Source organism: Cololabis saira, chromosome 8, assembly GCF_033807715.1.
Source record: "Cololabis saira isolate AMF1-May2022 chromosome 8, fColSai1.1, whole genome shotgun sequence".
Taxonomy (NCBI): domain Eukaryota; kingdom Metazoa; phylum Chordata; class Actinopteri; order Beloniformes; family Belonidae; genus Cololabis; species Cololabis saira.
In genome coordinates this window covers 20,367,030-20,655,387 of record NC_084594.1, presented here as the reverse complement: position 1 = coordinate 20,655,387, position 288,358 = coordinate 20,367,030, and the positions used below count along the sequence as shown (strand labels likewise).

Below are 288,358 nucleotides of genomic sequence, written 5' to 3'. Positions count from 1 at the left end.
CTGTGTGATGCTTTTTCTGTATTAAACACACTTATACAAGCTTTTGAATGCATAGGGTGAGGCACTGTGAGGCTGAGTGTCTTGGCCAAGGTTGATGCCAAAAACATAAATATGCGAAACACCTAATGAAAGATGAACATAAGCACTGATTAGTCCCTTGTTGAAAATTCACTCTATTTCAGTAATTTTTTTGATTGAAGATTTATTCACTTGTAAAATGGTTATCAGACAGCCACATGGCATCTGTAGGACCTGCATTTGCTAACAATGCTTATCTTAGTATTGAAAACTTGTTTTCATCATCTACATTCGGACAAATATTCTTGTTTTATTGTATGTCAGGCTTATTTGCACCTCTGACAGTCTCCCAATAGAAGTAAGAACAATAAGTAAATAAAAAATGTAAGTCAGTCCTGTAGACCACTGATTCTCAACTGGTGGGTTGGGACTCCAGACTGGGTTGCACACCCGTTTTCAGTGGGTCGGAAGCCTTTGCTTCACGTAAAGCTTCGTATTTCTGGAAGTATTTATCAGTTGTTCCACTTTTTAATTAATGTGTGTGCATTAAATGACTGTTACATCTGCACAATCTGAGGTTTAAACTGCACCATAACCCTAACTGCACCAGTTCATCTTGTCATTAATGGGTGATTGTGGGTCCCCAGGCCAGACCAGTTGAGACTTGCTGTTGTAAACTAAGTGCAGAGTTGGGTATGTAGAGACAATAAAAACCCTCTTCAAAAAAATACTTGATTTCTTTATAATTTGTCAAATTTCAACTTTGAACTTCAACTAAAGCTGAACATCTAAATACAAATACTTAAAATCTATTAAAAGCATTTCAGATGTCCACTTGGTGAGCTGGAGTGAAAGTATTAAAGAAGAAAAATCAGACGTGACAACCATTTTATTTATTATTTATTAACAGACTAACACCAACCTTGGCAAAGAACTAATACTCTCCTTGACTTCTCTGTTTTTTATAACAGTCCGCGTGACACAACATGCTGATGCAGGATGGTAAGATGTCCGTTTTTTTCCATCTTTGGGAATACTGCCATTCCACATCAGCAGACATACAGTACATCAACATCCCAGCGTTTTGGGTAAGTGAAATCAGAATGTCTTATGACCGCAGCTGTCTTCTCGAGGTTTTCAACTGAGGTCAAAGAAAAGTGTTCAGGAAATATGAGGTATCTTTTTTTTTTTTTCAAACTATCAACTGCACAATTAATTTGGGGGAGTTACTGCTCAGCAGCAGTTTCCATCATTACATCTGTCACTGGTACATATTTCATCCCGTAGAGGGTCGCGAGGGGCTGGAGCCAGTCCCAGTTAACACAAAGTCTCCAGTCCATCACAGACAGACAGACAGACAGACAGACAAAAAAAGCACGTAATTGTCATGGAGGAAGGCTGCAAGCCTGAATCCAGCACTTTCCTGCAGGGATGCAGCACTGCTTGGATCCCCAAGAGTGACGCTTTCAAAGCAAATAAAACATCTCTCTGATGAGCAATCCAGCTCTGCTGTAGAAGAGAATGTACTGTAAATGCAAATTTAATGCAGGCTCTAAATAATCTTGAAAAGCAGAAGAAATACGAATTCTTCAGTCCTAAAATGTCTTTTTTTTCTCTTTTCATTTCTCCCCTTTTTGGAATGAGATTACTCATGATGTTTTTCAAAAAGACTTTTTGATGAGCCGAAGAAAGCAGTGCAACTGTGGCTGTGTCACATTACCATGCATCATTTAGACTCCAATAATTTAACTGACATTCAACTTTAGTGGAAAATATTACATGTTAATGAAAACTAAAGAGAAAGGGATTAAGTGTTAATCAAAGTAAAAGTGATGCATGGTATCAACAATGTTTCAGGTTGAAGCAGTACCTTGAGTTCATGATGAAGCATGGCAGACAGATGGAGAACAATCATGACACATAATAAATGTGGACAGCTCTAAAGTCTTAACATAGCGGTTTGTCCCTTGTGCCCTCCTGCAGATACATAATTTAACAACACGAACACTGTATGCTGTCTCCAAGGAATCAGTTCATTTACAAGCCGCTGTAGTAATTACATGTTCAAAAACAGAGCTGATGTTTTCTGTCCTCAGACTGTATTATTCTATTTACCATCTCCTTGACAACTGAAGTCGTTGTGATCTTTTTTTTTTTTTATATATATATTTTTATCCCGATTTTTTTCCCCATTTTATCACCCAGTGCTCCTACCTAAGTCAGTCCTGGGCATTGCTCCCTCTACCAACCCCGCGAGGCCCTACACTGAGCTCAGGTCTCCTTCTTATCCTGAGGAGTGAGCAGGCCGCTTCTTTTCACCAGACAGGGTGGGGCTTCTCTGGCTGGACGTAGTGAAGGATCACGTTATTCCGGCCAGTACCCCCCCACCCCCACCCCCCCATCTGGCGGCCCGGCTGGCCAGAGGGGGCATGTGTATGATCATGTCATGATCATCCAGGGGCATGTCAGGGGAAAAAAACCAACGATTTATGGGAATGGTAGAGGATGAGTTAATTAAATCAGTCGGGTCAAAATGTTTGAAGTCCAAAATGCCACCGAGATTAGTTTAGAACACAAATCTCTACCAAATTGATATCCATTTTCTGTCTCTACTCATCATTTTTCCACCTGAAAAATCACTCACAAGCATTCACCTTTTTATTCACTTTTCAAATTATGTTTATTGCTCTTGAAATAAGCAAATATAAACTATCTCGGATTTTTACTGGTGTATAAACTGTCACATATTTGCATTGGCTTCTGAGAAACTGATCTTTTTTGCACCATACTGTGCATAAAAACAGCATAAGAAATGCGATTGTTCGTAGCACGCTGCCAGATAAGAGGAATACGGAGGAAATGGTACCCTCTGGAAGGACCGCTGTGTGTCTTACTACAGCAAAGCAGCTTTAGTCTGTGGTGGCAATGAGCCGGCGCATCAGTAGGCGTAGCAGGTTTTTATCCACACAATAATGTCAACACAGGGATTTCACTGCAGGAGTCTTTAGGAACAAAACATTTAGAGGAACTGGATGTAGGTATCAGGGAAGGGAGCAAGAGCAATAACATAAAATGGCTTTCCACTTCTTTAAAAAGGATGAGGGAGATAAATCATAGTCTTAAAATGCAAAGCTTATCCATCGTTAATTGCTGACATTTTTGTACAAGTAAAGAGATGAGTCACTGCTGTGGCAGAGTTTCAAGATGATTGTTGCACGGAGGCATCCAATCATTCAACTTTCACCTGTCTCTCCATAATCAGCTAAAAAGCCCCTACACTGTAAAATCCAGAATAAAAGCAACAACAAGTGTTCTTATAATGTATTTGATGAGTCATATCCTTCTGGACGTGTTACATCCACAGTGGAAAATCACATACAGGAAGTATGGCTGTCGCAACTGATAGTTAAGAATAAATTACCATGAGCTGCAGTACCTGCAGTGCTGGAAAATGTGGTGGCTGGCACTTGAAGAAAGCAATTGAGGAACAAAGACGCCTCACACTGTGTTTCTGTGAAGTGATCTTTGAGAAAAAGGAGTCTGGATTTCTGACTAACTGCACCCCCACCCCCACCCACTTTCAGGTTCCACATATCATCTGTATAATGTGATTTTATGTTGTCGTGCTCAAACTGCCAGTCATAGCCTGCTTAGTGTAAAATTTTTAAATGAATTACCTGCATTACACTTTCCATGCAACCTCTAAGCGTATTATCCTGTTCAGACTTTTTTCTTAATTCCAAATGCTGAGTTTTTATTACTGTTTCGTAACTTAACTAACATATGGTATACTCCAATGTCCTAGCGGGGTAATCTATCTTGGACACAGGTGTTGTGGTGCATTTAAACCTAATTAAATGTTAAAGTGAAATACAACACAGATACAAATGGCACATAGTGCAGATTCTCTACATTGCACACAACCCATATCGCTCAGAGGACACCTGCTGCTCATATCGGATGAGCAGGGAGAAGAACAGCATGATGCTTTTTACATCTGCATCTGACATCTGGCCAACATTTGAAATGAACCATTTGGCCACCACTGAAGCAGGTCATTGTGAATTATTCTTAAAGTCTAAGAAACAAGCTAATACATGCTGCACATTTCAATAACACTGCAATCATAAAAAAAATAAAACAGTTGATGTTTTTTTTTGCAAGCTAATGAGAGCACCATTTTAATTTAAATGCTATTTGTTAGTGTTAGGTATGGTCACAAATGTGAAAAATGTTATCAAGAGAGGAGAAGGAAGTTGGAAGTGTGGGACTTACGACAATCCCATGACCCTGGGCTGGTTGGGGGCCTTTGGCCCTGGAGAACATACTTTGTTGTGCTTGGGTGTTTTCAATATCCTGCTGAGGTTTCTCAGTATTTATTATTACTTTCTAAATCTGTACAACCTTTGTATAGCACCAAACAAAACATGAAGAACATGTTCTGACAACCAGAGAGGAGGCAAAAGAGTGTGAAATAATGGCAGGAAGGAAAAAGAAGAAATAGATACTTGTGTGAAATCCCCACGGCAGATAAAGACAAGGCAAGGACAATGTTTGTTGAAAAATTATTGATGTCAAGACAAACTCTCAGATATAGAGATCTTGAGGAGAAATAAAATTGCCAGTTTCCAGATTATTTTCAAAGATGTCACTGCAAGCACCAAGCTGGAACTGGGAGTGGTACAGTTTCGAGCAGATGTCTGCAAGTGAGGTTTGCTTTGATTTGTAAAGATGCTGCACTTTCTACTTGGAGTAACATGAACATGATAGATAAAGCCACTTGCAAAAAAAAAGAAAAACTGTCAGAAAACATGAACACTAACAGGCCTTCCTTTTAAAATAAAAACAGTGTCTTTCTAATAAATTGCAGTTCACTAAAAGCATTTCAAAGTGCCATTTGTATTGAGAGACCGGCTCTGAGGCAGTGATAGTGGCTAATTCTTTCCTATTTAACTGAGCTTGTCTATATTTGGGATTCAATTTGATGAAAGGCTACTTTATTTCTTTTCCTCTTTTTTTTCGATCATTTTTGAAGATGCCGACTTTAATTTTCTTTTCTTGTTTGTTTGTTTATTGGAGTTTGTTTACATATAAGTCGAATATGAGAGGAATTTGTGCACTAAAAGAAATTGGATTTAATTTGATTTATTTAATGACACTACATTTTTTTTCGTAATGTAATCAGAGACAATTACACAAAGATATTTTTGTAATCACATTTCATGACTTAGATTACCGGTACATGTAATTGATCTCTTTCTGGCCCTGTACTCCACATGTTGTAAGAGTTCTCGATATGAAGAGGGTCAACACCTAACACAGATTACAAACCACAGATAACTTTTTCATCCTGATCACATCTCCTTTGTGGTCCATGACAATAAAATCAAGTTTAACATAACATACACATGTAGACTAACAGGCCTGAGATGACCGGGTTAGTCATCCAACCTGCCCTTGGAGATAAATGTCTCAAAAAATTAATATTTAAATTTAAAAAATCACACACCATTAATAATAAATTAAGATGGTTGTTGTGCATTTGAGACGCAGTTCCTTCTCCAGTTACCATCCCCTTTAGAATCTTATCTCCTTCTTGGTGAGATAAGCCAAAAGGAGATAAGACTCTACTGAGGAGGATAACCGTGGAGCATTTAATACAAGAAAAACTGCACTGCTGCCTCACTACCTTCAGTTATATACAACACGTTTAGTCTTATCGCCGCTTATTTTAATACTTGAAGGAATAATGCATTATAACATGATTTGAAAGATATCTTTGCATACACAAACAAGTTCCACAATGACAGTGTGTGACAAAGCTTAGTTCCTTTAGTGTTGTGCAAATCATACTGCACACATGAATTTACCTTGCTGTAATAGTGCATATTAAGAAATAATATAGGGAAAACTGTGTGCTAATCATCGCAGAATACAATTATGAAGATGTAGAACACCAGCGGCGTCAAATCACAGAACATCATATTCTAGCTGAGGCTTTGGAAATGGCTTTGTTAATTATGTCCCATTTCTAGAAAGAAATTGAAGTGGTGTTTTAAAGATTATTTTGATATGGGCATGCCCTACTGCCCATTCGTCCCCTCTTGCTGCTTTTGTTTGGGGTGGTACTGGCTGTGCCATGTTTGGGGTTGTTAATAATGGCCAATAATGGCTTCGCAGGGGGTGTGGTTAAGAGTTGTTAATAAACCACACCCCCTGCTTCGGGGTTGTGTGGTTTTCAGGCCCCTTGACAGTGTCCGGTATTAATCCTAAACATAAAGTTTCAAATTTTAATGGAATCACAACTTTCATGATTTTCTCCATGGTCTGTTTAGTGTCTTTCCAGTATTTTAAAATAATTAGACAATCCCAGAACACATGGAAATGTGTAGCCTTTTTTTCTCCACAGGATCTCCAACAAGAGGTACCTGCTCCAGGGGAGCTCCTCTGAGCAGGGACTCTGAAGAATCTAATTATGCTTTTCCACCCAAATTTTCTCCAGGACAGGGCAGATGTGCTTTTCCACTGATGTGAGATAATTTTTTCCCAAGTTTCCATTTGCATTATAATGTTGCTTTCCTTCTCCCATTTCTCTTTTATATAGATGGTATTCCCTCCTTCCATCTGTTGTAATACTCTATATATTTTGGATATGTTCCCAGGTCCTGGGTCTGACCTATAAGCGAGCAGAAATATCTTCACAATACCCAGATTTTGTTGTGGTTCCACTTTTTTCATGATCTTTTCAAGGTAATGTCAAAGTTGTATAAATCTATAAAAGTCTTGGCTTATTAATCCATACTGATTATTTAAATCTTGGAATTGTCTTATTGTGCCTCCTTTATAGAGATCATCATGTTTGATTAACCCCTTTTCAGCCCACTGTTTAAATCTTATATCCGTCTTATTTGGCAGAAAATATGAGTCATAGCCGATCCATTTCAAGATCCAAAATGTTCCTTTAGCTTTGTTTTCCTTGATAATTTTATACCATATTTTGATAGAGACATTTATTAGTGGGTTGGTGTCTTTCAAACACCTGACCAAACCCATGTCCCTTATAATCGCTTGTAACGGAATATCACTTGATATCTTACATTCCTTGTCTTTCCATTTTGCTTTGTAGGAGGTGTTACAGATATTAACTAGAGTTTTAATATGTACCGCTTGATAGTAATTTTTAATATTTGGGAGGGAAAGACCTCCCTTGTCTTTTGCTAGTTGGAGAGTCTTGTAGCGAATTCTCGGCCTGTTACCTTGCCAGATAAACCGTGATATTAGTTTGTCTAACTCTTGGAATGTTCCATTTGGGAGTTTGTAGAGTCTGTAGAGTATTCTGGGGATAACATTCATTTTTATTGTTTCCACCCTCTGTCCTAGCCCAAGAAAAGAAAGCAGGTTCCATCTGGTTAAGTCAGATTTAATTTTAGCAATTAAGGGATCATAGTTTTCTGATATAACTGTGTCCCAATTTTTAGGGATATTCACCCGCAAATATCTCATTATTTTAGAATCCCAACTCACATTAAGTTCTTCCCTGATCGGTTGACTAGGGGAATAAGGCCGCGTTCAGACTGCAGGTAAATATCCGATTTTTGCCCATCCAGATTGAAACTGGATGACTCTTTTGAAGTCTGAACAGTCCCAAACCGCATGAGATCCGATTTTTGCAAACCAGATCGAAACCACCTCCAGGAGGTAGTTTCATATCCGATCCATATCGCATTTGGGCAGATGCGTCTCAGTCTGAACAGCTCCAAACACTCAGATCGGATATGACTGTCCCAGACGCTCCAAACCACCCGCCCATTTCCAGTTGTGGAGCTACTCATCCTTTCGCAGAGAGCATGTACAATCTCTGATGTCACGTCAAAAACTATTATTTGTAGTTTAAGTGTTGCAAATTCACATTACAAATCATGTTTTAATAGCAGAAAAAAAGACCGCATTTCCACGTAGGTGCGGGTCGCCGCGTACCCTACGCCGTAGGCTCTGCGTTGGTGTAACGCGGAACCATAAATCAGCCTTCAGTCGCGCTGTGAGCCTGAACCTGCAGCCCGTCAGCCCCTCTCCTCATAGGAGGAGAGGTTACAGAGCGGGGCTGCCAGTTCATTGCTGGTTCGTTTTGTTAACTCTGAGCTTTGTTGGTTGGTTTGTTAGTTTGCTGGTGGTTTTGTTCTGAACACTTTTCTCTGTTTCTCATTTTGCTGGGACGTCGGGTCCCTCCGCCGAGACACAACTTTTGCGGTATGCGTTCATTGTTATGTCTAAAAATGATGCGCAGTGCCGACCCAATCAGAAACGGTACAGATATTTTGGGATTTTTTTATATATAAAAAAAATACATGACTTCACACAATACACGCGCTGGGTGACGCCTCCGCTCCGACGTCGTTGCTATGGCAACCCGTCAGATCAGTCAATGATGTGGCCCAGTCTGAACAGAGCCAGATCCGATTTGGACACTTGCTAAAAACAGTGTGGACAGTCAGCCCTGAAAATCGGATATGAGAAGGAATCAGATATGAATCAGATTTGCCTGCAGTCTGAACGCGGCCTAATTGGAGCTTAGAATTTGAGTTTTGTGTGGATTTAATTTATAACCTGATAATAGGCCATAATTTTTCAGTGTTGTAAGCAATTCTAGAAGGGATTCAGAAGGGTCCCCCAAATATATCATGATGTCATCTGCAAACAGGGCAACTTTATGTTCTTCATTCATTGGACACTCTGATGCCCTTACTCTTCTCATTTTGTCTGATCCACTGACTCAGTGGCTCTATAAAAAGAGCAAATAATAGGGGGGACAAAGGGCAGCCTTGACGACAAGCCCTTTCAAGCTCAAAGTGATTTGATAGTCCTCCATTTATTCATATTCTGGCAATTGGTTTGTAGTATAACGCTTGTAGTATCTAAGTAAAATCCCTGTGGAACTGAAATTTCTCCAGTAATTTGTATAAGAAAAGCCAATCGACAGAATCGAAAGCCTTCTACGCATCTAGTCCTAATAGAACAGCCTTTAATTTATTCTTATTTATATGGTTAATTATATGTAATGTTCTCCTAACATTGTCCTGTGTTTGCCTTTACTTAATGAAACCAGTCTCATCCAACTTTTTAATATCTGGAAGTATTGTTTCTAGGCATTTGGCTAAGATTGAGGTAAACAGTTTATAGTCCTGGTTCAACAGACTGATTGGACGATAATTAGAACATTCAGTCGCATCTTTACCTTCTTTTGGTATTACCGTAATAATTGTTTCTCTCCAAGATGGGAGGATCCCTCTTTTCCTCAGGACCCAGTTAAATGTTTTGATCAACAGAGGAGATAACAAATCTTTAAAGGTCTTGTACCACTCGCCAGTAAACCCATCAGAACCTGGAGTCTTATCGGGTTTTAATCTAGAGATTGCTTGTTGAAGTTCACTTATAGTTACCTCTGCTAATAATGCTTTATTTTGGTAATTGATGGGAGACGGAGTGATGGAAGGAGCTGTTCTATGGGATTGTCCCCTTTTCTGTTCGTCCTGGCATAGAGTTTTTGGTAATATTTTTCATAGATATTAAAAATATCCTGAAATGTATGTTTTATTTGTTTAGTAGATGGGTCTTTAATTTTATGTATTACCCTCTCTACTTGTTGTTTTCTCAATTTGTATGCCAACATTTTTGCTGCTTTATTACCTACTTCATAATACCTTTGTTTTAGAAAGGTTATTTTTTTCTGGATGTCAGTGTCATAAATTTCAGTGATCTGTTTTTTAATTTGCCTAAGTTTCGCACTAATTTCCATTTTAATGTGTTTTTTATGTTTATTTTCCAGATTTTCCAATTCTTTTTCTAGTTTGTTAAATTTTTCTTGTTTTAACCTCTTTTGGGGAGCCAGTTTAGCAATGATCTTTCCTCTCAAAACGGCTTTACTTGCATCCCAGACCATAAGGGGGGAAACCTCCCCGTTGTCATTCTCAGACAGGTATAACTTAATGTCTTCTTGAAGTTCTTACTTTGTTTTACCTTTAAGTACGTTTATATTAAGCTTCCAAGAGAAGGCGTTTTTACAGTGTTTTAAGTTTAAATCCAAGTAAACGGGGCTGTGGTCCGAAAGGTCCAGTAATGTATAAATGTATATCAATGTATAAAAAATACTCAATTTCTGGCGCTTTGTATTCAAAAGGTTTTCAGGATGGGGAGCTCTGCTGTCTTGCTGCCTACCGCATGGCTGCTCAACCCGGAAGTCATTTCTTTCTTCTTTTTTTTTTTAATCACTAACACAGAATTTAAAGCCCTCATTTTGTGAATTAAGTGACCAAAATGAGTTTTATTGGGGGCAGCACGGTGGCTTGGTGGTTAGCACTGTTGCCTCACAGCAAGAAGGTTCCTGGTTCGACTCCCTGTTGAACCTTTCTGTATGGAGTTTGCATGTTCTCCCCGTGCTTGCGTGGGTTCCCTCCGGGTACTCCGGCTTCCTCCCACAGTCCAAAAACATGCATAGTAGGTTGTCTGTATGTAGCCCTGCGATGGACTGGCGACCTGTCCAGGGTGTAATCCCTGCCTGTCGCCTGTAATTAGCTGGGATAGGCTCCAGCAGACCCCCGTGACCCAGCAAAAGATAAAGTGGGTATAGAAAATGGATGGATGGATGGACTTTTATTGATCCACAGCATCCTATGATATAACTTTGCCATCAAACACATAACACCATGAAATGATGTCACAGTTACTTGTAAACAACTGACTAATGAACTGAAAAAAGGAAACATAAACTGAGTTATGAATAAAAAATGAATGTCTGAGCTAACGTAATAAGTGCCAGTTGACTAGTTAGTTTACAGCTTTATTGTAGTTGTAGGCTGTGCACAAACACTGAGCCGCAGAGAGAAAAGTATTGAGTCCAGTCCAACAGAAATCATGATTTTTAACTTTTGATACAGCCTGAAACATAAATGTTTTCTTTTACTAGCCAAAGCCGTTTAAATCCCTGATGGCAATTATGACAAACATGAATCAAATGAATGCAAGAGAGGTAGATATTTTGTTATTTTTATTCCATCCATCAAGTCAATGTATTGCCAATTTATTGAGTCTCATGTCAGAGGAATACTCTAGCCAGAAAAAAAGGCCCACAGTAATTTACATTTTACCGCTCGAGGCAATTAATTTGCTTTCAAACATCTCCATTGGCAGAACACAGAAAAACAAAAAGTGCATTTCTTTCTCTTCCACAGTTCAGCAGGTTTGTTAGTGAATGTAAATGAATATTACACACAATCTGTCTAAAAGCAGAAAGGCTTTCATGTTGAATGAAAGAGATATAAGGAGTGCTTATTTGAGAGTTTAAAAATATCAAATATTTTCTATTTAAAATCACTGGCTGGATGTAAATGGATTCCACCTTTAATCTTCTTTATTAGCAGATGTCACACCTCTTGTTGAAGAAGTCTCTCAGCATGATATCCAATATTGCCACAAGCAGTGAAAGAGAGAAGCTTGGAAATGTCCCCATTGAGCTGGAAAATTGGGACATTTTTATTTTTCTAAGGTAAAAAAGTAACATTTGCAAAACATTGATATACAAGTAAGCCCTGCGATAGACTGGCAACCTGTCCAGGGTGGCCCCTGCCTCTCGCCTGTAATGAGCTGGGATAGGCTCCAGCAGACCCCCGTGACCCTGCAAAGGAAAAAGCGGGTATAGAAAATGGATGGATGGATAATATACAAGTAACTCTTTAACTGCCTACATCACCGAAATGGATCTCTGGATGCCAGAAGTTACAGAATATGGGCAGTCTCTTAGAATACAGGAAGAATGATGAGATGAATAACTGGATTCATTGGATCTCCTGGAGACAGTGGCAATTCACGAACACACCACAATATTATCTTAGGTTAAAAGGTTATAATAACTGAGATAACTCTCCTACTCCCACAAGCTTTATTCTCCCTCTCAGGACAAAAAATTAAAAAAACTGTCAAAATATTTGAAAGTTTGACAGTAGCTTTATAACTATTTGCTGCTAACAAAATATTTTGCATTTCTTCGACAGGCCAAGATCTGTCACACATCTTTCCAAGCTGACACGCTCGGAGTGTCTCGGAGTGGAAAACTGTACTCATATTCTCAAGATTTCAAGCTTTTTTTTTTTGTTCCCAGTTTTCATCACTCTTTCTTTGGCTGAACGAGTGATGACATTTATCTGTGCTGTTTCATTCTTGACTTTTAGGAATATACACAAAAACACTTCTGAAACATGTCTCAGTGTTTTTGGCAGGAAAAAGATTTCTTTTGAGTCTTTACACAACCACTTGTTTAGGGAGCAGTTCACAACCGTGGAATTTAAGGTGACCTTCGAAAAAGGAAACAAAAACAAGATTTTAACTATTTTGTATTAAAATTTGAATCATTGAAATGAAATTTGGGAGAAAATGGGGATTATTACCTACCTTTTTTAAAAATGTGTTAGTTTGATGGATCCCTGCGAGTTCAGAGTCTTACTCATCGCTTCCTACTTTAGCCATGTCATACATGATGATGAGCCTCGTTTATTGTCCAATGTGCCAGTCAGGATGGAGGCAAGTGCAAGACATCATTTAAGTCCCTTCTAAGGAATCCAACTCAAATATGTGGAGAATTTTACTTTCATTATGAACTACTTAATCACGATTAGGCCATCTTCTGAGGTATTAATACAACAGCTCGTGTTGTAATTGTCGGTTTGTAGAAAAACACGTTCTCTCAAATCTCCTAGACACCTAAACAATAAATGGGGAAAAATGTCTCCATCTAAACTCTGTTTCATGTCAACTACGTTATAGTGTGTTTGAATCAGCTTGCAATTTTATGTTAACAGAGGCCTTTAACAAAAGTGGCCATCTGCTCACAGAGGAATAGCATGTACTATCCTCTCAAACCTGCAACAACAGATGCATCTTAAAAATAAGCACGAGGGGCTGAAGCCTGTCCCAGCTGTCCTTTGGTGAGAAGTGAGTCACACCCTGACCACGTCAATCAGACAGAATTTGACCAATTTTATGATTAAAAAAAAACAACAAAAAAGCCATAACCTGCTCTCTAATCCAACAACATATTTTGTTCTTTTACAGTCATTGTTTGATATTGATCACTAAGGAAGGAGAGAAACATTTCCTAAAGGTACGTTTGGCAAAACAGAAAGATCGAGCTGGAAAGGATGTGGAGCAGGTTAGGGTTATTAAGGATGGAGATGGAAACGTACGTATAAACGAGGAGAGTGTGACAGCAAGATGGAAAGATCACTTTGGAGAACAGCTGAATAAAGAAAAGAGTAAAAGGTGTAGAACCTGTAGACCAAATAGTGCATAATAGCATTAAAGCAAGAGCAGCTTTGGAAGGGAAAGAGGACTGGAACGACAGCTGTCTGATTACATAGGCTACAAGTAAAGGTATGGGAGTGTTTTCAAGACACAGGAGTGAATATTTAACACAAATGTTTAAGAACGTCTTAGAGGGTGAACACATACCTAAAGAAAGGCAGAAAAATGTACTAATGCCAATTTTCAAGTACAAGGGTGACATTTAGAGCTACACCAACTATAGCAGTATTAAGCTAATGAGCCACACAAGATCAGGAGAGAGTCGCAGATGTTCAGTTGAGAAAAGTGATTACCATTTGTGAGTAGAAGTATGGTTTCATGCCAAGAAGAGAGCACCACAGACGCAGTGTTTGCCTTGAAAATGTTGATGGAGAAGTAGAGAAAAAGGTCAAAAAGAGTTTCAGTGTCTTTGAAGATATATAGAAAGCTACAACCGAATGCAGAGGTAGCAACCGTGGTGATGCATGATGAAACCTGGCGAAAAGTAGCAGAAAAGTACATCAGGTTCAAAAACTGTTTTGATCTCAATCAGTTGATTTCACACCCATAACAGCTCTAAGTGGGCTGAATTGTTTGCTACGACATCAGGAGAATTTATATAGAGTAATAATTAAATTTCTGGGCAGCACAGTGGCTTGGTGGTTAGCACTGCTGCCTCACAGCAAGAAGGTTCCCGGTTCGACTCCGGGGCCCGGCGGGGATCTTTCTGTGTGGAGTTTGCATGTTCTCCCCGTGCTTGCATGGCTTCCCTCCGGGTACTCCGGCTTCCTCCCACCGTCCAAAAACATGCATAGTAGGTTAATTGGTGATTCTAAATTGCCCGTAGGTGTGAGTGTGAGAACCAACACACGTGCACATACTCTCATCAGATTTACTTATTGTCAGTGTGAACAAAGTGGTGTTTTTTTTAATCCTTCAAAATATTCTTTATTTCTACTCACTAAACTTATTGGTTTTCTTTTTACATATTTATACTTTTTTAGTATTTATACAGTTTTTACACTATAATTATGTTTTGTATATCAGAGAGTGCCAAAGTAATTTCACTGTTCAAATATTTAAATTAAAAGCCACACTCAGTGTGTATAAGTCCTTTAAAGGAGCATGAAGCAGGATTTATGAAAAAAAATGCGTATACGTTTTAAGTTTTCTAGTAATAATGTCAGATGAAGCGTTCCAAACCAAAAAGAATGAGCCCTCTAGTGTATCTCTCCGTTGCCTTGAACAGGCTGTGTGCTGAGAAAATGCGCTGCAATTCTGGGCCCGAATTTCCCGCGCTGTCCTGCGGATGTGACGTCAAATGACGCTGCATGCGCGTTCTCGGCGGCGCGTTCTCGGCGGCGCTCGGCTTGGCTACAGGAAGAAGACGAGCGCGGTGGATCCAAACTTCTGTTTGGGTAGACATGGATTCTTCCACAGCCGGCAAACGACCCAGCGCCACTCAAAGCCCACTAAAAATTGCTACCAAGAAGAAAACAAAGCCTTTATCAGAGACAAGTCGCGAGTCGAAAAGAAATTACGAGCAAAAACGGGCAGGCACAGGAGTAAACATTGGATACGCATCAAACAGATGCTGACATGGCTCATTTCCTACTGACCAGGTAAGATAACATTGTAAGTCATATTTAGAGCTTGATTTGAAAATCACATGAGATTACCAAGGAGTCGGAGTGGCCTAACGTGGTAAGTAGCGTTAGCCGCAAAGAAGTAACTTAGTCCACAGCTGTGTAGCAGACAGTGAATGGTTGCTGACGCCATACTTGTTTGTTGTTGTGTAGTAACATTAGCCCTTACACATATCAACCCCAAGCCTCTCACACTACATCAACCGTAATGGCAAAAAGCTCAGTGTTTTCCATACATTCATTTATTCATCGCTCCGTTCATTCAGCATTCATTCTCCGGTCTTTCTCTGTATTTTGTAGTCCGAATCTCGCCACAGTGTCCGTGCAAGACTGTAGTCACACTGAAGCTTGTGTGGCCGAGTCCTTTTTAGGTGTATGGTGGGGTGATATCATCATCATCATTATAGTTGTTGTTGTTACAGGCAAAAGTATTTAGCCATGTTTTGTTCTGACCGAAAATAAAAGACACAAAGGTAGCTAAGGTACAGCCAGCTTGTTTACATATGCGGTCTGACTAAGACTGTAAAATGTTGTTTTTTTTTCAGCTATAAGAAGAAGGACCCCCCTGAAGCAGCTACTCTGGGAAGTATGGAGATGAAAGCCTCAACACGATTATTTATATCTGATATCCCAAGGTTATTGAAAATAACAATCAACAGATTAGATTATGGGGCATTTTTTTATGTTCTAACGCTACTGTTCTGTTCTCTCCATAAAGGCCTCAGCTACACGAAGCAAGAAAGGGAGAAGACAAGACAGTATTATCTTCCACACATTTTTTATTATTAACATGTAAAAAAATAAATAAATAAAACTAATGCACAACGTGCATTTCCTATAAATATTGAAAAATATATATTGCACATAACTTTTTGCTTTTGGGATGAAAGTGGAGTCTTGAGGTAAAAAAACAAGGTTATTTTGAGGTATTGTGGGTAGATAAATAAAATAAAACAGTTTCAACTTTCAGTCTGCCACCCTAAATGGGGCTTCTTTGTAGGCAGTGTAGTGCCCAAATGGGTACTACACTGCACTACACAGTGCGCTGCCTGCCCCGCCGCCCAGGTGGCCTGGAAGGAGCTCTGGACCGCGACCTGCTGCCTTCAGCCCTTGAGCGTGTCCTTCCCCGACCTTCAGATTGACCTCTTCCTTGGCCCCTTCCTCTCCCGCCTCTCACCCCTGGTCTCACACTTTCCCTTCCCATGACTCATCAGACTCCGGGGCAGGCTGAGGTACATATTCCTCCTCTGAAGTGTCCTCCATCTGTGCCACTGACTCCTTCCAGAGTCAAATCAAAATCCTGAAACAGAAACAATGACAATAAGAACGTATTATCCACAAAGGAATGTTATGACTTTATTTGATGTAATTTTTATTCAGATTCAACATTGACATTTATCTCTTTCTTGTATTTACGTTGTTATGGGGCAGTGCTATTGATAGCATATTGTCATATGATGGAAATGGTTTCACAAATTATCTCAGTAACTTGACACAATGAATGACACATCACACATTGAATGGTGTTACATGATAGTTCAGCCTGCAAACTCTGGAGTAGTGAAAAAGGTGACAACATACAAAACTAAAACCCTCTTCATTCACTTCTACTACCTAGCCTGTTGACATAAAAAAATAAAATGAATGTAGCCAAAAGGTGACTAGTTTGCAGGTTACTGCACACTTACCTCATTATATTACTTATCAGCTTTTTAGCAAGCATTGTACTAACTATGTTGGCAATTAGCAAAGTCTGAATTTGGCTGCAGACACAAAGCTAAATGCTCGTAAAATACAACCACGAGGAGGAAAGTTAGCTTCACTCAACAGTTACAAAACAATATGGCTTAGTGGCTCGTGAAATGTTTTACTCACCATTTGGCCAGTGGAAGGTAAACTTACATTACAACTGTCATGTTGCTAAATCAATACACTAATGTTGTCAAGGAAATTAACTAAAGTTAGACTAAAATGAACATTGTTAGTTACTTACTTCGTCGCTTGAGATGATGCTTGAAGAGGTCTTGCACACGTCACGTAAACAACTCAGTCACATCATCTGCAGTGCTGTGAGGAGTCCGTGCTCGCTCCCGTCCCGGCTTCGCTGTTGGCTGCAGTACCCCCGACGGTCGTCGTGGCGCTAATGAGTCTCATTTCTTATTCTTGCCTCATGCTCCTTTAAAGTTTGATAGTTATCTTATATACGTCCCCTGTAGAATTCATAGTAAAATCTGCTAAAATTCATGGTACAAAAGTACAGATTCCAGTTGAAAAACTATTTCCCGAGTGCTATAAAGATGAGCTCCACATCAGAGTTTTAATAACTTTTTACAGTTTTGCCTTAGTTTATATTTTCTGATAAATGCTAAATCTTCTCATAAAATGCTCTGTGCTGCATCAGAAGACAAGGTTTCTGTCACTTGAAGCAACGGGGGAGCCATTTAATCCTGTAAATGGGTGTAATTTAAACTGTCGCTCCAATCGGGTACTTCCCTCTGTGCATTAAATCATAGACTTCTCCCTGCCTTTGTTGTTCCCGACAACAAATGAAGGATTGAACAGAGGGCCCATATTTTACATGACAACAAAAGGCAGAGTGCTTGAAAGCATCTATTGTGTGTGTTTGGTATTTATTTTGTGGTTGAGTGAAAACATTTCAGGAAGCTGAAAAAGGCCAAAGAAAAAGCTGAAAAACTTCAGCTAAGCATTAAAAGAGTATGCATATTTATTTGACTTTAGTGGATAATGATAATCTGATAAGTCAGCACAGTAAAAAAAATAAATAAATAAATAAACTAAAGATTCACAAACAACAAAAGGAGTTATGAAATGTTAATGTTAAAGTGATAAGAACCTCTTCTTCTGATGCAGCAACGAGCATTTAATGAAGTGTTATTATTTGTCACAATATATAAACCAAGGCGAAATTAAAACATTGTAAGTTCTAAAAACCCTCTGACAATGTGCTCATGTTTGCAGCACACAGCAAAGTCCAAATACGTTGTTGCCAAGCTTTTCATTATGAACACGTGCTGGCAGTTGGTTAATTAGACGTGTTGCCTCCTTTCCATTAACTCCCTCTTATCTTCGTCTTCCCATTGTGCCAGTTTCATAGGCGACTGCATTTATTTGGCGACAGTCCTATTTGACAGTAAGGAAGAAAAATAATTAAAACTCAGCTGTTGATTGAAAAATCCTACTTAATCTAAACCACAAATGAAAACATATCTCCTACAGACGTTCAAATCAAATCAAATCAAATCAAACTTTATTTATATGACACTTTTCATACAATAGTAACGCAAAGTGGTTTACATAATAAAATCAGAATTTAAAGGTGACCTATTATGGCATTTAATGTATATTTTAAACAGGCCTTGAATGTCTTAAAAACAATCTAAAGCTTGTTTTTTCTACATAAATCATAAATCCAGCCTGTGGGCCCTGTCACTAGTTTTATCGCTTCTAACCTCTTTTTCTGCGCCTCATTTTTAGGGAAGGGGGGGGTATGATAATGAGGCTCTGTGCTGATTGGCTCCCTGAATGACGTGTAGCAGGGGAGGAGGATAAACCTCGCTCCGCCAGAGCAGCCCAAGCCTGTAAATTATCACAACACTGAATTTTCACAAATGGAAACTTTATTGTTAAAAAAATAAAATATGAGTTGTATATAAATAACATTTATGCACTATTTCAGCCGGATCTACCCGGCGGATGCTGAACGCTGGCCCCGGAGCCACGCCGGGAGCCCGGGAGCAGCGCTGCTGGAGCAGCGCGCATCACCGCGGCTTTAACGGGGGAATCTGACCGGTTCCGACCGGCCGGGACCGCAGGAACCCGCCTGGACTGGTAGCAGGGACTCCCGGGGGACCGACCAGCGCAATTTCAGCCGGATCTGCCCGGCGGATGCTGCGCGACGGCCGCCGCCACCCCAACGGCGGGCGCACAGATCGGCTCCGGAGCGCATCCGCGGCGCATCCGCGGCGCATCGTCCGTTACCGGGGATCAAACCGACAGATTTGCCTGAAAATCTCGGAGGATGAACCTGGTCCAGCCTGGGACGGACCCCCAAGGACCCAGCTCCCAAACCACCCGGGAACCTGGATGACCTGGATTTAACCCGGATCCGCTCCGCCGCGGTGCCGCGTCCGACTGGCTGAAGGAAGCACGGCTCCAGCACATCTCCAGCAGCGGAGAGAGCTGGTTGTGGGCGTGGTTTCAGCAGCGGAGGCTGAACCTATGGAAATCTGTGAAATCTCGTGACGTCACGACGGGAGCAGATTTTAATCGGCTCAAAAGGTATTTTGTCTCCCCTGTGCTGGCAGGCTGAGGGGAGACCACTTTATATATGTTAAAACAAGAAAAAACGTGTTTTTCATAATAGGTCCCCTTTAACATAGAAAAACTCTCAGACTCATGGTTAAAAACAAACATCTGCTCATTTTCAGACACATCCTCACATTAATACCCAAACAGCAGGTGTGTTGTCAGTAGTACCATATGCTCTGTTGAACAGCTACAGATGACTTTATTTTCCAACCTGAAATCAAAAAAGGGTTTAGGAGGCATGAAGGATGCAAATAGGAATACTGAAAACAATTGTAAGGACTTCAAAGTAAAACATAAAACGTGATATTTTTGTCATTTTTGTCATTTCCAGTAAAATACAGTACAGAAAGGAAATCTACCTGACTTGTGTTACGAGATGATTGTTTGTATCTTGTGTACAGCAGGTGTCATGACAAAGTGGGACATAACAGGGATGAAAAGAAAGAAGAGGAAATATGAAGGAATTGTAACAGCACCTCAGTGTGCGAGGCTCTGAAGCCCAACCTTCCAGAGAGTGGAACAATAATTCAGCAAATATCTTTAGTGCTGAAGTATCTTAAGAAGACAAACCTCAAATGTGGACAAGGAAATGCAGACATCTCTTCTGTGGATGAGGAGGGGGAAAAAAAGAGACCAGGACAGACTAAACATAAAGAACTAACGCCAATTAAAGACGCCTGTTTTGTCTCCCCTGGAGGGCAAAAATATGTCAGAGGTGGTTTATCATTAATTCGGTTTTAAGCAGCAAATATATTAGCAGTTCAGTTTATTATTTTGTATAGTTTTTGGACTAATCAAGAGCATTTTAATTGGAACAGATACTTTCTTAAGTATTTCAGCTTCATGCAGTGCCAGAGAAGGGTGTCAGGAATGGGTGACAGTACTGCCTTTGCCACAGATTGATCACTGTGACGTTCCCCTCAGCCCTCTTTGTTCACTTAGAGTTTTGTAACAGTGCAGAACTTTAAGTCCACAAAAGAGCTTGAACACACAGAGCATCATTTACCCTCTTTTCACAGTGAGTGTGTTTTCATTATGTAAAGCACTTTGAATTGCCTTGTGGCAAGAGAGGAGAAAATTCTATGTTCTCCAAAAGATAGCAAACATTCTGCGAGTGCACAGTGGTCCATGTTTCATTTGGCTATGAAAACCTGAAATTTGTCTGCTCTTTGCATTCATGAGCACTCAAACATCGACCATTTGGGTTTCAGATTATGTGCTGCCGAATCTCAACTCAACACCCAATATCAACTCCAGACCTTTTATTTGCTTTATTTGCCTTGAAGTACTTTGAATTCTAAAAAAATGGAGGTACTATACTTAAAATGGCTGTAAGAAAGTAATAGAAAAAAATCTATGTATATAGTTGTATCACGTGGAACACTTTAGAAAAACAATAGGCTGTAAAATCTAAAAAAAAACAACAAAAAAACGACAACTCAAGTTGCAGGATAAAAACAGTCATACTTTTTTCCTTCTTCATACACCTTGGACATAGGAGAAACCACGAATGGTTGTCCTGTTTAAAGCTGTTGTGTGTATGCAGAATGAGACAGAAGCGTAATGTGAACTATGTCTCCAGCCATTACGTGCGTCCCGTTGCTTTAGTTTAAGAAAATGTTCAATCTTGTTGATTTATCAGAGTTCTGACTGGCATTTTCAGTACTATTTGGATAAAAAGGGAATGTACACTGGCGCTAATGAAGCTGTTTATAAAAGCACTGTCTCTTACGGACACATGGAAAGGTCAAGCTTAATCAAGAACATTAAAAAAAAAATGTATTTAAGTAAATAAGGGATTTTAAGGTCAAGCGTTTCTGAAAATCTCAGCTATCCCCAACTCATGACTTATTAACCTGCATAAAGTTGTCCATCATTGAGATGGAGCTCAGAGAGAGCTCTTGATGGCTGCAGAAAACTCGATGCAGAGCATCCAACTAAAGGATTAACGGTCTGCTGTGTGATATCATATTCTGGCCTTGTATGGGGCTGATCCCTCATCACAAAATCCAAAATGGGTCATCCTTTATTTTCTTTTACTTAAAGGACTTTGGGGAGAGGTTAAGGCGGTTTCCAAAGGCTACTGCATAGTCATTTTAAAATATGAGCATATATATTAGTATTGATATCATGGAGATTGCAGATTTATGAGGCTTGTGCTGGATGGATGATAAATGTCCCCTCCATTACCAACGCAAGGACAAACAAGGTGACTGATACAAATGTCTCTGCATTTCTCCTAAAAAGTGGGCCGACGAGATCGACGAAATTGGTGCCTGCTTCACTGCCTCCCCTAATCAAAGCAGCGATCAAAAGCGATCAAGTCCTTTCCTGTGGTTTCATTGTAAACTAACACTGCTAACTGAGCCAAAGATTAAATGTCCTTTGAGTAAGAAGAAATAAAGGATTTACTTGGATCAGAAATGTAGGTTATAATTCTCATTACTCCTGTTGATTTGAAGTTTAGTGATGTCAGTCAGTATCACGGCTTTATCTGAGAAAAGACACAGCAAATTCAGAAGCAGCAAGTGGGAGACTGCAGACTGCAGGCTGCAGGCAAGCTCTGGTTTTAATCAAGGTCAGTTCCCAAAAGAGTAGCTGCCATCTCTCTCGTGCTTGTATGCAGAAATCCTCTCTCCTCTACCTAAATGTACACACTCCCACTGACCCAGTTTCAGAAAGCAGTTTATTGAATTAAACTGTCCTTGGTTTCTTCTGTCTTTCAGTCCAAAGAATCAATGTGAAAGCTGCAGATTTGTTGTAAACTTTCAAATCTCAAAAGGCACGGGAGATCTTAAATTGAGCCAGAAAAACGAGGATAAGTTGGTATTTGATTGAAAGAAAAAAAAAACCTACCTAGTCTACTTTTTTCTCTGAATGAAAACACTGACAAAGCTGCAAGTTGAAACTCAATTTTGTAGATATCCAGAATCAAACAAACTGCATCTAAAGTTTAAAGACAAAAACTAAATGTACTATGTCCTACGGTGTAATGAAACATCATTTTCAACGTCCTTCTCCAACTGGACTTGATTGTCACTCAGGACAGTTCATTACACATCACAAGTCAACAATATAGTGTTAAAACGTGAGAAATTTATTAAAAGAAAAACAAAAGAAACATAAAAATGTATGAAAATCACAAAGAAATGTTTGACATCTGTGCATGTTTGTCCCTAGACGGCCAAAGGTTTCCAGGTTCCTATGTGAGCGAACTCCTTCTCTCCTCATGTCTTACGTCGTCGCTTTCCCAATGAAGCTTCATCACTGCCGCTGGAGCTGCACGGTCGCTTTTGGACCGAGATACTCTCTGTGGTTCTGTGAATAAAGACAATCAAGAGATGACCTCTCATTATTATTTATACATTTTAAGTTGAATAATCTCTAGATGGGGTGGGGGGGTAAAGGTAAATTGATTGATGCTTGAGACACACTGTACAGACAAATATCGGATGGCCTGAACAAGTGCAATTCTCCTGATTTTATTGTGAGACATTCTTCCTCTTTGCTGCACAGTTGTGCACTAATTACACATATTCCCTGCACACCAGGTGAGTGGCCTCTGCACATAATACATAGATATCGGCTGAAGGGCCAAGAGGACGGTCGTCAAGCCATAATTAGAGTGAGGAGAATCATAAAGTTTAAACACTTGTAAGACTGAATTATTTTCTGATCAGGCATCTCCACCCGTGATTACTTTAAGTAGTTTAGCAGCAAGTGCTCCAATGTAATTATGATGCACACGGCAAATAGAAAATGAAAATAGATTCCCATTTGCCTGCAGCTGTCTCCAAATAAACAATAGTTCATAGTCAATTAACACTAAAAGCCTCTTTACTTTGACCAAAGATAACTTAAATGTTGCACACAGCAAACAACAAATGCAAAAAAGAGATGGAAGATGCAAATTATGGTATCATTCACATGCAACAGACATGCAAAGAGAAAGGAACATTATTTTGTTGTGATAAGCACATTAGAATGGACGAACGTTGCTTTGTGAATCAAATGAAAACATTAATGTGAATTCAGTGAAAATGCCAAACGTCATACAGATTTTCTTAAATTTGTAATTTTTGAGCCCAGATTAACACCTTTCCGTGTCAAGAGTACATGTGGACGAGGCACGTGATACTTCTTACTAAGCTGTTTTCAGGTTATTCTCTTTATAATGTTCATACTGCCATGGGCACCTTATAATGAGCATCTGAAATCACTTCGAAATATATATAAGGGGCCCTGATCCAAATCCAGATCTAAACATGTCCACCCAGTCCGAAATAATGTCTATGCGTCTTCATCTCAAATCATATAAATTCAAAAATTTAATTCTGTCATTGGAGTTTATGCCAAAAGTGGATAGATGGAGACAGAGACCAAAAAAACCCAACTAAACTAAAAAAAAAAAACCTTCCATAAACCTTCCACCAATGCATTATGACTGGGGTTGAGTGAAATTTTACGTTTGAGCGAAAACTGGGACATTTGGCCTCAGAGGTCACTGACATTGTCCTCAACCAGCAGTGAAAGCAAGAAAAGGAAGTGAAAATCACCTTAGGAAAAAAAACAAAACTCAAATAGCATGCGTGGATGTGACATGCTGTGTTACCATACCATAATATATACAGTAATTATGTTTAACAGGGGCCTGAAGCAACAAGAAATTAAAATGCATACAAAACAAGAGCTCAGGTCTTAGGAGATTAAAGTTCTCTCTAAACAGCAGTTAACTAAAAATAATGAGCATATCGTATTAGGAAGCATCACATGGACTGTGATACAGTGATGTTATACAGCAATGCATTTGAATGCTGACATTAACTTCCTCTGCGTACTTAACGTATTCCAGTTTACTTTATCTTTACCTGCGACAGGCAGCACAGGCAACCCGGACGTGGAGATGATGCGATATGAGGTCACGATTCAGTGACCTGGTCTGTGGTCCGCAGCTGAACCAGCTCCAGTTCAGGGCAGTTATTTATTGTGTCCCCTAAGGGGAAGAAATGTGTGTGGCTGTCTTATTGAACTGCCAAAGCCCTTTGATTGAGATGACAGGAATCCAATACCAAATATAAATGATTAAAACAAGAATAAAGAAATTTAAGAATACATGGTATTCTTCAACAACGGTCTGTATTAGAAGAGACTATTCGGTAAACTTGTCACAGCTACAATCTGACCACACGGATCCCTGGGTAATCACATTTATTGGTGATATTTGCCAGATTTCCACAGTTTCAAATGGCTAAAAACACATTTCCTGATGTGTTAACTTGTCAAAAAAAACTAAACAAATGATGACCACAAAAACAAACACACCCCAAAAACACACCCTTAAGAACCTAAAAGACAAATTACATAAAGAGAGCCAACCATCATTTCCCCAAACAATTTGTCAACAAGAGTGATTAATCACATTACACTGGGACTCGTTGCAGGCTGGCTGAAGTGGTCTGCCGGGGATTTGCAAAGCTCCGACGAGGCTACAAATCACCGGCAGCCACAAAAAGGGGGGAGCACATGTTCCACGACTGAAGACACACACACACAGTTTGAGAAAATTGTGGAAAAATTAGATATTAACTTACTCAACGTTACCAAAAGTCTCTGGACCAAAAATGTCTGAAATAGAACTGAAAAGGGAGAAAGAGGGAAAGGAGAGAATACATTAGCTGCAGAGTTTAGCTGACAAAGGAACTTAAATATTTCAAAACAGTGAGTGAACTGTGACAGATCCAACTGAGAACAAAAAATGCCCAGATCAAAAAGAAAAGTAAAATGTTACTTCAAAAAGGGAAGGAAATACTGAAATATGACTTTTCAGAGAAAGAAAGCCACGAAAAAGATTTCCCACATTTGACAAAAAGGACGTTTTTTTAGAAACACCATTTGATGACATATACATAATACCAAAATTCCATAATAGACAAGGCAAGTTTTTTTGTATAATATAATTGAACAACAAGATGATTCAGAGACATTAGACAATTATCATACTGTGTTTTAACTACAAAGATAGAGTTAAATTATGATCAAGTTTTTAAACTCAAGCTTAAAAGTACCGGTGCACTGGGCCGCCGCAAGGGGTGTGCGAACCGTGCGACCGCACGGGGCCTCGCGCCACAAGGATTCTCGCGCTATGGGCGTTTTTTTTTTTCTTTTTTTCCCTTATAAATATCAACAGTCACGTTCCATTACAGACCTAAATGTATACTAGTCTGTGCGTATCAAATGTGCAATGATGTGCTTGCTGAGTGATGTCGCTGCACGTGTCTGTTGTTCCATACAACTGTGTCAGACCAAGCGCAGACACAAGGTGCTCTGATCCAGACGGGTGGAGTGTGGAACAAACTGTCACACAATGTCGAGAGAACGAGACAGATTCAGGAAATTTCCATCAGGGAATGAAAAAAGAAAAAAACTAAAGAAAATGGAAGAGTTTAATGCCTCTCTGAAAGGCTCGTTTGATAAATTTGTTACAAAAATCACCGCTCCGACCGGGTCTCAAGCAGGCGCGGGGCCCCGCGTCGAGGCAAGACGAGATTGTGAGGCAGGCTGTAGCGGAGCCAGAGGGGGGGCAAGGGGGCGGTCGCCACAGGGCCCACAAGCTCATAGGGCCCAATGATAGGGCCCCGTTTTGTGTGATACGTTCATATATAATCGTAAATTGTAGGCTATAATAACGATAAAATGTGCATTGTGCGGCCAGTGTAGACTAATTCTTACTTTACAACTGTCATGAACGCATCAGGGCTGTGAGCCAACGCTGATTGGCTGTAAAGCCTGATTTATGGTTCTCCGTTAAATTCGACGCAGAGCATACGCCGTAGGGTACGGCGTAGGGTACGGCGTAGTGTATGCGACGATGAGCACCGTACGTGCGCTTCGCCGCGTACACTTGCGTTACACCGCGTTGGTGTAATGCTATTCTGTATTATAGAGCTCAGAAATGATGTTATAGACCGCTGTGTCCATATCTATCTAAATAGATTGTGTAATTTTAGACCAGTTATGTTTTTTTTTGTATTTAATCTGTATCAAAGATGGAACTGAGTCAGTCCGTGACTATCTGAGTTTCAGCGCCATGTGATTGACAGCTGTCAGGCCTTTGTGTGTGTGTGTGTGTGTGTGTGTGTGTGTGTGTGTGTGTGTGTGTGTGTGTGTGTGTGTGTGTTCTTCTGAACAAGTTTGTGACTTTACTCTGCTTTCTGCAGCATAGGCCTATAGGCTTGGCTCAATAAAAGTAAGAATAAATGTTGTTTGAGGGGTAGGATGAGGTGTTGTTGAACGTTAAAATGACTATCATAAGGGCCCATCGAGAATGCTCCGCCCCCTCTGTACTGAGACCCACACTCCGCCACTGGAGGCAGGGTAAGGTATCCAGTATTTTGCTAATTGGAGAGTTAAAATTGCGCATATAGACACCCGATCTGACCCGAAAAACCCAAACATTTTGCGAGGGCCCCCACCAGCCATTTCGCACAGGGCCTGGCAAATCTCCCAGACGGCTCTGCCGGTGCAGATTTGGAGCTTCATTCAAATGCAGCTGAGAACATGTGAGTCTTTAACCTGGACTTAAATACACTGAGTTTTTCTGCTGATCTGAGGCTTTCTGAGAGTTTGTTCCAGACGTGTGGAGCATAAAAGCTGAACACAGCTTCTCCATGTCTGATTCCAACTCTGGGAACTGATAAAAAAACCAGATCCAGAAGACCTGAGGTGTCTGGAAGGGTCATAATAGGTCAGGAGGTCACTGATGTATTTTGGTCCCTAAACCATTCAGAGCTTTATAGACCAGCATCAGAACTTTAAAGTCTATCCTCTGATGGACAGGCAGCCAGTGTAAAGACCGCAGAGCTGGACTGGCGTGGTGCACTTTTTTTGGTCTTAGTGAGGACTTGAGTTCAGATACAAGGCCCACACTTCTAATTTTCCTTGTTTGCTTGTTTATTTACTTACAAAATGTAAAACATTTTAGAGTTGCTAAATTGTAAGTATTCCTAAAATGCAATTTTAGTCTAAAAAAAAAATGAAATCAATAAACAACTGCATGAAATCCTGTATCCTGTTGAAGATTCAGATGCAAGGACCAGACAAGAAAATGAAACAAACAAAAAACTGACCAGAAATAATAAAATGCACCATTTAATTCAATTATAATATATATACTCAACTTTCCCAAGGTTGCAAATGGTGCAGGAATTGTTTATTCTGGTATTATGATTTAAAGTGCTGAGATTATATGCAAGAAAATGCACGTAAACATTTTTTTGGTGTAAAGTTCATTCACGAATGTTGTGTGTCCAACACAGCACTTGCATCATGTGATAGGTGGATGTGGGAATCATCATCGCTGCCCCACAAGTCGGTCTCTAAAAAGCACATTTCCCTCTTTCCTCCTCCTGCAATCAGTGAGATGTTGAGTGCAGTCGTTCACACGGTTGTTTTGCTAAATCAATTTGGTGCATCTATTGTAGTGCCAGTCTAATTGATCAGATGCATTCACGCTCTGTGGGTGTTAAAAATAAAAACACCGATAAACTGTTAGCAACACCGTCATTGTGCTTTTCTGCAACGCCACATCAACTGACTGAATGGGCTGCTAAAACTCTTTTTGCTACAAACATAGTTTATCCAGTGGGTTCTTCTGTCACCATCCCTCCTGAGGCCTGATGGCTGTGGTTGCCCAGCAACCCTTCAACATGTCTGATCTTATGTGAGCCGCTGTTGTGAGGCTGTTCAACCACACAACATTTTAGTTTCATTTGCATTTGACAGTAATGTTCAGGGAAAATTCATTATTTTCTCAACCTCTCAATTGACTTAGCTTCATTTTTTTCTGAGGCAAACCCTTAAAAAAACAGTCAGTTTTAATACAAAGCCTCGTGCCAAATGTCACACAGGTACCTTTATTAACAGGTCTGCACAATATCAAAATGTATAAAACAAATGAAATAAAATAAACTGCCTGCATATATAGAATAAAAAATGCTTCTTGAATAAAATAAAACAAATATCCCTTTCCTGCATAACAATTAAATTAAAATACACTGTGCAATTAATACAATGTAGACAGTAACAGGCAGACTTTTCCACCGAGGTTGACAGTTGTGCAAATAACAAAACATTTGTGCAAATCTTAAATCGATATAAACGATATTGTCTCGTACCATATCGCGTTTGAAAATATATCGATATATATTAAAATCTCGATATATCGCCCAGCCCTAATATATATATAAAAAAAAAAGGTGATTTGACAATCATTCAATGAAAGGTGTAGAAAATATTTCCAACTGTTACAAATGATTACATGATTTCCTGCACTTGACTGGATCAGACGCTAAAAAAAAAATAATTAAAATTTTGAGAATTAGGATACTAAACCTAAACCAACTTATCAAGGAGTCAACTACATATTACTACATAGAAATACTCAGAGCATTGTTTGTTAATGAAATTAACATACAAAGTAACTCACTACATTACGACACTAAAGCAATTACGTCATCACCGACAGGAATTCTGGCAATATCATAGCCTGGAATATTTATCTGAATGAAATAACTGATCACCAGCTGAAGTTGCATCCATTCAAATGGATGGCGAGGATACCAGAGCGAGGCCCGAACAAAGAGGAGGTTTGCTGTGAATTTCAAGCAAAGAAACCTGACGCTCACACCTCTGAAGCTGCTTCAGCCACATCCCAGGTGAGGATGAGGACAGTTAGTCTGAACTCTCATGTCGGGGCAGCTGACAGGAGCTGTGGCTGCAAGTGCCGGTAGGATGCCATGGCAGCAACCCTCAAACCTGGTGAACACCCCAGAGGCCATCAAGTTAACCAACTCCTTTCTTACATTGTGTGAGTTCAAAGACAGCAGTACCAGCAATCGCATGGACTGTAGCCTTGAACGTTTGAGGCAGAAACTTGGACGTGGGCGGATTCTGTGATACCACGGAGAGCAATTTCTGATTAGCACTGAGAAGATTCTGGTAAATCATAATGCACCTCGGGCACAGAAAGCAGTGCTTTTCCAGCCGGTTATCTAGAATGTCGGGGGCTACTTGGAGGATCATGGACCACCCTGGGGATCCTCTTCAAAAAAGCTGGGTCTTCAGTGAGAGGCTTCTTGAGATCTGCTGCAGCACAGTCTGCTACAGGAGGCCCTTTCTGCCCACAGCGATGAACCACTACAACAAATCTCTGAAAAGACTTAAATAATGACTGCTGCAATAATTAATTTCCTTTCTGGGATTGATAAAAGTATTTTTTAATTAAATTTTTATCATTTCAATCCCACCAACACACATTCCAAAGAAGCAAACTCCATGGACATGGGATTGGCTCAAACATTACCTGAGCTGAAGTTGTCAGGGTAGCTAAAAAGCTTCATAGCGGTTCAGGATCAGGGGTGGAGGAGGTCTGTCCTGAACTCCTTTGAGAGTCTGGACGTTGTGGGGCCTTCTTGGAGGATACAGCTCTTCAGCATCACCTAGCTGTCGGGGGCAGTGAGTCTGCAATGGCAAACTGAGGTGGTGGCTCCCATTTACAACAACAGAAGTGAAGCGTGCGTTCCCATTACAGGAAAATCACACTTCTCATCCTACCTGACAAGGTCCATGCAGGGATACTGGAGAAGAGAGTTTGGCTGACGGTCAAACCACATAGTCTCTATTTTGAAACAGTCCCTGGTCTGACAATAAAATAGCCAAGAAATAACACTTGTCTTCTTAATTTACCAATAGCCATAAATACAACATCAATCACTGCTAATGCCACTGCTAAATTTCATTGACCCATAATAATAATAATAAAAAAAAAGAAAGATCAGATTTAGAGCTTAAAACAGCGATGTCTGAACACGGTCCAATAACTGATTTCATGGTATTGTATAATAGTGCTTACAATGTGGCATAAACTCAACATTTTGTTTTTCTGCAAGTGGCTTTTCATGCCTGGTGTCTGAGATTAGAGGCATCCTTCCGTGTAGACCACCCTCCACATCCACAGCCAAAAACGTAGGTTAGGGATAAAAAGCGCCTGTTCCAAACGTGTTTAGCTTCAACCAGCAGTGTGCCAGGGACAATAATTTTCCTAATTAACTTGCGATGCCTTCAGAAAACACAAACAGGTGTGCTGCAACAACTCATTTTCCCTTCAGTGGATTCAACATCATGTAATGGTTATATGTTAAAGGACTTAAAGGGGACCTATTATGAAAAAAACGTTTTTTCTTGCTTTAACATATATAAAGTGGTCTCCCCTCAGCCTGCCAACTCAGAGAAGGAGGAAAGCAACCAAATTCTGCAGTGTCTGTACAGCCGCCCGGATGAGCCGTTCAGTGTGATGTGGATCTACGAGCCGCTCAGACTCGGCTCCCTTTCGTTACTTAACGAAAATGCGATTTACAGAGGTTGGCCTCCGATGCGTGAAACCACGCCCACAAATAACTCCGCCGGCCAGAGCTTCCGCCATTTTTTCGTAGCGGTGTATCTCGTCATTCAGGCAGCCAATCAGCACATTATCATAGCCCCGCCCACTCAGAATTCTTTATAGATAAGGAGGTTAGAGAATGGGAAGATAAAGACATGGCTCAGAGGCTGAATTTCTAATTTATTTAGCAAAAACAATCAAAAGCTTGTATTTAAGACATTCAAGGCCTGTTTAAAATAGGTATTAGATGCCATAATAGGTCCCCTTTAAGCCACAGCGGAAGCTAGATATGAATGAAAAGAAGTCTGGCTCGTGGCTTTCACAAGGTTCTGGGAAGTTTGACTAAATTTTCTTTTTAAGGAAAGAACATTATAATAAATAAACCTTTGCTCTACAATAGCCAACAAAATACAGGAAATGTGAGGGACCATCAAGTCATCAGTGACATGGAAACGTGTAAATGGAAGAGTTGCCTGATTGCTGAAGTGCTGAAACCACTAACAAGAAGCAATTGGCATCATTTCAGAAAAGTGCCATGAAGGCGCTCGTCTGGCCAGTGTGCTGGAGCTGGTCAACTACATCTTTGCAATCACACTCAGAGCTATAGCTGAGCTCAAACAATCCTCGCATGATTTCACATCAACACCTGGCAAACTGGATCACAAGTTCACTTTAAGTATAAAATGTGTTCCGTCACATTTATCTGACTCATAAGTTCATAACGGAGTATTCATGTTGTTGTCATGACAACCAGGTATTTCAACCGACAATCATATGAGTTTGTGAGAAATGCACACTGATTTACTAAAGTAATCACAGATTGTTGCTATTAGTCTGGATCATTTTCTTAAAGCATTGAATCATATTTCGTTAACGATGAGTTAATGTAGCTATTCTTTTGTAATATAGCAGAAGCATTCAAGATTCATTGCAATCTTAAATTCTATTTTTAAGTTGCACTCAAACTGTATCACAGAAGCCAATTCCAATGGTCTCCCTTTCTGGTCTAGAAAATGGTGTAAAAGCACACAAAAGGCGATCAGTGTTGTTTTTAATTGCGGGGTGGAGGAAGTCATCTGCTCTGGGAGCGTAGACATCATTTACAGAAGGCCATCTTTGATCTTTGTAATTACACTCAAAACTATAATTAAGGTCAGATAGAACAACTGCATGAATTACCATGAACATAATACCATTAGGTAATTAGCCTGTGTTTCTTTGGAGCTCATTAGGCTGCGTCTTACCTGCTAATGGACACATCGCTAAAGGAGGGGCTGGATGGCAACTCAATCACGCTTGCAGATTGATCCTCACCAGCTTCATCGTCTTCTACTTTCACAACAAAGAAGCTTTTTGATTCAGGAACTTGATCTGAAGAGAAACAGACATCGTCATGCCAGACACCCTGTGCAGACAAACGAGTTTAAAAGTGGCCGGCAAAGCAAATGCCCCTTAAAACACAGGCAGACTTGGACATGTAGATTGACCAATTTGTTATCCGTTAGGGAGCAAAAGTCATTGTTGGCTTGAATCAAATCATCTTCAGAGGTGGAGCATAGCCACAACCTAGATGTGTTTCACATCTAACAAATCCAAAAATGAAAATGGGAGAAAATAGACATAGTTATAGTTTTATTATCTTGAATGACCTCCACTGTTTTACTGTAAACAGATATTGGAGAGGGATGCTGCCCAACACAGGGTTCAAGTACAGCCGTTCACATCTTTGAAAAAAGGTTTCCTTCCGCCATGTTTACACTGTTTACAAGGTCTTACAGATTTGTGAGTAATTTTGGCAGAAAACACAACAAATCACACACCTCCAGCTTAGCCTTAGCTTTGGCTGAGGAACAATCCCATCAGAGAGGATGGATAGTGACGGACCCAAAAGTTGACGAAAAGTCAGCTAATTTAAACATTTTTTTAACTTAGTATGAAGCCCATTTGTACCATATGAAATACCATACAGAAGAAAAAGCAAAAAGAGCAAAGCATTTGAAATTCAATAGGTTACCTTAATAGGGTATATGTTCTTGATCTGTAAAGTGCTGATTAATCTACCTGCAGTACAGTATAGACAGTAGTTTACAGCGGCTATTTTTCTGAAAACTTATATAACCACCCCCACATTATTTCAAATGCTTTAGTTATCATGTGTATTAAGAGCATATTCATGATAAAAGTGAGGCAAGAATATAACCCCAAAAAAGAAAAAAAGAAAAGAAAACAGTCAGTGTCGTTAATCACACAAGGTTCTTAAAGAAAGTCATCAGGGAGTGACGCTGATCCCTGTACGTGCCGACAGACACTCGCCTGTGATTAGGTTCCCGCTCTTGGAGATTCCTCACTACTGAAACTCTCAGCCCACAAAACTCTCATATCCTAAATCTTTTAAAGCAGTTAGGAAACTATTCTCTTTGTAAAAGCTTTAAAAATGTTACACATTTTCTCGTTTTTACTTTTTTGTTGTTGTTCTTGTGTATTCCAGTTTATAACATGATAAGAAATGTGTTTTATATGTGTCAGAAATGTCCGTCTTTAGCCCCATGCTTAATTTGACATGACAAAAACAAATCTGTCACAAAGCAGTCATTTTATATATTTTCAAAGATAAAACCTGAACACCAGTGATGGTGGATTTTGTTGGCAGGACCGTTGGGAGTGAGGCCGGCATGACATTTTATTTAAGAAAAGCAATAAGTGCTTGATTACCTGAAGTGTGCGGTTCTTGAACTTCTCTCTCCACAGCGACTTCTTGTTTCACACACGCCTGTTTCTTGGTCTCCAGGCGACCTCGAACCTGCGCAATCAGCCGGGAGAAGTCACTGCTGTGCTGCTTTCCTGTGGGAACAGCAGCATTTAGGGCAGAACACACAAAAACAGAATGATCCAAATGGTCCAATAACATGCAACAGTATTTGATCTATGTGTTACTATTTTAAAGGTATAATCTTAATGAAGAATGTGTTCTCATGAATGGAAGTAAGAGCCACATGGTTGCTGAGAATGAGACAAAGATTGTGTGCTTTTACTGCATCGACTGGAAGAGGTGACAAACGGCTCACAACATTGTCATTCTGGAAAACCAGTATTAATACTTGCAGTATATTCAGTGTGGGCGTCTGTCATTGTCAGACAGCTTTATCTGTGCAACACCAGCCCACTCACATTACTACTGATTTCTCTGGGCAAGGAAACAATGACAAACTTTTTTTCTTTTTTGTTATTTAAAAAGGGACACTGTTGATGCAGGCTACAGAAAAAACCTTTATTGCAAATGCAAACCCATGATGACCAACAGATAAATATACAAATATAGAATACAATCTCTGAGTTGGCAATGCAGAAAAATATAAAAGCAATCGAGAGTGAACATTTTCCACACGTGCTGCAATCGACATCATCATCTAAATATCATCATGCTTCAAAAACAGGTGAGAAATGTAATTATTGTTTCTCCACCGCAACAGGCAGTTGACGTTATTCAGGCATCTGTCAAGGATGACAATTTCCAGCTGAATTATTTCAGCCACATTTTACTAGAAAGACACGCTTGGCCGAACCTAAGACACAGGGAGGGAGGGAGGAAGGGGGGGGGGGGGGGGGGGCTCACCGCACGTTGCAAGAATACCATGGACTCTCCTTGAGGAGGAGATGGAATAATGGATAACTTTCCTCCTAAGACTGCTGTCTCCATGACTTCCACGAGGACAATTATAGATAACATGAGGCAGCAATCCAAGGTCTGCCTGTTCCAGTTATCACAGCTTCATTTAAATTTACACGCACACCTTTTAGTACTCTAACTGGTGATCAAATGGTTCAATTAAGGTGTGATATACTCAACTGTAAATCCCTGATTACATGGAACTGGAAAGGGAATGAAGCAACATGTCATCCTGTTTTATCCACTACAGCTTCTATCAGCGGATTCAATTTGTGATGGGGATCAGTGAGCCGAGGATGAAATTAAATTAACTTAAAAAAACCAGAACCTTCGCCTGACTTCACTTACATTAGCGATGACGAGCTTGTATGAGAAAGTGCCAGCCACTGACTGTAATATGCAGGAAAACATGCCAGGTTAGCAAAAAACATCCTCACAAATCTACATTTTAAAAAGGCGATTATGTTACGTTCATTGCGTATAAGAGTCATGTCATGTCCTTTTAACTGGTTGAGTGTGTGTAAGCCCACGTGCACATGAGAGCCACGGGGATGAGAGTGATGGTGTGTGTGTGTGTGTGGCGCGATGATGTGTGTACAGGTTTACGGGGAGATTTGATCAGGGTAACTAGTTAGATTCAGCTGCATGTACGGCATCAGTACAGTAAATACAAGCGTTGCTGCTCCTCCAGAGAAGATCCAGTGTCTGGGTCTCCCAAAGGTACAGAAAACTGCACCAGTTGGACAAAGGGGTATAGCAAGACATGAGAGGCTGTCAGAGCGTCCTCTCTCATTAGCATAGTATCGTCAGTGTCTCTTTTGTCAGCAGATCTTCTTACCCCCAGATGGTGTGGAGTGACATCACTACATAGAGCAGCTTTAATTACACAATATCCACAGAGGGTTTGCCATCCAAATCATACTAACAGTGAGGTTAAAAAGTATTTCAGTCATTTGAAATCATTTGTTAACTATACCCTCTTGTTAAATCAGTCCAATGTTACCTGCGGGTGGACAGACTATAAAAGCTGCTGCTTTGGATGTCATTATAGTTAAAACCTTTCCCTCTACAGTCAGAGGTGACGCATATGAAACATATTAATAATTTAATACCTCAGGAAAACAGAATGTCCACAATTTTCGATGCAGTTGTTTTTCCCAATAGGAATGTTTCCTAAATAACCACCCACCAAAATCAAAGACCTGTAGCAATCAGGAAGAGCAGCAGGCTCCTGGTGGATTCAGTGTTTGCGCGTGTAACTCCTGCTTTAACATTCCTGTTTGCTCAGCCACTATTCCCTACGCTCCTCGAGTGAGTCATCCACCTCCTTCTCTGATAAATCAAGGGGTTATCACAGCAGAGCAGCTATTTATAGAAGCTACCGTCTGTGACTCACATACCTTTCTCTAGCACTTTTCAAGTTAGCTCCACAGTTATTTCCAACGAGCTGCTCATTTAGCCCCACAAGACTTTGAATAATGTCCTCTATAAAAAGATTACAACAAATCTATTCAAAACATGTGTGCCAAAGAACCCTTTTAGAGTTGTTTCAGAGAAAAAAAAAACACCACAGAGTGACATTTTCATCCCAACATTTACTTCCACATTTATTACTACACATAGTTATTCTCCACATTTTGACATATTTCTATGTCTTGTATTGTGTTGATGTACGCATACAGATGACATGACTGGACAAAACTGGGGTAATGGCTGCTTACACGGTGAACACGTAACCACAACTGCTCTACTACTTTATAAAGGTCGCAGGCAAGAATGAGGGCTCTCCTATGGCATCTCTTATCAAACAAATTCAAAAATATAAATTAAATTATTGGTTCTAGAAGCATACAAAAACAAAGTGGCCCTAAAGTGCTCAACCTAGAACAACTCAAAAGTCATCATCAACATCTGAAGAAATGAATACTCTTACCTTTGTGCACCTTTCAATACTAAAACCATAATGAAAAGCCAAACGTGTCTCAACAAATAAAGCAAATTAAAACAGTTGTCAACAAGAAAGGAGAAACGGTTATGATTCAGTTTCCAGAAGTAAGAAGGGCAGATAAACGTAGAGCAGAAGATGGTAGAATTTGATTAGAGTAAACAAACTTTAACATGCACAGAATAATGGTGCATGCTAAAGCATACATTAACATGCATTAAAGTAGTTAGCATGCTGAAGCAATTCAGTTTAAAAGGCTGTTCAGTCTCAAACAGAGTTCTGTGTTAAATAATCATCTCCTAGGACGATACCGAGCCTTGATGTAGTCACACCGGCAGCTTTATTGGGTACCAGGTGTACCTAATAAAGTGGCCTTGAGTGCATAATACGTTTGATCCATAGTTCTCCTTTAGGGATTAATTAAAATGAACAATAATAATGAACAAGTCATTATACACACACCAAGTAAAAAAAAAAAAGAACAGCAGCTCTATGTAATAATATATATTTTAAAGAGTCTCAGTGTGTAACATTCATTGGGGTGGGTGGTTGGGGGAAAGTAAGTCAGAATTAAATGCAATGTAATGCATTTTTTTTAAAAATGAATTTCCATCTTTGTGCACACGGCAAGAGCACTGCACAGTTCAGTTGTATCCCATTTACTCACTTCAATAACTTAACAGTAAGAGTTGATGCCGACTAGTTTTACTTTTTGTTTATTCTGCTACACTTGAGCACCTCAGCTTACAAGAATTACTTACTATAACTTGAATGCACCTCTTCAATCTCCTTCTCAGACTGATTCTTTGTGAAAAGCATGACCTGCAAGGACATTATTAGACGAGTACATGAACTGTTAAGAACATACAGCAACTCTATTTATTGTTTAATTACCTTAACACTTGTTTGAATGAGATATTACTGTCTGCTTGGTTTAACTCAACAATCTTTCAGCAAAAGTTATTTTTCAGTAATCAGCGGATTTGCAGCCTTTCCATTGTTAACATGTTTCATAAATTCAGGAGGAAAAAAAAAGGCTCATTAAGCTCAAGTACATACAGGTTTGCTTTTCCTTTGGAGCTGATTTCTCTTCTTCTCATTGGATTCCACCTGTTTTGCAATCTCCTCAACTGTTGACAGAAGAAAGAGAAATCTTTATTGCATTGCTAAGAAATTGATAACAGATTTTGCAGACTGTGCCATGTGAAATGTATCAATGAGGCCTTCAAGGCTGCTGTCCTAATTCGATTTATTCCAGGAGAGCAAAGAAAACACAACCACTCAGAACAAATGTGTCCAAGTGTATCTCTCAAAACAAGATGCATATGGTTGCATTAAGACTTATAACTTCGATGTGGATGCCAAAATACCAGATGCTGTATATGGGGTCTCATTTCACTGGAAGTCTGTTCTTTTGGTTTCCAAGTACACATTCACATGCATATTTACTTAATTTTAAAGCTTTCTTTGCAGGGTGTGCACTTTGACTTATATAAAGGCTTAGAAGCTGCATTGCAATGAGGTTTGCGTAAGTTTGTCTTAGTAGTATGCTGTATATAAAGCACTTTAAGTGACTTACATATTTAAAACTACTTCCAAGATGGTTTTTTTATACAGCCTAACAGACGTGAGGTCTGTGGTCATCCAGCAATCAGACTCACTTCACCCTCTGATCAGTCAACTGGATGCATCCTGGATTCTCAAGTCATGTTTTAATTTCCCTTGAAGCTAATGGGAACTTCTGTTTAGGCAGCAAACACAGAGCAACTTGATAAATGTCACCCTGAGGAGCCGTTAGATGGAGAACAACCCCCCCGCTTCGCAAGGACAGCCAGCTTTGTGAATGCTAGTCATGTGGATGGGGTAAGCAAACACTTGATTTTCAACATTTAAAACAAAAAAACAGCAGCACTTTTTTGGGAACTTTCACAATTTAATTTAGTTTCATTTATTTATAACCCATCCACCTGATTTGGGGTTGAGGGAGTCGCACTGCGCGTTGTGTAAGTGGATGAAGTCCTGGTGTCGTCTGACCAGCTGGTCCCGAGAGCCCTGCACTGACAAATGGCACTGTTTCAGCCTCCTCCTCAGCTCCTGCATGGAAAGTAGGTTGTAAACCAACTTTGCCATTGGACGCCTTGTGTTGCCAGGGCTACTGAAAAAGACAAATTGCTTGTTTAGTACAAACCACACATCACCCGATTAATTACACAGTTGTGAGGGGGATTTCTGTGGTCAGATCCAAAATAAATCTGGGCACTAAATGCAATTCTTGAGTATGAGATGCAGACCACAATGAAGCAAATGGGAATAAAAAAAAAAAAAAAAAAAAAAAAATATCAATTGTACCGCAGGATGACAACCTGCTATTAAGTAATGGCTACTCAATGCAAGGCTACTAAAAGCTATTCAGTTTGAATAAGAGGCCTGCTACCGATCAAGTGTTTTTTGTGGCTCTAGAAGCCCCCAGAGAGTGGGGAAGACAGGCAGTAAAGAGCCACAGGCCAGGATTTGAACCTGCGCCGCCTGCACAAGGGCGATAGCCTCTGTATATGGTGCGCCCGCTCATCCAACTGAGCAATCCGGGGCTCCAGATAAAGTGTTTTTATTCCACATGAACGATATCACAGAAATCATCAGGTACAAATAAGTTGCAAGGCATCTCAAAAAGATCAGTCCATCAAATAATGTCACAAACACGTTTGACAAGATACGCAGACAAGGGGATAAGAACAACAACACAGTTGCTGTAGTTCCCTGTTTTTAAGCAAAGGTTAATCAACACAAATTGAATAGTGTTACAGTAGAGATATCAAGAATAAAGAATACATAATACATTTCCCCCTCCTTCACCTCAACTAGAAAATGCTAAAAAATTAAATGTTTCTAATGGGACAGAATGAATAGTCCATGATGGTTGGAAAGTTTGAATTCAATATTTCTAAAACATCAAAGGAATATAATTAACTGCTTCGAATAAGCTAAAATATATTATTACTTCTAATGTCACTATTGCTTTGTTTTTCAAATACAAAGAAAAGAAACACATTATTGTTTGCAGAGCCGTCTGGGAGATTTGCGAGGCCCTGTGCGAAATGGCTTGGGGGGGCCCCCCAAGCCAAATTTTGGGGTTTTTTGGGTTGGATCGGGTGTCTATATTCGCAATTTTAACTCTCCAATTAGCAAAATACTGGATACCTTCCCCTGCCTCATCATCATTTGACTTGCCTCGACGCGGGGCCCCACGGCTGCTTGAGACCCGGTCGGATCGGTGATTTTTCTAACAAATTTATCAAATGAGCCTTTCAGAGAGGCATTAAACTCTTCCATTTTCTTTAGTTTTTTTCTTTTTTCATCCCCTGATGGAAATTTCCTGAATCTGTCTCGTTCTCTCGACATTGTGTGACAGTTTGTTCCAACTCCACCCGTCTGGATCAGAGCAGCTTGTGTCTGCGCTTGGTCTGATCAGTTGTATTGAACAACAGACACGCGCATCATTGCACATATATTTTATTGATATGCACAGACTAGTACACATTTAGGTCTGTAATGGAATGTGACTGTTGATATTTATAAGGGAAAAAACGGAAAAAAAAAATCGTTTTTTTTTTTTTTTTTTTTTTCCCCAAAAACGCCCCATAGCGCGAGGCCCCTTGGGGCGCGAGGCCCCGTGCGGTCGCACGGTTCGCACACCCCTTGCGGCGGCTCTGATTGTTTGTTATGAAGATAATTGTGGATATTGTTTAAATATAATTCTCTATGGTACCTCTTTTTTCACTTTAAGTATTTTCAACGTGTTTGTGCGTATTTTACAATCCCCAAGTATCTTTTTGCTTCTTCTGCACACATACAATCATTAACCAACCTCCACATTTGTTCTTGTGTCCAAGAAATGTATCAGTTGCCTCTAATTGACATACCATCTCAGTAAATAATGAGAGTTAAGAGGCTGCTTTACCTCCTCAAGCTTTCCTTCTTCTCTCCACTGGCAAGACACATGTCCAGATGCTTGTTGATAAACTGCTGGGCCACACTTACAGAACACACAGGGCACTCCACTGGAAGAAGATGCACACGGCCATGTTAACATGTCAATCAAACATTAAATGATAATCAACATCCATTTTTAGTGGCATGAGTAAATTACACTGCCAACGCAAATCACTACACTAACTACACGTAATCAAAGATGATTCGCGGAAGTCTTGTGCACCCCTGGTCTCGCTGATTAATCAAAACTTTAAGGCCATCTATAATTATTTTCTGAGTATCTTTATGATAGACCCTACTTTACAAGCAGAAAATACAGTGACATGGCTCTATTAAGCCTAAATATAATGGAATCTTAATCAATATCATTGCAACCAGTCTCCTTCAAAAGGAGTTTTAACCGTTCATGGCTCTGAGGTCATACCAGATATTGACTTTTCCCAGTAGTCATTATATACTGAAAGGTGTGCGCTTTTATTTTGTGCACATATTATCCAGGGTTCAAATGCAGAGTTATAATGGTTTTGAATTTTTTATTAATTAATTTTTTCAAAGTGTCAGTGATTTTACTTTTTAAATTTGGTTAGATTTATTATTAGTTTTTGTTTCTGAGGTATTGACTTTCTCTAGGATGAGATAATCCCATCAACAGCACCATACAGTACAATAATCCTTTATTCTTTCTTTTGAGTAATTAGAAAAAACATCCAAAGAACAAGGCATGAAACAAAACTGAGGGAATTTTACTTGCAATTCCATTTTGTTTTAGTTAGTTTTGCATTGTGCATATTAGTTTTTATTTAGTTCAGTTTGATAATCATCTTTAGTTTTTATTTTTATTTCAGTTATCGGTATTATTTTTCACTGTTAGTTTACGTTTTAGTATTAGTTTTCATTAACTATAATAACTGGTCAATTGATTCTTTTTATTCCTTCTTTTTTTTACGGCCAATGCTGAATATTTTGATTTGGCAATAATCCTTTTACTAATTAACCATCCAACTGATTGATCTTTCTACCTCTACCATCACCAGCCCCTACACCTGCCCCTAAACCCTAGTGTGTTGTGAGGTGTCATCTATCGTGGTGCTCTTCCAAAGCTTGTTTGGGTCTGTAGGGCTGCTTTACTTTTTTTCTCTTAACCTGTAGTTGGCAGTCTAAAACAGACCTTCTCGTGAACAACAGTTATAATCCTAAATGTCAAATGGGTTTACCTTTAATTGGGAGGTTTACATCGCTTGAAGGTGCTGAGGAATGTGCCATCTCAAATCCAGCGCTCTGAGTAGCTGTGTCTTCTTCTTTCACAGACACAAAACTTTGGGTAGGTTGGTCCTCCGGATCTACGGGTTCTTCTTTAACAACCACAGAAGAATCAGCCTCTCCTGAATGTAGATCATCGACATCTGCCCCGTGGGTTTGTGCCGTCTGCATTTCCTCCAATGGAACATGTTGACCGGCTTCCTCTCGGGGAGGTGATTGAAGCTTCTTTTGGAAAAAGTGACTTAAAATGGAGCCACTGGACTTCTGGCACTTCTCGCTGGCAGCCCTGGATTTGACAGCTGAGGCTACCGTTTTTGGCGATATTGGAGGAGAGTCAAAATTTGCTTTTAACAACTGGTCCCTGTGGAAATGAGAACGACAAAGAGTTGCATATGAGAGACGAGAAGAAATACACAAAAACTGCTCATATTTTATGTGGAGTATCCGCCTGAAAACTGAATTCTTCTGAAAAATATACCTGGGAACATTAGAAAGAAATTAGCAATACGTGCCAATAATTACTGGCGACACTGAAAAACAAAAGGAAGAAGAAGAATTTATTTTCCCACAGTGGGGACAACAGTAAAAACAAGAGAAGAACGGGTAAAACAAGAAAGCCAAAACTACAAAAACTAAAGAGAACCATTTAACATTAAACCTCACCTGCTTAATAATTCTACTCGTTTTCTCGGGGAAGGAGACAGTTCGGCTAGTCCTTGAAAAGTGGAAAGCAAGCAAATTGCAGCTGGGCCATTGCCTGGCAATAAAAGGGAACCAATGATGTGTGCAATGTCCTGCTTTCCATATTTAAACTTAATTGTGCTTCTTGCTCTCATTAAAAGGTAGTTCATGCACATGCATGTGTGCTCAGAGTAAAAAAAAAACAGACATAGAAATACCAACTCTCTCTTCCGGAAAAAATGTCTAATATGCTGCTGGTAGCGTTCCTCTGTAACACGACATACACTCAGGCTTGATTATTTTAGCCTCCACTAAACATTAAAGATGGGTATTGTTTATCGATTAATATCTCAATTAAGATTTTTTTCAATCATGTGAAAGTTATGTCTTTAAGCAATGCGCTGAATTACACTGCTCTGAAGCTATGAGCAGGGAGCACAATGTATTGTGGTTTAAATAATTTGCTTCTTGAATAAGAACACAAGGCGTCCATAGAAATCGGAAGTAAATATAAGGCATCCAAGCGAGCGCCGGCCATCGAACCTCCAGGTTGAGGTCCATGCAGAACTAAGATTCCTTGCAGTTCCTCGACGGCTTATTTCAAATATAATTGATTGACAGTAGGCTTTGCCAATGGCTTGCTGTTATCACTTCCTTGTCCGTAATCGCCATGCTACTGCTACCAAGGAAACCAGCCGCTTGTACACCGGCGTCGGCAATGGTCATTTTTGATTTCGCCGTCTCGCCAACATATCAACACTCTAGATTCTGCTGATAAATGTCTCCCAGTAGCTCTGCAGATATTTTGGCAGGGATCTGCTGAAGGAGCCAATACCCAAAACTAACTGGGGCGTGTTCCCATTGGCTTCCTGAGTCACATGGTTGCGCTCCGTACGAAGAAGAAGAGGCTTCAAATCCACTCGAGAAACCAATTAGTCAAAAGACCTAATGCTCCATCCGTTGTTTTTTAGTCTACGGACTCGAGCCCAAACATGTCCAAATACTGATGCACCGAAATGAAAATGTGTGGCCGAAACCGAAAATAATAATGAACACTTGACCGAATACCGAATAATACTGAACAATGGTTCTTCGGAGTTTTTCATTTATTTTGCCAATTTTTGAAAAAAACAATTGAGAATTATCCATCACAATCTCTAATAGGCTATGTTCTGCTCTTACATCTGGTAATGCTTGCAAGTCCCGTTGTTGGGCATGTGTAGACTATGATAATGAGACGGGTATTTCTGCAGCCTGATGAGAGGCTCCAGGCTGCAAAGGGCCCGGTCATGATATGCCTCGCCCCCCGGCCCGGCTCTGACATGTTCCTCTACTGGCGAGAGGGTTCTCGCTCCTGGGGATGGAGACTTCTGACAGATCTAACTGTTGAGTGGTTGCGCTTGTTGTCTGCATCTGGGTTATTTTCTTGGAGGATCTCGTCATATCAGACAGTGAGGGTTCGCCATCGCATCTGTAGTACGGACCCTTTTCTCCTGCGCTCTGCGTCCCGTGATCGTCTCCATCACCAAGCGGCTTTCCCAAATCAGCCTGGATCATTTCTCGTGTCCTCTGCTTTTTCCCCACATCCAAGTAGTGATCTGACATGCTGACATGTTTGCTGCGTTTAACACCGCACGCCGCTCACTCCACGCTGTCCGCTGTCTGATTGCGTCATCACATGCCATTATTAATTGTTCAGTTTTTTTCCCCACTTATTCCACCGAACACTGAAAGAGTTTTTTTGCTATTTTCGGCTGAACAATTTCGGTTACCGAACATTCGGTGCATCACTACTAAGGCTGCAACGATTCGTCGACGTTGTCGACAAAAATCGATAATCAAAATTGTCGACAATGAATTCCATTGTCGACAATTGTCGCCAGACGTGTTTTTCCAACGGAGTGAGGCATCTCACTTCAATACAATCTCTGCCGAGAGTCGCGCATGCGCAATAGCGTCTCTGCCGAGCGGTAGCGGGTAAACAGAAATGACGGCGTCCCGTCCTGTAGCAGCTGCATGTAGCAAAACTTCTAAAGTTTTGGAGCCTTTTAGCCTCGATACGGTAAATAAAAAGATTACTTGCAAGGTTTGCAAAGCCGACCTTGCTTATCACGGGAGCACGTTGGTAATGCAAGCATTTGAAGAGAAAGCACGTCGGGTCTGGGTGACGAGTTTCAACAAATGATACACCAGTTCAACCCAGAGAACGTCCTGCCATCTAGAACCCATTTCACCCACTTGATACAGAAAAAATATGACACGTTTTATTTTATTTTTTATATAACACATTTGCCTGTTCTTAAAAAATGAAAAATAATGGACAGAGGTTTATTTATTCATGGATTTATGTCTGACTGATCACTGTGCCTGTCCTTGGTTTTAAATAGGACATTTTATTAATTTTTTGTATGAACAGGGGCAAAGTTGAATAAAATATCTACCGGACTGTCTCAGGAAATGTGAATATTGTGATAAAGTTCTTTATTTTCTGTAATGCAATTAAAAAAAAAATAAAAAATGTCATACATTCTGGATTCATTACAAATCAACGGAAATATTGCAAGCCTTTTATTATTTTAATATTGCTGATTATGGCTTACAGCTTAAGATTCCCAGAATATTCAAATTTTTTTAGATCGGATATTTTAGTTTTCTTAAGCTGTAAGCCATGATCAGCAATATTAAAATAATAAAATGCTTGCAATATTTCAGTTGATTTTTAATGAATCCAGAATGTATGACATTTTTGCATTACAGAGAATAAAGGACTTTATCACAATATTCTAATTTTCTGAGACAGTCCTGTATTTTTCATTGAAGTATCCATCTTTATCGTGTTTATTATCATTTGCCACATAATTAAAGCGACATACTAAATTTAAGAAAAAATTACTAATTATCCGATTAGTCGACTAATCGTTTCAATAGTCAGTGACTAGTCGACTATTAAAATAGTCGTTAGTTGCAGCCCTAATCACTACCAAATACTTATGTTCCTAAACAAAACTCACTAAGCTTGAGTTACATAATTCATGCTGCGGGTGGTTTTAAAATGTTGATGTTATGGGGTTTTGCTTTTAACTTCTGGCTCTGCGGGTTCATTTCAGCTGTTGTTCCTAAACAAAAAGATTACAGTCTGGTAAAAGTTCATCAAAAATAATTGGAAAAACATGTTCTTTAAGACTTTCTATAAGCGTACTGTATTTCATATCGTTATCCATAATATATAAACTAAGAAAATAATTATATAACTGATCCTTAATTTTCCTGATGATGGACAGAGCACATTTAAAAAAAATGCCAGTCCTTACTAAAAACAAATAAAAATCATAAAAAAAAATAAAAAAAAAATAAAAAAAAAAATCATAACATGTGAATGGTGGCACCTCTCATACATGTCTAAAATACTAATTGCAAAATGTATAATGCTAATAAGATTTGCTACTAATCACCTGGATAGTTCAAACTTAAATCCACAAGAAACTTACAGCACAGCAGTTATTTCTAAGTGTTTCTGCCTCCTTAAAGAGCAAACATTTTCCATCACTTTAGCATGTCACACTCCAGTTCACAGGTACTTTAAAGGCCATCGCCATAGAGAAGGAACCAGGTGAAAGAGCAACCTACGTAACATACCGTATTTTGCAGACCATTAGGTGCACCACATTATAAGGCGCAATATCAATGAACGGGTCTATTTTCATACATAAGTCGCACCGGATTATAAGACACATGACAAAACGTATATAACGTTAAACCAAACTGTCAGGTAAGTCGAACTTGATTCAACTCTTTCACAATAACTCAGAATATTGTTCAGTTGTAACTAATACAGAAGAATACACCCACATTTTTTTTTTAAATCATTCTTCTTCCACGAATCCACGGATAAAAAGTGGTGGAGGTAAACGCAGTACTGCGTCCTGTTCTCGGATTGGTTCATCGTTGCCAGCGATAGCAGACACCTTAAATTAGTGTGAGGTTGGAACAACGTTATATACGTTATATTTGATTATAACTAGATGATATAGGTTTGAAAATTGGGTTTACGCTAAAAACCTAACGATGGCTTGACATTTAATTAAGGTAACATTGACTAGATGTTGGATGATGGCTACTCTCCAGCATGACTTACGTCAGCATGACTTACGTCAGGGGTATTCATCTAGATTAGGCAGGGGGCCACATCTGCAAAAGGACTGTATGGAGAGGGCCACCAGCGGAAAATTTGGGGGTTTTCAAAATGTATTTTGCCATCAAAGACGAAGATTTATGTATATACGGTATATATAATACATTTGTGTACAGGAATGAGCAGGAGAATATATCTGTCTAGTTTACATATGAATTATGTATTAATTGTCTATTAATTGTCTACATTATATTAAATGCAAGTTCATTTTGAAACCATGCATTGTGCAAACTTAATGAAGTTGATATTGACCTACTTTTAATAAAACACGCCATAATGACAAAGCACCACTTTCCACCAAGATTTCCTTATTTGAATATTATATTAAGCATTGAGCACAAGCATTTCAGTCCATAGTAGCCAGTTTGATGTTATAAATAAGCAACCAAAATATTAACCATAAGCTCCTTTATTTATGACACATCTGTGCATTATATCAGCAAAACAAAACAATCTTATGAAATTATAGGAGGCTCAAGTCTCAAGGCTGCTCGTCAGCCAGCGGCGTGCAGCTGCCCAACAAAATTACACACAGCACAGCACAGTTGGCACTCTCTCAAAAACAATTTAAATAAAAAGAAAAAAGCTCGAGCTCGGAACTGAAGTACAGTAGTGCAAATAATGCACTGACATGCTGACATGTTTGCTGATTAACACCGCACGGCCCTCACTCCACGCAATCAAACAGCGAACAGCTGTTTGATTGCGCCATCACACGCCGTTATTATTTTTTTATTTTTTTTTAAACAAAAACCCCCCCCTTTTTTGAAATATGACCAGGGGCCACATAAAAGCTCCTGGCGGGCCGCAAGTGGTCCGCGGGCGGCCAATTGAATATCCCTGAGTAAAGTAGTTATCCAACGGTGTCTGACGTTACAACCCGTATCCAACCAAGGACCAACTTTAATGCGTCGGCTGAATGATCAGACAAACAAATCAAGCGGAGCGGGTTTGTCGCTACCAAAGTCGCACTAAAACATTTTTACAGACTCACAGACTGGTTACAGACTGGGTCGAGCTCAGTAAGCACAACATGAATTCATACATAAGGCGCCCCGGATTATAGGGCACACTGCCAGTTTTTGAGAAAAATTAAGGATTTTAAGTGCGCCTCATAGTGTGGAAAATATGGTATTTAGAGCGCTAGATCTCTGCACATTTAACTTTGAACCTATGATAACATGACCATTTCATAAATATCTTTTTTTCCTTTCCAAATTCAAAGTAAGCGCAGCTTGGGTAAAACTTATTGAATGTGCATCCAAACATAGATAATAGCATTAATATGATTTTTATCAATAATTCACAATTAGGCAGAAGTTTAATAGATGTAGATACTAGAATAAAGTGCAGCTGCTGTGCATGTCGGTCACCATTTTATTATCAATTGTTGCTAAATAGGCCAGAAATCAAATAGGGGCAAAGTAAAGCAATAATCACAAACGTATGGTAATTGGTGTGTATGCAATTGGGATGGAAACATTTAAATGCCAAAGGCATTTAAATGTATTTTGATAAATGTGCTGAATTTACTTCTGACCAAATAAAATATATATATATATATATATATATATATATATATATATATATATATATATATAAAACCCAAAAAAACCCACCCAAGTCTATTTCTTCCATGAAGCAAGAATTCATGACTGGGTCAATCACAAGGAAATCTTTTCTGACTCCTGATGCCAGACAACAGGAAATTAAAAAGTGGGGGAGAGAGCAGCAGCATAATCCACTCATTCATTACAATGATGATGATCAGAGACTCTACACGTTGTAGGGAGACAAAGGACTGTTGATGATGCTCAGGTGATAAATGGGAGAGACAATTACTGAAGTTATTGACTCACAACAGTACTCAGCAGTTCTATGGACTTCTGCACAAACATTAAGGACACAACTCTGAAGTTGGAGCCGAACTCTTATAATTTCAGACTGATTTTTTTTCCTCCAGGAACAATGTCCACTGAAAAACACAACCCAAGCCTACTTACGAAGATACTGTATATAAGATACATTAAGGGGAAAATATTCTTAATGATTCTGAACTTGTGGTTAAATCCATATAATTAGGTGTCTGAAATGACTACTAGGTTATGTCATATGTAGCTCTTCACAAAATAAAATGTCTCTTTGAGCAACTTAGAAACCTCAGTCATGTGCAGCTATAGGAAATCAAACCACCCTTTTTTTTTGTAAACAAAATCATAGAAAAAGCCATCTTGGAACAACTACACAACTTACTTACACTAAATAGCGGTTTTGATGAGTAAAAGTCAGGCTATCAGCACTGAAACTGCCATAATTGAGGTCTTCAGTGACATACGATTGAACACATAGCTGCAACATGTCAGTCCTGATGTTACTAGATCTCTGCGCTGCATTCAACACGTTCAGCCATAATATCTTACAGGACCGACTTAAAAGCTGGGTAGGACTCTGGCACAGTACTTAAAAGGTTTGAGTCCTATTTAAAAGACAGGGACTACTTTGCCTTTATAGGCAACTATGAATCTGAGCAAACAAAAACAAAAGAAAATGTGGAGTTCCCAAAGCTCCATATTTGGGCCTCTGCTGTTTAACATCTACATGTTCCCACTTGCTCAAATTCAGAAGAACAATAAAATATGTTTACAAGTGTCAAATGAGTGCGTTAAGTACAGGCATATTTAGCGCTTCAACTTGCAAACAATGGTCAGTCCCACCTTGAAGTGGACATTGATTGGCTGTTACTGTGTTTGGGCTTGTTTAGCATGCGTTGGTAGCCTCCTATGGTAGCTGGACAGGCATCGGGGGTGATTAGTACAGAGGACAAGTGAAAATGGAGCATGTGAAAGTTGTCGGCATGAGGATTTCATGGACCCATCTCGGCGGTGTCCAATAGGGTAGAAGGTGGTGGAGGGTGAAAAAAAATGTGCAGGTTGCAGATCAGAGATGATCAACATGGAGGAAAGAATGATCCTGGCTGTGAGCATGTGAGGAGCTGTGGGATGCGAGACTGCAGGCCTATCGTGACATCATTAAAAAGGGACAAAAGTGGAGAGAAATCTCCCAGGATTTGGACATACCTGGTGTGTTTAAAAGTGGTATAAATGTGATATTCTTTTGCTCTTTTAACAATAAAATGTTGGTTTAAAATAAAATATAGAATTTCCATGCCTCATATCAGGATCAATTGAATCATTTATCAATATATGGTTATGAAAAGACCACGCGTCAATACTTTTGTAAACTGAAGCACATAGTTTGTATGTGCTTCGAGGCACGATATACTAAACTATATTTTAGTATATCTAAAGATCTAGATGACTGACATGAGCTAAAAAACAACAACATAGTTCAGAAATGTTTAATAAAATATGTTTTTAACTATGTGGATGACTTGAAGAAAAAATGGAAAAACTTGAGGGACAGATATATAGAGGAGAGGAAGGGAGGCCAGGCGTCCAGTTGCAGTGATGGGCTGCCTGAAGTTGGTTGATTCTGCTGAGGCTCCAACTCTCCCCAACAGGCTGTCAAACTGCATCATCATGGAGCTCCCGAACGAGCCTGGATTCCCCCAAATCCTGTCTTCATGAGGATTTCATGGACCCATACCCTCCTGCTCCTGCTGTTCGTCTCCTCCTCCTCCTCTTCAGAAGAACTAAAGCCAGGGCTTTTCTTTGAAGCAGGGACAGATGCATTTTGCAAACCGAGGTGTAGCCTACTGTACGTCCAAACGAGTGGGAAAAAGGCGCCAGACCGGAAAAACTTTTCGGTCGCCAAGCAACTTGTAACAAATATGTATGCGATGCGCGTGCTGCTCTGCGCCGAGGCTGCGCCCACACCGGCGGTGTGGGCGGCGCAAACCGTGTTCTATGTGAAAGCCCCTATATGTGTTCTTTGTGGAAAGGACTTTGCTCACCACCGAAGCAGCTCAAGTTTAGCCTACCACATAAATGCAAAGCACCTGGTCGCAAGCGCAGCCACAGCTAACATTAGCAGCAATGATGTTACCACACGCTCTTCCCTAAACTAGACTCTAAGTAAACTAGGAGAGCACCGCGCGCATGTGCAACTCTGTGACTGAGAGGCTGGCGAATGTTCCTGCCAAGTGAATGTAAATAGCTAGGACTGCACCTGTTCAGGTTTGTTAAAAAAATAAATGAATGAATGAATTTATAAAGCCACATTTTTTGTTGTTGTTGTTGTTATATATCAATGTTTTGATCTGCCACAATAATGTAATGGAAAACTCAACGATTTTTGGGTGAGACTTAATTAATTGCAAACACATTTTGATCGCTTGACAGCACTAAATATGTTATCATAGTTGTGTACATGACATACAAATCTACACATCCATCTCACCAGGAGACTACAGCTCAGTTCAAATATTAATCAAATGCATTTATCAAATTAATGATTGGATGTGCCAGAACTTCCTTCCGTCAAACAAAGACATAATTACCGTATTTTCCGCACTATAAGGCCACCGCATTAAAAGGGACACTTTCAATGAATGACGTATTTTAAACCTTTTTCCAGATATAAGGCGCACCGCATAATAAGGCGCACTAAATATATGGTAAAATACTATACTATAGTGGCTGGGGTTGAGTTACGTATCTACCTGATGGAGCTGCGCTACAGGAAATGCTACAAAATCCTACAGCAAATGCAAATGCAAAAAAAAAAAACAAGAAGAAAAGTACCGTATGTCAAACTTTATTTACAAAATAAAAACCAGCTTTGTTCCGTCTCGTCAAAGTCGTCATTATGCGAGTCAGTGTCGCTGCTGTTGTCTTGAACGTCTGTGACGATTCCTGACGTTTTTAGCGCCGTTACTTCGGCGACACCAACTGCATTATAAGGCGCACTGCCGAATTTTGAGAAAATTAAGGGCTTTTAGGTGCGCCTTATAGTGCGGAAAATACGGTAAATGCTTTTTTAATCAAAAAGAGGAAAGATGGAAAGTCAGCACTCAGTTTCAAACAGTGATGTAAAAAACCAACAACCAAGCCAGAAATATGGGAGTAGTCATGGACTCAGACCTGAATTTCAATAGTGACATTAGGTTATTTGGAGGTCAGCTTAAAAAACACATCAAGGATTAAAAGACGGGTGTCTCAGCAGGAATTAGAAAAACTTGTCCATTACTTTATCTTTAGTGGACTGGACTGTAACAATGTGCTGACAGATCTCCCTAAAAAGTCCATCCGACAACCGCAGCTACTTCAAAACGCTGCTGCTTGATTTGTCACTAAGACCAAAAAAAGTGGATCAAATAATTCCAGTCCTCGGATCTTTACACTGGCTTCCTAACCTTCAAAGATTTGATTTTGACTATGAATGGTTTGGGGGCAAAATGCTTTCAGATCTTTTGGTTTGTTACAGACCAGCCAGAGCTCTCAGGTCATCATGGTTAGGTTTACTTTCTGTTCCCAGAGTCAGAACTAAACATGGAGAGACAGTGTTCACTTTTTATGCTTCTCACATCCCCCCGAAAACTGCAGTTCTGCTGAAACCCTCAGCGATTTTAAATCAAGGTTAAAAACGTTTCTATTTGCCACTGGTTATCAGAACAATTGTCAATTTCCCACGCTGCAATGGAACTTTAATTTTGTGCATTTATTTTTCCTAATCTATTTTAGTTTTTACAGTTTAAATAGTATGAGATGTTTTTATTGCATTTTAAAAATGTACTTATGTTACATTTACATATTCCTGTATGTTCTATGTAAAGCACTTTGAATGGCCTTGTACATGAAATGTGATACGCCTTTAATGCGCAAGGATTATCATGACAATATGCATCAGATGAATATGGTTCATATCCATAAATCAAATAGAAAAACAATACGTCGGATGACCAACCATATTTACTACTGGAGTTAGTAATAGGTGTGGTGCCAACTGTAAACAGCCCCACATTCATCAGTTTGCCCAAAATATCGAGGGATTGTCTTGTTAATTTTGCCAAAAACGAGACAATCTGCTCTAAAGCTGCATATTTTGAAAAGGAAAAACTCAAAGCATTAAGATAATTCCTCTAGTCAAGCTCTAGACACCGCTCATTGTGATTACACTTTGTTGTAATGATGCATATCAACCCTAAGCTTTGTGACACAAAAGGTATCTGAAGAAAAGTGGGGAGAAAACAAAACAACAAAAAAACGCAGAGAACTATGAATGATCTCAGTTGATGAAAACAAAATCCCTGTTTGATTTTGAGAAAATCTGTTAATCACAGGGGCATTACTGAAAGATAGCTGTATAGTAAATTCTCAAGTGCTGGTTTATTGACATAAACCGATATTTTCCTCTCGGACATATTGATATCCTGTCTGTACTGTCGAGTGACCTCACAAATCACAGTGTAATAATTTTTTTGCCTCAGGTCTACAGGGAACAGCAATACAAATAGGAGAGATACTCAGACAAAGCTTCAATAGTCACGGTTGTCTCACTTCCTGATCTGCCACTGTTATTGTTTCTTTAACTCAAACCCTAAAGAAATAGTTCTGCATTCAAACTCATGCCACAATACTTGACAAGAAAAGAAAAAAAAACATCAAGGATTTAATTTCGAAAGAACCCCAAGTATGATTGCATTAGCAAACGCTTGTCAATTTGTTGCACGTAAATCTAATTTCTTAGTTTTCTTTCTGAGTCTTAGTTTTGGCTCTGTGCATTTGCCGTGGTCACCCATGCCCCCCATGCAGTGGATCGACAAACCCCAGCTGGGCTCAGCCTGCAATTTGAGAGCAACTTGTCTTAAGTAATAAAACATAAAAGTAATAAACTTCAAAATAAAAGCTGACTAAATCAATATGAACTACTATGATCCTTGTTCTACAACTGGGCTGGTGGGCAGCTCGTCAGAATAATATAAAATAATCATCATTTAGTCACCACAATGTGGTAACATCATGTTCAAAAAGCCCAAAATGAAGTGAATGCTCTGGTTTTCAACCGCCAGACTGTTCCCTTGTATTGTGGTTTCTCATGAGCTGTGTATTACCTTGCAGCTTGAAAGTGTACGACCAAGTCGTCCAGGATGCGGTTGTTTCGCAAGTCTTGCTCAGTCATTTGCTAAAAAAGAAAGAGGTTATTATTTGTTAGCTATTCTTCTATATTTTACACCGGGTTCACTTTCTCAGATTATCATTCTGGCTAGAAAATGACATTCACTTCTTTATAGTTGTATAAAACAAGGTAAAGCAGAATGATCACATTTGTGAAGCTGGAACAAAACAACACTAAGTTAAATAAACATATTCTGATGCTGGACGTGTCTTCCCTGTGGGAATAATTAGATAAATGATCATACAGGTAGAGACGACACATTCAAGTCACGCTCATACTTACTGTATTACAAACTGGACAATGCAGCTTATAAGAAAGAAATCTTCTGATGCACAACGAGCAAACTGTAAAATAGAACAAAAACAGAATGTAATTTCCTTAAAATTGTTCTATTATACTTGTAAAAAATTGCTTGTCCTTCCCAGAGCTCCAAAGTTCTCTCTATGCAAGTGTTTCTAGTGTGTAACGGTCATATGCACAAATTGATTCAGGCAAAGACTCAAAGGAAAGGAAAAGACGCATCCCACGTTGTATCAATTTCCTACAATTGATTAGATTATAAGTAACTTAGTGGCTTTTATTTTACAGCAAGCTTTGCTAAATTTCAAATAAAAGTGTTTTCAAAAAGCCGTTCTGCTTATTACTTACAGTTGTGTGAACACTTGGTCATCATTGAAATGTTGAGGAATTCAAAGCAAATAGGACACCGCAGCAGGGCGTCTACGTTCTGTGGAGGAGAAAACCCAGAATGATACAATCAACCCCCAAAAGGTCAAAGCTGGAAGCAATAAAGTTATCAGGCTTGACAACATTTTCTTTTGGTAGTCACATGCCTTGATCGTTTACTGCCACTTGCTTAAAAACAATGGCTCAATAGCAATTGTTTATTAAGGCATATGACTAGTGACTGGAGAGGGGGGTCATCTGCATCTCAAAAAGAACAGTTTTTATTTGAGTTTAAGCTTAAAAAAAGAATGTCCTGACGAAAATGTTATGACTGACTGACTGTCTGGGAGCATGACGTTCAATTCAAACATAGTTTAGAAATAATTAGCGCTGCAGTTTATTGACTCATAATCTGAAAAATGAAAAAGGTTATTTATTGACTGGTTTGTAAAACTCAGATGTTTTTATCAGGTGTGAAGAACGTAAACATAATAGCAACAAAAAAATGCAAGACAGGGGTCATCGAGGACTTGAATTGGACACCCATGAGCTATATGTAAACACTCCTTCTGTTTATGCATCCAAACCTTCTCAATCTACCCCCTCTTACTTTTTTTTCTCTATGCCTTCAAACCTGACTGGCATTAAAGTTTGGTACAAAAAGGATAGGCAATGTATGCACGATTAAGCAACAGCAACATTGCAGATGGCTTGCTGTCATCACTTGAGCTACTTAGCACTTTCTACAAACTTGACCCCTGAATTAAGACCAAACAGTAAGTGAGTAATGATTTTTATTTTAAAGATAGAATGGCTTGTTGCAGTTTTAATTGTACTAACAAATAGTATGTTAGTAAAACACAGTGTCGATAACAAGTCCATGTCACGCCTAGCCAACACCATAGTACAGGATATCACTCATACACTGAATCAACATATCACCCTCACGGCGCAGGTACAGAACCCCTGAGTTTAGGAAAAGCCTGATCCCTGCAGGCATAGCTGCCCTAAACAGCAAGCTCTGCCTATCTGTCTGTCCACTTTTGTGCTGTCATTTAAGATGGCTTTAAGTTGTCATATATTTATTGTTGGTGTTGATGAAATGTACTGAAAGCAAAGACAAATCTCACTACGGCAGAAATAAAAGTAAATCTAAAATCTACAAATGACACTTTCAAGTAGGAAGTCCTGAAGTAAACAAGGTAAAGGGTAAGAATGGAAGTACAGGCCGTTGCTTTACATCCAGGAAGGAAAGTGGTCAAAAGTTTTCCCATTCTCTCTTTTTCTTAAATTACACCCATATGAAGCACTGCTCCACTCAGTTACAAGAGCATCTTAACATAATTATGTACACAGTTTACACAACCAAAGACAAATAGTACAAATGCATGAGCAGATGTGTAACTGGTGCCAATGTAAACAAAATAATAATAAAAAAAAAAACATGTGGCGGATTTCACAATAGTGTATTGTCAGGCAGTACAAGCATTGTATTGTACCTCAGAACAAAGTTTGTGGCGGCTGGTCAGTAAAGGGCACGACAGCGCCGCCCCCATCAAATCAAGAAGAATAAAAGAAAAAGAAAATAAAAACATGCTGTAAGATGCATATAATTATTAAAAGAATGTGTTTTTCAGTCTGGTGGTGACTGTCAATAGTAATTAAATGTTTTAATATTTTTTTGGTTACAAAATGTTTTTATTGTATTTACTCCCGGAAGTAAGGGGCGCCGGTCAAACAAAATCCAGTGTCAGCTCTCGAACATTTAATAAGCAGGCGACCTGAGGATCTCTTAATTGGTTTGAATTAGATTCGTAAAAGGGACAGTCGTGAAACTCACAGTTATCAGCAACGCATCCGCAATCAGTATCGTGACTACTGTATGTTTTTTTTTTATCTAATGTGATTGGACAATTCAGTCTTTTTGAGAAAATCAAACTGAAGTACACAAACCAGATTTTTATGTTTGTTTTAAATAGGTTTAATAACACATGCTTTTGAAATATTTGTTGATTTTGTATATTATCAAATATCTGAAAGAAAGGAACGTTATCTTTTCGAATAATATAAATTCCAGACAGAACAATGGAAATGTTAATGTTTTTCTTCTCTCTAATGTGTAAAATAAACTGAACCCAAACCAGGAAAAAAAATAACAATACAAAATAACAGTGCACTTGTTCAAATGATAAACCCCTACTTTATGTTAAGTTTTCTTTTTCCACTGCAGCATAACTGAACTGCTTCACTAAAACTTATGACCAATAAGCCATTGTTGGATGTTTACATTTTTCAAAATTAAAAGGACCAAAATATTATTTTTCTTCCTTTCTTTTTTCCCCCATTGTACCAAGCTTGTACCTAACCGTGACTTCTGTGTACCGTTACACCCTATGTAAGGTAAATTGCGCTGCCCCCCCAATATTTTGAGCACCAGCCGCCACTGGTACAAACATGTGAATGGTAAGATTCAATGTTTGTTTTACGTTGATCAAAAGAGTGAAGTTTGTCTAGTTGTTCTGCGTGAGGTCCGAGACTGTCCACGGGTGTCCAGCCTCTCACATGATAGTCCATCCATGGGCCAGACCAGATATCAGCACCACTCAAGGTGACAAAACTTGCTTATTTTTTTTAAAATATTTATGTCTGCAGATGATATTTTGGTATGATAACCCTTCCTGAGTGGCAGCTGTATCATAGGTATCAGCTCATGAAGTTACACACCCCCTTCAGAAAATTACATTTTAGATGCTGGTGCATATCCTGGTTTAGACTCATGTACAGGATATCTGTCAATGTTTCACATGTTTTGATGTATTTGATGTAAGCCCAGTGGATATTTAAAGCTTATAGAAGGCTGCATTTAACTGCTGCTATGTCATTCCTGCAGTATTTCTGCAGGTGTTTTGGTCAGGCACAAATTATCTGTCCCCAAATGATAAAATCCACCATCCCCCCTGATTTTTTTTTTACAACTCGAGCACTGCCCGTGACCAAAGGTAACAGAACACAACAAAACTCAACGTCATCTGTTAATAACGGCTAGATTCTTGTGAATTCTAACCTACTGAAACTAAACAGTGTCCTGCTTGTGAGTGGCCACTACAGTTACATAGATCTGATGAGTTTCCCTCCAGCTAAAGAGCCTAGCAGCCACAATGACAGTAAAACACAAATACTGCGATGACTTACTTTGAGACACGCAAGGCTAGATGGAAAATCGGGTTCAATCTGTTGAGCCATTTCTGCTGGACGCAACACATAGATGTGATAAAGTTAGATTAAGTGCTTTTAGTTTCTGTTGTCTTCAGAGTCCCGCTCGAAAAGATGCAAACCGACGTCACTTCCGCTGCAGAACAAGAATGTATGCTGCGTTCAATGAGCTCGGATTTTCGGCATATTAACGAGTGTGAACGATACGTCATGTTCATGTGTAGGGATAACATGATTAAAAAAATGTAAATAATTATTTTGGCAAAATAATATTGTATTATTGTAGCAATCAGTTGTATTTTTTACCTTACCTCCACAAATAATAACGATCTTATGCTTAAACTTTCTTCAAAATTTCCCCTGCCTGATCCTCAACCATTTTTGTTGTTTTTATAATTCTGCTTTCATAACTGTCACATGCATCTAAATATATACATTTACTTTTACTTTTATCTGTGGGATAACTTATACTGTTTCTAATAACTTGACTAGATAGACTTGAACATGACTGATTTAATGTTCTCTATTTGATGGTGCATAGACTGAATCTATTATTATTATTATTATTATTATTATTATTATTATTATTATTATTATTATTATTATTATTATTATTATTATTATTATTATTACTGCTACTACTACTGCTATTCAGTATAGAATTCACAATACCCAGAAACATCTGGCTGAACGATCATAACACAGTACAAGGAGCTCATAAATCAAAGTTAATCACCACTGACTCCAAGCAGGAAACCTATGACTGGAAAATGGCAATTCCAGAGTTACTGATCTGCTTGTGGTGACTGTACCATAAAAGTAAGTAAAATATTTCAGTTTCCACAGAAACAACTGATGAATGACAGGTAAATCAATAGAAAAAAATGTGATCAAACTAATTCTAAGTTTATAGCTGTAGAAGTATCTTACTTATAGTTTTAATAGGTGCCAAATCACAGGTATTATCAGAAAAACCATTAGCCAATTAATATTGTTCTTAAACTGAAAGACGTTTTGTAAGATTTGGGTGACAAAATCTTACCACACACACCCTTATAAGGATGACCTATATCAACATATTTTTGGAGTCAAATCAAAATATAAGGATTTCAACATTGTTTCCCCAAAGCTACAGTAGGTAGTGCATAACCATCAGGCATGTTAACATGTTCATTGTATGACTGTAAAAAAAATGGGGGTAAAAAGTGAAATTGAAATTTTTACTGCTGACCATGAAGTTGGAATAAAACATTTTTTAACCTATTTTTCATGAAATAATTGTAAATGAGAAGACAAATTAAAAAGAGAAATGTTTCCCAACTTAATGGGAAACGGTGTAGTTAACCCTGTTATAAAGCTTTATGGTCATGTCCAAAATTTAGTACCCCCTCTTTTATTCAGTGCCTTTTGTGTGTAAAAAGGTAATAAATGTCATGTTAGGCTTATTGATGTTAGTATTAGTAAAATACAACATCAGACGAACAACAGCAACTTACAACTCTCTTCAATGTGCCATCATTTATTAAAAAAAAAAGAAAGATAAGAAAGAAATATGGGCAATGCCTAGATGATTTAGTTGCTTATGGCCGCTTTTATCAGTAATAACTGGAAAAGCCTGTGATGAACTGGTGACCTGTCCAGGACGTACCCCTGTTATGAGTTTAGATTGGCTCTAAGACCCCTGTGGCCCTGTGCAGGATTAAGTATGGATGGATGGAGCTGGAAAGGCATAACTTTGCAGATTAAGTTATTCACACCTCTATTAAAGTCCCACCAAAGTATTTCACCATAAGGGTTGGATTATTGTCCAGTTTCATTGTCAAATTTCAACAAAACTTTAGCTGTCAGACAGGTAACATCACATTGGCTAAAAGACTTTGGTAAACAAAGTACATTTTTGACACAACGACTCAAAGTTTTCCAGGTCCTGTGTGCTTTTAAATCATTTGAAAAAATTAAGGAGATACTTAGCGTTGCCCAAATTATCTTTTTTGATTTGATTTACGTCAAACAAATAATGGCTTGATGAAAAATGTTATATTTTTGTTTGTCTGAGGTTGCATTTACCCAGTAAGACTCACAGATGACTTTTATCATGTTTTCACAGAAAAACATAAAAGTAAGTGGGTACAAAATTACTATTAATAGTCAAACCTAATTGTGAACTTATTAAGAACTCAATGGTAACTTTAATATTGCAATGTGAGAACTCTGAGAGTAACAGTAAACTATCCAGTCTCATTACCTTTTTTTTATGTTCACAACTTTATACTTGACTTGACTGAAACCAAAATAAAGACAAGGGTGGCCAGTTGATGTTTGTTTTGCCATTCCCCTTTCATCACATAATAATCAAAGAAAGTCCAAAACCCTTCTTCCAGTTCCTGACATTTCATTAAAACTGCGTTTTGAGGTTCTTACTGTACTAACAGACAAAACTAAATAACATTTTGTGAGATGTTTTGCAGCAGTGCTGACCTTTACAGTGAAGCCGCTGTATTGGCAAAATGACATCACTAATAAGATCGATGGCAAAAAGAGCTGATGTAGTTCAATGGCTCGCTGACAACTTGTAGCTTATGCAGTTATTACTGTTCCTAACATCAATGATAATATATCATCAGCAAGTTACTTGTACCTTCTTATCGCTGCATTGAGAGATCCCCAGAAAATGAATGTACAGTATTGCACTTTAAGGGTTGTCTAAATGTGAAGATCACGCTCTATGCGCAATCATTATAACTAAAAATACTTGTATCTTTGGTCATCAGACTTGTCTTGCTTGTATTTGGTTTATCTTTTTTAAGCCATTATTAAAAACTCATCTTTTCTCCTTGGATTTTGTTTCAGGTTGAGTGATTTTCCCAACAGTTTTATTAATTTTATCATTTTAATATTTGGATTTATGGGGTTTTATGACCTGAACTTTTACGGTTATTCTATCAAGTACAATGTATTGTATGTTCCTACTGTATGTTTTATCTTTTGCTCTGTGAAGCACTTTAGTTTAAATTTGCTATAAAAATAAACTTGACTTGACAATATGCATTTGTGTGAAATGCATACAAAGTTGACAGTTACAGTTTATATATGAATGAATAAAAATGTAGAAACGTGTTCATTGCCTCTTTTAGCATAGACCAGAAGCAGATTCAGGGGGAAGCGCTCCTCTCTTCTTTTCTACACTCTACAAAAAAATGTCAGAATAGCCAAAGTGCTCTACTGGCTCTGAAAAAGCAATAACACTGAAATAATTATACAGCCTTCTGACTGAATTATAATCACACATAACACATTAGATATTTCCTGACCACTGGTGCACTTTTGGCATTTACCACAGGAGGTGTGACAGGAAAACGCGATGCCTTTGTGACAGACTCCTGTCCTTTATTACCCTTTCCTAAATTGATTTGTCTTTTTTTTTTTACTCACAAGAATTGTTTTCCTCCTAACCTGTTTTACACCTGTTATAATTTAGGAAGGCCAAAATATGTCAAACATAAATGCAAGTGTAAATGTCAAAGCAGGCTTCTGGCTCTGTTTCATTTCCTTTGGGCTTATTCAGGTTAAGATACCATCAAGCATGTCTGCGTCACCGTTTACTGATTGAAATCTTTTTAACTGAAAATATTTTCTTTGTTGATTTTGCATGTGTGCATACATTTGTCTAGATAAATAAACACAAAAGGTATGAAATTCATATTTTTTAAAAGCCATACAACGTTAAAAACTGTACAACAAAAGTGGCTCTAACACAGGCACATAAATTGATGCATATGGAGACTGATTATTTATCTTAAAAGTCTGTTTTTCATCAGGTGGTTTCATCTTGAGTTTAACAACTCTCTGTCCTTTCTCAGCATTCTGCAGACATTTGATAGAGTTGGACAGCTAGAGCGTTTAATCATTGGATACTCAGCCGAGCAGCAGTATATGTTTACATCAGCAGAGTGACGTGATGCATCCAATGTCTTTCAGACTCCTTTCCTGAATCAATTCAGTCTCAAATTTCTAAATATTTAATTTGAGCACAGTTGTTCTACTGAGCCTCTGTGGTAACAACTATGGTCCATTAAATGCCTTGTGATAGTTTGTTTGACTTAACACGTCATTGATTTTCTGTTTAAGTTCTATTGCTCTTCACATGCAAAAGAAAAAAAAATTCACAGACACATCTGGCCAGGAGCTGCTCCTTCTGAAGCAGGAGAGAGCAATATCAGAAGAGCACTTGTTAGTGTATTTGGATAGTTTTCCTGAAAAAAGGAAAAAATTTGTCTCATTGTTTAATTTTTTCCCTTTTATTTGTAATTTACTGTACTTTATTTGAAGTGGTTGATTTAGTATAACCTCAGTTGAAAGGGAATCAATTAAAGGCTGCCAGCTTTAGTCATTAATGACACACTGCTGCAGGCTAGTTTTTAGAGGAAAATTTTTAAATAAATAAATATATATGTCGAGTATCTTGTTCTTTTTTATTATTTATGATTTTTATTTTTCAAAATGAAGACAAAAAAAGGAGGTTAACAACACCAGACAAGGGGGTGGGGGGAAGGATTGGTACAGATAAACTTTAGAGATGATGTATCTTGTTCTGCTTTTTGATACTCATGTGTAATATTTTTATGTGATTTCAACCACACATTGCTAATGAGTGATACATTAGGGAAACTTGTTGTAGAAGCTTTGATGAGCTCGGTTGTTTCTGCGTGAAACGGTACAAAATAATTGTTTATGCTGCAGCAGATGGTGAGACATCCTCCACTGCGTTTTTACTTAGATATGCAGCTACTGTAGAACAAGTTCCAGCGGACACGCTGTGAATCACTGCAGCATTTTCATTGATTTACTTATAGTGAAAAGAGGGGCTTTATGTAAAACTAAATCCAGGCAGCATTCCGTTGAGAACTTCATTCATGCTAAATAAATGCACGTGCATGTAAAAGCTGTGAAGTGAAACCTTCCGCCCTTACGATGAGGTGAATCTACAGTTTCACATGAGAAGCTGTCAAAGGACTCCGCTGTGTGTTGGCTGATCAGAGTTTTACTGTTCTCCTTTCTCCACTGTTATATCTATATCTAATGAGGCCCTTAGCAATGAGTCATCTAGCCGTGTGTTTCACAAAGCCAGACCTGTTTGGCATTTTAACAATGGCTGGAGCTGTGGGGAATTAGGAAACAGATTCAGTCAGTGATGTGTGTGGTGCTAACCATGGCCTTATCATTTTGTCCTTTAAGATGCTGACAACAGAGCAAAGCTTTTGTGCTTACTTCCAGGTTCCAATTTTATTTTGAAACAATAACAGGGAAGCATTTGCTTCTTCATGATTAGGAAACGTGCCTTTGTGTAATTTGGCACGTGCCAGATAGCAACATCAATAACCTCTTAGGGATTCCAGACCTACAAATGCAGGTTGAGAGACATCAAAGCAGCAGAAGACAGATGAGTGCCTTTTGCTGCTTAAATAGACCCAGGAATGAGGTGGGTTATTCAGAGTAAATCCTGCAGAGCGGTGAGAACAAACATGAATGCTGCTTGAGATGTTTGTCTGAACTGGTCCAAAGCGATCGCCTCATTTCCAGCTACGTTTCTATATGCAGAGATCACGAAAGTCAGTTATTCATCAGGCGGAGGCCGTACCCAGCCAAGGGTCTTGACCTGTGACCCTTCCACTCCCTCTCCAAGATCACCAACTTCTCCTGAGCCCCTGCACCTTCCTGCCCGTAGACATCGGGACCGCTCACCTTCCCCTGAGAGGCTACCTCATCCCCAGCCCTCTGCCAACACGCAGAAACAGGACCACCTCAGTGACAGAGGGCGTCAGAGGGTCCTGTGTTCACTGGTATCTGTAAATATCTCTCCCACTCCAAAGGCCATGGCTTCATCACGCCATCAGATGGAGGCAGCAACATCTTTGTCCACATCTCAGACATCGAGGGAGAGTATGTGCCGGTGGACGGAGCATGGTCTGCTCCATTCCTCCCAAACTTCAGATGATGCAGGCAGTTGAAATGACCATAACTCATCTTAAACCAGGAACCAAACATGACACCTGGGGGTGTAAACGTCCTGAGTGGCTGAGGGTGGCGGGCCAGCGTGGCAGGGGATGCTGCTGGGAGGGAAGGAAAGGGGAGGAAACTGCATGGTGGTCAGCTCGGGACATGTGAGAGATTAATGGGGTGGAACTGGGTGGGGGGAAACCATGTAACGCTATCACTTGTAACTCCAAGGCATCTTGGATTTATTATCTATAATTCCAAGACGCTTGGAGTATAAGAGGAGACATCATAACAGAGTTTCAGATCACATCGTTCACATTATAGGCTCTTATTGACATGTGAGTGGCTTCACCTGCCACAAAAAAGGTTGCTTTGAGTGGTGGACAAATCTACATCTGATTTAAGGTGGAAAATAAAAAGAGTTCGTCACAGAGAGACCACAATATTTTTCTTGGGTGGTGTTTTGGAGCTCTGCGATGAACTTTGGAAGAACATCATTTGCAACTGAATTGAAGCTGCAGTTATTCCAGGAAATATTACGGCGCACGCTTGGGAGAGTTTTACATCATGACAGACACGATAATTTCAAACTAGGTGCTTTTAGAAAGAAATGAGATGTTCAGTAAGGAGGGACGTGCTTCCAGCAACAGATGAATGAAAAGCCTCGCATCTCTGTGCTTACACACATCAGTCTGTAATCTGTATTAATCATGTTGGGTTGCTATAAAAAAGGAAATAGAGAAGTGGTAAAAAAAGAAAGCAAGGAAATACATGCTTCCAATCATGAAGTAGTCCTTTATTCAAAATAGCTACATATCAGCTAAATGAAAATGTGTTTAAGAGAGCATGTTGTGTTTTACTTTTTTTCCCATATCCTTGGTTGTTCTATAGATTCAATATTAAGGTATGAGATTTTAAGGACAGCTGTGTGAGTATGTTGATGTACAGTATGCAGGTTGTTTTTTGTGTTTTTGTTGGAGAAAGAGAGAGAGAAAGACAGAGAAAGAGAGATAGAGACAGAGAGAGAGAAAGCCTTTTTTCTAAACACACTCCATCAAAAATAGAAAATATTATTCTCCTCATTGTATTTTAGCAGAAGTGAAGGGATTAGGAGGTATTTGAAAGGCAGTTATTGCTCTGCTGTGCAAAGCAAAAGGACTTAATCTCCGGCCCAAAACTTTCCAAAAATGCTGTGTTTGTGGTCGAGATAATTCTCTCCTCAACTTGATGACATCACCATCCGACTCGTTCTTTCAGCAAAGACATCTTAAAGAGATGGGATCATGTTGGTGAGAGGAAAATAGAGGGAAAAAAAAGTTATGACTTGCTTGGAAGTGTTAGCAAGGGGAATCATATTTTTTCTGAAGAAAAAAAAAACATGACAGCACAGCGAAGGCTTCTTAAGTTGCAAAGAAAATAAAAACCGAGGACATCGGGAACAAGATCCTTTTTCACAGACGAGACAGAACATCACCACAAACACCAACCATTTACCATAGCAGTGGAGAGGACATTATTTTGTTTCGTTATTTTTTGGACCCACATCTTGAAATCAAAGTATTCTGGAGTCAAATCCGAGGCCACCTGTCCACCGGTTAACGCTTGGTCCAAATTGTTTCATAATACACAATGATCCCAGTCTGTCATAGATTTGTACACCAGCCAGTATAACAGGCTGAGTGGAAGAGAAGATAATTAAGGACGTGCGACTGTCAAAGTCCAGCCCTCACCTTAGTTAAAAGCCTTTACAAACATTCCTTACTAGAGCCGTACAAATGTCCACAAACCTCAATGAACTGAGGCAACGCTGTACGGAAGAATAAACTAAGATTCCTCCATAATGATGCGAGAGGTTGAAAACATCATACAATAAATGATTACTTGATGCTGTTTCTGCCAGAGGGGGGTTGTAGCAGCTCCAGAATAATGGAAAATACTTGGTTTTTCGGTACACTGCAATATATGTTATCCATTGGTCTTTGTCTGAGGCTGTATTTACCTAATTTAAATGCATGGTCTTGATTTGTAAAAAATAATTGAACATGAATGTCCTCTCTTTTTTTACACAAATTAATGACCGTTCTTTTTTTCTTTTGCTTTACATGAATTGATGAGTTACTGAGCATAGGTGCATTGTCAACTGTTTTCACCTCCAGCATTTGCAAAAACACTGTAAACATTTGTTGTTAGGACAAAATATAGGTCATTGTGTGTATTGATCTGGTATGGCATGAGTGGCACATTATGTATTCTTTGGTGGTACTCGGGAGAAGGTGTGCGTAGAAAATAACAACTACTAAGATGGTTAGTCTGTGGCTCTGTGCTCTCAAGCGTAATTTATTATGTATGCAGCGTGTTCACTGCTCAGTCTCACCCGTACACTTCAAAGAAGCAAATGTCACTGAATTTGAAAGTGTTGCAATCGGCTTTCACCTTGAAAGCCTATTGATTGACTTCACTAGTTGAGGAAGCCATTCACACATTCATTTGCATCATAAATATACACTAAAAGATTAGTTTTTTTTTTAAATTTCTGACCCCTGGGTTAACTAAAGATATAAAACAGAGGTACGAAATGGCATCACAAAATAAAAAGAATTATGTACTTATCTCCATGCTGTGTGAAGTATTTGATTTCTGAGGGATCTCTTTGCCTTTCAGATCTGTCTGATAACTGAGAGGCATAAAAATCAAAAAAGCCTCCTCTGAAAGTTTTTTCTTGTGATCGCTATAATTTTTTATTGACGAGCCACTTGTGTCGGTCCTGGTACTGATGTCTTGATTGGGTCTAGTTATCTCTTATCTGCAGTCCCTGTTGTGCTCACATATCCACTGTCTGATCATGCCAAAGTATTCTTCAGCAAGTCTGCGGACGTGCTGAAACGAAACATGTGTTTTATCCAGAGAACTGTTCTGCCCTTAAAAACAGTACTGTACATAAAATGATGGATTATTAACATGAAAAAGGACAATGAGTGATCTACAGTAGCTACAGCTCCAGGTCCCCCAGGGGCTTTGAACACAGAGTGCACCTGCGTCACTGCTAATTATTTTGATGTGGATAAGATGGAGAAAGAGTCACTGAAGGCTCAAATGAGAAGTTATGATAATTTTTATTCTATGACTCTCGGAAAGAGATTATACAATATTGAAGCATTTGCTCTCATTTGTGAATTAATGATAATGGAATATGTGCCAAATTGGCTCCCAGAGAGATCTTATGCAACATATTTTTCAAAGCAGCTGTATCATCTGTCCTTGAGAGGCACAAAAATGTCCTACCTGCTTACTGGTTATTCTATTTAATAATTTATTTCTTATTTTATTTATTTATTTATTTTTCATATTAAAGCAAATGCACACATACCTGTATTTCCATTTCCATTAGACACTGAAGGTTGGCAGTTATATTTCTTTCAGGGATCAGTGCAGCTTAGTTATTAGATAAGAAAATTTAAGAATGTCTTTAAGAGTATTTTTATACAGTATGTACTTCCTGGTGTCATGTAACCATCTCTTACCAATTTTCTTTCTATAACAGGGTTAAATTAACACTGATTTAAAATCACTTGCATTTTAAATACCATGGCATCATGGCTTCTGCTGCAGTTTCTCCATCATGTGGCCACCGAATGAACTACACTCTGGTTTATGAGTTGCCTCAATTAAACATGCATTAAAAAAATAACATATTAGTTTCTTTTATTTTTGTACCCTTAAAGAGTATGCAGCCCTTTATTTTATTGTCATGTTCCTTCTACAATTCTTCTACAAGTCAGTATTGTGTCGTCTATTTTTCAAATCTGTATAAAGTACATGAATTGCATTATAGTTAAAAATTAGTATGTTTTGCATTCGCTGATTTTGTTTGTCTTATTTTCAAAAACAAGGATCTAAGGTAAAGTGTATACGTTTTCGTGGACACCAGAAGTGAAGAAAAAGGGGCTTTTACACATATAGAGGCTTAATTTAAAATGTTTCCATTACAAATCCTTTAATCACAATTAATTTAATTGATCAATTAAAATATACCCCTCGAACTAAATGACTCTTTTTAAATTTAACTTATGATATTGGATTAACTGTTATCATTATCATTTTTACAATTAGTTTTGGTAGGTTGGCATGGTAGAATGCTTTGCTGTCTACAAAGTGAATGATTTGAAAAACCCTGCAGCGGTACGTCTCTCTCTAAGGGTTTAGCTTTTTTCTTTTTTCTAACACCTAAAAAAGATAGCCCCTTAAAAAAATAGTTTTTGGTTCAGGGGTAGGAAAGTACTTTGTGTAATGTGGAGCTGAACTGCAAGGTTTATCCTCAGATGACATCCTTATGCTGCAGTTCCAGTAATTTTGGGCGGACACACACACACACACACACACACACACACACACACACACACACACACACACACACACACACACACACACACACACACACACACACACACACACACACACACACACACACACACACACACACACACACACACACACACACTTCACCTGGCAGCCTGTGGGAATATAACCAATATGAATAATCAATGGAACTGAGTTCTGAGTCTTCTCTCTTCCATAAATGTCACTGTAAATGTTTGACATCATTGCTGCCTTATGGAGTTATGCTGGATTCAGAAGTAATTTAAAGATATGAATTAGATAGGATTAGAGTAAAGTGGCTAGAATTTAATATAGCCACTTTAAACTGAATGGCTGCTATTGGGTGGTTTTGCTTGTGATACTACACAATATTTTTGAAAGATTTCGTGGATCTACATCAGAACTTCACTTAATTAATTTCAACAAGATAAGGATAAATATAGCATTTTTGAATTGAATGGAATTAAAACTGCAAAAGCAGCTTTTTAGATGTTTGGACTCATCTGCAGTACAGTATTGATTCCATATAAATGTGGTCTGAGCTCAGTCCAAGTTCAAATTACACACAAAATACAATCTAGCTGCACTAGCATGCAAAAAGTTGTACATAATTATAACAGATCATAACACATTAAGTATTAACTTACTGTGAAAGCTGGAAAAAGTTAAATGTCACTGTGGGTAAAGAAAAAAGAAAAGCCTTTCTGATTATGTTTGTATGTCAAATGTCTTAGATGAAGACTAGATGACATTCTACTGTATGAATAATCAGTGCAGAAATCTAGACATTTCACACATTGATATTTGAAATTAAACCACTGCTTTGCCTGCATACATTTGCCCGGTATGAAAGATGTGGTTCTTTAAATTAAGGCCTCAGTGATGACAAGTTGACAAGTTTCACTTTGGAGTTAAAACCAGCCTTGATCCACAAAATGATTCAGTCTGAAAAATTACATCACAGAGCAGGAATGATTTTATTTTGATGCAGAAACATACACTCAGTGGGATGATGTACACCACATCACAGGTTTCCTACAGCCAGACGCTCCTCAACAAACAGCATCACTAGACAAACAGTTAAAGAGAAGGTAAACAGTGTGACAGCAAAACACACTCATGTTCCCTGACATGGCCTCTCTCTGCTCTTTCACTGTGACGCCCTCTCTAAATATCGACTTACTATTTTCTCCTAGCGGCATACAAAACAGTGTAACCCATATCAGCATTCATTCCAGGAAAGGAAAGGTCATTTTAACGTCACGTGTAGAGGGAAAACGAGAGTGCACCAAGCGCCTTGTAACCGACACATGACTGAGGTCTGCATCAGTTCCAACAACACCGTAACACATTTTCTGTGAAATGGAAAGAGTTAAAGGCTCGACCACAGCACAGCCAGATCACAGTGAAAGAAAACAAAAAAAAATGACAGAAATATTCAGAGATGATACGAGTTAAATTTACCAGTAGATAACATATACAGCAGTTTTTCTTACTCTTGTTCTTTAAAATCGCCCCAAACCTGTATGAGAAGTTCTTGATTACTCCTCTTTGATCCAAGAAAGACATTAGTTTACACAATATATTTCTCATGATGGTTTGACATCTGAGTAGCAATATATTTTATAACAAAAAAGGCAACATCCGTCGTAACGCACATGAAAATGAATACACAACATGTCACAGTCTATCAAAGAAAGAATAAACAAGAGCCTAAAAAATGATGCCGTGCACAAAAGGCACCCAAATGTTATGTTTCACATATGCAAGTGTGTTTAAATAAAATTAAAAAAAACCTAGATAAATATGAATATTTCAGCTCATAAACGGTGTGCTTTCCACAACTACATTATAGAAGTAAGTGCAAAACTGTTACCGAAAAAAAAAAAAAAAAACTGAAGAAAGAAGAGGATTAATTTAGGCATTATAATTACTGTTCCACAAGTTACTCATAATGCCCACAAAAGTTTCGGCACAAGATGAAGCAATACCTGCAAGTACCAGCAGAGGAAGTGGATGCACTGTCTGACTTTACAAGATGTACTGTCTTTTAATTTGGCTGTACAAGCTATGTGTTAAATAATCTGCTGGCACTGACTGATACATCTGTGTGACATCTACAGAGCAAACTAAACACTGATAACAAGAGAATATCTGCAGTTTACAGCATGTAGCCTACTGTATGTGTAGTTGAGAGTGGAATAATTGCCTGGTTTCCAAGCTAATAACTGAGTTGGTTAAATTCAAGCTAAATCGAGCTGCTAGTACTCATTCCAAAAGTAGTTTAAGTCACTATTTTCAATCCTTTAAATACTAAGGCCAGTTTCTTAGTCAAATATTGAATAAATGTGTGCATGTAACCAAGGCAAGGCACCACATACAGCCATTGAGTCCTACACAATGTGTGTCCCACATTAAAGATCAAAACATGCAGAACAGCGAAGGGCTCTTTGGATTACAAGGTTTCGGGATTAAATCTCTCTGAGATAACAGTTTGAGCAGGTATAAACACTAGAATATTGTTATTTTATTTTCATCCAGCAAAAAATAAAATAATCAAGGATATGCACTTTGAGTGCAACTTTATGAACAAAAATAGGTAACAGACAGGAAAGATAACAGTCTATTACTCATGTCACGTTCCTCTGCATGAGACTCCCTTCAGAGGGAACACTGTTGTCCTTTTACACTTGTTAAATTACCACATGGAAATGGGAGACTTTATCAGAAACATGATGGAGAACATGTATTCAGTCTTTGTTCTACAGTACTATTACCCAATGCACTCGAAGCACACTCTACGCAGCAAATGACCCCAACTGTATTAACATTCAAACAATGTTTACACTTTTACCAGAAATGACAGAATGATGGTTTATGATCTTTCTAGGTGCAGTTTGTCTTTTTTTTTTAGGGGGGGGGGGGGGGTAATCTGTACATCATTAACACAAATTCCTAGCTATATATTGTGTACACTTTTACCACAGGATTCCTATATTAGTTGGAGCATTAGTTTTCTTTAATTCATATACATCACAAAAAAGGAAAAAAAAAAGTGGCTCGTTAAATCACCGTCCAACCACGCTTGATGGCGGAGGATGACTTGTTTTGCAGAACCGTGGCACTGATTAGTAATGTCTAATCAGAAGTCCTCTTCATGCCAAGATGCTTCATCTTTTCCAGAAATGCCACACACATGCCAATTTTCAGATCTAGCACTGTTAAATAAGATGTTTATTTTCCAAATATTTGGACACCTGGAACTTAAAATGTATATTTCATCATTGTGAATAAGGTTTCCAAACTAATATCATATTCTGACAATAACTGACAAGCATGTTCACAGACCGTACCATTACAAATGTCCTTTCAGTGATGCAAATCCTTGATGATTTCCTTATCTTCCTTATCCGGCCCCTGCATGCAGAAATAAATGTCACTGTATTCTTAATTTGCGGAACAGTCACTCTGTTGTAATGAAAACAGAAAGCAATGTGACTTCAAGTAAGTTTGTATGTACAGCCTAAAGGCCTGTGCCTCACACGGTAAACAGAAGTGGTTTTTGAGCCTCAATCCTACGCCAGTCTATGTGAAGAGTTTGAATACATAAACAGGAGCGAGAAACATCACCTGGACAAAATATGGTGACCAAATTTCACACAAGTATTGCTTCACTTGTATTAAATACATCTCGGAAACGAGAACGCAGCCCCGGATTTCTGTTGAACTGAGGTATAAATGAAAAACACATCGTTCAATACACATTTTCTGGTAAGTCAAGCTTCAAGGATATGTGACTTTTACACCGTCGCACCACAAGAGCTTCTTCCGCTGCTTATCGCCATGGTAACATTGAAAGTCCTGAACAGAGGAAAAGCATTTATTTCTGCTTTTCACACATCAGTACTTGTTTCCATCAACGTCTTGCTCACTTAGAAAGCCTTACAGCCTTCTCGCTGAGCAGATTCCACCTTTGCTACATGGTGCCAGACTTATCCGCTCCATCAGCAGAAATGTTCACATTAGAACCTGATGCTGCATTGTTAGTTGGGAACATCTTATCAGTGGGAGTTATCGCGGGGCTGCCGACACCCGAAGAGCTGGAGCTGCTTGAGCGATGCTGCGTGGGAATGGGGCGCACTGGTCTCATGGGAGGCGGGCGTAGCTGAGCCCCTGCCAGTCGGGCAGAGAGAGCAGGTTTGAAGGTGGTCATCATCTCGGAGGTGGAGCTACTGCTGCGGCGCATGGCTGCGTCCGGGTCACGGATCATTATAGTGTGCAGTGGACTGCCGGGCTCTGAGCTAACCGGGTTTTTCATGGGCTCTAGGGTGTCGAGGACGACGTCGGGGGCCTGTTTAACCGTGTTCTGGCGCTCCAGCTCACGCAGCTCATGGAGTGCTGTCGTCATTGTTTTCTCTATGTCCTGTAGAGTTGAGGAGGAGGAGGAAAACAGAAAAAACACATGACTCAGTCAAGCCAGACTGAAACTTTGTCACAAAAATAGATTTTCTTCTTAAAACAAGTTTTGATTAAAAAAAAAGCTTAAAGGGGCTTGTTTTTTTGGTTTAGTTTATAAACTACAACATTTCTTTCCATTTTACAAATCAAGACTATAAAATATACTTTTATATGAATTTGAGCAGAGTAATAACAGACTCCCTGCCCTCTGAGATTAATTAAAAAATGTGACCACATTTCAAAAGTCTTTTTTTAACCATCAAAACATTAAAAAAGTACCATATAATGTTCCCACTGTGGACCAGTTGAAGATAATCTTATCTCATCACACAGATTTTGAGGTGATATGGAGGGGAGAGCACTGAGTGTAATGATGAAGCTGTCGATTTACCAATCAAGTGATGCTCTACATTTAACATACCTTCACCTACTCTCATGAGTTACAATCATCTGTTTAACTTTTATCCTGAGCAACATACAAGTGAGAGCGTGTGTATCGCCCAAAAGATTGAGATTTCCATTAAAAAAATGGCTAGCTTGGGAACACAACACATCATTGTCCCCCAAGAAGAGTTGGAGGAGGTGGTTCAGAAGAGGCAGGGATTTTTAAATAGACAGTGTAGCTGGTTTTGATGAAACCTGGTCTGTCCTCTGCAGAAAAATGCTCCTGGTCTCACTTGCACTAAGCAGTCACTTGGTACCACCCCTCTTTCTTTGTAACACACCTTTGATATTTGACATCAAAAATGTCTAGTTTAATTTCCTCACTCGACAGCACTTATTTCCAAAATTCCCCAGGGCAGGTTTGATTTCAAAAACCAAGGGAGGTAGTCCTCTGATTACTCCTGCACTGTAGACAAATGCTACACCACTCCAGAGTGACAAATCTTCCTTCAGGTATTTTGTAGTCAAACAGGGGTTTCAATTTTCCTCTGTAGTAAATTCACGCACAGTTCCTTGCTCATATTTCAGACCAGGAGGTGACCTAAACTGTTCCCGCTAATAGCCATCTCCTGATGTCATTACGCGGCGCTGTCCTCTCATTGCCTTCTTGTGCGCCGCAGGCATCAATTACACTAATGTTAACAGTGCTAGACAGCTGTTTGGATCAAAGCCTGCATGTCGATTGTCATTACATACACTGAAGGAGTCAGATTGTTTCTAAAGGTTTGAAAAGCACCTCTAGTCTTCTTGCAGCCACTATGAACAAGACCCCCCCCCCGCCCAAAAAAAAAAGTCTAAATAAGGATTTGATACCTTTTCAAAAGTTAGGCGTAATCCATGGTTATTTACGAGCCCATCACTGAAAGAGAGGTTACTTCTTAACAATAAGGTTAGCTTTTATTAGAAATGCTACAAAGCCTTAGGTTGTGTTAAATTATTCAGCGGATAATAGTCTATGTTGACTTTAACTGGGTTAGATGCTAACAGCTATAGTCATTAACCAATGGAGATCACTTGGGACACACGCCTCCATGCTTTTTACTTTGTTATTCAGACCCCTGTGGCCAATAGGTGCATGTCTATCATCCAGCTTGAGTCTCGCCCTGACATTTATTCCAGGTCCCAGCTGCTGCTCCCAGACCGACAGCTACAGCAGGGGGTCTAGCTGTCTGGTACCAAACCTGCCCGCTGGATGCTGGAACTGTCTCACACTTTAACTGGGACTGCCTGCTACCAAACAAAAACAACTTACCCATATAATAGCTAAATATTTTATCTACTCAGTAAGTATTTTATGTTTTCAACAATTTATGTTTCATTGGCATAGAGTTAAAAGACAGATAGTGGGACCTGTTAGCATCCTCTGCCGGTGGCCAAGAGCATCTCTGAATGCACAACACCGGAACCTGCAGCGTGGGAGTGAGAGGGGCAGGGTAACGGCCCGGGCAGGCGGGGGAGAGGTTTGTCCGTCAAGACTCCTCTCCCTGGCCCTGCCCCTTCTCAACCTTTCCCCGACCCTGCACCTAACCTGGGGCTTGCTGATTGGGCCGGAGCTTCGGGAGCTGCGTGCTGGCCTGCGGTTCCCACCCCTGGTCATCCCGGTGCTGCTTCCACCTGCCTGCTGTGCTGTTGACGTCCCCGACCCCCCAGTCTGGCCTTCGGCAGGAGGGTCCCCCCTTATGATCCAGGTCCTGCTCAAGGTTTCTTCCCTCCTAAAGGGGAGTTTTTCTTGCCACTGTTTGGCTTAAGGTTTTTCTCCCACTAGGGGAGTTTTTACCTGCCATTGTTTATGTAATAATTGCTCGGGGGTCATGTTCTGGGTCTCTGGAAAGCGTCTAGAGACAACTTTTGTTGTATTAGACGCTATATAAATAAAATTTAATTGAATTGAATTGAATCTGTTTTAAGATACAAGTAAGTAATGGAGACAGCAGTGAAATGTCATGATTCAGGTTAAGAGTCTTACCTCAGCCAGAGCTTCAGTCTCCAGTGTTTTGTGGTCGCCTAGACTGCTGTGGCGAGTGGCCCCTGGTACCAATCTAAGCGGGTGGCCCTCAGGATAGGCCTTCCTGTCCGCGTAGTTAATACTGCCGGCACTGCCAAAGGTGCCAAGGCGCCTTTTTTCTGGACTGTCCATACGACCCTTGCTAACAGCCATTTTGTGGGGGCTGCTGGGACAGGCTGCAGCCCGCGGCGGGGTGTCTGCCACTCTGGTCGGGCTGTGGGTCTCCGCACCGCTCCGACGCCGCGGGATGGCAGCTCCATCGGATCTTAATCTGACCCTGGGGAGAGTAATCAGATCAAATCAATCAGGAAAGCCAATCAAAGGCACAAACCTTTAAAACACAAAAGATGTTGATTGTGTCCACCTCCCCACGCCTCCTCCAAAGTTGTAGTCTGGTAACTGTTCGCATGGGGACGGGATGTCGTTTTTGGATGAACCCTTTTCCTCCAACAACGGCCCACTGCTAGCTTCACTATCTGCTTTCTGGCTGAGGTTATCGGAGAATGCATCATCCCTAAAAGAATGAAGTAAGAGGCATTAATCTAGACATAAAAGTAAAAACTACATTTGCACATACAGCAAAGAGTTTTAATAACTAACAATAAATGTTTAAAGGGAAGCAGGATAATAAAGGCATCACTTTTTAGAAAATGCACAAGTACTATGGACTGCAGTATTACGTACAGGTCTTGCACTACAATATACTGATGGGGGATGAGGCCGTCCACGCCGTTGTGACGGCCCTCCCACCAGTCTTCTGATGCTCGGTGATACAGAAGCAGAGATGCCCCCTTCTTGAATGACAGCTCCCTGGGACTACGTCCCACATAGTCAAACTTAGCGATGGCCTCAATCTGCTCGACCTCTGAAACACAGAAACACATAAAAAAAAGACTTACAGAATAGATCAACACATTCTTCAGTCAAACTTAACCTGAGAGCTCAGCAGTTCGGTGCTGGAGGTGCACCAGTAATAACTGCTGTGGGAATAATAGACAACCCCTTATATGGACATCTTGGGGGGGGGGTGTAGGTTACGTCTTCCAACTTTACAAAATTAACCAAAATCACACAGATTTGGAAGTTTGAAGTTTTTTTTTGGGGGGGGGGGGTGATAATGTAATTAAAAAATGCAGAGAGATAAGACAGCAAGATAAGACAACTAAAACAATCCAGTGATTACAGTGGTTACTGAAGCCTAATCTAACTTTTCTTTAAAATGTTGCTCGTCAAATGTAGCCCGCCCAGCCTTCGTAATTCTTTTTTTCTTCCATAAAAATAATTATTCCGGTTCCTCTGGTTTTGTGCTAACAGTGCCAACAGTCCCAGAGGAAACATGTTACTGGATAGACAAACAACTAATCATAGAAAAGAAGCATGTGATGTAGTCAGAGCGACAGCCAGATAACTATTAATAAGAAAAGCATCCAAAATGGTGTGCAGAAGGGTAGAAACTCCAGTGAATGACTCTTGTCGGTTTGTGAAAGGGTTCGACTGGCCAGGCTGTGTCTCATTATTAATAACTCAGTTATAACCTTTGTTGCATTTTTTGGGAGGGGGTATTTTCTATTTGATATAGAGCTTTACATGATGACCAAATCATTAAGTCATTATTTCATTAACAATTACAATACCAAAACTTCTTCTAAAAAAACTTTAAATAATAAAAATATCCAAAACATGAAGAACATGAAGTTGAGTTAAATCAATATCTATTTACTTGTATTAATGGTGTTGCTAAATAATGAACCAGAACTGTTTTCAAAAACGTTTATTTCAAAAGGCCAGCAGGGGTCAGCAGCGATCTCTGAGCAGACGAGCTTTGCTTCAGGACAACACCCAGAAAGGGTGGGAAAAGTTTTATTTTGAAAGCCCAACACACTTTAGATGCATCTTAAAGCAGCAGTTTGAAAAAAAATAGCACTTCTCTACTTTGATTCTAATTATTTCCAAATAAAAGGGGGGAAAACTATGATCACCACATCTAGGCATAAGATCTTTGTATCTTATCTGTGTGTCAAGGACAACAAGCTGCATCAGACTAGAAACATACGTCCTCTTCTCAAAGTGAATAAGAAATGAAGAAAAATTGGCAACGAGTTGCCAAGAAAGCAAGCAGTAAATATGAAGTCAAAAGGTAGCTTTCCTCTAGTCCTCTTCATCGACTGCACAAGCGATACAATGCGGTGTACAACCAGCTTTTTGGCTTTTGTGTCTGCCTCAGTTATGTACTCGGAGCTCAGAGGACGAAAGGGGAAAGACTGTACAAAGGAGAAAGTCCCAGGAGAATTGCTGACTAATTCTGAACAAAGAGCGAGCGGGAGAGGGGGAGGCACATGTTCACATACGTACAGAACTGTGGATCAAAGAGGCCGAGCTGCATGCACGTACTGTTTACTCAACTTGGCTTCGGCTTAAAAAAAATCACATAAGCGTCTGCAATCAGAAGCTGCTTCAGCTCAAACCTCGCTCACCTAATATATTAGTTTTAATATATTATATTACTTAATAATAAAGGTCAGTCTGCAGCTGAAGCTTTCTCAGTCACAAACACCATACATCTTCTTTCCAGAATGTGCAGAAAGGTATCACCATGTCAAGGGGACAACATGGTGGCTCAGCTAAAAAGAAAGCTTTTCTATCAACACTGTACAAACCTTCATCACTGGTATGTGGTTCTGTTCCATTATCAGCCTCGTCAATGGTTCCTGGTTCACTGTGGGGGCTGTCGCTGTGTGAGCAGATGCAAAGTGAAATCCCATTATATATCATCATTCATTCATTCATTACTGCAACCCCAACACAATTTCTGGTATTTACATAAATGAATGGCATGATCGATACTTACCAGTACTCTTCCCCACCAGTCATGCACTTCTCATACACTGGTCCATCCAGCTCACGCTGGTTTGGAAAGATGATTTCGTTGTGGATAATGATGGTCTTGATGACCTCATTAACGTGAGCCTGGCACGTCACGGGATCCTGGCCGTCTGGTATGGGCATCAGGGTCGGACCAAAGCAGATGGCCAGATTGTACGGGTCCATCATGTTCTCGTCGCTGTACTGGGATAGACTGACAGCACAGGAGAGCATTACGGGAGATTTACCATTTTTTTTAAGACTTTATGATAGGTAACAAATAAAATATACATGTTAAGATTAACTTTTTGTCCACCATTGAATATTAACAGATTTATAATAAAATTCCGATTGATTACCACAGCATCTCTGTTTTTAAGTTGAGGTGTGTGTGTGTGTGTGTGTGCGTGTGTGTGTGTGTGTGTGTGTGTGTGTGTGTGTGCGTGCGTGCGTGCGTGTGTGTGTGTGTGTGATTTGTGATTTTAAGGGAATGACAGCGGACCAGCTGATGTCTTGTTTGGTTCACACGCAGCTTTGTCAAGCAGGCTACGTGATTAGTGGCACAGAGCAGGTCAGAGTCTTTGTTCTGTGACTGAGCCCAGTAAAGGACCCATGGCAGCATCTGTTATTAAAGGACAAATGTACTGCAGTTACTAATCTGGTTCCCGACATACAAACAACTCCTGAAAAAGATGCAGCAGCACATACCAGGCCGGTTGAATCTTGTGTTTTCACCTGAACATCTATTTGGTGCCTTTACTCAAGGTTCAAGGTAGAACAGACCAGCATTTGCATGCAAGGTGAGGTGCAAGATCCCTTGTCATATCCTTTTCAGACATTGTGCAAAGTGCAAAACCATCTTTGCACACCATTGTACAAAAGCTGTGGCTTGATGTAAATAATTTCACTCACTGATTGAGAAAAGCGAAAAGGTATCTCATGACGATTATGACTGTCCGAGAAAGTGTCACAATGATCTGCTGGATGTGATGAGCCCTCTCTGCTCCTGACTCCAGCTCTGAAACACAAACAACAAATATAACGAGGTTTAACAACGCTGCTTTACACTTTGAGTCCAGACAGAAAAACAATAGTAAGGTTTGAAATGAAAAGAAACTATAAAGGCAAAGAAAAAGGAAGTTAAGTCCCTGATAAGTCCCCTCGTGCTTCTCGCCACATCCCTCAAGTGTTCATCCTATTTCAAACAACAGGAAACTTATTCTGTGGTGAACTTTAACGCGGCAGACTGATGTGGCTCACGCTCTTCCTGCTGGCGAGGTGCCAGCAGGTGCAAACTAGCTTTTATTACTTCCATGTGGCACAACGACTCTCTCCTCCTTGGTAAAGCTAAGTTTCAGAGAAACTGTGTGGAGTTTTTCTTCATTCTATCTGTACCGCTCACAACATCTTTGAGTACTTTCTGTTGACTCACTGATGGTGGAGATGAAGTCCAGGAAACGCTCCTTTGGAAAGATAGGGTTTTCTAGTCCCCTGAAGTACAGCTTCAACACTCCTGCCACTGAGTTAATATCATGCTCGTTGTGGTCATCGATCAAGGGATCTTCACCTAATGAAGAAAATACCATCATTGACCTTAAGAACTGGTGAAATACATTTTTTCCCATTCAAAAGGGTGTTATATGAACCCACCTCTCTCAAATGAATTTTTGATATCATTGACCTCCACCTGCGATCCTGGCACGCGGAACATCCCTTGTTGTTGCAACCCTGAGAGAAAATCCAAACCAGAAGTTACAGATTCAAAACTCCACTCGCTACATCATCTTCAAATCACATTTCCCGCTTTGTGAAAGTTCATTGGAAACACACAGCACCGAGCAGGAAATGTAGTCTAGTCATAAAGAAAGATGCGTGTTTTTTTCCACGTGAGGGCCCCTCAGAGAGCCTGCTGCATATGGTTTCATTCAGAGGGTCCGCATCGGTTTTCTGTAGTTTCATTAGGTCCAGAGCCAGAGCGAATGCCTGCAGGCTACAGCAATGAGCTGAAGACAGATGTGCGGGCACGGAGGGGGGGAGGAGGTGATGAATTGACTAAACAAAGACCAATTGGACTTTTTCAAAACTCTGTGTGTGATCTTTTGTTATGAGCTTGTCAAATCCCTGGCAGATGGCTGAGTGAGCCGGAGCACGGGGCCGGTCTCTCTCAGCACCAGCAGATTGCCTCGTCATATAAAACTAAAGGAGTTTTCAAACAACCTTACAGTTTGATTCATTCTTCTGCCCTTTTGCACATACAGTAAGTGAAAAGTCAAAACAACATAAAGAGAGACTTACCGTATAGATTGATGTATCTGATACAACTTTCAACAATAAGGGGGATCGGTTGACCTGAATCCTAAAGGTAGATGATAAAATCAATATAAACAAACCACAAACAAACTAAAAAACGCTTAAAGAAGACAATCACACAATAAACACCAAGCAGTATAGTTAAAAAAAAAAAAAACATTCGTTCAAATGGTGTTGCACAGCAGAAATAAGTAAACTACTATTAGTGCAATGTTATTGGTTTAATCTCCCCTTTTTCCCGGGGATATTCACAAGCAGCAGTGGTACCTGAATACGGGTACGGGCATTCCTTCTTCCTCTGGGACAGAAAGCAGCAAAGCACAGAGAAGCAGAGGAAGAGGGGGCAGAGAAGCACAGAGTTAGGAAGGCTCAAATGACGAATGACCCTTGTGGAGGTTACAGCAGGCTAAGCACGGGGACCGGTGATAGGAAAGCTACAGAAACGCAGTCGGGAGTGGGTGCATTGAGGGGCAGAGCAGACACGCCGCTGTCTCCTGTCTCAGCCATCTGAATGAATGACTGGATTTAGATAGAAAACCAGAAAACGGCAAATTGTTCTGGAAGGGAGGTAAAAAAAAAGACAGCTGATGACGTTCTGTCTGCCTGCACCAGTATAAAGAAAGGAGGGGGGGATTAGAGGTTAAACAGAGGCACTGTATCATGACAAAAGGCAGCTGGAAGAGGGAGGAACAGAAGGCTAAAGTAAGGGACTGAAAGAGAGCAAAGGCTCTGACTGCCATCCCCTCCTGCTCAGTCAAACACCACCACCAGAGGGGGTACCTGGATGAAGGTCTCCATATTGCCGTTAAACAGCTTATGGTTATACGTGGAGCGTGGCCTAGGTTTCCGCATTTTCTGTGGTTTAGGGGGAAGGGTTGGGGGCCTGGGAGTGATGGACAAGGGGAACAAAAACACCATATTTTTGTGAAACTATAGAATCAAAGGTGGTAGAAAAACAGTTGCTGATACAAGCCTTTAAAAGCATCAAAATTGACAAGCCATGTTTAAAAATGTCATAAAAAAGACAAATACAAATGAAATCATTTTAATCAGTTGCCTCCCTTTAAATGCTAGAGATAATTACTCACTTAAAGATTAAAAACCAAGGATAGTATTAGTGCATGAGCACATTGTACCGGAAAAAAACACTGAATATCCAAGTGCTCACACATGAATCCTGCTGAAAATAACACACTGCCACCATGCACACCTGCAGTGTGTTGGAAATATCCTTCCAGTGACAATATGAACCAAAGAGGTAAAACGGACTCCTATTTATTGCTATGAATTCATAAGCCATGAATGTTCACTCTAATGCAGTTTAGCATTTTAAAAGGAAAAGGTTGCTTAAAAAATGTCTGAAAATGTTTGTTGTAAACCACAGTAACTATGCTGAATACTTCAGAAAATGTTTGACTTTGGAAGGCAACCACCACCAGTAATTGTCTGTAAATTTAAATTATATGATTTTACGACAACACAATCATACTGTAAAATGAATAATGTTTTATTCCAATCATATTTTCTACAGGGTACAATTTCAGTCATAAGCTGTACCTGTTCTGCTTTTTAGATTTAATAGTTTAAAGACCTGCGATCAGTAGAAAAAGCAGATGTTTCATGACAGGGATCAGAAACAGCTGACTTCTCAAATGGGATCTTACCTTGTAGTTCCACATTCGGCCCTTTCCCCTGGGGAAAAAACACAAGAAGGAAAGCTTATAGACTTGTGTCTTTATGGTACACATTATACAGACTCCAGGCAGTGTGCAGTTTCTCTGAAGGGTTTCACAACAGACAACATCCCTATTGAGCGAGAGATGAATAGAGCTGTGCCATCGCCATTCACTGGACAAAGGCAGAGAGCAGTCGTCACAGACGTCTCAGGGGAGTCAGAGGACCCCGAAGGGTCACGGGCCTCCTCTCGAGGCAAAAGAACAGGGGTAGCAGCTGCCGTGTGTTTAGATTGAGGAGGGAGGGGTTCATTACTGATGACACTGAACAATGTCCGTGGTGGTTCACCGAGCCTTTTGTTGAGGGATTCCAACAAGAAATGTACGTAATGACATACACCCATGTGAAAAAGAAACACACCCTCCTTCAAGTTCAGTTGAACTGAACTGAGTCTAGTTCAATAATGTTTTATTGATCCCCAAAGGTAAATTATGTAATCCCTCAATCCGGCATACTAAGAGGGAGAAAAAAATCAAACCCTTTATGTTATTATTTCACCAAAATCAAGCCAAAATGCAGAAGCAGTGGGTGAAAAACCGTCCAGCCTCGCTGCTGCATTAAGGATATAAGTAGTAGTCAGGTGTGTTCTGGTGTGTGTTAACATGACCTCAAGTACAGAAAACATCAACAATGATGCTGAAGAAGGAAAGAGGAAGAGGAAAACAATCAGGACAGTTGTTCATCTTCTGAAAAGTTCTGGTCCAAGTGTTCAAATCTCTTTCACACATTGGTTCTGCATTTGTTGCGTGCTTTTAGTAAAATAAATAATGACAAGGTTTAACATCCTCTGAGTTTTTGTTCATCTGAAGTTGCCGTTACAAGTTTTAGGACCCGGTAACGACAAGATGATTCTTAGCTCTCTCTGCTTTGACTACTCGTGCAAAGCAGTAGAACAAGAACTGACTATATTTTCACTGATTCCTTTCATCTCATTTGCTTTCTTAAATATGAATGTATATTTTCATTAACTAATGCCATAATAGCTTGTGGTGCCCCTCCAGTATTATCTCATTTTCACTGTCATGGCCACACTCAAGATACGTAAACAAATATATTTATTCATTTGAAAGAACTAATGAGCACAACCCATCCATAATTGATCACTTAAATAATGAAAGACTGGTACCTGGAGATGCCATATGCTATTTCCTTACTAACCTTAACCCTTCACCAGGAACCCCAGAACTCAGTATAATGTGACTGTTTATGAGAATAACAGCTTGCAGCTGATTGTTTGCCAACTTGGATGGCATAACAAGGACAATCTGAGGTGATGACTATATCCTTAGTGCTATACGTAAATGCACACACACATACACACACACATATATATATATAAACATGCCCAGGGTTTGTGTGAGTGATTGAAGGCCTCAGCTGGCTTCAGCTTGTACCCTTTTATATTAGGTGAACCCTGACGCAGGAGCAGCTGCAGAGATGGCCGCTCGTTTGGTCCAGCTGACTGGCTGGGCGTAAACTGTTCACGGCTGAGGTAGCAAGGGAATCCCAGGGGAAAAGGTAGAGCCAAGGAAATCCAGACTACACCATGTAGGGACTAACCAGATAATACCTTACCCCGTGGAGAAAAGGGGAATGAACACTTCCAAGTAGATGTGATCTGTGTTAGGTGTGATAGTACTCCTTTTGAAAATTGGCTCTGATTCCCTTTATTTGTTTTATTTTCTTGTATCATGTCCTTGCAAACTACAACCCTGACAAAAAGATGTTTTGCAGAGCTTTGAGAAGATTTTGTGTGTATTTTTTATTGCAGGACACCATACTAGGACAAGAGCCTTTTATATTTACACTTCTGAAAAAAAGGAAGAAAAGACTCCTCACCTTCCCCCAGTGTCTGCTTCAGTAAGTCATGCTTGGCCTGCAGTTTAATGATGAGATTACTGCCATTCAGGTACTCCTTGAATTTCTAGATAGAAAGATGAAGATAAAAGTCAAGAGCATCAGCAATCCATCACGAACATGGGTTTGTGAATTGCCCCATTCAAATAATTCAGTGTTGCAGAATCAGCATAAATGCAAATCTGTTCCAGTTTAATTGTCTGCACCCAGAGCAGGTAGAGAGGATGGCTGGATTTCCAAAAGCAGTGCAAAGCAGCACTCACACCAGGCTGACACCCGTTAACAGCATAAATCAACAGACGGCTCCAAGTGAACTCACACAGAAATAGAACATTTCAGTCTCCTGCTGGTTCGACCTCCTCTTGGCCACGTTGACTTTGCTCATGTACGACTCCGAGGCCACAGACTTGATGGATTCAGTGGAACGGCTGTGTTGAAAGGCATCTGACACGTCAAAATCCTCAACTGTCAGCATGTCCTGGATCGTTTGCATGGTGGCGTCCAACGTCTTCCTCACCTGGGTAGATTTTACAAGAGGAAGAGTGAGGAGAGGATAGCAAATGGTAATAGTTTCTGTTTTGTGATTACCAGTGCATTAGTCCTTCTGTGTATGTGTGTGTGTGTTTAGACTACCACAAGAAATATATTATTATTATATTACATTACATTACATTACATTACATTATATTATATTATATTATATTATATTATATTATATTTTATACAAATTATGTTATATTAGGATATTACTATATTATTATGCTATATTTATATGATATCATGCTACACCACTCTATATGATAATTATTTATTTGTTTACTCTCGAATTGATATTCTCAATTTATGTATCTATTTTCATCATCTTATTTACACTCACACACGGCACACACACACACACACACACACACACACACACACACACACACACACACACACACACACACACACACACACACACACACACACACACACACACACACACACACACACATACTGATGTTGTCTTTTGTCGTTGTTTGCACTGTATGTTAATAAAAAAAAAAAAAAAAAAAAAAATAGATGCAGTTACTTCCACTGTGTGGGAAGTTACATGCACGCTAAAGTGGCAATGAACTGAATATACAGCCTAGCGCTCCTTTAAAAAAAAAAAAAAAAAAAAAAAAACACAAGAAAACACACCGGTCAGAAAATTACTCAGGTGGTCTTTTTGATAACAAAAAAAAAGAAAAAGAAAAAAGGGATTTCCATTACAGTACTGAACACAATACACAGACAAGGAAGAGATCGCCCTTTCATCAGCGTCAAATGTACCCTTGTGCCTGTTCTTAATGAAAAGGCCTTGTTTCATGATAGAATACATAATGTCGTATATAACAGCATAGAAATATGTGTTAATTGTCGATCACAGAACCAGTCCCCACATATTCTGAGCTCCTGCAGGGCAAGGATGATTGGAAAGTAGCTGCAATGAGAACAGATGGTGGTGTGGCCCTCCTGTTTGGTGCTTTGCCCTTCGCTGGTGTGATGTCTCCAGGGAAAATGAGAGTGGTGGTGGTGGTGGTGGTAGTGATGGATGGGATGACAGCTGGACAGACAGATCATAAATCCTAACCTCCTCATTCTCGATCTTTAGTGTCGTTAAGCGAGACTGCAGTTGGTGGTAGCGCATGAGAAGTTCAGTCTGCACCGGCTGCTGAGCGCTGACCTGGCACACCTGAGGGGCGGAGGAGGAGTGGGGGTTCAAGTGGGTCAGAGGGGACACAACAGCTCAGTCTGGGAAGTTTATCAGATTTCTTCATGAAATACTTAAAAAGCTGAAGCCTTTAGATGACCTCACCTCATCTCCCATGTGTGGCAGGTATTCAAAGCGCATTGGAGGACAGAACACCTGGTTATACATATCCATGATCTTGTGCTTGTCACTGCGGGAGTCCAGGTTGTCCACTGCATTCTCAATGATGTCCAGTCCCTCGTGGCGCGATGTCTCCAGGTTGTACTCTGCAGAGAGGTAGGTCCTGAAAGTGCGTGCCAAGCTGGCATGGTATCCCAGGTCACAGCACTGAGGACAAACACATAATACGGATAATTGACCTGAAAATCTCTTTGCACAGGTGCTAGTGAGTGGAACAACAAAATGGACACTTGACTGCATCAGGGCGGGGAGTTATACAGCCATGGCTTGAGTGTGCTTAGTTGTTATGTTATGTAAGCAAATTAAGCCAAATTCAACAGGGAATGACAGAAATTTCAAAAACAAACAAACTAAAAAACTTCAGCACATTTGCAACATGTTTAATTGACTTTATCCCAAATGATGTCCTGCTCCATCTTAATGTTCAAAAACAGAATTAAGGTTCATAGAATTACAGGAGCTAGCACAGTAGGACATCGGGGATAATTACAGAGCCTTATCACACAGAGCTGCATTAAGTAACCTAATTAAGCAAAGGAGAGGAGCGAGGTAGTTTTAGACGGAGCTTGGGGCAACTGACAGAATTGTAAATCACTAAGTAAACGGTCTTTAAAGCTCTTTAGCATTGAGGAAGTACTCTCTCTACTTTGTGAACAAGCCTCATTGCACCACTCAGTCAAATTGCATAAGCTGGCTCGGGTCTAAAGGGAGTAAATTATCGTCTTTTTTAGTGAACAAACAGAGTGAGAACGCGTTCATACATCTGCAGCAGCAGCATCTCGCAGGAACAGACAATTAAGGACAATTAAATTCAAGCACCAGTGATGTTTTTTCACTCTCATATTTCCAACCTACCCAAGTTCAGTTTTAGGTAGACTGCAGTCAATTACTAATATATTATAGTATATTTTGTCATTTCCAATCATTTTGTTGCAATGACTCTCGCTGAATCAAATGGTACAATTTTCAATTTCACTGACAAAATAAATAATAGACATCTTTATTTGTACTTTATAATTCTAATCATGTCGGGATTGATTTGAGTTACACATCAGCACTTACACTGGGTAACAAACTGCCGACCAACTGAGTTAGATAAGCTGCTTTTGGTTAGAACTGTGTCTCCTTCACAGAGAAAGTTTTGACTATGACAGCTGTTGTTGGTCTGTCAGTCTGACCGTCTGCCAGTCTGTCTGTTGGTCTGGAAGGTGCGGGAGTGGTCTTGACCCCCTCACAATTTATGGCATTTGAGATCAGTGTTTCTGGAATTGTAGCCCACTCTTCTTTACATTGTTGCTTCAGTTCATTGTGGTATGCACTTCTCTTGAGGTCCATGCACATTTACTTGAATTGAGCTGAACTCTCATCACAACAGTCTTGTAACATGTTTCGTTTTTTTCCCATGAGCTTTTCTGCTGTAGATTTGCTGCTCTGCTTGGTCTTTGTCCTGCTGCAAGTGTTTTGGACTTTTGGACCTCACATTCAGCTCACAGCTCACTAAAGATGTGCTCAAACTTGTTGATGATCATTTAATCAAGTGCACTATTTCATTCCCTTTTTTTCCTATGGAGGTTAAAATAGAATATTTACTTCTTTCTACAACAAATAATGACACTGTATAATATGTCATGTGCTGTTCATTTGAAGAGTTATTTGCCTTTAAGATAAGGGGAGATTTATTATAATAGTGATCAAATACATAAAACCTAGAACTGAAAGAAGAACAGTTTTTATTCTTCATGATGAGTGGAGTCCGAGAAGTCATTGAAGTGATCCATGTGCAAGATTAACTCAAATTTAACAATTTTGCACTGTAACATGACAGCCTGACACAGGAAACTAAACCTCTTGTGCTTGTTGCGATCTTGCAGTAGACAGACGATTCAAGATCATAGTCCAAAGCTCGGCAGCTATAAATTTGGATTTCAAAGGGTCAATCCAAAAAAGCTGCCCAGAAAACAGTTAGGGTCGGCAAACATTGTGCTTTCAGCGTACCCCCCATCACCTATCATTTTACGAACATATGCAAATAGCCAAGGGCAAGTTTAGCCACGACTCATTCAAACTCACTACATTATGGAAATGCCATCAAAATCACCTCTTATCTTGATGGCTTAGAACATGTGCACATATCACTGTGGCTGTTGCACAAAGATCAGGATAGGAAAGATGTCATTATGGGACACTATTTGACCTCGAGGTTTTCCCATCAACCATCAAAGACGAAGAGATAATTGCACCAGAAATAAAACATAATACCTTCATTGCTGTTTCAATCACTTAATCTGCATGTAAGATAACAATGTAAAAACGTCAGCAAATTAGGACTGAAAGATCAGGAAAAAAAAATCCAAAGTGAGATCTTTTATTTTGGCATCTGTTAAAAAGTAAAAGAAATAAGCCCAATCAGACAGTGTCTCCTTTGTGTAAATGGGTACTATTTAAAAGAGGAACTGTTAGAAAATAAATAGGACAATGAAATGACAACAACAAAACACAAGTAGTTGTGGTTCATGCTGAAACTGTGCTGGGACCAATTAGACCATGGCAAGCTGCCACACTCTCTGTAATTAATGGGAAGCACTGATTACAATGCAAATAATGCAACACAAAGCTCCGCCTCCCCGAGGAGGGAGATACATGTGTGCATATGCAAAGTAAATACCGTAGATACAGAATGGAGTTTTCAAAATTAGTCAACACGAGCATCTTCTCATCTGATGATCTTCATCTGTTTTGTGCAGGGTGGCTGGTGGAGGGTCACTCGAGGCTGGGAGACCACTGCCAACCGCATTAACCATAGTCATGCCTGCATGAACAAAGACTCTACACACCAGCTGGCTTCAACCGACCTAAAACCATTTGTGGTTTGCCAAACAAAAAAATTAGATGTTCTATCTGTGCCACAGTTCAAATAACTTACATTTATACAAGCCTTTTAGTTTCCAGTTTTGTTTGAAAATACAATTTATAGTAATCAAAAGAGTCTCTAGTGAAAAGAAAGTACTTGTATTACAATTTATTCAGAAGGGAAAGGTCACCGGGTAACTAAAAACCGACAGCTTATTCAGTCTGTGTCCTTTAATCCGATCTATGGAAAGAGAGACCACAGTGTGTGAGTGTTTGAGTGTGTGAGTGTGTGAGTGTGTGAGTGTGTGAGTGTGTGTGTGAGTGTGTGAGTGTGTGAGTGTGTGAGTGTGTGTCCTGGGGTATCTTTTTTACTTGATGACAGCTACAGACACGGATCTACAAGGACATGCAGTTTTTGTCTAAGCAAAAGCTCTTAAAAGCAGCATTTAAAAGAAACAAGCACATGAGGATGGGAGAAGAGGAATAAAATAAATAAATGATGTCAGTATTTGTGTGGAAGTACAGAGCATGATTTATGTCAACATCAACCACTCACCTTTATGTCTGGGTTAGTAGTGCAGCAGTTTGTACTTAAACAAACAAAAAACAAAAAATGGTGGCAACTTTATACAGCGGGACGAGCCGAGCAGCTTGAAAACAAACAGCTAACAGGCTGAGGGGGAATGAGACATGGGAGCAGATGGTGGGAAAAGTGACAGTGCCGCAGAGTTACATCAACATCACTAGTCCCAGCTGAGAGGCACAAACAAACACATGCTCCTCGCTCATACTTACATCAATCATATCCGAGACGTCGTGGATGTAATATTTTGCCACCACTGCATTTGTGGCTGCCAGATTCAGCAAATAGTCATTCCGGGCTTTTGTGCATTTCAGCTTATTCTCTGAATACTTGGCTTGCCTCTGAGGAGAAGAAAGGAGAGCAGATAAAAACAAAAAAAAACAAAAACCATCAGTGTAGAAAACTGTAATAGTGAAGTGTGTGCTCCTGCAGCCGAAGCCTCCAGAACATGAAACAGGTAGAGATGGATGTTGGAGTTTAAAGAAACAGTTTCCCTCTACATTACATAGTAGCGTGCTCAGAGACACATCCAAGACACATCCAAGCACATTCATTTGACATACGGTCTGACAAGATTTTATGCATCACTGAAGGATTCAATGAAGATGGAATCAACATTTTTCTAAGAGTAGCTAAAAACAGCAGCTGGTTAACTCATGATAAGGACTAAAAAACAGATTGTCTGACTGTGCAGAGGCAATAAAGCGCAAATTCACTTCTAAAGCTCGCCAGTCAACACGTTTGATCTCATCTGTTTCACCCATACAAAACCTGAAGCGTCACAGCACAAGTATGGCTATTTTCTTCCATTTGCATAGAGTCAGACAGGTTATCACCCACAGTTTTTAAGTCTTTATCATTACACTAAGATGAGCAGTTTTAGTGATAGCTGTACATTTATCTTGTTAACATATAAGTAACATTAACCTTCTTGTCTGCCAGAAATATGATGAAGAGGTACACTTGAAGTATGAGAAACATTGTTGGCTCTCTGCTGGCGTGAACCTCCGACAAATAGATGCAATTTGGCAGCACGGTGGCTTAGTGGTTAGCACTGTTGCCTCACAGCAAGAAGGTCCCCGGTTTGACTCCCAGGCCCAGCAGGACCTTTCTGTGTGGAGTTTGCATGTTCTCCCCGTGCTTGCGTGGGTTTCCTCCCACAGTCCAAAAAACATGCATGCAGGTAAATTGATCATTCTAAATTGCCCGTAGGTGTGAGTGTGAGTGTGTCTGGTTGTTTGTGGGGACTGCGGGTGGTCGTGGAAACTAGCAATTCTGCTAAAACCTGGTGTATTTACACTGCTTAATGTAGTGTTAATTAATATGCATTGTCCCGTCTAAATAAACTTTGAAACTTTGAAATTATGCACGTGACCTGGGAGTAAAGTAAATGATATGGACAGGCTAATACAAAGAGGCAGTCGGTACTGAAAAAAAACTACTTTGTGATCATGTTTAATATGTTAGTACTTAATATAAATGATAAAGTACACTCCGGATCAGTGCAAAAAATAATAATAATTGTATTGTGTTTTTTTTATATTTCATTACACTCTACTAATTATTGAATACCAAATAAAATGTAATTATACCTGGATGTACCTAATTAAGTGGCCGGTGAGTGTATATTGGTATAATAAGACATGAACAAATTTGTTGGAATAATGAAGACAAAACTCATTACAGTGCACAGTGAAATACCTTGAATCAAACAAAAGCAATAATAAATAATAATTTACTGAACACTGATTTTGAATTGAGGTTCAACAGAATCATTAGTTAAAAAGTAAAAAAAAAAAATGTAACCAGAGTGACGTTATTCACTATGACCTACAGGAACTGAACAAACTGATAAAGAAGGCTGGCTCTGCTCTGGAGCCTCTGGAGTTGATTATGCAATAGAGGATACTTCATAAAATGAAGAAGATTATGAACAACCCTGAGCATCCTCTTCAGAACACTGTGATTCAGCATCAATGTGTCTTCAGTCAGGCGCTTTTTCAGGTCTGCTGAAACACGGACCGCTACAGGAGATCCTTCCCGCCCACAGCAATAAACCTCTACAATGACCTCTTTGAAGAGACTTCAGTCAAGACTACTGTAACAAGTAATCTCCCTCCAGGGATTGATAAAGTATTCATGAATTGAATTATAAACAACATTTAAAGGATGAAAAATTCATCACTGCCGTTTGGCATCATGGTGTTCACCACTCTGAACATGATCCAGAGAAAGTTGTCTGAGGAGATTCAGAAAGAAATGAAGAGATAAGCCTGGTAAAGGTTAATACTAGGAAGCCATCTCCAAACAGCTTGATGTTCCTGGTGCAGCTGCAAATTTAGTTCACGAGTTTGGGGTCCATGAGACTGTAGCCGACCTTCCTGGACGCGGCCGGAAGAGGAACTAACGACAGATTGAAGAGACGGATAATACGAATGGAAACCAAAGAGTCCAGGACAACTTCCAAAGAGATTCAAAGTGAATTCCGAGATCAAGGCGCTTCAGTGTCAGATCCCATTACGCTGCACAGTCTGAGCCAAGGTGGACGGCAGAGGAGGTCTCCACTGTTGAAAGCAAATCATAAAAAAGCCAGACTGGAATTTGTTGGAATGCATTTTGATGATCCACGAAGTTTCTGGGAGAGTCTCCTTTACAGGTAACGTGCAGAAAAAGGAACTTATAAAGAAAATAATACTGTGCAATATGGTCAGTCAAGGCATTCTGGAGCGAAATGTGCTGTCTGGTGTCAGAAGCCTCGGTGGCTGAGTTGAGCGTACCATCATCCTCATTAGTTCGCTCTTTAGAATAATTCTGTTGAACCCCAAATCACTTGCAGAGTCTGATTTTTCATTGGTGAATTATCATTCATTATTACTTTTGTCAGTTTTCACGTTCTTGTCAGAACAAACATGTTCATGTGTGTAAAATTTCACAAGGAATCATAACAGAGATGGAGAGAGTACCTTTGAACTTTTTCCCTGCTTTTTAAAAACTTGTTTGCCGGCTGGGTAATTGATGAAAGCGTAGAGTGAAGGTGCAGATAACAAGACAAATATCAAGCACAACTCTTAGTTATGCCTATAAATAATGTGCGGCTCCCACTGCAGGAAGTTTTCACTGAACTTAACAAAGTGAGGCACGAGAGACACTGTTGTACTGCAGTGTTTTCACTTCCTGCACATAAAAGATAATGAAAAATAATGGGGGAAAAAATAACGAGAGCTCCTTCATTGGCCTTTAAAAAAACTTCCAGAGCAAGCTAGATCTAAGAAACACACGGTAGCATTTGAAGTACAGAATGCTCCAGAGACTGACAGCCTGAAAGTGCTGGCAGAGAAACTAGAAATGTACGTGAGCTGGAAAGGATGCTGGGTTATTGCTCAGCAGGCTGCAGACTTACGCAGTGCTTCACGCTGCTGTGCACCTCTCCCTTCCACCTTCCAAGTAAACTTCACCCCGTCAGCATTAAATATTGACGAGAAGCTCCTTCAGGGTTTTTCTTTTTAAGCCTAAACACTAGACTGATGATACAGGATGTATGCAGTACTCGTACATTCGAATGTTAACGTAATCAAACATCACTTTTGTGTACACAAACCTTCTCTTTCATCTTCTCTATTTTCCTGACGGTGCTTCGTCTCGGTTGGCGGTCCTCATGGCGGAGGAGGTTAACGTTGAGATCTCCGGACTTGCTGAACTGCTTCTCCTCCTGCTTTTCAGCATCTTTCAGCTTGCTCTCCGCACTGATGCTCTCAGTGTGGTACATGTGGTACGTTTTCATCACCTGTAAGACGAGAGGCAGACAGAGGTTCAGTGATTTTGTCATCATCGCCATATTGCACGATATCAAGTGTGCACTGAAACTTGAAGGCTCCAAGAAGTTTCCAAACCACTTCAGAAAAGACAAATCTGAAAGTATAATAGTATTACTGCTAGAACGTAATGTTCCCCTCAAACTTTGGCCTCGTTACTCGTTTGTAGAACTCGTTATTCTACAAACATTCACTAGTTTCATTGTTAAATCTTTCATTGTTCCACGTGACAACTAATTCATCTTTATGCAACCATTTAACAACCATTGATGAGTGAAAACAAGAAAGAAAACTGAAAAACTGTTTGTTTGCCCAGAAGATGACCGAATACCACTGAGTTCAATTTCAGAAAACTTGAAGGAGTTGGAGAAGGAGTTAAGAAAGAACTCGTAAAATTTTAGTGCTAATCTGAAAGATTGCAGAGATTTTTAAGAAATCTGCAAAGACTTTGGCAGGGGATGGACTTGGCGCTCACTAGTTATTTCTGTGTTGTTTATCATATTTATGAGTAAAATCACACATATTAAGCAATAATTTGACAAGGCATTCAGCAGATTTGAGTATATTGTGGTGCAACAGCATCTTCAAAATTAAGAAAACCTTTTTTATTCACCAATATTGTAGTGTCAGGAAACAATTGCAACCCAAGACAGAAGAACCCTTAATCTATTGTAACATCACTGACGCTAGATGAAAGGCTCTCCTCTTATTTACTTTCAAGCCTTGTGCTAGAACAGATTTGAACTGCGCCTTCAAACACATCCTGAGTGATATTTCTCAGGACGTTTCACAGTTAAAAGTTTTTATTTTATTTTATTTCAATCAAACAAGTACAACTCACTTGGCACTGAATGTGAATAGCAGGGGTTTTCTAATTTGAAGGTTTTGTGAAAAAACCTGCTGTTGCATCGATTGCAAGTGTAATTTTCAACTGACCTCTAGCCATGTGATAAAAACATTTACCAGCGATGACACTTCGATAGGTTCTATCTATCCTCCATTCTGTTTGAGAGAGTCTCAAAAGGCCATGAAGGAACTCCTTGAATAACAAGAACAACCGCGTGGCTGTTTTCAGAGCAAGAGATCAATGTACAACAGTCTCTACAGGACAACGGGAACTATGTTACCGCTCTGTTCCTCCCCAGGGAGTCAAACTCCTCTTTAAATGCACTAACTTTTATGTAACTTTGAACCATCTGACTAAAGGACCCGTAGCTGAACACACTAAGTAATTTGTAGGGACACTGAGCTTTGACTGTGTCTACAAGAGGTGTGCGCGTCCTCTGACAACAGCCTTGGGCTGCTTAGCTCCTGAACAGTCTCTTTTAGAACACACGGTGAGAGAATGGCTGGAGATCCCCCTATTGAATGTCCGCTGTAGCACAAATCCACTAGACAAAAACTCAATTTTCCAGGGATTTAAGGGCTTGCACGGCATCTGGCTGTATAATATATCAAACGGTGACAAAAAGAACATTTTCAATTTCTAATTTTGTTTAACGACCAAGGAAAATTCAATGCCTGGTTAGAAAGATGAAGGTCTTCCAGCAATGTCATATCTGCAGCTCCAAAACTATTATTTCTGCTGGTGTATGGTTGTGATAGAATGATGGCTTGTCCTAGGGGAAGCCTGCCTCTCATTCAGCAGCAGTAAAAATGCAGGCAATTGGCCAGATTGTAGGTTAAAATATCCCAAAATAACTTTGAAACACTATGTAAATGGCTGATATCTACCGAAAAATAACTACTGTAGCTCAGGGCTGTCCAGTCTCGTAATACCACTTTCTGCCACGTGTGGCAGTAGCGAGCAACAAAGGGGCATCAGTACAACATGATGGCACGAGAAAAAAAGTGGGACTGAGAACAATCGGTTAGAGATTTTGATTTCTTGGTTACAGATTCTGAATTTTGATCTCAATACAAAGTGTTTCAATTATGATTGTCCTTCAAAGGACATCTACGGAAACTATGTTAGATCAAAGAAAAAAAAAGTAAAAAGCCTCACAAAGGTCTTGGGCCACTATGTACCACCAGATAAGCTTCAATACTGCACAAATGTGTGGCACAAAACCAACCTCAAAACAAAGCAGAGGCACCATGTGTGACTTTATTAGGATTTGGTACGGCATAAATGAACTGATGTACACTGTGGTCCTGAAGCATCGGGAAAACAATATGAGACAGACTAGAGAAATGAATAGTTCAGAGGTACGCCCTTCATCTCAGACCGAGCGTCACAGGCAGCGTTGTTATTAACAGAAGAATAACAGAATGTGAGACTGAAGAGTAGACGTGAGACACAAGGTGAAAGATCAGGGAGATGAGATAAACCTAATATTTATTGATCGTGGGAGGGATATTAAGTCTTTGTAGCAGGAAATTAACAGAACCAGAAGCCAGGGGGAAAAAAACTCAACTAAAACTCAGGAAGCGATGGATACTTTGGCCCCCCTCGCTTTTCTTCTGTACCTCATTTCAGTTTAACCAAAATTGATTCAAGTAATTACTTGAATTATACACAAACAACAAACAAACTTTGAATCTGATGGCTGATGGACACCAAAAAAATCAAAGGCAGAGTGGGGAGACAAGTATTAAAGATTTCATGTGAAAATCATGAATTGACATTTATTGACCTTTGCCTGAAGTGATTAATGTTATGGGGAGACACATTTATGTTGATACAACATTAATCTTCCACCTTGGCTCTGCAGCTTCACAAAACTTACACAAACTGTGTCACATTTAGATGGACAGAAGTTGAGGCCAAGGAGCAAGAAAACAAAAACCCTCTGAGCTTATACGCAACCAGGATGAAGACGATGAATAAAACTAATTTGTAGACATACGCTAGGAGGAAAGTGGCTGAATGGCAAACATATCTGAATATGGAACATTTTTGAAGAAAGATCATCAGGAGTGTAGAACATTGCAACTCTGTTCAGTTTTCAAGACATGTATATGTGCACTTGATTAAACCTGCTGCCATAGCTCATTTACTACAGAGTCCAACTCTACAGATGGTTTGTGCAGGGAGGTTCCAACAATGTCCTTTGGTATTTTGACTCTAATACCACTGCAAAGGTGAAGAAGTCATATTAGGAAAGTTTGCCATCTCTGCTGTGTCACCTAGGGAAGTTGAAGATTGCTGAAGTCATCATCATCATCATCAACTTTATTTGTCAGCAATGATACACAGACAAATACTGGCACACAGATAACTGCTACAGGCTGAGTAATTAGATTGTAAACAACTGGATTTCCTGTATGTCAGGAATAAAATCACACTGTACTGCTGCAGGACTGATACTCCCACTCCCACAAGCTCATATGGAGGGAGGCTTAGTGATTAAAACTGGAAAAGCTCCAGGCAACTTCAGCAATCTTCAACTTCGATGACTGTTTTATTCAAATAGTATCTACTGTATGACATGCCTATTATCTGATATCCTTTGGAGAAACAACCATCAAACTATAGCTATAAAGTATGGCAGGAAACTTGTATCCATTATGTCGGTCAGCTTTTCTATTTGATATTGAAACATGTGGGAAGCAGCTGATGGATAACACAAGATCTGCCTGAAAAAAAAGAAAATATGCTTTGAGGAAAAAAAAACTGCTTTTATGTCGGTTTCTTAGATGACATACCTGTAAAATGTGCTCTGTTTGTCTCTGTTACAGAGACAAACAGAGCACATTTTACAAATAAAAACAATGTCCCTATCCACAACAAAGCATGGTGATGGCATCCGACACAACAAAGTAGCAGAGTTTGAAAAAGTGGTCTCAAATGGATCAGCGAGTCCATGGTCGGGGAAACCAGATGCACATGATGTATCTGTTTCTTATTTCTCCTTAAAAGCTGTTCACGCTCTCCCTCAGTTATATAAATGCTTTGTAACAAATGAAAAAGTTGTGCGTGCATTACAAAAGATACTTCGCAGCTCTGAATCGTCAACAAGATCAGATCTGAAGGAGCCTGCAGACGTGGAAGTGATCCGAGTCCAAAACTCTCCCATGAGTTACTTTTCATCATCAATTTTCAATACTCATCTGTCTGCTTTTAGTGATAGTTTAATCACGTTTTGAAAACAAGATTAAAAAATCCCTCTTTTATACTGACATATAATTGTAAAACAGGCTCTGAACATATTTCCTTTTTAACCTTGAGACTAATAAAGGCAGAAGAGACAAAAACAAAAGCATCAATTTTCATGCACCACATATTGCAGCGTAACATCAGGAGAAACATAATGAAGGCAACTCCAGAGAAATCCTGGCATGATGATAGTGTAGCAATGAATCCACATCTCTGCTTGTGACATTTACAATTTTCAACACGCCCAGCATGCTGACAGTAGCAAAGTGGGAGTTTGCTTATTTTTCTAAGATCTGTCAGATGAAACAACATTCAATCGAAGAATTAAAACGCTTCCTCTGTATTCCCTTCAACAGCTTTAAATGAAAGAAGAAAGAGAAGAAATAAAATTTGAAGGATGAGAAACAAAACCCACACTTAGAGGTAGAGTTTTCAACAATCCCTAAACGGAGGGAGAATGACAGATGACCCCAAAAGCAAAAGAAAATCATGAAAATTGTGTCTGAAAAAGTATAAGAATATAAAGTTAAATGATCTCAGTGAGGAAGTGAGGTGTGAGAGATCAATCTGCAGGAGATGCAGTCCATTACTTACAGTGTAGAGTTCATTTGTCACCTTCACCAGCTCCTCGTGCATCTGGATCCCAATGTCCTTGCTCTGAAAAATAGCGAGAAGGAAAAACAGCAGTGAGAAGACAAATTATATTTGTCAGCAGTGACCTGATGCAACAAATTGTGTCAATTATGCTGACACTGAGACTTTGGTAAGTCGTAGAAAAGATATCTTAACAAATAATGGATTGAAGTCTGGCAAAACTGGTAGAGAAAAAATATAACAAGGCTTCTACATTTTCCATTGTAGCAGCTAAACAGGACAGGACTATACTACACGGACAATTATTTAAATAGGCTAAATTAATTTTTCCAAAGTACAGGTGGATAAAATATTTACTAACAGGAAATGCAAATGTGAAGAATCGTAACAACACCTTGAAACAGCCACATTTTTTTTTGTGTTTCTGCTTGCTCATTACTGAAGAAATATGTCTGCAAAGCAATGTTCACAACTGAATTGCTGTTTGGTTCATTTTACATGTTGCCTATCCAGACTTTTAGTTATTTTTGATAGGCTCTTTTTCATTCATCATTATCACATTTCTGTGCACTTACACAAGAGAAATTGTACACAGTCATCTTTTCAACCATCCTTTGTGGTGAATTTTACATTTTACATCAACCAACATGCAAATGAAGGCTAGCTGATAAAAGCCTTTTTTTTCTTTTTTTTTTTTTACATCTAATGTGTAGTTTGGGCACTTACAGGCTAAAACGCCTCCTCCTAAGAGGAAACTGGAGCAGAAAACAGAAAGCAATGAAGGAAGCGGCAAAGGAACTGTGCACCATTCTTCATGACTGGTCACACCCAGCATGTCACCTAATCCACCTGCTGCACCCAGGAACAAGATACATGTCCATCCACGCTAGAACTACCAGACCAGCCCACCGCCTCTACCTCCAGACAATGAGACAATGAGACCTCCAAATTGCTGTTCAGGAACAATTATTTCTCTAAAGTTACTGCTGGTTTTTCATTTCCATAATATCACAAAGATTAGTAGCATCCTCTCCCAGGATGATGCTGAAAAACTAATTAATGCATTTGTTTCTTCTAGGCTACATTACTGTAATGTATTATTAGTAGGATGTTCAAGTAATTGCTGAATGGGCTCCAGCTGATCCACAATGCGGCAGTGCGAGTGCTGACAGGAATCAGCAAGAAAGGCCACGTCTCTCCAGTGTTAGCCTCCCTCCATTGGCTACCCCTAAAAATGTATAATCCAATTCAAAATTGTATTACTTGCATATAAAGCCCAAAAAGGCCTAGCTTTGCGATATTTTCACAATCTGATAGCGCCTTATGTTCCTAATAGAGCTCTCCGTTCTCAGAGTGCAGGTTAACTCGTAGTTCTTGGAGTATCCAAATGTAGATTTGGAGGACGGGCGTTCTGCTATCAGGAACCATTACTATGGAACCAACTTCTAACTTGGGTTATGGAGGCTGACACCACCTCCACCTTTAAAACCAAACTTAAAATGTGTAGTAAAACTATAGTTATTGTAAACTCTAGTGTGTTAGGGCCAGTAGTCATAGCTGCAGCTACAGGACAAGACTCAGCTGGTCTTAAACATAGCTTCGTTGTAGATGCTATAGGCCTACGCTGCAGGGGGACACCAGCATGATCCACTGAGCGGTGCCCCTCACCCGTTTTTCTATACCTTTTTTAATCTCATTACCATAATTGTTCTCCATTGTTTTTGTAGTTTGTTGTGCTGGTCTGCCCCCTTCTTTTCTCATCCGTGCACATTTGCAGGCCAGAGCCTCAGGAGCTGCATGCTGCCCTGCAATACTACCCTCTGATCATCCCAGTGTTTACCTCCAATCTGCCTATATAAATGTCTCTGTTGGATACCTACTGACATCCTGATCTGCAAATCCTCTGACCCCCTCAGTGTCTTCTGTCTACACCTGTTTAAATAGTCGTCTCTGTAGTAGACCAGATATGAGCAATGTATTGCTCACATGTACATAGAACTCTTAGTTCTCCAGCTAACTGATAATTAACATTAATATATCTTATCATTTGTACCGTTGACATTATATTGGTCCCTGTCTCTGTTCGTCATCCTCCCTTTCTGGTCTCTCTTTTCCTGCTGTACCCAGCTGGCCTTCGACAGGAGGGTCCCCCCTTATGAGCCAGGTCCTGCTCAAGGTTTCTTCCCTCCTACAGGGGAGTTTTTCTTACCACTGTTTGGCTTAAGGCTTTTCTCCCACAAGGGGAGTTTTTACCTGCCATTGTTTATGTAATAATTTCTCAGCACTGGCTTTCTGGAAAGCAGGTAGAGACAACTTGTATTGGAATAGATGCCACATAATACAATTTTATTGGATTGAAAATTGAATATCTTTTCTCTTTGGGATTGTGTTAAGACACACCTGAGAGCTATGAACAACACACACTGGCAAAACTGTTCTTACACTTTATAGCGATTAGTTCATTGCTTTTGATAAGCAGCATCTTGTTGATTCACACCCTCTTAATTGTCATGGAAGCTATAATGTTATGTTTAATTTTTTCACACACGGCTTCTATATTAAGGCTCAGTTTTTTATCAATGAATAATGAAACAATGTAACACATACTGTAATATATAAATCAAAGTGAAGTCACTTTAACCTAACTAAGACCTGATAAGGACCAGTTTATTCTTCTATTACAGCATATCTTGATACATAAAAACTGAAAGAGAGTGTATATTCTTGTCACAGCATGAGTTATGCACACACAAACACACACACACACACACACACACACACACACACACACATGTGCCAACTCAAACCCACAGTTCAGAGAGTCACAGATAGATCAAAGTTAGCATTCTTGCCAACGCCCTCTTCAGCTCCAATAACTGTGCTTGAAAAAACCTGCAACTGCTGAGTCAGAAACTAAGCTAATTATCAATGGAAGGGGAACTAATAAAACAGCCTTTCTACACTTCTTCCTCAAACTCAATCATGAAATGGGCTCATTAGGAACAAAAGTTACCTTAGTAACACAGGGGATTTGTTGTATCCTGAGCACAAGAAACAAATCCTGCTGAAACACGCATTGAAGTGAACGTGATAATTAGGATACATCCTTTGATTTTTTTAAATTATTTTACAACTGTCTGCATAAGTGGGTTAGTGCTGAGCCTGGCAATAGAAACCCTGTTTTGTACATATGCAATTTGATCCAGCAGCAGATGTAAGTTTTCATGTGCATATGTGAGATTTAAGGTGAAACCAACCTTGTTGAAAGTCTAATCTAACAAACTTTATTTTTGAACCTGAGACAAATTATGTCAAAAAGGGACTAAAATCCCAGACAGAGACGTACAGCATGACAGACAGCAGATTGTGGTGGATGTCGTGTGTCTTATTGATGATGTATCGGTGTGTATGTAGTGTGGTTTGATGTGTGTAAAAAAGTGTATAATTTTTTGTGGTTATGTTGAATGTAACCCCTGATTTGTGCAAGAGCTGAAATGGTCAGAGCTGAAGATACACAAATAGAAGTTATGTGGACCTTCAACACAAGTTCAACCAAAACTTCAGGCTGAATCAGTTGGTACTTGTGCGTTGGCGCTCTGCAGTCCATCAGGAACCATCTACCCGGCCAGACCTCCATGGATACCGGTAATCGTAGGGACGCCCGCCACAATCCCCTGCATTCCCCCACCACAGCACAACTGCCCTCCAGGTCCCAGGGTCAACTCATCCCGCCACCACCCACCAGGAGCCAAGATCCCAACCATGGCAGGCGAGAGAGGGTTAGGAGAAAGGAGGGAGGAAAAAGCCACCACTTCCACCCCAGATGTCTACACCCCCTCCAGGCTTGTCAGTGCCAAGTAGCCTCAGAACCCTAAACCCTAACCATGTTAGGTGGCGTTGATGTGAATTTAGTCTGTTTTCTACCTTTCTAATTGGAAAACAGTATGTGTGACAGCTACCACACCCTGTAAACACAAACTAAGTGATTAGGATAGGTGAATCATTAAAAGGAGTGCCAGAGTGGGCAGGGGAGTGGGGGGAGGATAGTGACGAACTCCTGGCCAACTCAGCGTGGCCCCTGAGCCACCCCATAGACCCTTATTGGGTTTTAGAATAATTGCCATAACTGCTGTATTCATTTGTGGGGGAATTGTACACGTGGCATGAATTTCAGGTACAAATCTGTAAAAAAAATGGTGATAATATTTGCTAATGTTTTTAAAATTCTGATGGAAATCCTTCTGGTCACTTTCCGTTTGTTGACATTTTTATTTTGATGTGTTGGATACTGGATGTTATTATTTTTTCTCTAATATATGCTTTCCCACTTTCCCACGGTAATTATGGTGAGGTGTTTTGAAGGTCATTCCTCTCCAGAAAGAAAGCCTACTCACCTTTGGTCTTGTAGAAGTGAGGTGTTGAAGAACTATCTTTTATTAGGCTTAAATGGTGTTAGGATTTTTAGTGTGATGGAAATGGGGGTGTGGTCACTAATTACAATTGGGTGGATTGTAGTTTTAGTCATATATTAGGAAATGGAATTTCTAAAGAGAAAGAAAATCAATTTGGGAAGAAGACTGATGGATGGAGGAATAAAAAGTATATTCTCTCGCTGAGTATATTCTCCAACTATTACCAAGTCTGAAGTGGTTCATGTATTCTTTAATGGTTTTCAGTTGATTGCTAATTTCTGGAAGTCTGTGAAATTGAGTAATCTAGTTTTGGATGAATGATGGTGTTAAAATCTCTTGCAATAATTATGTTTGTCAAATCTGTTGATGAGATGAGAAAAGGTTATGAAAAAAAGGAATGAATATAATTATTTGGGCCATAAACTATGACACAAGTGAATACATTGCAATTGATGGAAGCATTGACTATAATTAATCTTCCATCCAAATCTGCTGTTGTGTTAATGTGAACAGAAGGAATATTTTTATTAATCAATACTGAGACTCCTCTCTGCCTGCTACTGTATGCTGATGAAAAGACATGACACAATTAGAATAAATCCTAAGAGGGTTTCCAGCAGCTGGTGAACAGCATCTGTATGCATCAACGGCTCTGAGGTGACACAGACTGCAGCATGCACTGCAGAGGTTTATAGGGAGCAGGGAGGGCGTATCCAGCAAATCCAGCAAGTGCACAACTGTGATGCAACACACAGTAAGAACTGTGAGAGGTCATATCCTAACAGGCTATTTAACAGGCTTATTTCCCAGCATATGCAGTCGTTTGTATATTTGTGACTGGCAAACCTAATGTAAATTCTAATAACTAAATCATTTAAGACAATTATCATTCCTGCAGTTCTGTAAAGAGCCATTAAACTCTGATCAGCCTCTTAACAGATGAAAGACAAATCTGAAAAAGAAAAAAAAATGGTGGGATTTTTCTGTTGATAATTGGTTCAAACACTGCAAATTGTTTTCTTGGGATGCTTAACTTTGCACACACATACATTTGTTGGTACCTTTCCAATAAAGAAAGAAAAGCCTGAAATGGTCACTGAAATAACCTAAAACTGACAAACGTAATAATAAAAATAATTTACTGAAAATAAGCTAATGAAAATCAGATATTGCTTTTGAATTACGGTCCAACAAAATCATTATAAAATAAAAATAACTAATTAAATTAATGCAACTAGCCTTGACTGGTAAATTTGTACCTTTGAAAAAAACGTATATAAAAATATATAATAATCTGATCCTTGTGACATGTTAAGCTGAAATTGTCCTGTAATTAGCATCACAGGTGTCTTGAATCTTCAGTCAGTCAGTTTGACTATTTAAAAGGCTAAAAGTCATCACTCTGCTGTTTGGTATCATGTTAGCCACACTGAACATGGACCAGAGAGAGCAAATGAGAGTGGACTAGACTAGAAGATCATCTCCAAGCAGCTTCATGTTCCTGCGACAGCAGCATACTGATCTTTTGTTGTGAATCAATACTATTAAAAAAAAAACTGCAGTGTGTTAAAAATAAAGTTGTGTGGGATCTCTTGAGGTCAGTTAACCTGCCCGTAACCATATGGGGGAGATGCTGTGAAGAAAGATGAGTGCACTTGTAAGTGAGCTGCAGCATCACCACTGGACTCCCATTGGACATTGATCGGGTTGTATTGCATGTAAGTCAACAGAGAAAAATAAGCAGAAGTTTATCAAGCATGAAGAAGAAGACCAAATGAAAGAGAAGAGTTCAAACAGGCAAGCAGGAGATGTGTGGATGCAGGACAGAGTCTAACAGCAGAAATGTATTTTATATTTAAAGCAGAGATGATCTCAATGCAAGCAGAGACTTTTTAAATGCAACCGCACTTGAAGTTTGGAGGAAGAACAGTTCAACATCTGAAAACTGAAAAAAACTGAAAACTGAAAATCTCCTCAGCAACTGAAAATGATACACCCTTTGGTTACAGTAATAATAGTAATACTACCACATAGTTGGTGGTTTTGCACAAATTCAGAGGGAATTACACCACGGCGAGGTAATCTGATCGATTTCTAGTTAGATAGTTACGTCTTTTTTTTTCACCTTCCATGTGAACAAGGTTTCATTTAATATTTGTTCATTTGTTTTAACCATTTAAACTTCATACAGATGAAACTAAGTGAGAACATTTTAGGACGGTATTACCTTTACATTTTTAACGCATAGAACTGCCTTTAAAAAAATTGAGCTAAGTAAGTGTAATGTAAGTGAAATGTGCGTCATGTATTTGCCAAAGCCATTTTGGAGAGTTTTCCTCTTTACAAGAGCTTTCAAGACTGTGACGAAGTGGTAATTGAATTTTTGTGGGGCTCTTATTTTTTATGAAATAAATCAGTTGGAATGTTTTTATTAAAACACATTTTATTCACATTGTTAGGTTATTTTGTTGGCAACAGCACCACTGCTGTGGTTACTAAAGCTGTACATAATAATTCCCTTTAAATAAAATATATCCGTTTTAGAGACTGCCACCTGTGAAAGGCCTCTTGTTATGCAAACCAGAGGGATTTGTAACCTTGATTTATCTGTAGTTCACCAAATGATGTCCGGCTTATGGTCATGTGTGCAAATGCGAAATACAGAGTACAACTCTGAAACCACAGAGTTTTCCCCAACATTACTAGTTCCAATATAAACCCCAGACATGCATTTGAATCATACCAAACACCAAAGTAAATACGACAACTCATGATGTATATTATTAACATGATTCGTGTCCAGGAAATCCATCAACTAGTTGTGCTACCTTTATTGACTTATTTTTGTCCTCTACAACCTTTTCCCACATTCAGCCAGAGCTCATTCATTTAGGTTGATAATTTCTAATTTTCTCCAGTGCTGCCTGAAAATATTTTACATAAATTATTCCCTGTCTTGCAATAAGTCCACCAGCTTGAGCGATCAGAGTCATCCATTTATACTTTCAGACGTGAAAGCAGCTACCTGCGGGCATCTGGTGTTTCTCGGTTCTCAGCTCTGGCAAAGGCATCCAGAGAAAGTGGAGTGAAGCCCCGTAAGCAGAGTACTGCTCACCTACAGGAAAGCCTGCAAGGTGAAAACGGGGTTCCAATGTTTGGATAAGACCTCAGTTATCCATGCTATGTGCTGACGGGGAGCCAGATGTTGCTCACACTAGCAGGGGTTGTAGAGTTTGGAGCCAAGGGGGTCTCAACTTCATTTTGTTTTCGTACTTTGCACATCATGCAACACCCAGACAGCTTACCAAGACAACGTGAAAGCTTGCTAATGCTAGTCAGGGCACGAAGGTCAAACTAAAGTCAATGAACCAAATGTAAACCTTGTACGCTGCAGGACTGCATGAGGTCCCGTTGCAGGAATGTAAGCAATATAATCCAGGGATAGTCACTGTCTCCAATGTGGAAAATGTGGATATTTATGTCTCAATTGTCAGCAAAAACACTGGCATGCATATTAATCTTACACACAATGAAGGCACTGTTTCTGAGTTATAGATGTTTTTGGGGTTTTTTTATATCAAAGGAACAAACTACTCGCTCATTGTCTTTTTTTTTCATGCCAATGCCACTGAAACTTGTAAAATACTTGTAAAATGTAAGAGACAGATAGATTTGACATATCATATTTAATCTATGGAGATGGTTTAAGTAATATTCACCCTCCCCCCATTAATTCTATCTATGCCTATAAAATGAGAATCGATAGATCAGAGTCTGGACACCCAAAAAGTGTTTTATCATTAAGAAAGCTTTGGAAACTTCATTGTGACAGCTGACTGACTGAAAGGCAATAAATGACAATATCCACCCTAATCAGTCCACTTTTAATCTGAATAACATTTCAGGTGGAATTTAAGAACTCACCCATCTGTTTAATTGCTGCACTGAATCACAGGGTAAATAAAGAACCAACAATTGTTTAAAGAAAGTAGAGAGGTGGAGGAATGAAAGATCTTTTCTAGTATGTTTTGAAGCAGAAATAAACATGACAGCACAACCTTACAGGAGAGTGGCAAGACTTGATTTAAGGCTGAAATGTGACTGAAATGAGTGTTGCTCATTACCTTCTACGCAGGCTCTGAGAGACATGTCAAAAACATTTTGAAAACAGGAAAAAGCTTTGGACTGGTCAGTTTCTCATACAACTGCATCCTTGAATTTTCACAACTTTTTTGCATTCTAAAAATGTAGACCCCAGGTTACAACAGAGAAGACATTCAAGTAGTTTCTCAGCCAATGGAAGCTTATGGACGCTTGCTTGATGCTTGTTTTTTTGTGCACCAGCGAAAAAGAAAGCAGCAGTCGCTAACAAAGATGGAGGGATGATAACTTCACCGACCTTCTTGAACAAGCGGATGACATCCTCGCTGATCTGGGCCAGGCGCACAATAACATTGTTGATGTAGAGGTCGCTGAGGGTAGCATGGTCTCGGCTCTCACGTCTTGTTTGACTGAGAACTAGATACCAGCAGTTTACAGAGGACAGCAAGTGCTGGTCTTTCCTGGAATGACAAGAGAAATGCACGACTGTTAGAACATCACTTAGAATGAATACAAATCTGACAACGGCTAACATTTTAATTCAACACCCTTTTTGAGCATATTGTGTCTTCACTTGCTGCTGTGACAAGTCAATTTCCCCACCCTGGGATAAATAAAGTCTTATCTTACATATCTCCAGGTTTTTCAAGCTTTCAGTCAAAAAACACTTTTTGGTAATTCTGCCACATCTCCACCCCAACTTTCTAGATCCTATTCTAAAACAGCTGTTTTTGTTGCAGCTTCCTAGAGCTCAACCTGTCCCTCCCAGGACAACGGCTCTGCTATTCCTGCGTGGAAATCTCAGCAAAGACAAGAAAGATAAATAAAAGGCAAGCCACATGGCTCAAGACAGCAGCCGTGCAGTTGTGACATCTCAACTTCATGAAAGACTCATTGTAAGACATTTCTGCAAATAGGCTCTATGCACTTCTTTGCTGTTTTACTGCTAATGATAATGCAACTAGTAAGGCTTTATAATAAAAAGATCTTACCTTCTAAAATATAGAAACACATTTTTTTCAGATCTCTGAAGTGCAATCCTTATTTTAACATGACTAAACATCCTTACAGGTGAAAACAAAGACACATGAAATGTACAAATATGCAAAAAAAAAACATTTTTTGGATTGTTGCTGAGTATTAATCAATCACCGATCTGGAAGGAGTATAAAGAGGTCAAGGGGGAAATGAGAGCGGGGTGGCAAGATTAGATTCCACTGTCGAGCAAAAAGGGGGGATATGCAGAGCAAACATCAAAGACCACCCCTTCACAGCCTCCATGATGTTAATCAGATCTAATGAAAGTGATATGTAACCACTCCAGAGGGCTTTCACCGTTACCTTACACTAACTCTGATGTCCGGCTGACAGGAAACTAGCACCTGGTCCTCAAAGAACCCGTGTGAAGAGGAAAATAGCAAAGTATTTGTAATTAACTTTATCTGTTCACTTAATTCCTGACTGTCTTTTTCAATGCCTATATGAGCAGCGTGTTCTGAAGTACAATTTGGCACAAAGTGTTTAATTCATTTTTTTTAAATGCAACAAAAACACAGTATGAATTCAAGATATTTCAGGTTTTTTTCATTTTCTTAGTTGATATAAAAAAACAGCCGCATGTCAGACCTGCTACAAACAAGCTTGGACAGTGGCTCAGATAGCAGCACTAAATAATTGTGTTATGTCAGGCAGACAATGTCAACAGGTGACTGTATTCATGATTTGGTACAGACGTAGCATCCAAATCAGTAAGGCTAAAGTTTGTGAATAAATGGGTCACAAATCCTTGAAACGTTGAAAGATAACGTTCCTCAAAGAAAGATTAAGATAGATTTGCAAATTTCTCACTCTAAGATGCATCATGTTTTTGAACCATTGCAGAGATGCAGAGGTATTTCAGTGCATAGAAGGTAAGGATGTAAACCATAATAATCCCTGAGATGATCTGGTGTGAATGCAGGAATGAAAAAGATGTTGGTACGCTGCCTTCAGGATCTCCGCGGCTTGTCCCCTGAGAGAACGTCTGGAGAACTTTGGACTGAAAAGCCACAGCCCCTCAGAGGAGAAACTGGGCAAAACAGCAACTGAAATGCTTCATCATTTCACATCCTCGTTCCCAAAATGCCTTTTAAACTGCTGCAAAAGGGAATGCCGACATTACAAAGCAATAAAAACTGTTTTATAGGCCTAAAATGTAGAAATAGATGCAAACTAATGTATCAAAAGGAAGCTGATGAGACAAACTGTGAACTATCCTGGGCTCATTTTGTGTGCGAAGAAATAATGTAAGAATGATTGCTTTTTTATTTTCTTTTTACAAGTATTTTCCAGCTTGTTTGATTTAAGGGTGTAGACCCACTTCCACCCTGCCTCTCTAATGACCTGTTCTCACTGTCACTTACTTTGCAGCAGTTTTGCTTGATTAACCTGCCTGTAAGGGATACAACTCATCAGGGTATAATTAGTGCTTTTGGTCGAGAGATTTAGGGAACTCGCTCCTCTAGTCTCAACTAATCCCTAAAAGTGGTCAAAGATGCTTCATTTCAGCCCAAACTCAATCCAACATCCCTTTTTAAAAATGCTTCACAGCTCCTCAGCTTTCCAATCAAGAATTATACTTTTTTCTCACAAATACAAGGCCTGGGACCTTTTCCAATGATTTAAAGAGCTTGTGGTTCTGTGGTCCCAACAAAAACACTCAAGCCACTTTTCCTGCAGATTAATGGGCGTTTAACTTGACAGACTAATGCTGCAATCAATTTACCACGATGTCTTTTACAATGTTGAACTTTGTTTCATTTGCCTTAACTGTATTTGATCTGCAAACTCAGAAACCACGAACTGTTCATTTTCATGACGACAACTAAATTATCTCTGCTATAAGATCTTCTTTTCTACCTCAGTTTGTATGTGTGTGTATATCTATCCATACATACATACATACACACACACACACACACACACACACACACACACATACACATACACATATATATATATATATATATATATATATATATATATATATATATATATATATATATATACACTGTATGTATATATATATATATATATATAATTATCTATAATAATATTTAGCAGGTGTAAAGTTAAATGTGTGATGCTGCAATGAATACAAACTTTTCTTTTAAATAAAAAAGTATTTGAATCATTTTGACCTAATAGTTATTTGGGAGTTTCCCATATTTTCCTCAATGCTAAAAAGTACATCAAACACTACAGATTTGTGTTCAGAGACACCAGTTATTCTTACAAGGAGAACTAAACCCCGGCCTGAGAAAGTCTAATAATGGAAGGACACAGTTTCCAAATATTCAGGACTACCTCCTTGGAGACAAGAAAGGGAATAGGACAAAGGACACAGGAGCTCTTGTTCCCTTGTTGCTGCCCTCATTTCACAAGAATTAGGAGCAGAAGGTTGTTAATTAGGCCCGAACACTGTACCAGCAGCATCTGTGAGAGCTGAATCTGTTAGCACGGTACCCATGCAGCTCTTGGGCTTGTTTTATGACACTGAGATACTACCTTTCCTGTGTATAGAGGACAATCCATCTCAAAAGACAAGACATACTACAAAATCCAGCCCTATATCTTTACTTTGTTCCCACATCAGCCTTAGTATCGAATGAGAACTTACGAGTGAATCAGTGTTATGCTCAGTTATGTGACAGTTCACATTTTGTATTTTTGTTTTACAATGTCTTCTTCTCCTTACTTACCCCTGTGGGGCTTTTACATACATTCAGTTTGATCAGTGAAGACTTGGAAAAGCATGACATAGATAAGATAGAGTTGGTGGATGCAAATGGTAAAAACAAAAAAGTAGATGGTTTCTGAACATTGTGATAATCCCTCAATTCAAGGATAAACAGATATCAAGCTGTCCCCATGATGAACATGCCTTGAACAACTCAGCTTTGTGCAAAACAGCGTTGGTTCTTTCATCATGGCTGCACTCGGTGTCACCATTTAATCACCCAGAGCCTCAGATGTGTCTGAGCCAGGATTTCCAAAAGGAAGTCTGTATTTATCAAACCACAACGTGGCTCTGTGAAGGCCTTTAATCCCCTCCACGCTGCCTGCCTCCTGCTTATCAATGAAGCAGCTACGGAAAAGGAGAAAGAGACAAACAATTTTCAAAAGGCAAGGGGCACGTGGGCACTTACCGATAGCTTTGCCATTTAGATTTGCCTTGTCCCCTACACAAGAAGGCCTTCAATATGCTGCACTACTGATTTGAACATCATTGAGTATTTTCCCCTTTTTTTTTGATTAACAGCATTTGATATTACACAGCTGCAGAAACAGAGTATGGTGCAGCATCAGTGAGTGAGAGCAGAGGTCTGAAAGGAAATGAAAAACAAATTGCAAACCTTATGAACTACCCATCACGTACAGTATGAGCCAATTTTTGCCATCTGGGCTTGTCAGCCTGACAAGAGCAATGCACCGAATGTTCAGACCTTTAGCTTTCAGCCCTCAGACCACCAGAGACGACTCATATCAACAAAGCAAGTTGCACTAAATGAGACTAAAGCTGTGCAAGTAGTCCGGTGGTATTCTACAACGACACCCATGACTCCACCAAATCATTTCATCACTGAAGCGTGCAACAGTTTTCGAAGGCATTCCAAGCAGAGTATGCTGTGGACACAGGCCTAAACACAGAGCGTGATGCTGGAATATGCAGCAACATCCAGTAATATGTTTCAGGCTGTGTCCTGCTGACCATGACACACTAAGGGACACCATTTCACTGGTGACGTCAGAGCTAAATTTGTTTAGTCGTAGGGAGATGTGACACAAGAAAGAGGCCAAACATACAGTATTTCTCCCCATTTTCCCGTAAAACCAGTCAATTGGATGCACACGGATACTGTATATCAACACACTGATTTAAACAAGACTTCCTGCTTTGTCTTTCCGACAGCCTACCCTCCTTTAGATTTCACTTGACATGCCTTTTAAATGGTGATGTTAGTAAAACCCATGGAATATCAGTTATGTACAGTATTTAAATGAAGTCATGTTATCACGAGGAGGGCACCGGTACTGCAACTGCGGCACAGAGCAACCCAGCTACCGTCCAGTGTTTCTTTTTTTCTGTTGCAAATGAGGTAAAGTGGAAGAGCTAAATGATCCATGGGTCGGTTTCTGCGGTGTGGCTGTAACTGCAGTAGCTGTAAATCACAGAGGCATTCAGCTTGCCAATGAATCAGCAGTGGAGAGGTTCTGCCAGCTCAATGTAGGCTGGAATCCAAGACACATCCTGGTCCATCCTGATCAGGAGGACTAGCTCAATTTATCTTTCCCTCAGGAAAAGATAAATTGATAAGAAAAAAATACACATAAAAAAAGACCAACCCAAAAAACAGTAATAAAATGTACATTTAGAAAGTGAAAACTATGGTGAAATCAAAAAGGAATGAATTCAGTACTCTATTGTGGAGCTTTTTCAGAATTAAATGTAGAACCTGCTTTTCTCTTGTCTGTGCTTTAATGGGTTATATGAGGTTGTGGCTTTATAACTGCTGCATGTTTTTATTGGACAAACATGTATGTTTTTCCTAGCTAGAACCAATTGGTGCTTTGGTGGCTGCCCCATTAACCTAACTACACTTATGTGGTTAAAAGAAAGAAAGAAAGAAAGAAAGAAAGAAAGAAAGAAAGAAAGAAAGAAAGAAAGAAAGAAAGAAAGAAAGAAAGAAAGAAAGAAAGAAAGAAAGAAAGAAAGAAAGAAAGAAAGAAAGAAAGAAAGAAAGAAAGAAAAGGAGCAGCTGGTTAACAGGATTTGTGGTTGTCTGCTTGCAGGTCAAGGGCTCATGGCACAAGCTGCAATAATGTTATGAAACTTTTTGTTAAGTTATCAAAACATCGTAAAGTCAATCCACAAATGCAGTGGTTAGTTTAAAAACAACTTACCTGAGAAAAAATGAATGATGTAAAAGTGTGCAGTGTGAACAACCCCCCTTTAAAAGTGTAGTCCTGCTGTTATTTTGATGTGACTGTTTATGTGAATGTCTGCATGCATTGCCTTTGTCAAGACACTATTTTGATTCCCTTTTTGACAGGTGTGGTGTTTGCAGTGGAAACTGGTATTCTCAAGATTGTTAATGAATTGTTCTGACAAGCGTTTCTCGCTGAGTGGTTAAGAGCAACTTTGCTGACCAAAAGGTTAAGCCACAGTGGTGCAGCAGCGGCGACGTGGTTCTATCAAGGCTCCAGTCTTCAGACGCAGCTGGACTCAATTATCCTGTTAAATCTTTGTGCACTTCACCCCTAACTGTGCTCTCGTGCAGTGTGTACAGTGCATGTGCATGGCCCGGACAGTCACTTTGACCATGCAGTGTAACAAGAATGTCTTGGTGTGGAAAGTCTTGCACTTTCAAAGTTTTCTGTAGTTATTTAATCTTACTATCATATTTAAATCATAAGCAATTACGTTATGGGGGGTTATATAATGCAATAATGTTTGTTTCTTCTTCCAACTGTGATCCAGAGAATATCAAATTAAACTGTGCTTTAATTGTGTCGTTTCATATCCTAAACATTTTTACGTTGTTTTATTTGCATGAAATAAAATATGTAGAAAATAAATGTAAAAAGTGTTTTTTAAACCTGAGTAGTTGTGTATTTTCCTTTTAATTTACACTTCCACATGCTACGTTATTTATATTGTGAATTTCTGACAGTGGTAACTGCGTTCCACCATATTAATGCATTTTAGAATAAAGCAAGTCTTTTCAAATGACACATTTAAACCCCAGAATTGGATTTTAAATAATTGAGTGACGAAGGAATATAGTCCTGCAGTACCTATTTAATAAAATGAAACCTGCAGATTGACTGCATTAAAGTTGGGGCAGGTTTACGTGATTTAGATTCTAAATTGAAAAAAGGGCCAGATGATTCAAAATACTGTTATTTATGTGAGCTCTGACGAGAAGCTGCTCATGCATACGAAACAAAAGAAAGAAAATGTGGCAATGCTCCCATCTTCCGTCAAGCACACGGACATGGAATATGTCGGCAGAAAACACAAGTGTTTCCTGCTTCTTGGCTGGAAAACTCACTTGAACTGTTGGTGTTCTCTGGAGCTGCGGATCTTGGAGGAAAATCTCTCAGCCAGTTTCTCCAAGCTGCGAGAGTATTCAAGCTCAATCTCGGCTTTGCGACGGAAGAATTCCTGCAGGTCCTGCAGCAGCTGGATGCGGGACTCCGACTGCTGCTCCAAGCATTTGAACTGCTCCACCAGCTGGTTACGGATCTCTGTCAATTAAAATACAGAACAAGAAAGGCATGAGACAACCGCTTACACACCAAGTGAAGACATTTTCTTTCAAAAGCTGACCCTACTTCCTACAGTCTTAATTGAGTGTCTGTGAATTTGTTTTGTTTGGTCAAAATACTGCAGAGATGCAGAACAACCTCTCTTTTTTCAACAGTTCTGTTCAAGGCTGCTAGTTTTGGACAGTGTACAGTGGACTCAGTAACTGTACTCAGCGCCACCCTTATCCGATGGGGAAGCCGGGGATTACTTCTCTGATCTGGATCTGCAAAGTTAACATTTTCATGCGGTTGTCACGTGGATTACTATGCCCCGCATCACATAAAAATTTATTTTTTATAATATGACCCCTCTAAAACAATTCTTGGAGTTTGTATGTGATTAAATCTCATTTCGTCAAAGATGTCTAGAGTCACTGCATCAATGAGAATAGGGAGAGGAAATGCAAAAAAAGTCAAATAAAGTAGCAAGCTGCAAAGTGACTGTACTTAGATAAATAAAATTTGAACATCACAACAACACTATTTTAACTATCAGTGACCGTGACAAACCTCCCCACAGAACCTCAGATCAGCAGCAATATAAGGACAAAGAAACGGGTTAAAAGTTAAAAGTGAACATAAATGCTGAGGCTCCGTGTAAGAGGACCTGTGTCTGTGACCTCTCATAAATGTCCCCACTTAGATTTACAGTGAAATCAAACTGGTTTAATGAGAAGGTAATGGACACCCCCACTTGGATAAGGCAGCTGAGTAACATTTCTCCTTAGGAGGAACCTGACACCTCGACGGTAAATCCTTCATGCCTGTGGGCGCCACAGGCAAAACTTGATTCCTCTTTGTAGTGCTGTCATCAGCAGTAACGATGTCTCAATTCACCAACTTCAAGAGAGAAACGCCTGATTCACAAGCAAAAACGGAACAACACAGAAGGAGCTAAAGCAGGACGAGCGGTGAAGAGGAAGGAAACCTCTGCAGCCAAGATGCATCGTCTATCACACAGCTAAATGTTTTTTGATTGACCTAGATCTGACATATTCTTAATTCCTGCTCATGAACCTAAAGAAAAAGTAAAAAAGTTTAAAAGAAAATGTTATAAAGTTTTTTGCAAAGGCATCAGTTGGTCCCAATATCCACTTGTGCATTGATTCCCCTTGTTATCTGTTCTTCAGAATAGTATTCATGATGATATATAAACAATAATGGTTCTTATCATGCTTCGGGTGATGTTTAATTCCCTTTAGGTAACAGAGTTCAACAGAATTAAATAATTTAAGATACACATTTCAACACACGGTAGAAATAGAGAAAGGTGGTAAACTGTTTAAATATACTGAACAACCAGTGTTGTGACCAGCAGCTGAGTGGCAAACCAAACTGTGACGCAAAACGTGACAAAATTCACGAGGACAGTAACGCAAGAAAAGCAAGGAAACAAAAATCTAATCCAAATCTCATGGACCATGCAATGAAATTACTTGGAACCTGTACCTCCTGCACAGGACATGACTTCCTTGTAATGTTGTGGTCATTTCTGTCTTCGAAACTCCTACATGGAAACAATAATGCGGAAAACATGAACTTTCTAATGAAAGTCGCAGCATGTTGCAACATCCTTCTGTTACAACATGAGTCACTGTAAGTTATAAACCGCAAAAACAAGGGCAGGATGAAGTTTGGCAGTGGCACGCTACAGGCAGATGAGCTGCTAACTGAATGGTAAAACCACACAGACTGCAGAGGGTGTAATTTGGTCAGCCAAGCCCTCGTCGTGAATAAATGCTGGCCCTGATTACTGGGGAAATAGAAACGTAGCGCAGGGGAGCCTCTGTGATGTCGTGCCGCCTGGCCTCAGCCCTAAAAGGCATGCTTCACTCTGTGGTTAACCATTGTCCCAACCCTCTTCTGTATCCAGAGGCCTCCCTTTCCCTCTCCCAGCTCCCAGAGCTTACACTCCCATTGAAAAAGGAGCTCTGAACCAGACAACACTTTTTACTACATCAGTCCTGTCAGGAAAGTCTTGCACTGCCAGACATGCAGGGTTGTTTTTATTTTTTATTTTTGTTGTTGTTGTTTTTTTACTCTTTTTAATAGAAAGTCAACCCAAACCAAAAGAGATTCCTGAGGGAAATGTGACACCAATGTTCATGAGTGACAGGGCGGGCTTCTGAAAACATTCTTTGCAAAAAAAAAAGAAGGGAACTCTGAATAATCAGCTGCAGAGATACGTTTGACACATGCAATTGTAAAAATAGGTCACGCACACCAGAAGTGTGCCCTTCCCTCTGAGACACCACGAGCAATTGGAGCATTATTCTCCAAGTATTCCCAGCTCTTTGACAAGCTCCATTCGCTGCGGTTTGTTCAAAGAAAGGGACCCGTCTGTGGTTCTTTTCGATCTCTGAGGAAGAAAATGTTGTGAATATAGGCCTGCAGAAAAACTGGTGATGACTGTTCATCTTTTTTAGCATTGACAAAATAAGTTATGTAGCATTAGATTTGCATAAAGAGGATTTTCTGATAGCCATTACTGTCAACGCAATAATTTACTTCCAAGAGAAAAAAGAAAAGGGCTGTAATTTAAATTGCTGATAAAGTGCTCATAAAACACAGCTCTTGAAAGATTCATCATATCAAATGCTTGTATAGCTGTTGAATAGATTCTTGTTAACTCAGGTAGCCTATCTTCTTTTTTATCTGTATAATGTAGGGTAAATGTGCTTTAAACTTCAAACCCGTACTTTTATATGTGTGTTAATAGAATGACACGTGCAATGTGTTCTCGGCATGAATAAGCATCAATGGTTTGGATCACCCGGAATTGTAAAGGGATCATTCAATTCATTAAAAAAACAAGCTCATGTGTAGTTTTTCAAGCAATAGGAACAGAAGATTAGCATTTCAAACAGAGTGTATGACTACTCTGTTAGGGCAGTTATAGGCAAGTACCCCAAACCCCCAGATTCAAATGGGATTATCTGGGCAATCGACCAAAAACATAACTCATCTACTTCAAAGTGAGCAAGTTAAACCTTTAATGTTTATACTTTGTTGATGCTTGACTGTGAGATCTCTTTGTAGTGATGAAGCAGTCTCTTTTTTTTATTTTCTCCCTTTGAATACAGGCAGAGGGGTATTGTGACAAAAAAGGCTGAGGGGGGGGGGGGGGGGTCCTGTGGGGCTTGTGCATCTGAAGTGTGATCAGAGGCTGGTGGGATCACACAAATAAGGGCGGCCGTTTTTATTCTTCTTTTGAGGGATGGATAAATTCACCCTGTTAAGCTTCCTAACGTCCTAATTGGGAGGACAGAAAACATGGCAGCCAGATGAAAATCAATTTTTGATTGTGGTATGTAACTAAGCCTAATTTGAAGCTTTTCACGAAAGCCTGGTAGTATAGGAAATTTCTATTTTTTGTTTCCTGTTACCAAATAATGGCTCTGATCTCTTTGATCTGAACATTTCCTTTTAAACTTTCCTTCCAATAACAATTTAGAAAAGTACAATTAAATCCCAATAACATTTCTAATCTGTGGTTTTCTCTTTACATCAAAGAGAATTTAAAGTTAAAATTTGTCATTTTCGTTGTTATTAAAAGTTGCCAAAATTGAAGTTTTATTTGTGTTTATTTGATTTCTTGCTAACTATTTTCTTATGTAATAATGATTAATCTATCGGTCCTTATGAATTGTACTTCTACACAGCCTGTATATTTTCAGCTTTTAATTAAGATTTTATGTGTCTACTTTATGCATATTATTGAATATCATATATGGTTGAAGTGAAATACTGAACGTCAAAAGAAGGAAGTTACACCAGCATGTAAACATAATGGACAACATTGGTCACCATCTATTGAATATACTGATGAAGAACAGATTATCTTCTGTTGGAAACATCTTCAAATCTACTGCAATGAAGGACTGAAGGCCAATCCTGCCCACCACAATAACCTTTTACAATAACAAATCTCAAATCTATTCAGTTTTAAAGTGCTATGTATATTCTGTTAACATACAGTACATGAGGGAGGGGGACTTTTAGAGTCATATGAAAAACAAAGTGCAAACTCTTTAAATTTTAAGGGGGAAAAAAATCTACCATTGAAATCAGGAAATCACAATTTGTCATGAAAAACAAGGCAGCAGACTTTAGGTTTGCATATTGCATCAAAACAAACCACTAACCACGGGACTCATGGAACAACGTCCTTTGGACAAACAAGTGGGGGACATTCAACCGTAATGCGCAGCACCATTTGGAGAAAAACAAAAAATAGAATTGTAGCACAAACATGTCATACCAAGTATCAAATAGTACAGAGGTGGAGGTGGGATTATTTAGGATGTTTTTGCACCCGCTGCCCGCAGGACCTTGATTTGCAGTAATTAAACTGACCTCAAGCTCTACACCATTATATTCTCAATTCAAATGTGAGACCATCTGACCAGCAACAACTTTGCTAAAACTGGGTCATGCAAAAGGAAAATAATTGGAAGCCCACCAGCAAACCATGGGTTTCTGTTTTTTATTGTTCCAAGATGCCTTTTTCTAGCAGCATCTGTATGCAGATAGATCATCTAAACACCAAACACAGATCATCTGAGCTCATGCATTTATCCCCACTTGGAGTCAGCCTCGTTGGGCTGGTGCATTGTCTACACATTTCACAGGTGCTTCGAATGAAATGTTCTACAAGTGTATATTTCAACATAGTTTCCCCACAGTTTGACCAAAATGCATGTGTGTTTTAGCTGTATATCTGTACCCAAACACCCTACAATCATTTGTTAATGTTCTGTATGGACAGCTTTATTGTGACATACTGTATTTATGACAAGCACTCCACATTCCTCAACTTAACCTTCCATCATCATCTTCATTGCTCCTTTATATGGGACACCTGCTCTAGTAGGTGGTCAGGTATGTGCTATTATTGGACATGCACTGAAATCACAGTGGACACTTAAGTCCTTGTAGGACAGGAAAAGGAAAGTCTCTGGAAAACAATGGTCGGATGTTGGAGAGCTCTGAACTTTGACCCTCACAGACAAAATCTTGTACTGAAGGCTGTGTGTGTGTTTTTTTTTAAAAACTTTGTTGAATAAAATTGAACCAATGTCTCTGTAACTGTCTGAAAAATGTTGATGGAGCATGAAAAAGGAGAATCAAATGACATCTATTCTGAATGCCTGACGTTACAACCTTTGTTAGCACAATAGCTGCATTATATGAAGTGGACACACTTCTGCATTTTTTTCCACACTTTTTTAAAGGTCGCATAGGCATTTTTGTTCCCACAAAGCATGCGCTGCACAGTCCTCTGGTTGAGAGCATCTGTATCGGAGACTTCCCCTGGCTGATCCTCCTGACTTCCTGTCGGCTTCCCAAAAAGAGAATGGCAGCAAAATGATTTACAGATGCAGTGCTTCAATACTCTTCAAGTTTTATTGGACCTGCCTTGGACCTGTGCTCAGGAGTTAAGGCTCCAGGTTACCAAAGGTCATGGGCTCAAGGCCATCTCACCATCGAAGTGCCATTGTTTGGCACTTGATCACTTAAACCAGCTGGGGCACCATAGCCTGGCTGACCTCGGCTTCCTAGCAAGATGTCATATGTGAAAGAAATATGTCCCTTGTGGGATCAGTTAAGTGAATCCAGATCGCAAACCAGTTGTATGTGGATCAAATTCTGATTTAAGGCAGTGACTGATGCCATGAAAAAGCTGTGTTCCAGTGGACTTCATCTTTCAATGCTTGAGTGTGAGAATAGTTTGTTGTGGTTTAGCATAAGTCTCATGACCTGGACTGAGAATAGCCACTTTACAACATTACCTTACAGACCAGCAAGACACAGCAAGCTTGTATAGATTGTAAGCTAAAGCATCCAACAGAGGTCCACCTCTGGAGATCTGACCCATGACCATAACAGATTTGGATTTATTTTTAAAGCAGCACATTACTTTTGCAATATTTAGCTCATTTGGTCCCCCTATAGGTATGGAGGTTAATTTGCTTTATTCTCATTTTCTCCTCGGGCATTTCCGTCTTAAGTCTTTTTCTTAAGTCACCTCTGCCATGATGTCCACTGCAGCTCTATAATCACTGTTGATGTGTGACATTGAGTTGTGATGTGATACCAAAGTTACTTTGACTAGAGATCCTAAGAGCTTGACAACCCTTCAAAAATGTATGCAAAAATGTCTTCAACAAGATGTCTTAGTGCTGCTTTAATTTAACATTAAGCCTAGGAGAACCTAACTTATAAATAAAGTAATTTGCAATCGTTAGATATGAACAGTCGTGCAAGGTGGGCATTAAGCACCAGGTTCCAAATATGTTAAACTTCATGTGTAATACAGATGTGGCAAGAAGCAGCTGTCTGCTACTAAAACCAAAACTTACCTGAAATGAGTTATATTTGTCCATCATCATCAAGAACATACATGAGTCCTTAAGTGAGTTAAAAATTGAATTAGTCATGCTGTTTGAGAGAGCGGCATGATAGAAAGCTTTACTGGTTTCTACCAGCTTTCTCTGAAAATGACAATAGGTTACATAATTGGCTGTTCGCATCCGGGTTTTCGGAGGATGAAACGACTGCCAAGGGATAGATCTGACCGATAACCAAAGGACTGTACTTATCTACACTCATTTTTCTAATGTTGCTGCACCGTTTCTTTTGACAACACAACTAAATTGATAACTAAAATAACATTGAATTGATAACAGCAATGAGCTAACTAGTATTTCCCAGTTTTATTTGGATTGGGTGCTAACTTTACAGACATAACAAATCTTTACAGTTGGGCTCGATTATGGTTATTATATCTTGAGATCTCCTCTGATTTCCATTCTTTGTTCCTTCATTTTCCCAGATAAGCAGCTGCTCTGAGCCCACAGGTTTACTGAGCTGGTAATACTGAGTGAACAAGAAAGCCAACACTTTCATGTGTACACAAACCAACACTTGCTCCTGCTTGCAAGATTAACAGGGCACTTGTGATGGTTGGCTGGCTGCCATATGTTTTCTGAAAAAACAATGTGACGCAGATGACCCACAAGAGAATTGAAATGATCTAGGAGGGCTCCCCCACTGTTCAACTCAAACTAAATACAGCCTCTGTTCTTGGGGAAGGACAATTCCCAAACTATTCAGAAAAAGATCAAACTAATTAACATTAAAATGAATATTTCAAGTTTCTGCAGGTCAGGAGGCATCGGATTCAAATTAAGTACACCTTTCTAAAAGAAGCCTTGGGAAAAATGAAACGTGTATTTTTCCAAAGATGATTTGATGCACTGGTGCAGCAGTTAACTGCAAGTCTGCTGTTTGGGAGAGTCGTGTGACGTCTTTTCATAATGAAGACGAGAAAGAATGAGAATGCAGTGAATGAGGGGATTTGTCTGCAGAGCATCCTGAAGCCAGCAGGAGAGCCCAGGCTGCTCAGGGCAGCAAGCTGACTCAGGAAGATCAAATGACATGAGTTAATTACCTACCAGATGATAAGAATAAAATGTAATTTTCCGTACGGTAAATTTGATGTTGCATGTGTAAATGAGTGTCAGAACAACTCAACAAGACAATGAAACAGGATATTATATGGAAAAAATGACATCCCAGATTCAATTGGGATAAATATTCCATCTTAACCAGCCTCAGAAGGCAGCAGACACACTCAGAGTCGAGGTCTTGAGCGTTCATTTCACCATGAGCTAAGACGCAAACACACACAAACCAGACAAAGCAATTTCTGAGCCAAATTTCTCTAACCTAATCCCCAACTGCGGCTCTGCAGCATCTCTGCTCTCCACTGCAGAGCCAAATTAGTGTGAAAAGAAGACACACAGACCTTGATTCTCTCTCACTGTCCCTCAACCGAGTGTCATAAGTCCCAGTCGAGGAACTAATCCCTAACTCTTCTGTTCCGTTTTAATCCTCTAATGATTAACACCATTTTGGATTCATTTGGTGGGCATGCTCTGGATGTTGCTGCAGGTTCCTCTCTGTCTCCATCTCACTGGCCTCTCGTTGACCAGGAAGAGAGGAACCAATGGATAAGCGTACGGCAAGATGCCAGCTGTCAGTTTTCATGTCGGTTCTCCTAATTATCAACTGGTTTATTGGATTTTCCACCGGATGTTCTGGCTACTAAACTAAAAATCAATTCAATCTGGGGAAAAAAGTCAACAGATCATCTTGTCTTGTGCATTATTTTCACTATCTTGTGGCTTAATGCAATTCAACTCTACTTTCAGTTAAACCGATTGCTATTTATGTCGCTGCGTACTGTCTAAAAATGGGCAAAGGCTCGTCTACCCCTCCCAAACTGTGATGAACATAGAACTATGCACAAGGAAAACACATGATGATGATAAAATCAATATGTTCCACAATAAAAGGCATATAAACTTTTCCAGACCTCCTGATCACTCCCTCACCGATGCATCTAACACATAGGGAAGCCCAAACACAAGCTTCACAGACACACCCAGCTGTCTATCACTTGCTGCATACGGGAATCCAGCTTTATAGGACCAGCCTAGTGTCTCCATGGCAACATGGGCATGAACCAGTCCCAGGGGAGAAGCTTATTGGAGGAAGGAGGGAGTGATCTGATGGATGAGAATAGGTGGCAGATTGACTGAGGAAACATGTGCCGGTGCACACGCTGGAGTCATTTTGAAAATGAAGCTTATGAGTTATGGTTCATCACAGTGCGGCAGCATCTGATCAATATCACTATTTCATAAAATAATCACAGACACTGAATGGTTTAAGAGATCTCTTCTTTTTCCCAACAGTGATTGTGTTTAATTGGAGGGTGTGGACGTCTGAAACAACTGCTACAATATCAGTCCACCACAGTTTTTCAATAATCAAACTGAGAGTACGGACAGCGAAGACAACCCTGTATTATTTAGTGAGACTTTCATAAGGCTTTTTGATGATTCTCAACCAAATAAGTATTTTTGTTTGGGTGGAAATTCAATTATTTGTGTGTTTAGAATGTGGGCAGTTTTAGACATGCTCTTGTGAAACTGCAAAAATCAAACCTGCAGTGACCAACTATTACATTTTTATTTGTTGCTTTTCCATTAAGGTTTGAGGCTGTTGGTCTGTAGACAAAACAGACACATTTAAAAGGAATTTAGTGAAGAAATAAATACCAGGTACCGGTAAAATAAGAAACTGTTAGAAATCCCATAATATATATGTTTTTAACAGCCATGCAGTAAAAGCCACAGTTTTTCGACAGTGAGGCCGTGCCACTTATTGTTTCATTTCTATGATCAGTGTTGGACAAGAGTGATCTGAGAGCTACAGCACAAACAACTCTTCTGCAGGACACATGTTTCACTTATATGTGATAATGGTAATCTCACTGTTCCCAAGCCTACCGATAAAAAATGTAGCTGACAACTTCCTCATATAATGGCCGTGTCAAACCCTTCATATACATCACACATTGCACAACTGCCCTATTTTCTCTGTTTCTAAGGTCTCTCAGAAGGAAGTATTTCTTGAAATAAGATCTTTTTTCCTTCCTGCCTTGTTTCAGATATTGTTATCAGACTTTAGGAATGACATTTGCTCATCTCTTTTCATTTGTTTTTTTTTCTGATCCATCTGTCAGCTCATAGTTGCTGAATGCACTCCTCTTTTTCAGTGTTGCAATTTATGAATATATTTCTGCATGAAATTTCTCTGTGAATTTCTCTGTTATTAACAGTTCTATGAGTTTCTTTTCTATTTAACCTTTTAATGTTATAAAGGGATTCAAACACTGTGGGTCTTGACCCTCATGTTGTTATAACTGATCTGAACATGTATAGATCACGTCAGTTTTTTTAAGTTTCTGAATTTCCTTAATTTCCACTGGCAATATGGAAAACGATTTGAAACAGATTCTGTTTAGGGTGAATGGTGTTTTTACTAGAAGAGTAGCTGGGTTTTCTTGGTGACAAAATAAAAGGAGAATTGGAAGGAAGGGTGCATGTTTGGTATTTCAGATCAGTCACTGTTATATAATTAGACTGCAGACAGCAAAGAGCAGTGTACTGCCGGATCGGTCATACAGTCATGGTGTTGAAAGCTACACTTCTACAGAGAAAGCTGATTTAAATTCTTTTCAGCGCAAATTTGTAAAATGAGAAGTCAACACAAGCACTGGCTGGCACTAAACAACAGTGGAAATGAAAGTGTTTTTATGCTTAAATGGCACTTTGTTTGTTTCATTAATGACTAAACATAGGACGTAGAACGATTCAGACTGTAATGAATGATAATCCATGCCTGGTAGATCCACAGCTTCATGAAAGACTCATTATATCTTAAGTACTTGAGAAAAAGAACAAAGTCTTTGTTAATTAAAAGGCAGCTGCATTCATTGCAATGAATAGAAAGAGACAAAAAAGCTGAAAAAACTCTGGACCAAAAGTGACACAGAGCAGGACCACCAGTATGATATTCATTTATTGTTTTCTAACAGGCAAAAATAAAAAATTAACATTATTTTACCCTTTCTAAACTTGCTAACACAAATAAAAAGCAGCCAACAAGGGAGCAGTCAAATGTTTGGACACTCCTCGTCCCTACTGTGTACTGTCCATCCATCCATTCATCCATTTCCATCCACTGGTTGCGGGGGCAGCAGGCTGAGCACTCATGCCCAGACTTCCCTCACCCCAGACACTTCCTCCAGCACTGCCGGGGACTCTGAGGCGTTCCCAGGCCAGCCCAGAGACATGGTCACTCCAGTGTGTCCTGGGTTGTACCTGGGGTCTCCCCCCGGTGGGAACTACCTCAGCTGACTCCTCTCGATGTGAAAAAGGCTCTACTCCAAGCTCCTCCCGAGTTATTGAGCTTCTCACCCTATATCTAAAGGCCGGGACACACCAACCTGATAATCAATTCAATTCAATTCAATTTTATTTATATAGCGTCTAATACAACAGATGTTGTCTCTAGACGCTTTCCAGAGATCCAGAACATGAACATAAACATAAACATAAACCCCTGAGCAATTATTATATAAACAATGACAGGTAAAAACTCCCCTAGTGGGAGAAAAGCCTTAAGCCAAACACTCTAATCTAACCAAACACGTAATCGGCCGTTGGACGCTGTCGGGGAGTCGGGTTGGTGTGTCCCGCGCAGTCATCCGTCGGCATCTGTGTTCATTTTGGCCAATTCGACATGTAGAATCGGCCATTAGCCATCAGCCTCTATGACCAATCTGATTGGTTGAGCTCTAAAATGGCGTCCGTATTAATGGTGCCATCGGTGTAAACCGGAGTCAGGTTCTCTCGTCTGATTTATGTCTGACCTGGCAATAAAGCTTTTTCTGATTCTGATTCTGATTCTGATTCTGATTCTCTAGCCCTTGACTAGCAAATCAGAGTTAACTGGAAATGATGGCAGCACATCTCCACCTGACCGGAGAGGGCACGCCACACTCTTCCGGTCAAGAACGATGGCCATGGACTGTGTACAGAAGCATGTAAGTTCATAATCATTTCCTCTTTTATTCTAACACGTTCATGAAAAATAATCGTTACAACATGTGTAATGTTGTCCATGCTATAATAACATACTGCAAAACAGATCAACGTGGCACTGACCCTGTCCATGCAACCATAAGATGCAAAAGTAACAGTGTAAAAATCCAAAATACTTGCAACATCCATCTAAAATGTTTGCACAGATGAACACCAGAGAATATTCACAACATTTGTTCCAAGTCTGATGCATGTCTGCAAGTTTGTTTGCTGATTCACACATGCACTGAGCAGCAGGAGGACCTCTGCGTGAGGTACGTCCTCACAGCTTAAGAGCTCCCGGAGGTTCATCTGGGTGGAGCACTCAGGATGCAGAACATGATGCATTGTTTTTCTGGGTACATTTGGGACGGTGTTTGAGGTTCCCCGTGTATCAGTAATGCTTTTGTATTCTTGTCTAAACTGTATGTAAATATAGTCACGATATCCACGATATCCCGTCCATACTTTCAGTAAAAACGACCTAAAGTAACACTGGACTCCACTCCCAGTCTTGCAGAGTAAGAAAGCAAACAAAAATAAACCTTTAAACCGTGTTGTAAGTGTTTGTGCCATTTTAAATTGCTATATTAAAGTTGAACTGTTCTTTAAAGTACAGTATAGTATATATTATAGTTTGTATCACAGAAATCTTTGTGAAAAATAAAAAGCGTTTGGCTTATTTGATGAGTTGCTGATACAAACCAACCGTGGATGAAGAACATTTATTAGACTACACAACAAACAGCTGGGCTGTGAAATTCATCACAGTTTACTCATTTACTCATTACTCGTTTACTCATCACTTTTTTTGATAATCGAGCAGCTCCAATAAAAAGGCAGCCTCTTTTAAGATTATTCCCTTAGCAGCAAATGCATTATTTTCCTTTGCCAACATCTATTTGGCAGCTTTATGTTGTTTAGCAGTGTTAAAGCCTAGAACACTAACAAAAGACTATGAGAGAATATACATTTCAATTTATATTTCATCAATTTGTTAAATCTATTGTCTTTTCTATTTGAAAATTAGGCTTTTTAATCTAATCTAATCTAATCTAATCTAATCTAATCTAATCTAATCTTAATTTGGACCTGCATGAAAGAACAGCCACATCCCTGAAAGGCACGCAGAAGACGAGCACTGTTTATGAAGAAGGACGAAGCAGAAGAATTAGTGATTCTGGACGGTGCTTGCGTAATTTATATCTGAATGACGATTTATTGTTTTCTACGCCAGTGCCTGGGTTGCATCTGTGCATTGATTGCACTTCTGAAATGCTGCACGGGTCAGAGCTGAAAAATGAGCCAAAAAGCTGGACGAAGGTGGGGGAAACTAAATTACAGGTTCATAATAACATTAATGAAGAGTGATTGAGCATATACTATATAATACGAGGCTGAGGAATGCAAGGTAATCATATTTTTTGAATATCATTGCCAAAAACAACAATAATACACACACTTTGTTCACTACTGTTGACAGGCTAACAAATCCCCCTGACTCAGTAGAACTTCTGTCTAACTGTGCCAGCAATGAGTTTGCAACTTTTTTTACTGACAAAATTCAGAAAAGGTTTCCAGTCACATCACAGCACTGATACAGCTCTAGTAAAGCTCCGTAATGACATCCACCCCAATACAGATAGTGGCAACATTTCAGTCTTGGTCTGCACACACAAAGTCAACCATAAAAGAAAAGACTATTTTGTGTTTTTATGTAACTACAAATCTGAGTTAAGAAAAAAAAAGAAATAATAGTCTTTGAAGCCAATGAAGAAAGATTAAAAGTGAGCACTTCAAGCAGTTAAGCTAAAAACCAATAGCCAAATTAGAAATCTGGGAGCGGTTCTGGACTCAGACCTGAACTGTAACAGCCGCATTAAGACAGTAGTGAAGTCAGGCTATTATCACCTAAAGAACATGTCGAGGATTAAAGGACTGATGTCTCAGCAGGACTTAGAAAATATTATCCAAGCTTTAAATCTTCAGTAAACTGGACTGCTGTAATGCTGTTCTCGTGGGTCTCCCAAAAAAATCCATCTAATAACTGCAGTTAGTTCAGAACGCTGCTGCCCAAGTCCTGACTAAAACCAAGAGACTGGACTTTGTCACAGAATAGATGTTAAAATCCTGCTTCTGGTTTTTAAATCTCTGAATGGTCTAGGGCCAAAATACATCTCTGATCTCCTGGTCCATTATGAACCAACTAGAACCCTCAGGTCGTTAGGATCACACCTTTATACCCAGACTTAGAACCAAAGGCAGCGTTCAGCTTTTATGCTCCTCACCTGTGGAAAAAACTCCCAGAATGCATCATGGATGCTGAAACTCTCAATTGCTTTGAATCAAGGTTGAAAACCTTTTTGTTTACTGTTGCATTTCAGTAATCCATCATAATGCACTACAGACATTATTTATTTATTGCATTTCATTTATTACATTTTTCTTAATTCATGTCTAACCTTCTGCTTTTAAACTATTTTTCTTTTAATGCATTTAAAAAAAAATGTATGTAAGGAACTTTGGATTTTTCTCATGAATGGATTGCCTTGCCTTGCCTTGCCTTGCCTTGCCTTGCCTTGCCTTGCCTTGCCTTGCCTTGCCTTGCCTTGCCTTGCCTTGCCTTGCCTTGCCTTGCCTTGCCTTGCCCTGCCTTGCCTTGCCTTGCCTTCTGTGGAAGATAGTTGTCAGAAATCTGAAATCACGCTGCACTACCATTACCTCAAAATAAAACCCTCAGTAACATAAACACAACATGGTTCACCCATCCGGTTGAAATCATTGATCACACCAACTTTTATCAAGAAAAATGTTATTTTACAGAGCACATTTGTCCTCTAAAGTCAGTGAGGCAATTCACCACTGCACACCATCCACTGAATATAATCATTCCTGATTGCATAGGATGAATTCAGGGACCAAAGCCAACAGAACCTAAAGTCACTAAGGTCAAACTAAAATCAAGGCTACATGAATAAAGACCATTTTCTTGATTACAGCACTCTTACCGGTTTGCATTCAGGTTTGCAGTCAAAGGTGTCTTTTTTTATCACCCACAAGTCTCTTAAAAGCTGCTGCCCACTCCTTTGAACTTTTAGCTTTTAAAGCACACGTGTATATAATAATGGGAAGTATAGGCTTATTCCCAAAGCTTCCATTGTAAATGTCAAGCAGCTGCTGATGGTTGAGCCTGTTTCACAAGCTGCCTGTAAAACTGGCAAACAGGAGGAGGCCGAGCCGCAGTCCAGCAACCACATGGTGGTTAACTACAAAACCGAGTCCAAGCTCCTCAGTAGTCTCTCTCTGTTCTGTGCAACGAGCCCGCCTCTATTGACATGCTAATGCAGGATTGTCCAGCTGAGCAGCCTGAATAAAGTGAACACCATCCCTCAGAGATCTCATGACCAGCAGCCAGCCTCAGGGGTTGTCAGGAATTCATCGATAACAAGAGTTTAAAAAAAGAGCGAGAGAAATAGTTTGTAACCCTGTAACAGATGGATTATTTTCCATGTCATCTGCTGACTCATTTGCAGTCACTGCGTTCAAACAACACACATTACTAAAACCTTGACTATCATGGTGACAGAGCTTGTGCTTTCTTGCACTGCTGAAACTAGTAGTTTTTTGTTACTCATCTGTTAACCGTTACACAAAATGAAGCAACTTCTGTCCTCTTATTATAACACGCTGATGGTGTGGCCCCTTCTGCCACGTAGACACATTAACCATACACTAATAACTCAGAATGAGACAGGTGCAATTTCCAATCTGAATACCATTACCATCGACTCACTGTCAGCTCCAGCTCATAACACCTCCATTGTTGTGGCTCTAAAGAGTAGAGCCCTCTGTGTCTTACACAAAACACGAGCTGTGAATGAGAAACAAGCAGCATTCTCCATAAATTATCATGCTTCCTCCGCATGCAGTTGATCAGTGGTGTCTAATGCAAAGAGCCAGCAGGCAGGGCACAAAAGCAATTTAACCCGTTTGCAGCTGAATTTGAACTGAAAAAAGGGATGCCCAACCCACTAAAAATGATCAGAAGCAAGACAGAAGGCAGAAAAAGAAGAAAAATTGATCTTTCTCTATGACTTGCCAGAACCTAAAGACAAAAGAAAGATGGGAGGCAGAGAAAGTAAATAAAATCAGCTGCACACATGAATAAAGAATACCTTCGCAGATCAATCCTCCAACCCCTCACATTCCCAGCATCTGGAGGACCGGTGTGATACATGAGTCACTAAACAGCCCAAGGTGTAACATTACATGTAAAACCACCAAAATAGAAAGTGGTAGCATTGGGCCGGGGTCTTGAAACTGAACGCCAGCACCGCTTTTAGCAAATGTTGATGAATGTCCACATAAACACATTTACTGTGTACAATGGAGCTCTTTATTTTTACACAACTACATGCAATGTTCTGCCGATGAAAACAGTCTTTTTAATCACTAAAACCATAAACGTGTTTTTTTTTTTGTTGTTGTTGATTTTTATTCCCATGGCCTCAGAATGGCTTTGGGTGTGTCTCTCCCATTTTTTTCCCTTATTCGGTGCACAGGGGTGTATAAAAGTGCTAATTTGGCCCTGTCTCGATCCGTGCCGACCAGCTGATGACACCAACCTTCCCTGTCCCCTCAGATTCTGCAAAACCTCAAGCAGAGGATGGGCTAATTATACAAAATGTTATTTCCAGTTTTCACCTTTAGCAGAAACTTAACAGTAAAAGACAATATGAGCTTTTGTTTTGACATTATCGGGAGGTAACACAAAGCCTAATCATCAGAAAGCCTTTTTTCTCTGCCCAGGTCTGCTCACATCCAAGGGTCAACAGTGAGTCCCTCACAGGCTAGAGACTCCAGCAATTGATCATGAAAGCAGTGCAGATGGAAAAAGCTTTATAAACTGTAAAACTCGTTTCGGGGTCAAAGAAACTGTAAAAAAAAATAACAATAATAATAATACATCAAACCAGTGTCCTCCAGTATAGTGTGGAAGGTTTCCAAATTAACCAAATCTATTTATGTTGCGGTTTAACAGCTTTAAATAAGACATGAAATTATAGGAATATAACATAAACGCAACAAAATGTGCAAATACACCAAGCAGCTTCTGCTCCTGGTTCCCAGCCCTTTCTCTCCATCTATCCTATTCTCACTTTTCTTCTTAGCTTGAGAGCTTCCAGTTTAATCTTTTTTCAAAATGTAAGCAAATTAGGTGTAACGCTCCACTCATCAGTATTCAGGATTGGCTCCTGCAACATTTTATACTTGACATATATGCTGTCTGCCCTTGCCTTTCTGAGAACATAGGTGATGTGATGCAGATCCAAAGCAGAAATCCTCAACCATAGAACTGATGGCTGGGTTTGTACATGGTCTGTCTTGAAACATAAGAATTGTGGGGAGGTTCTAAAATTATAGAGTAAAATCCTCTCTGCTAAATGCCAGATGCCAAGCAATGCTGAGATGAAAACATAATGATCATAAATGCAAAACTTATATCTAAATAAGTATTACATTCTGAGTACAATCAAGTATATGGGCTTCATCTGAATCCACCTTGACATTTATAATTAAATGAGGCTCTAAATCAAGAAGATGTATGTTTATTTAAAACGCCTGAGATACATTAGATCTGTTTCTTATTTTTTTCCTCCATCATGTGCAACCACATCAGTACAAATACGGACCTATAATATAATATACTAATGCAGCCTGAGCAGCATCCTGCAATAATCTCCACGCAGGAATCATTCCACCCAGCAACAAAGGTATAGGCTGCAGAAACACAGTCACACAAGTAACATCCCAAAAACCCACAGGCTGCCAGTGAAAGGGAGAAGGGGGGAGGACATGAAAATAAACATTTGTCTTCGCAATCTGAAACTGCTGACACGGATTACCTGTCACCTGTCCGGAGGAGGCTGGCATGTTTGGTGAAGCGTGTCGCACAAAGGTGAGAGCGCTTATCCTGTTAGAAAATTAGGAAGGAGTGATAAACTGGCGCTTGGCCAGGCACAAACAATGCAAACAAACAGCGCACCTTTCACTTGGGTCTCATATTCCGCTATGATCTCTTTATCCTTCTTGTATTTGGTGGATGACATGGCTCGGTCTGCAGGGTGAGACCCCCTTTAGTCGAGGACTGGCTTTTAGGTGTCGATCCTCCGTTTTTCTTTTCTCTTTCTTCTGCTCGTATCCTCTAGTAACCTCTTAAATGCTTTTGTGTCCCTGCAGCCAGGAGGCAGTCCGAATCAGTGCAGAGAGGAAACCTGAGCATCGGTCCAATAACGCTGCATTCTCCTCGGCCGCTGCTCTCTCTCTTGCAAGGATCCCTTCTCTCTCTGCAACCAAAATGCTCCAGTTGAGGGGGGGAAATGGAAGGGGAGGAAGAAGAAAAAGATAACAAACGAGGTCGGAACTACAACAGCAAAGTGATTTTAGAGAAACAAAAGAGCAGGAGGTCTCCAGCAGCCGGGTCCTTCTGGACGTGCGTGCGGGCAGCGAGGCGGCCGCGCAGGTTTCCGAGCGACGCGCTGCGCTGCGGGGAGACTCGCGTTTAAAGCCTGAATTATGGTCCTGCGTTAAATCGACGCAAAACCTACGGCGTAGGCTTGCGTTGGTGTAACGCGGAACCATAAATCAGCGTTAAGAGATCACGTGAGCTACTCGTGTTGTCGGCCACCCCTTCCTCCAGTCCTCCCCCACACCCCCCACTCCTGCACGCACACGCACCCACGCACACTCGGTTTTCATCACATCTCACTGACTTACTATTAATTTCATGGAGGCTTAACTTGATCATACGCACCAGACGCCTTTTTCTCCCCATCAACCTTCCTGGGTTAGGGTCGTGTATCTCCAGAACACACCGCACATGCAATGTTTGTTGACATTATGATCACCCAGCCAAATATTGTGAGCTAATACACTGATATAAACACAAGGGATATCATGGCTCTTTCCCAATATAATTATATCTATTATTATTACTACTATTACTAGGCTGGCTCAAAAAAAAGAAAAAGAAAAAAAAAAAATATATATATATATATATATATATATATATATATATATATATATATATATATATATATATATATATATATATATGTATGTGTGTTTACGGTTGTGAGAGGTGAGTGCGTGCCACATTTTTGCAGAGGCAGCATCAGTCTTGATCAGATTTATCTTCAGTTTATGCAAACAAGAAATATGGACAAGCTGCCCTTGTGACCCCAGTGGTTGTCATTAAGAGTTAATGAGGAAACGTCAGACAAAACATAGCCCTCTTAAAGTTTATCTGTGTCTTTATGCCCCTGCAGCACAATAATACACTCAGACAGTGAGAATTCCCAATTCCCAAGTTTGTTCTTGTTTTCCCACCGTCTCATTGTCAGTGGCGCCACCAGGGGGTGGCCAGGGTTGGCAACGGCCCCCCCTACAAATTTGCTGGCCACCCCACTTGCCTCAATATATATATATATATATATATATATATATATATATATATATATATATATATATATATATATATATATATATATATATATATATATATATATATATATATATATATATATATATATATATATATATATATATATGCATGAACACAAGCTGTAACCATTTTTCAAAGTCAGTTTGTTCTTCACACCTTTTGGTTCACATGTGTGCATCATCTCGCCTGGTCTGTGGTCTTTGTTGACAACACCTCCTCTTGCTGACAGAACTGATGCTGACGGATAAAGATGAGTGTGACAGCAGCGAAGTCTTCATCTACAATGTCTTTTGCCTCTACTGTATAAGGACAAGAGTAAATTCAATTGATCTTGGTTGAGCAAAAATGTGTGAGTTACATGTAATACATGTGTAATAGACCATTTTTACTTTGACATTAGATATTAAATGACAGTAAAGCAGAGATTATGCTGACACATATGCCTTTGTAATGGCAAGAATAATAGATTTATTAAAGAATATCAGAATCCGTGTCTTGCACGAAGGCAGCTTTTGCAAGCAATATGTCAGTGGACTGAATGAGTTTGATGGCAGATACTGTCATGTGGATACTTCATTGTTTGGGGGTGACTCTGCTTGTTATCTGTCACCTTTGCTATTCTTAGCTCAAAATGGACCAAGCTGTTGACTCACAATGTGGTGGAACAAAGCATCATACATGTACACAATATGAGGTTGCTGTATTTAATCTGCTTGCTTGGACTTTGTTGCTTTATAATAGTAAATGAAAAATAGCCACACACCCAGTATCTCATTATTATCAGAGTTCAAAGATGACTCAAAATGCTTCTTGAAATGACCTGCTATTCCACTCTCATGAACAATTAGCCCACTCTGATAAATTAATGGGACAATTACAGGTCTCCATTAATATGCCCAAGTACACTCTTCTGCCCTTCATTAACTGGAATTATTTAAGAAATGCAGGTTGAATTTTTACTGCTCTTGTGGTGTCAAAGATATTTTCAGGCTGTTGAATGCATAAATCCTTTCACAGGAATAAAAGCCCCAGAGGAATTTTAAATGGTCTCTGGCAGTGCCTGTGTTTGCTCTCAGCGAGTATGGATGTCAGACAGAGGAAGGGCGAACGTCTTCGTCTGCGGGTGTGTATTTGTTTTACTGCACTACGTAACAACATGTGTGTATCTCTGCAGTTTAAGGAGTGAACCTGTGTTGTTTGTCAGCCTTCGTGTCGCGCCTGAGGAGTGAAACCATGAGCGAGAGGACACATCACTTCTGACACCAACTGCCACTGAGCGTGTTAACCAAAGAGAAGTCAGGACATACATTTAATTCCTCTTTGTTCTCCACAGTTCAGAATTAGATTTTGTAGACAAAGTGTGCCTAAAAAAGAAAATGTTTCATATTAACATGCCTTTTTCACTGTCTCTTATTTTTGACTCTTTAAAGGCATCAATTGAAATTTAAAACATGTCAGAACTTCACTCAGGAAAATTACAATGAATGATTGGTAATAAGTGTTGTCATAGTTGCAGTCCTTTTAGACGCCCTTCACCTGGTTTTAAAATCCATAATGTTTTTGCTTATTTACAGCAAATAATGAAATATAAAATCCAAGCAGTGATATGCACTCCTGTTTGGAGCAACAAATTCAGGCATGACAGGCGAAACAGCGGTTCCATATACACTGGTCCAGCCACATTTAAACAATCATTTACACAAGATAACAAAGAGGGAATTCATTACTGAGACATGAAGTGAAGATGCTCAACTGGGGTGTCAAAATAATTATCGTAAGTCATCATCTTCATAATTGCACCTGTTTTAATTTAGATATCCGCCCAGTGGGGTTCTTGAAATAGGCGCCATGTGATGTAACGGTTGATGCTGTGTTAGCCCAGCATGAGAGATTTTTGAGAAGCCTGGTTTGGATCTCAATTATGAGAGAAAAATATTGAGTTTCACTGTTTTGAACGGCTCTGGTTGTTTCTTGGTCAACCAGTACATTTTCACGCCTTATATATATTCACTACAGGCATTAGATTAGATTAGATTTCCTTTATTAGTCCCACAATGGGGGAAATTTCCGTCATGACAGCAGCAAGAGAGAATGAATGACGGAAATGTCCCCATTGTGGGACTAATAAAGGAAATCTTATCTCAGTGTGGGTGCTGCGACATTGCCGCCGTGTATAACCTTTTACTATATGTGTTGTTAAATCAGGTTCACCAAGTGCAACACAGTTCAACAGGTACTGACTCAAAAGCAATGTTTGGTGCATTTATGAGTCAGTTACATCGATAATTCTTGCTGTAAACCAAAAGCTTTCAGTCTTCCAGTCCCTCAAACAAATTGTCCTTCTTACCTATCGGATACTTGAGTAATGAGTAAAGAATGGGACCAGTTCAGTGTAAATCCATACTTGCAAAAATACTGATTCATATGTGTAACAATTATTGGGAGGGTGTTTCCTTCTGCCCTGCAGTTGACATCTGCACTGTTATAAATGTTCACAGCACCTTGATCACGTATTGATCAAATCTGACATACATTTTTGCACCAAGGTTGTTTTCTGTGGTTGATTTCAGGGTGTACTTTTGTCCTTTTCCATCTGTTAAAGATCACAGAGGCTCAAGTGACTGCCTTTTGAGTAGGTGGTTATAACTCACCGCAGTACAAGAAACTCAACAACAACACCAACAATCTCTACTGATGTTTATTATTTTCATTTTTATTTTTGATGGAGACTGACATCTGCTGGCTTTTAATCATCTATGCATAGAAAAATATATCAAAATCTTATATAGTGTATTATCATAATGAACACAGAGGTTTTTATTTATTTAGCATTGTTAAGTAGTTTTTATGCAGTTTGTGTGACTGCAGTCTTTGCAGAAAGTGGCCATCTGTTGTGCAGTGTCATTGGTTACCCGTCATGATCAAACACCCACTCATCTCTCAGGCTTCACACTTACGAATCACTTGATCTGCAAAAGAAAGTTAGACACCAATAAAACATTTTAAACTCACACAGCATACATGATGAGACGAGGGATAGAGAAGCAATGACGTGGCTTTATTTCCGTGTTTGAAAGTAATTCAAACAGGTACCAATCAGTGGTTATAGTTTGTAATCACTAATCACAGAGTGCAAAGACAAATTGTGACATTATACAGAACTGCTCTGCATTTTCTTCCAAAAGTACTTTCAAAAAGATACAGAATTATCTTTAACTTTCTACAGCCCATAGGATCCATTAATCACAGCAGAAAATGTGGAAGAGAAAAGGCAGCTTCTCTTATCGTCACTTTCTGCATAAGCCTCATTAATCATACATGGATTTTGGAGAAAGTAGATCCTGTGTGACTGCGTAAATCTAGATACCCACTGAATGTATTTTATGAAAATACAAAAAGCCATTTCAATTGCTTAATTCAATATGATAGATTTTAAAAGGATCCAAATACATATATTTGCTAACTTTAATCGTTACATTAAAGCACAAATGTAAAAAATGTGCCTTCATGTCAGCTGAATGTCACATCAGGTAAATATGAATAAAACCCTGAAATCAAAAGCACACAGAGGTGTTTCAGCGCTTCTTTTTTCAGATTTATTTCTATATAACACCTTGCATGTCAAGTTTCAGCAACCCTTTTATCGTAGGCCTATCTACTTATAGATGTTTATATTATGTGAACATTTTTGTTCATCGAGCTCAGTTCACATGCTTGTGCAATGGCGCCCTCTAGCGAGCATTTAGCGCAGACAAATCCATTATATTAGCAATAATCAATCAGGGATTCTGGCGTTCAGAATAAGGCACATTTACAATGATTTGGATTTAGACATGATGTTTAGTAAACGGAAACACGATAAAATGTGTCATGAAACTGTGGAAAAATGAATGAAATCTATCATTTAAAAAAGACACTTTCTCATCCATAACCTTCTAGCGCAAGAACTCCAACACCACATCAGAATGAGGAGACAGGAAGTAGACAGAAAGAAAAACTAATCTGGATATTCTCATGGTCTGTTTTTATAGTAGTATTTAAAGACAAAAAAGATAGTAAAGTAATATTTTAAAATGAGCCAAAACAAGATGGCATCCAAGACTTGAGGCACCTACACATTCTTTACATATAGGCTACAGCTGTAAAGTCTTCCCATTTCATTGCATAAAGTCTTTAATCCTATGAGCAAAAAAAAATCACAAATCTAAGTGGATGAAGAGAAACTCCTATGTGTGCTTTTTGGAGGTTTTTCTTAGTTGGGTATTCTAGTGTGAATGAATGAATAAATTATAATTTTTTTCAAATGGCACACCATAAATTACATTTTCATGTAAACATGTATGTATGAATGAATAAATGAATGAACGATTTTTTATTTCGAACATGTATATAAAAAAAAAGCAGTAATAAACAGTAACATCTTCATATTCACATATGTTCGAAAAATGAGTAGGAAGAAGTATACACTTTTTCCTAGTTCCTACCCCTTTATAACTCTATGAATTTACATTATTGTTATTATTATATCTACACAATATCCATATAAATATAGTCTATACAGTATAAATACTGCGTAAACATGCCTATTACTACATAATTATCCATATAACTATATAGAAAATATAAATATTATATACATATTATATCAATATATAGAAAATACAAATATTATATAAATCTATATAAATATACACTATATAAACTACATAAATATCCCTATAAATATATATATATATATATATATATATATATATATATATATATATATATATATATATATATATATATATATATATATATATATATATGCTACATACCTAATAAATATATAACATATATTACATAACTATCCCTCTCAACATATAATATATACTACATAAATATCCATATACATTTCTAAACATATAGTAAGCAAGTATAATATACCTTTTTCCCTATTTTATTTGTTTCTCACACTCCTCGTTAACCCATTTCCTCTTCCATATACAGTACCTGTTTATAAATATTTTTTTGTATCTCTTTTTAAACAGATTTATGTTAATACTTGGTTTCATTTCCTGCTCCAAACTGTTCCACAGAGTCACTCGTAAGTCACTAGTAAGAGAGAAGTCGAGGGAACACAAGAAGATTCTCCATAGCACGAAAAGAGCTAAACTACATTGCAAGGGACCTCCGCTCAGCCTGGCAGGGCCTCAAAACCATGGCCTCTGTGAATACTGCTTCCACCTCCCCCGGAACCATCCATGTGGAGTGCAGCACCCCCTCCTCCCTCCCTGACGATCTCAACGCCTTCTACTCCAGGTTTGAGTTGGACAACTCCACCCAGCTAGAGGAGTCCAGATCCTCACTCAAACCTGGCAGCTCTGCACTCACCTTCAGGACTGAGGACGTGGTGAGTGCCCTCAGGAGGACCAGAGAGAGGAGCTGACACGGTCCTGACAACATCAGCGGCCGACTCCTGAGACACTGTGCAGGGCAACTAGGGAGTGTGTTCCGGACTCTTTTTCAATACTCCCTCGACAGTCACACCGTTCCACAGCTGTGGAAACACTCCACAGTCATCCCTATCCCCCCAAAAAATAAACCAAAGACTCTGAATGATCTCCGTCCCGTGGCCCTCACCTCCCTGGTGGTGAAGGCTATGTAGAAGATCATCAAATAGCACATCATCAGAGCAACTGACACCCTAATGGACCCACTCCAGTTTGCATATCGCGCAGGCAGAAGCGTGGATGATGCAAAAATCTTCATCATGGAGTCCATCCACAAACACCTGGAGCTCCCTGACTCATCCGCCAGACTTCTGTTCGCTGACTTCTCATCAGCATTCAACACCCTGCAGCCCCACATCCTGGCCACTAAACTTTCCTCCCACTTTCACCTGGATGACCAGTTAATCCTGTGGATCCTGGACTTTCTCACCAACAGGACTCAGAGGGTTCGTGTCAACAACTCTCTCTCTGACCTCTGCTCCACCTCCACTGGCTCCCCCCAGGGCTGTGTGCTCTCCCCCCTGCTCTTCATCCTCTACACCGATGACTGCAGAGCCACACAGCCCAACCGCCATCTGGTCAAGTACGCTGACGACACAGTTCTCCTGTCGCTGCTGTCAGGCCCCTCACAACACCACAGACCTGCTCTGGAGGAGTTCGTGGAGTGGTGTGACAGCTCCAAATTGGAACTAAACCCCAGCAAGACCAAAGAGATGGTGGTGACCTTCTCCAGCAGACAGAGGGATCTGGCTGCTGCAGTCACCACCAACATCCACGGGAAGCCAGTGGAGACAGTCGTGGAATACAAATACCTGGGCACCATCTTTGACAACCTCCTGAAATTCTCCGCCAACACAGAGGAGATTCTCAGGAAGTGTCACCAACGACTGTACCTCCTCAGGAAACTCAACTCCTTTGGAGTCAGCACACACATCATGATGACTTTCTACTACGCCTTCCTGGAAAGCATCATGACCTTCTCCATGACCTGCTGGTTCCACTTCCTCAGCATCCAGAACAGGAACAGACTGCAGAGCACAGCATCACTGTGCTCGAAAATCATCAGCCTGCCGGTCAGAACTCTGTCTGTGGTTTTCAACCAGCAGGCCCTCAGCCAGGCAGCCAAAATCATGAAGGACCCCTCCCACATACTTCATCCTGCATTCCAGTGGCTCCCTCCAGGAGGCGCCTGCGCTACGTCGCATGCAGGACTGAGAGGAGGGCTACTTTTGTCCCCAAAGCTACCCTGCTTTTTAATTCCGGCTGCTAAACACATCCCCACATCCACAGAGCCCCCCCCCCCGGACTACTCTATTATATTTTATTATATTTTTACTTATACCACTACATTGACTCTGCTGTACATTTTTTGGACATTCGTATAATTATATATTTTTTTGTACATAAGGAGACATGCCCTGTTCATTTTTATTCTACTTTATTTCTTGTTCTATTTGAGATTTTCAACGTCTTGCTGCTTAGTTGCCCCGCAATTGCCCCTCGGGGATGAATAAAGTTTTCTGAATCTGAATCTGAATGCTGCTCAAAGACATTGCACATTATTGCAGAGCACGTGTAGGGCTCTTATTCTGAAGAGTCCGAACCGGAAGTGCTGCCCGTGGCCGGAAGCAGCGTGCGTCACCTCGTGTGTGTGTGTGTGTGTGGCTCCGACTGCAGGGATCCAAATCTGAAGTTTTCTGTTCAAACAGACCGTCATCATCTTTACACTTCAAACGGTGGGGGCAGTTAAAATGTATGAGTGAAGATGACGTTGTATAAAACAATTATCAGCATCTAGCGTCTCATTTTCTTTGTACATTCAACCAACTTTTTAGTTCCTTAAAGCTAACGCTAGCCGGCTACGTTAACGACGGCGTGGTTTTGTCACGAGTGTGCAGCTGTTCATTCTCTAAGGTGTGGTAGTTCATGATAACATGAATGTTATATCTGCTCATTGGCCCCCTCATTATTCAGATTGTGCAAGCAGGAAATAAACTCTGATAGTTTTATATGTGCTCAATGTTTTCTTCAGGTGGGCTACTGATTTCCACCTGGTCGGTGACAGCCCACGGGTTCTTCTCACATCATGTCTTCTCATGGAGATGGGTCTGAAGAGCAGACTGATAACGCGATGGAAGCACCCACATCCTCTGAGGATGACGCCACCCCTGGAGCCTCCATCGCCATCACCATCGGGGCGACTGTGCCCACTGGCTTTGAGCCCACTGCGGCGGAGGAGGTGAAGGAGAAGATCGGTGCTGATGCCCGGATCAGCAAAGACCGGGGCCGGATATATTTTCCAATAACGACTGACAAACTTTTTCAGGTAAAAAAAAAACAGGGTTTTCTTGCTCCTCTGATATTTTTCTCAATTTGCTCCAGATAGTTATTGCACCAGTGTATTTTGAAACACAGAAATATTTAGAATTTAGAATTTATCAAAGGATAACATGTAACATCTCATTTTCAAGGGGGTCCCATAAAACATACATTACAATATATCACATTACAGTACAGACATACATGACATAAAACAAACACAGACATCTTGCTCAGCCCCTCCCACACACAACCCCTACCCACATAAGTTTAGTTACAAACTAAGTAGGCTAATTAAATAACCGAAACAATGAGATAAATATAATACAACAGAGAGAAAAGAACATATAAATAAAATAAATAATAGAAAAGGACACAAAAAAATACATAAATAAATTAAAAACATAGGCAATTTGTTTTAAGATGAGAATATAATGCCAATTTAAAACAATGAAAAGAGGCAATAGAACGCAAAAAGAGGGGAAGATTATTCCAATCTGATGGAGCTTTAAAATAAAATGATCTTTTCCCAACCTCTTTTAAAATTCTAGGAACAAATAAAAAAGGAAAATTCATATGTCTGAGTGAGTATGGAGAGTATGCATCTTAAATACAGTATGTGATTACCTTTTTGTTTTTCTTGCAGGTTCATTTATTACGATCCGTAGACAATCTGTTTGTTGTGGTGGAAGAATTTGATCATTACCAGTTCAAAGAATCAAAGGTAAGCCAGGCCAAGTTGTAAATCCTTTTGTAGCATATGTTTTTGGTAGGGTTGTCCCGATCAGGTTTTTTAGTTTGAGTTTGAGTATCTGCCGATCCCGATTTTTCCCGATCCGATCACTTTTTTTTTGGCTCCCGATACATTTCCGATACTTTTTCCCGATCAGATACATTTTGGCAATGAATTAAAAAAAGAAAAAAAGAGGACTAAAACTCAAATTATCCCAAGTTTCTTTTATTGTCCATTGGAGAACAACATGGACATATATTTCAACAAAGCTTATCAGCACTGGTGCCACAAAATGTAAAAACATGAAATTGTAAACTAAAACAAAAAGTGCAGAATAGTGCAAAAAAAAAAAAAAAAAAGGCATCCAGTCAAACTCACAAACACAAGAAAATTAAAATACTTTTTGGCTTAACCTTTGTGCAACATTCTGAATGGCATGATATGAATAGCAGCAGCTTAATGCAACATGAACAAATAAAAATTTCATAATTTAAATATGTAAACCATGTTAGTTTCATGCAACGATATATAAAACAATTTAATATATATTAAAAACATTAATAACTTGGTATGTCCCGATACTTTTTTGGCCAATTCGGATGTTTTGAAAATGCCGTGATCGGGACAACACTAGTTTTTGGATATTCATTGTGGTTTGGTTAACAGTAACTGTGTTTTGTGCAGGAAGAGACATTGAAGGAGTTGCAGGAGCTTGCCTCCAAACTTCCTTGGACTAATGCATTAGAGGTTTGGAAGTTAAATAAAACCCTAAAAAAGAAGAAAGGCTACCGGAAAGGAGGAAATTCCAGCAAAGGAAAACCCAACGGTGAGGCCAGCGTTATGGCTGAAAATGATCAGCAAGAGATACCTCAGGAGCCGCCTGCAGCAGAAAGCACCCCTGATGTGGAGACCAGTCAGCAGGACCTAGAGGAAGCTGCACCTGCGGCCAAAATCATCAAGTTTCGTGTGACATGCAACAGGGCTGGTGACAAACACAGCTTTTCTTCTAATGAGGCAGCCAGAGACTTTGGCGGGGCCGTGCAAGAATTGTTCCAGTGGAAAGCAGACATGACAAAGTTCGATGTGGAGGTAGGTATTCTTGTTCATACTGGACTTGCGCATATTCAATTCCAAGGCAGCTGCCAAAAAACACCCTGCTTGTCAAGATAAACATGCAAGGCATGAGATCATATTTAGTTTAGGGAGTAACAAGTACAATTATAACAATGGTTTTATGTAACCTTTTTTTACACGGTCTGGAAAGTTTGAAACAAGATTTTCACACGATGATATGCCTTTTTTTCTTCTTTTTTTGGTGTAATTTGCTCTAAAATATTCTATGAATTTTATATATATATATATATATATATATATATATACACACACATACATACATAAACACACACACACTTTTTTTGTCATTTTAAAGTAACCTATTGATCAGCCTGTGTTTGCAATTTAGTAAGGGAAATAATTAAATAAAACAAAAAACAGGGAAAAAAGCTGCCTTTTTGTTTTTTTTAGTTCAGTGTGATGCTCAAGGAGACTCTCAGTATCAGGCCTTTCAGAATAATGTAAAAGTCTGTAATTCGATTAAACACTGCTGCTTCCGTTGCAGGTGTTGCTGAACATTCACAACGAGGAGATGGTAGTTGGTATCGCTCTCACTGAGGAGAGTCTTCACAGGAGAAACATCAGTCACTTCGGACCCACAACTCTGCGTTCTACCTTGTGTTATGGAATGCTCAGGTAGGTTTTATGCGGCATTTGTGTAATTTTCCACTGCAAAGGTTGATAAATATTGTCATCTGTCCATGTCAGCTTACTTATTTATGGATCTGGATGATATTTGTAGATGGCATCATCTCCAGTACTTACAGTATGTCCACCGTCAATCAATTTCTATTCTCAAGGTCCTGTTACAGTTTGACTTATGATTTGACCTGGTAATTATTTGAAAATGATTATTTCAGCTTCAATACCAATTTTAGTTGGAGACGAGGTGAGTCAAAACAACTGTTCTTAAATTTGGATCGACTCAGTAGTGCGAGTTCAGGTATAAATACATAAATTTGAAGTCTTTTCCAGCTCTATAGCTACTGCTTTTGGTTTAAGATAGCCAAAATGTTTTTGCTATATTTTTTATTTCTAGATACTTAAATATTTGCTCCAAGGATCTGAAAAGTCTAAAAGTTTGAAGCAGTTTATACTGACAGTTGTTCCTGTCACGCATGGCCATTTTCGGATTCAATCTGCGGTTATACAGGTATATCCTGATTACGCAATGGAAAAAAGTCTTTGTAGTGATGATGCAGCTGCACGTCACGCTTCAGTGTTTATCTTAGCTGCTGTAACAAAAGAGTGACGTGACAGCAGGGCTGTGCGGTCTAAATATAAAATCCGATCAGATTTTTTTTGTTTTGAATCGATTTTGTTGTCATAAAAAGACAAACTACAATTTCTTTGTCTGTTGGCAATACAAATGTGTTTCCTTAACAAGTTTCATCAAGTGCAATTTTAATTGCTAATGTTAATTTTTTCTAAAACATGTAGTAATACAGAAGAGGCAGCATCATTGGGGTTGAATGTTCTCATATAGATGTACTCAGTTTTTTTTTTTACTGTACGCAGCTGCATTACCCTTAGATCCACACAAATCCTAAATATCACAAAGGAAAAACTGCAATTGAAATACCTAGAATTTGAAGAAAACTGTCAAATATGGCAAAAACCTATTGACACTTTAATGAAGTGTTTTTTCAGCTGTGTTGATATTCAAGTATATCATGAAAGTGTAACGGAAACACCTTTTTTGCATCTGCATGTCTCCGGCATCACTGGATGTGACTTATGGCACTTTTCCACTAGTACCTACTCGACTCGGGTCCACTTGGTTTGGCGCTTTCCCACTCGTGCCGAGTAGATACTTTTCCTGTGTATTCTGCCGAGTTTCTAAGCGGGGTGAGTCGGGCTGTATCTGACATCATCACACTACAGGCCACCGATTGGTCGGGGGGTTGGAGTCAGACGTCTGAGTCAGGATGTGACATCAGTGAAAGAGCGACTCTGACGGCGACTTCTTGTTCATTTTATTCGACCAGCAATGGCAGCGCAAAAGTCTGTTTGCAGATGTTTATAAACCTGGTGGCTGAGGAGAGAATTTAAAAGGGATCTAGACGGGCGATAAGGAACGACAAGATCTACCAGGAGCTCTGTCACTTCATAGCTGCTCGCGGCTACCAACAGACTTTTCAGCAGCGCTCAGACAAACAAAAAAAATTTAAAAAGCATCACTGCTTGAAGGTTCTCTCACTCTGACTTTTTAACTTGATATCGAACACAGACCCAGCAGCACATATATCATCTCGTCCAGGTTCTACATCTTTGGTGTTGTTGTCTTCCTCGTTTAGATCACGCAATCAAATGCGTCACAGCAGCTTTGCTCCAACTCTCCTACTTCTGCTCCAGGTCCTGAATTGTTATGAAAAAGAAACTGCCGATTTGAGTCGAGCCGATCTGAGATGAGTAGAGCCGAGTAGGTACTAGTGGAAACATGCCATTAGCTTCCAACTGTTTTTGGCCACATTTATACTTAATCATTCTGCATTACTGTATTACATAAGGGCTTTGCCTCTGAATAATAATTTGAATGGTCGTCCAATGGCTTTGTCTTCTGTTGACTTTTTTTCAAAAACAGCAACCGCAGTAGTCGCAGTAATATGTCCACAACTAAAGAGAGTTTTTGTCCATCTTCTTTGAAATTGAGGTTCATTTCTTTGAAGATAAGTCTCACAGGACGAGACACAGAAAGTTACAGAGAGAGAACCTGTTTATTGTATAAGATACTGGGGGAAAAATGATGCAGCTCATGTTGTCTGGTTTTTTAGTCGTAGTTTAATGGGTGCCACTGCCCACTGGGCCGTGGACCGCTGTTTAAGCTGCTGGAACAACCTAGTTGTGCCGTTGCCTTTAGTCACCACAGCTGGCAACAAGAGTGAATACAGATGTTGGTTGTTGGGTGGGAGTTGTTATTACAAGATGATGTAAGCAACTTGAAGAGGAAAAAAATGACATCAGCAAAAAATCTGAACTGCTCGTGGAGACCTGCATGGAGGAAGAAAAAAGCCTTAGTAATGATGAATCATCAGTGTTTATCTTAGCTGATCTAACAAATGCTGCTTGAGCAGCTATTGTAAAAAAAAAAAAAGGAAAGATTAATTAAATAACCGGTGTGATGCTGTTATTCTTTTGACAGGCTGTGTAAACCTCAAGCATCTGATATAATACTCGATCCAATGTGTGGGACTGGAGCTATACCTCTGGAGGTAAAACCCAACTTGTGCCATTTTATTTTGTTGTGGTCGTTGTTTGCTGTGATTTGATGCAGCTTTGTTTGGATTCTTTCCTTTTTATTGAATCAGCAGCAGAGAAGACAATACTAATAATAAAACTCAGGCTTTTAAAAATTCAATGATTTTTTTTTTTTTTTTTTTTTTTTTTTTTTTCCTCCCCCTCTCTTATTCTCCAGGGGGCCATAGAGTTTAACAATGCATTCTACGTTGCTGGTGATAACAACGACATGGCGGTTAACCGTACGCTCAATAACGTATGTCACATTCAGAAAAGAAGAGCAGACAAGAGTTGGTAAGTAAAGACATTCTCATTAGCTTAGCGCTCCACCCCGCCCTTATAAATATCTCTCATCTCACCTTTGTGACATCTCTGTCCCTTTTACTGTATTCTTTAGTATGTATGTTCAATTGTGAGAGAAATCCACGACTTTAAAAAAAAAAAAAACTTGAGACAGTGCTGTTGTACGAGTTTGAATCATTTGTGATTTAAGTGATAATACAAAAGGCTGCATTCACCAGAATGTGTTTGTGTATTGATGGAAATGTCTTTGATTTCCCACAGCACACCTGGATTGCCGATTGACACGGTGCAGTGGGATCTGTGCAATTTACCCCTCAGGACCAGCTCTGTTGACATCATCATCACTGATATGCCTTTTGGGAAGAGGTATCATCATAAAAGTGGCCTTCTAAACCATTTAAGTTTAAAAGTGTATAAAATAAAACTTGAATCATAAGTGAAGGGGCAAGCCAGCTGTGATGTAGTCCTGACTGAACTCACACATTGACATGTTAGCAGTGTTGAAACTTACATTTTTGGTTAAAAAAATGGTTGTTGAACTGCTTTTTTTTTCTGTGCCTAATGGTGATTTTGTTGTTTAACCTAAAATGTGGAGTGAAAGAGTCACGGCTAAATCATTGGGTTACATTATAAGAAAAATGCCTTTCCACGACGGGGGAAATGATAAAGTTCCTAGATTCTAGAGATAACTTGTTGGAAGTTGGTACGCTCACGCTGTGCTGTGAAGAAGTATTTACCCCCTTACAGATCATTTTGTTTATGTTAATCACACTTGCATGTTCCAGATCATTCAACAAATGTTAATAACATATAACAACTGGTTGTTAGGTTAGGTCGTCGCCAACAGACGACGACGACTGCAGTCACGTTTACGATAACTGACGGCGAGTCTTTCAAATTACTGTGGAGGAACTTTGGTTGGTTTGGTTATCTTTTTATATATATATATATATATATATATATATATATATATATATATATATATATCTCCCTTCCCCCTCCATTTTTTCCACTCCTACCTAACTGACAGTCCAGGGCATTGCTCCCTCTACCACCCCCGGGAGGCCCTACACTGAGCTCTGGTCTCCTCCTTACTTGAGGAGTGAGCAGGCCACTTCTTTTCACCAGACAGATCTTTATCCTCCTTCAGAACAGTCGTCAAAGTTTTATTTCAGATATATCTTGATTGTACAAGTCTGGCAGAAATCAGTGGAAGGGGCACATTGCTTTTTCCTCTTCAGACCAGGTTGGTTTAGGTCAGGGGTGTCTGACTCCAGTCCTCGAGGGCCGGTGTCCCTGCAGGTTTTAGATGTTTCCCTGCTTCATTGCACCATGGTACAAGTGACTGTGTCATCTGATTTGATTTGATTTGTTTATTTGCACAACATAAAAAAAAACGGTACAAAAGTTTAAATAAACATAAAAAAACATGAAAATATGTGCAGGTGAGAAAGGAAGCTCTAAATGGGCTTATTCAAAGTTCTCACCAGGAAAAATACATTGTATTGAAATAATAGCAAGAACAAAAAAACAACAGAACTATCCCGACTTTGATGACAAGCTGGTGACGATGATTAATTAGAATCAGGTGTGTTAAAGCAGTGAAACATCTAAAACATGCAGGACACCGGCCCTTCTGGGATTCAGTTTGACACCTGTGGTTTAGGTAGTTTTTCATTTAAAAACTGCGTCTTGTATTTACTCTTTTTATCTCTTGTCTGATTATTAACTGAGTTAGATGGTCTGAAACATAAGAAACGTAAGTGTGACTAAAAGAAGGAACAGAAGAAAACGGTTGGAAAGAAAATAGTTTTTCACAGCGCTATAAATGAAATTCCACTGAAACGACCAGTTGCCAGATCGGAATGCCATAAAACTACGATAACCCCAGTACACGTCAATACCTGCTTATGGGTGTTTTGTGTCTGTTTGCTCAAAGAATGGGCTCCAGGAAGAAGAACTGGGATCTATACCCCTCCTGTCTCAGAGAAATGGCTCGTGTGAGCAGACCAGGCTCGGGAAAAGCTGTCATCTTGACCCAGGACAAGAAATGCTTTTCCAAGGTAACTGTATGGCTCATGAAACCCCCCCCCTTTTTTTTTTTTTCTTTTTTTTTAAATAAAATGTTGAAATATTTTCTTAAGAAAAATTGAACACATTGAATCACGTTTACATGCCGGTACTCGGATGTTAAATGGGAATCCTGCATGATCCTCGTTTTTAATCAGAAAGTCTTGGCATCAGCTTGTCTTGATCAGACAGTTGTAGTGGGACAGTGGACAGTAGGAGGTGCCTCCTCCATCTGTGCACATTTGGACTGGTCTTTATCTCTACCTTTTCCACGCCCTGGGGAGTTTTAGATAGATGTGTATACTTTATTGATCCCCTGGGGGAAATTCCAGTGTCACATCAGCATAGACTGGAATACCTTAATCAGCTGGGTGAGAAATCTCCACAACCTGAAAGACTTTCTCACATGTTCTTCACTCCTCAAGTTTGCTGGAACATGTGGGTCTTAGACGAGAATTTTAAGACAAAGCAAGTTTGCTTTTTTTGGACTGCTGAAGGCGTTAAGCAGGGCAGAGTTTCCCGCATCGAGGTGTAACACAAGCCACAGCTTTTACGGGCAAAAGGGGAAACTTGTCTGAGAAATGTAGGATTTTTATCACAAGACAACATCCTGGTTCACTTCACGCCTAAAAACACCCCCGGACAGAAACGGTTTCACTAATAAGAAAAACAGCCAAACACACCCCCCACAAGCGCACAATTCAACACCGGAGAACCAGCAACTTCAGGCCAGAGCTGAGCAGTTTAACTGTATCTAAAGGGGAAATTACTCTTCTGGAGAACGGTCATGTCCATGCTCATGTGGTCTAGACTGTGGGAAGATGGTTTTAGGAAGAAGTAGAAGAAGCGCTCAGTGCCTGACCTTCTTACCTATGTATTTATGTGCGAGTTCCAGGTTCTTCTATCTAAATAGTCTGTTATTTAATCTCAACCATTTTATGTCGATGCAGCGCTTCTTTAAGATAAAGCAACCGCTTTTAAATGAATTTGTCTTGAACTCCTGAACTTGTCACTTTTTTAGTTGAGTAATTTAAGGTTTTTCGCTCAGTCCATTGTGACTGTCATGGAAAGACTTTAATCAGGTGAATTTGCCTGTCCATGAATTTCATTACGTAAAAAAACAAATGTGGCATTTGTTAGTCTGCTCTTAGAATATTTATGTTGTTTCCAGGCTATTTCCAGGATGGGAGGACTGTGGAAGAAGTTGCACACTGTTTGGGTCAACGTCGGGGGTTTACATGCTGGCGTCTACCTCCTCAAGCGCACCGCAGCCGTGTTTGGCCAAACTCCGGAGGATGTTTATGAATCACGTGGGTTGGTTGATAAACAACGACATGAGAAGGATGACAAGGAGCTCTTGTAATTTACTTCCGTCAGTCTGTATGTTGAAGCCACGCTGGTTCTAGTTTATTTATATTTTTTTAAGTTTCATTTTACGGTCAACCACACCAAACATTTTTAGTATGTGATTCAGTAAAAAAAACAGACATGTTCAAGTTTGACTTGCCTGGTTCAATCGTCATATCGCATGTCATCACACCCATCATTCCCCGTATCTGCTGTAGAGAAGGTGCATATGGCCTGTTTGATTAATAAAGGTCTCAGTCTCAACATCATCTCGTGGGAATCTCTTGATTGATTTTGTTTTTTTCAATGGATATAACCGCTTTTTGTTTAGAAGTGCTGACCTGAGTGCAGTAAAATAGTCATGGGGAGGTTATATCGAGCCAAAAAGGGAGCAGTGACACGTTGAACGTCGCAGTGAAGCGTCTACGTGAGCAGTTGCAGACATCACTTCACTTCCTCTCAGTAATTTAATACTTTCATCCAAAGGCCACAGGGCATTACTGGGTAAGGAAAGACATTTCTTTACTAAGTCTTGTCAAAACAAGTTTATGAAAAGATCACAAGAAAACAAATCATCACAATGGTTACATGTTCAAATCTCAATAGTTGATAATAAAAGCATTAAAGCAACTAAGAGAGATTTATTTTTCATTTTACTTTTTTCTGCAATTGTCCCCAAGAGAGAGTGTCTTAAGGACTGTGGACATCATAATGGGCAGGTACTTTTCTTTCTGTCAGCTACGCTTCAATAATAAAATTGAAAAAAATACAAGGAAGTTTTAGCAACACAATTTGGAATATTTTCTTTGAATAAATGGGAAGCAAAAAAAATTACAGTATGTAGTAAAATGAGTTGTAGAGGGTTTACTCAATGGATGATGTCATCAGTGAGTAAAACTGTACGTCCCATAATGGGCGTTTCACAATAACAAAGAGCGGACATATGACACAGTTGCAGGCCTGTGACACAACTGTCGAGGGATAAAGCCGCAGTGAAGACTGAGGGAACCCCACAGGCTCTGCAGCTTGAACACACGAGATGATCTGGATCTTTCTTCTGCTTGCGATACTTTATTTTATCTTCACACCCAGATGGAGGTAAGCTATTTTATATGTTGTCTTTTTGAAACTACAGATAAATCTTAACTAAAACATAATATGGAAAGAAGATGCATATTTTCTGTCCCTGTAGAACAAGTGCATTGTGTACTTCTTAAATAGCCTGTAACAATGTGACGTGTTGAGTGTAAAGGGAATCCCTGGATTTATTTTTAATGTTCCCACACCTGTTTAGGAATGCAGTTGTACAAGAGGTATATTTAGAAGTAGCTTTTTAGACATGCAGGTATGATTTTATTTTTGACATCCTACATTTGCGTCATCTATTGTTCAGCGGTAACTATGTAATCAGATGTAGGATGAAGATAAAGAGGTATGCATGTATTTAAATATAATGAAAGCCAACAGTTTGTTTTTTGCTTTCTCCTGTAGAACCAAGAGTGAGCCGCCTCTTGACAAAGGACTCATCCCATGGTTGGGCCATGCACTTGAATTTGGAAAAGATGCTTCCAAGTTCATCCAAAGAATGAAACGAAAACACGGCAACATTTTCACTGTGAGTCCAACAAACCAACAAATGATGAGGACATTAGTTAGATTGTTATAAACTCTTTAAGATATATTTCTTTCTTTTATTATATCCTAAAAAGTGAATGTCTTAATATTAATAATAATCTTACTCTTAAAGCTTTAATCAAGCAGTAATTCATCATAGAGAAACATTAGGTAAAGTTTTTTGTCTAAAACTTTATAATTTATAAAGTGTTAAAAGTAGAGGGATTTAAGTAATAGAAAAGAATGAGTCAATAAAGGCTGATAAAGGGAAGTGAATTTTAAATTACTTGGTGGGAATATTTCCATTTTTATTTATTTTTTTGTTGTTTTTATTCCTTTTATTAAAACTATTTTGGAAGAATCTTAACACTGCCAACTCTTATACAACAGTAAAACACAAATTAGCTCAATAAGTTTTCAGTTGAACTGACACAAGAGTGTGACTGGCTGCATTTTCCAAGGCATGGACTCTGAATTTTGTGTTACTCCACATTATTTGCTTTAAGTATCGATAGGTAAAATATAAGATTCATGTGTTATTATTTTGCTCAGTTTCTTGTACATATGAAATAAAAAGGCAAATGAAATATAAAAATGTAACTGTTCCTGCTTCATATGTCTTTTCCATTTCCACCTCTCCACTGCTGATAGGTGCGCGTTGCTGGCCGCTACGTGACGGTGCTGCTGGATCCACACTCCTTCGACTCGGTGATCAGCGACTCCGAATCACTGGACTTCACACGTTACGCACAAGTTCTCATGGAGAGGATCTTCGACCTGCAGCTCCCCCTTCAGCAGCCAGCTAAAGCGAAATCGATGATGAAAAGGTATTGTTTCACTATGATTCCCAGTTTATTTTCATTTTCATTTGAGGTTCCCCTGAAAGTGAAAACGTTTCTGGCCCAATCAAGTCACATGAGTAGTATCCCTGGATAATCCATATTGCTGTTGCAGTTTCTTCTTTTTTTTATTATTATTATTTTATTACGTGGAGTTTGTTTTGTCATTTCCCACTTGTTATCTACAGTTTCCATCAACCTATTCCAGCAAAGTTATTAGTAATTGTCTGCGTTTTTTTTTTTTTTTTTTGTTTGGGTATTTTTATATTTTTATAGCAGTAACCAGACACACATGACTTGCACAATTCCTCTCAGAGGTACACCAATTAACCTTTTATTTCCTGTTTCTTTTTTTTTTTAATCTCGTCTGCAGACACTTCCTTGGAATGAATTTGGACACGCTCAACAGCACGATGAGCAGGCACCTGGAGGAGTTGGTGAAAGATGAGATACCTCAGAACCAGAGAGACTGGAAAGAAGAGGGACTTTTCAACCTCTCCTATGGATTACTCTTTAAGTATGACAACCCCTCCCCCCGCCCCCCCAAACTAAAAGTGATCTTGTCAGAAAAGGCCTTCAGCTAAACAGTTTACGCTCCTGTTCCTTCCTGTTATCCCCAGTTTGTAAACTCACAAAGAAAAATGTGACTACTCGAAACGTCTCAGGCCACATTTTCATTTGAATGCTTTTGGCTTAGTACGTAGTTTAAAAAAAAAAAAGGATTTTGTTACAAATGTGATTAGTAAACAAAGGAGAAAGTGGATCATGTGGCAAAGCGCCTTGAGGTTTATTGCGCTGCAGTGACGTCATACATGAAGAGATGTTGAACGAATAGTGGGTGTGCAAGTGGAAAGTTTTAAATTGTTTGTTGTAGGCTTTCAGACAAAATGCTGCGTGGGCTGGTTATCTGTCATCACAAGAAAAATCATTCTTATTCACAATTGAAAGTGAACTGCACATTCTCACGGCCCACCTTTCTCCACAGGGCGGGATACCTGACTCTCTTTGGAGGGGAACAGAACAACAACAGCAGTAGCGCAGATCCATCAAGCATCTACGAAGAATACAAGACGTTTGACGGTCTCTTAACCAACATGGCAAGGGGCACGCTAAAATCAGGTAGAGACAAAGAGCAGACCTCCTGAAAACAACTTTTTTTTTTTTTTATTTCTGACAGCGATTGTCAGCAATTTCCAACTTCATGAAATGAATGAGAAAAGACACTGATTCATGAGTCAGGGGAAGCTGTTGAAGACGTTTCACTTGTCTGTGATGTTTACGTCTGTCACCAGTCGATGTGGTTTGACATCATTGATGAGTGTTTCCCTAGATTTGTTTTGTGGTTGTCATGGTGAGGGGCCCTTATTCAAGCACTTACATAGCGTCTGGGGGTTTGTTTTATTTAGGATTTGACAGATTTCCCTCCTCAGTGTGACGTACTTGTATTTCTACAGTGTATTACCACATTTCATCTGATAGAGCTTTTCACGTGCCGTTTCTTTATCTTTATCTTTCCCATCACACTGTAAAGAAACAGCCTGTACAGTGTTGGAATTACATACCTCCTCCAGTGGTGCATCTCATAACACAAACGTCAATTCTCCGCCCCACTTGTGTACAATAGCATCTATTTAAGTATACATTTTTATGGTGAAATGTTTTTTTTTTTTTTCTGTTTCTCACGCACTCTGATGTTTATCTGTGTGTGACAGAGGAGAAGAAGACAGCACAGAGTGTTCAAAAGAGACTGTGGGAGCTTTTGGCTCCTGCAGGTCTCACTAAGGACTCTGGGTCGAGCCCGTGGCTCCACGCCTACCGGCGACTCCTGCAGGAGGACGGGGTTGATGAGGACATGCAGAGAAAGGCTTTGCTGATGCAACTCTGGGCCACACAAGTGAGTCAGACCACAAGGGAGTGTCATTCTTTTAGCGAGGACGTCTGTTGATGATTATGTCCAAAGATTAGACATGATGCGCTCTTGGTCAGATGAACTTGATGTCATCACTAGGAGACTGTTTCCATCCTGCGTGTCTCCAAGGAAACTTAAGTCCAGCAGTGAGAGCTGCGGTACTCTTGCCTGCCACAGGGGAGTGCTGTTTATTCAGGATTAAAACGGAATATGACACAATAACTTCAGTTTCAATGTACAGGCATTGAGCCAGGGGGCAATAAATATGCCCGAATTTTCAGATGGCCATAACACTTCAGTCAGAGGAAATAACATATCTTTAATTGCCCTACTGAGCATTCAACAGTGAGTAAAGTCAAAGAGGAAAAACAAAATTATAATCAAGAGACTAAATGTCTGCCAGTTTCTTTTTGTGTTGTCTTTTCATAGTAGCAGTAGTTTGTGTTTCTACTGCAGGCAAACGACACTCCCCTTTACTATAAGATAAAATAACTTCAGTGCCCTGCCGTTGGATGCATGCTGATGGCAGGAGACATCAGGCTTCCAGTAGCTTTCCTTTTTGAGTAAACTGTTCTGCACTGGACTTGGCTACCAGTGAAACAATCCAGAGTATGGCTCTTCTCGTCACAGACACAGAATCCTTTTTTTTTTTATTTAATTTTTTTTTTATTAACCAGACTATAAATGTATTAGTCTTTTTTTATTCAATTGCACTTAAATTTTAAGGAAATATGTGCTTCATTTGAACTCTAACATAAGGTAAATATGAGTACCGTGGAGATCGTATGATGGTTTTATTTACTAACGTCAAATAGCCACATGTACTGTCACTTTGCAGCACCAGAGTGAGAAACCTCATCACCATCCTTATGAGAGTCTTTTTGTGTTTCCAGGGTAATGTTGGACCTGCTGCATTTTGGCTTTTGAGCTACTTGTTGACAAATCCAGAAGCTCTGATGGCAATAAAAAAGGAGTTTGGCCAGATTTCACAGATGGGGACCTCAGGGGCTTTTCTCATGGACAGATCTGTGAAAACTCCTGTGTTTGGTAAGGACGTTATCCAATTTGTTGTTAAAAGAAGAGTTGTTATTGGTTGTAGTTTGAATGGATTGTTACAATAAGGACAAAAATGAATTAAAAGTAAGAAAAATATGGCAGACTTACTTGTGAACTAACAGTGTTGCTCGTTTGCATGTTCAGTAACCATTTCTGTTTTGTATTCTCAGATAGTGCCCTGCAGGAGACGCTGAGACTCACTGCTGCCTCCTTCATCACAAGAGAGGTCATACAAGAAAAGACCCTTCACATGGCTGATGGACAAACATACCTGCTGAGAAAGGGCGACAGAGTATGTCTGTTCCCTTTGATCAGCCCTCAAATGGATCCTGAGATTTACCACGAGCCACAGGTTTGTTTGAAATCACTAAAACACTTTACTGCTTCCAAACTCTTAAAACATCATCTTCTACCAACACAAATGCCAGTAAATGTTTTAGAGACTTTGAGGCAGACTTGAGTGCAATTAGAATAAGTAGTTGTTTGTGGATGGTGGAATCGGTGTCTACACAAGTAAGACCCTCTATTAACCAGTGGGAGGTCAAATCCAGAGCTGTGGTCTCATTAAGGAATAAACACAGCAACGGAAGTGAAAAGTAGCTAATAGGCGTAAGAAAAACATTTAAAAAAACATCTGCCCACAGTGCGAAGGCCCTATTGTATCTGTAGGAATTGTTATTCTCCTTCTCGTTCTCATTTTTCTCGTTTTTCTTCCGATGAAATGAGGGCCTTTTTGCCCCCCTAAATGTGCCCCAAAAGTCTCCAAATTTTGCACGCAAGCCAGGCCTGGCGATAAATTTGATATTTCATGGTTTGCATTAATGGGCGTGGCCTAATGGCTCAACAGCGCCCCATAGAATACTTCGTGCCTCAAGCCCCACAATACGGTTTGACGTACATGCACGAAAATCGGTACACACCTGTATCATGTCGCAACTTAAAGAAAAGTATCTTGGAGCCATGGCCGTAACCTAACAGGAAGTCGGCCATTTTGAATTAATCGTGTAATTTTGGCACAATTTATGCCATTCCTTCGGCAGTTAATACGGCCCGAACCGTAACGTGGACCCAGGTGTGTTATACATCATGTATCTCCTGCATCTCATCGTGCATCTCCTGTGATGATGCGCATTACTTTTCTCAGTCAAAAGCGTTACCGTGGCGACGCTAGACACCAAAAAGCGCGCCTGATTGGTCCATATTTGATAGTTCCTACTTTCTGTCATAACTTTTGAATGGTTTGACGTAAAGAGTCCTGGGTGGTGTCATCTGGCTCGGTTTTGAGTACTTGACCATAATTGGTGCAAATTAGCCCCGCCCCTTTATCTGATTGGTCGATATCTGATAGTTCGTACTTTCTGCCATAACTTTTCAATGGTTTGACATAAAGAGTCGTGGGTGGTGTCATCGGACTCGGTTTTGAGTCCTTGACCTTTATTGGTCCGTTCATCGCTGTTTGCAGCTTTAATTTTCTGATTGTTCTTTTATTCAAAAACCACATTTCCTCCACAGAAATACAAGTATGACCGCTTCCTGAATGAGGATGGATCAGCGAAGACAGAGTTTTATAAAGGAGGGAAGCAGTTGAAATATTACACTATGCCATGGGGTGCAGGGACTAACGGCTGTGTGGGAAAGCTGTTTGCCATCACTACCATCAAACAGTGAGTAACCCAGATATCAGCTCTCTGTTTGGAATGCACATCGAAAATGTATAACTTAAAGTTTCCACGTCAATGTCCTAATATTGTGTTTCATTTTTAGGTTTGTTTATATGTTGCTGACTAACTACAATTTGGAGTTGTGTGACCCAAACACTCAGATGCCAAACATAAATACCAGCCGTTATGGATTCGGGATGCTACAACCTGAGGGAGACTTGCTTATCCGATATAAGCCACAAACTTCACACTAGGAAAAGCAGCAAGAAGACCTGCTTTTATGCACATTTCATCCTAACAACATTGTTCATAGTGTCAATATACTATTTGTACTTTTGTATTCTGTATTTATGGCATACTGTATTCTTTATTTATCAGTTATTTATCAATAAATGTGAATAATTCATTGTCTCTGATGCCAGAGTTCTTTGTTTTATTTTTTATTTTTTTTATCACAAGTCCTGTTTATCACATGCTCCTCTCATGCCCAACATAATGGTTTAGCAGATGAAACTGGAATTATAAGACTCTAAAATTGAAGAAGTGTTCAGAATTGTTTTTTTTTTGCGAAGCAGCTGTAAAATGTTGAAAACTCTTTTTGTCAAACATGTGGATGAGTGTGAGGCAGGGACTGTACGTACTATAAACAGAGCTGGTCTCACATTTGTTAAGATGACATATTTCTGCTGTTTGCAGACTGAATAGGAGTGGAAAGTTTTAGGTCCATATGCCATTCAGACCATAACTGTTCTCCTACATACCAGTGTGCAACTATCATAAACCTTTAATTATGAGGTTCAACAAGTAAAGTGTTTTGTTTTTTTTCTTTTTTGCCAAAGGAGACAGCATTGAAGCCAAGACCAGCCATGCTGGGCTTGCAGAGTATCAAGTATAATACTGAACTCTCTTAAAAATGTTATATTGTATATTAATGAATAAGAAGCACTGAAAGATGAGTAGGGGGCATGTTATCTGTGTTTAGTTGAATCTGCAACGATTCTGGAGTAAATGTGTACACTGAAAAAAATAAATCTAAGTGCATTTTTTCCTTAACAAGCAGTATTTATGTAATCCCAAGCAATCTTTTCATTTACACACAAACAACAAGCAATGATCTTGTTGTATTTACCTTTCCTTTAACAACTTTAATCTATTGGGCAGATTGCCTGACGTTTAGATGAAACATGCTTTATTTGTGTAGAACACCACAGTAAAAAATATCTTGCTTGATCTAGATCTAGATTTTTATGTAGATCAAGAAAGACTAGTCTTTGTATAAACTACTTAATTTTTAGTATGTACAAAATTCATTTGCAAGTAAAGTCAACTTAATTTTGATAAATAAAGTAAACCTAACACAATTAAGTTGACTGTACTTACAAAATGTATTATTTACATACAAAAAATTAAGTAGTTTATACAAAGACTAGTCTTTCTTGATCTACATAATAATCTCATGCAAAAAGTTGACTTATTTTTTTTTTTTTAAGTAGATCAAGCACAATATTTGTATCAGTGTAGTTCCACTTTGGCATGATAAATTGCAGCCCTGCGCACAATGGAGAGGTACAGTTAGACTCGCTGGCTGTGTGAGGGTTAACTCCACACAGGCTGCTGGAGGAGAGGATCAGTCCCGGCAGCATCCCGTTCACTGTTACAGGCGCCGTCCGGAGCACACTCGCCTTGCAGAGGCAGAGGCGAAACACCGAGAGCATCCTCTGTTAAACCCAATACTCTACTTGTTGATTCGCTCCCGGAGTGGTGCACAGGGCAGATTTGTTCATTATTATACCTGTATACCTAACATTTTCAACATGTCGGTGCGTAACCCATGATGTCTCCATCAGTTCCCTAACGAGCGTCGGAGACCTTGACAGGCTTAATAAGTTGTAACGCACTTACTTATGAAATGTTGCCGTCGGTCACTGAAGTGAATGGGGAAATAAGGAAGACACGTATGTATCATATTTATTTCTTTACCATGCTTAAACATATTTTAGCTTCGAGTTGCAGTACTACCGTGAGCATTATGACTTTGTAGCGCAGTTGGTTTCTATCCGAAATGTTCTGTCTGTAGGCTATTTCGCGCAGCTGGCTGCCATACAGTTGGAATGCACGTTTATTACAATATTTCCCCAAAAGGAAAGGTTTGAATATGGAATTTGATGCAAACATTTTAGGTTATGTGCCAATAACAGTTCATATTTGAAAAAAAATGTCCGGAAAATGGCACTGCACTTACAATTAAGTTGAAAAACTATCATACTAGTCTCGGGAGACAGCACAGTATGTTATGGCTTGTTAATCATTGTTGAAATTCGCGTCCCCCACTTAAAGGCTGATTTATGGTTCCGCGTTACACCAACGCAGAGCCTACGCCGTACCCTACGGCGTACAATCATTTAGGAATATACTTATGCAATATTATAGAGGTTGTTATACAGGTTAACAAGCATGTTTGGCTCTTTACAGTCATTTATGTATATTTTAACATTGGCTCGCATCTTCTCAGCAGCTCTGTCATGCAGTTTGGATTTATTTTATTTTCACACTACATTGCTTACACTCATGGACAACTTTGTTTTCCTCACATTAGAATTATACATGCTGCAGAGTATGTTCAGTTTGGGGTTGAGAAATCTCTGGGTGACAGATGAGAAAGAGAGGCAGGTGATTTGTTTTCTATATGAAATAAAGCACAGTAACAATGTGATGTTGAGACTAAGTCAGCATAATTGGAAAGTTACAGCCGTGAAATGGTTGCCTTCTGACCACATATTGCACCTTGTTTATTTTTCGAGGCAGATACATTTTTTTATTGCACATTAGTAAGGCTTGACTCGTAGGGTTCGCGTCGCCGCATACCCTACGCCGTACCCTACGGCGTAGGCTCTGCGTCGATTTAACGCGGGACCATAAATCAGGCTTTATACCACTCTAGAGCAGTTCAGCTATGCATTTCCATCATAGTCCATAACGCTGGGACTTGGAAGGGGGATTGATTCACCTTTCAGCACCGCGGACAGCGACAGTCCGGAGTGACAGCTGGGCTGTTTCAGCACCGGACAGCGCTCACACACATTCACACACACAGTCCAGTTATCATTGGCCCGGTCTTCACCCCCACCGGACCGTGTCAGCAGGAAAAGCGGCTATGCCTCTTAAAGCTGATTAAAATATCTATTTGCTTCTCTGATAAGTGGATAAACCACCTGACATTGTTACTGTAGGACACCAGCAATGCCCGCTCAGCAGCCCCTTAATAATGTTTCTTTTCTTTATTTTTTAGCCACAAGAAACGCAGGGGGGCCCTGATGCTGTCATCTTCAAGACAATGTCTTCTTAATCTACCACACCTGCGTCTTCCAATCTTTTTTCAAGTAATCAACTGACTTGAGCGAAGATGATCAAGACAGGGGCACGGATAGGCACCACGGTGCCACCGGACACCATCGACATCATTCGTATCAAAACCCATACCCGGAAAGTGAGACTCAATGTCGGGGGGCTTCTGCACGAAGTTATGTGGAGGACGTTGGACAGGCTGCCCCGCACCAGGCTGGGCAAACTGAGGGACTGTAACACCCACGACTCTATCATGGAGATATGCGACGACTACAGCTTGGATGAGAACGAGTACTTTTTCGACAGACACCCGGGCGCCTTCACCTCGATTCTGAACTTCTACCGCACTGGAAAGTTGCACATGATGGAGGAAATGTGCGCCCTCTCGTTCAGCCAAGAGCTGGACTTCTGGGGGATCGATGAGATCTACCTGGAGTCCTGCTGCCAGGCCAGGTATCACCAGAAGAAGGAGCAAATGAACGAAGAGCTTAAACGAGAGGCCGAAAACATGAGGGAGAGGGATGGAGAGGAGTTTAGTCCCACATGCTGCTCGGAGAAAAGAAAGAAACTCTGGGACCTCTTGGAGAAGCCAAGCTCATCGTTTGCTGCTAAGGTAATCACGCTTTCACTAATGCCACCCTGCCAGCAGGGGCGTCAATTGGGTATGGCAAGGTATGGCAGCAGCCACACCTTTGCTTCAAAGGTTAAATTGAAATGTTTGTTTTTTTAAATACATTTATGGAATTACTCTGTGTCTCTTTGTATTGATTATTCTATTACTTAATACATATAGAATAACTACAAATGCAAATCAGAACAACATGATCGATTTCACTAGTTATTATACTGCAAAAACTCAAAATCTTAACAAGAATATTTATCTTATTTCTAGTTAAAATGTCTAATTTTTAGTAAAAAAAAAATCATTACATTTAAGACAAGACTCAAAAACAACCATTTTCACCTGTTTCAAGTAGATTTTCACTTAAAATAAGTAGAAAAATCTGCCAATGGAACAAGATTGTTTTGCTTGTAATGAGAAGATAAATCTTGTCCCACTGGCAGATTTTCCTACTTATTTCAAGTGAAAATTTACTTGAAACAGGTGAAAATGGTCAAATAACAAGTTATTTTTCTGGTAATGACTCTTGATTAAGTGTAATGAGATTTTTTGACTAAAAATGAGACTAGAAATAAGACAAATATTCCTGGTAAGATTTTTAGTTTTTGCAGTGAGCGAGACTGCATTTGAAAAAGTTCCAGTTTTCTTGACCACACAGATAAGCTACATAGCAGACTTGTGTGATGAGTATTTGCTGGACGTGTTGATTGATACTCTAGTTAAGTTCTGTGACTCGTAACCTTGCCATACCTTAGCTTCGACTGAATTGACGCCACTGCCTGCCAGGGGTGATCAACAAAACGTAGTAAGCAAACCTTAGAGGGCAATAAGGGGAACAGAAGTCCTTTACTTACATTTTTTGGGGGTGATGGGTGGTGTGAAGCAGCACCACCAGAGCATGATGATTGATCTAGACATTCTTTGAAATTGAATAAGTATTTTCCCACCTCCAGAATACAGGGAATGAGAAAAATATTTTGTTATACTCAGAGGTGAACATTAAAGACATCTGCTTGGTATTTTCGATCTGTATTGATTAGCAAGAGTTTGGCAAATCATTTTGCCATCCTTTTCACACAAATAATAGAAAATAGGCTAGGTGTTATTTCCAGAGGGGGGATGAGGAACGAGTGCTATTTTTCTGTTGAGCTGATTAAAGCCTTTTGTTCTTTCTGCTTCACTTTGTTCAAAAACATGACAACCTTTATTGTTTCCCTTTATTATCTTCAGTCTGAATGTAGTCAGCTGGTGGTGACAGCATGCCGTATCTCCAGGTGTTTAGTGAATGTTTGTTCCTCAGTGGCATCAAAGACCCTCATCACTTACTGTTGAGTTGACAGCATAGCAGGGAACATTCCTGTGCAAAATACATATTTTTAGACCTTCACATGACACCCACCCTCCTCTCCTCAGCCAGCCCTCTTGGCTTCATTTACCACATCTGCCTACAGTATTCAATCCAGTCCAGTATTCAATCATCCAGCTCATTAATGGACTCATAGCTCACAGGATCTAGAGAACTATATTTTCTGGATCAATGAGTGCTGTCATGTTAACAACTCTTTTATATGAATTAAGCGGTTATGGATTTGATTGCGTCAAATTCACATAAAGTGTTGAATATGTGTATTACCAGCTCAGCTATTTTGGGACTGTGGATATTAAGAAATTATGCACTCTGTAGTCACTCTTTTGTTTTAAAGATAGAGATAGTGACATGGACAAGTGGTGCACATTATCTAAAGCCTTTCTTTCAGATTTCATATAATAAATGTGCAACTGTTTCTGGAAGATCATAATGCAAAAGCCTAAAATTTAATCAAAAAAATATTTTGTTATTTATTATTACAGTTGAACAAAATAGCTTTATGTTGTTTTTACGTTTCAGAAAATGGTATCTCACTCAAAGATACATCAAGAAGACATTCTGTATTGAATTGCATGTTAATATATTCTAGAAACAAGATGTGATGGTCAAATCTTTACTCAAAGAAATTTCAAACACCTCTTTGAACAGGAGTTGGTGCATAATTTATGGAGCTCCTCTATTTAAAGAAGCTGCTTCCTCTCTGACCTTGAGTTACTGAAGCTTTTAATTATTTTTCTTAAGTATTCAGTCAAATTGCTTTGACCATCAAACCTGATACCTTGAGCTTGGTATTCAGGCTTTTCAGAAATATCGGCCATGAAATAAGTTTTCTCCGTTAAAGCATACACCGTATGAATGGAAACTAATTCTGCATGTTTTGGAAGTTGATTACTACATTAATTTTATATCACTTTTGATAATACTGCAATACATATTTCCCATCTGGAGTATATGGCACCTCTTAAAGGTAAACAAATGCATCATCTTCCAACTAGTAACAGATCTGAATGGATGAATAAAATCCCCACTGTCCCTACTTCCAACCCAGAAAAACCTGACTGCATAAGCAAATATTTACATTTGAAGGTGAATATTTGCCCAACTCTGGTTCTGCTCGCTGAGCTCAAATAACTTGGACCTATAAAGGAGGTTCAGGAGCATAAAAAGAGTATTAGCTTCTTATGCAACAATGTTTACCTTGCAAATTCATAATATGCTCATGACACAGTCCACAGTACAATCATTTAGGAATATACTTATGCAATATTATAGAGGTTGTTATACAGGTTAACAAGCATGTTTGGCTCTTTACAGTCATTTCTGTATATTTTAACATTGGCTCGCATCTTCTCAGCAGCTCTGTCATGCAGTTCGGATTTATTTTCACACTACATTGCTTACGCTCATGGACAACTTTGTTTTCCTCACGTTAGAATTATACATGATGCAGAGTATGTTCAGTTTGGGGTTGAGAAATCTCTGGGTGACAGATGAGAAAGGGAGGCAGGTGATTTGTTTTCTATATGAAATAAAGCACAGTAACAATGTGATGTTGAGACTAAGTCAGCATAATTGGAAAGTTACAGCCGTGAAATGGTTGCCTTCCGACCACATATTGCACCTTGTTTATTTTTCGAGGCAGAAACATTTTTTTATTGCATATTAGTAAGGCTTGACTCAATACCAGAGATCCAAAATAAAGAGTACCGGATGTTTTAATTCTGGGACTTTTGGAGGTCATAATCTCCCTGAACTGGCACACAAGCGCCTGTGCTTTCTCCACAACAACTCGTTCTTCACAACAAAGCAGCAGTAATGGACACAATGTGTGGGAGAGTTACTCATAAATTTCACTCCTACTTGAGTTTGTATTTCACCATATACAAAGGAAAAACTTGCAGGTCATTTCATTAATAAAAGATAAGCCGCTGTTGAGGCAGAACAGTTTGGGTTATGTGTGTTGTCATTTTTACCTTAATATGGGCCAGTGGTACGAAGTGAAACCAGCTCCCAATAATACAATGTGTTCCCGCATCCAAATGTTCCTCCGGTGCAGCTGAGTCTCAGGGAAATCACAGTCACATTCACAGGGGGTTTATTCTCAACATAAACTTTGAAATGTCTTTATTTGCACTGAATGATGTTGTCATAAATGTACATTTCATACTAATAAACAATGTTTATGCTATAGTTGTGTTTCCACCTTGAAACAACATCCCATCACAAACATATGAGCTGTGAGACATTGAAAATGCACTTTAATTTACAAAAAAGAAAAAGGACAGAATTGTATGTCTAAAATTGCTTGATACTGAGAGGATATCATATTTTACATGATAAACTAATGGTAATTTAATTTGGAAACAGGATAGAGGTAGTCTCTGAGTGTGGAGGCCCTGTTAAAATATAAAACAATAATGTTTACTTAGATCATTTGGACTCCAATCTGCACACTCTGGAAAGACCACTGTGCGTGCGTGCGTGCGTGCGTGCGTGCGTGCGTGCGTGCGTGCGTGCGTGCGTGCGTGCGTGCGTGCGTGCGTGCGTGCGTGCGTGCGTGCGTGCGTGCGTGCGTGCGTGCGTGCGTGCGTGCGTGCGTGCGTGTCCAGGCTCTGGTTCGGTACAGTGTATTGAGCCTTGTCACCTGCTGCATGTTCAACACATTTAGACTGACGAATGGTTTTTGTGAGGTTTGAAGGATATCTATGATAAAGAAAGTGAGCATTCTGGTGAGTGACCAGTTATTTGAGAAGGTCAAAGACGTGTGACTTCCCTCTAACTGCTCCTGATGATCCCTGTGCAGTCGGTTATGCTGACCTCCCGTACCGAGTCATAAGTTGTGCGCGGCTATCAGGGTAGTTGTTGCTGTGCGGACGCTATTTTCTTTCCCAGCAGCGACCCTAACAAAGGGAGCTGAACATTTTCTATGGCTGTGTGTTTCTGTCCCTCCATGTCTCTTTCTGTCTTTGTGTGTACTCTAACAACCATGCTTGGAATCACATGGTGTGTATTTTATGAGTTGTTTTCAAGATTAGTTGCTGGGTTGCAGACACTCTTAGGTTGTGCTTAGGTGAGCTTTGAATAGCCCTAATTTTACAACACACACTCGCCAAGCTCCAACCAAAATGATTGCAGTGCCATATATCACATTATGTCAGAGTCACATGGATGGTTTGGCTTGTTGAAAGAAAGATTCAGAGCCCCCTGTGTCTTTTTGTCATCCTTGCTCTCTTGGCATTCTCTTTGCATGTTTAAGTTTTCCACCATTGTATTTCTTCCTCTTAATATTTCAATCCAGGTTAAGCACTCATTATTGAACAAAGTCTTAACTAAAGCTTCTAAAAAAAAGTCAAGAAATATGATTATTATATTAATATAAATACATAGAGATAATAGTCGGGCTATAATAATACCTTTTTCTTGCACTTAACACCAGTTCTAGTCTCTGGGAAAGAAAATTGAGATGCTGAAAGCCTTCCTCTTCTCCTTCCTCTTTACGATTGAAAGAAGTAACTCTTTTCCTAAATGCAACCACACAGACTCTAATGACGCTGTGCACTAAACAGAGAAAAACATTAGCATTATTGATTTGAGACGTGCCTTTGATTAGCCTGTGAAAGTGCATAAACGGAAACTCAGGAAGTAGTATCATCATCGTGGCAGCTAATCTATACAGAAAATCTGTTCATCTGTGAACAGCAGAGATGAGGATTAAATTGTTTGTGTTGTGGTGAGGGTGTTCCTTATGCATCTTATCTGCTAAGCCTAAATGATTTATCGTGGACTTCAAAGAATTTCCATTGCAACCACCCCTTCCTCAATGCATTAGACCTAACGCTTAGCTGAAGCTCATTATGAAAACTATGTGGCCGCTTTGTTGCCCCAAAGTTGTGAACTTGAAGAAATGTGCTCTTCTACACACATGTTACAAAGGGCACCGCTCAGCTCCTGTGACCTATAAATTACCTTCCTCTTCAATGGAGGCCCTGTGTTACCAACATATACAAAATGCTCAATTTGCCTGCCAGCGACTGTCGTCCCCCCCTGGACCTCTTTCATGTTTGACTGATTACTTGTCTCCGCAATGACCTAAAACACAGACTAGTTATACATTATTCAATTTCAACCTTGTGGCTATATATTGTTTCACAGATTTAGCTCACAGGAGACTGATTCAAATAATGAATTGATGAAATGACTCCCTTTTTTTGTCTGTTTAAACACCCTTGGTTAGACCACCGTGGGTGGGAAGAGGGTTATGTAAGATTAAGGGTTGTGTGAGAGCATGACATTTTCCACTGGAAGTTATGATCGCAGACACCAACACTGGAGCTCTGAGGTAACAGAAGCAATAATACTTTGGAAATGTGCTTTTGTTGGAACGTTTACTTTAGTCACTGTAAATGACTTTAACAACAAGCCATTACATCACTATGTGTATGTGAAAGCTAAATAGAAGCTTCACTACAATCATCTGCAGTAGCAGCAGTTGCTGAAGCAAAAATGGTTACTTGTGGAGAAAGCCCTTAAAAAGCAGCTGTATATTTTATGCTACATACAAAAAAAAAACGTTTGGAAAAAGAAAGAAATAAGGACAGATGGAAACAGCAGTGTTTAGTAGCTAAAAATCCCCAAATCTCCCTCAAGTGTCAACGGAGAAACATTGTAATTTGAATGACTTACAACTCAGTGATAAATGTTTTAGGTTTGTTTAAACATTTGTTTAATTGTTACCCATGTTAGGTGAGTAACAGGTAGCTGCTGTGAACAAGGAAGGTGGTCTGTCAGGAGGGAATGACCATATTGGTCCAGAAAGTGACTCTGATCACAACAATCTTTCGTGACGTCTGTTAGTGGCTTTCCACCAATAGAGAGGAAGGAAGGTGAACCAACGGGGACCGACTTCAGGGAATCAAGTGGAATAACTTTGACTTACGAGCAGGAGATCCTTTTGAAATGTGGCTGTTGTTGGACCAATATGGCATCCTGAAGAGCAGGGGTATAAATCCCAAGTTTAAGCACAATACAATAATACATTGATTAACCAGATCATGATTTGAAGTTTGCAATATTACAAAATATGCCATGAGATGATTTTGATATGATTTGATTTGATTTGCTTTGATTCAATTAAGGAGCTACTGACTGATTTAAGCTGATTAAGTTAAATTTAACACAATCTATTCCTTTAATTAAAAAAAAGGCTGCTAAAGGCATTGATGAGAATTACATCTATTGATATCTGCTTGATATTTTCATTTTGTGTCAGTGCTGATGGGTAGTTGATTATTAAATCAATCCATTGATTGTAGATTGATGGATCGTCACACAGCTACTTAAAAAGTTTGCTTATTCACAAAAGCAAAGCAAAGAAGGATCCAGTTGCAAATTTATTCTGGTCTGATAAGGATGAGTTAGGAGATCATGGAGAGGTAGTCTTTACATTTGTAAAGGAGAAAACATGACTGAAGAACCTGAGAAAGATCGTCTCTTAGACCAGATAAAATTCAGACTGGCTAAAACCTGAGGATATCAGATTGGATTCAGAGGAACTCCAGGACTCTTCCAAGAATACCTGAAACCTGCTGGAGGAGAAGAAGCCTGGAAAGCTTGAAACAGATGTATAAATGCTGGAAAACCATTTAAAGAATTACTGAATGACCTTTTCCCATTTTGATGAGTCATACCCTAAAAGGTCAGAGGTCAACCTTTTCATGGAGAAAGAGAAATGTCACTTCAAATCATTGCCTGAACCAAACAGGATACCCTGCAAGGTGTACAAGAACTGCCCCATGCTGTCAAAATATGCACTAACATGCCACCAAATGTTGACAATGTAATACAGCCTACAGAAACAAACTCTAGCAAGAAAGTTTTGTTTCCCTTCCTCATAAAACCTAGCCGTTTGCTGTTTGTACAGAACTCCTTGAAATAATGGCATTCTCCTGTAGGATGTACATTTTCTTGTGCATTAAGTGGCTCCTTTCGCCTTGTTCCAGTTAAGCACATATTTTCTGCAAAAACGTTGCCTCCTGAGACCTTTCTTTGCCATTTCCACAGAAAGAGGTGATCTAGTACACCGTATTAGCTTATCACACAAACCAGCTGAGGCAACGCAGAGTGCACACTCTCACTACATGGTATCTCTGTTGGACAGACCCACCAAAATCCATGTTTTATTTTAGGTAGAATGCCTCATCTGTCTTTTTCTTATATTCCTCACACACTGATTCAACCGTGGCTGAAGAGGTATTTACCGTCACTGACATTTGAAAGGTGAGAGGTCAATAGAAAGAGGACAGAGGCGCGACTACCGTGTTGCAGAGCTTTATTCATTATTCAGACGAGCGTGTCAGAGAGAGAACATTACTCAAGAAGAGATAGTGTGATGTGGGGTTTAGTGGTCATGCACAAAGTAAACCAGAACTTTCCAGAGAGTTGGACATTAGAAAAACAAAACTACTACATATTTCCACTTGGCTTGAAGCTACACATCTGCCTAATTTTTTTCTTTTATTGCTCAACCATGAGGCTGGGAGTGAAGAGGTCAGTTTCCAGGTGCATGACTGAGTGATTTATTGCAATTTAGTTGACTCATCATTTTTATGGATGAGCTCCATCTCCAGGCTTTCAGGTTCTTCTCTGTGTGACACATGTGCTAAAGGTACTTATCCTGCATGTAAAAAAGTAATGACATGACACTTTAAGGAAGTTCAGCGCTTTGGCTCTTTCTCTGGTTGGACTATTTACGCTACTCTTTTGCATTTACTTCTAAAGTAAAAATTCTTAATGATGGAGTATGATTTATTCTCCAGGAAAAAAGAATAAATAGTCATCACTATCCCACAGTAATGGTCTCCATGTCTCCTTCCCTTTGAGATGGCGCTGGGTACATGATAAACAGAAGGAGATTGACGTTCAACGCTGCAGTCACCATCTTCCTTCAACATCCATTAGCTCCCCGTCACTGTATGACTGGATGTGTTGTGTTAAAAGAAAGCAAGAAAAGAATGTGGGGTGTTTTTTTTTCTTCTGTTGCAAAGACAGTCCTGAAACTGTATTTTTGGAAAAACAACCCAAAACTCCAGAGATTCGAGCAACAATAAATACATGTTTTCTCACTCACAGCCACTGCTCTTGAAGTTTATACTTGACGGCAGGTTTTCACTGCAGCTTCCAGACTTACAAACAGCAATTACAGAACCTGAAACGGATACAGAACCCAGAAGAAAAGGTCTGGGGACAAAAGGTCAACAACAGGTTCAATTTACACAAGAACCCCTGGAGGCTCTGAAAGTGGGGCATCAACTCTGCTGTGGGAGACGTGAGGAGTTAAAGAGAGAGTCGGGTTATAGATGCTGTGGTGAGCCTTTCCTCTTGCATCATTATGATGGATGCTGATAAACATGAAAGTGGTCTAAACAAAGCTTCATTTCCAGCGTGTTATCCTCCCTGACACAAATGCGGTTTATAAATTGACTTATATAAATACAATTGCAAAGAAAAGAAACCGAAGCTAGATCTCATCGTATACTCACTGCTTTCCACACTCAGTTGTTACTGGTTTTCAGCTAAAAGAAATCACAATGCTTTGAATGCTTGGTGGTACGTAAGTGGGCTTTTCACTGATTTCTGAGGCAGGTCCATGTGCAGCTTACGGGGATAATGAGGTCAGGGTAGTTTGAGTGCGAAGGATGAGAAAGGTTTTCCCAGTGGCCGCACCTCTAATGACGGGTGGAGAGCAGTCTTTGCTTTTCTTTGTTTGCCGACGTATTTGTTGATCTCCTCACATCTCCACTTGCCTGCATGGATTCTGAAGGAGCAGCTGCGGCATTAAGAGTGAGTGTACGCCAGAAGTGAGGTGCTCCTCTAAGACACAAGCTGTCATGAGGCGTTCACTTCGATTTCTGGATCAATGCATCCTCCCGCTCTCTTAAGTTCTTATGAAACAGAATAAGTCACACAGGCAGTCAGTAATGACAGACATGTCATAATGACAAGCTCTGCCTGAGCACGAAAAAAGAAGAAAATCTGCAATCATTTCATAAAACACTGTGACTCCGAGGTAGTTTTTTACGGAGGAGGTTTTGCTGTTTCTTTTTTTTCTGTCAATGGTATTTACACAATAGTATTTACATAGACAGCAGACGTGATGCTGTGTTTATTGTTATCCAGTGTTGTTCAATCTAATGAGGTACTGCCTGTGAGCAGAGATGAAGCCACCTTAGTGTGACATCCTGCACAGCCGGCCCCAGCAGATTTTCTACCTTTGCATGGTAATAGCACTCCTGTCTCAAGAGACTTCTATAAATAAATACGCTGTCATAGAATATACACACACAAACACACATGCATACACTAAATTGCACATCTTCCGATCTTATCTCTGGTTTTCTTTTCAGAATGCTATTTTCCCACTTATTTTCCGCCATGAAACACACACACATCTTTAAACAGGCATATTGATGTTGTAATTTAGCTGATTGTTTACAGCAGTATAGTACCTTTTCATTGGATTACTTCAAACTGTGTCATCCAATATTCAGTCATGTAATATTCCTCCAGCGAACTGTCAGATACACCAGCGTGTTTTGTTTCTTTATCAGCAGAAAGTACAACAGAGATGCTCTTTCATTCAGAGGGAGTACTAGAGGAAGTTTGAGGGAGGAAGCAAATCAAAAGAGAGATTTAGTTACGATAGAGTAGTACTCAGCTAGTCAGTGTGATAGTGCAGTGGCTGTGAGAAGCAAAGTGCTCAGGAGGTGGTAACTCTATATGGCTGGAAGCTCAACTGTCAACAAGTGCAACGTTAAATTGCACTTGTACACCTGCAAAACTCTTCAGAGTAAGCACATGACAATTCAGATTGAGTTTAAAAATCCAGTTTGTATAATTGCCATGGTAATTGAGCATGCTAAAAAAAAAACAAAGCAAAGAGATTGTAATGACCGAGCTTCAAGCCAAAAATAGACAACACAGCACTAAACTTCAGCAGAACCAGAACCCTGCAGGAAGTTACAACACGGCCAAATTTTGCATGATTGCGGCCAAAGCCCAGCCTCATTGTGTCTGCTGTGGCCTCAGCTCTCTCTCTGTCTCACATGTCACAAACATTCAACTCTTAAAGGCAGCAGAGACAAATGACATTGCTTCTTTACAGATCAATTGACCAGTTTTCCTCATCACTGAGCATTATCCAGTCAAGAAACTTCACTGCATGGCAGGCTGACCTGCCACACAACTTCTTCCTTTCCTCGACGACATTTGCATATGAATGTGCATTTTGGCCAAGAATCCAAAAAGCTGCTAGTTTTAGGTTAGGGATGCTTGGGGGACTTCAACTTAACTGAGTTTGGTAATTTCTTCACATATTTACTTGTAATAAATAGACATATATAAAGTAATTTTGATTAAATTCTTATTTGCAACTTAGACTTGCGCCCTTGCATGCAGAGTCCTTGTGTTGAGTGAGTACAGTATGTTATGGACTACAGAAGAAGAAAATATGCAAATATCTTCCACTTTTTCAGAGTCACATTGTTTCTGAAAGATTTAAATCATTTTCTCAAACATTTGTTGACAAACCAATGATCCTCTATCCTAAAACTCAGGCGTTCATGGATTTTTAGAAATTCCTGTTTTTGTATTAAATTATTAACATCATTATTTTTATTTTTCATCCTCTAGCCAGCACTAAATTGCCCCGTGCCAACTTTTTTAGAACGTGTTTCACTTCTGAAATACACCTTGATACATACTGATAAATTCAACGACACTGATAGGAACAAACAAAAACCACTACACACTCAGAGTATTTAACTTTGCTGAATCCAAGAGAGAGACGACTTCAATGTTCGGAACTTGAGTTGCCATTCAGTTTGACAAATGCAACAATAGATGAAACAGATGTAAATGAAAATGCTGACGTCAGACAGCAAAAGTCTACTTGAGACACGCATACTTCACTATTATGTGAGTGAAGATAAAGGCCACATCCCTGTATTGTAATAAAGATATTGATGGTAATTAAGACCTCTGTGGTGTGCTGACTGAGGAGGAACTAATGTTCATTTGTTGTAATTACATTCAAGAGTAGCACAGTGGATAGGAGAGTTGTTGAGCGAGCCTAAGGAGCCTCAGGAAATCACCTTCCAGTATGTGACTCTTTTTGCCAGGATGACGTCACAAAAGAGGAAATCCTCTGGGAGCTAATCCTCGTCAGGGACCTCACCTGAGACCCTGCGGCCGCATGAATGAGTAACTGCTGCGTTTTTTATTCATTAAAAGGTTCCCGGTGAAGATCCCACATATCCATCTGAATTGAAATACCGCCTGAACCCGTAAAGCTGATAGTCAATGCAGAGTGGGTGGATTGTGCGAGTTTCCGTCAGTATCCCACTAATCTCCTGGCAGGAGTCCCAAGTGTCCCTGTTTTCTTTAGTCTGCTGCCAGAACCTCAGTCTACGCGCCGCTGTCATTTCTTTCTTACTCGTTCCTCTACCTACCAGACATCAACCACAGGCTCATCACCTTTCCTTGTTCTGGTTTGAGACATCAGACACGGAGTTTTGGAGGACAGAAAAGGAGAGGAAATGAAATATGGGTCATAGATTATGTAAAGTAATGATATCATGGGTCACAGTCGCACAATTAACATCTATAGCTGATGGTTGAAGCTGTTCAATTTTGAAAGTGTGTTTTCTGGCTGAATCCAGTTGAAAGTGTTGGTGAAATGTGGGAAACTTGATGTTATATTGATACAGTTGTGATTACTGAGTACAAAGAACTGATAACCCCACTAACTGATGAGAGGATAACTTCATTCATTTACTTTATTATTATCTCTATTTTTTTTTTAACTACAGTAGTGGGCTGAAGCAAGTTAAGTTTAAATAATGAAATTGGCAAGTCTTTGGTTTCATTTGAAGAGATTTGGTTAGTTTGGAAGGTTTGTGATACACTTTGATCAAAATAAGATGAAGACGCTGGAATATTCTACTCTGATCTGAGTGACCTGAAAGTCTGAACGGCTCTCTGGGTGGCAGATTTCCAGACTGAGGCAGACGCAAAACAAAGTGGTAATCTTGTGGTGCGCTGGAATTCTTCAAACCCTCAAACGCATCCTCACAAACAGAAAATTGTATTTCCTCTTCAGACATTTTTGTTGTGATGTCTCTTCAAACTGTTCTTCAGGAATTATCGAGCTCCTCAGTCTCACTGATTAGTTTACAAAAGTAAAAGATATTCTTTGTGTTCATCCTGGAAAGATCTCTTATTGTTTGGGCTGGATGTGCCCGATCCTGCTGAACAACGCGTGATGGATGCGGTTGAATACATTTGGACGTTTAATCTTCATGCTGTGGCAGCACTGTTGCCTCACAGCAAGAAGGTTCCCATTAAGTGCTGCTTTTTTGCCATAGTCAGACCATTCTTTTTTTTATTCCATACCTCCCTGTTTCGATCATGTTTATCGTTAGATTTTTGTCAAATTAGTCTACATAACTTTCACAAAATTGTTTCTTGTTTGTGAGTTTTTGTCAGTCCCCATCTGGCATTTCTGAGACTTAGTAGAGGCTTGGAGGTTGTGAGGTCTTCTCCTGGCTGTTGATGGAGAAGACTCCATCTGTTTTTCTCTGAGACTGCAGAATTTCCCTCCTTTCAGCCTCGTAATTGCCAGTTTTTATTGCAGGGTTATATCATCACTCCTCATACTGACAATTCACTCAAACTAAAGAGGAAACCCTGGATAAACTTGGTGTGAAGGTTTATTCTTTGGATATAATTTGCATGAACAGAGCTGCTTAAGGAAGATTAGAGTGTAAAAACTACAATTTTGATATAATATGCTGCAATCCCTGGCTAATGTAATACAACAGCAATTCAACTATTTACAATTACATACTTTAAATCAAACACTGTCAAGCACATGATTTAATGACCAATGACTTAAAAAAGAAATAAAAATGCCAGACTGGGTGTTGACAAAATGAGACCATGGGACTGTTTACTGTTGCTTCTAAATCAACCTTCTTCCCGAATCAAAATCAGCATTAGATGCAAATCCCAGATGATGTCCTTCCTCCATTTATAACCCCAAACAACTGCGCTGCCAAATCTCCAAGGATTTGCTTTCTAATCTCACTGTGATCTGACACTTTCAGTCTGATGTCGAAGACTCATCGCAAAAAAGCTTGCAATTCTCTTTTCAAAACACACTTTCCGTTAAATAATGAAGACGTTGCTGAAATGAAGCAGCTTTTGTATGGCCATAGAAACATAAAGAGATGAAGAAATGGTTTTAAGGAAAAGAACACAAAAGGGCAGAAGGAGTGGAATTAGCCACTTGAAAGGTCAGAAGGGAATATCCTATGAAGTGTTGGCAGTGTCTCTGCGATGTGCCTACTCGCTACCGCTCAAATTGTGTCTCTGTACTTCCACTTGCTATTTTGAGACAATAAATGACTTCCAGCTGCCAAATACAGCCTCATCCAATACAGAATCCAGCATCCAGACAGTGTGCTCCTGACGGGGAACGTAGAGCAGACACACAGCTCAACTACAAAGCGGGATTGTTGCCACGTTACACTTCACCTAAGAGTTTAATATGTACAGTATGAGAGTATAGTAGACTTGAATTATAAATATTATTAATTATTATTAAGATGACTTTCTCAATGGACAACTGCCCATTTGGTCCACCTAATGTGTTTCATTGTCTCTTTTTTTCTGCACAAACCTCTTCATTTTCACCCCTGAGCTATTTAGAAGCACAAGGTCCCAGAAATATCATTGTAGATATATCATCCGGTCTAAATGCTTGAGACTTTTAAATAAGGGGAAAGGGTGGCGTGTGTCGGGGCTGCCTGCAGTCTCTTTTACACTAGCTGGCAGGGACAACACCAGCTGCATTAACAGCAGAGGAGGCAAGATTAACAGTGTTGAGGATAACATCTGGAAATTAAAACAGCACCCTGATTGAGTTCTTTCACAAAGCCAAGCAATGTGACTTCCCACTGGACAGGAAATATAGTAGCGTTTCCTCACGGAGAAACATTTTGAGGGTCAGCAGAGGTAGCCGCTTCACGTGTTTTAATCTGGGGTCAGAATGTCCATGTATGGCAGTGATTGGCTGGACCAGCATGTTTTACTGTCGGCAAGTTTACAGCAGAGTGGATGGATATAGGCAGCGTGTGAAGCATCATCCACCAGTCTGACATGTGTTTAGCCTTTTATTCAGTAAGTGTTGCTCTGCTGTTGAGCATCCTGTCTGGGTAATCGAAGCAAGGCCCCATGATTATAAGAGAAGTTTTTTTTTTTAATATTAATTTTGTCTACTAGGGTTGGATAATACCTGCTCATGTCTTAAAGACTTTCTCTCACTGTGTAACATCTCAGGTCCAACATCCTGAGGATGGCAGCAACATTAAACACACGTTTGTAATTTAGGGTTTTGTTCCACTTGCATATCATTGTCTTTGTCATTCCAATTTTATGCCACTGGGATGTTTGGCTACGAACCATAGCAGAGCGGAAGTTAGTAATCCCCTGTGGCCGATAATGGCTCTGTGTCAGATGCCTGTTTTATACTGAATATGGTGAGATAACAAATACCTTATCAAAGTCACAAGCAAAATCTTTATTTTTTGTTTATTTTGACCAATAAAAGGTCACTGGATCTATCATCACCAAGCTGCTCAATAAAGTATAATTTGTTTGTTCTTTCAGAAATCTTTCCCTATTATTCCTGTATTTTTGTTTAAAGCGAGGAGCATCCTGAGGGCCTGACTCACTGTGAAACTCTTTTAAAAGTTTAATCAATTTTGTTTTCCAAAGAGATTTTTGTGCTTTCTTTCTTTCCTGTGATTAAAAGTCTGAGCTTGATGCAACACGCTTACGTAACAGCAGCGCAGTGAAGCTTTGTGACACCGCTGCTGTAACTCAGAGCTGCATAAATAAACTTCAAGCGCTTGTCTGGTGGTGATAGGAGTGATTATATACACGGAAGGACTGTAGTAGGATTGCGCTTGCTGACGCCATCACTTCTCTCAGGCACCTTTGATTATGACTACACATTCTTTTGTACGCGTGTGGGTGTGTATGTGTGGGTAGGGTCACGGGTAAACACATACTTGTGGTGTTTAGTGAAAAGTATATGGAATGCATTCTATCAATGGAGAGTACTCACAATGACGTGTGTATTGGTGTTTTTTTTTTACGATTTTTACATTTTGTGGGGGACCTAAGTCTGTTTAATCATGCACGCTATGGCAACGTGCCTTTGTTATGGCAACAAAAACTTAGTCATGTGTAGAATGAAATGCACACAAGACTTTTTTTTTATCTCGTACAGCGGGAGTCAGGTTTTCCAAGAAAAGATTTAGTGACTGGTCTTTTTTCGGGGGGGATTTTTTGTGGAGAATAAAACATGTCCGTCTCCTGTATGTTTTTAAGTTTAAGGTTGAATTATATATATATGTTTTTCTGGTTAAGGTCTGAAAAGAAGTATTTAATATTGGAGTAATATCTCAGGAAATTCATATGCCAGCGTCATGAGAGCACAAGTGTATTTGTGTCCTGGTTCTCTTTTAATTACAAATCACAGTTTATATCAATTATTAAGTCCATGAACAGCTGGGTATATGTGAAAAAATATGGTTATAAATTCCCAAAAATTTGACAGCCCACCTCCAAAGATTTACAACATAAATGTCTTTCATTAAGATTTTTGCTCTACTGAAGTTCACATCATCTCTTTGTGAGGTTTTGGTGCCTCTTATGAAATGTGTGTGTATGCTGCTCCGTGTGATGTAGGTGGGATTCAGAGATGCCTCAGCAAGCAGCTTGTTAAATGTACTACTTGACAAACTGCTCGCGTTCATATTTCTCTCATAACTTTGCCAGCTTTTCAAAGTCCTCCCAATGCAGACATTTGTTCATTACAGATTAGCACTGGTGCACATTTGTAGATGTCCATCTGAGTGTGGTCACGTGTCCTCTTGACGATGTTTTCAACCTACTGTTTTTATGAATGCCTTGCTGCATCTGTAATGCAAATCCTGGAAAAGCCTCATGTCACCATGGAAACCATGAGCTGAGCTGGGCACCAAGATGCTGTAGGTTTCTCACGAGGAGATTATTGTGCACTCTATGCTGTTTTCCATGTCGTGTACATGTAAGTATATGTAATTTAATGTATATTTGGAAAGAAGAAGAGTAAAAGATGTGTGACAATTAGGTGAAGACGGCACTCCAGCCTTCCACATGTATAGATCCTTCTCTGTTTTGGATAGTTGGTGTGAAAATGCCACCCCAGCCAGTCCCACAGATCCCGTGCAGCAGCCTGCAACTGTTTGCCCTCTTCGTTTATTGCAACAGACAGCTGGTCATGCTTTCTTCATCTTTACAATCTCCACCCGCTCTCATTACAGCATGGCTCTGACATTTGTCTGACAAAACACAAACACACACTGTGATGTATTGTTTAGTTTGCTCCTTTCTTTCTCAGTTTAGACTGCAGCATTGTAAAGTGACTTGTAATTAATGTTTTATTTCTATATCCTAAGCCTTTAAGCTCAGAACGAATGTTCATTTTAAAGGTTAGCTCCCTCCTAAATGTTCTTATAGTAAATGTCACGCTTCCTTCTTTCTTAACATTTCAGTGAGATATTTAAGAAAATAGGCCATTTCTAAAGTTTCTTTCCTGCCTGTTGCCTGGGGGCTCCTTGGTGGCCGTACATCACAGCTGCATACATTATACACCATTCTCTGCACTTCAGACATCTTAGTCCCTCAGTTTCTCTCTGCATTATGTATTTCTCACCTTGCTTCACCACTGAGGATGAGTGGGTCTCTCAGAACGTTGTGGCCTGAAGAGTTCAAGGCTGGACAAAAATAAGCTAGGCTGGGAATTAGAAACATTTGGAGAATTCCGGGTTAACGGATGCAGCTTGTGGGTTTGAGAGCTCATGCAGGAACTTCCCTGGTCTGCAGCTCCCACTCATCCAAATAAAAGTGTTGTAATGATGCTATCAGATACACCATTTGGAGAAGAAGAAAAAAAAGAAACAGCTGCTGTTTGTGGCAAAAATGAGGTTCTGACATTTCCTTTTTCTTAATTTCTGTCTACATCAATTTGTTAATATAAAAGTATTTTTGCTTTTCAGGACTGCCACAGATTCCTCAAGGTTTTTGGGACGGTAAAACATGCTGCCGGTCCTTTGCACAACACTCAGAGGCATTCTGTCATTTAGGACATCAAGCAATTGAGCATTTTTGTTTTTTGTGCCATTCTTTCTGCAAATATGTCTTAAATTTTGCAACAGTACCTGATGGTATTTGCCATTTCAACATTTTCCACACCTTCTCATATGAGTACGGGAAGGTCATGTGGTTTAGCTTTGTCTTATTAAAAAATACACAGATATCCAGAATCCAACACTGATTCATCAGAATTTCAAATGAGACTTCTTCGTTACGCAGCACAGTTTTTAGTAGCATCTATGAATGTAGCTCCATATTCTGGTGCTTGTTAAAGTTTTCCCAAAGTTGCCTCATGTCCATGTGGTTATATCAGCTATTGATAAATAAAATGTTTTTCATTCAGTGTCAACTGGGATCAGAGATCAGAGCTGTCCAGCTTAACCGTGCACCATTTGCACACTGAAATGACAAAGACCAATGCAAATACATTTGAATATGTCTGAAAGGAATAATGTTTTTCAGCATTCCAGCAATTTTCCTCACACATTTGCTGACAGAGTGGGGATTCCCTGGTCATCTTTGCCCCCTTAAAAACGGCTTTTCTTAATTATTTAAATCATCACTAAATCATCACTCGTTTGAAATAACATCTAAAAGACAATGCAGATGTAACAATCATTGTTTTGTTTTTTTAAATTTCTTTTTTTTATCCGTTTTCCATATCACCCCAACTTTTACTCGGCCGTGTGAGTAGGTTATTTTCTCCATAATAGATCCTGGAAAATGTTTAAAACATAATTCTGGGCATTTTCTGTCCCTTTGTTCTGTTTGACAGAACACAGATTTCTATATGATTGTGATGAATTGAGCAGAGCTCATGGACCATCTGCCTGTATAACCAGATGTTTGCTTGGCATCTGTCGATTAAACAGAAACATTTAAAGACTTGATAAAAACATGCACTAAGATAAAAAAAGGAAACAGTCAAAAACAAACGGTAACAGATCCTGACAAGCGAGAATTTGAAAAATGATCGCATTTTCCATAATTGCAGCTTTGTGAATTTGTCATCATGGTTACACTGAAAGGTGGGAGTTGCACGATGGGAACAGTGGAGATAATTTTAGCATTGATGTATTTGTAGTTTCACAGGTACATACAGAAAGGTGAGACCTTGTTCCTCTGCTGCAGAGAACATTTTTTTGAAGTTGCAGCAAAGCATCTATCCAGATTATCACCTTTATCTTTTCAATAATAGTTAATGAAATGAACAATGACAGTGATGGTAATTGGGTCCAATATTAAAGGAATAATGTGCATTTTAGGAAATATTCATACTCATCTTTTAGAAAAAGAAAAATGATCAAGCAGGTGAGAAGAAGTTGTCTGATAGGCAGCTGGAAATTGTTGTGGGAAGGTTGGGTTTCTGGGAGTTGATCCCTTCATTTTGCTGCAAAAAGAATTAGAATAATAGTATAAATGATAAAAGATTCTCAGTCATGAATGACTATCCGGACAACAGCATAAGCCTACTGGAAGAGAGAATTCAAGAATCAAGAAAACAGCTGTCTTTTTCTCTGTTTTTTTAGGATATGCTTTGAAAGTACGTGTGCTTCTTAAAACCTGAAAACTAATTTGAACTCCACCTTCTGCGCCTCACATGGTTTTGGTCCAACATCTGCTGTCCCTGAGGACTAGCTCACACTTTTCAGTAGGAGCGTGGTTCAGAAGCAGTTCAACTTGAGCATGTATAGCTAATTAATGTAATTACTATAAAACAAAGTATGTATCAAAATAGAGTATATTGAAGTTGTACTGTAAATGTAAATGTACACTCTGATACTGAGCAACTCCTACACATGCACAGTCATGTGAAAAAAACACACCCTCTTAATTCAAAATGTTACAAATCAGAACATAATTAAAAAGTTAATAGAAATACTACATAACAACTGTCAAACATAGTGGTGGAAGGGTATTATTTGGGCCTTGTTTTGCAGTAACAGGACCTGGGCAGCTTGCAGTCATTCAAACGACCACAAACTCCTTTGTTTGCTAAAGCATTATAGAGGGAGGCCAGAAGCTAAATCTGGGGGGAAACTGGATCGTGCAACAGGACAGCATGAACAAATGTGCAACATGACGGCTGAAAAAGAAAAGAATAAAGATACAAAGTTGCCTCAGAGACACAATGTGTCAGGACCTTCAGAGAGTTGCCCATGAAGATGCACAAAAACCTCAATGCACTGAAGCGATGCAGCAGAGGAGAATTTGGAAAATGATCGCTTATATTTATTGCGATGATATTAACAGGCATACTTAACGGTTTTACATGCAGCTTCTGTATTTTCTTTGGCTTCATGTTTGTTTAATCCATAATGTCAGAGCATAAATATGATGCATGATTGTTCACCTGAGGTTGTATTTATCATGATTTAAGACCTGTTAAGCATCAGATTATTTTATTCATTAATTTATTTTTATTTGCTGACGTGTACAGCATTACAAATGTCTTTTTTAAGTTGTATGTCTATAGTCGAGGATAGTCTCTTCACTTAATTTTCAACCAATTTTAAGAGATCTGTGTGGCTGTCAGGGTTACGTATTGAGGATAACTCTAAATATTAAATATTTTAGATAATTTGTCCATTTCTCTGTAACACCACTTCATCCTCCAAATGACTTACTGAACTTTTTGTCTGAAGATTTAAAATGTCACCAATCAGGGCTGAAACTCCAAACCTCAATTAGTGACTAATTATTGTTTTATTTCAGACACTTTTACATGCTGGAGTTATACAAGTCAAACAGCTGACGTTTAAAGTCTTGAGTACATTTAAAAGTAGTGCACAGCAGACTTGTTGCTGCTTTGCTGCTAGTCGTATTTTTCAAATTAATAAAATATTAACAACAAATAATTTTTTACCAGAAGAAATAATCTTAACTGATTGTCATGTTTACCGTAGTTTTTTGTTGGTTTGTTTGTTTGTTTTGTTATTGTTGGTTTTTTTCTTCACAAATTTAAAATGATTGTAATTTGTAACTGTCTATAATCTATACATACATTTTGGCTTTAAAGGGTTTACAAGTTATAAGGTTTCTCACCTTAGTTTTCGCTATGACAAAAATATTTACAGTAACGATTTATGAACTTAACTAGAGTTTTAAGGTATATTTCTTCAAGATAGTTTGTAGCAAGAACTACGGGGATTTAGTGTATTTTTTAACTTTATTCTGAATGATCTCAGTGCTTCATACAGTTTAATTTACAGATGTTGAGATCTAACTACAATTCTTAAACTGCAAAAATTAAATTCTAACAGAGCAGTCTTTTTTCAAGAAAATGGAAGACTATTTTAGAATATTTTGTTCCTTTTATGATTTCTAGCCAAGACATTTTTTTAACCCACTTGCGGATATTTTGCTTAAAATAAGACAATTTTGACTAGATTCAGGAATATTTGGCTTATTTTTAAATGGGCTATTTTTGTAGTGTATATTGCAGAACCGATCCTCTGCAATATACACTGCAGGGTCAAACTTTTCATTTGACCCTACTCAGCATCATAATTCCCTCTCTTCAATATGATTGAACGCCCAGCGCTGAAACTGAAGTATAGACCTGACAATCCATCGCTGCTGTGGACAGCTTCTCCTGTTTCAGGTGGTGTCCACATTAAGTAGCCCAGGTAACTCTCTCCACTCAATGCTGACACCCAATCGTGCCACAGGAACCCATCGACATCTGGTCTTTGTGATAAACCCTGACCGGGGTGGACGCACCGCCGAGATACAGGTCACCTGAGACGGCAAAATTAGTGACCGCTAATCAGCTGTCAGTGACACCGCTGCTCTGACAGGGAACCAGGTGATGGGATCTCCCCCACAGCCATGAAGATCTCCAGCCAGTGAATACAGTAGTGACTACTTAAAATGTTCACTACTGAGTAGTCAACATCATAAGTGGATCAAAAACACATGTGTTATGCAAGAATTTTGAACAACATCCATTTTTCTCTCAGGACAACTTTGATGAAATATTTTTGATCCACTCCAAATGTGAACTACTGTAACAGAGCTGAAGACAGATACATGTGTTTCTCTTCAACAGAACTGTGTAAAGATATCTGACATTAAGATGTTTACAGTTAATTAAGAGTTAAAGTTTTTGTTTTCACAGGTTTATATTTAATAAAGCTAAACTGCTTTATTTAATTTTTTTGAGTTAACATTACAGTTTTCCATAGATGGAGTGAGAACCTAGGAAATATTCTGTATAAGTCCAGGCCCCCGGGGCCTGAAGCTCACATACATGAAATATAGTTACAGGCCACACCTGGCTTGTAGCATCGTTGTGTCAGCTTCTCTTCTCGGCATCATTGTCCTCCTGACGTCGATTACCTTCTCTAATTACCATTAAGCTCAATTTAACCTGGCAGACATATTAATTACAGCAAACCCAGGTAACTTTCTCGTCTTTCTCTTATCGTCTTATGTAATTAACATCAGCCCAACCTTCATAAAAGATTTAAAAATAGACAACATTGATCTTGTTGTGTACTACACAGAGCTGGGTGTACCAGCATGATGCACAATGTTCTTTTCTTCTCTTTTATTTATTTATTTCTTCACTCTCCTGCCAGTGCTGTTGCCAGTTTCAGAGTGAGCAAAGACCATGGCAACAAGAGACAGCTGGTGCTCCAGCCTGCAGAAAATAAGTATCAAGAACTGAGCCAGATTTTGAGTACGTGTCATTTTCAGCTGGCTGTGATGCGCCCTTGCTGAGTGGAGATGTGGATGTGCTGTGAGCCATGAGTCTCGCCGCTGCGCTGGATTTCAGGCCCACACAAAAGCATCCAGTCTGTCAGGAGCAAACATCTCAGGGGAGCCCATACTTACTCCATTAGTGGAGCTCAGCAACACAGACTGAAAGGGTGTGTGTGTATGAGTGTGTGTGAGTTCACTGAGGGTTACCTCAGCAGATTTATAAGGTTATTTGTAAGGCATACCTGTTTCAGCAGACTATGATGAAATATTAAAAAGTGAACATAAAATCATGGTATGAAAGATTTCTTACGTTGCGTCACAACGTCTTATTGGGCAGATTTTAAAAAGTTGTCTTCATATTTTCAGGCCCAGAAACAAGAAAAAGACTGTTGGTTACCATTGCGAAGATTGTGGAAGGTATACAGATAAATGAAAAAATGTAAATAGAAAAAAAGAGACAGAATTAAAATACATTCTCGCCTTTAACAAAGGATGTGGAAATTCTTGATGAAAGTAAAAAATTGGTCTTAATACGTTACATCAAAATTTTGTTTTAATTAACATTTAGTTATTTTTATCCTTTTGTAACCTATACTGGTGTTTGTCAGTCTTCAAACAAGGTTTTGTGCAGTTGAGAAGTGGAACATTGAGTGGATAAAGTTATTTTGAGTTTGACCTTGGGGTGAACCAGCAAGGACATCCACCCATGGGAAGATAAGTAACTGTTTTAAATGTCTAGTGAATTGGGTTTTTTTCTGAATGATGTACTCAAGTTGGTTTAAAAATGACGCTCTGAACCCCTGAAACATTTTTAGATTTTATGATGAAAGTGCAACATCACTCACTGTTGGCCAATGTGCACATTCTAGTGGGAGACTGAGTAAAATGTTTTTGAATATTTCTCGTGAACTACAACTTTGTACGAACAGGATTCAGATGATAAACTCTGCCAAAAAGCATACATAAGTTTGCACTTGCCAAGTGCGCTGTGCCCATGTACCTCGTCATTTTAGCACCACCTTCACACTTCTGAAAGGACACCTCCGGTGAGGAGACTCAGTAATCCACCGTCCTCTCTGCAGTCCACAGTACTGGATAGGCACGTACTTCATATGGGCTTTTTGTTTGCCATGTAAGATGAGAAATGGGAAATGAGCTGACTATATCTATCTGGGAGTCTTGTCAATTTGTTAGTTTTAATTTTCTGTCTGATTCAGAAACAGGTGGGGAAAGTCACGCTGTGATTACAATCTGTCGATTATGTATCAGCCATATGGGGGAAAGATTGTGGCTTAACTGGCTGAGTCGTCAGCCATAGGTGTAATATAATTTTACATTTGAAAAAACTGCTCAATAAACAGTAAGGAGCAGGGTCGGGCCAAAATGTTTATTGATCAATAGTAAAAAGCCCTTTTTACTTAAAATGCATAAGCAAAAGTAAAAAGCCCTTTTTACTTAAAAGCGGTACAGTGAAACTGTGAATGGCTCATTCAATCAGTTATTGTTCCTTTTCCTTGCCATAACACGCAAATAGTGCTTAAGCATAAATAAGTATTGACAGTACTTTTATTTCCCCCCAAAGTAACTGAAGATGTGAGATTTTTTCATAAGGGAAAGTAAAAAGCCCTTTGTACTAAAAATGCATAAGGAAAAGTAAATAGGGATAACACGGACATGTAAAAACAACAAATGCATGTACAAGGAAAAGGAAAAAATAGATATATATTTCTGCTTTTATTTTTAATTATGTCAGTTTTGGTCTTCTGCAGATAAGACCATCATTTTTAAAATATGTAGTATCAAAAACCTTCTAAAAAATGTGGTCAAATAAAAGTAAAATGCTTCCTTCTGAGATACTGCCAAGTGAAAATGTCACAATTTTTAAAAAGGTGCTCCAGTGAAGCAAAAGTAGGGCAAAGCTGTAGTTAAATAAAATAATTGACTAATTATAATTTGCCACATTCCCCATCTGAGCCCCCCTGGGAGTCAACACCCATCTGCTAACATTCATTAAATCCAGCTTTTCATGTCAATTAACATGTTCAGGTTGAAGAATCCTGGAGAATTTTTAGTTAACTTCTTTTGAACAGACTTAATCAGATTTCTTGGCACCAGGAAGCAAGAATTCAATGAAGTTAGTTTCATCACTCTGCTTTTTGTTGTTTTATTTTTGTGTGTACAGATAATAGGTTAAAGACCTCCCAACTCTGCAGCCTGATGCTGAACCGAACACATACGCTATTAAAAGTGTCAGACTGAACTTTGAAAGAAATTCAAGAAAGTGATGCAAGAAGCATTTCAATAATTCCCATTTAAACGTTTATGCTCTCGTATAAAACTGATACAGACAGACTTGAATTATCCAGGGGTCATTTTACTCATTTCTCCTGATGACAGGGAAGAAACACCAAAACCAGCAGTGAATTGATCCTATTAGCAAGTATTATTATTTCACTAAGGCTTGATCCAGCTTATTGCTCTGCTGTCCTGTTGTGTAAGAACACATCAGTGAGCCATTTAGTTGCGCTTCATGGCATAGTTATTCTCTACAATGAAAACCTGACTACTGTACATGCCCAGCTGCTTTAGGAAATCACTCAGTCTATGTTTGTTTGTTTTTTATAATTCATTTTTTAATTTAAAAAAATGTATTCATTCTTTTTTTAAAAGAAGAAAAGAAAAGAAAGGTTTATATTTGTAACCAGTTTGAAAAGATCTGCGACTTCGCAGCGTCATGTCGGGTACAACAGAAATTGAAACAACACATGAATAAAAAGTAGATGTGATAAGTAATAATTACAGATTGACTAGTGAGTATTGTTTCACAGCTACTCGACTCATTATGTGGAACTTTCCAAGGAGGTGACTGAAACCCCGTAGCAGCAACAAGCTTTTATCATTCCCCTCGGTGAGGAGAGGATACTCGCCGTTGTTTACTGGAAGTGTAATTTCATCTATCCTTTCCATTGAACCCTCTAATGAAAAACAAAAACAATGACTCGGTATCCTGCACAGGGAGTATCAGCAAAACCTCCACAGTGTCTGCGCTTGGAGGCTCAGCTGTCAGCTCACATGCCCAGAAAATATTCATTAGCAAGTCACAGATCAAGAACTTCAAAATAAAAAGAGAGATGCCATTGTGCGTTCAATATTTCCACACTAAAATGAAAAAATGTGTCACTGTGTGAGATAATCTGCCAATCGATCCAACTGATGGGGTCAAAATGGCAAATCTAGTTAGGATGTAATCGAGTAGGAGTTGAATCAACATTTCACACATCATGACACAAGGGAAAACCCGTAAATGCAAGACATGAAGATTTCTCAAATTACCAAACTGCCATTCTTCTCCTCATATTTTCTTTTTTTTTTTATCTAAATCATGTTGTGACTCGTGTGTTTTGGCATAGAGCTCTAGTCTTTATCTGTCTCTTCTCTTCTTGATGCCTCTCCTTCTTCTGTGTGTCTTATCTTGGATCAGAGACTCATAAAAAAAAAATCGGCACCATTATATCACATTCAATGACAGTGGAATGTCAAGCAGCAGAACTGAATAATGAAATGGCACACGATAAGATGAGTCTGATAAAAACATACTATTGAGAAATATGGTCAAAGGCTACAAAGAGCTTTGTATTAAACACCTGGAAATTGAGCACAAACGTGGTACCTAACATAAACCTGCATCCCACTCAACCTGATGATTCACTGGCTCTCAGAGGAGCCTCCCTGTCCACCTCTAGCTCTGTCACAATGTAATGTCTAAAACATTTGTCTGTGATGTCACTCAGTAGTTTCTGAAGACTGTTGGTGACCTCAGTTACCACACACCAGCTATTTTAGCTCAGCTTACGTTGTACTAACCTTTGATGCTACTTAACATTAGTTTACATTTATTCTGACTGAATCCATCCACCATCATCGTTTCAGATGTGGTTTTGCTATCAACATTTGAAAACAATGAGTAATGAGCAACGAGGACTCCTGGAGCTGAAATGAGGACTGCTGGCTCTAGCGGGAGCTCTGGCCTTAACCCCGGCTGCAGCTTCTGCCAGTGAAGCAGCTCAGCCAGGCCAAGCAGCCGCAGAAAACTCTCCAGCCGAGCGAGCCGCCTTCAGCCCTGACCTCAGGCCCATCAGAGCCAGCCAAGGCAGTCTATTGGTACAATTAACAAAAAAACATGGACTATTATCTATAACATAAGAATGGCTATAGTAAGTGGTAATTACCTAAAGAGAAATCAGACGGCTGTTTGACACCACGAACTGTAATGCATTTATCACTGAGGTACATGAGGCACAAAGAAACCCCCCCCCATACAGAGGATATGGATATGACATCTAGTGTACAGGGATGTGAAGTTCAGAAAAAATCTTTTTTTTTCTTTTTCCTTTTTATGTGATTAAAATTTATAAAATACAACTTATGCAAGATTAAAATGCATATATGTTGGCAAAAAGGTTTTTGCCATTTGCTTCACTAACCATTGATATTTATGCAGACACACGCGCACACACACAAAATACCAGACTGCATGTTTACTTTTTTACTGCTTTAAAGTTACATTAACTTGGGGTCAAAGGAGATTCATATTTGACTAATTTGGTCAAAAGAGATTCATATTTGACTAATTTGTGATGCAACACCCTAGTTATCATTTATTGATTTGCACATCCACATCATCTCTAAAAGGAGAAGCGGAAGTAGCCCCCTGTTGATCACATGTGCAGACTAACTTTGTGATGAAAGGTGTGTAAAAACCAGGCTCTGCAAGGCTCTGCCGTGCATTATGGCTCAGTGAGAATCTACTTACACCCACCTTTTCCAGGACAAGATAGCTTGCCTTTCGGGAGGATATTAAATATTCAGTTTTCTTCCTCTGTGGACCTAAAAACAAAGGGATGTTTGGAGCCAATTACAAGGGTATACACATACTGTGTATTCTGTATGTGAGTTTACGCTTGTGAGAGGTGAGTGCGTGCCACATTTCTGCAGAGGCAGCATCAGTCTTGATCAGATTTATCTTCAGTTTATGCAAACAAGAAATATGGACAAGCTGCCCTTGTGATCCCAGTGGTTGTCATTAAGAGTTAATGAGGAAACGTCAGACAAAACATAGCCCTCTTAAAGTTTATCTGTGTCTTTATGCCCCTGCAACACAATAAATACACTAAGACAGTGAGAATTGTTTAAAAAAAAAAAAAAAAACACTTGCCGGTCACATAGATTCTATCGTCAGTTATGCGTTTCAAATCATTTGGGCAAAATGCATATCAGTAGGCGTTTCTTTAAGTATTTCTGAGCCTAATAATAAAAAAAAAAAAAAATATATATATATATATATATATATATATATATATATATATATATATATATATATATATATATATATATATATATACAAAAAAATATGTAATAATATATATATATATAAATATATTAATAAAATAAATGTATTATATATTAAAAATGCATTAACCATTAATATATATGCAGACAAGTTAGAAAGTTAAGAAAAAAAAGTATTTCTGAGCCTGTATACAGTATTACAACAGTATAATACAATCCTGTAATGATGGCTTTTAGTTTTGGTGTCCACTCCAAGAATTTAAGTGGCCCCATCTGGCCACCTCTATGAAACATTTTTGGTTGTATTTTAAATGTTAATCTAAAAGCTCTAAAAACTCATCTTCATCGATCCATTTAAGACTAAAAGAAATAAAATAAAAAAAACTCTGCTGCAAAGCTCAGCTGGAATTCCCTCCGTCACAGATTCGTCACTGCACCGGGTGTCCTCGGTGGACTTTTCTTTTCCCCTGAGTGTATCTCTTTAGTGAGATCAGTTCCCTGTAATCTCCTCTCTGGCGGATCTAAAATGGCTTACGACGGTGGTAGGAGTGGAAAAGGGTTAAGGGTGAGAATTTAATAGATCTGATAACCCTTCAGGTGTTTCCTTTACACAAAACACCTCAGCCTAGTTTAGGTGTTGTATGGCGTATTCAACGTGATTCATTAACTAGCCGAGACACTGGTGAGCTAGATAAGCCATGATCTGATGAGAGCATTTTCCACTGGACAGTGCAGCTTATAACCGTGGCCCGGATGTTGTTTATTTCTATCAGTGCACCTGCTACCCTGTTTTATTCTCCTGTAACTTCAGACCTGTGGCTTTCTGATGACCCTCATATTGCTGATTAAAAAAAAAGAAAGTGCTGAAAGTGGTGTTGCAATCATTCCTCTTTTATTGTGAAGGGTTGAACTCAGTGTTTCATGGAGACGCAATGTTTTATTCTCTTAACCGTGATTATTCGGGAGGAAGAAATCTACTTCTCATGGATCATATTTTCTTTTTTTTTTTTACTTTATTTTTAAGAAATTTTACAATATATATGGAAAAAAGGGGAAAAAAAAGAAAAGGACATTAACAAACGCCGCAGATGGGATAATAAAAAGCACAGGGGGAAAGTGGATCAATATAATGTGTACATTGTAAGAGGTAGAGCTAGGTCCAGGTCTCAAAGACAATTGTCTTTTTATCTTTGTTTGTCCACAATCTACTGTATCATTCATATTATAGAGCATAAAGTACTCAAAGCCAAGACAACAAAACACAATTAATCACATAAATAAATGCTAACTGTGTCCTGCTATGGTGAGGAACCATATTCCAAATGAGCTGTCCATTTCCTCCAGTATGTAGAGATTTTATCCATGCACAAGTTCAAGGAAAAAGTCAGTCTTTCCATGTCATATATTTCTTTCACAATTGTAATCCACTCCTCTTTCAATGGGGGCTCTTTTAATAGCCATCTCCTCGTAATAGCTTTTTTACTGGCTACCAACATTATTTTAATCAAGTATTTATCAGTAACATTGATTGTGGGGGAGATATTACCAAGATAAATTGTATGGGTCATATTTTCATCCATCATTCTGTGCTGTTTTAAATTTAGACCAGGTGGTGGACTATTCCTGGAAAGGCTCTGATACATTAACAATTGTTTGTCCCTTATTTTATTTGCAAATGTGAACTACGTCTCTTCTGAAGTTGGCCTGCTTTTAATCTAGTTTCCCCAAGGCCTGTCTTAGCTTCCTCACAGCTGTATTTCTTTTACTGCTTGTCTCTTCAAAGGCCAATGTAGGTGTACAAACATGCACTTGTCAACGCCAATTAAAGCTTATGGAGGCTGAGTGGTGCCAGGAAATAATCCCACTCTTCGGTCGCTTAGAACACAGCCTCCGTAGTGACCTTGTGTTGGATTTTACACTGACTGTGGGACAGGAATAATAGGTGTGGCACAGCCACACAACCACAACTGTGGGCAGCCTCTCTAATCCTCAGCACTATGACCAGGCCCTGTTGTACTCAGCAGATTATATCATTAGCAGGTCGTTAAATGCTCCAGAGGTCTTCCTCAGTCTTTGAGCCAGGTTCACTGGCAGTGCATGGTGTGCTTTGTGAAAAACAGTTGTGGGTTTCTCGTAGCTCTGTGGGCTTGGAGGGATTATAACTGACAGTAAAGACAGAAAGAAGGAAAGATAGGAGCTAGTGAAGAACGTGTTCAGGATCATTCAAGAAGCTTAAAGAAAAAGAATCTGCTGCCCCAGAGATCACATTACCCTTTTTCCTCCTGAAAATCAGATAATTAAATGGGTTGCAACTTCTTATAACATGTAAGGTGTATTTTCAGCATTTCTGAAATTCTATTTAAGTTACTGATGGAGCTGCAACATTTTGTCACTTTGAAATGGATTTTCACAAAAAGGCTTGACCTTCTTCTGACACTGTTAAAGCATTATTTCACTTTGTGGGACGTCATGACTTTCATAATATTTCATAGACCTGGAACAGCACTAACATTTTCCACAATGCCTGTGTAATGTATACTGTAGTTTTTAGACTCAATGATAGACTCGGTCATCTCATCCCCATTTCTGTTCCCACTCATGAACACACCACAAGGGGAAAACAACTCTTAAAGGGAAAGAAAAGGAAACTAAAATGTACAAGTTTTAGTGTAACCTGCAAAGGTCCAAAAATTTGGAATGAGCTTGGTAGTGCTATAAAAGAGTCTGGATCTCTCTCAAATTAAAAAAAAAGGATTAAAACAAAAATTATTATTAAATTATGTTTCTTGTTAAATTTTTTATGTACTAATACCTGATGTATTATTTTTATAAGAATATATTTGTATCTAGGAGATTTTTTTTTTTTTTTTTTTTCTTATTTAGGTTATAGGGATATAAGGTTATTATACTGTATGTATATGTATTATATGTGTAATTTATAGTCGTTCTGCTGTGTGTGACTGGGCCCCTATTCATAAGCTACAGTAGCTTCTGGGGAGTCCCATTTTACAAACCTCCATTATTATCTGTACTTGTGTTTTTTAATTATTTGTAAATAAACTCAATTCAATTCAACGTAAACCACCCGGAACATGGACATTCATGTTCTCCTTATCTGACAATTATTTAGCTTCATCTGTGGTCCACAATATTGAAAGACAGCAAATTTTAGCTTTTTGTGTCAGTATAATTGTGACTAATTAGCTTTCGAACAAATCAAAGTTCTGAAGTGTAACTTTAGCTTCTAAAGAAAGTAGGTGTGCCCTCACACAAACACATAAGATCATGGTTAATTATCCAATATAGTAACTACACTGCAGAGAAGTATAAGATGGGTATAGAGCGCTACCACCCCTGATGATGTTCTTTATTTTTCATCTTGTCTTCTAGATCCTGGCCATTATCTCCATCCTCTTCATTGTGTTGTCCACCATTGCCTTGTCTCTGAACACGCTTCCAGAGCTGCAGGACACAGATGAGTTTGGTCAAGCCTCCGACAACCCACAACTGGCGCATGTGGAAGCCGTGTGCATCGCCTGGTTTACAATGGAGTACCTGCTCCGCTTTCTTTCCTCCCCTGACAAATGGAAATTTTTCAAGGGTCCTCTAAACGTCATTGACCTGCTGGCCATCCTGCCCTACTATGTCACCATCTTCCTGACAGAATCCAACAAGAGCGTGCTGCAATTCCAGAATGTCCGCAGGGTGGTGCAGATTTTCCGGATCATGAGGATATTGCGTATTCTGAAGCTGGCCCGTCACTCCACCGGCCTTCAGTCGCTGGGGTTCACCCTTAGGAGGAGTTACAATGAGCTCGGCCTGCTTATCCTCTTCCTCGCCATGGGCATCATGATATTCTCCAGTCTAGTGTTCTTTGCTGAGAAGGATGAAGAGGACACCAAGTTTAAAAGCATCCCAGCTTCCTTCTGGTGGGCTACCATTACCATGACCACAGTCGGCTATGGAGATATTTACCCCAAAACTCTGTTGGGAAAGATAGTTGGGGGGTTGTGCTGCATTGCAGGAGTACTGGTGATTGCCTTGCCTATTCCCATTATTGTGAATAACTTTTCTGAGTTCTATAAAGAGCAGAAGAGGCAGGAAAAGGCCATCAAACGACGCGAGGCCCTGGAGAGGGCTAAGAGAAATGGTAGCATTGTTTCTATGAACATTAAAGATGCTTTTGGCCACAACTTGGAGCTCATGGATGTAATGGTGGATAAAACTGATGAAAGGAAGGAGAGGATTCGTGATAATCATGTATCTCCGCAGAGAGGGACCCCAAGACATAGGTCACCGATCAACCCCAGCAGCCCTGCAAAGACCCTTGACCCGAACTACCAGGAGCAGGCTAAGCCCTTCGGCAGCCCTCAGCATCTCAGTGCACAGAAACTGGAGGAGATGTACAACAAAATGACCAATGCCCAGGACCAAGCCAACACTAACACCAAGGAAAAGGGGCAGCAGGCCAAACCAATCAGACGGAGATCTGAATTTGAGATGGGAAGTATCCCTGCCGAAGCTGCCGAAGCTGCTGAAGCTGCCTCAAGCACGGTGGAGGTGGTGACGGACATGAAGAGTATGTCCAGCGCTGACAGCTTCATCAGCTGTGCCACTGATTTCCCTGACAGTTCCCGCTTTTCTCACAGCACCGGCAGCACCATGGTGGGGAAGGTCAGCACCAATCCCCGCCTGGAGTCCACACCGGAAAATGAACAAGAGGGTTCACAAGGCACCACTAGACGCCCGGCAGGAGAAGATACAAAGCTCAGTTCATATTCTGACAGTCCCAAGGACCCACACTTAAAAATCCCACTCAGGAGTCAGTCGGCGAAAGTCAGAGATGCTGAGGAGCCGGGGACAGGTGTCCTCTCAGACAGCTCGTCGGTGCAGAGCCCTGAAGCCTCAGTCTACACCACTGCCAGCAGCAGGACCCCCAGCAAGAGCCCCGACAATTTACACCCTGGCCTCTTCACATTCCATGATGCATCAATCAATAAGTTCATTGATGCTGACACAGATGAGGAAGAGCACCTGCATGATGGCGCCATCGCAACCCAAAGACTCCTGGAGAAAACTAGCTTTCAGCAGGGTCTCAACCACATGGAGGGCCTCCAACGGAAGCTGGGGAACAGCATGTTGCCGTTGGAGGGGCAGGAAAACCACGTATCTCAGGAACTTCAGCCATTCCAGGGAGAAAATAGTCCCTCCAACTCCTAAAGTTACTATGAGGAGATAGGGAAACAGAAGAGCTGAGCAAATAACAAGCACAATGAACTTCCCACAAAATATGAAAGACACTGTGAACATTTGGAGGACTATTTGAGGAAATAATACACAATGCTTCTACAGTGAACACGAAACAGTTTTGGATGATGGGAAGCATCTCTGCTCTTAAAGTTTTTCCAACAAATGACTTCCGATTAAATCAATGAAGCAGTGAGCTACCAACATGGAATTAAAGGAATGCCGTTTGAAAATTTGTACAATTTATATATTTGTTTTAGCCCAGACTATGATCTAACTATCACACTCTAATTGTAGAAGCATGGTATGTTTTTTTTTATAAGCAACAACCTACTTTTATGACATCTCTGGATATCACTTTAGAGCCACTGCAGTAAAGACTGTCAGATTAGTAGCATTCCACAAATGGCATTGAAACAAGGCACATTCAGGGCAGATATTTCAAATTTTGCAGTATGAAACATAATCCTGCATTTTTTTTAATTCCCTACAGTGTATATTTATATACAGTGTATACTACAAAGGCAAAGAAGGGTTGATATTATGTTTGCTTTAACTTCCTCCTTCAAAACTGGCCTTAGTTCATTTTGTCTCCCATGTTTTATGTTTGAAAGAGGAAGAGAGAGAAAGCCTGAGGCCGACAGACCAGCACGTACGTGTGAGTGTCTGTGCAATTATATCCTTTAACGTGTAGTCTATTTGTTGTTATGCAGCATTTGTGGTCTTTTTTAGTGTGACCTTTAGCAGAATCAAGTGTTTCAGTCTGTTTCAGTTCAAGAGTTTGGTTTCTGTGGTACGTTGACATTTTTACTGCACAGAATGCAGACAGACGACACACAGAGAAACTGTGTTGTTTCATACATCATTATACCATTTGTTCCCACCGGGGCCAACTGCTGGCAACAAAGACTACATCAAAGAGATCATTATTTCCATCGTCAACACAGATGGAAAATGTGGTTTGTTAGTGTACTTCTCTTGTTTGTTTCTAAGTGTTTGAGATTAACGTTATCAGATTTCATTTTCAAGCAAAATCTACTGCAGTTTAATTTTTTTTTTTAACAAAGTCAACGACAAACAAACAAACTTTGCATTACTTGACAGTGCTCTCGAGTTTCACTACACCTGTAAAGGCAGCAGTGAAAATCACGTGGATTTCTGCCTGCAGATCTTCCAGTTGTGTAAAAGTGTGAATATTGTACATCTATAATTACAAAAGTAGAACCTGCTACAAAAATCCATATAAATTGTACAATATAAATGTACAATAAGAAAATACTATATATTTTTAAGCTGTTTTCTAAAAGAAGGATCACTTAGACAAATACTTTATGCTAACCTCATAGATTTGCATTTCAGTCGACTTTATGTGCTGCATTACTTTGAAGGAGCTTCATTTCTTGTATTCTCTGGTAGATACTGTATATGTAGTGTTTGATACCTGTAAACACCTGTCCCTCTGTATTATGTGCAATGTGAAAAACCAAAGAATTATGTTATTTGTCAACTAATACAGATTCTAATATGTTTTCATGTTTTATCTCAAAATGTTTTAGCATCCTTTCCTAAACAGCAGAATCTGGCCTATTCCAGAGAGCCATACTTGCTCACTTGAGACTAACATGTACAGTCGTGTGATAAAAAAGAGGGCGCTTGTGGTTTCAATGTATCGAAACATAATAAAAAGAAAATAAAATACAAAATCTGGTTCTTAGCAGGTCTCAAAATTTGTTCACGTGACATATTAAACCAAGTTGTTAAGCTGAGCCAAAATGCAGACGTGTAGGAACAGCGTACCCGCTATGATTGAGCAGCTTGTGGAACAATCTTTAACAGCAATAACTGAAAGAAACCATTTTCTGAATGACATTATCGCTCTCATACATTGTTTCTAATGATATTTACCTCATTCTATTTTTTTTTTCTTTACAAAGATACTTGATTTCGTTACACTTTGCAATATTTGTTTCATGCAGAGCTATATCAAGTCCTGCTATGTCACTTCATCTGGGCGGAGGCTGGACTATGGGCCATTGCAACACCTTGGTCTTTTTCTTTTTTGGACATCGAGTCATAGATTTGTTTCTGGGCTTGGGGTCATTTTCATGTTGTCTAACCCAATTCTGGCTATACTTTAACCTTCAAACATTTGGCCTCAATGTTTCTGACATATTTTTATGTGTTCTGGACTTCATGGATTCAACAAGGTGTCCAGGTCCTGCGGTTACAAAAGAGTCCTAATCATCACCCTGCCCACCACTGTGATGATTACCTGGTACGACGGATTTGTATTGATATGATGTGTTTTCACCAAATGTCGCACTTTGGATAATAGCCAAATATATTCACTTTAGACTCACCTGTCCGAAGAACATTTTTCCAGATGTTTTGTGTTTTATTCAAATGCAACATATTCTTTTTTTGAGATAAGAGACTCTCCTGGCAATCCATCCAACAAAGCCATATATCTGGACCAGCATTTATGTGGGCTCCATGTGGACTAAAAGTGGGTATTTTGGGCACAGCATGGGCTTGAAATGGGCAAATGCCATGTGTCACATATTGTTTTAGTATTATGAACCAAAATGGGAAGCTTATATGGGCCAAATATTTGGAGCCCATGTGGGATACATCCATCCATCCATCCATCCATCCATCCATCCATCCATCCATCCATCCATCCATCCATCCATCCATCCATCTATCCATCTATCCATCTATCTTTTCTTCTTTTGCATAATGTTAGTACATACCTGAATTCTTCAGCACAGCATTTTCTGAAACATCTGCTTTAAAGAGGTGGTCACACCGGCTGATGAGCATCACATTTTATTTGCATCACATGAGTTACTTGATGTCCACAGAAGCTGAAATGGTTTACTATGTTTTTTCAAATACTTCTTTTGCATTTTGGCTTAGTTGTAAAATAAAAGATAATTATCCTATGGTGTAATACAGAAAGTGTTTGCCTCATTCTTGGACCTAGTAAACACCTCGTGAATCCTGTCCTATGTTCTGGATACATTAAGCCACATATTGAAAATAGCTTGGAGGATCTATAGACAAAAAAAAGACGAAGAAAACGAAGAAGCCGACAAATGAAAAACAACAAACCGATACATCACATAAACATGTGTTTCAAAAGCTAATCTAATTAATTACAGTCTGTGGTTCTTGGTGATTTACTTCCAAAATCTCCTCCAAACATATGACACCAAAAAGTTGTGTACAGTTTGCCACTCGTGCACAGAAACAACAGGAAAGTACAATGCTATTGATTTCAAACTCCCAGTCTGATCATCTGCTGCTCTCATACTCCCTTTTATTAACTTATAAGTCATTAACTTTACAACATATCATGCCAGCATGTAAGGCAATATTTTAATTTAAGTTCAATTTAAGGCTTAATTTCCCATAGATGGCCATTTGCATTAATTTGGCATAATATGCTAAATCATTCTGTGCCTTTGCTTTTAACACATGCCTATCTTGCACGCTGAATCTGCCCTGAGTCCAAATGACAATTAAACAAACTGTTCAGATGACAAACACAAGTGAACTGGGTCTTCATGTTGCAGCCCTTTTTATTTAATAATATCATTCTTTTACACTTCAAATGAAACAAACATTTACATGAAAAAGTCCCTGTCCACGGAAACAAACAAGTGTAGACTCGCGCTCAGCAGAGTGAATGATCACAGTTTCCATGGTGATGGTTGAGATGGCTGGATGGCTCACATTTAATGCATGCAGGTCCTTAAAGACCTTTCATTCATTCATCTGTTCATCTCATTTGTTCTCTGCTTACTTGTGTCCACATTGTGGTGAAGCTGCTGAAATGATGTCAAAGGAAAACTGGATAAGTAGGCCTCTCAGTAAAACTACTTCATTGTTCTATTTCACTTTGTCGTTCTCAATAAAAAATGTGTTTTTTTTAACACAAAAAAAACAGATAGAGCACTGCCACTGCAGTGAAGTGCGCCAGGACTTCAGCCACCTACTTCTTGAGGGAATGAGTGTGAAATGTGAATGGGATAGAAACAAGTGAAGTGTGACAAGGAGCGCTTTGCATCAGAACCGTCAGCTCGATTAGAATTGACGTCCTGGATGATGTCTGCAGCACTCTGCTCCTCAACCTCACGTCCAAATTCTGCTAAAATAAAACCCACAGGGCACGCAAAGATATTTTGGTCATTCAAAACATATTTTTTCTTTTTTTCTCGTTTGTTTTGTTTGTTTTTAATCTTTTCTTGTGGTCAGGTGCCACTGCGTTGGTATGTATTTCTGAATGACCGATCTATGGTTTCTTTTTCTCGCTCTCTCTCCTTTTTTTCCCCTTTTTGGCTGACAGTGACATTGCAAAGATGAGTTGAGGAATCCTCTGAGGATGTGTCCAGTTATCTGATTCTATAAATATAATGCTGGACATGTGAAGGGTAACCTCCAAGAAAGGTTCTGTTGCAGCGATGTCTTTGGTCAGATGTATAATCCAGCTCTGAGGAAGAATCTTTTGAACAAAGTAATATGTCATAAAAGGCGAGCAAAGGAAGCTTTGCAAGTTTTGCAGCCAGGCTCTTGATGCTGCACGGCAAAGGAATAAAAATGTCAAACTGATAAATGGTCATATGACTTTTTATGCTGAAGGTGATAGAAGCGTTAGAAAAGACTAGACAGATAGAAAAAGGGAGGTTATGAAACACAGTGAAGAATGAGGTTTCATTAGCATTTATCACACAACGTTCAGCAAAAGATAAATCTTTGGAAAAAGGGCCCTCCGACTTTCTTCTAAAGAAGCCATCGTCTATTTAAACATATACAACTCTTTTCTGTGGTGGATGAATGTCAACATTGTCCTTATTGCTTTTTATACAATTCCTTTTTATTCTCTGAGATGCACTTTATTTAATTTTTAGAATGAGTCCCCCTACTGTTGTGGTGATTCAAATGTCAGCAAACAACGTCACTTATCTGTTTAAAGTCAATTTCCAAAAGCACCTGTTTGAAAATCTTCAAGTAACCACTTTCTTCAAGTCCAATGTTTCACACAGTACACTCAAGCCAAATATATACTGATATGGTAGTATTCTGAATCTGTCTTCAGGGAAATAGTCACTCTGTTCAACTCCTTATTGTGTCTGGAGAGATGTTTGTTTTGTAAAGTTTCTTATTTTGTACAGGTAAAATTTGTAGCATATAATGTTTGTGGTTTCTTGTTTTTCAAAGCATGTAGCGCTATGAAATTTTGACACACAGAACCTGTAATTATAATTATTTACTGACAGATGCTTAATAAAAGATGATAATCCAGTGCGTAAATCTCATTGTGTTAAATACATGTGTTATGTCCATAGGACTTTACATCACTGCGGGAAAGTCATTCATGACAAAAAGCCTGTGAGGGTTTACAAACACAGATTGTGGTTTGTGGAGGAAGCCTGTAGTTTATACAACAGCGCCACCTTGTGTTATGTTCATAACTCAACAATGTGGCTGGATGGACTGGCTTTCCAAAGTACCAGTAGTGAATCTAGGATGGGATTGTGAATCAAAAACATGTTTTTTGTTTGTTTTTATTGATTTATTTATCTATTTATTGTTGTCTGCAACAGCCTAAGACAAAGGAGGTGTTGCAGGATACCAGGATACCAGAGATGCACTGAACGTGAGAACCCCAGGACCAATGTGATCTGTCTCAGTGTTGATGCTGATATCACGATCATCCAAAGAACCCAGTGAGATAAAGTTTGGGGAGACAGACAAGACTGATTACCTGTTGACACTGGTGGAGTGAAGACTGGGCCACTAACATTAATGAGAGTAAGATTAAAGCATGCAAGTTTAACAGAGTTCTTCCACAGACATAATAATAATAATAATCTTTTCTTTTTTCAAAATTGTTTAAATTCCCTCGAAAAAAGATTTAGTTGATTTAGACTTACTGTAGTTGTTAGGATGAAACATCAATTTATAGAGGATAACATTAAAATCTTCACAACTTTACACTTCTCCTGTCCAAAACATAAACCGTCTTCGTCCCTAAAGAACCTCTGCAGCATCAATTTAAACTAAATTTCAAAACTTCTAAATTTCGTAATATAAAGTGTTTTCACTTTTTATTAGAAGTGTCTATTCTAAAGGGATTTTCTTAATCTCTGTGTTTATCAAAACTGCGCACATATATTAGGGATTTGTGCATACATGCTAAGATGTTTATCATCTATAAAAGACCCACAATAGGATAATCCGCATCACATAATTGTTCAGGACTCACTTTGTGAAAGCAGCTAAAATCCTGGTGTTTTCGCTGGTTTTCAAATCAGCAAGTCGCTCTGAATGAAGTTCAAGTACAAGTGGGGTTCATGATGGCAGTTTTATTCAGTGAGCCAGCCTGTGTTAAGTCAAAAGATTGGAATGATATTGATATGTTTCTTGTAAAGAAAATACATGGAATTGTGGATCCGCTAACTCATTTATGTAATTTATCATTCAAAACAGGAACATTTCCAGAAAAAATTAAAGTGGCTAAAGTACACCTTTTCACCAACTGTATCCTTGCTTTCTCAGTTCTCAAAAATAATTGAAAAACTTTTTGTTACAAGACTGGATAAATTCATTGAAAAAAACAATACATTAATGGACAATCAGTATGGGTTTAGATCAGACAGATCAACTTCCATGGCATTAATTGAGTTGGTAGAGGAAATAAACTGTATAGAGGATAAGAAATATGCTATGGGAGAGGAGCGGGAGAGGAAGCCAGGAATCGCCATCTGAACCTCCGGGCCTTCCAGGTTCGGCCAACCACTGAGACCGGTCGGGAGGTCGCCCTCGGCGTCGGGGCGACCGCCGAGAGGGCCGCTCTCGGGACTGGGCCCAGGGTGGCCTCGGGCCAGACGGCATCCGCGGCCTGGCCGGGGAGCGCCCAGGACGCCCCTCTCCCCGACGCAGCACTGCTCCAGCAGCTGGTCCGCCTCCGGAGCCGCGTCCAGGAGCGACGTCTCCGCCTCGGCGACCTCCGTCTCCGCCTCGGCGACCTCCGTCTCCGCCTCGGCGACCTCCGTCTCTGCGACCTCCGTCTCTGCGACCTCCGTCTCCGCGACCTCCGTCTCGGCGACCTCCGCCTCGACGACCTCCGCCTCCGCCTCGGCGACCTCCGCCTCCGCCTCGGCGACCTCTGCCTCGGCGACCTCCGTCTCCGCGACCTCCGTCTCCGCGACCTCGGCGACCTCTGCCTCGGCGACCTCCACCTCCAGGACTGCTGTGACGAACCTCAGGCGTGGCGCCGGGGTGGGTCGCGCTGCGGGTCCCGCAGTCGCTTAGCGGCCTGCAGCCTCCGCCTCACGGCCTGTCGGCTGCTGCACCACCAGCGCCTCCAGCGCTGCCGCAGCGAATCTCCGGCGTGGCGCCGGGGTAGGTCGCGCTGCGGGTCCCGTCACCGCCGGGGCCGCCTCAGGAGCCGTCGCTTGGCGGCCTGCAGCCTCTGCCTCACGGTCTGCCGGCTGCTGCGCCACCAGCGCTGCAATCTGCTGCTCCCCCTGGCCCTGGAGCAGGGCTGCCAGGTCCACCAGCACCTGTGCCAGCGCCTCCAGGGTCCGCTCCCCGCATTCCTCCTCCATCCTGTCGGGCCCCACGTTGGGCGCCGGTGTAGCAAGGGCTAGTGCTACGGGGGTCACCCGACAGGACAGAGGACACAGGGTTTAGTGCAGGAACTCTTTTATTTAGGCTGCGTCCCAATTGACCCCCTCGCCCTCGTTTTCTTCCCTACCCCTAAATTTTGCGCGTTCCCGTGAAGGTAGTGGTGTCCCAATTCCTCTTTTCACCTAGGGGGAGTGGGCATATTGAGGGCGAGGGGCTGAGGATAGCTCCTTCAAATCGAGGGTTTTCAGATGCTGACTTTGCGAGCGAGGGGGTAGGAAAATTTCCCAGAATGCTTTTCGTCGTCATTTGCGGACTGAATCCAAAAAAAAAACATGGCGGACATTTCTTAGTGAATAAATCAATATTTTGAGTTAGTTTCTGCATAAAAATGCATTTTGATTACATTTCTAGCGACAAATGTATATTTGACTTTCATAATATTCACTCAGTGAATGTACATAATCCCTTTTTTGTCCGTTGTTCGCCAAGAATCGCGCCGGAGTAAAGGCTGTTAGGTTACGCCGTAGGCTACGTAACCTACGCCGTAGGCTCTGCGTCGATTTGATTGCCGACCGAGGGCAAACAGGCAGAATCGTCTCAGACTGTGACCTAGGGAGCAAGCATTTTTTTGTGAGAAATAGAGAGAAAAAATCCTGTGACTCGTCAGATTTGTTTTGGATGTTTCTGATATAATAGTTTTCAGAAACCACAAAGTAATCCAGCTGTTATCTGGGTAATTTACACACTTTCAGATAAAGTTGCCAAAGATCACGCCAGAATAAAAGGGATTTATGGTTCTGCGTTACACCAACGCAGAGCCTACGGCGTAGGTTACGTAAACTAAAAATATGTTACGAAATTAAAACAGCTTTTGGCTCTCTGCTTCCTGATCAGGGTAGGGATGAAAACGAGGGGGAGTAGGAGAAATGGGACAGGCACCTGGGCCAAGTGCCCTAGATTTCAAGTGCCCTAAAATCTCCCCCTTCTTTTTTAGGGGGTAGGGAAGAAAAGAAGGGCGAGTGGAGAAAAGAAGGGCGAGTGAAGGGGAATTGGGATTGGGCCTTACTCTTCTTTCACCCAAGACACACGTGCCGTCACCTTCAGCAGCTTCCTCCCAGCAGACCTCTTGCCGGTATGCAGCTGCTCTTTATGAAGCCAGGCAGGGTGGAGAGGCTGATTGGGCACAGGTGTGCCCAATCAGCTGAGTGGCTGCTCCTCCACCCTGCCACAAGCTACATTAAAAACAGGCGTCAATTTTAGCAGATGGGTCATCATAAGTCAAAGAGTCTGAATATTACCTGTGGTGTCCCACAGGGGTCAGTCTTAGGCCCGAAGCTATTTATTTTGTATATCAATGATATTTGTAGAGTTTCAAATGTACTTAAGTTTGTTGTCTTTGCGGATGAATCTTTTGTTCTGGAGAAGACTTGCCGCAGCTCTTGGAAGTGGTCACGAAAGAAATGTATAAATTAAAATGTTGGTTTGATAAAAATAAGTTATCATTGAATTTGAACAAAACTAAATTTATGTTATTAGGTAATCGTAAAATGAATGACGATGTTCAAATAGAAATGAAAAATGTTGTATTAGAAAGAGTTTATGAAAACAAATTTTTGGGTGTCTTAATAGACCACAAGTTATGCTGGAAGGCCCACATGAAGTGTTCTAAGATGGCAGAGTATTGGAGTGCTGAGTAAATGTAGACACATACCCATTAACCACTCATATTAGGGAAATGTCGCCGACATGTGCGCGCCAGTATGAGTGTTGTTTGCAGTGGGCCGCAGATTTGGAATAGGATTGATGATGGCCTCAAGGTGTTGCCTTCTATCTCCAAGTTTAAAAGACAACTAAAAAATGATCTTTTACTAACCTATATACTGTATAATATAAAATGCTTCTTCATGGACTGCTGGGATGTATATGTGTGACTGTATGTGTATGTAATGTTAAGTATGTATGTTAAGTGGGGTTTTTTTTTGTGTACTTTGTATGCAGTTATCCATCACCATCTCTTTACGGATGGTAACCTTATACCTTATAACCTTATATGAACTATGGGCCCCCGCCTATAAGCTTAGCTTCCTTGGGGGACCCATTCACTCTACCCACTTAATTTGATTGTATTATAATAACTATTATTATGGTATTGTGAATAAATTCAAACTTCAAACAAACTTCAAACATCTTGAATCAAACAACACTACACAATCTGCACTCATATTACCATATCTGATCTATTGTGTTGAAATGGGGTAATACCTACAAGAGCACCTTACAAAGGATATGCACATTGCAAAAAAGAGCAGTAAGGATAATAAATCATGTGTGATGTGCCGGCTTTGGTTCTGACTCCGGAGAATCGGTCCATGTCAGGCTCTAATCCCCACAGTTTGTGAAGCAGTTATCATAAAACGCCCGTCGCCAGCCTCCTAATCCGGTGCACAAAGGTTATATAAAGTGGGCATCCGAACCCACGTCACGCAGAGAAACAATTACTCAACAAAGCCGGGTGGGCTCATCTGCGTGCGGGCTCTTGAACGAGTCCATCCGTCCTCTGACTCTGAGAGCCATCATGACGGTCATACTGGACCTGCTGCTGATGCTCGTAGACCTCACCTACTCCATCCTGCGGGCCGTCGTGCAGACTTTCCTCCAGCCGAGGCTGAAGAGCGTGGACGGGGAGCTGTGTCTGATCACGGGCGCCGGGGGCGCGCTGGGTCGCCTCTTCGCCCTGGAGTTCGCCAGAGAAAAAGCGCGGCTGGTTTTGTGGGACTGCAACACGGAGGCCAACGAGCAGACGGCCGAGTTGGCCCGGGAGCTGGGCGCAGAGGTGCGCACGTACACCGTGGACCTGTCCCGGCGCCTCGGCATCTATGAGGCGGCGGGGAGGGTGAGAGCCGAGGTCGGGGACGTCTCCATCCTGGTCAACAACGCCGGCGTGGTGGCCGGACGGAGACTGCTGGACTGTCCCGATGAGCTCCTGGAGAGGACTCTGCTGGTCAACTGCCATGCGCTGTTCTGGGTGAGACTTTACGCACGCATCTTTTACGCACACACACCTGTGAGTACCCGCTCCACGTCGCAGCTCTGTCCTCGGCAGACACAGATGTGGCACAGCCAGACATGGATTATGTAACAGCCATTCACCACTCATGACACGGCCCGGTGACTGAGGATCAGAGAGCAGCAGGTCTGCATCAGATCGTACACAATGTTCTTACGGCAAAACGCCCAGCCAATCATAGAGACACCTGTAGAAACACTTTCATTGAAGTATTGTTGTAGCACCCTATAATGTAATAATTTCCTGAAAATGTAATAACGCCTGAAAATGTAATAAAATTTGCACTTAACTCAATCGAAAATGTAATAAAATATCCTGGCTGATATTGTAATAACATTTTTACCGATAATGTAATACCTTATTACATTATTGGGAATTTATTACTTTTTCAGGTGGGTCTTTTTTTTTTTTTTTCAAAACTGATAATGTAATACTTGACAAATAATGTAATATATATGTTCATTTTCAGTCCAGAGTTCTACATTTTGTGTTTTAAGTATCTAAGAATGTTATATAGACTGGATTTGAAACACCAGAATGATTATTGGGTTAAATTGCAGACTTTGAGTACCATGTAATAAATTCCCAATAATGTAATAAGGTATTAGATTATTGGTAAAAATGTTATTACAATATCAGTCAGGATATTCTATTACATTATTGGTTAAGTTATTACATTAGTGGGTTTTATTACATTTTTGATTGCGTTAAGTGCAAATTTTATTACATTTTCAGGCGTTATTACATTTTCAGGAAATTATTACATTATAGGGTGCTACAATTGTTATTTATCAAACGGTAAGTATGCCTATACGCACCAATTTGGTTCACAGATAGAACTGAAGTTGCGGTGGTATTTAAGTTGATCTTTAAGAGAATGGCACCCCATGGCATGTGACTCTGCTTTTGACTCTTTAAGCCTCTACCTTAGGCTCATAATTTGAAAGTGTAAGCTTATTACCACCCAATTAATTATATCCTCAATATGCATGCAGTATTTCTGTGGGATTCCCGTTTACCCATTTCAGTCCTAGTGTAGTTAACACCGTTAATATGTATCTGTGCTGGGTCAAATCTAAAAATGACATCTCCAAATTAAAGATAATTAGTTTCTTTGCTGTTAACAAAATTATCTTTAAAAACAAACTTATAAGTATCACAGCTTATACATTTTGTGCATTTCTTGGATCTGGTCTGTCCACTGCTTGTACCAGTTGTTGAAGTAGTACAGTATGGGCAGTACTGGAGTTGAGGGGGGATGGCATCCCCCCTGAAATAAAAACGGCCAAAATCATCCCCCCTTTCCATCCCTTATGTCATTTCATCAATGAATGTGGTTTTACTGCTATTTCAACATTTAGAGTCATCACCAGAAAAATAACTTATTTGACCATTTTTACCTGTTTCAAGTACATTTTTACCTGAAATAAGTAGAAAAATCTGCCAATGGGACAAGATTTATCTTCTCATTACAAGCAATAAAATCTTGTTCCACATGCAGATTTTTCTACTTATTTTAAGTGAAAATCTACTTGAAACAGGTGAAAATTGATGTTTTTTCCAGTGATGAGTCTTGTTTTAAGTGTAATGAGATTTATTTTACTAAAATTAGACATTTTAACTAGAAATAAGACAAATATTCTTGTTTTTGCAGTGATCCATTTTACTTATCCTGTGAAGTAGTCATATTGATATGTTCAAAAAAACAGTTTATTGTTGTGTTTTGATGTATTTGATGTAAGCCCAGTGGATATTTCAAGCTTACAGAAGGCTGCATTTAACTGCTGCTATGTTATTCCTGCAGTATTTCTGCAGGTGTTTTGGTCACTGCTATTATTTGTAATATATTATATTATTTGTAATCAGCACAAATTATCTGTCCCCATATGATAAAATCCAACATCCCCCCTGATTTTTTTTTTTACAACCCGAGTACCGAGTATGGGTTGTGAGGCGTTTTGATTTAATATTCTATAAGCCATCCTTTTTCTGCCTTCAGTTCAGTTTTTTTTCTTTTTAACTTACTTTGGCATTCTTGTTTTCATAACTTGCTTGTAAGCCAACGACATATCCTCGAGGAAATCCCATTTAACTTGACGGGAAGTTGAAGACTACAAGTTTCTTTTAACAGTTTAGTTAAGTCATTTCGATATGGTTATTTATCCCCCCCAACAGATGACGAAGGCCTTCCTGCCCCAGATGAAGGCCACAAACCACGGCCACATCGTGACCATAGCGAGCGCGCTTGGACTGTTCACCACGTCATGTGTAGAGGTAAGCTGTGGACCTAAAACAACCACATTTAAACCACCATGTTTCCTGTTTTAACGACACCATCTTTCTTTTCCAGGACTACTGTGCCAGTAAATTTGGTGCTGTTGGGTTCCACGAGTCACTGGCACACGAGCTGCGAGCAGACAACCAGCATGGTGTCAAAACCACGCTCGTTTGCCCCTATATTGTAGACACGGGGATGTTCGCAGGCTGTGAAATCAGGTGAGGAACCATTGCTCAAATTTCAAGCAAGTTTGACAAGACCGGACTTAGGAAGGCTTTGTTTTTAACCTTAATTTTTCATACATCTACCAGAAAAGAGCTCAGGGGTCTAATTCCACCCCTGGACCCCCTTTATACCGTCCAGCAATCCATGAAAGCCATTCTAGGAGAACAAGAAATGATCTGCATTCCTCGCCTTATGTACATCCCCTTTCTTGCAAGAGTGTAAGTATTGATGAGGTTATTCATCGGCTATACGCTGTTATGAACAAGACTTTAAACTGATTTTGATTTCTCCGCCTGTAGACTGTTGCCTTGGGAGGCAAATGTTGTGACGTATCGCTTCATGGGCGGCGACAAGTGCATGCTGCCTTTCATCAAGAAGGCCGAGATGAAAACCTCCATGTCGTCCTAAGACTCGTCTGACAGCCCCATCACAAGCACTGAAAACCAGCGGCAGGGATTTTAGGATGCATGATACACCAAAGGAGAGCCCAGTACCTGTGTACCTCCCACTTCTCTGTATTTGTATAATAAAGAACAATTAAGCACAAATGTTGGAAATTTAAAAGTAGTCATAACTGAACATACAAGGATCTCTCAACAGGAGGAAATTCTGAGTAATTGGGGGGAAAAAAGGAGTGAAAACTTTGAGGCCGTAGTCATAACAGTTTATACAAGTGCCTTACTTTATTCACATTAACAAATTGGTGCAGAAAAAGGACTAGACATCAACAAATCTGAGGGAAACATGCAACAGAAAAACATGAAGCATTGTTTTAACCGGATTAGTCTTCATATCCATGAAAAGGAATTCAAGCATACAAAAAAAATGTACTGAAGAAATCCTTTCCATTTTATTCAGATGTGTGGTATTCCTTAATACTGTTATTTTTTTATTTTATTTTTTTACCTGTGCTGCTGAAGTGAAATGAAAACTGCACCACAACCTGACCATATAGCGTATCCAAAGCCTCCCTAGCCTTTACAGTAGGATCAATAACAATAGTCCAGTTATGCCAACTTTTGGTCATGTTTTTAAAAACCTTAAAAAAAAGGAAAAACAAAAACAAAAAACTGTCAGAACAGATTTGCCTCAAATCAGGCATAAATATAATTTCTCTGGTAAATCCATTGACTACCATGCCTGGAAGTCTGCTGAAGCAGATAAGTCATGTGACCTGGGACCATTGTGGATATTCTGTACTGTGGCTGCCGTTCATTGTCGTCTCCTACAGTCATTACCGTCATGTTGGATTCAAGCCAGCTGCACATTTGCCCCCTGCAAGTAGCTCTGCAGGAACTGGAGGGCATCGGCATTCAGGCTGGTGCTCAGCATCGAAGGCACCTGCATAAACACGGGTGAAAGATTATCTTCATGCTCTGTGCAACACATCACTGCAAATACTTCATAACTGCCACAAAGCGTGGTGGTGGAGGGTGACCATGTAGGCTTGTTGTTTTAAAGTTATTGCTGCTTGAGATGGTTCCACAACCTTTTAAGAAATACTTTCCCCCTAATTATTATGCCCATATACACACTCAAACTATCTGTAGTCTAGTGTATTTCCTAACATTCCTAAACATATAAATACACACAGTCAGCCAATGACTAGTTAAATCTTTTTAATTGAACATGTGCACCATTTCCTGCAAGAACTCACCCTTCCAGGAAACGCAGTAGAAAGCTTGTGGAGTGACTGGGCCAGCAGGATTTTTGGATTGCCAAAAGCATCTCCAATTGGGTCATGCTCCTTTTTCCCAGCAAAGGCCAGCTGTGAGAATGCCGTCTGATATCCGGGCGTGTCTTCAATGTCGATGAAGTGCTCGTCATCTGGGATGCTGTCATCTTCTGGCAGCTCAAACAGACCGATGAGAGCCTGCAGCAGCGGTGTCCTGACGAACGCATCAACTGCTGTTAATTTATTGTCCTGATAGAAGCCATTGTTCTAACTTCATCAGAATATTGTTTCCAACATCTTTTGCCTAATTGAGAACTGCTTTCAGACATCTAAAATGTAAGCATCTTTAAGTCTAATTTTCCCTTGTATTTTTATGAAAACTATTTATAGCCGCACAAAACTAATTTGGTTCATATTATGCAAGAACTCTGTGACTTGCATCCAATGAAGAACTGCAATGTAATATCACGGGGGAGAGTGACATTGCTTAAAATTGTAATTAAAATTAGTCTTAATATCATCATCCCTCTGAAGTTCCCGTGTGATGTTTAAACAACCTGCACTAAACCATTTATCTTAAAAGAAAAGCAGCAACTAACGACTTTTGTTGTTTCTGAAAAATAATGTTTTTAATTTTATGTGAAAAGATGTGGAAAAAATGGACAAAGGAAAATATACTTTAGTGTAGGCTTCCTTTACCTAAAAATGTTAAAAGCAAATATGACAAACATCCATCTGTTTGAAGCACAGGCTTGTAAAAATACCCAATTGCACCTTTTCAAGAAACTTTGGCTTAACATATAGATGGTCTGAAATGAGGCCGTATTAAATGACACGGATACAAGGACGTACAAACACTGGCCGAGTTCCCTTCAGGCTGATTTCTTACCAGAGTTTGGTGTATTCGGTGTCCATCATTGCAGGACACTCTGTGAGGATTTTTGTAATGCCAACAGCACAGATCTTCTTCTCAACTGCTCCTGAAACCTTCTGAACTTCGGGTATAATAATTTTCTCCAACACCATCCCGAACATCCTGAAAGTAAAAAAAAAACAAAAACAATAAGGGATTTCATTTATTTTTCCACTTCTCTTCTGCATTTACATGAAACAATACATAATCCTGAAAAGGCATTTGGAACAGAAGACACCGTCTTCTCACAAAGGAAAACTCTAATCAACAGTCATGTCTTTGTCATACCAATAGTCAACAGACAAATGCGTTCGGTTGGGTACACATGCAATCTGGATCAGTGCCATGTGATTTGCTAATGTACTATGTGTGTAGCTTCTAGTTGATTGGCTTGTGTTACTATTATCATAAATGTCTCAAGAAAATTAGAGCCAACTATCAGCATACAACACAATTCAAGATAACTTAAAGAATTGCAGAATACCAACTGCTCTTCTGTTTGAATGTTCTCCTGTCATGTCAGGTAGTAAAATATACTTTGTTTCCCAATATCAATGAAAAATTCCCAAATCAATCATTTTATTCCACTTAATTGAAAAAGTTGTATTAAATTTGCCATTTAAGTGGGAAGATTCATTATTTTTCTGGCTGAAAACAAGGAGGGTAAATAGTCCACACTTGGTCGATTCAACAAAAGCACTTGATGCGTTTTTCAGTCACCAATTCATTAAAAACATAAATAAACAGCACTTCCCACGAATAGTGGGAAGTGGAAAGATGGAGAATGGAAACACTTGGATGTAACGACTATAATGAATCTCCCAGTGAAAAACTCTAATGCGCTTAATTGAAGCTGACAAGTTTCTATTCTTCAAATATGAGCCCCACAATACTCCTGTGCTTGTTGTTTTTTTTTTAATGCACTTACTTTGGCTGGATGCTGTCAAAAACTTCCTGAAGCGCAATCGCTCCATATTTGACACAGTATAAGTTGATGAACACCAAGAAACCTTTGAGGAACAGAAAATAGAAACAGTGAAACTCTAGTCTGTTTATATCACTGTGATTCTTTTAATTTAAAAAGACTGGATCACTGACAATAGATGGCTATAAAAAATACAAAGACACAGCAGATTATTGTTAAAGGGGGAACTTATTATACTAACTCTTAATGAACTTGGTGGTTTTGGAGCTCTGTAGCCTCTGGAAGAGCAAAATGAAGATCTGTTTCTTGTACTGGTTGAGGGCTTCTCTGGAACATTTAAAAGTAATACATTGATCAAGTTAGGTGTTAACAAAATCCATTTGATTCCAATATTTCACAGTTGATCCACTAATGAGATCAGCATAGTCAACTTACGGAGGCATGTGCTCTGTGATGCTGTTGAGAAGGTAAAATCCTTGGTGGTCATTGGCCTTGGATGCTATAAGCTTCTGGAAAACCCCAAGCAAGCCGGGCTTAGGAGGAAAAGACAGGAAACATTCAACTATGAATAAAATGACCACATGTATTAAGTAAAATATATAATCCATTTAAGCCAGTATTCTTCAACTCCGGTCCCGAGGGCCTACTGTCCTGCATGTTTTAGATGTTTACCAGCATCACCACCCTCTGATACAAATGCCTGTCATTAACAGACTTGTGCAGACTTTGATGACAAGCTGATGATGTCCATTCATTTATATCAGGTGTTGATGCAAGAAAACATCTAAAACATGCAGGACAGTGGGCCCTGGGGACTAGGACTGAAAACCAATGATTTAAGCAGAATCAAAACAGAAGCAACCTTTTGTCTGCTGGTCTCATTCATTTGCTTAATCACAAAACACTACATTTTAAACAGCAGACTCTACAGACTTTACATTTAGAATTCAACAACACTATTAAATACAATTAATGATCGGACCAAAATGAGTTATTTACCCCTCCGAATAAAAACCCTGATAAGAAGTGTTCATATTTCCAATAAAACTACAATATCTCATCTATCCTATACAACAAATGTAGAACTCACTATTTTATCTGCAGCAGAAGCAGCAATCGTAGCACCCCCCTTCTCAAGGTAAGCTTGAAGGAGGCGCACGAGAGGGGGGATGTTTCCTGTCCGTTCCCACAAAATAGGCTGCAGCAGGTGAGGGAATAAGGCCATATAGGAGGCGGGAATATTGTTGGAGTGGATCTCTAGTAGCAAAGACATCACCTGGAACACGTATGGAAGAAATTCTGGAGAAAAATGGGAGAAGAAAAAAAGAAAACAATAAACACACAAATTATGAGTTCAACTACTTCCTCAATGCATCAGCAAGACGACGAAAAATCCATTTCAAGAGGTAGCTGACATACCCTGGACATCGTTTTGCAGGATCTCTGTGAAGACAGGAAACAGTGCTTCCTCAAAGCTGCTGACAGTGGTGGGGTTGGCCTTGCAGGTGATGCGCACAGACAGGCACAGGGACTCGAAAAGGTAGTGATTAAAGTGAGGCTTGCTGGGATTCTGAAATTTGGTAAAAGAATATGTTTAATCCAAAAAATGCACGCATTTGAACCCATCTTGATTTATAAGCAGTTTAAAATAATGTGTTTTACCTTGCTGACTAAAAGGAGCTTATGAGTGAGCTGACCAATCAAAGTTGGAACGTATGGGACGATGGACTCCTGCAGCAGGGAGAAGCTGCGCATGATTGCTTCAGAAATTAAGAGAAAAGAAGAGAACAATAAGAATACCTTAATAAATAGGACATGCCATTAAAAAAAAAAAGCAGCAATAGGACAACAGAAGAGTCAGGTGTACCTTTCATGATGTACTCATTTTCCGAAGAACCAGGAAGAGTCAGTGCCTTGAACAGGTTGTTGAGCAACTGCTCAGTAAAAGGCCCCATCTCTGCAGGAGTGAGGCTGCACACAGAAGATAACTGGTTATCAGCTATACAGGTGGAGGTTAAAGTCTTAAATAGAATCTCTGGGCATGTGGTAGACTCAATCTCAGCTGTCAACAACATGTATACCCATCATCAGGACTGTGCTTTTTAGGAGAGCACTGCTAAAGTGTGAAACCCAAAACAAAACAGGCGTGTTGACACCCTCCACATATGGTCAGAATTTATTCTGACAGGGTTGGTTATGCACATAATCTCCTACAGGTCAAAAAGAAGTATTAAATGTAGAAATAAATAACACAAATGGAGGCATGCCGAACAGAACAAAGAACTGGAAATGTGACCCAGATGCTCTGACTCCATTCATAGTTCCAGATACAGTATTTTCATCTGCTGTGTGTGCGATGCGTCTTACACAACTATACAGTTAGAAACCTACAACTCTGTGCCTGCTGTTGGAAGCTCAAGTCTGCTTCAACACTATTGCTGTGCTACGGTGACTTAAACCTTTACTCTCATTGCAATTAAAATGTCAGATTTACAATTTGAACAACCATGTCCATATGTTTAAAAGCTGAAATTCAAGTCATAGATTTCTATTTGGGACATCTTCAACACTTAATTTTGCCTCCAGACAGGAACAATACAGAAATATAGCAGCCCAAGACTGCAAACCTCCACCAAAACTGAATTAAAAATAAAGCAGACTTTTGATCAAAAGCCATGTATGGATCTAAATTAAAATTCAATTCCCAGCTAAATTAGACCATAACTGCAGAGTGTAGTCACTGATCACACTTTATACAAACATTTATATGAAGAAAATCATTGAGTGTTAGCCGATGTCCCCTTTTATATATACCGGTAGTTTCTTGTCCTAATTTATGTCCCAGTTAGAATTGTTCTTAAATATCCAGAAACCCATCTTGTAATACAGCATCAAAATAAAATTAATCCCAATATTTTAAGACAAATGAATCACTTTTTTGTCTTAAAATGGTAACAAAGCAACAGGTTGGGTTCATTAAAAGTTTTTATTTGTAGAAACTTGTGATATCAAGTGCCTCAAAAAGGCAACCAATTGTATAACCACATCTATCTTGAACTCGTGCTTGGTTTGCCGTTTCATTGTCTTTACAATGACACAGTGTGAAACATGATCGACCTGCAGGCTCTTGGGGTATAAAGTAGCTCATAAGATACTCACAGCGTTGCATTGTTGGGGCCTCTCATAGTGAACAGCCTCTCCAAAGCATGGGCAGCATAAGTGTGCTCCACTGTGCTCTCTGCCTGCAGGTGAGTTATCAGAAGAGGGACTGCCTGCAGCACCTGCTCTTTAGGAAGCTGACAGGAAAGGACACACATGTCTTGTTATTAATTCATTTTTATTTTGAACATTAAATCAAGCTATGGCAAATGTCTGAATTCATACCTGATTTCTGAAGATCATAACGTACTTGATTGCATCGGCCTTCAGCACGGGGAACTCGTTGACTAGAACGACATTATTAGTTTAATAAATTGCACCAATTTCATTTCAAGCAGCAGAAACGCTGTTTAAATGGCTAAAACGTGAAAAAAAAAAAAACAGTTTTTCTAAAGGGACTAATGTCTTTTAGATGAACTTACGGCTTGTTTTCATAACTACAGACTGTACTCTGCTTTAAACAAAGGGGAGTTCTCACTTTGTTTCGCACAGTGTAAACAGGGCAATCACACTATAGTGTGCACCAAAACACCAAGAAGAGGCACCCTCACAACTCAAACACTGGTTTTGAGAAAGTATACCAAACCAGAACACGACCAAAAAGCACATCATTTTTGGCACCAAGTGCAGATGTTAATTCATGCAGGATTAGCACTACACTAAATCATATACCGGTAGTTTCAAGGTTCTGCATGATTAAACGCACGCAACACCTGTCACTGTTTTGCACCGTCATCAAAGACTCCAGTGCATCAAAATGTTTCCCTCTGGCCATAGGTGCAATTCTTTATTTATTTATTTATTTTTTATTTGAAGGAAGTGAATCAAATTAAAGAATCATAGGGACACGTAATCTGCACAGGTGATAAAATAAGCAGTACACTGGTATATTCAACAACACAGGCCTTTTTTTTTCATTTCTTCTTCATTTTGTCGTTGTGGAGAGAAATTGAACCAAACACGATAATACTAAAAATGTACAGACTAACCTCATGATTCCAACCAGAGCAGATAAACTAGACTAACCCTTAGTGTCTGTCCGCCACAGGGACTGGAGCTTTTGTTGTTTTGTGCTTCTTTGTAGCTACTAAACATACTTTACGTACACGACCTACAGTACACCATAATTGACGTTAACATTTGTACGTCTTCATTTGTCCTACTGTAATTAAATCACCAAACACCAGATGGCAATGCAGGCCCTTTACTGGAACACTGTATCTTTATAGATGAGCTTCCTCTTTGACTTCCTTCAAGCAGCTACAGTGGACATTCGTTGTCAGTTCAACATAGAAACAAATCACTTTATAGTACCAAAGTAGTATTATGGTTGAAGCTCAGGAGGTAGTACTTTCTGAAAATGCAGGTAAATCACAGGATTTAATATTAAATGTCTGGTTAAGAAATATTGTTTCCCCACAGTGGGCTGTGAAATCATTACGGTAAGTTAAATAGATTTATTCCAGTAATTGCAACTTTGTGCTTGGAATCATTCATGTCCTGTTTAACAAGGTGCAATAGTTAAACAAGCATTACGGTGAACAAAAAAAAAAAAAGAAAAAAAAGAAGCTGCAGTGAGAGTAGGGCTGTGCGATTAATCGATTTTAAATCTAAATCGGATTTATTAATCACAATCGATGTTTAAAAAAGGAAAATCGGAAAATCGATTTTCCTTTTTTGCAGCTGGCTGCATTACAGACAGAGCTCGTCCAGTCATCTTTGTTTGGTCAAGAAAATTGTAAATGTTGTCACTTTACTAAACTCAACGAGGATTTACAGTATCTTTCAAATGCACTTCATTCCCAATAGGGACATTTGTTTGCTATTTTTCTTTAAAAATAAAAGATAAAATATTTGAAACAATTTATTCCATTGTCTTTTGTAGTTTTACCAAAAAAATTAAAATCGAAAATCGGGTTTTCAGAGAAAAAAAATCTGGATTTTATTTTTGTCCAAAATCGCCCAGCCCTAAGTGAGAGAGCAGAGGATCAGGGAAATAACATTTACTGATTGCTTCACAGCACTTTGGCTGTACAACTGACTCCTCAAACAACCGTCCACACAAGATGCAAGATTTTGAAGCATTTATTTTCATCCTCACTCAGTGTTGCCTATCTGACAAACCTTCAGCCCTGATAGAAAGGTGTTTTTTGTCTTTTGCTTCTCTCATTTGTCAGTAAACTATAGATTACATTAGAAACAGTCTGAGGAAGCCTTTTAGTTAATGAAAATAGTTCCTGTGACTCGAAGTAATCTTTGGTTGAAATTCAAGTTAAACAATGAGTGTTTACATAAACCTGTTATCGTTATTCTGCATCGCAGAACTGCAAAAGCTTACTTACCATTGGGTGATTTTAAATCTGGGAGAATGTGGTTCACAAAGAATTCAGTCAAATTGACCAACTCATTGGCTTGTGTTATTCCGTGCTGTTGAGAAAATTAAAATTATACAATTATAATTTTTAGCTTCTCTCATTTTTAAATAAATAGCATTGTCTTGGTAGTTAGACACTGAGCTTCACCTTCAAAAATGCATGTCGACCGTACCTTCTGAGTCTGGGCTTTAGAAGCGAGTGACGTGACCAGATAGATGGCAGCATCCTTGTGTTTCCAGTTCTCTTTGGGATTTTTGGCGTACTCTCCCAGCATGGAGTTCACATAGCCAGAGAAGATTGCTGTGACTGGCCCCTCAAAAAATTTACAGAGGCCTCTCACCAAGTCACATGCTGCTCTACGGCGAGTGTCGATGTCTGAGGAAAGATTGAGTTTGTATGGAAAAATAAAAAATGGATGTAGTAAATGTGAAGTTTATAGAAGAAACTTCACATTTACGTTTTAAAACTGAGAATTTGTTCAAATTAGACAAATAAACAATCTGAATCTTTACCTGATCCTTCCAGATCTCTTCGAATGTACTCCTCTGAGTTATCTTCAAAGGCCTCTTCATCTGCACCTAATTTAACATGAGATAGCGAACTGGTCATTTACACAATATGAGAGGATGTGTTTGTAACCACACAAACAGAAATCCAAATCTGAGCCAGCTAACGATAACTGAGGCAAACCAACCACTTACTTCTGAACTCCATGTTGGGCACAATGACCTTCTCGCAAATGCAAGTGAGTGTATTCTGATCCTCAAACAGATGCTTGTAGTGTGGCCTTTCACAGACTGATGCCAAAAACTGGATAGCATTGCTTACAAGCTGCGGAAAAGATGCAATCAATTATTAGCGTGCACCTGAAGAAAACAATTCATCAACAATACAAGCATACTAGGGGAATAGTACACTTACCAAATCATATTTGACTCCCTGGCCAGTAGACACTAAAAGGTTCCAAATAGCTGTAACAAAACGTGGCAGGTACGGCTGAAACTCTTCATCATACTTCTGAGCGTAGAGAGCAGCATTGTCACAGATCTGAGATTTCAGCAGCTCCAAGAGCCCTGCCTCCTCCTCATCCTGGGGTGGCATCATAAAGAGGGACAATCAAATTATTATTATTATAAACAAGTTGTCTAATACAGAAAAATTGTTTTTGCGTGTGTGTGAGAAGACAACGTACATCTGTTTGTAAAAGCTTATTGTCCAAAGTCAATAAGCCATGAAAATTGGTCATCCAGGTTTCCATGTTGTCTTCAAAAAACTCTGGAAGATCCTGCACAATAATACAGAATACAGTTACAAACATTACTGATAAAAAGGTCATGCAAAAAAGCTGAAGCTAACTATGTTTACTGTCTGAAAGACGTTTCTAAAAACACAAATAAATGGTGGGTGGCTGTGGTGGTAAGAGGGCATTGAGAAGGATGGATGGTCGAATCAATGTATCTCAGCAACAGGCAGGGGTAGTTACTGTGACAATAACTACGTTTCTAAGGAGTATGTATGTGTAAAATAAGTACAAAGCACAGAAGAGGGAATGGAGTAAAAATCAGAAGCTAATTTCCAGCCTTAAAATTGTTGCTGTGGACAGAACTGTAAAGACAAGTTTGAAAAGGTACTGGTATCAATACCTTGTCTTAGGGCTGGGCGATATGGACCAAAAGTCATATCTCGATATTTTCTAGCTGAATGGCGATACTTGATATATATCGATATTTTTTCTGTGTCATAATTGGGGTATCCCCCAAAGCATTATAGCATAGCATCTCTGTTAGTTTCATTTTTTTTCTGAGGCAAACCCTTAAAAAACAGTCAGTTTTAATACAAAGCCTCGTGCCAAATGTCACACAGGTTCCTTTATTAACAGGGGTCTGCACAATATCAAAATTTATAAAACAAATGAAATAAAAATAAACTGCCTGGATATATAGAATAAAAATGCTTCTTGAATAAAATAAAACTAATATCCCTTTCCTGCATAACAATTAAATTAAAATACCCTGTGCAATTAATACAATGTAGACAGTAACAGGCAGACTTTTCCACTGAGGTTGACAGTTGTGCAAATGACAAAACATTTGTGCAAATTTCAAATAAAACATTCAAGTCAATTTGTCCCAAAATAAGCTATATCAAAATCGTAAAAAAAAATTAAAAAAAATAAAAAATAAATAAATCGATAAACGATATTGTCTCGTACCATATCGCGTTTGAAAATATATCGATATATATTAAAATCTCGATATATCGCCCAGCCCTACGTTGTCTTATCAAGCCATGCAAAAGGGATTTTAAGCAGATGTCTGGATATGTGGTAATTACTTTGAGATTTTGTGAAAGTACAAGGACCTTTAGATTGTGTTCTCTCAAGAAAGAATAAATTCAGCAGCTTTGAAATGTGCACCGATAATTGTTTAAAACACCAAAATGTTTAGCGCAGAGGAAATTAACTGACCTGAAAGTTGAGACTGTAGAAAAGCTTGGATATGAGGGTGAGTGATGAAAAGAGGACCTTCAAGGCATTGACATCAGTTGCGTGAGTCTGACACAACTCAATTGTTGCCTGTAATAAAACCAAGCACAAATATTAAATTCTACTAAGATGCCATTTAAACTTTATAAATCATGTAATGTATATTATGTAGTGCACAATGTCCAGCTTAGTTGTAAGACAGCAGCAACATGACTAACCTTGAACAGCTCCGTCAGCGGTAGGGCAAATGTGTCTAGTACAAGTTTTATCTCAGTCCAAAGCTCATTGGACTTGAACTCATGTCGGTACCTTAAAAGCAGAAGAACAATACAAACAAAACCTGAACGTGTCTCCATCAAAAGTAGCTTAATGAAAACTAGTCATTATGGAGAGACATGTACCTCTTAAAGAGGGAATGTGCGGTACGGAGAACGCCATTGATGATGTTGAAGTCTCCACTTCTGAAACGGTTCACCATCTCTGTTAGAAGGTCAGGCCATTTTTGAGGAAAGTCTTCTCTTCCTATGATGCTGATGGCATCACTTAACTGTTGAAATACACAGGGCATATATACAACAATAAAGCACGCTGCTGCACGTCTTGAACTTGATCTCTCTCAGCTGTGATGATGTACCTGTTTCTGAATCTGTTCTGGGCTGCTCAGCATCAAGTTGACAATGTTTGCTTTGATTGCTGTTCGGTCTGTGTCAGAGATTTTGTTTGGTTCATCTTCAACCTTTAAGACATAAACAAGTACAAATCAAAATTGGACCTCCCCACAGTCTTTAAATACAAATTTGATTGTTGATACATAATACTGTAAAAAAATGCTGACATTGAATAAAAATTTAAATAAAACTACAGTTTAAGGGCATGACATTCCCACATAAGTTAGTCTGTTTAGTGTAGTACCAATATAAATGTCAATACTAATGTACTGAAGTGCTAACTGCACTGAAAACCACCCTATAGGCCTGCACAACTGATTTTCCAATTTAATTCTCACTATCAAAAGTGCCATATTTTGTTCACACAGCAGCTCAAAAGCATGTTTTATTAGAATAAATCAACAGCTATAACAGCACTCTGACAACCGAAGTGACCTGTTATCCATTAAAGCTCAAACTCACACAACCCAGATGCTCTAAATATATATTAAACCGTTCGTAGCACAGTTGAAGATATCTAGAGTTTGTGTTAATCAGCTGAACTCACAATTCTCCAGTTTCTTTTGATGTAGTTCTTGAATGTAACAGCAGCACAGACACGAATCACGTTGTCTTGGGACTTCTCCAGCAAAGTGAGAAGTAACAGGGGGTAGTTCTGGTTTGCCTCCACAGATTCAAGAAACTTCTCAGCTGGAAAAAAAAACGTAAAAGAAAAAAATATATATATTTTTTGCTTGTACAAAAGGTCTATGGTTTTTCTACACCAAAAAAAATGAGATGACAGGAAAGTGTGTGAAAGAGAGAGAGTGTGGGTGTTTTCAAAATTGCATACTAAACTACTCGTGCAGACTAATTTTGCCACGGTATAGTATCCAGTATGAACAATTAATTTATCTTCCAGGATTAAACAAAGTATTTTTGATTTGAATTTAATCAGAATCCAATAAGCACTATTTCTGGAAAATGTACACTTTGCAACCGAGCAGTCTACATCACATACTGTATCCCATAATGCAATGCACAACTATGTTGATGTGTTTAAAGACCCTTGTCTTCTTTTTCCGTACGCTTTTTTTGATCCATACATAAACTTTCTATGAAAATTCCACCAACTGTGGAAAGATTTGGGGAATTGGTGTTGAATACGTGGACCCAAGGAAGGCCAGCAGTTAAGTGATGCACTGGAACCACCACGTACTTCAGCAATCCGCAACAGAGATTTGTGACACACACAAATGCCACACGTTAAACGCAGCTCTGTCTTGTTTCAGCATTCCGATTACATTCAAAATAATTGTAGAACAGATTAATTTTGTTGTAGCATGCACAATATATATATATATATATATATATATATATATATGCAGAGCTGTACAGCCCTGGTGTACAATGGTAGGCAATTGGATGCTATCTAGTGAAAGAAACCTACCTGGACGCCTAACTGCTGGGTCTGGATCCAGAGTTTTCCTTAGAAACTCTGTCAGGGATTGCAGGTTAGCATCATTCAGCTCCATGCTCGCAACTGTGGGGAAACGAAACAGCAAATAATATTCTAAGTGATCTTACAGTGTTTAGACTACTTGAATAGTGAACCCCAGAAGAATGTATTTGGTTTTAAAATAAAAAATAAAAAAAAAATAATAAAAATAATGTTAAGACATTTAATGAGATATGGTACTGAAAACAGGACAAAGTCAACATCACATGCTCAAACCAATATTTTATATAGAATTTATCTCCATGAAAGTCACAAAGCTTTACCTATTCTTGCTTGATAGGACTGAAACGGCTCAACAGTCTAGGAGCCTCCTTCACTCATTAACCAAATATTTTCCGTCAGAAACATATCTGGGCTGAAAGCTAGGACTACATTCACAGTACTGGCTGAGGTGACCTACTGTATATTCTATTTCTTCTGTTGATGTGACTTGCATCTCATTTCTGTCCAGACTGTGTGGACACTGATATCAAGTCATCACTTCAAATATCAGATTAAAACTGTCCCTTTAGTACAGGTTCCTAGACGGATATAAATCAGATGCATTGGCCTACAACATGAGTGAGAATGGACATCATATTGCATGTGGCTTCTTGCGTATACATAAGTGTTGTGTTATGATGCAGTTCTCAGCAGGCATGCAGAACTGTATAAATGAATCAGTTTCCAATAACACAACTGTGATTGCTTCCATTCTGAACTGTCTGTATCCTGCCACAATCAAATCTCCCACTTTTACAGTTTCATAAATATAAGGTGTACTTTATTGATCCAAAGATTAGGAAAATATTGAAATATTAAATTTTCCTCTTGCTATCAAAATGTTATATGACAAGGGTATTTGATGCACCATTCAGGGGGCTGTGGCATTCACATTAAAGCCCCAAAGAAGACACTTGAAACGATGAACGTAAACCTCCAAACCAAATCAGAAATGTATTGGGCAATTGGTATAAACACAACTGAAGTCAACTCCTGGGCCATTAAACTAAAAAGACTAAAAGGACATGCTGCATACATTTAAGAGACAACAGAGCTTTGTCGCTTGAATGTATGCAGCATGTGCGTTTAGTGTTGCTTTGCCAAAATAAGCAAAACCTCCACAGAAAGAGATACAGGGAACTAGTATGTCAGACAAGTGGAACAAATATCAATGCAAATATATAGATCTTGCTATGTTGGCAGCCAGGAAATGTATAACCTTAAATTGGAAAGAATCTAAACCCCCAGTATTAGCCTATTGGTGGAACGAACTCTCAAGCTACCTTACACTTGACGATATTTATTACAAGAGTAAAGGCAGATCCTCAGACTTTTTAAAAATATGGCAATCTCATACAGAATTTGACTTTAAGAGATCCGTAGGTAATTGTAAGGCATAGTGACAATGATAAGACCTGAGTGCAATGGTTTGTATTTTTTTGTCGTGTTTGTTTTCGTTGTGTTTTGAGGGTATATGTTTGGATATCATTTTGGTTCTTTAACGGACCAGTCCCAACTTAGGATAAGAAAGTAATGACATTAAGTGTTTCCTACTTTTTTTTTTTTTTATAAGTCCCCTTCATCAAGAAGTAGGGTAGGAATATTATTTAACTATTTAATTATTATTTCAGAGTCATTGATAGAACAGATATGGTAGTACTATCTGGTATTTTCAATTAGTGCAGTGAGTAAAATTTTTGGTTAGTATATTTGGCATGATTATAGCACTATGAAATATCTTTTGGTATGAAATATGTATGGACTTTGACTTTTCTTTTTGGAAGTTGAGTTGTGGGGGTTTGTGTTCTATGTATCTAAGGTATACCCCTCTTTTTGTGGTTGAAAATATAAAAATACAATTAAAAAAAAAAGAAAGAGATACATGGATGGCACGGTAAGCTTCTCCAAAGTCTGTAGACACATCTGAAGAAAATATTACATTATAAAAAGTTCACAGCTTTTCACGTCACCTCAATCCACTTTAAATCAGATACAGCTCAGTGAATGCAGTGATGGATTTATCTTGAATGAATACATGGATCAATTGCTTTGTGCATTTGCTAATTCTGTTGTAATAATAGTTATCTGCTCAGTCAGATGGACTTATATAAAGTTTACAGTTCCTCAGATAATGTGAGTCATGCATCATGTTTAACTAGCTCCCAGCTACCCCGGATAGTTCTGTTGCACTGACTCCAGATCAGCTCATGGCGCTTCACATGTAAGCTAGCAGACTTAACGCTTTGCAACTTTATTGATGCCGGTGGTGGATCGTTAAGTGGTAAATACGAGGCCACTTTAGCTCGTATTTATTCCTCCACTGTATCGGAACTAAATATAAAAAGTCCACAATCATTAAAAGCGATATCAGTGAATAGACTGTTGCAGCAGCCGGTCCCCACTAAACCATGCTGCTAATGTTAGCCTGCTAACCATACATTCAGCCAATTCATTAACTACCGGCTCACAGGGTCGTATCACTAGTTTGAGACGTTAGATCCGACAGAAACAGATATAAGTGTGGAAGTAAAGAGCTGTCTCACCGTTACGGTCTTGTGTTTTCTCGGTGTGGATGTGCAGACAGACGTGCTCGCTCCGCCCGCGTTCAAACGTCTGACTGCTGCAACAAGAACTGCGCGGTCAGACGGCGCGCATGCGCAGACGTCAAGCCGAAGACGGAGCCACGCCCCCTGCCTGACCTAAACTTTAGCCAAGACAACACAGTTAAATGCCACAGATAATAATCGTTCCTTTTTCACCATAATGATTAGGTATCATGTACTGTATTTGAATAGTCCCTTTGTGGGTTGTTGTGTTAGTGATATTCCTCAAAATTCAGCAAACACCGGGTAAAGTACTAACATCCAAACTGAATTCTTCACATATTTTATTGTGAACGCATGAAGGCCTTCATCACAAACAGGCAGTCTAGTAATAACAATGCACTTAGAACAACATATCCAACATGTAAACCAAAAACAAAAACAGTTTCAACGAAGAAAGCACATGTTTTTCTTTTAAACAACACAACATGAAGACTTTTAAATCTCTTCCTGTTACACAGGTTTTGAGAATAGAGGCTCAGAACATTAGCACTCTATAGGTTGTGCATGTGACGCATGTTTAGGGTGTCCCGCAGCATCAGGTCCCGGAGCCGCCAAAGTGCATCTGCCATAGTCTTGTGCGCCCCTTTGCTCTTCAGCCAGTGGGTTGGTAGTCTACTCTCTTGCTCTTTTGTTAGGCGCACATCTTGTTTCTGAACTGCAAGTTCAAAAGTGAATAATCAGATTTTATTCATAAAAGAAAATAATGTCAATGCATCTGTCTTAGCCCTGGAAAAAGATACAAATATTAAAGTACTATATGGGATCAGAAATGAGAATTGATATCTATGTACAGTATGCATGTTTAATTATACTTTGTTGGGTTTTGAAAAAAAAAACAAAAAAACACCTTTGAGAGTCTGGTCCCACTTGCTGACGGTGGTGGATTCTGAGGAAAGGCCTTCAATGTATCTGAGGTAAGCCTCAGAGTGAAGCAGGCGCTGAGATTTGGCTGGTGGGGACACAAACATTGGTGTGGAGGGCTGCTGGAGAGCTGGTTGTCCCGTCTGGCCTTGTCCAGGGTATGGTGGTGGAGCCTGTTGCCCTGACCCCATCTGAAGAAAACATTATAACTGAATATTTCTTCGAATTGATTATAATTCACACAGTATTTGATCATTAGCAGTACCATCACACTGTATGTACTGTGTGATGGAAAATTTAGCCTTGGTCACTTGATTAAACCAAAACTGCAGAGAGCAGTCAAATAAAGCCTTGGACCGACTTAAATGTCCAGACTGGTACTCTGCCCCAAAAAACACTGACCTTAAAGATGTTTTTGTCTACTTGAATCATAAGAATGAATCGTCCTTTGTGCCTTAAAATCATTATGCTTCCTTTTTTCATCATCATTCTGCATCGAGACCCCTAATATATGTTTTGACCCTTTTGCATGCAATTGTTTAATTAAATCTACTAAAATCTGGATCATTTCTCAAGTCTTATTCTGGGTAACGTAGACACTCAGTTTCAGTCCAGTTATTCACCTAGTTGGAAAGAACATATTGAAAAGCATTTAATGGGTTTTTCCACAACATACTGTAAATAGCAAACCATGATATGAAATGTCTTTTAATGTGTTCAAAAAAATTTAATATCAGAGTGAAAAAAGGTTTGAAATCCTAGACAACTCTGTTAACATACAGAACCAATTAATACGTTTACATAAATATAAAGCTAAATAGTCCAAAAAATAAATAAATAAAATCCCATATAAAACCTAGTTTGACTGCATTGTTTGCAAACATGAATTGCTTAGAATACATTTAAGCTATCCAGTATCACAGAGTTGAACAGTTTCATATTCATCTCTAAATATATATCACCATAAGGCCAGCAACATGTCTTTAATGTTCAGTTTTTCAGAAAGTTTGCAATTACTTCTTTATAACAGAACCTCTCCAGATTACCTGAGATCCATGAATGTTTCCTGTTGCGAGTCCACTTCCCATGCCATTGACTCCTGTAAGGATATTCAAAATCACACCGTTATTAAAATGCGAAGCTGGCCATTCGCTGTTAGTTTATGTCATATTCTAACTACAAAAGGCAACATTAAAACTTTACATGTATGCCAATCATTATATGATACATGCTCTCATCTCAGTTTATTTATAAGGTAGCACAAGACTGTAGTTAAAAATGCAGTTTATTAGATCATTCAGTGAAAGCAGCAACAATTTCATCAGAAGCATTCCTATCAAACTGGTAATGAGCTGAGCAAATGCCCAAGTCCCAGTCGAGACTATGTGTTCTCAATTTACTAATCAGAAACATAAAGATCTTAGCCTAGTGATACAGGTAGCCCCTCCAGTAGGTCAGATTGGTAGACAGGAAGCAACCGCGTGACAGGTTGGGGTTTCTATGACAGCAGTCTTACCAAAGGATGGCATTCCATGGAACCCAGGTATAACGGGCAGGAGATGTTGGGGAAAGAGAGGTACCCCCATGTGATGTGGTGGTATGCCAGTCATACTAACCAGGCCTTCAAAAGGGCCATGCAGATGCATCATAGCTGATCTATATTCACCCATCATACCTTCTCAGAAAGGAACAGTAGTAACACAAACCAACAACATGCATCAGACAAACATGCAGTTACTACCAAGCATGCAGTGTTATGATGATATACAGTTATTGGTATAATTGAATGAAAAGATATTAATTCTGAATATGAATGTAAAACAAAGCCCACACAAATGAGAAATACGCAATGAAAAGAATTCAGCCAACATGCACTACAGTTAAACATTACCTACAGTTAAGGCCAAAAGTATTTGCACTACGAACGTTTTCATGATTTTGTCTTTATATACCGCCACAATGGTTTTGAAATTATACAATCAAGTTGTGATTAGAATGTATGCTTTCAGTTTTAATTTAGGAGATTTCACAAAAATATAGCATTTGACCATTTAGGAATGACATCTATTTTAAGCAGAGTCCCTGAAAATATTTGCAAATATAAGCATATATTTTTAATACTTTGAGAAAAAAGCTTTGTAGACAGTCACTATGGAGGACCAAAACTGACATAATTAAAACTAAAAAGGTAAATATATATATTTTGTTACTCCTTTTCCTTATGTACTGTATTCCTTGTTCTTACATTCCCTCATCTCCTCTTTTTATTTTTCATTTCTCAAAAGAGAAGTAAAAAGTAAAAACAAGGAATGCACCTAAAAGGAAAAGGAAAAATAAAAAATATATATTCCTGCTTTTATTTTTAATGATGTCAGTTTTGGTCCTCCTCTATCATGGACAACCCCTCTCACCCCCTACATGACACTGTGGGAGCATCAGCAGCTCCTTCAGCCAAAGACTGCTCCAGCCGCGCTGCAAGAAGGAACGCTACCGCAGGTCCTTCATCCCCACAGCCATCAGACTCTATAATAACCAACTGTAGCCACCCGTGTGCAATAAACCTGTCTCTTTGTAAGTGCAATAACCGCTAAATACCTCACGTATTTTTGAAAATATTTGTAAATATTTTGTAAATATTATCGGTTTTTTTGGTGTTTACTATTTTTTATTTATTTTTTTCTCTCTCTTGTACATACTCCTTTTCTACTTTTATAGTGCTCTTTTTTATTATTTAGCTATTTATTGGTTATTTCTATTTTAAATTTTTTGTATAAACCGTTGAGCGTGTGTTTGTTTTGGCTGCTGCACGACTGAATTTCTCCTCTGGGAGATCAATAAAGTCTTCTATTCTAAGTAACTGCCTAAAGTCTGGAGTCCCACGGTCTCCTCTTTGGAGATGCTCTGCCAGGTCTTCACAGGGCTAAGACAGCAACCTTAAGATGCTGCTTGTTTTTCCTACACTGAGGAAAGGATTGTACGATCATCCAATTCAGTTATTCTCTGTGGTCTTCAAGCTCTTTTGATTGTGTTCGGCTCACTAAATCTTTCTAAGAACTAACTAAGCAGTTGATCCGGCCACACCTAAGCTTTTTGCTGTTTATGTATATTGTATATTATATAAACAATATATATGTATATTGTTTTTTCAGCGTGATGATGGCCTCCTTCACTTGCATAAACCTCTCTTTGGACTTCACTTAGGGAGCTCCAGTCAAACAGGCTTCAAGTGTCAACCTAATACCCGAGATCAGCTCCAGACCTTTTCTCTGCTTTATAAGTGACAAGGGGGGTGGACTGCACCTGCCCTGCTGACTTCTTTCAGTTAAATTCAGTTGCAAATTTCCCCTCTGTGGGACTATTAAAGGATTTCTTATCTTATCTTATCTTATCTTAAATATCAAAATATTTTTGAACCCTGGGAAAAAAAAAATGAAATTCTTGAATAGCATGGTAGTCTTATTATACTATTATTTATTTAAAATCCACTGATGGTGTATAAAGCCAAAATCATAATAAACAAAATGTCATCATCTAGATACTTCTAAACGTAACAGAAACTATTTAATGACAAACCCCAAATGGTGTAAAACAGATTTTCCTTTCTTGCTCTGTATTTAAATGAGAAACCTCTCACTATTAAAAATGGCAACTGTTTGGATTTTACTGTTTTGGATTTTATGATATGAAGTTAAAAATAATGGGTTGTACACCATTCAACATTTGGGCTTATGAATGAAGTAACATAATGTTAGTGGTAATGACAAAACTATGAGCAGGCCAACATGGGTTTGATAGAGACACGTGAAGTGTGAGTAATTCTAGCAGTTCAGCTTCTTATTCCAGCCTCCCAGTGTATACTGGGGATCCATCTGTATCTATGAGGGGTTACCTGACACAGGCATCATGCTGGGATTTAGCATCCCCATGGGGGCTGGGGGAAGCACCACCCCCATCAGTGCCCCTACTGGGGTACCTGCTCTAGGGGACGTCTGATGATAGGTCCTGTCACGCTCCTGCTGCTCCGCCACTTTGGCTGCTCGCTCTGCAACAGAAGAAGAAGAAATAAGTCATGATCTTTCTAGGACACCATTTTTGAACCACAACAAACTGGATCAGTACCTACAGCAATGACTATGTGTTAAAAATTAATCTAATCAAATAGGGATTCTCACCTTCATAGTCTGCTTTCCTGGAGCTCTCCAGGTTTCTCCATTCTGTTCCAACGAGGCGGCTGAGTTCCCCAAAGGAGAAGTCTGGGTGCTGGGCTTTGATGACTGCTCGCATCTCACTGCTGAACAGGATGTAACCACTCATGTTGATCTTCCGCTTAGAGCCTTCCTTCTTCGTAAGCCCCTTTATGATTTTAGGGGTGGACTATAACGAACACAAGAGAAATACAGACAAAGATACTAAAGCACTGACAAAGGTTAACTGCTTTATAATTAAATACTCTTAGCCTGACCTGTGGAGGGGTGTAAGGCATGATATCTATGTCACTCGACATAGAAGACTGCATCTGAGGAAGAGACTGGTCCCCTAAGTCGCCATCATCATCACCAAGATCCTCTAGCTCTTCGTCTGTCATATCAGCAAATTTAGCCTCCAGTTCCTGAATTTTCCTGTCTAAGAGAGGAGACGGTTCTTTCTGTGGAACCAGAAGTTTCCTGTATAAAACAATCATAATGAAAATAATTAATTTAAGAACTGGCTTACATACTTCTCTTTACTTCAATTAAAAAACAAAAATCCCCGCCAATCACCTAAAATAGTAGATTTCATCCTCCACCACCTTCCCTGAGAGTGAAAAACGCTTAAGACCCTTGAACTTCTTCATCTGTTTTTCACTTTCAATGTAGCGACTCTCGCACAGAAGAACATTCTCTTCAGGAACTTCAGTGGGTCGGCATGACAAGTATTCTTTGAAGGATGCCACAACACACTTTCCTGAGAAATCAGAGCACTTTCAGTTAATGTATTCAATTATTCTCATCATTATTGCATTAAGACACTACAACTAATAGCATGATGGAAAAAAAAAAAAGGTGGAATTGTGTTTTAACTCGTAGCGCAGTAAGAAGGGCACCTATAACGCAGGTCATGGGACAAGTCTCCTCTATGTTGCTAAGGAACACTTCCTTCTTGTAGAACATCTTAGTCGGTTCATGCTCCGTCTCTTCAGGGTGGATGAAGATGGGGCCAAAGAAGTACCCTGCTCCATCACGCATCCACATTTTCTCAATTCTGTAGAATTGAAAAACAAAATAAGCTCCATTATAAACATTTCAAATGAGCCACTTAAATGGAAAACTACTACAGAGCTGACTTTGGTCCTAGCTCTCTGTAATCTTTATCTTCTAACCAGACAATCACTCAAAGTTCATGTGCTTATATGATGGGGAGGAAATAGGTGTCCAATTGTAATTTGGGAAAAAAGGAAACTTGATTACACGTCTTGTACTCTACCTGCCCACTCTGTGGCGCACCAGTCCATGAGACCCAATATAGACACAATCTCCCACTTTAAGCCACAGGTTGTTGTAACAGAGCTGCTCATAGTATTGACAACCAGACTCCCCATTGGGCATATCCAATGGGACATCTTCTCTTTCCTGTAGACACAAATTGGTTTCCTACAATGAGGTAAGTAGACACTGTCACTTTTCACACAAACAAACAAGTGGCTTTTTACCTTGTCCATAACGGCCTCTGTCATTTTGCTCTCCTCTACAGGCTCCTCTACAGTCTCCTCTACAGTCTCCTCTACAGTCTTCTCCTCTTGTTTACAAGCAAACATAGAAGCTACACGGACTACAGGCAAGGGTACGTCTCTGGGAACCAACCGCATGGAGCTCAAGGGCATGGTCCACAGCTTGATCTTCTTGAAGGACTTAGACTTGGCAGAGTAGCGAGACTCACAGATGTAGACATCCTCTGCTCTGAATCCTTCTGGGCAAAGCTTGAAGTACTCCTGGAATCCAAATATACACAGTTAACAATGGCAACACAGTCAAAGAGTCAACACCATTACCTAGTAAACATAAACGGATACAGTAATCTTGTACCTTTACAAACATGACTACACATTTTCCAAGAATCTTGCTGATGGGAGCTTTGTTGTAGTAGTCGCTCTTGAAAACTTCCTTTTCCAAAAACTTTCTTGTGGCCAGATGAAACGTTTCATTCGGCCTGTAGAACCAACAGCCGTACAGCCACTTCTCCCCTGTGCGTATGAGAGGAGGGAGAGTTAAGTCTTAAAATTAGGCAAATACAACCCAAGGTGAACAACATATTACACTGTGTCATAATTTAACAAAAAACTAAGTCAAAATGTAGAGGCAGTGTGTTAAAAAGTTAGCACTTTCTACTGACTTCACGGGAAATAACAAGGTCCGTAGCAGCAAGTGCATAGATCGTCATTTCAAATTCTGTTTGAGGAAGAGACTGACCAGTTTCATCTTGCCAAAGGCGTTCAATGTAGATTATATGTGGCTGAAGGTTGGGCTCTGCAGGCTCCACGTATACGTAGTCTCCCACATGGTACATGCGATCCTTGAAGCTGCAGTTCTGGCTGTAAGTACGCTGAACCTGCCATGAACCTCCGACAGGGTCCTCCCTCTTTTCTGCCTCTGAGAAGTTAAAAACACTTTAATGCTGGGAGACTACGTAGCAATATAGAACTGCACTTTTTATAAACTGTTAACATGAATCTATCTTTCAGAGGATACCCCTTTTCTCCTCCTCTCTCTTGATTCTGTCCTCCTCAAACTCTTTGGGAAGCTTTTCCTTCTTCTCTTTTTCCACATCATTATGTAAATGTTTAGAGGTGTAGCTGAGGGCAGGAGACATCAAGATCTCTCCGTTCTTACACAGCTCATCTCGGATCCGAATGAAGAACTGCTGCAGCTCTACAGCATCTTCAAAGATCTCTGAATCTGTCCTGTAATGAACATGGAGCAACAATATGCCAACATGAGTTTTCACAGTGATTTGGTTTTGTACATACTGTACATGACATAATTATCAACCCCTAACCCTAACCTGCCCCGATACCTCACCTATTTAACCGTCTGGCCTTTTCCAGAACTTCAAACATGTGGTCTTGAAATACATCCAGTCTTTTGTAACAGCCCCGATCCACATTTTTCCTGATAATCTCAAAATTAAGTGGTGGCTTGTCAACATTTGCTGGATCAGCGGCGGGGATCTCAGCGAGCGAATCGCTGTAGCACCGTCCTTCATCATCTTGATGACCGAGCACAGACACAAAGAGACTGCGGACAAGTTCCTGGATGAGGCGGGGCACGTCGGGCACATGAGCATCGTCTCCTCCCTCCAGGTCACGTCTTGTCTCTAAAAGCACTCTGTGCAGCAACAGAGCGTCGCGGTAAATCAGAGACTCGGGCTCATTATAGGTGCAGGCATTGTTGAACATGAGCACGAAGTCGTCCACCAGAGCATCTACATCCTGGTACTTGTTAGCCAGCATGTGGCTCTTGATCTTCTCCATATCCACCGGTTTCTTGATAGCGATGTAGTAATCGGGTAGCTCCGCTCGAGACGGAAGTCGCAGGAAGATGGTGCTGAGGCGACGGCCGCGCTTATCTGTGTAGTTCTTAACAGCTTCATAGAGCTCATTTAGTTTCTGCTGTAAGGGTGTCAAGTACTTAGACTTCTTCGGATTAATGCTGCTCTTTCCTGAAATAAAACAAAATGCATGTGTGATTCCTGATAAAAGATTGATGCCCTTGCTTAGATTACTATATGTCAGTTGAATCCAGACTGGCTGAACGACATACTTATTTTTAGTTTTGGAGATGTCATGTCATCATCATCAGTTGGTGGCCCGAGTTCCTTGCGTCTGTCCTCCATGATCTTCTCAAGAATGTCTGCATCATTGTAGACCTACATACGAAACAAAGAGCTTCGTCAGAAGGAGATCCTGTTTTAATGAAAAACTCTGTATAAGAGTAGTTTTTTGTTTGTTTTTTAACATAAAAATCTCTGTCTTAGTCACCATAGCACTGTACCGACTAATGGCTGGACTCATCTTTAACAACAGAAAATAACATTTCTTTTCGCTGTTTTGGTAGCGTCAACAAAAAAAACATGGAATGAAGAAGCCAAATTGCTCAAAAATACCCAAAAGGCATCAACAAACAGAATCGTACCTGTGAGCCTTCCTCGTTGTAGTGGCGTGCATTGCGGAACATCAGCTTCATATCCTCGATCATTGAATCTTCAGTCATGTACTTGTCTAATCGAATGTTGTGCTCAATGGTCCTGAGGTCCATTGGTTCCAGGATAACCTTGTAGTAATCAGGATAGTCCTTCTTCGACGGCTTCACCATGAAAAGGTCACAGAGCCTACGACCAGTGCCAACTTCTCGTGCCTCAATCACACCGGCTAAGAGAGCTTTCATTCGGTTTTTCTTTGTATTCTTCTTATGACTGAGAACAACAGGCAAACCAAGACAGAAGTGTCATACAAAAAATGTCCCTTCACCAAGAAAAACAGTTAAAAAAATGTTTTTTTGAACCATCAGCAAGTTGAGGAATATGTGAAGAGTACACCTTTTTCTTTTTGTGCTACTGGTGTCAGACGTAGCAGACGAGAGCATGCTGTCACCATCGTCATCATCTCTCTGCAGAAGCTCCTTTCTCTTTGTCTGCACAAGTACAGTCGGTGTTATGTGAATTCAGTCATAATAATACTTCAATACAAATAGCATCTGCTAAAACACATTTAACTCTGGTTATTCAGTTGTTTTTTTTAGGCTTCTCAGCAAAGCACAACAGGAAGAGACTGCATGAAATACAACAGGAAAACGCTGCAAACTCACCTGCTGAATGTGTTGAAGTTTGAGAGCGCGCTTGTAGATGGAGGAGTGAGGAACATTGTAGCGTTTCGCATTCTCAAACATCAGCGTCAGATCTGAGTCAATATGCTCAACACTCTCATACTCGTTGTTCTTCATCTTGTTCCTGCGGAGAATTACAAAGTTTCACATTCGGGATGGGGGCGCAGTGATGTGATGCAGAATCTAAAGAATATAAAAATATATATCATGTGATATACTTGATGTGATGCAGGCAGATGGGCTGATTAATCTGGTGGTAATAGTCAGGATATTCCTTCCTAGAGGGCAGCTGCGAAAAAGGCTCAGAAATCTGCTGGCCCTGGCTATTCCTGGCACCTCGCACAGCTTCATAAAGCTGGAAGATGGGATTAGTCATGTCCATGTTAGACGTCATACTCTCTGCCTCTGATTCCCCTTCGTCATAGTGGACAGACCCTGATAGAAGCAGAAAACAGGCAATGACTCACTATTCAATAACAATGGTAGTACATTATAAGGACCATCATCAGTGTCCTTAAGCATTATGTGTTTTGATGATGAAGTGATGATGTACCAGAGAGTATGCCCTCCTCATCGCTTTCATATTGAAGAGCCATCGTGATAGCGGAGAGGCGGTCTCCTTGGGCAGACCTTCTGTTCCTTAAAGAGACAGAAAAAGTGGAGCAGAAGAGTGGAAACTGGCAATTAACGTGACTTCTCTTAGCATTAACCCAATCAATGAATCTTCAGTACCTGATGCGGATGCTGGACTTGATTGGCTCTCCGTGCTCCATCTCGGACTTCTTTTGTGCAAAAATCTTTTTAATGGTATTAGCATCCTGGAACATACAATAAGCTCACAGGTAAGTCTGTCGCTATCCATTAACAACATGCTATAATAAATACCTTAGTCTCAGTTACACACCGACCTTAAAAACCTGTGATCCTGGCTCATTATAAGTTTTGGCATTCTTCACCATCAAATCTATGTCTTTCGTCATGGCATTGACACTCCTGTAGTGTCCCAACTGAAACAACATGTATTTGTTAAAGTTTAAATCTATCAAATAAAGTCAAAAGACAAACCAGACTCATGCTGTAATTTTACCTGGATCTTCTGAGCGATGGTTTTCAGATCTATGGGTTCCTTAATGACAGCATAATAATCAGGATATTGCTAAATGAAAAAGATAAACTACAGCTTTAAAACAAACTCACTCGTTGGACGGATTAAATGAGTTTTACTGAAGGTACATGTATACCATTTTGGAAGGGAGCTTCTGGAACAGCTCGCTGACTAGGCGACCAGTAGGCTCAGTGTAAGACAAAATAGCATCAAGGAGCTGCTCAAAGACCTCTTTCAAAAAGGTAGGTGTAGTCTGATTTTTAAAAGTAGGCACAGCATAGATTAAACAATGAAATGAAACATTATCAGTGCATACATACAGTTATACAATACTGTATACAGATGTAACTAGACTCTTGCTGAGTAGCTCTTGTGGTTCGACCAGCTTGCACATATTTTTTCCCTGTTAGTTATTTCCATTGAAATTATTTCAAATAAATGTTTTAATTATTTTCTTTTGGATGGTGTGCTGCTTAAAGGATTTCCTATGTAACTTCTGACGTTTTAACCACCTATTATGATAAGTAACCATCGTAACAAGAGAGTTGTGTAGTGGGATTTTAAGATTCCAAGAACTCAAAAGATTCCCACATGCCTGCTTTACGTGGATCACAGAAACATGGCTGCAGGAGCATGAACCCAACCCCAGCATCTCTCTGCCCTGCTTTCAGCTGATACAGACACATGGCAATTTGAAGAAGAGTGGCGAAAGGGAAGGCGGTGGACTTGCAGTGCTTGTCAACAAGAGATGGTTTGATCCAGGATATGTTATGGTGAAACGTCTCTGCAGCCCAGATATTGAACTGTTGGCTTTAGGTTTTCGTCCATATTATATACCAAAAGATTTTACCTGTGGTACTTTAGTGGTAGCACATTTTGCTACATTATGAACACAAAATCCCCAATACAGTGGTGATCTCTAGAAATGTCAACCACACTTCTCTCACTGCCACATTCCCAGTGTTTAGCAGTATGTTACCTGCTCCACCAGACAAAATAAAATGTTGGATTTATCCTATGCAACGATGCATAAAGAGATGCATACGGCTGCTTTAAAGTACCCGCTCTTAGTATGGCAGATCACAATCTGGTCTTTCTCTGGTCTTCCCATGAAACTATTGTTCAGAGACAACCTGGGACAAACAGAACTTCGTTGGGCTGTTGGAACTTGGATGACCTCTGTGAGCCCTGTAGAGATGACATAAATGTCATGAATGAGAGTGCTATATAAACTTTTATGTGAACGTCATCCCCACCAGAACAGGTAAGTGCTTCCCCAACAACAAACCCTGGATTAACAATGGCCTGAAAGAACTCCTCCGCAAGAAGCAAGAAGCAAGAAGCAGTCAGGGAGAGAGACAGAGCGTCAAGCTGGGGGGCAAGCTCCAGAAGAATAATGTAAGACATGTGTGGCCAGGGATGGAGAAGATCACAGGCGCAAGTAAATGCCTCCACAATCACCTGGATTATTAACTACCTGACAAACAGACCACGGTAGACTGAAGGGCGGTGTGTCTGACCCAATGGTCAGGAGCTCCACAGGAAACTGTACTCTCACCATTCCTCTTCACTTTCTACACCTCAGACTTCCAAGTAAGAGTCCAGTCCTACAGAAATATTCAGATGACTGTGCAGTTGTGGGGTGCATCAGTGGTGGACAACAGACTGAGTACAGACAGAGACCTGTTGGACTGCTTTCTCGCATGGTGTGGGAGAAATCATCTCATCTTCAACGTGAACAAGACAAAGGAGATAATTGTAGATTTTAGGAGGAGCAGGAATAAGTTGAACAGTATTTCCATCATGGGAGAAGAAGTGGAGGTGGTGGAAGAGTATAAAGACCTCAGTGTTTACCTGAATAACCAACTAGACTTGAGGTGCACCACTGATGCTGGCTACAAGAAGGGACAGAGCAGATTGTATTTATGAGGATCCTTAAGTCCTCCAGGATTTGCAGCAAGATGTTGCGTATATTCTACAAATCTCTTTGGGAACGTGCACTCTCATCCACAAGTCATCTGTGGGGTAACAGAATCACAGCTGCTGACTTGTAAAAAAAATAAATTAAAATAAAAAACAGTTAAAAAAAAGGCGGGCTGACAGTGCAAAGAAGAATGCTTCATGAAATGAAGACCATGATGGACAACACTGAGTGCCCTATTCACCGTCTACAGTAATTCAACAGTGCCTACAGTCAGAGGTTTCTCTAGATCTCCTATAACACAGACCACTACCGGAAATCCTTCATGCTGAAAGCTAGAACCATCTTCAGTTCTTTAAAAAGACATAAATACTGACCATTTGTGCAGCATATCTTTTACCTTTGGGGATAACTTGCATTGAGGTTAGCTGAATTGAGCAAGGGGGCCAGAAAATCTGAAATTTTCCTTTGTACATACTGTAGATTACTGGATACAAACACATTGCAAAAACAATATCTTTTAAAAAAAAATATCCTTATCTTTATTAGTCAGCTAAAGAGCAAAGGTACTATGCTGAAGAACTCACTCAACAGAGAACAGACAAAAATCTGGTGAGAGATTATTAATTTAGTACAAAAAGTTAAGACATTTCAAACCTATCTTGGACTTTGGTCTCGACCGTTCATTTTTTGGTTTCTGTATTAGAATCAATGCAATAATGAAATACATCAGGAGTAATAATAACCCCAAATATGTCACCTCATCTTCAGTGGAACCGCCAGGATTTTCTTGAGCATCATACCCTTCTTCATCATCCTCATCAAATTCCCCTCGTTGAATAAACTCATTCTTGGTTCGCAGGTAAAGGTCCCACAGTTTACAGGCTGCCCTGTACTCAGGACTGTCTGACTAAATGTAAGCAAAATAAATTAATTTCATGGTTGTAATAACATATTCATTGCTTTCATTTAAATATATAGTTTGAGGTTACCTTATAATAAGTTTTTGCATTGTTAAATAAAAGCTGAAAGTCGCTGGTTAGTTGTTCAACATCATCATACTCCTCCATTTTTAATTTCTGTTGAATCTTCATCATGTCAATGGGCTGAGACACCACATTGTAATAGTCTGGTTGATTCCTGTAAAGGAGATAAGAAATTTGTACATCTTCTATAATACGTTTACCTTCTTGGCATTGTTTCATATAAAAAGGGAATTGTAGGGTGTAATTACATGCACATATCTAATTATTCATCTGCTCACCTTCGTTTGGGGGCTCTGATGAACAGCTCACACAACATCCTGCCCTGGTCATCTTTGTAATCTCTGATTGTGTTATACAGCTCATGACATACAGCAATCTGCAAGGCAAGGATTAAACACTGAAAAATACACCAATCCGTCCCCATTTCAACACTCTGTGTGGTAGTGAAATCATCACAGTTCACACAGAAAAAAATCAGTAACCAAAATTTGTCAAATTACAGGATCCACAGTTGGAATGTTTACGGTCCTTCTCCTCTTTCTCCCAATTGAAGACATTAACGAAGCCTGGCTATCATCAAAATCTCCTCCACTCACACTGCTAGAGGGGGATGTCGCCCGTCTCCGTTTCAAAGCCATGACGAACCCCTGAGAAGACAAAATCTGATGATGTAAAATGATCTGAAAAAAAAAAAATACTCCATATAATCGTGGATTTATGGAAGGTATAATGGCAAGGTGACAAGTCAATCTTTATAGATTTATTCAATCTTACTATATATATATATATATATATATATATATACCGTAGAAACTGAAAGTACAACGTTTTCGAAGCACGACTAGCCAATAATACTTGCTAGCAAGGCTGCTACTGTGTCTACTTAATTAATTATGAATTGATGGTGATGGAGGATCGGGATCCTATGTTTTCAGAGTAATGGCCTCAGTGTGAGGTGAAAAGGAACGAGAAAATGAAGACAATTTGGTATATTCGCAGCTTTTCCCACTTGTAAAGTAAAATTCAAACATTTCTTATGTATCGATTAAAACTAACTTTCAGGTTGGACATGATAATCAAGGGGTTTCAATGACCTCTTTTAAATTTCAAAAGTTTATATGTTAGAGTTTGTTTTGTCAAAGAAAAATAACAGTGGACCCAGTACTGATCCTTGAGGTGCACCTACATTAACCAAATGGGTGATGATTTTCAACCAACGTCATCAAGAATTTGAACTTAGAGATGTGATCTGAGTCAGCCGTTAGTACAAAGATCAGATAATGGACTTTTTTTTTTCCAAACCATCCAGCTTGACAATAAAAAGTATATAAACACAGGTGATATCACTACTCTCCCTGGTAATGTCTCTGCTGGAGTGCTGAAAAAGAGAGTCAGATGGATCATTGAACCTCAAATTTAAGAGCATCGGTGTGTTTCGTCTCGGCCAAGGAACACCAGACCGGCTTTTTACCCTGACTAGCATCATGGCGCTCAGAGGGATTTTGTGGGCTCGTAGAAGGAATTCGATCATGTCCATCAGGATATTTTGGGTGCTCTGAGAGAATAGGCCACTGGGTCCGTTGCTACAGGCTATTCAATCTCTATCCAAACGGAGCAAGAGTTTTGTCTACATTCCTGATTCAAATTCACTCCAAGTGAAAGTTGGACCCCATCAAGGGTCCCCTATATCACAGATTCTGTTAGTAGTGGACAGAATTTCTAGATACAACCAATGCGGAGAGCAGGTCTGGGTTGTTTTCCATAGAATTCCATCTCTGCTTTTTGCAAATGATGTGGTCCTATTGGCTTCATCAAGCCATGATCTTTAGCTTTCTTTGGTGCATTTGACAGCAGTGGGGATGACAATCGGCATTTCCAAATTTGAGACCATGTTTTTAGTCAAAAAAGGGTGGAATGCCCTTTTTGAGTTGTAGGCTACGGTGGAGGAGTTTAAGTATCTCTAGGTCTTGTTCACAAGTGACAAGAGAATGGAACGGGAGATTAACAGCCAGCTCATGGTGGCATTTGCAGATTATTTACCAGTCTGTTGTGGTGAAGAGAGAGTGGAGCCAAAACACATGACTTTCCCTTTACCAGTCGAAATGTGTTTCTACTTCCACCTATGGTCATGTATTGTGGGTTGTTACCGAAAGAATGAGATCACAGATACATGCAGCTGACATCAATTCCCTATATAAGAAAATTCAGTCATCTGTAAGAGATTCAGAGTAGTCTTCCACATTGCAAGGAGTAAGCGTAGTAGGTTGGGCATCTGGTAAGGACGCCTCCCTTGGGAGATGAGCATGTCCAACTAAGGAGAGTCCCTGAGAAAGACCTAGGACATGCTGGAGAGATTACATCTCTAAACTGCTCTGGAAACCACTCACTATTCCCCCAGGAAAGCTGGAAGTGGTGGCTGGGGAGAGAACGGTCTGGACCTCTCTGCTTAGGCTGCTGCCCCAAACTAGGAAGTTAATGGATGGATGGATGGATGGATGGATAAAGTTTTGTACTCAGATACCGGAAAAAGAACTGACTGACAGTTTGACTGGATGTCATTCAACTACCTCTTTTGAAGTTAAACTTATTTATTTTTGTTATTGCACTATTCTGCACTTTTTGTTTTAGTTCACAATTTCATGTTTTTACATTTTGTGGCACCAGTGCTGATAAGCTTTGTTGAAATATATGTCCATGTTGTTCTCCAATTGGACAATAAAAGAAACTTGGGATAATTTAGTTTTACTCCTCTTTTCTTTTTCTTTTCTTTTTTTAATTCATTGCCAAAATGTGTCTGATCTGGAAAAAGTATCGGAAATGTATCGGGAGCCAAAAAAAGTGATCGGATCGGGAAAAATTGGGATCGGCAGATACTCAAACTCAAAAAACGCAAAAAAATCCTGATCGGAACAACCCTAGATAAAATATATGTATAAATATTATGATTATATGAAGGAGGGTTGGGCTAAAAGAGAAGACTCTCCACATGTCATCAGTGGAAATGGATCCGTCACCTCATATGAACCTGGAGCACAGATTAACATATATAGATGCTGGATGACATATAGCTGGAACTTTAACTACATTTTATGGCTATGGAAAATAAAGTTTTATATAGATTTAAAAAAAAACACACATCTGGTTTCCTTGCAGCCCATTTTATTTTCATATATGAGCCCGAACCAGCTCAGTGTTTCACCTCGAATGACATTTCTATCAAGGGACGACCAATTATGCGTGTGGTATGTGTGGAGGTCTGAGACCCGCAAATGTCACGTAGCAGCTGGCTGCGGTCCAGGGTGCCCACATCAGCCGCGGGTTAGGGCTGGTTTATGGTTCTGCGTTACACCAACGCAGAGCCTACGGCGTAGGGAACGCGTCGGCGCGTACCCTACGCCGTACCCTACGGCGTAGGGTCTGCGTCGATTTAACGCAGAACCATAATTCAGGCTTTAGCACACAGACCAGCCGCCGCTGTCACTCGCAGTGTCGGCACACACACGACTTCAAACGCGCAACGGTTGCTACGGTCAACGGTTGCTACGGTCCACGGTTGCTACGGTCAACGGCTGCCAATATATATATCATTAAAACAAAGGCATCCCTGACGGCGACTGACGTTACGAAGCGGCCGTTCCGCGGTATCGACAGACTAAACTGTGGAAAATAAGTCAGTTCCGCCGCCTGGCATAGTGGTGTGCTTACCTTTAATGGGAACGGTTACAGACCCCCAAAAAATCCTAACCACCATGAAAGCCAATCACTTATCGATTTTAAACACAGGGACACAAGTGTGAGGTTATCGACAATTTACTCCTTACTTCCGTTTGCTGACTTTCACAATAAAAGCACGACTGGTACTCAGTAATTTTATATTTTATTTTACCTATTGTTTCACATTAATATGATGTTTTTTTTATATATAATAAAAACAGACATCATTTTTTTAAATGTTTTATTTATTTTATGTTTTAATAATGCATATCCGTTTTTGGAAACATTAATTCAATGATAAATATACCAAGTTAATGCTGACATCACATTGTGTTATACAGACTTCCTGTTAGTTGTTTGTATTTTTACTGATACCTTTGTTGATGAAAAACACATTTCTTTCTTATATTTTTAACACTGGATACATTAAGACATTTTAACATGGCTACTGCACAAGATTACACATGGAAACAAGACTATATGTAACATTGTCAATATCCCCAATGACTTATTGTACCATCTTGACAATCAATTAAATTCAATTTTCAATTAAATTTTACATACATAGTAACAGAGTGAGGTTTTGAACCCAAATGCAGCACACAGAGCACACAGCAGTAGCTTGTCTGGTTAACTTTATTTCCCCCAACAGGGCGAAGAGCAGGCAGGAATGCAGGACAAGGATCAGGCAATAATCCATGTCGGGTTCGGAAGACAAGGTTGGGCACCGGAGAACAGGAGACAAGGCAGAGTTCAATGACAGGCAGGGTCGGCAACGGGAAATCAAAACAGAGGACACTGGAAGGTCTTGCATGTAGGGCTGGGCGATATGGCCTTTTATTAATATCTCGATATTTTTAGGCCATGTCACGATACACAATATATATCTCGATATTTTGCCTTAGGCTTGAATTAACACTTTTATGCATACAATCACACCAGTATGATGATTCTATATGTCTACACTAAAACATTCTTGTTTATACTGCATTAATATATGCTAATTTTAAACTTTCATGCAAAAAGGGGGAATAAGTCAAATTTACCAAAATTTTATTTATCAAACAGTTACTAAGCAGTGAGTGGCACAAACATAAACATAAAAAGTGTCATTTCAAAACAGAAAGTGCACATTGCATCTCTCTGACTCCCCATCTGCACATCTGCTAAGAACATCTTCTGGTCCCGGTTTTACCTGGTTGACCTGCTCTCGAGCAGGAGGGGCCCTTTTTAGAGCACCTTTATATTAAGACTAATTGTAGGGACTGCAATGTTTCATCCTCTCCTCCTTTACTTTGCATCACTTTCACTTACTTTTAAAAATATGACGTCATATAGTCTTGTTTGACTTTGTTTCGATGATAGTGATTGATTTCATGTGGCCACATTTAAGCAATACTAGGTGATGTTTCTCAGCTGTGGAAGAGAAAGGCTCGGCGGCGCCAACACACAGTCAAAGTTCAGGGGGCCGTTCTCGGGGCAGGGCAGACCGGCGAGACAGCCCGGGGGCCCGTCCCTGGGCCTGGCAGACCGGCCAGACGGGTCAGGGGGCCGTTTCTGGGGACTGAGCGGACAGGTTGGAAGGCTGTGCTCGGGACTGAGCAGACGGAACCCGAGGGGCCGGCTTCGGGGGACTAAGGGTCCGAGGGGGCGGCTTCGGGGGACTAAGGATCCGAGGGTCCGGCTTCGGGGAACAGAGAATCCGAGGGGCCGGCTTCGGGGGACTAAGGATCCGAGGGTCCGGCTTCGGGGGACTAAGAATCCGAGGGGCCGGCTTCGGGGAACTAAGAATCCGAGGGGCCGGCTTCGGGGGACTAAGGATCAGAGGGGCCGGCTTAGGGGGACTAAGGGTCCGAGGGGCCGGCTTCGGGGGACTAAGGATCCGAGGGTCCGGCTTCGGGGGACTAAGGATCCGAGGGGCCGGCTTCGGGGGACTAAGAGTCCGAGGGGCCGGCTTCGGGGGACTAAGAATCCGAGGGGCCGGCTTCGGGGAACTAAGAATCCGAGGGGCCGGCTTCGGGGGACTATGGATCCGAGGGGCCGGCTTCGGGGGACTAAGGATCCGAGGGGCCGGCTTCGGGGGACTAAGGGTCCGAGGGGTCGGCTTCGGGGGACTAAGGGTCCGAGGGGCCGGCTTCGGGGGACTAAGAGTCCGAGGGGCCGGCTTCGGGGGACTAAGAGTCCGAGGGGCCGACTTCGGGGGACTAAGAGTCCGAGGGGCCGGCTTCGGGGGACTAATGGCACTTTTGCACTAGGACTTACTTGGCCCGACTCGGCTCGGCGCGGCTCGTCCCGGCTCCACACGTGTGTTTTTCCACAGCCAGGGGAGAAGTGGGCAGGTTGTGGTGAAGCTGCTGTGACGTACTCGATTGCGCAGCACCTTTGTTCGTGTCGGCGCAGATCAGAAATCAGCTGGAGCCAGGAGCGGCTGAGAAAAAAACAGCCCGTCTACATCGCTTTTTTAATTTTTTCTCGACAGCCACCAGGTTTATGAACATCTGCACCTCAGAGTTGGATCACCAAACAGACGTTTTTGCTGTATAATAAAATCGCTGCGAGCCGCGAGTCGCCTCGCGCTGACTCCCGCTTCCTGATTCAAACGTTTGACGGCCCCGCCCCCCGACCAATCAGTGGCGCGGAGGGTGGTGACCTCAGAAATAGTCCCAGCTCAGCCCGCTATAGAACCTCGCTGAAATGGTTACAGAAAAAGGTATTGGCTTGGAGCGGCTCTACCCGTCTCAGCCCTAATGCAAAAGCGCAAAACGGGTAGAACCGAGCTAAGGTGATACTAGTGCAAAAGTGGCATAAGAGTCCGAGGGGCCGGCTTAGGGGGACTAAGGATCCGAAGGGCCGGCTTCAGGGGACTAATATTTCCCACAACAGGGCGAAGAGCAGGCAGGAATGCAGGACAAGGATCATGCAATAATCCGTTTCAGGTTCCGAAGACAAAGTCGGGGAACCGGAGAACAAGAGACAAGGCAGAGCCCAATGACAGGCAGGATTGGCAATGGGAAATCAAACGCTGGAAGGTCTTACATGGAGATTGCTAAGAGACGATCTGGCAGTGAGTGTTCTTCTCTTCTTCTTCTTGAGGTTTATTGGCGGTTGGCATCCAGTTTTTCCGGTGCATTACCGCCCTCTTCTGGATCATTTTCATGGTCCAGACTACTGAAACTGATTCATACACTCATTCTTTGTTTTACTATATTCTTTCAAATAATTCTGTGTCTCTTAAAAACTCAATTAATGCTTTCACATGTTTTCTATTCTGCATTCCTAACAGACTTTTAATATTAAATTCCTGTTCTCCCAATTCTCTCAATTTATTGTTCATAGTCTCCCTTTCCATCTCATATTTCCTACAACTCAGTAAAACATGCTCTATTGTCTCATCTTCTTGACAATCTTCACATAAACCATTCTGATGTTTCCCTATAATCTTCAAGTTTTTGTTTAGGGCACTATGCCCTAATCTTAGCCTTGTCAATACAATTTCTTCTCTTCTTTTCCCACTACCCACCCTTTTAATTCTAGTGCTCTCTTGAATATTATATAGATGCCTTCCTTTGACCTCGTTGCTCCATTTTTCTTGCCACATTAAATTCACTTTTTCCCAGATCACACTTTTAACTTCAGACTTGCTAATATTCACATTCATTTCCACCACAGTTTTCTGTATTGCCTTCTTGGCCATCTTGTCTGCCATCTCATTTCCCTTAACTGGCAGTGAGTGTGGAGGAGAGTGGAGCTTTTATACTGTCTTGATTGCTAAGGAGCTGCAGCTGGGAGAGCAGGTGAATGGAGTGACTGGCGAGGTGGGTGTGGCTGGCAGATGGGGGGAGCAGGAGAGAGGTGAGTGGAAAAGTACTGAGGGCCGGAGGACCAACCATGACAGAACACCCCCTCAAGGGACAGATCCCAGATGTCCCTAAAAAAGGAAAAAACCAAAAAACCAAACCAGGGTGGGCGGAGGGGCTCCGGAGGAGTGCCCAGGCCAAAACACAGTCAAAGTTCAGGGGACCGTTCTCGGGGCAGGGCAGACCGGCGAGACAGCCCGGGGGCCCGTCCCTGGGGCTGGCAGAACGGCCAGACGGGTCTGCCGGTCTTTTTGTTAATAAACAACTTTCATCTACCCTAAAAACTATGTTACTTCCCCTTTTCATGAGTCGTAACATTTATTTTGAACTTTTATTTATTTACAGAAAGTATGAACCAATAGTATTGTAGGTTTTGTATGAGCAGTTTTACTCTTGTTCCCTGAGCACATAGTACAAAGATGGTACATAGAGGCTTGTGACTGGGAGGAAACACCTCGCTAATCTATGTGATGTTCTGGGTCTGGACTTCAGTGCTAGGTGGAGTTTGTCCATGCCACGTTCAAAAAGTGCTAACAAATGTACGAAGCATCAGGACCCTGGAGGTCGTGGTTCGATGATTGACTTTATAGTCATGTCATTGGATGCGCAGCTATATGTTTTGGACATTTGGATGAAAAGAGGAGATGAGCCGTCATTTCATCATTATGTGGGATTGAGTTGGATCAGATAGGGGGGTGGGCAGATGGGGGAGGATGCAGGATGGACCTCATAGGTCCAAATGTGTAGTGAGCTTTTCTGTGAATATCTGGCAGAAGAACGTGTGAGAAAGATCTTTAAAGGGGACCTATTATGGCATCTAATACCTATTTTAAACAGGCCTTGAATGTCTTAAAAACAAGCTTTTGATTGTTTTTGCTAAATAAATTAGAAATTCAGCCTCTAAACATGTCTTTATCATCCCATTCTCTAACCTCCTTCTCTATGCGGGATTCTGAGTGGGCAGGGAGTTCAGATGGCGGTCCCTGGCTTCCTCTCCCGCTCCGAGTGGGGGGGGGTTGGCTAGGCGGGACGGTCCCTGGCCTGAGTCAGGCGATAGGGGTATGTGGCAGGGTGGAGATAATGTAATGTCAGAATCATGTTTATTTGGCCAAGTCAGGTCAAAGGGAATTTGACTTGGTTATTTTCGCTCACTGTACAGTAAATAGACAAATGACAGCTCTTATTAACATATATACAATTTATTTTAAAGTGAAATGTGCAGCAGTATGAGGTAGACATGGTTATTGTAAGTGCTTATTATTATTTTACCTCTTTTCTTATCATTTTATTTCATTTATTTGTTATTTAAGCATACTCTTAAATCAGCAACTTGTGCTTTTTATTATTTTACCTTCTTTTCTCATAATTTTATTTCATTTTATTTGTTATTTAATATATAATTATGTCTTGCTGCTTTTAATGTCGATGTAAAGCACTGTATTGTTACAGCATATGATTGTGGTTATTATTATTATCATTATTATTATTATTATTATTATTATTATTATTATTATTATTATTATTATTATTATTATTATTGCACAGTGATTGATTACTCTGAGACTCTATGAATGTTGAGAGTTCATCAGAGCAACAGCTGTTAATGTGTGGAAAAACTAAGTAAAACTATTTTTTGTATGATATCACTCAAATTGTGGGATAATTTTTGTAGCAGGTGTATTTCACCTCAGTGAGATAAATGAGATCTAAACGAATCTTTTCCCATCTGGGGACATCCAAATAGTTCTTCTTTAAGTCCACGGGGGGGCAGTATACCGTCATAAGAAAGGGACAGACCATCGAAGAAGATTCCAGGACAGGAAGTTTTGTCTACCTTCTCCATGTGTCCCTGTAGTCCACTCGTTCATTCATTTAAAACACGGAGCCTTTACATTGTTACTTTTTCTTTGCTTTGTCAAACAGGAATAGCATTGCGCCTTTAAAATACAATATCGTATAATATATATCAGATAAAGCAAAGGCAACAGCGGTTGTATTGTCGTGTCGGCGGTGCTAGCAAACGTAGAAGGAACGTTCAAGTCTACTTGGGAATCTCAAGAGTAAACATTTGAAGAGTGACTTTTGGATGGAAAGTGCGGGTGACAGCAACATGGTCAAGGAAAACCGGTGGAACATCCCCCCTAGTGCTCCTGCCTGCATGGAGAAGCATCTCTGCGCGGCTCAGTACAGATCAGGTCAGAAAACAGCAGATTTTACCAGGAGAAACACGTGGAGCCGCTGGTTTGTTGTTTAAGGTTTGCCAACTCCATGAAAAACGGCATCGTCCTGTATTTATAAACTAAAGTAGCATCCCGTATTGAGCTGAAAAGGGACGCACTTTGTCCCGTATTACTGTGAGAGTCAGAAAATAGTCATACAATGCCAATGGAAAATGGCATTGAGCTGTTGAGTTCATGAGTTATTTTTTTCTGTTTTACTACAACTGTAGCTACAGTCATGGCCTTTGAGGCACAAATATGTTTACAAGTTTTCTACAGACTTTCTGTTTGCACTTTTGTTATTGTACTAAAAATGTGCACCATTACAGAATGGATGTTCTGCTTTCTTTTATATTATTTTATATTAATTTATACAATTTTTAAGTTAAGCAGGACAGGTTTGTGTTTTAAGAAAGATACTTTTTATTCAGTTCATTTTGTTATTTTGTATTAAACTTAATTGCTGGATAATAATTTGTTTTCCATGTGTTCATGGCATTCAAAAATATGCATCAGTCAAATAGTTAAAAAATCCTTTCACTCACAAAAAAAGGGGCAAAAAAAATTCACCACGCCAGGAAGGATGAAGGCAATCGGGTTGTCCGGCCCTGCCGATGAGGTGTCCCTTACAGAGGTGTCAAAAGTATTCACATTCATTACTCGGGTAGAAGTATAGATGCTAGAGTTTAAAAATACTCCTGTTGAAGTATCAACTCAAGTTTTTTACTCAAGTAAAAGTATAAAAGTACTGGTTTCAAAACTACTTAAAGTGTAAAAGTAATGTAAGGGCGAAAAAAGCCTTTAAGGACAAAAGCCATTGCAAATGAATGCATCTTAGTATAATGCAAATATATTAAAGAACCATATATGTGTACTATTGAGCATTAACATGTGTTTCAGAGAGCAGCAGATATGATGACTATTTGCCTATAAGTATTGTAATGGTGCAAAAAGTCAAACTTCAGAGGCATGTTATCATTTATCCTAACCTTTATGGAATGTACATCCAAGTTTAGTTGCAGGAATCTGAGGGAACGGATGTAAGAACAAAACTGGACAAGAACATCTGAGCCACAACCACAACCAAATTCACTCTATCTGGATGGAGCAATTTAACTGGATAGTTTTTTTTTTTAAAGGCCGAAATGAAATAGAGTAACGAGGCTGTTTTTAAAATATAAGGAGTAAAAAGTACAGATAATTGCGTGAAAATGTAAGGAGTAAAAGTAAAAGTCGTCTGTAAAATAATTACTCCAGTGAAGTATAGATAACCAAAATTTCTACTTAAGTAAGGTAACAAAGTATTTGTACTTTGTTACTTGACACGTCTGGTCCCTTATATATTTTTCAGGGAGTCGGCAACCCAAGTTGTTAACGATTGTACTTGCTTCATCTCTGATATTCACAGGCCTACTAGTAATTTTGACATCTTAATTGTCATCTTTCACATGATTTGTGGGCAATCTAACAAGGGTTTTCAGTGTAGGTTCTCATGACTGTCTTCACAGATGGCACCCTGCTGCTTGGGGCCTCCAGCCTCTCTGGCAGGAGCTGGCAGGGATCTCTGTGGATCTACAGTGACCCTGCGCAGGCCCCCAATGAAGGTTTCTGCAAAGCTGGTGTTCAGACTGAAGCTAGTATCACTGACGTCAAGTGGGTGGGTGAAAAAGGAATCATTGTCACATCAGATTCAGGTGAGGTGCAGTTTCATAGAAGATAAGTGAAGTTCAAGGTTTGAGGCTGGAATGAGGCTTGACCGGTTTTATCATGCAGGTGCCCTGGAGCTCTGGGAATTGGCAGAGGACGAGCGCCTGCTGATGAATCGCTTCACCAAACATGACCATGACCACATTGTGACCACAGTGAGCCCCATCGTAGGAGCAAGCAGTGCTGTTACTGGCAGCATGGACTGCCGGTTAGACTCTTATACACATACAAATGGAAGACAAATTAGAAATACAGATAAGCATCAGGTCAAATATGTCCAGTCAGTGATGTTTTTTGTATTATGAGTGGGAAATGTAACTTATTCTAGAAGATCGTAGCTATAGCAATAAAACACCACAAAAGCAGGAATCAGCCTCCTCACATGTGTTTAGAAGTCCAGGATTTTCTTTGAATTTGACATTTGTATCGACTTCTGAGAGGCCCAATTAATGGCTTTCTAATAACAGTACACTCTTTTTTTTTTTATTACAGAATTAAAATCTGGGATCTCAGTCAGGAAACAGTTGTCACCACCTACGATGGTAAGAAAACATCTAAACATTCTTTTCAATTAACATGAAGGTAATAAAAGCAATTCAGCAGCACCTTTTATTATCTTATTTATTACTATTATTATTGAATGAAAATATTTTTTCCTTGAAGTGTCACTAAGACACTTCCTGTGGTTTTTGCTGATAGTAGGGACGGGAGACTGCGATAGCTAGATGTCACCATCTGAAATTAATCAAAAATTCCTTCAAATGGGGACTTTTAGGTTTGAATTTGTAAAAGATACTCTTTTACAAAGCATGAGTGCAAGTTGTTGCCTGCTTCTAAATCATAACAAGCCAGTTTACTTGGAATTTGTCTAAAATGTAATTTCCATTCACATTGGATTTTTCTGTTTATCAAAGATTTTCATTTTTCCTGTTCACTATTTCAGGAATATCTCAATATACGGTAATGTCAATTCACTTATGGCTGTTGGTGCCCCCTTTAATTATTTGGAAAATACTTTTTCTGTAAGAAGTGAAATATTTAACTTTGTAACCAGCCTTGCCATTTGTCACAGTTGAGGAGGGTTGGGAATTGATGAGATTTTTATGATTCCAATTCCATTTTCGATTCTGCTCACCGATTCGGTTCTTTATCGATTCTCATTTGGAAAAAAAAGTCAAATCCGGTTAAACTGCATTTTGCTAATCTGCAACCCTAACCCTTCAGTGAAATATCCACTTGGCAAGTATTGCAAGTTGCCCTGTTGGCATCTTTTTTTTTTTTTTTACTGCAATGTAACCAGAAACCAGCGGTTGTATCCCTTGGGCGCCATGTTTACTATTGACTGCTGGCTTACGCCGATTGCTTAGCATTTGTGCCCACAGGAATCAAAAAATCTTTTTCAAAATTTGCAAATAATTCCAAGGAATTGAAACACTGGGGACCGGTTCTCAATTCCCATCCCTACAGTCGAGCATAAAAAACTATAAATGACATATAAACTTCTTCCCTTATTGTGTTCCTACAGTTCACACACAGCCTGTCAGTTGTGTCGCCTGCAGTCCTACAGATGAGTCTCTCTTCATTTCCTGTGGCCAGGTAGGAATCTGATTATTCTGTACTCTTTTAAGAAAATGTTATTTCCCCCAGTTGGATTTGAGGTTAAATCTGAGTATTTTCTGCATGTATTAATCTATTTGTCTACATTTGCAGCTTATTTTGCTTCTTAATGTGTACTTATTTCAGTAATTAACTTTTTGGAGAGCTTCATGTTTGATTGTATGACATAAATGTAACACAAGTATCGCACTATAAATAAAGCCCTGTAAAGAGTTGTAATGGTGCAGGAAAGACCACCAGACTTGCCTGGACAGATGTCCATATAAACTTGTAAAGATGGTTAAAACGTGTGTGTGTATAGATTAGATTTTATAGCTTAGTTATCAGATAAATGCACAAAACAATTTATCCAAGACAACAATTCAAAGTAATGTAAATGATGAGTTTTTCAGGAGAAATAACAAAATGGGATTCTGCTACAAGAAACTTCCTCAATCAAATTGTGGGAAAGATGCATAAATAAATGATGGGATGGTTAAAACCATACTTCTTTCAGGGATACTTTTGGTCTAAAACTAGATTCTTAATATTAACTTGTGTCTAATGCTATTTCCTGTCTTTCAGGATGGCCGTGTCTTAATGTGGGACAGGAGGAAGCCAAATAAACCTGCTTCAAGACTGGGTGAGCCACCTGTTGATCCAGTATATGCATCTATGACAGAGTCGCTAAGTCCATCCACACCTGGGTTCAGGTGCACAGACATGTCGCTTCAGTCTGTTATCGGTTGATTTAACTGTCAAGGAAAATGAAAATGAATTCACATTAAAATTGTGATTCTGAATCGATCCAAATTTTCAAGAAACGATTTTTAAATTACACTAATTCCACCACTCGCTCTCGTTACAGCATCGCACTGCACTCTTCAGAGTACGTACAGCGAGTTAGCAAGTTAACCGCGTCCAGTGTTGCCAACTTAGCGCCTTTGTTGCAATGTTGAGTACGTTTTCAGGCATTGGAAAGTTTGGAAATGTAGTTAAATGATAAGGCACTTGGCTTAAGCCCTAGCAGTTTTTTTTTTTAACAATATTTTTTCCAACTTTATCTTCATCTATTTTTTAACCTTGTAAGACATTTTGGATTAAATGATAAATCTTGTTTAAAAATAGCTTTTACTCAAGTTGTCTTTTCAAGTGTAGAACTACATAATCATAAGCAAATGACAAAAGTACCGCGCCACGGAAATGGCACGGTACAAGCTGCAGTCACAGCCCATGGATCATGTCACAGCCTTACAACCAGATTACAACTTATGTTTTTATTTTATTGTATTTATTTTATATTAATTTTGATGCGTCAATCTTAAACCTGCGGTCCGACCTGCATACTATTTTTTACACCCAGATCCGAACCCGGAATTTTTTATTTTTTTAAAAACCACCCGCAAATCAGCTGTTTTTGCGGGTACCGTCGGGTACCTGACCCCGTGCAGGACTCTGGGTGACAGCAGCAGCAGGAGGTAACAGGTAGGGCCTTTATTTGCAAGATGAGTAACTCAGCTTCAGAGCCGAGGAACACATAAACCAGCGTATGTCCGGAACCACAAAGGATGGTCTGTTGTTTGGACAAGTAGCCACAAAAATGACAAACGGGAGCTTTCCAAGAATCGAGTCATAGATAACACTTCCCGACTCGCCTTCCCTCCCTTCAACTCGCCTTCGGGCCTGAGCTGACACCGAACACGCCTTGCGTTTATATTACCAACATGCGTTCATCATCCAGCGACATTAGCGGGATCCACTCTAAAAATGCCCACTGATAGATTCAGACTCCTAGTATTGATAGAATAGGCTGTAAGTGGTTTAGTAACTACACTCGTTGTTCTGTGTACCAACACTCTTACTTTGATGAGCCAAGAAAGTGATGTGATATGTTGTAATATTGAATCACACTTCTAAATGCAACAATGATGCATCTTCAGTGTCCTCTTTGTGTTTCTCTCAGATGTCAAATCCCCCAGCTGTGCTCCCACCACTGCAGCGTGGCACTCTCACCACAGAAGCACCATTGCTTTTGGTACGTCCTTCCATCCGCTCATAGATTGTCAGATATTCGGTGTGGAGTCCCCACAGGTTTTTTTTTCCCTTTTCTTTTCTTGTCTAACTTGCTCATTGCGTGTCAGGTGACGAGTTGGGCCGAGTGACCGTGAAAGATTTCCTGGGAACCGAGCCCGCCCAGGTGGCAAAGGTCCATAGCCGCAGAGTCAATGGACTTGCCTTCTCTACAAATAGGTCAATATTCATCATGTCAACATCTCACATTGGTTTTTTCTTTTTCTTAAACAAAAAAATCTAACTTCTCATGTCCATCCTAGTGCCCCCTTGCTAGCCTCCGTCAGTGACGACTGCTCTGTCTCTGTTATGAACTCAGACCTGAAAGAAATGTAAGTCTTCACACTGCATGCTGAATAAATATAACTAGTTTTTCTGCACCTTAACATGCACTGACTGCACCTTCTTCTTTTGTAGACTCAGAGACCGGCAACATCAGGACTTTGTCACGGGCGTTTGCTGGCTTCAGGGTGGCTCCACCACCCTCACCACTGTTGGCTGGGACCATCTCGTGCTTCACCACACGGTGGCTCCAGCTGCGGGACACGCCAGCCCCTCCTCCTAGATTTAACATGGTCCCCTTTGAAAAGGGCCTCTCAAGACAACTACTCACGCCGGGTGTTCACGTGTATCTGGAGAGCTAATGTAACATGTTTGTGAGCAAAAGTGGATTCCAGTTTCTCATCATTATCCAGCACTTTAGATACTTGGACGTCTCTGTGTCATATTGGCGTATTACTCGTCACAAACTCTGTTATACTGTAAAACATTTGCATGTTAGGAAGTCTGCTTGTAATGGATCATTTTACATTAAAGATGTCTTAATGCTTTCAGAGTTTGTCATTTCTTTGTGGGACTTTCATATTGCAACAGCTGCAAGATGATATGAATAACAGTTGTTTTACATTTATGTTGTCATGGACACATACACAACAGAGATAAACTGCTGGGTGAAACGAGGTGGATTAGGGTGTCTCCACTATTTCTGCCAGAGATTTGTGGAGGAATGAATCAGGTCCTGGATCCACATCACATACCCAGAAAAGTGGTTTATGTCCCCTGAGAACTCAAAATGATGCTTTGAAATTGAATATTTATTCTAAGTGCTTGAGCAGAAAGCAGCTGAGTCATAATTCTGCAACCAATGATAAAAGCAAGTCCAATTACCGTACTTTTCTTGTTAATCTGAAAGCATTAAGGCTACACCGCAGGGTTCACACCCCAGCTCTACCAGGGATGCAGAAGTATAAATCAGGTGTTAGTGTCCTGGATGAACACCAAGAGTCTTCTATAATTTTAGGTACAGTTTATGCTTTTACGTGCCAAAATACAGATGCACATGTTCATATGTGACAAGTGTGCATATTACGTGGAACAATGGGCCTGGATCACCGTTGCACTTAGACAGTTAAAGATGCTGAGTTTGATCTTATCACTTTTTTATGGCAGATGCTGAAATAACCTTCGAATAACAAGTTTACCTTTGAAAATAGTTGTGTGCAGCCTGCCGTTTTATTGTGCCATGTTTGATGATGTATAAAATCACTCCTTTATTGCTTTAGTTAGCGATTGACAGGTTTCTGTTTTCTGAGTCTGAGCCACAGTTTAAGTCATTTATTAACAGTTACATTTCATTAATTTGTTTGATTCTGTAGGCAGCTTTTTACAAATGGGCATTATATAAATTATATTAAGTTTGTATTGAACAAGGCTATAATGGGATTGAAATAATTTGTGATTTGGAATAAATTTGATTAGATTGTTTTAATAAAAAGATAAGAAGTTAACTTGTCTCTAAAATTTATCAGCATTTTATTTTCGTTTTTAATTGTTAATACATGTATAACTAACTTATTTGAATTAAAAAGGGTTCAATGTGTAGATTGCCTTGGATATTAAATTACTGGAGGAAAATGTTAGGTTTAAACACAGCATTACATAAATTCATAATGAGAAAAGACACAGAGACTACTTTGGAATGGGTTTTAGCGAACTCCTGCAGAAGGGGGGAGAGCAGAGGAGTGCAGAGCAACGTAGCCCTCATTGAGAACTCCTGAGCTTCCCCAAAGATCCTCCCTCTAGAAGATGCTTTTATTAAGAAACTTTGACAGGAATTGATCATATGAGGACAATGCCTAGTAAACAGTAGACAGTAGACATTGGGTAGTGGACAATGGGTGGAAGTGATAACGTATGATTGAGTCCTGACATTACAGTGGTGACCTGTCACAGGACAGTTCAAAACCTAGTAGGTCAGGAAGTGGCTGATGTGGCTTCTGTTAGCCACTCATGTGAGTTTCACAATGACAAAACAAGTTCAAAGGTTGATTTTACCTCACATTTCCCTACTCTTGTCAATTTGAAACTTCAACTAAAATTCGTCCATTAGGCTTAGAATAATAGCCTCATAAACATTTAAGGTCAAACATTTGAGAAATAGCTAGGGCTTATCGCGTAATTATATGTCAAGGGAGAGGCGAAAACCCGATTATATGGGGCAAAATTCCTCTCCGACCCTCCTAGTGAGCAATCACTCTGGCCAAGACACATAAAAGCTTAAAACATTTCACAGTAAACAAAATGAAACAATCTATACTCCAGTGTTATCATAAACAGGTTGTCCTCAGTTAGAGTTCGATGGAGTTGTCGGCAATACTGGACTAACTTCCTTAGTCCAGTGGATGGTTGGATGGTTCTTTGGATCATTGCACTTAGACACAGAACAGTACAATGACAGTAATAATCGAAATCATAATTTTAGCCATTATGTCAGTCCAGGGGCCGGAAGTCAGCCTGGACCCAAAAGTGGTCTCCTACTGAGCGTCTGTCTTCTGACACAACTTTGGCTAACTGACATAATTCGGCTATAGCTTTGGTAACATTAGCTTCAGCACCAGTTTATGAACGTACATCAGTGTAATCATATTACAACACAGCAATGCAAGTAAAGAGTTTAAGGAACAATTCCTAACATGTCAGCATGAGTCATTAGTGGAAAAGTTTCTTTCATCTCTCGGACTCCTCTCAAGTCTGTTGTCGCATGTCAGTTTGGGCTAGTCATCTTCAGGCTAGCTTTCACTGCAACTGGTGGACGCATGTAGATCGTTCAGCCATCTTTACTGCTGTCGGTGTCCTGATCTAGACCACAAAGGGGCCATCCTGACGGGGTGATGACCATGTTTTTTCGTCTCACCAATCAGGATCTGGATCTGGTTTCAGCAGTTCCTGCTTAGAAGAGAGAGAGAGAGAGAGAGCAGAAACCAGCAGCCCACAAGAACTTTTGAACATTCTCATGTACATTCCGACTAATGGCCGTCATTCAGGCCATGGCTTTCCTGAGCCTTAATTTAACAGGCCATTAGTTCACTCCAAGAACGAAATCCATATGAACAACTTCAAATGGATAGGTCCTTTCACGACACTGACCTCTCTTAGGCCTCATATTGCTTTGCATATTGTATCTGCAACATGTCGGAAAGACCCTACAAAAATTTTTTAAAGGGTATTTAGTATTTAATTCTTTGTGTACTATACTATTCATCCCTCCTGTTTGAGCTATGGGAAAAACTTCCCATGGCTCAATGTATCCACCAGGGGGAACAGGTTTTCGTGTCACCTAGAATTTGAGTTGTATTGTCAACAGAGGTGGGGGTCTCGTTGTCATCGCTGCCGAGTCCTGACTTCTTCCCAGATAAGTAAGTGGTTTTCCCACATCTTGACCTTTGCACCCTGGCAAGTCTGACTTAATGATTCTCTAGGGTCGGATATCTATGTCCCTCAGAGATCCCCCAGATCCCCCCTCCCATCACCTTAGATTTAGAAGGGGGCAAAACCTGTTAAATTCTGTCTCCTATCTCAAGGACCACAGAACTCTCCTATTTCAAAATGTTCTCATTGCAATCCAAGTGGGTTATGGTTTAATGAAAGTAACACCACACAAAAACTCAGTCAGTGCAGCAACTCTCCTGCAACGTAAAAAGTAGTCTTCAGTGAACTTATATATATATATATAAACAATAAGTCATTGTCACAAAACGTTGGACTGAAAGGAAGCATTCTATCAAATAATGCCTTCTCAACTGTTGTTGAGCTCTATTGTAGCACGCCCAAAAGGAATACCAGAAAATTGTCTCCAGATTAATCATATAGTCTTCAGGAGATACTTAATCTTCTGTTTGCATGCTGTAATGCAAATGCATGCTTTTCTATGAAGACTTATAGAAGTCTTAAGAAAATTGTGGGATAAATTCCGATGTGTAAACTAAGCAGACAAAAACCCACTGAACTTTAAACACAAACCTCAGATCATCTGCATGTGGGTTTTGTGTATTAGTGCATATGTGGAAATTACTTCTCCTCAAACTACACTAAGCAAACTCAATTGGTGCATTTCAGATGAACTCCAAACCTAAATGGTAGCAACACTGATCACAAATGTACACATTTTCAGTGTGAATAGGCTAGTATGCACTCAGAGTTCTTCTTTTCTAAAAAGATTGTTCAACGGGTTTGTTTCTTCTCCACACACTCCTTTCCGTGTAAAATGTCACTGACTGACATGCAAATGACAATAGACTCATGAACACGCCTCACTCCACTGTATCCAAAACACAGCGGCGCCCATTTTATGGGACAAACTAGGGCTGAAACGATTCATCGAATAATTCGAGTAATTCGATTACAAAAAATGATCGAGGAATTTTCTCTGCCTCGGGGAATCGTTTAATTTCACCATCTCAAAGCCTCGTATTAGATGGCACTGATGCACCAGACTGATACCGAGGGCCTTCACCATCAGCCGAACCTGACAATTTACCCTCTTGAATTAAGCTTAGCTTTCTATGCTGCAATTCCAACTTATCCCTCTCAGTCTTTTGCCTCATCTCTTCCAAAGCCAGTTCTAGCTGCCATTCATGTTTTTGCCTTAACAACAAAAGTTCCTTTTGTTGCTCAAAACTCAAAACAGTATCTGCAGAAACTGAAGAACGAGTCCCCACACCAGGTTTAAGAATTCCTTTCTCCAACAAACCTGCCTTCACACTGACTTTAACAGACTCCTTTAATTTTCTATCTGCTACTTCAAGCTCATACTTCTCAGCAATTAGCAGCAACTGGTCCTTAGTACACTGATCTAATTGTGCTGCTGATGGCGAATCATCAAATTCATCCACTACAGATGCCATGCTACACTATCTACACAAAGTAACAAAGAAAAAATAAATAAATCAATACTTTAAGTGTTGGAACCACAAACAAAGCCTGGGGGAAAAAATAAACAAGGAAAAAAGGTAAACCCAAAAGTAAAGAACCAAAAGGAGATGGAGATCCCGGCCAAAAAGAACAAAAGAGGGGTAAGCACAGGGCCAGCCCGCAATGGGCCGTCGGACCATGCACTTTCCCCACTAAAGAAAAACCAGGTAAATCTATAACCTTAAACAAAACCGATAACAGGACTACCGGCAATCTCCAACTCAAACTAAAATAAGAAAACTCTGCCAATATGGACAGAGGAAAACACACCTTCCCCAAGACCAGTCTCAAAGTTCCAACCCTCACCTTATTTATTGCAACCAAAGCATTACAAACCACAAAAACAAAACTTAAGGACAAATGCTCTCCTACTCCCAAACTCCACTGACCAAAACCTCCTTCAAAATTGAAAATCAGGGAGAGAAGAATCACATGTGGAACTCCGAACACTGGCACCTAACTAATTGGCTTCAACAGGTGCTACCAATAAGATAAGATAAGATAAGATAAACCTTTAAATAACTTCAAATACAACTACGGCCAAACTAAAATTCCTAACAGGAACACAAACCATATGCCAGCATCAAAAATCAATAGTCAGACCAAAGGGCGAGCCACCATTTTGTCACACACCGGGCTAGTTAGTGACAAAGAGGGAGTCCACACATGAGTCACCAAATTCAAAAATGTAATTTATTAAAGTAAAAATTAAATCAAAACAAACCAAAAGTATATGTAGGTTTAAATGTAGAGTGTCAGTCATGTATGCTGTGTGTGGGTGAATGAAGTATGCTGAGTGCAAGTATTGTGCAGGAGGAAAGAATACTTAGTTCCCCATTGGCAGGTGGAAACCCAGAACCAGCCCCTAAATACCCTGGCTCCCACACACACACACACACACACACACACACACAAGTGAGGCCAATTGGGCTGACGACCTGCCACAACTTCCATCCAGGAAGCAGAATGACCAATCAGGAGGGAGAGGGGCAGGCCGTCACACGCCCCGACTACATTTAATGCAACACAACATGCTGACGCTGCGTAGGGGGGAGAGCTTAAAGGGGGAAGAAAGAGGCGGCAGGCATGTTTGACTTCCATAACATGCCATGCTCAGGCAGTCTGCAATGGCCCCGACGGGAGACACATGCAGCTCAGCGCTCAACTTTCATTCTTAATCCACGCTATATTCTTCTGGTCTCTTCTCCCATGTTCCCCCTCTAAAGCCAAAATCATTGTCCCGCATTAAATCGACCCAGAGCCTACGCCGCAGCCTACGCCGCTCTCTGGCGAGGGCAGAGAGCGCCGGTCGGGCTGGCGGTGCTGCGCTGCCATGCAGGCTCTTTTGCCACGGCTACGCAGCGACGCGCCCCATTCTACGTTGTTGTAACGTGGAACCATAAATCAGCCCTTACCCGGTACATAAACCTCTGTTCCCGCTACAGTTTTAATTAAAAGAAAAGGCAGAAAATGTCAGACAAATAAAAACGTAATAAAGCTAAACTGGGTAGTTTTCAATTTTAGCTCTGTAATCATTCATGGATAAAACAATTAGCGCTGGTGCCTAATGTGCTCCAATACAGCAGGTCTCATAATTTTATTTTGAACACTGCCAATACTCTCACTTAAAACTTAACTAGAACATAAAATTAGCTTGACACAAATGAAAGTTCAATTGAAACACGTGGAAAAAAAACCTTTTAAGTTATGTGTGACACCAGGTGCAATGGCATTTCTAGGTTAGAAACAAGGATCTTCAACATCAACAAGGTCTTCAAATGCACAGCCATGAACCCACTGTACCACATAACTTAGTCTTAGTGATGTCAACTAACATCTAACATCTTATGTATATTTAGAATTTTTCTTTAACTAAACAAAAATATGTTTTATCCGATTACTCGATTAATCAATGGAATTTTCAGTAGAATACTTGATTACTAAAATATTCGATAGCTGCAGCCCTAGACGAAAACACATCCTGATGAAGCTTTGAATCATCAGTATGTGACTTCAAGACAGACAAAGTAAAGACAAATTATTGATTTGTTTCACACTCATGTCAGTCAGCCCAAGCATGCACAGCTCATACTCAAATATGGCACCTTTCCATACGATTAAAACATACAAAGACCAAAAACAGTATTACAAAAGTAATCTACAATCATTCAACAGTGAATTAACCCCATTTGACAATTCTACATCACTACACCTTCATTCAGGGCTTAGAATGATAGAAAACTATATTACTCAATTTCTCTGCCTCCTCAAGAGGGGAGTTTCTCACTTGAAACACTAAACAAAACACCCTCTGAAGCTCTTGTGTTTTCCAGCAGACAAAAAGTCTCCTTTTGCAGACACAGATCCAAATACAGTTATTTGTAGCATTTTAACAAAAACTTCCCCATAGAAAATTTAACACTCACCAGTTCTCCAAATGAGAAGACACCTCCTTCTGGATCCACCAAGCCTCATCCCATGCAGCTTCTCGTAGCACTTCTTACACAAACAATCTGATCTGCAGCTGATTACACACAGACACTGACCTTTGGCCTTCTGCAGCCTTTTGCAGCAGGCTCTCTCATCAACTTCCCGATTTCCCATCAAATCACATTTCTTATACCATTCTTTTTCACAACTTTCATAATTTTATTCTTTTTCTCTTGCTTGCATTTTGAACATTTTGATCAGTTTTTGCTTTTAGCCTTAAATTAATTGATTTTCAATCTTTTAAAGTTCCTGTATATTGTTTCGCACAATATTTTGTCACAAGCTTTAATTTCCTAGTTTTTAAGGACGTCTCCCGTAAACTAAGCATTTTTTAGAAATTATTTTAGGCATAAGTTTCAGTTTAACCACACATCTACTATTTTAGCCAGCTATTTTTCTTAACTTTAAGTTTCTTTTAGCTCATAAGTTTCCCTTTTTGACAGTTTAGCACTGATCTTTTCAGTGAACAATTGAAACTTGACTTCACAATTTTAGAAACCACAACATTGTCCATAAACAGTTTCAGTCATGAACATTAAACAAGAACATTAGACAAAACACACATTGGCCAAAACAAACATACACAAAAAACCTAAAACCCCATTCCAAATAGAAACCTCCTCTCGTTGGGTCCCCAGACCCGTGGGTGTTGGTGAAGTCCATGACTTCTCCACAGTGGTCCAAGACCACAGGCTAACCCCTTTAGCCCCATAACCCCATCTATTAAAGTAACACATTTAAATACCCCAGGTATTTATCGAGAGGAGCATTTCTTACCCAGTCTCAGTGCCCCTCCCTGGCTCGAGGAACCCCGTCACCGGGCATCGTCCTGACGCCTCAGATGTAGAGGTCCCGGGTTTCGGCACCAAAAATGTTAGGTTTAAACACAGCATTACATAAATTCATAATGAGAAAAGACACAGAGACTACTTTGGAATGGGTTTTAGCGAACTCCTGCAGAAGGGGGGAGAGCAGAGGAGTGCAGAGCAACGTAGCCCTCATTGAGAACTCCTGAGCTTCCCCAAAGATCCTCCCTCTAGAAGATGCTTTTATTAAGAAACTTTGACAGGAATTGATCATATGAGGACAATGCCTAGTAAACAGTAGACAGTAGACATTGGGTAGTGGACAATGGGTGGAAGTGATAACGTATGATTGAGTCCTGACATTACAGTGGTGACCTGTCACAGGACAGTTCAAAACCTAGTAGGTCAGGAAGTGGCTGATGTGGCTTCTGTTAGCCACTCATGTGAGTTTCACAATGACAAAACAAGTTCAAAGGTTGATTTTACCTCACAGAAAAAAACTGAGCAAGATCAAGATGTCCCCAAAGTTTTACATTTGACCCACGTAAATACAAATACATGTCTAGTTAGATGTTGGATTTATTTCCCAGGATGAGGGTTTCTGGAAAACATCTATTTTAGGTGAGCAACTCAGTGTGGTGATTTATTTTCAAAAAAACATACATATACATCAAGTTGCATTTTCATTCTGATCGTACATAAACTAATATATACTGTACATTCATAACATTACATGTAGTTACATTGGTACAAATAAGACTTTGCTGGAATGCTATGTATTTTCATGCTAAACATTCCCTAGAAGAATAAATATGATAAAGAAATCTGAAGTCACTGTTGGTTTGGCTTCAACACAAATAATCTACATGTAACAGTGATAGACCATCGTTCAGGTTATGTGATCTCAACATAAACAATTACATTGTGCATTATTTTTTTCTCATTTTGTTCTACATTTACCTTAAATATAAATAATGATCCATGTAGAATTTAGACTCATTTAAAGCTGTAATTAAAAGGAAAGAAAGAACATATTCAACATACACATTTCCACAAAAAAGGAGCAAGACTGTACAAAGAGCCACCAGACTGATGCTTCATAAAGAGTACCGGTATACATCTATAAAAAGGCAGACAAGAGCTTTGTTTGACAGTGTTAGCTTTCTTTTCAAAGCTAAAAACTGATACGTATATTTGACAACCACATTCAGGTAACTGAATTCTTCTTTTTGTTTTTTTCCGCACATACCCCTGCCTCTCGCCTGTAGTGAGCTGGGATAGGCTCCGGCAGACCCTGCGACCCTGCACAGGATTCAACCGGTAGAAGAAGGATGGATGGAAGGATGGATGATGGATGGATGGATGGATGGATGGAGGGATGGATGATGGATGGATGGATGGATGGATGGATGTGCAAATTCCTGCTGATGTAAAATGATGCATCAGCGTACATCTGGGCTCTACTGTATATACACCAGACACGTTGAGTTTCCACAGACCTTTACGAGTCGTCTTGGCTAGCAGGAGTGATGGGCTGTTTGCTTCCAGGCCGGATGGTGAAAGTCTTGCCATACTGCTGTTTAAAATTTGGTCCGTTGCTGTGAAAAAAAAACCCCATTATGAATGCTGTGAAGAAACACAGGGCTCATTGTCTGAAAAAGATAATGTGTCACAACGGAGAGCACTCTCACCTGGGGATTGTTTTCTCCTGCAAGCCCTCCTGATATTTTTTGTTGACTTTACTCTCCAACTCCCGCATGTCTAGAGTTGCCGCGGAGTTGGCGGCGGAGTGATTTTTGGCCTGTGGGCTGGCTCTTGGTACAACGGGGACCTTATTATCCTCGTCAGACAAAGTGTTGCCCCAGTCATCGGAAGTGGCCTCGGCCTCCTTTGCCGGGGACATTTTCTGGTCCATTTCCAGCATCTTCTTTTGCAGTATGCTCAGGAGTGTTGACTGACTGGAGGACAGAGCAGCTGGTGGCTGCGTAGGGGCCATCTTTGGTTTCGTCTGGACTTGTAGCTTGGGTTTGACTTCCATTTGAGGTGGTGGGACTTTTGGAGGTGGAGGTGGAGGTCTGTGGTTTGGAGGCGGAGTTGAAGCTGGAGGTAGAGGCTTGACAGGTGGTGTTGCACTCTTTTTGGCAGGTGGAGCAGGAGGACAAATATCTGGGGGGGGCTCTGCTAACTCATCGAGATCATCAAACTCCGGTGGTGGAGGAAGCAACGGCATATTGAACTCCTCTTTAAGATGTGCAGTCTGTACAGCTGTAGACTCTGAACGGTGTTGCTGTAAACTTTGTTTCTGCTCAGATGGGTCGCTCACAGTTGAGGAAGAAATGTCTGCGATCCTACCGAGAGCTGGACTGGAAGATGCTATCCGATCCTTCGCCAGTGCAGAACTGTTGAGATTTTCTGACGTCGGAGTTGTTTGTACACGTTCGACAGGCTGAACAGACTTTGTCCTCTCCTCTATACTTTCTTCCGTAGGTGTCAGAGAGGAAGAATAGCCAGATCTTGGAATGACAGTGAAGCAATTGGGACTTGAGTCACTCGGGTGAATGTTTGCACCGGGCTGCTCACTCTTTTTTACACTGCTTTCACGCGACAAAGAGTGAGTCGTTCTGTGTTTGTCCCTTTCCTTAGCAGCCATTAGGAGCGCTAGTGGAGAAGCTGCATGCCCCTCTCGCGTCCCGTTGATTTCATTAGCCTTCAGGTTGTGTAATTTACGATCCAATAATGGACTGAAACTGCGGCTTTGACTCGGAGGTCCTTTAAGTCTATCTTTGTTGGTCTCTGGTTTAACCTGAACACTCGTCACTCTCTGAGGCTGTGGAGAGGGTGGCGGTTTACTTGTCTCTGACCGTGGTGGAACTGTCTCTGTTTTAGCCTCTTTGTTAACCTCAGGTTGGGGTGATTGAGAGGGTTTGGGAATGTCTATGCTCTTCTTCAGCTCCTGTACATCTTTGGGAGGTGGTTTTGGTGGTGTAACCACTTCCTGGGCTTTTCCATTCCCCTTTACAGGAACAGGGCTAACGCGCCCATAATCCTCCAGGAGTAACACCTGCTTAGGCCTTGTGTCCTGATCTGCATATACACCCAGAAGTGTGGTCTTTGGAACATTATAAAGCTTTGCTGTGTTTTGAGGATTGAAGGTGGACACTGCGGGCTTGTGTACAGGGGGAGGTGGTGCAGGAGTCTGTGGCGGAGCGTCAAGGTTGGAGACAGAGGACAATCTAATCGGCTTTGGAGGAGGTGTCTTATGAGTCTTGGGTTGCTTTTCCGGAGGGGGCTGAGGTGGGGCAAATCTTGGATGCTCTGGAATTTGGGCTGCTGGTGGCCTAGAAATTGACAGGGATGACCCAGAGCTAGAAGAGCAAGTAGATGGAGGTTTCGGTGGAGCCATAGGTGGCGGTTTTAAATTGATTAAATCCACGTCCTCCTGGGGTGGTGTCACAAAGGCAGGCTTTGGTGCAGGCATGGAAGGAGGCTGAAGGGATGAGAGGTCACCCATGAAGTCTGGTGGAGGACAGATAAAAGCCCCCGGCGGGGGTGGAGGTGCCACTGAAGGAGGAGGAGGAACAAATATTTCCCCTTCCACGAGATCAGGCACCGATATCACCGACCCATTAGACACCCGATCTTCAGCAACTGTAGAGAACAGAAGAAAAAGACAACCGTTGAGAGCAGCTGTGGAGCAGGGAAATCTGCAAAGGTTCAGTAATGTTTTAAGGTAAAGGCACAGTGAGAGAAAGGTTAAGTGTATTGTTAAAACAAACAAAAAAAACATTCCAAGAATGGTTCTGATTGTTATGTCATGCTTTCGCCCTGTATCAATAAAGCTCTGCTCACCTGTGGGCGGAAAAAAACAGTACAGGCAGAACATCTTAAAAGGAAAAAAAGCTAAAGACTTAAGAATAACAAAAGCTACTAATGGTTTAAAGAGCTTAAAGCCTGAAAATCAAGTGAAATAAGAATCTTAAGCTTGTCTTTTTTCAGATTTCTCAGAGCTGAAAAGCATTGAATGAAAACACTCCTGTTGTGTAAATATTCGTTCCATCTGGAACAGCTGTTTGGACATTTTTAGGAGGATTATTGAGCAACTACCTGGACATTCATTTACCAGCCCTGCTGCAATTCTCCTTTACTCTGATTGCTGTGATCCATCAACTGAGTTTCACCAAATGCATCACAGATTACCTTGGTCATGTAGACTGTAGAGAGTAAATATTGCCATTCTTCCCCTGTAGGCTTGTTAAACCTTAAGCACATATTAGAGGTTAGGAGGATGCTTACCTAAACCGTTGGTCTTTGGACCGTTGTAGAAGGGAAGGAGAGGGACTTTGGGAGTTGGGACGGCAAACCCTTGAAAACTCAAGTCAGATGAGGACTGTGAAATAAAACAGCATCAGATTATTGAACTCACTGATAAAAGAAGGAAATCCATTACAAGAACAGCAGACAAAAGAGAAGAAAATGTTCATGTGAAAAACATAAAGACCAGCCTTCTTAATTTAGAGTCCGTACAAATCAGAGCACAAGCTAAAAACATAATTGAGTTTTTACCAGATCCTGGAATCACTGTCCTCTTCCATGATCCAATCTTAACTGAGCTTTAGTTGCTGGAGAGACAGCCTCACCGTTCACTCGAGAATGCCTCAGAGGATTTCATGGTTTACTCAGTGAGTGCAAAGTTCTCAGGTTTTGTGTGTGAAAATTAAAACATGGCACGTTACGGCCAAGTGTGTCCACTTTGGTCTTGGTTGTCCATGAATATTGTTCCAGATGTGTTGTCTGTTCAGTCTTTCTTTCATTCAACTGTCAAATCGTTACCATTTAATACACTAACTGACTCAGTCTTGTAATCTTACCTGTAAGACTTGAGATTTATGCAATTTCTTTGAGCATTGTACGTGTTAGGATGTCCCTGGAAAGTATGCCTTTATTTTGTTTCTACTTGAAATTAATCCTTCTCTGATAATGACGCACCCAAAATTGTTTGGACATTGCCTTACAACTCTACCCGTGTTTATGGACTGCTACATTTGTTTCTCTGAGATCATTGCTGATATCATTCCTCTTGAATATTGCGTTAACACACATCTCAATGTTTAATGTAAGGATAAGATAATTTTTCATTTTTAATTGAGTCGTAAAACCTTCAAACTGAAGGACGATATGCTTTCGCTTTTAAATGAGCTTATGTTCTGCCCTGCAGTTATTTTTTTTTCCTTTCTGTTTTTACTGACATGTCCTCTTTATTGAGGTGAACAAACCAGATGTCAGTTATTGCACCACTCTGTGTTCCTGAAAAACATCAGGCATTATTAGTGTCAACAAAAGAAAGGCTGATAAGTGGTGCATTCATGTGCTCTGACGTTTTAGTATTTTGAAGCACATCAGGTATGGCTGTTCACTAATGCCTCATTTGCATATAAAGTTAGATATTTAACATGGCACAGTGAGGAGCGGTCTGCATTCATCTCTACTAAAACACGTGACCTCATGTTTTTGGTTTGTCACTATAGGTGGGACACCACAATTTCACATTCCTCAGTTATGAGGAACATTTAGTGAATCAGAGAATCCTCCTATTATTTATCGTAATGTCGGTTGTTAGGTAGGCCTGGCTAGGAAAATGGCAGCCTGTCAGTCACCTGTGTGTCACCTGTGTGCATGATCAAACTGGAAGAAGGATGCTGCCAGACAGACTTCACTTCACAGAACCAAAACTCCCAAAAATAAACATAGACTTTGTTTACACAATAGAAATCCTTGTGCTTTAAGATCCTGCATGTCCTTAAAAGGCCGGCAAATAATTCCAGCAAAGCTTCACACATATTTATAGCTGTGGCTTTAGATGAAAGTCTCATGTGGTAAAGGAAATACCTTTAATACCAGGTTCACTAGTGTTATGATCACACATTTAAGTCATGTTAATGCTTGTTTTTTCTCTAGCAGTAAATACGTACAACAGTCTAATCCAGTCTAACAGCTATTATTCTTATATTATTAATTCAGCTAATAATACAAACTTTGAAAAAAACAAACCTGGACATTTGCTCACACCCTAAATGACACTTGCTTTGCTATTTACTCTATTCACGTAGCTTCACTTTGAGAGGACGGCATCTTCACCAGAGATGGTGTATGGTCTATTTGGATTTCATCTGCTTGCTCATGGTACTGTGACTCACTTTCCGCTGTTGCGGCAATAGGGGGAGCAGTGTCGTCGTTGTGTTGCTGGGTGTGTCGCCTCCACATGCCAACGGGACACTCCCAAACACTGAGGTAAGGTGTGTGAACCAGAACTTGGATGAGCTGTTCACTCACACCATGCTGAGATAAATGGAGGCCTGTCAGTCATACAGACTTCTAATGGAGAGCTAAGACCAGATAAATGCCTCTTAAGCCACTGAACAATTATCACTTGTGTGTCAGCAGAGGAGCGAGGTGTATGTATATACAGCAGGCTGGAACATCCACACGTGTGGTCTGCCATTTATAAACCCACTCACTAAAGAAGCCAATTTATAATAAAATACTCTTCATTCACTAACAAAAAGTGCTAATGAAGCTGCAGAAAGAGCCATCTGTCATGAAGTGCACTAGATGCTTATTTTGGCCAAAGATTGATTTGATCATCATTTTTTTTGTTTTTGTATTTAAATATATATTGTATTCTAGGGATGGGCGGTATGGACTAAAAAATGTATCACGATAATTTCTGGCATTTATCCCGATAACAATAAAAATGACGATAAAAAAATACCAATTCAACTCCACCTTTTTAACTATAAATCTATCTCGCTCTCAGATCCGCCTTGTTTGTTACACAAAAACGTCATCAACAGGAATTTTTCTTTCTTTCTTTCTTTCTTTCTTTCTTTCTTTCTTTCTTTCTTTCTTTCTTTCTTTCTTTCTTTCTTTCTTTCTTTCTTTCTTTCTTTCTTTCTGGCTCATTTCATTCTTTTTTTTCAGGCTCATTTCTTTCTTTTTTTCAGGCTCATTTCATTCTTTTTTTTCAGGCTCATTTCTTTCTTTTTTTCAGGCTCATTTCTTCCTTCCTTCCTTCCTTCCTTCCTTCCTTCCTTCCTTCCTTCCTTCCTTCCTTCCTTCCTTCCTTCCTTCCTTCCTTCCTTCCTTCCTTCCTTCCTTCCTTCCTTCCTTCCTTCCTTCCTTCCTTCCTTCCTTCCTTCCTTCCGCGTCGATTTAACACAGAACCATAAATCCAGCTTTACACAAAAACGTCATCAACGGGAATTTATCGTTTTTACCGCGAGATGACAAATTCTTACCGTGGGGAATTGTTTTGACGGTTTATCGTGAACTGTAAAATATCGCCCATTCCTATTGTATTCATTCAAGAAAATGTGTTTACAGGATGTTTTATGTTCCTTAGGTCTGAATGGATGGATATTGGGTTTGATTCCAAGAAAGTGTGACCGTTATCACTTCCACGTGAGACATAATCAGCAGCTCTGCTTGAAGACATTCACTGATTAGACCAAAAGCTTTAAACTCCCTGACTCTGAATTATTAGTTCACTCACATCTACCAGCACATTAATTTTAATGAAGTAATTCCTCAGCTGCAGGTAAACAGATGAGAGACATTTACATTTTATTTCCTATGTTTGTTTGTTTTGTTTTTTTAGAGAAAGAAACTGAAAATTCAGGTAAACCATGACCCCTCACTGAGATACTCACAGCGTGATGCTTGACCGTGGGCCTTGCCCGCACACTGGCAGTACCTGACTCTGGGATTGCAGATGACCCCAACTGGAGCTGGTGCTCCACATTGTCTGTGGGAGAAGAAAAAAAAATGAAGTATGAAATTATGGCCTTAAGATAACCTGAATAATTGGTCTGACAGATCAAACAGGTGCGAGTTTCAGTCATGATAACTGATCTGCAACTACGATGCCTCGCACACCTAAGTTTCTTATCAGCGGTTTCAAGTCAACTTTATTATCTGCTGGACAGTAAAATGCCGGCAGCTGTATTATAAGCTGTGTGGTTAACAATTGTAAACAACCAGTACTCTATTGAATTTACGAAGCTTCCCGATTGAGACAAAGTGAAGCTCAGTGCAACACCACTTGTAGCAAACAACACATCAGTATTGTTGTTTCCACTGAAATCAAAGCAGTAGTCCCAGACACAGGCTTTAAAGAACACTGAAATAAAGACCCAAGAACTAAATATACTGCCCAACTCACTATGTAGAGACACAAACAATGACAGTTATGAGAAGCTGCAAAGATTCTGATAAACTTGGGAGTAACTGATGTTATCAGAGGTCACGAGGTCTGATTAGAGAAAAACAAGTAGTAGGAAACCATGCATTCTGTTGCCGTTCATTCTAGTGTCCTTCTCCAATACACAACTGATGAAAGACTTTTGTCACTGAGATGCTTTCAGTTGCTTATGTTCTTTCAGTTTTCTGTTAGTGCTTTTCATTAGGGCAGCGAACAAAGAGTGACTGGAGCCATAACATACAGTACAAGCAAAGTGTCTTTTCTCATATTTCCTTCAGCCACCTGATATAATCATTATTATGCTGTTGTGGATTTTCTACAATATGGACCATAAATGTATGTATCCAAGTCCAGAAAAATGTGGGAAAGATTACGAATAGGCTGAGGATGAATAGGCTGAGGTGTTAAACCAGTCTAACCAAATGATTAGTTTCCCTATTGTGCCCCATCCTGATTTAAATAGACAAATGTTCTTTCTCATGTTGCAGGTGTACAGCAATTGCTCTTGTGCTTCCCGTTTTCACCATTGTGTTATTGGGAATTTGTACTCTTATCATAATCAGATCAAAGTTGTAATTTGGTTGTGACGTGTTATTGCCACGTTAGAATTATTACGTGTTAGGAATCATCATGAATGTCTCCTCAGACCTTTTCAGTCAGCAGCCATGGTTTCTTCTTAAAACTAAACCAATGCCCTCAAAGTAGGAAAAGACAATCGGAAGATAGCTGCTAACTGTTTCCTAATTTTGCAATACAATTAAGAAATATCATTAACAGGAAGAGCAGTGGTCAAATTCAAGTTGGATAAATTCTGAGAAAACTGTTTCTATGATCGATAGAAAGGTAAATCAAGACCACCACGTTATATATCTAAATAGACGCGGTGCATTTAAGAAACAACTAATGTGGACTTAGTTGTAATCAGCAGAGGCCTGTTTGGAAGAAAAGGGCTGCAGTTTCATGAAAGGAACAGCTGTGTAACTGTTAGGCGCAAGACTGGATGCAGGTTGTGCTACAGCAGGAAAGACAGCGTGCATTTTCTGATAAAAGAAATAAATATTTAGTTAAATACCAACCAATTGTGGAGACAAATGTCCCAAAAAGGTGACAATGGAAAGAGGATGGCTTTCATAATGATAACAACAAATTATATATTTATAATTGTTATAATACACCTTTTTTTTTTAAACTCACAGGGGCTACTTTAAGCTATGCAAACTGAAGGTAATGTCATGGTTATATTATATCTTCATCACAAAACGTGTGGATAATAGCAATGCATGCAAGAATTGCAGGGTGTAAGAATGAGTGAAAATCTGCAGAATGAAAACTGACACGTAACTAAGATCAGTTTCAGTTTTCATGAAATCAAGTTACTTTCATTTACATCTTATAAGATGGAGCTTGCATAAGTGGTAACAGTTATTTCAGTGACAAGTCAAGGTTGGTAACATTGATTATATTTTATTATTCAGTTTTATTCTTACTGTAAATCTATTTTATAATAATCATGTTGTACACATGCCTCGTATAAACTTTTGTTTCTTATTGTTACTTGCTGCTGTAGCAAAATAATTCCATCCACATGACTGATAAAGTATCTCTCGTCTAAAGACTTCAATATTGAAAAAAATAAGAGTCCATTTAGTGACCAGGAGTGGTGCCTAAACTTTTCTTAATGCCTCTTCCATTTTTTTTAATATGAAACTGAAATGAAAATATCAAGTGATTTTGCTTAAAAAAAGTGTTTAAAATTATCAATTTTTAAAAACAGGTAATTTCTCAACTTACTATTCACAATGATACATTTCAACGTTTGGAAACTTTAGTATGCAAATATGTGATCATATCTTTTTGTGTTGAGTTTTCTCTGTAGACTAAGAGGCAGAATAGTTCCAATCCATAATAGAGTTTATAAATAACTATTTAAAGTAAAAAGTGTGTGTCCTTTTGCAATAGATTTGACTTTAATTGTTTGAAGAGACAAATCATTTGTCATCAGTTATCTTTAGGGAGTCTACAGACACCCAAACGATATCAAAATAACATGGATCAGTTACAATCACTCATCAATAACACGTTTACACAGGCTCTAAGACCTTTAGGAAACATCATATAGGGCTCATATACCGACTTCTCTATCGGAATTCCCTGGATTTAGGCTTTGACATGGTTATGTCAACACAAAGTCCAAAGGTTGTGTTATTTTCAGGGAATCAACTATGCAAGTCTTCATTTTACTTCACAGACAACAGTTAGTTATTTACCTGACAGCTTTGAACTCACCCATGTCCTTGATTTTAATATTGGTGTCAAAAAGAGACTGGCTCTTTCGACCTAAAAAATGCAACGGTCCTTTCTTCATTGTTGCTGACTGCTGTCTGTGTTGACACGACTCCTGGCTTCGGGAAGGATCACTGACTCATGTTTGAACCGCAGGTACGTCCGAGGGAAACGCGCAGGTAGAGCCGCTGCAGACAGACAGGTGCGCCGCCAGGTATGCGTGTTCACCCGGCTCCAGTGATTTTGCTGAAAACCTTTCAAGACGCACAGAGAAAATGGAGCAAACCCCGCCCAGTGACTCTGTCAGTGCGCCTCCCTGTTTCCATACACTCCCAGGCCGCAGCAGGTGAGGCCTTGGCTCTCCCAGACCACATTCCTGCGCAGATCTCACCTGCGGAATGACGGAGCTGCGCTGCAGGCTGCGGTTACTCTCTCTGCTCAGCGCTGATCCTCGGCAAGTCACTCTGTCATTACTCTCATCATAAATATGCCTCTTTACACGAAGGAAAATAATATGTAAATGGATTTGGGTCTTCATGAGCCCGTGTTTTGAATATCAGTTGGAGAGAAGATTGTGGAAACCGAACTGCTTGTTTTATCTGCTCTTATCTTTATGAAAGTTAAATGAGACAGATCAAAACAAAACGACTCTAAAGTTATTTCAGACAGAGTAAAAAAAACTTCAGTCCCTGCTAAAGCATAGATTCATCCTCTTTAAGAAGGAACATTAAAACTATTTTTTTGTCTGTCTTCTGTCAACTGATTTAGCCCTACAGCTCTACATGATATGAAAAAATAGTAAAAATAAATAAGTAAATAAATAAATATATATATATATATATATATATATATATATATATATATATATATATATATATATATATATATATATATATATATATATATATATATATATAGGCACTTCATAATAATAAAAAACACAGACTCCTTCAGGTTATTTAGAATCACCAATCATGTGACATGCATTGTCTTCGACTGTGGGAGGATGCTGGAGTACCTGAAGAAGATGCAGACTCCACACCGAGTTGAGCCAGGAACCTTCTTCCTCTGATGCAACCAACCCTGTACTCCGTGTTGTCCAATTTAGAGAACACAATCAATAGAATAACATTATATAAGTGTAAATAGTTATATAAAACATATGGATAAAGTACAAACACAGGTCGAGAAAAAGCAAGTCAAAATTAGAAACATGAACTGTTCAAAGGAATCAAGTTTCTGACTTGTCTGGAGGTTATTTCAGGTTATATACAAACAGTAAGAAAGAATTTCATAATTTCCGCATTATGTTGAATATTCAAGCAGTCCAAAGATGAATCTGAATTATGTACTGAATACCATGCATTTAGATTATTTGAATTTCGAATATATTTATCATTCTTTAGTGCCAGCAAAACAAAGAGATTCAGTAAAAGAGTTCATGGTGTTTGCACTTTGGTACAAAATCTGCGATGAGTGTTGCAGTCAGCTACAATATTAATGATAAGATCTACTAGATGTAAATGGGAACAAGAAGGTCCAGAATTGGCCCTTAAAGGACACCATTCACAAATTGCACATAATCCAATACCATTGACATATGAAGACACTTCTGTCTATGGATAAAGTGTCTAAAAGTAAAATTGATGTAAAATGTCTAATGACAAATCACACATTTGGATATAGAACATAAGTATAAAGAACTTCTTATTAACAGTTTATTTACCAATATTCAAATGACACAATATGAAAGTTATTAAGGTATTCATGCTATGCAGAAAGCCAGACAGTCCTTTGACCCTTGTAAGCTAAAGTTACATTGTTTCCTGTCAAGTCAGTGCATTACGCCTGAACCTTGTTGCCCTTGAGACAAACCACACTGGTCCATCTGGTTTCTCTGCGTTTCATGGGAATTCATCATAAGGTATGAAATGATATGCTAAGAATGTGGCAGAAGTCTTTACTGGCTTTACAGTGCAACATATCCACCTCATACCTGCAATGAAAGAAATGTGGCCACTGACTTCTTTGTGTCATTTTATTCTTCCTTCACCAGTGTTGTTACTTAAATAATGCTCATTCAGTAAGGACATTTTTAGTTTTCTTATTTATTTGTTTATTTTTTTTGCATCACCAAAATAATAACCTGAGAAAGACACTTTTTACGTGTTTTGGTGTTTTGTGCAAACATCAAGGTGTGGATAAATAAGAAACTTTCCTTCCCTCCGTTCCTAAAAATAATCAAAACAATTAATCACAAACAGATCCTCATGTCAACAAATCTAGAGTCTATAATCAGCAGAGTGAAAGTTCTATTATGTCTCTGCAGATAGCAAAGTAAAAGGAAATGAAGACCCAAAAAAAACATCTTTTTGCATTCCATTTATTGAAGAACATCTTAGGTGAAATGGGAAATGAAACTAAAGATGGCATTTGAAACCACATTTATCGTGTAGAGGAAGGTGTGAAGCATTTTTCCCCTTAATTTTAATAAAGGAATTCAAGTGAAAACCAAGAGTTGTTCTCTGTAGAGATGATTAAGCTTCATTTTCAATCGCTGTTTTTAATTTGTGAAAACTGTTTCAGTCTGTCAGTGATGCTTGAGCTTGTTGTGTGCTAGTTCTATGTGAATAAATGCTCTATTGGGTTTTTACCGCTTCTGACAGATTTATGTGTATTTAATAAGAAATGCTGCATCAGATGTTTAGGAATTGATGCTATTTTAAACACAGTTCTCCCCTTTCTGCTGTTTTGATGTCAAACCTTTATTATTGTGATAACACTGATCTTTATGTACATTTTTCTGTTTACTTATCTTTTTTTTTGGTGACACCAAAAGGAGGTGGTAAAGATGCAAGTGTCTGCATCAACTGTTTTTAATAAGATTGATAAATGACATGAAGGACACTCAAAACAGGAACTCTTAATTTAGGCTGAGAAGAACAAAGTAAATGAACAAATAACTGAGGCTATGCTGACATCTGCTGATGGAAAAATATACCTGTTAACAATATGAGCCAGGTGCTAACACATCTACACAGGCCATTCAAAACAAATCAGTACTTTATTTCAGATTTCTTTCACTAATGCACATTTCTTAATACAATAAAGGAAAGTTCCTAACTTGTTTTAATATTTCCAACATAAAATGTCCTCATCAATTTAATTCAGTCTTCTGGGAGAACAATAACGTTTGTCTGTTTATCTTTATTGTATGATCTTCTGTTTGTCTATATATGTGGCCCTACAATGGTTTAGTGACCTATCCAGGTTGTACTCCTGCTTTTCACCTGTAGTGTTCCAGGATGGGCTCCAGCAGACCCCCGTGACTCTGCAGAAGATTAAGAGGGTACAGAAAATGTATGGATGGATGAACTTTTGTTTTTTTTACATAGTCAGATCCATCGGGAACAGAGTAACCTGTGACTTTTTCTTTCCTCATGGGGATCTTCCACACCAGGGACTATATCTACTCGGTCTGTGGGGTTGTTGCTGTGGGGATCGCCCTGGTTGGGGTCGCTGGGGAGTCCTTCACTGCAGCCTTGGCTGCGGTGTGGACGTCTGCTGGCCCTGATCTGGGCGGTTTTTCCCCCATGGTGACGCCCTCATTCATTGGTGGGGTGGCCCCTGGGGTGGATAGATCCCCAAAATATCGCTTCTTACCTCAGCATCAATCCAGATATTTATGATTATGTTTTGATATGTATGTTGGGGGGTGGTTATATGTGTTGCTGTGTGGGTATCAGTGTGAGGATGTGCGTGAAAATGACCTGATGTGTGTTTTAAACCATGAGTGTGTCCGTTTTTATATGCTTGTGTTGATTTTATTATGTAAAGCCCTTTACGCTAAATAAAGTTTGATTTGATTTGATTCCCTGTACTGAGCATACATGAAACCAAGAGCAACAGTGCAGAGATAAATCTCTCTTTTTACATGCAGAATCAAACATCTACCATGACCAACCTTGAGGTGGCATGAAACAGGACAGAGAACACCAGATTGCATACATCTTCTAAAAGGAGAAGAAGACAAAGCTATGACAGAAATAGGGATGTTCACATCCATGGAGGTTAAGGAGGGCATAGTGCAGAGAAGTCCTTAATGCATTATGAAAGATCCTCCAAAAGTCTTAGGCCTTTAGCAATTTGATTAATGGTTACCTGGACTGATCCTAGACCCCTTTAAATCACGTAGCGTACACATAGGTGCCCTTCTCAGAGGTTTTTGCATGATTCATGTGGACAGACTGGGACAAACAGACAGGTAGGCAGTCACAATCACCAAGATACATTGACCATGCACTTCTTCCTTATGTATTGTGGATTTCAGAATCACAGAAATAGACACAATTATTCAGAAATAACATTTGCAATGACCTAAGGTTAATGCAGTGGTAGAACTTTAATGGTCTGAAGACAACATGTATATTATTATTTAATACAAAGAAGACAAAAAACTATCTGAATATATGAAACAGGGGTGTTTTGTTTGATTTAGTGACCTCTTTGCCTTTCTTTTTAATTCATTTTACTGTTTATCTTGAATGTACATAATTCATGGTGGAGCTGGTAGATGGACAGAGAAAGTATGCATAAGAAGGCACACAGCACTCAGATGACTTGAGCCATTAAAAGGTCGAATACCAACCCACAACCATCAATCCCTCTATGGAAGGATGCAAAAACAGCTTATTTACATAACACCAGTGGCATCAGGAGCGTTATGCTTATTAACCTGAAACCAGGAAAAGTGACAACATGCCCACATGTCGCTGCAGGTTTCAGGGCGGGGTTATCATCAGGATATGTTGATCCCTATTACTGAAAACATCACCAACCGTCTACTGTGTTACTGAGCAACATCAAAAAGAACACAGGCTATTGTTGTTACCAATGGAAACTCCCTCTGTTTGTCCGTGGAGTTGCAATAGCAAATAATACCTGCTTTTTTCTCCTCTCAACAAATACGTTATCTTAAAGGTATCTTTAAGTTAAACTTTAAAAACAACTTTAAAAAAAATAAATACACTTGTTGTTTCCCCATATTTTTTACACCATTATAACAATTATGTCTGGGGGGAAAAACATAAATATAAAAAATAACAATAACTGTTGTCAGTTTTGTGTGGAATTAGGAGGGATAAATATTTCTGATATTTCATGTTTACGTCACTGGCTGCTGTACCTGCGCCGCGCACGCGCCTCGCTCGTGCTCGCCTGCTGAAAGGTGTGTCGCCGGGATGACGTCACGCCCCTACCTGAGTTTCGGTGAAGGGGAAAAAAAACATCGGATTCTTTACGGTTTTTTCTCGAGATAACCAATTGTGTCGCTGCTGCTGTCTTCGTTTTTAATCAGCCTGTCTGGCCGAGGCAACCGCGGGTCAACGTTGATAGCGGTGAACCCTCGCAGAGGTCGGGTTTTCACGGGAAACGCAGGGTTTCGTTCACAGCTGGTGGCGTCTCCAACTTCCTGCTTCAGCACAGGTATGTTTGGCGTCCTTTCTCACCCACTATTACCGCTTTGTTTATTATACTTCTGCTTTATTATTATTATTCATATTAGATATGAAAACCAATATTCTTCTGTATTAAATCGCTCAATGCGAGGAAACGCCGAGGGCCACTCCGTCTGTGCGTCAAGGCCGATTTATGGTTCCGCGTTACACCAACGCAAAGCCTACGGCGTAGAGTACGCGGCGTACAGTGCGCGTCGCCGCGTACCCTACGTAGGCTATGCCGTAATCTACGGCGTGGCTCTGCGTCGATTTAACGCAGAACCATAATTCAGGCTTCAGAGTGAAGCCACGCAGCTTTAAAATGTTTGGAAAATCCGGATTTACAGGATTTCAGTAAACAGACCTGCAATTTTCGGTCGTTTTGGGAAGTTACACCTGCTCTCCACCCACAGTGTGTGAGTATTTATAAATACGGGTTAAATGATTAGTGAATGGGGGTAGGACTAAATAAGTTTACACTTCTTCCTACTCCTTTTTGCACATGCAAATTAAGATATCAAGTGTTAAAGTATGAAATTCTTTGTTTTGTTGTTTTGTTTTCTTAGCTTCTCTTGAATTGTTGTTTTTTACATGTACATCTCATTTTTTAACCTTTTTTAGATCCCAGAAAGCTAATTGCACTTTAAAACACACATATTTTAAACGTTGAAAGTCTGTTATGTGCAATTGTGTGTTTGTTTGTATGTCCTTAAGCTGCTGTCATCCCTTTTAAATTGCCCCTAGGGGATAAATAAAGTGATTTGAATTGAATTGAAAATAAATCAAATCAAAACCCCAGTTGACTGTGAGTGGTTTGTTTTTGCAGCCGGCCGGGATGTCGGTGACCCCTCGCCGCGTCCGCCTCAAGCCGTGGCTGGTGGCCCAGGTGGACGGCGGCCGGTACCCGGGCCTGCAGTGGCTGGACCGGGACGCCATGCGCTTCAAGATCCCCTGGAAACATGCCACCCGACACACGCCCCAGCACGAGGACGAGGACACCATATTTAAGGTCAAGGCTTTCCCCTGTTCAGTGGTCCCTTTTTCTGCTTTGGAAAGTGACTTCTGGCATTGTGAAATATAGGTTATAAAGCCATGAGATCAATGGTATATAGTAAGTCAAGGCAAGTTTATTTGTACAGCACAATTCAACACAAGGTAATTCAAAGTGCTTTACATCAACATTAAAAGCAGCAAGACACAATTAAACAGTAAATGACAATATAAATAAAGCGATAAGAAAAGAGGTAAAATAATAAAAAGCACAAATTATTAAAAAGTAAGGGCAGTAGAGTACAGTAGGTAATTATTTATTTTAAGAGTATGCTTCAGTAAACAGTAATGTTTACTGAAGCATACTCTTTAAAGGATCTACAGTTGGAGCAGACCTCAGGTCTACAGGAAGTTTGTTCCACCGGTGAGGAGCAGAATAACTGAACTGCCTCACCTTGCTTGGTTCTGGTTCTTGGGAACCACAACAAACCAGATCCAGATGAACCTCAGGGGTCTGGGAGCTTCATAGGAACTAACAGATCAACCATGTATTTTGGTCCAAGACCATTCAGTGTTTTGTAGACCAGCAGTAAGATTTTAAACTCTATCCTTTGACTCACTGGAAGCCAGTGTAGTGATTTCATGACCGGTGTAATGTGGTCCAGTTTCCTTATGTTTGTAAGGACTCTGGCGGCATAAGCACTGGCTCTGCATTTGTATTCTATTTTATGTATAGCTATGTATCTGTCTATCCATAATGTAACTGATCCCTCTGTTTTGTTTCACTTTTTCTTCAGGCGTGGGCCGTGGAGACTGGGAAGTTCCAAGAGGGAGTCGATGAACCTGATCCTGCAAAGTGGAAAGCCCAGCTCCGATGCGCCCTCAACAAAAGCAGAGAGTTTAAACTAATTTACGACGGCACCAAAGAGGTCCCCATGAACCCTTTGAAAATATACGATGTCTGTGACATCCCGCAACCTTCCAGTAACCAAGGTAGGTAAGAAATATTTTCGTATGCATGGCGAGTTCAAGAATTTTAATATTTACCGCCTTTTTAAATGTTGTTTCTCAACCCTCAGGTACGTCGGAGGCTGGTTCGTGGACACCATACGATGATGATGGTGGTGACGAAGATCCCAACACACCAGAATCTCTTCCTCCATACCCATCAAATGGTAAAAGGCTTTTCCTGGAAAAAAATGTTTTGGCTATATTACAAGCAAAGAGAAAATGCGCAGTTTGACTCCCAGCCATCAATGAATTTACTCCTCTCGCTTTCCTGATTTAGGTACCAGTCCATCTCCACTTATAATGTGGTCTCCGATGGGTTCAGATTCATCCATGCAGCCTCCAAGTTGTCCCCCTTCAAATGAGGTCTGGCCCAAAGAGGAGCCTGTGGATGTGGAGATGCAGCCCACACCCATGAGTGACATGCCCCCTGCTCCTCTTCCCACACTGCAGCCCCCTCCTCTATCTGAAGGCTTGTTTGCCTCCCCAGAAATGTGGATCAGTTCCCTCCCCAGTAAGTGTGCACAGTCTTTAAAAAAAAAATCCAGTAACCAGCTGTTCTGTTTCGTCCCCTCCTTTTTTTTTTTTTTACACACATGAAAAGTGACCAACCCAAAGTTGTGAGGAACCTGTAGGGTTGATCTGGGTCCGTGTGTCTGCCTGACTGTCATGTATATTTAAAACCACAAGCCTCTCTTTGTGAAGCTTTGAAGAGGTGAAGCATGGAAAAGTTGAGGAGCCGTCAAACTGTATTGCTCAATTGATCACTTCCCATGTGCTGATGGAGGACTTCACCTTTGAGTGCATTTTTAGATCATTCTTATATCTTAGAGAAGTCAGGACTGTTTGTTTTCAAAGTGCAACATGCTTTCTCAGTACCATGACTGACTTTTGATTTAAAGGCAGCTCCCACCAACAACTGTAACAATTACTATAAAAGAAAACAAAAATGGCTGCAGTTGATGGCAGCTGGTAATGTCACAGTGATTTCATGAATTAATCAAAAATATATACACATCACATTGCAGTAAAGGTTTTTGTGACACACTCTGTGGCAGCCATTAGCTCTTCTGTCCTCTTTCATTGCCATGATATCATCAAACTAATATTGACTCATACAAAACGGCTTTATCATTTATTCTACATTATATTGTGACTTCACATGCAGGTCTAGTACACTGCAGCTAAAGGTTTTGGAGTGTCGCTTTTCAACTGAAGCGTTTGTTCCCTTCAGAGGTTCAGGGATGCTAACGTGTGTCTCCCTCTGTCCTTGACCCAGTGACAGACCTGGAGGTGCAGTTCCTGTACAGGGGGAAGGAGATGTGTCCCACTATGAATGTGAGCAACCCACAGGGCTGCAGGCTGTTTTACGGGGACCTCGGTCCCATGGTCAATCAGGAGGAGCTGTTTGGGCCAGTGAACCTGGAGCAGCTACGCTTCCCAACCACAGAGCACATTACCAATGACAAGCAGAGGCTCTTCACCAGCCGCCTTCTGGATGTGATGGACAGAGGTTTAATCTTGGAGGTCAGTGGCCATGACATCTACGCGGTCCGTCTCTGCCAGTGTAAGGTTTACTGGTCAGGCCCCTGCGCCCCAAACCCAGCTGCACCAAATCTTATAGAGCGGCAGAGGAAGGTCAAACTCTTCTGTCTGGAGTCTTTCCTTAGTGGTAAGTATGAGCTTTGCTGTTATGCTATTTTTAAATTGAGTTAAACTTTCTGAAACAAAAACTATCACAGATATATGTATATACGTGTGTGTGTGTGTGTGTGTGTGTGTGTGTGTGTGTGTGTGTGTGTGTGTGTGTGTGTGTGTGTGTGTGTGTGTGTGTGTGTGTGTGTGTGTGTGTGTGTGTGTGTGTGTGTGTGTGTGTGTGTGTGTGTGTGTGTGTGTGTGTGTGTGTGTGTGTGTGTGTGTATATAATGTATGAATCCAGGACCCATGTTACATCCAGTGATCCTTTTAGCAAATGCTGGATTCTTCATTAGTCTGTGTTCTAAATCTCAATCAGTTTTCATGTAATCTTGCAATCTAGCAATGATCATAATTTTCAGCTTTAGTCATTAGCCAATAACTAAATTTATTGTTAGTCATGATCTGGTGATAATTTTTTGTTGAAAGCAAATGATGATGAAAAGAAAAAGGAGAAACATTGATAATTTCCTTCTTCTGCTGCACAGGTGTGATCGCTCACCAGCGTGGCCAGACACCAATCCCTCCTCAGTTTGAAATCAGCCTTTGTTTCGGAGAGGAGTGGCCTGACGGAAGACCAAGAGAGAGAAAACTCATCCTGGTCCAGGTGAGAAGCATCTTTTTTTTGTTTTTATTCCAGAAAATGAGCATTGGTTACAGGTATTCAACATACATCATTTTTCATATCCCCCCACCCATCCTCAGCACTCTGCCAGTGCAAAGAGATAAATTAAATAATGAGAATAAACTCAAAAAGCACAAATGTTACACTGAAAAGGTTTCAAGAATGAAAATATGCAGGATTAAAATAAATGAATAAATACATAAAATTAATTGATTTAAATAAAATAAATAAATAAGAGAAAAAGTGGATATTCAAGACAGTACAAGTAGGCTATTTTACCGTACACAGGTTTTCTGAGGTCCTCCAAGCACAACAGGATTTATTCCTGCCTAATTTTCAGTTTTTAGGGAGGACTTTAAGTTTCCCAAAATAAGACAGTAGAGGGGCCCAGGTGAGAAGCATCTTGAGTAAATTGTGGTTACGAGCATTTGCATCTAGATGTTTATCAAATCGTGAGAGAGAGAGAGAGAGGTGTGTCTCTCGAGTTTACACATGGATCACGAGGCTGGGGTCAGTCTGCAGTCAGTGTGTCATAATGATTGATATTAATTCACCGGCATATTTTGCTTGGGCCAGCCTCAGGCAGAGCTCAGTTGCATGCCTGTTCCTGTCATCAGAAAAGGGAAATGAGGGACTCGACCTCTTCTGTTCTTAGACTTTTTAATCGTTAAACTTTGAAATTTGGATAATTAAATGTAAAGTATTGTACCTTTTTTAATTAGAAATATAATAGTGGTGAATTTAATCTGGATGTTGCTGACTGATGGATTAAGTGTTGACTGTTTGCAGCCAGTCACTGCTTAAGCTTTTGTTGTTAATTTAGAGGGTTTTGGCATGGCCTCTCTCCCGGAGACTGTGACAGATGTTGTGATGCCACAACACTTAGACAAAGCGACCCAGCTTGTGATATGTTGCAGAGCAAAATACTTAAAACCCAGGTTTTACGACGCAGTACTTGGATGTAAGGGCAGTTGCACAGGCGGTCCGGAGCACACGTGATGTTTTGGTTCTTCGTGGGGCTGCACCATACATTAATGTGTTTTTAGGGTCTACCAATTGGATGCAAGCTTAAACCAGAAAAGGTTGAGACGTTATGGAAATGCAAAAAAAAAAAAACTGCAGGCGGGCTGGTCCAGTACTTGTACTCTCTTCTTCCTCTTGCCATGACTTTACTATGTGTGCAGCAGGGGCGTTGCTAGACATGGACCTATATAGGGGCACAGCTACCCCCCCCCAAATATTCTATGGGCGCAAACACAAACAAAATAAAGTCAAATCTTAGACTTAATGCACATTTGATATCCTCTTAGGTTGGTAGATATGTATATGTTATTGTTACTGGAGAATCTGAGTGACCGGAAAATGGTACCGTTGAATGAGGTATAGATAAGGAAATGATAACACTTCTGTTAGGGTTCTGAAAAATATTCTCTCTATGTAAATCATTGTTTATTAAAGGGGACCTATTATGAAAAACAAATTTTTTCTTGCTTTAACATATATAAAGTGGTCTCCCCTCAGCCTGCCAACTCAGAGGAGGAGGAAAGCAACCAAATTCTGCAGTGTCTGTACAGCCGTCATTCGCGTCAGGCAGCCAATCAGCACAGTGCCTCATTATCATAGCCGCCCACCCACTCAGAATCCAGCACAGAGAAGGAGGTTAGAGACGGAGAAGATAAAGACATGGCTTAGTGACTGAATTTCTAATTTATTTAGCAAAAACAATCAAAAGTTTGTTTTTAAGACATTCAAGGCCTGTTTAAAATAGGTATTAGATGCCACAATAAGTCCCCGTTAAGTCGGCTTCTAGATCTCTGGGATCATGTTGCTATTACAACCCATGTCCTGAACCATGCGTCAGGTGGTAGGAGACGGGTAGAAACGCAGGGTTTCTTTATGGTAAACCTACCAGCGAGGAGGATCACTTCAGAGTCGGTTACCATAGTAACAGACTCGTAAAACTAACCTCGCTTTCTGTAATGGACAACCCAGAATTTCCCCCAACTCGGAGTTACATAACCTGCTTTCTGAAACAGACCTCAGCTCACTTAGAGCCAGAGTCAACATTGGACATAAACTCCCAACGTCATTTCCTGGTTTCACCAAGACAAAAAGAGCATCTTCAATAACTCTGAGCTGCTACTTTCCTACTTACCTCAGTAAGTGTGCCTTGCTAGTGGGTCGCACACAGCTATCGCTCAAAAACGTCATTCATTCTCTTCTTCGCCTTGCTTTCCCTCTCGTGGTTTGTACTGCACACGTGCACAGGCTGGTCTTCTCTTCTGTGCTGTGTCCATGCGGCTTGTATGTGTCTGCTACATCCATGCTACACAGCCCAATGCGCAAACTTCACAGAATAGCAGACCGCTTTGAGCTCACTGGAGCTAGTATTTTATGTCAATCTGCTTTATTTTACTTTACAGATCAAGCTAAGATAACTGTCTTATGTCCCTATTACAGTTAGGCCTGTATCACCGCATCCCTCACTGCTGGATGGTTTACTACTGTGTGCGATCATACCAGTCATGACGCCTATGGTGTGCAGAACGTGGTTTTCATTGTCTTGTTAAAAAAAATGCATGAATGTCCGCAGAAAAAAATGGATGTAACGTGTTGTTCTAAAGTTTCAACATGCTTTTCTGCATCAAAGCTGCCGTCACAGAAGAGTGTGTGATTGTGCTACATTTGCTTTGTATTCATATCTTAACTCTTTATCTTGCAGGTGATTCCTGTTGTTGCCCGAATGATAACTGAGATGTTTTCTGGAGATAATACCCGATCGTTTGACAGCGGTAGCGTTCGTCTACAGATTTCGGTCCCGGATGTCAAAGACAACATAGTGACGCACCTAAAGCAGCTGTACTGCCTGCTGCAGACCCACCAGGGCCAGGATGGCTGGGCTTTGGTTCCTGGCACTGGGCTGAACATCACCCAGGCTCTGCAGGCTCAGTGAAGCAGTCCACACTGCAAACTCCTCCGCCTCTGTATGCTGGAGACTGCTTCTGACACTTACTTGCTATTAGGAAAGAAGTACTTGCATGTATCTAGAAGTGTGTGTATAATGTACTGTAGCAATAGTATGCTTTTGATTATCTCTCTTGTTAAGCTGTGCTAAGAAAATGCTTTTTATATATAAAGATTGAGGTTTGGATCACTGCATGGTGTGTGCAGAAACAAAAGAAAAAAAGTGGATGTGGTAGCTGCATGTTCCAAAGTCCTGCTTGCTGCAGAGGAACATTTGTTGAGTTAATGAGTTACAGATATTACCCCAGGTCTTATTTATCCACAGCAGGTCGGTGATTTCCTGACTCTCCTAGAAGCTGTCAGCCTGGAAATGAGCAATAATGCCTGTCATCTTTTGACTTTTATTGACTTGAGGGACTATATCTAACATCGAATTTCTGTGTTTAAGAAAAAAAAATAAAATACAGATAAATGTGAAATAAAGCACAGAAGGATTATTCTACAGTCCACACAACAATCACAGGTATACAGATAATACAGTACAGTGGTCTACGCCGAGGTTCCTTATAACTGGGTGTATAGTTGTTTTGTTTTTTTTGCAGTTATGAGTTTAATATGCAGATAGTCTTTTAGTCATTTTATTTTTTGATTCTCAATGTAGGATATTTTCATAGTTATACATTTCCTTTTAAGCTACATATTGTATCCACACAGTCTTTTTAACTGAACACTCGGCGACATGGGTCTCTTTTTAAACAAATTTAAATGCACTTTAAGTGCTGAAATAGGTTTTATACCTCTTTGAGTGTACATACCCTGTGATTACATGTTTATTTTATCAATAAAAAAATATTAAACATTTTTCTTTATTATTCAGTCGGAAATATTTGAGCTGGAGTCCTTACTAGATGTCCAAAGAACCTCAGGGCATCACCTCTTGATGTGGAGGAGCTTACCATACTCCAAGTCCCTCTTGAATGGGGAACTTTTTATACCATTTCTAAATCCAGACACTATAGAAAACTAATTTCAGTCGCTTGCATCTGCAAGGTCATTCTTTTGATCAGTATCCACAGTTCTTGATAACTGGAGAAACTCCTCCACCTGAAGCAGCAAGTCATCCCAAACCTGAAGAGGGTATTCCACCCTTTTCTACCTGAGAACCATAGACTCAGATTTATTTTTTACAAGACGTAAATTAAAGTCAGCAGCTTTTTCATGTGACTCAGCTCACTGTCTGGTCAACTTTGAAACTTCAAGTTATTTCACTAAGGAACCTTCTTCATCAAGGATTACCAAGTGGGTTAGTTGAAGACTGAAGTTCAGACGAAAAGTTATTTGTTTATTTTTTAGCTCAGGAGGGTCTTGAGTGAAATGACCTGGAAGAATCCAAGTATGAACCCCCATAGAACGTGGTCAACATAGCAACGTCTCTCAGTATTTTCATTTGAGAGGTCACCAGAGCAGATCATGATGTTCCACATATTGATTTGGCATAGGTTTCATGTTGGATGCCCCTCCTGACACAACCACCTCCATTTATCTGGACTTCAGACAGGCGCCATGACAGTACTGTCTTGTGACCCACAGGAGGTGGTCATAATCTCTTAAATTGTAAGGTAATAAGCTTTCATGTTTTCATCTATAATGGCCTAGAGCAGTGGTTCTCACTTCCCATGTCCAGCATGTTTTAGATATTGCCTTGCATCAACACACCTGATTGTCATCCAGGTCTGCACAGCTCTGTTGGTGACACAACTTGTATCGCGGTGTGCTGAAGCAGGGGCAGAGGTGGACAGAGTACTCGACCCCAGTACTTGAGTAAGAGTACAAATACTACTGGTCAAAATTTACTCCGTTACAAGTAAAAGTAGCTCAGTCAAAATATTACTCGAGTAAGAGTAGAAAAGTACTTGCTTTTAAAGGTACTTAAGTATCCAAAAGTAAATGCTTTTAAATTTACTTTAAGTAAAAAGCGCTCTGGGTGCCTAGAAGGGCGCTATATAAATCCAAGTCATTATTATTATTATTATTATTAAAAGTAAGAGTAAGAGTAAATTTCTTATTTTCCACATCAGTAAATTACTATATTTTTTCTAAATTAATTTAAGGATCTTTTAACTCTTGTTTCTGAGAATTAACTCTTTGAAACCAGCTGCACTGATGTGCTGCTTTTAGAACCACAATGTTATATAAAACCTGCAGAAACACCAAAAACAAATCAAATGAATGGGATCATAAGAGGACAGCAGATGATGCAGAGTTTATTAACAATCATGAACTGAAACCTGCTCCGATTCCGGCTCATTATCAGACTCAGACGACTCAGCGGATTGTCTTTCTTCTCCTGACGCAGGCGTAGCCATTGTTGCGGCTCTGTCTTGACTTGTTGCGGCTCTGTCTTGACAAACGCAGGCTACTTTGGCGGTATCGTTTTGAGGAGGCTTGACGTATTTCCGCTTTACGTACATCCCAGTGGAGAGCGTGCACTGTGATAGGTCTCCTCCTTTGACAAAAACAGCTTGTGTCCAATAGGATTTTAGGGAAGAAGAAAAAAGAGTAGACCTGAAAGTAACGAGTACTTTTCAGCCTTCCTAGAAATTTACTCGAGTAAAAGTAAAAATATTTGTCTTGGAAATGTATTCAAGTAAGAGTAATAAGTACAAAAGAAATATAATACTCAAGTAAAGTACAAATCCTCTGGATATGTACTTAAGTACAGTATTCAAGTAAATTTACTCCGTTACTGTCCACCACTGAGCAGGGTAGCATCTAAAACATGCAGGACGGGGGAATTGAGAAACACTGGCCTATCCTTTATCAATGAAAGGAGATAATTAGATAATGATGTCCTATATTGCGTTGTAGGGTGTGAGCTTGTTTAAATTTATGGGAGCTGCAGTTTACGTAAATAAATGTTATGATGGAAGGAGTGTTAGGATCAACCTGATCTCACAAAAATCCCTGAAATGCCCACAACCTCTCACCACTATTTTCCGTGGTACCAACACGGAAAGTGGTATAATTCCGTGTTAGCACCACGGATATTGTACCATGCAAAGTTAATGGGATCCGTTGTCGTGATATATACACGGAATATGACACGAGGTCGTTGGCATTTCACAGATTTTTGTGAGATCAGGTTGGTTAGGATATACTGCTTTTATTGAATGTGGGTGTTTTTTAAGTCCATAAATCCAGATTTTAATGCCATACATAATTTTCTCATTGAGCTTTACAGGCTGTTAAATGCATAGCACACAGCTAAATGGAGTACAGTATAGCAAAGATTGACATAACTAGTAAAATCGGATCGATTAGATATACTTCTGCTTAATAGGCAGCTTTTCTTTGATTTGTATAATTTGTTCAACAGGTTCATAGACACCTAACAATGAGCTCTAAACTGAGATTATGTAAACCTGTTGGCTCTGATTTTCACTCTGTTTGTGACTCACGTCTAGGGTTGCCACCCGTTACGTAAAATACGGAATTGTCCTTTATTTGAGAAAAAAATGTTGCGTCCCGTATTGAACTAATACGGGACACGATTTGTACCGTATTTTCATTAACTTTTACACCATATTCTAGTTGAATTATTGAAATAAATGAACCTTTACACCATATTCTAGTTGAATTATTGAAATAAATTAACCTTTACACCATATTCTAGTTGAATTATTGAAATAAATTAACTTTTACACCATATTCTAGTTGAATTATTGAAATAAGTTAACTTTTACACCATATTCTAGTTGAATTATTGAAATAAATTAACTTTTACACCATATTCTAGTTGAATTATTGAAATAAATTAACTTTTACACCATATTCTAGTTGAATTATTGAAATAAATTAACTTTTACACCATATTTTGGTTGAATTATTGAAATAAATTAACTTTTACACCATATTCTTCACCTGTAGGCTATATTATACATCTGGGCTGATGTGGACATACATAGCATAGGAGGATATTTCAGTTGCTAGTATGGTTGTCTGTCTGTACAGTCATGCAAGTTCAATGCTATTAAAGCACTTTAAACTTTAAATCAAAGCATTTAGTTTTTTCATATAAAATAAACACATTTTTATTCAGTTTAGAAGTTTTGGGGCTTTTTTTTGGCTCCTGCGCTGCTGAAATCAGGGCGTCCCTTATTTCTATTTCTGAAAGGTGGCAACCCTATAATAGAGCAATAAACACTGGACTATCCTTTATCAATGAAAGGAGATAATGATGTCCTATATTGCGTTGTAGGGTGTGAGCTTGTTTAAATTTATGGGAGCTGCAGTTTACGTAAATAAATGTGATGATGGAAGGAGTGTTAGGATCAACCTGATCTCACAAAAATCCGTGAAATGCCCACAACCTCTCACCACTATTTTCCGTGGTACCAACACGGAAAGTGGTATAATTCCGTGTTAGCACCACGGATATTGTACCATGCAAAGTTAATGGGATCCGTTGTCGTGATATATACACGGAATATGACATTATTATTATGTATATATTATTCTTTGTTATAGTGGCTAAATTAATCGTTTTTGTCGCGCAGGATACTGTTTATTACTGTCAGTTTGTAAAAGCATGTTTTTAACGCTGTTTTAGCAGTGTTTTATTGAGGTTTTAATGGGAGCACCACGGATATAGTACAGTACAATATAATATATACATAATAATAATGTCATATTCCGTGTATATATCACGACAACGGATCCCATTGACTTTGCATGGTACAATATCCGTGGTGCTAACACGGAATTATACCACTTTCCGTGTTGGTACCACGGAAAATAGTGGTGAGAGGTCGTTGGCATTTCACAGATTTTTGTGAGATCAGGTTGGTTAGGATATACTGCTTTTATTGAATGTGGGTGTTTTTTAAGTCCATAAATCCAGATTTTAATGCCATACATAATTTTCTCATTGAGCTTTACAGGCTGTTAAATGCATAGCACACAGCTAAATGGAGTACAGTAAAGCAAAGATTGACATAACTAGTAAAATGGGATCGATTAGATATACTTCTGCTTAACAGGCAGCTTTTCTTGGATTTGTATAATTTGTTCAACAGGTTCATAGACACCTAACAATGAGCTCTAAACTGAGATTATGTAAACCTGTTGGCTCTGATTTTCACTCTGTTTGTGACTCACGTCACGTCTGAGCAAAACATGGCTAAACATAGCCATGTTTTATCATGTCTTTATTATATCACTCACAAGTTATTTCTGGTTAATGTTTTACTGTGTGATAAAAACTCAGAGGACACAAGAACAGCAGGTTAGTTTATGCTTATTTGTTT

The 288,358-nt window shown here is 39.7% G+C and overlaps 11 protein-coding genes across 19 annotated transcripts; 6 read left to right on the top strand and 5 right to left on the bottom strand.

Annotated features, from left to right (window-relative positions):
* Window positions 1–22,191: 22,191 nt before the first annotated feature.
* On the bottom strand, window positions 22,192–57,578 carry rad18 (RAD18 E3 ubiquitin protein ligase). Of its 3 annotated transcripts, none has more exons than XM_061727107.1 (13): window positions 57,430–57,578; window positions 54,220–54,298; window positions 53,854–53,915; window positions 53,507–53,577; window positions 41,576–41,982; window positions 40,330–40,429; window positions 38,339–38,523; window positions 37,431–37,501; window positions 37,133–37,193; window positions 33,472–33,600; window positions 32,004–32,130; window positions 24,914–24,958; window positions 22,245–22,640 (listed from the first exon to the last, which is right to left on the bottom strand). In XM_061727107.1, exons 1-13 carry the CDS (start codon window positions 57,478–57,480, stop codon window positions 22,550–22,552), a joined length of 1,479 nt encoding a protein of 492 aa, XP_061583091.1. In that variant the 5' UTR covers window positions 57,481–57,578; the 3' UTR covers window positions 22,245–22,549. The 3 variants fall into 3 exon arrangements, with proteins under 3 accessions (XP_061583092.1, XP_061583091.1, XP_061583090.1); XM_061727106.1 differs by having other exon boundaries at window positions 22,247–22,640; window positions 38,339–38,526; XM_061727108.1 differs by lacking the exon at window positions 24,914–24,958 and having other exon boundaries at window positions 22,192–22,640; window positions 38,339–38,526.
* A 13,142-nt stretch (window positions 57,579–70,720) lies between these two features.
* srgap3 (SLIT-ROBO Rho GTPase activating protein 3) lies at window positions 70,721–131,212 on the bottom strand. 2 transcript variants are annotated; one of them, XM_061727104.1, is made up of 22 exons: window positions 130,752–131,212; window positions 112,952–113,147; window positions 106,156–106,318; window positions 97,345–97,407; window positions 92,438–92,623; window positions 89,052–89,180; window positions 85,332–85,553; window positions 85,107–85,208; window positions 83,814–84,011; window positions 83,477–83,561; window positions 81,568–81,595; window positions 80,684–80,786; window positions 79,889–79,949; window positions 79,244–79,321; window positions 79,026–79,160; window positions 78,506–78,611; window positions 77,580–77,807; window positions 77,389–77,462; window positions 75,416–75,596; window positions 75,096–75,245; window positions 74,693–75,008; window positions 70,721–72,247 (listed from the first exon to the last, which is right to left on the bottom strand). In XM_061727104.1, exons 1-22 carry the CDS (start codon window positions 130,813–130,815, stop codon window positions 71,801–71,803), a joined length of 3,315 nt encoding a protein of 1,104 aa, XP_061583088.1. In that variant the 5' UTR covers window positions 130,816–131,212; the 3' UTR covers window positions 70,721–71,800. The 2 variants fall into 2 exon arrangements, with proteins under 2 accessions (XP_061583088.1, XP_061583089.1); XM_061727105.1 differs by lacking the exon at window positions 80,684–80,786 and adding an exon at window positions 80,171–80,201.
* Window positions 131,213–139,325: 8,113 nt separating this feature from the next.
* thumpd3 (THUMP domain containing 3) lies at window positions 139,326–149,092 on the top strand. Of its 2 annotated transcripts, XM_061727102.1 has the most exons (11): window positions 139,356–139,437; window positions 139,537–139,615; window positions 139,734–140,027; window positions 140,667–140,744; window positions 141,438–141,842; window positions 142,372–142,502; window positions 145,009–145,078; window positions 145,282–145,397; window positions 145,668–145,772; window positions 147,346–147,469; window positions 148,648–149,092. In XM_061727102.1, exons 3-11 carry the CDS (start codon window positions 139,788–139,790, stop codon window positions 148,837–148,839), a joined length of 1,461 nt encoding a protein of 486 aa, XP_061583086.1. In that variant the 5' UTR covers window positions 139,356–139,437; window positions 139,537–139,615; window positions 139,734–139,787; the 3' UTR covers window positions 148,840–149,092. The 2 variants fall into 2 exon arrangements, with proteins under 2 accessions (XP_061583085.1, XP_061583086.1); XM_061727101.1 differs by lacking the exon at window positions 139,537–139,615 and having other exon boundaries at window positions 139,326–139,437.
* A 148-nt stretch (window positions 149,093–149,240) lies between these two features.
* On the top strand, window positions 149,241–156,886 carry LOC133448509 (prostacyclin synthase-like). Its single transcript, XM_061727103.1, has 10 exons — window positions 149,241–149,921; window positions 150,315–150,438; window positions 151,089–151,264; window positions 151,650–151,793; window positions 152,262–152,395; window positions 152,989–153,170; window positions 154,079–154,232; window positions 154,412–154,593; window positions 155,754–155,905; window positions 156,006–156,886. The coding sequence occupies exons 1-10, from the start codon at window positions 149,863–149,865 to the stop codon at window positions 156,154–156,156; spliced, it is 1,458 nt and encodes a 485-aa protein (XP_061583087.1). The 5' UTR covers window positions 149,241–149,862; the 3' UTR covers window positions 156,157–156,886.
* Window positions 156,887–157,578: 692 nt separating this feature from the next.
* LOC133448507 (potassium voltage-gated channel subfamily B member 1-like) lies at window positions 157,579–198,057 on the top strand. Its single transcript, XM_061727100.1, has 3 exons — window positions 157,579–157,857; window positions 159,192–159,860; window positions 190,945–198,057. The coding sequence occupies exons 2-3, from the start codon at window positions 159,306–159,308 to the stop codon at window positions 192,772–192,774; spliced, it is 2,385 nt and encodes a 794-aa protein (XP_061583084.1). The 5' UTR covers window positions 157,579–157,857; window positions 159,192–159,305; the 3' UTR covers window positions 192,775–198,057.
* A 4,882-nt stretch (window positions 198,058–202,939) lies between these two features.
* Window positions 202,940–206,547, top strand: rdh20 (retinol dehydrogenase 20). Its single transcript, XM_061728499.1, has 5 exons — window positions 202,940–203,464; window positions 205,682–205,780; window positions 205,857–206,002; window positions 206,096–206,227; window positions 206,309–206,547. The coding sequence occupies exons 1-5, from the start codon at window positions 203,015–203,017 to the stop codon at window positions 206,415–206,417; spliced, it is 936 nt and encodes a 311-aa protein (XP_061584483.1). The 5' UTR covers window positions 202,940–203,014; the 3' UTR covers window positions 206,418–206,547.
* A 125-nt stretch (window positions 206,548–206,672) lies between these two features.
* Window positions 206,673–222,358, bottom strand: cse1l (CSE1 chromosome segregation 1-like (yeast)). The gene is made up of 25 exons (XM_061727099.1): window positions 222,233–222,358; window positions 219,639–219,731; window positions 218,757–218,899; window positions 218,176–218,277; window positions 217,943–218,088; window positions 217,760–217,850; window positions 217,524–217,631; window positions 216,249–216,341; window positions 215,978–216,145; window positions 215,758–215,887; window positions 215,569–215,634; window positions 215,229–215,431; window positions 215,024–215,108; window positions 212,907–212,968; window positions 212,682–212,818; window positions 211,390–211,493; window positions 211,185–211,282; window positions 210,942–211,092; window positions 210,613–210,821; window positions 209,958–210,055; window positions 209,764–209,849; window positions 209,526–209,607; window positions 208,574–208,720; window positions 207,667–207,898; window positions 206,673–207,350 (listed from the first exon to the last, which is right to left on the bottom strand). The coding sequence occupies exons 2-25, from the start codon at window positions 219,721–219,723 to the stop codon at window positions 207,261–207,263; spliced, it is 2,916 nt and encodes a 971-aa protein (XP_061583083.1). The 5' UTR covers window positions 219,724–219,731; window positions 222,233–222,358; the 3' UTR covers window positions 206,673–207,260.
* Window positions 222,359–222,559: 201 nt separating this feature from the next.
* On the bottom strand, window positions 222,560–239,846 carry LOC133448505 (protein polybromo-1-like). Of its 3 annotated transcripts, none has more exons than XM_061727096.1 (30): window positions 239,732–239,846; window positions 236,527–236,673; window positions 236,305–236,402; window positions 236,033–236,180; window positions 235,801–235,950; window positions 233,256–233,372; window positions 233,102–233,170; window positions 232,923–233,021; window positions 232,747–232,832; window positions 232,568–232,653; window positions 232,233–232,449; window positions 231,997–232,138; window positions 231,728–231,822; window positions 231,325–231,604; window positions 230,953–231,058; window positions 230,212–230,851; window positions 229,882–230,093; window positions 229,603–229,782; window positions 229,219–229,376; window positions 228,846–229,124; window positions 228,620–228,786; window positions 228,240–228,397; window positions 227,917–228,100; window positions 227,619–227,820; window positions 227,329–227,530; window positions 227,046–227,198; window positions 224,673–224,831; window positions 224,203–224,255; window positions 223,143–223,347; window positions 222,560–222,950 (listed from the first exon to the last, which is right to left on the bottom strand). In XM_061727096.1, exons 2-30 carry the CDS (start codon window positions 236,662–236,664, stop codon window positions 222,787–222,789), a joined length of 4,947 nt encoding a protein of 1,648 aa, XP_061583080.1. In that variant the 5' UTR covers window positions 236,665–236,673; window positions 239,732–239,846; the 3' UTR covers window positions 222,560–222,786. The 3 variants fall into 3 exon arrangements, with proteins under 3 accessions (XP_061583080.1, XP_061583081.1, XP_061583082.1); XM_061727097.1 differs by having other exon boundaries at window positions 228,620–228,765; XM_061727098.1 differs by lacking the exon at window positions 224,673–224,831 and having other exon boundaries at window positions 227,130–227,198; window positions 228,620–228,765.
* Window positions 239,847–245,401: 5,555 nt separating this feature from the next.
* wdr77 (WD repeat domain 77) lies at window positions 245,402–252,009 on the top strand. Its single transcript, XM_061728498.1, has 10 exons — window positions 245,402–245,792; window positions 247,325–247,510; window positions 247,590–247,731; window positions 248,016–248,065; window positions 249,049–249,119; window positions 249,705–249,762; window positions 251,083–251,154; window positions 251,261–251,369; window positions 251,453–251,521; window positions 251,607–252,009. Exons 1-10 carry the CDS (start codon window positions 245,684–245,686, stop codon window positions 251,752–251,754), a joined length of 1,014 nt encoding a protein of 337 aa, XP_061584482.1. The 5' UTR covers window positions 245,402–245,683; the 3' UTR covers window positions 251,755–252,009.
* Window positions 252,010–260,365: 8,356 nt separating this feature from the next.
* LOC133448504 (uncharacterized) lies at window positions 260,366–270,547 on the bottom strand. Of its 3 annotated transcripts, none has more exons than XM_061727095.1 (6): window positions 270,279–270,547; window positions 267,442–267,536; window positions 264,029–264,122; window positions 261,427–263,383; window positions 261,235–261,333; window positions 260,366–261,159 (listed from the first exon to the last, which is right to left on the bottom strand). In XM_061727095.1, exons 1-5 carry the CDS (start codon window positions 270,355–270,357, stop codon window positions 261,237–261,239), a joined length of 2,322 nt encoding a protein of 773 aa, XP_061583079.1. In that variant the 5' UTR covers window positions 270,358–270,547; the 3' UTR covers window positions 260,366–261,159; window positions 261,235–261,236. The 3 variants fall into 3 exon arrangements, with proteins under 3 accessions (XP_061583079.1, XP_061583078.1, XP_061583077.1); XM_061727094.1 differs by having other exon boundaries at window positions 260,366–261,156; XM_061727093.1 differs by having other exon boundaries at window positions 260,366–261,333; window positions 270,279–270,546.
* Window positions 270,548–275,500: 4,953 nt separating this feature from the next.
* Window positions 275,501–283,913, top strand: irf6 (interferon regulatory factor 6). Its single transcript, XM_061727092.1, has 8 exons — window positions 275,501–275,759; window positions 276,597–276,779; window positions 277,558–277,753; window positions 277,840–277,935; window positions 278,049–278,282; window positions 279,048–279,440; window positions 279,952–280,070; window positions 282,811–283,913. The coding sequence occupies exons 2-8, from the start codon at window positions 276,606–276,608 to the stop codon at window positions 283,039–283,041; spliced, it is 1,443 nt and encodes a 480-aa protein (XP_061583076.1). The 5' UTR covers window positions 275,501–275,759; window positions 276,597–276,605; the 3' UTR covers window positions 283,042–283,913.
* Window positions 283,914–288,358: the final 4,445 nt, after the last annotated feature.

Coding starts and splice junctions, on each gene's coding strand:
- rad18 (XM_061727106.1), bottom strand. CDS start 57,480: ATGGCTCAACAGATTGAACCCGATTTTCCATCTAGCCTTGCGTGTCTC. Junction 53,916..54,219: donor GACCAAGTGTTCACACAACT/GTAAGTAATAAG, acceptor TCTATTTTACAG/TTTGCTCGTTGTGCATCAGA. Junction 22,641..24,913: donor GAGACTTTTGGTAACGTTGA/GTAAGTTAATAT, acceptor CTTTATTCACAG/AACCACAGAGAGTATCTCGG.
- thumpd3 (XM_061727101.1), top strand. CDS start 139,788: ATGTCTTCTCATGGAGATGGGTCTGAAGAGCAGACTGATAACGCGATG. Junction 141,843..142,371: donor TGACAAAGTTCGATGTGGAG/GTAGGTATTCTT, acceptor CTTCCGTTGCAG/GTGTTGCTGAACATTCACAA. Junction 145,398..145,667: donor AGAAGAGCAGACAAGAGTTG/GTAAGTAAAGAC, acceptor GATTTCCCACAG/CACACCTGGATTGCCGATTG.
- cse1l (XM_061727099.1), bottom strand. CDS start 219,723: ATGGAGCTGAATGATGCTAACCTGCAATCCCTGACAGAGTTTCTAAGG. Junction 218,900..219,638: donor CCCAGCAGTTAGGCGTCCAG/GTAGGTTTCTTT, acceptor TTTTTTTTCCAG/CTGAGAAGTTTCTTGAATCT. Junction 207,899..208,573: donor ACCGAATACACCAAACTCTG/GTAAGAAATCAG, acceptor TGCGTTCGTCAG/GACACCGCTGCTGCAGGCTC.
- irf6 (XM_061727092.1), top strand. CDS start 276,606: ATGTCGGTGACCCCTCGCCGCGTCCGCCTCAAGCCGTGGCTGGTGGCC. Junction 278,283..279,047: donor GTGGATCAGTTCCCTCCCCA/GTAAGTGTGCAC, acceptor TCCTTGACCCAG/TGACAGACCTGGAGGTGCAG. Junction 280,071..282,810: donor GAAAACTCATCCTGGTCCAG/GTGAGAAGCATC, acceptor TTTATCTTGCAG/GTGATTCCTGTTGTTGCCCG.
- LOC133448505 (XM_061727096.1), bottom strand. CDS start 236,664: ATGGCTTTGAAACGGAGACGGGCGACATCCCCCTCTAGCAGTGTGAGT. Junction 232,654..232,746: donor AAGTCCAGCATCCGCATCAG/GTACTGAAGATT, acceptor TGTCTCTTTAAG/GAACAGAAGGTCTGCCCAAG. Junction 230,852..230,952: donor ATCTCCAAAACTAAAAATAA/GTATGTCGTTCA, acceptor GTTTTATTTCAG/GAAAGAGCAGCATTAATCCG.
- LOC133448507 (XM_061727100.1), top strand. CDS start 159,306: ATGATCAAGACAGGGGCACGGATAGGCACCACGGTGCCACCGGACACC. Junction 159,861..190,944: donor GCTCATCGTTTGCTGCTAAG/GTAATCACGCTT, acceptor CTTGTCTTCTAG/ATCCTGGCCATTATCTCCAT.
- wdr77 (XM_061728498.1), top strand. CDS start 245,684: ATGGAAAGTGCGGGTGACAGCAACATGGTCAAGGAAAACCGGTGGAAC. Junction 247,511..247,589: donor CATTGTCACATCAGATTCAG/GTGAGGTGCAGT, acceptor TTTATCATGCAG/GTGCCCTGGAGCTCTGGGAA. Junction 251,522..251,606: donor AACTCAGACCTGAAAGAAAT/GTAAGTCTTCAC, acceptor CTTCTTTTGTAG/ACTCAGAGACCGGCAACATC.
- LOC133448509 (XM_061727103.1), top strand. CDS start 149,863: ATGATCTGGATCTTTCTTCTGCTTGCGATACTTTATTTTATCTTCACA. Junction 151,794..152,261: donor TCCTATGGATTACTCTTTAA/GTATGACAACCC, acceptor CTTTCTCCACAG/GGCGGGATACCTGACTCTCT. Junction 153,171..154,078: donor TGCAACTCTGGGCCACACAA/GTGAGTCAGACC, acceptor TTGTGTTTCCAG/GGTAATGTTGGACCTGCTGC.
- rdh20 (XM_061728499.1), top strand. CDS start 203,015: ATGACGGTCATACTGGACCTGCTGCTGATGCTCGTAGACCTCACCTAC. Junction 205,781..205,856: donor TCACCACGTCATGTGTAGAG/GTAAGCTGTGGA, acceptor TTTCTTTTCCAG/GACTACTGTGCCAGTAAATT. Junction 206,228..206,308: donor ATCCCCTTTCTTGCAAGAGT/GTAAGTATTGAT, acceptor CTCCGCCTGTAG/ACTGTTGCCTTGGGAGGCAA.
- srgap3 (XM_061727104.1), bottom strand. CDS start 130,815: ATGTCATCCACCAAATACAAGAAGGATAAAGAGATCATAGCGGAATAT. Junction 81,596..83,476: donor GAAGCAGACACTGGGGGAAG/GTGAGGAGTCTT, acceptor TTTTTTCCCCAG/GGGAAAGGGCCGAATGTGGA. Junction 75,246..75,415: donor TATATTGTAGTGCAAGACCT/GTACGTAATACT, acceptor TCATTCTTTTAG/GGATGATGCATTCTCCGATA.
- LOC133448504 (XM_061727095.1), bottom strand. CDS start 270,357: ATGAAGAAAGGACCGTTGCATTTTTTAGGTCGAAAGAGCCAGTCTCTT. Junction 267,537..270,278: donor TATTAAAATCAAGGACATGG/GTGAGTTCAAAG, acceptor CTTCTCCCACAG/ACAATGTGGAGCACCAGCTC. Junction 264,123..267,441: donor CCACGGTCAAGCATCACGCT/GTGAGTATCTCA, acceptor TTTATTTCACAG/TCCTCATCTGACTTGAGTTT.